We start from the raw sequence: 288,358 nt of genomic DNA on the forward strand, positions 1-288,358 counted from the left end.
AAAACGGTAAGAAGATTTTTTAGAGATTTCAAGGTGGTCCTTGTACAAATATGTCAACAGTTTGATCCCAAATGGCTAATTTCTTTTTAGATTTTATAACTGAAATGAATTAAATCTGAGATTTTGAATGCTCTCTTTTAAGTCACAACTAATTAATTACATGCTTTCTTACTTCCATAAGGATGAATTCAGAGGCTATAGATAGAGAATATAGCTGCAAGTCACGATGATCCAAACTCCTGGAAATACGTACTTGGTGTAAGGGTGCAGGGACTGAACCATATATGGGGGCAGAAACAATGCCAAGAGTCAAAAGAATAATTATTAGCATATCAGAAATCATCCCTTCATCTTTTTTTGTGTCTATAGAAAGCAGACACGTTTTTAAAGAGGGAAGTGCATTATGTATAAATGGCAACATGGACATTAGGCTAAAACTATAGGCATTATCTTAATTTTTCTTTCTAGTGCCTTGTGCTAAATAGGAATTCAGTAAATGTTGAAGAAATGAATGACCAAGCCAAGTGAAGTGGAGTAATGAAGACAATCTCTACTGAAATTAATTAGTGTGGTTCCTGCAGAATATAATCCCCTTGAGGGCTTTGTTTTCATCTTTGCAGAGTCAGTAATTAACACAGTGCCATGTATATAGCAGTTTCAATAATTATTTGATGGCTTGAACTGAGTTGAATTAGGCTACCTAAACCTTGTCTGTTTTTTTTTTTTGACAACAGAGTGTGGGGATTTGAATTATTCAAATAACTACCTATACTATACTGTATCTATGTAAACATCATTTGGTCTTAAGAAAGCATTCCCCTGAACTTTGACATAATATTCTGAAAACAAGACAGTCTCAGGTAAAGCAGGAAAGACAATTACTGTGGAAAATACTAGTGGAGACCAAACATGTCTGGAAGAAATTTCTCTCTTCCTTTTGATTTTATTGGGTTTTATACCAGTTTAAATGACAAGATCATGGGTAATTGAATCCTGGGTTTTTCAAACTTGATTAAAGTGAAGATTCAGTGAAAGAATAAGAAATGTGTTATGTATTATATTTGTTTCTTAGAAAAAAGGATTTAGCTGTACCATCAAACAGAGTAGTGTTGCCTAGAGTTTCTAATTAGTTGTAGTAATTAAGCATTACTGATAGTTCAGGTTATCATATTGCCATAGAAAGCGATCACTTCTCATACCTCAGTGTAACTCCAGTTTCTAGGAAACTGAGAGTTTTCCATTGGATGATACATTTCACTGTAGAGATCTTGGCTAATTTCCATCCAAGTGTAACAGTATGAGTTGCAATTAAAGATGCAAAAGGTGCTGTGGGTGGGTTTACAAGGCTTAGGAGAAAACAGCAACTAAAGTTGTGCATGCATACCTGGACCCAAAAGGAGAAAAATCTATTAGTTTATTATAGCACACTTGAAGAATTAGTCATTTTAGTTATTTAGGTAGCCCATTTGTCTTTAAAAGACCAAGCAACAAGTTCAAGGGTCTTCAATTCACTGACTGATTTTTTAATAACTTGGAATTTCCCTCCTGTGTTCCATATAATCACGGTATTATCAGAACCACTCCGTAAACAACTCAGCTAACCATCTTCTTATTATAACAACTTTTAGTTTTAAAAGATTACAGATAGCATTACAAAGAAGGACGTGGTTCCATCAACATGTCATTAACTCAAGGGTGAGTTGCTCATGAGTGGTAATTACTTGGTAAATAACATGTTGGGCTGTTGTTGATTTGGCGTGGGAGGAAAGGAAAAGAGAAAAGATGGAGGGTGGAAAATCTGGAAATGATAGGATATCTTTAAGAACTATCAATAAAACTAGTTTTTAAAATGAATGAATGAAGTCATGCATACATAAAACAGTAAGTATGGTAGTATCAGAGGAATCATTATTCACCTGGCTGTCTGACTTAAACAGTTTTGGAAGTTCACGCTAAATTTTCTCTTGACATTGCTCATCCTGTTAATGAAGTATTTTAGCTTTGCGGACAGCTGGATTAAATTGCACATTCTTGGAGGAGAAACTGCCAACTTATTTGCAAAAAGGGCATTGTTGACTTGTGCGTTTCTCACCAGTATGTAACAACAGAATGAAAGCAAACTGTTGTTACTGTTTTTTACTTTATTTTCATTCTTCCAGAATCTTGATTTCCTCCAGAGTTGCACCTCTCTTGATGGAAAAAAACACAACAATGTTCTCACTGAAAACTTGTTACACTTTGAATATAGTACTCAGGAATGTAGGGAGAAGTGGGAATGTTAAAAACAAAGACCCAAAGGAGACTCCAGACCACTGGGGATTCCTGGACTGGCCTAATTTCTTCTGGTTCATACCTCTCAAATACCATGTTGCCTAAGGGAGATTAGCCTAGGCCCTAGGGAAAGGTTCATCATACATGCCTTCCCTGTTGATTCTTACTATTGTTGGTGGACTGTTTTATTTCGGGCTTTTTTTGAGGGGCTGGGGGTTTATTTTAATATTTCAAGAAAAATCCATTTTCTTCTCCTGCACACTATAAAATCCTTAACCTTAGCAAGTATATCTTCTATTTTTTATGGGATTTTTTCCTGGAACAAATTCAATATTGCATACATAAGTGAGTTCTATATCTAATATATGAGCATCGAATACATAAAATAAAGCACTTCTATATGTAAAACTCACAGAACCTATGATATTCCCCCAAATCAATCTTTTGCATTGTTTGCAGTGCATATTGTTCGTTCACTTAAAGAAATGAAGCTAACAAAATATTATTCTGGACATAAAGTTAGGCAAGATACTATGCAAAAGGAGAAAATGGCAATGAAAGACACTTGCTATATCATTTTGTATAAATGCACATATTCTAATGCCAGAAGATGCTACTTTCCTTGGCACGGTGGCATTTATTTATGCGATGGATCAAGTCCTAAAATTCAGTGAAAGTAAACAGTCTTGGATGCACAGGGGCACACAGGGGACATGATTATAAAACCTTATCTAGTGAAATGCAGCATGGGAGTAACGGATAGCAAGCTGACCTCAGACTAAGGACAGACCCAAGTTCAAGTTCCACTTTGGAGGCATGCTGACTGTGTGACCCTGAACAAATCAGCCTCTCCATGTTAAGATTATAAGTTGTACACTAGACGCCAGTCAGCATCAATGGAAACCGTTCCTCTCCTAGGACCTCCTTACGTGATGAAATCACAGGTCCAGGAAATAAAAACAAACAAACAAAAATCTACTTGCAGAAAGCCTGGCTTATTTTAAAAGCAAAATCTACTTCCACCTTGAGTATCTGACCCATGTTTGAAAATGAGCTTCATAAAAAAATGCTGAATGCCACTTGCTCAGTGTGTGGGTGAGGGGATTCCTGTTCAGGCACAGACTGGACCAGATGACCCTTGAGGTCCCTTCTGTACCATTTTTGTTGTCTCCTCACTTAACTCCAGTTGTATAAAGATTTCAGAGGCAGGCCCAACTCTTTTGTCTCTGAAGATGAGTATCATCTCAGGTATCATGGAAACAAGTATATTTTTACACTTTTAACCATATGTAGCAAGACTGACTTTCCGTAGCAATCATTACGTCTCTCCCCCTTGTTCTTGGCTGTGGTCTCTGGGCCCTTTTGGTCTCTTCCCACTCAAAGATACATTAACAGCTCATTTTCACTATATAGCCCTTAAGATTTTCTCTTTGCATATATACTAAACCTCCCCATATACAGTATTTCGGGTTTCAAAATGAGAAGTCCAGGTTATTACATAACCCCAAACTATAATACTTAGATAGGTCTTAAAATATCAGTGTAGATGATCAATCTAGTGGCATGTATTTCCCTACCTGGGACTTTCTTTTCATAAGCTCCTTCTGCATTCAGAGAGAATTCCATATTTGTCTCTAAAAATGATACGTAGGATAGTGATGCGTTCATTTGAAATAGGGTGGTCTTATTATAAGCTCCCAACTGAGCCAAACATTCTAAAGATATGAAATCAGAGAGAAGACACCAATCCCTAAATGGTGAATATTTTATTCATATTTTCTTGTCCAAAGTCCAATTCAAAACAATTATGAACACAATCACAAGAGGTTTCCAAGGGCGTAGAGAGGGGGTAATAATGATGATTATAATAATGAGTGCTAAAGCATCGTGGAGAGAGAGAGTTGGTATGGGAGCCAGGAAGGCCTATGTTCGAGTCCTGTCTCTGACACCTATTATGTGACCTTGAGCAAACTACTCAATTTTTCAGTGCCCAAGGCAACTCTCTTATGCAAACGATTGCAGATATGCAGTAAGAGAGGGAGCTTTCCTCATGAGGCATTCCCTTTACCAATGAAATCACAGATCTGGAGAAAAGAACAAAATGATAATAGTAGTAATAGCCTGCATACATATAGTGCTTCAAGATTTACAAGGCACTTTGCATACATTACATAAGGATATAAACATAAGAGTTTCCAAGAGTTACTTGTTTGCCAATTTTTGTAAAAGGTCTGGCAAGGGAAGAGACAAAACGTGACTAAAATTTTGCTTTGAGTTATCTGTGAATTTCATTTATACATATGAGTTCTAGAAAATTGGGATGACGACAAGCTTTTTTACAACTTTAATCTTTTTTTTAGAAATAGATGCTGATATTATAATAGAGGAAACAATGAATATTAACTTTCAATGGTTAACTTCTCTTTCAGTAGATAACCATTCAACCTGGCAATGATTAATTTCACTAGCAAACAACTTACTATTGTAAGGGGAAATTTATCTTGGTAATCCTCTATAGGTCTACAGCACACACTTCCTGGAGCAGGTGCATTATTAGCATTAACCAATCAAAAGCTATAATTATAGGCCACCTGGTCCCCTTGGAGAAAAGACATATCCTGAATCTAAAAAATAACAATTCTTTCTGTCCTCATTCAGCTGTCCTCTTTGGTAATTACTCTAGTTAGAAAAATGAGCTCTTCTTTATGGTAATAGTGATAACACCATTTGTGCACTGGGCATCCTGCTTAGGAGAGACTATGGGTGACAAATACTGATGTTTGTTCTTGGCACAAAACAGGAAGCAGATCTTCGATAAGCACCCTTTTACTTAGTTACAAATTAATTTAAATATCTGAGCTCTGCAACCTAGAGCTATTTAACCTATAGGTTTGGTGGAATTTACACAGACTAGGCAGATTTCAGAAAAACTCATTTTCTGCATTCATTAACTGCAGAGAATGGCCATGTATTCACAAAGAGCCAGCAAATCTTTCATTCAGAAGTAGATGAATTGTAATTCAAGGGAGGGGAGGGGAAGGGATGAGGGAAGGGGTGGAGAGGAGAATGGAGATGAGATTCCAGACCAGGAGCATTGTTCAACTCTGGAATGCGGAGGTACAGATGGGATCCAAACTACAGAGACTTTAGAGGTCATCTTGTCCAGTGGTGTCCAACTCAAATAGAAACAGGGGCCACTAAACCATTTATAAGGATCCTTGAAGGATGTATAACAACTTGGAAATCCACATACCAATATTATCTATGTTGCATTGTATTTTTGTTAATTTTGCTAAATATTTCCCAATTACAAGTTAATCAAGTTCTGTCCATATTCAGCAGTGTTGTGGGCTGCATGTTTGACACCTCTCATCTAGTACAAACTCCCTATTTTATATGTGAGGAAACTGAAGTATAAAGAAGTAAAGAGGCTTTACTATGGTCAAGAAGATGAGATTTAAACCTATGTATTCAGACTGCAAATCAAGTGCTCTTTCTACTGTGCCACCTGTGAACTCTTCCTTAGAAGTTTTCAGAAATAGAATAGATTTTCAATTGTCTCTGATGATTTCAGTGTCAATCCAGCTGGGGGGAAAATGCTATTGATAGAACTTCCCAAGACCTCTTCTTACGCCTCTTTGGGACCATAATTTCAAGTGAAATCCTTAAGTCTAAATGCAAACACATAAATATAGGAGAGAAATGGGATGTGAAGCACATTTAAAGGCAATTTGTGGTTTTAAACTAGAGACACTGAATGGCTTTTTTCACAGTCACCAGCTATTACCAGCAGAGAGGCTAGATTTCTGAGAGAATGATAAGTAGGTTTCTATGGGGAAGAAAAGATAAAGAAAAGATGAAATCAGGCAAGAAATGATGCCAAGAGGGGGATAATAGTGGGAGAGATCTATCAACCAGAAGGATGCTGAGCAACTGAACTGCTAGAATGAAACTGAAGAGCCAAAAGGAGATGTGTGAAGGCACCCAATGCTGTCTGATGACAAATGTTGTTAACCATAACCATAGGTGGTACAGTGGATAGAGCACCAGTGCTGGAGTCAGGAGGACCTGAGTTCAAATCTTACCTCAGACACATGACACTCATTAGCTGTGTGACCTTGGGAAAGTCACTTAACTCCAATTGCCTCATCCTGGGTCATCTCCAATCATCCTGATATGGATATCTGGTCCCCGGATTCAGATGGCTCTGGAGGAGAAGTGAGACTGGTGACCAGCACTCCCTCACTCAAAACAAAGCCAAGTGCAAGTCATGTCGTTATTTCTCTGATGGCATGGTCTTCTTCGGCAATGAAGGATGAACACACGCACTGGCCCTTAAAGTATGGAGTTTAAGTTTCTTTACTCTGTGGTCTTAGTTTGTGTTACAGCAGATTTTTTAAAATTTATATGACTGCATTTACAAAATTGCCACAGGAAGAATTTGTTAACTGAAGTTGAAAACTGCAGTTAAATTAAGATCATAGATTTAAAGCTGAAAGAAACCTTAGTAGTCATCTAGTAATTATGCAAATAAAGCAACTAAAATGCCCATACCCTTTGACCAGGAGGACATTCCGCCACTAGAAATATACCCAAAGAGGTCAGTGTAAAGAAGAAAGACCCCATGTACAACAAAATGGTGTATAGCAGCATTTGGGATGATGTGTGTGATAGTAAAGAATTGCAAACAAAATGACTCCCCATTGATATGGGGAATGGCTAAACAAATTATGGCACATGAATATAATTGAATATGTGCTATAAGAGTCAACAAATACAATGAATAGAGAGAAGTCTGAAAAGACAAATATGAACTGATGCAAAATGAATTAAACAGAGCCAAAAAAACCCCATATTTGTATGTATATGTGCATATGTACATATACATGAATGTGTATATATAATGATTACAATAATAAAAATGGAAAAAACTAAACACAAAACAATAAAAAAGAATGCTGCAAAATTACAAAGACAAACCTGGTCCCAAAGAAAAGACATGAGAAGACAACCTTCCAATCTGTACTCCTTGCAGAAATGAGGAGTGTAGAATATGCAAATGAGGAAATCATATATATTGTCAGATTTTTAAAACTTGTTTATTAGTTCTGCTGATTTTTTTTCATCTCCTCTTCCTTTTTCTTTAAAAAAATTCATTATATAGAATGGCTCTTTGGAAGGAGAGGAGAGGGCTATAGTGCAAATTTAATGTAATTAAATATAAGAAAAAATGTAATGTAATGTAACAACAAAAGATACTGAAAGTTTATTTTTTAAAAAGTAGCCTTCTAGTTTAACTCCCTCATTTTCAAGGTAAGGAAACTAAGATCCACTGAGATTGTATGACTTTCCTAAAGCTATATACATAGCAAGGGCAGAGGTAGAATTATTTTCCTTTAAATGGAAAATGGATTATTTTGAATTTGAGGTACCTATAAGGTTTTCAGGTAAATATCCAACCAGTACAGCAGAGAAATAGGATACTTGAAGAAGTACTGTTATAATTGTTTGGCTATGTAGAAAAAAAATATTATCAACAGAGATAAGGGAGTTTCAGACTCCAATGGAGACCGCACTGGGCAGTGACTGCAGACCAAATTGGACAAGTGAGATGTGTTTGTATGTATATCCCAATTATTGGGCAAATATATCCTAATTATGGGATATGAACAAAAAATTGGGATATCCCAATAACTGAGCAAAGGACACATGTCAAGTACTGGTTTAAATAGCTGTTCCCACACACATACACACACACACACACACACACACATATACACAGGAGGTAACCCACATTCAACCTAATTCATTAAGCATTTATTAATCAACTGCTATGTGCAAAACACTGTTCTAGGCCCTGGAGATACAAAAACAAAGCAAAAGAAATTCCTTCTCTCAAAAAGTCATATTCTAAGAGGAAGAGGATTTGCATCTAAGTCAAAAAGTAAATAGATGGCAATTGAAGAAGGAAGATAATACACAACAGTTCAAGGACATCAGGAAACATTTCCTTTCAGAAGTGACATCTAAACTGAGCTATAAAGAAAGCTAAGGATTTCTTGAAAGAAGGCCAAGGTTCTAAGAGTTGGTGGTGAAGTGTGAAGAGGGAATGCATTTCAGGCATGGGAATAATAGCCTATGCAAAAGAATACATGTAGAAAATAGAATACCAAGTTCAGGAAATAGTAGCAACAGCAATGGTCTGCATGGAGGCTAGAGTTTTCACCCAGACACTGTTTAAAAGATTATTTTATTACATTTTAAAACCTACATATTAAGACTCAATACAGTTGTTTTATAAGTGATTCTGAACTTAGGTCATAGTGATATATGTATCATGCTGAAGAACAACAAAAGAAAAACATAAATGTATTTGGAACGCTAGACTTGGCAAAAATAGTCTGAGGATGTTTCGTTCTATTTGCTTATGGAACAGGACCAAAAAATTAACAGCCTCCTCCACCATGGACAGCCACTCAAAACCTCAACCCTGAAAAAAAAGGAGGCTCTGTGCTCCATTGTTTAGACCTTGAATAACTTACCTTGTGGCAAGGCAGCTCACTAATAGGAGTAAGAGACTGGTCATTCATCTTTTGGGGAAAGGATAGCAGGGAGTTCTGGGGAGTTAAAACTTGCCATAAGTTCAATCCATTTATAAAAGAAATCTCCTAGCAACATCCCCACCACTGCCACTACCACTAGAGTATGGCTGTTCCATTCTGGTTAGCTTCAATATCAGTGCCAAGTTCTAAACTAAAAACTTATACTGGGGAAATAGCAAAAATGGAGATGCTGTCATTTTCTGGTTAGTAAATTACCCAGTACTGCAACTTTCACTGTCCTTGGCTGGTTTCCAACTCCATTTGGTTCTATCACTCATGTAGGCACAAAAGTGTGAGGCTAAATAAATAATTAATCTAGAACTAATTGAGAAATTAAAGCATACGCTATCCGTATACCAATCCCCATGCGAGGCAATGAGTACATTTTTTACTTCTTCCTTATATTTATCAAAATATGAATACATTGAGATCTACCTTATTTAAGCCTTAAAATTAGAAAATTGTTTCTAACACTTAGGAAAAAAAGACAAAGGAGTATAAGGGGAAGAGTGGAGGTCTCCACCCCCAACCCTAATTAATGAGTAAAGCCATTCTACCTGAAGCTAGCAAAAATACTTTAACTTGAACCAGTCAATAAATAGAGTACACTAGGTATTAAATAATTTTTATAACCTCATATCATAAAGCTTTAATCAATTTGCAGTTTATGGGACCCTTTAATCAATTTGTAAGTACTATGGGTCTTTGGGAATGAAAGGTAGATGACACAAGAGACATCTTGTAACTCATTGAGAAAATCAAGAAAATCAAGGAGCAAAAGTCAGATCAGTCTAATGGTAAAGGAACTCTAGCCAAGACCCCTAAATGGGAAATGCTTAGAGGGTAAGGAAAGAGTTTGTCTCTTTTTTCATTACTTTTTTCATCATAAGGTCCCATCAAAGAGACCCGCTGCGAGCAAAGGCTGTAGCAGAGTCAATTGGATCTGATAGTAATAGCCACAGAAGTGAAGAGAGCAACAACCTTCAAATAGACTTTCCTAGGTAGTATTGGCTGTTCCTGCTTCGTTTTGGTATTGAATGATTCTTCATGACCCCATTTGGGTTTTTCTCGGCAAAGATACTGGAGTAGTTTGCCATTTCCTTCTCCAGCTCATTTTACAGAGGTGGAAACTGAGGCAAACACAGCTGAGTGATTTGCTCAAGATCACACAGCCAGTAAGTGTCTGAGGCCAGATTTGAACTCAGGAAAACAAGTTTTTGACTGCAAGACCAGCATTTTATCCATTTTAACACCTAGCTGCCCTTTCAGCAGCTTGTAAATACTTGTATTTCATGGTCTGGAGAGATTTCAGGGTAACAATTGACAGCTTCCCCTCCCCTCTTGGAGAAGAGAGTACCAACAGTAGTGGAAAGGTAGCCCAGTCCTGCAGAGGAATGACTTGGCTCAGCAGCAGAGCGGATAGAATGTCCTGACTCATCAGCAGATTAACCCAGCCTAGAAGCAAATTGAGCAGGGCAGTAGAGATGCCTCATCCTGAGAAGGACACATCTATCACCAACACCATGCCACATAATGAATTTCATGAAGACTCCATAAAGGGAGAAAATTACTTACAAGGCTAGGGGTCTGGAGGTATCACTTTGTTAGGTGTTTTAGGTAAATGAGTCTTACTACCATTATAGTTTCAATTTCTGCCCATCTCTCCAGGGGTCTTGTGTGTGGAAGGGAAGAGTGTACCATTCTTTTGCAGTCAATGTCTTGTGCCAACTGTTTTTACTGTACCTTCTCAGTAAATCCCTTTTCTAAAAACTAATAAATTCTGAATATTAATTGGAAACACACTGGTGGGGTATCTTGAGTGAAAGTACTAGAAACCAGTGCTCAGGGTTATCTCCTAGAATTTTGATCTTACCATGCAAAGCCCTAATCTCTATAACCTGGCTCTAAAATTTCCTTCTACTAGTCTCATACTAATCTCATGCTTAATGCCAAATTGGACTACTCTTCATTCTCAGTTCTTATCCTCTCCTCTTCAAATGTCTTCTCTCCAGCCCAATGACTGAAATAAACTCCTTACACTCCATCTCTTCTTTATTTGTTGAAATCCCACCTTTCCTTCATTGTACAACTCAAATGCCACCTTCTCCAGGAAGTCTTCATTCCCTGATGCCATCCCTTGTCCACCTGAAAATGATCTCTTTTTTCTAATTTTTCATAGAACATTGCATGAATCTTCTGTCTCTCTCTGTCTCTCTGTCTCTGTCTCTGTCTCTGTCTCTGTCTCTGTCTCTCTCTCTCTCTCTCTCTCTCTCTTTCTCTCTCTCTCTCTTTCTCTCTCTCTCTTTCTCTCTCTGTCTCTGTCTCTCTCTCCCTTTACAGAAGTAAGGAATGATGGATTCATTTTTTTACTCAGTGTATATGTGCTTCATTTTATTTTTAAAAACCAGGACTCCTCTTCTTTAAAGAAATGGACTAATGTGGGTGTGAAACAGCATATAGTATCAAATTTTTCAGTAAATTTGCTGAGTATTTTTGCCACTTTTTAAAAAATTAAATTATTTTATTTGTTTTCAGTGTTCGACAATCACTTCCATGTATCTTAGATTTTTTTCATCTCCCTTCCCCTCATTACCCCCTCCCTCTCCACTCCCTCCCTGAGATGGCATATAATCTTATATAGGTTCTACACATGCATTCCTATTAAATACATGTTGCACAGAGGAATTAAAATGAATGGGAGAAACCATAAAATAAAACAAAACATAATACAAAAGAAAATGGTCTGATTCTATCTGTAATCCAATTACATAGTTCTTACTCTGGATGTGGAAGGTGTTTTGCCTCAAAGGTCCAATGGAAATTTTTTAAGTCCTTGCATTGCAATGAAGTACTAAGTCTACCAGAAAAATTCCTCACACACTGTGGTTGTTGCTATGTACAAAGTTCTCCTGGTTCTGCTCCTTTCACTCAGCATCAGTTCATATATATCTTTTCAGACCTCTCTGAAGTCTTCATGTTCATCGTTTCTCATAGTACAATAGTATTCCATTACATTCATATATCACAACTTGTTCAGCCATTCCCCAATTGATGGGCATCCTCTTGATTTCCAGTTTTTGGCCACCACAAAGAGAGCTCCTATAAATATTTTTGTACATGTAGGACCCTTTCCCATTTCCATAATCTCTTTGGAATAGAGTCCCAGAAGCAATAATACTGGATCAAAGGGTATATACATTTTGGTAGCCCTTTGGGCGTAGTTCCAAATTGCTCTCCAGAATGGTTGGATCAGCTCACAGCTCCACCAACAATGAATTAGTGTTCCAACTCTCCCACATCTTCTCCAACATTTATCATCTTCTTGTTTTGTCATGTTAGCCAATCTGATAGGTGTGATGTGGTACCTCAGAGTTGTTTTGACTTGCATCTCTCTAATCAATAGTGATTTAGAGCATTTTTTTCGTATGACTATAGATATCTTTAATTTTTTCCTCTGAAAACTGTCTTTTCATATCCTTTGACTATTTATCAATTGAGGAATGACTTGTATTCTTGTACATTTGACTCATTTCTCTATATATTTTAGAATTGAGGCCTTTATCACAGACACTAGTTGCAAAAATTCTTTCTTAGTTTTCTACTTCTGTCCTGATCTTGATTGCATTGGTTTTGTTTGTGCAAAAACATTTCAATTTAATGTAATCAAAATTATCCATTTTGCACTTCATAATGTTTTCTATCTCTTGTTTGGTCATAAATTTCTGCATTCTCCATAAATCTGACAAATGCACTATTCCTTGCTCCCCTAATTTGTTTATAGTATCAGTCTTTATACCTAGATCATGTATCCATTTGTACTTTATTCTTTTGTATGGTGTTAGGCATTGGTCTATACCCAGTTTCTGCCACACTGTTATCCAGTTTTCCCGGCAATTTTTGTCGAAGAATGAGTTCTTATCCCAGAAATTGGGATTAAAAAATTCTTATTTATAAGGATTTGATCTCTGGAAGAGACAGTGACCAAGATACACTGATGTAGGAGATATCAAAAAACAGGAAGAAAATAAAACATGCACTTATTAAACACCGGCTATGCACCAGGCCGTAAGTTTGGAAGGCTTGAGTTCAAACCTCACCCCAAATACTTGCTAGCTATGTGACCCTTGGCAAGTCATTTAACCTTGTTTGCTACTGTTTCCTCATCCTTAAAAGGAATTAGAGAAGAAACTGGCAAATCACTCCAGAATCTTTGCCCAAAAACCCCAAATGGGGTCATGAAGAATTGAATGCAACTGAACAACAACGTGCCAGGCATTGTGCTAAATACTTTACATTTAATTCTCACAACAATCTTGAGAGTGCTGTTATCCCCATTTTAAAGATGAGAAAACTGAGGCACATAGACAACTTATCCAGCATCACATAGATAAGTGTCTGAAGCCAGATTTGAATTTGAATTTGATTCCAGGCCCAGTGCTCTAACCACTACACAACCTTGCTGCCATAAACCCAAACAAAAACAGTAAAAATTAACAAAAAATAGAGGAAAATATAAACTTAAAAAGAAGTTATGCATTAGTTGTTTGAATAAAGAAAGGTTTCTTCATTTCAGGTTAGAATTCAACGTCTGGGTTCCTTTAAAATAGTGTTTACTTAACAATTTACTTTTAAAATACTTGACAAAGAAGCTTCCAGGGAAAAATCTTCATGTTACAGCATTAGAAATCAAAGCCAACTTAAATAACACAATGTTGAAATTAATATTTCTTAAAGGTAAAGAATACTTTGAATTACTAAAAATTTTTATTTATCCACACATTTTAAAAAATGCATTAGTTCTATAAAGTGAGATCCCTTTGTGCCACTGAGACATCCAGTCTGGACTATTCGATATTACATGCCCTACTTCACAGAAGTATTTTAAGGAAAGTATTTTTAAAATCTGAACATGCTAGAGGAATGTGAGTTGTCATTGATTAAAGAACATGGAAATGTGGTGTTGTTGTTGTTAGTATACAGAGGCATATCTTCTGGACTTTTTACAAGGAACAGCAGATGTTGAACACAGCAGCCCATATAATTACAAGCTTATCTGGAGCCAGAGTTGGTATTAACTCTTCCTGATTTCCCAGGGTAATTTATAATTCATTTTATATTCCTTACTTATTCCACCAAACTCTCAGGCTTATGTATTCTACTTTCCTACCCAACAGACTGATTGAAAAACAGCTTAAACTTAACACAATATATCAACAATAACAACCAAAGGTAAGGGGGGAAAATCCAATTTTAAAAGAATCTGTTAAGTATTACGTGTTAAGTAGTTACCATGTGCAAGGATACATAGACAAAACAGAAAACCTATTCCTACCTTTAAGATGCATATGTGTGTATATGTGTATATATACGCATAAATATATGCATATACCCCATTGAGGGGTACATTAATTACACAGATAAATTTTCCCTTAGTGATTATGCTGCCTCCTCAAATGATCACATATGATCTATGTGATAATTGCGTGTAATAATTATATACAAATATATAAGTATATATATTATATACACACATATACGTCCATTTATCTGTTGTATTTCTTTAGTACAATTTAAGATCCTTAAAAAAGGGACATTTTTGTCTTTGAGGACCTAGTACAGGGCCTTGCCCATTGTTGTTACTGTTCAGACAATCAATCGAATCAGATTCTTCATGACCCCATTACGGGGTTTTCTTGCCAAAGATACTGGAGTGGTTTGCCGTTTCCTCTTCCAGCTCATTTTATAGATGAGGAAACTGAGGCAAATAAAGGGTGAGTGACTGGCCCAAGGTCACAGAGTGAGTGTCTGAGTTCATATTTGAACTTAGGTCTTCCTCACTCCTGGTCCAGAGCTCTATTCACTGGTAAGTGCCTAAATAAGGTTCTTATTTTCTCCAGGATGCATTGCCAATTCATCACCACAGGTCCTTCTCTCCATGTTATAAGAAATCTCTTTCCCTGAGAAGTTCACTACACCTCTGGACTACTTACTGCATTGGCCCAATTGCCTCTCCCTCTGATTGGCTGATTCCTTCCAGAACCTCCCTTTTAAGGAGGAAGTCCAAGTCAACTAGTTGCCCATTCCTCTCCAGGCTACATATGCTACTGGATCATCTTTACAGGATCTCTTCCAATTTCAGCCCAACTCTCCAGGGGTCTTGTATGTGGAAGGGGAGAGTGTGCTGCTCTTTTGCTGTCGATGTCTTGTACCAACTGTTCTCACTATCCCTGTTCTAAAAACTAATAAATCATTATGTCTAAATAATATGTATATCATAAAACATAATAATAATAATTATGTCTGAATAAATTATGTATGCCTGAATGTTAATTGGAAACACACCGGTGGAGTCTCATGAGTGAAAGTACTAGAAGCCAATGCTCAGGGTTATTTCCTAGAATCTTTATCCTGCTATGCAAAGCTCTTTCTCTATAACCTGGTTCCAAAGTTTCCTATCTCTCCCCTCTTTTCAGTTCCCTTCTATATGTCCTCTTTTCCCATTATTATATAAGCTCCTTGGGGGCAAGGCCTATGTTTCTTTCTGCTTATATTTGTATTTCTATCTCTTAGTATTGTGGTTGATGTAAAGTAAGCATTTAATAAATGCTTATTGATTTGACTAATAAATTCTTAATGCGTATTGCATAAGTAAATATTTGAGTAGAGAGGGAGCACTCGCAGCTAAGGGGATCAAGATAGGCTTCCTATAGGAGGTAACACCTAAGCTGAGCCTTGAAGGAAGCCAAAGATTCTACCAAGTAGAGGGAGAAGAGATTCCAGGGGAATACTCTTCTATCACGCTGCTTTTATGGAAAGTCTTAAAGTACAAAGCAGGAGTATTATTAATACTGACACACTTTGCTGTGCACTCTCTTGTTCATCAGAATTCTAAAAGTGACAACCTTTCATGCTCTGAGGACTGAGAACACTGTTCTTCATGTCTTATGATAGAGCATGTATACACAAGGTACATGCCTTTTTCCTACTCAAATGTGAGCATCTCTCAAGTTTCTGTCCCCCATCCAGTTACCATTTCTCTCCACTCTCCTTTGGGGATCTTATCTGACTCCATGTCTCCAATGATGACTTCTATGTAGCTGATTCTTAAAGTGACATCCCCAACCTCCAACTTTTTTCCCTTGAGGTACAGCTCCACAAACATCTCTACTTGAAAGTCCCACCAACACTTCAAATTCATCATGTCCAGAACTGATAGTGCCCTAGGTTAGTGCCTTGCTCATAGTAGGTACTTAATCGATGTTTGGAAAACTGAATTCCTAAGTGGGCTTTTTCTATGTGTTTCTCTGAGTTCTCTGTGTTGTTGATAAAGTCTCATATGACATTCTGTCCGGCAATCTGCCTGAGGTTCTGGACATAGAAGACACACAGATAGGATTGAATGGTGATGACTCTATGTTTAAGGTCAGCAAGAACTGTGCTCCTTGATGAAATATTCTGAGCCATATTTCTGGATGATTTGTTCTTTTGGATGACTGTGACAGCATCATTTAATGAAATCTCAATTTATAGCAATAAGCAAAAGTTTTGAAGTTTATTTAGCAAAACCTTCTCTTCACAGGTGGCACAAAAGTCTTCCATCTGTCCATTCATTTATTCATTTGACAAATAGCTACTTTATGTCTCCTGTGTCTCTGTGTTGTCATTCCGTCATGTCTGACTCTATGTGACTCTATCTTCTTGGTAAAGATACTTGAGTGGCTTGCCATTTCCTTCTCCAGAATGTCCCCATGTTACAGATAAGAAACTGAGGCAAATAGGGGTTAAGTAACTTGCCCAGGGTCACACGCTAGTAAGTGTCTGTGACCAAATTTGAATTCAGCTCCTCCTAATTCCATGTCCAGTGCTTCATCCACTGCACCACTAGCTGTCCCTTATGTCTCTGTATTAGGTAATTTTGCTAATACAATGATAAATAAAACATAGGTGCTGCCCTCAAGGAGCTTACAAGCTTGAAAAATAAAAAACAAAACTGCCAAGCAATATTTGAAATATTTAAACTACTATTTTCAAGCATTTTGGAATTACCATTTAATTAAAATGTGTATGTTTATTAGAAACATATTTTATTGCTATGCTTGTAATTATCTTTGCATCTCCAATGCTTGGCACATAATTGACACTTAAATGTTTAATGAGTTAATTGATTCATTAATTCATTTAACCATTTTCTATAAAGACACCACCTAAGATTAAGCCATCAAATGTATAGAAAAATGAAACAATCCTGTAACTGTAGCTGAGATCATCTAGCCCAGCAGTTCTCAAACTTTTTGGTCTCAGGACCTTTGTACACTCTTAAAAATTATTAAGGACTCTAAAGAACTTTTATTTATGTTGAATACATATACACATGTATATAGTATTAGAAATTAAAACTAATAAAATTTAAAATACTTACTCATTCATTTGAAATTAATCATGAACCCAATACATGTTAATATAACATATCTTTATGAAAAAAACATATTTTCCAAAGCAAAAAAAAATAGTGAGAAGAGTGACATATTTTTGCAAGTCTCTTTAATGTCTGGCTTAATAGAAGACAGCTGGGTTCCCATATCTGCTTCTACATTCAATCTGTTGTGAATATATTGTTTTAGCTGAAGTATAAAAAGATAAGGCACGTAGGTGTTGCAGTGAATCAAGCTTCAGGCCTGGAATCAGAAAGGTCTGAGTTCAAATATGTCCTCAGACACTTATAAGCTGTGTGACCCCGAGCAAGTCACTTAATCCTGTTTCCTCATCTGTAAAATGGGCTGTAGGAGGAAATGGCAAACCACTTTGGTATCTTCGCCAAGAAAATCCCAAATGGGGTCACAAAGAATCAGACACGACTGAACATTAACAAATAGGAAGAAAACCTCCCCTCCCCCCAATAGGAGTAGCTCTTTTGCAGGGAGAAAGAAGGCAAGAATGTGTGTGTGTGTGTGTGTGTGTGTGTGCGTGTTTGTGTGTGTGAAAGAGAGAGAGATTGAGAGAGAGAGAATGAGAGAGAGAGAGAGAGAGAGAGCACTCTAGCAAACGTCGAGATAATTTAAGTTTCAATCACTACTCTATCATGCTTTTGTTGAAGACTTATAATCTCTTTGCTGAAATACTCATGCTTTTTGTCTAGAGTCTGAAGTATACTCCAGGGATGAGAATATTCACTTGAATGTTCTCAATCTACCTGCCTTTTCCAATCTTTACACGAATAAATCTCAACATAAACCTCTATTCTGTGAGCCCCTCATATCTTTTTTCTTTTTTAAGGTTATATCCTTCTAGACCCATGTTTTAGTCAGTGGTCTCATCCCACCAAGAATCAAGGACGTCACATTTATTTTCTTTTGGATGACTTTCCAATTCACTTTTTTTCTTACTCATACTTTCTCAATTTGTGGATCCACATTTGAAGTCATGAATTTTACTACTTACTTCTTTCTTGGATTTGTCTCCTTTGAACTTGTGGGTGTTTTTACTGTTAGTCTTTCTAAATTACACCTACTATCTCTGGAAAACAGTAAATATGCACACACTATCTCCGGGAAACAGTTTGTGTGTGTATAAGTACATATATACATATACATCTATATATGTATGTATGTGTATATATAACACATGTGTGTATATTTCACTTACCTTTCCCTTTTCAGTTTAAAGTCTTTTTTATTTGTGAGACCACAAGCAAATACCTCCTTACTAGCCCTTGTGAGTTGCATTCCATCCATGAACAAGATCCTTTCATTCCTGTATTTTAAATCATAGTCCAGAAATCTAAGTCTATCTTCTCATTCCAATTATTCACATCTTTTTTCTTCTGAATCCCTTACCTTTGGTGAGGGGTAATAATAAAAATACCATTTATGTTCTTCACATTTTTCTATTTCTTGTCTAAGCCTTCATGTGCTTCAACAATGTTTTCCTGACTCTTTCTAGTCATATGATTTGTGCCCATATGAATTATTAGAAGATTTTAGCCATGTAGTTTGACAAGTCTTGGGAAGCTCTATGTTTTATCTTGGACACATACTCCAAGAAGATAGCAAATGTCTCTTTTGTCATTTATAATAAAGTATCACCATTGTATAGTGTGGAAAGAGAACTGAATTTGGAGTTGGGAGACCAGTTGAAACTTGGCTCTACTATTTACTAATTGAGTGCCCTTGGGTAAGTAGTTTAACCACCCTAGTCCTCAATTTAGTCATCTTTATAATAGGGTAAATTATACATGAAAATGCATGATGTTTAAGGTCCTTCCCACTTCTAACATTCTATAATTTTATGAGATATATGGTGTTGAATAAATCATGTCATTTCTTAGGGCTCAGTTTCTCAATCTGTAAATGAGCAGGTTGGACTATATAGTCCTGAAGGAATATTTCATATCCCTTGAATAAAGTAAGTTCACTCTGTCCTTTTGGTGACCTCTCAAGGAACATAACATGCGTGAGTTGGCCATGCCTTAATGTTTTGGGAACTAGCCACTCTCGGAACACATAGATAATACTTGGAGGATCTGGCCAGTCCTCCCAGTATATGATTAATTAACTTATATTTTGTGGCCCCCGTATGATATGTCCTTGACGAACAAATACCTGCATTCCCATGGCCATGTGCCTGACCAGCTTGGAACAGCGTGTGGAGCCGTTGGCAAAAAGCCTTCTTTGTCTAGGTCCCTATAAACTCCCCTCGCTTAGTGCAAGTCCTCGGAATCTCATCCATGGAGAGGACGCTCTGCCTGGGACCTCTTTGCTCCCAATTCGGACCCTGAACGCTGTATCCCAGGATTCCCCAGCTGATGAAATTCAGGTGTTGGTGCTCCTCGAATTGGTGATGTTTTTCTATTTCCTCTTATATCTATATTAATATTGCTATAATTATATTAGTATTAGGCTATATTAATTATTTCTGCTGTAGCTCTAAACTGTTCATGCATTTGCCTTTTCTGTAAATCAATAAAATATCCAGCTTCTTCTTCTCAAATGTGTCTTATTGTAGGTGTGAATCTGCACCATAAATTTCCTTAATCACACATAATTGGACGAATCCAAACCCCTTTTGAAATCACAAGTCCCTAGCATCCCTTCCCACTATTTATGATCTTTCCCTTATTGCCTACATGGGACACCATAACATATTTGGTAATAGAAGCCATTACTCAACAGATCACACATATTTTACAATGCGACAATGTCAGGCTGGATGTCCTAGAAAACAAAGAGGGTATAAATATAGATAACTTTATTTTTACAATATTTACCACACTTTTCAAAATAAAAACTTCCTGGAATATCTATTGACTCACTTATTCAAGTTCATATAACATTCTATATGTTTTTAAGCATTTCCTCCAAAATTACTTTTTATTACTGTATCAAAGTGAGGCAACATGGCATCATGGATGCTTTCAAAGTCAGGAAAACCTTGGTTTAAGTCATACCCCTCTCATTTACAAGACTGTACACCCACAGTGTTTTAGGCAACTCTCAAAGACTGTGACAATACGCATTGGTAAAGTCTCTACTGGGAGCCCTCCATAGCAATGAAATCACAGCTCTATTCCTAAATTTCAATATCCTTTATATTTACTTATTTGCATACATTTTGCATCCCTGATCCAATAGAATGAAAGCTCCCAAGGGTGGCGACTTGTTTCACTTTTGCTCTTGTATTTCCATGCCAAGCATAGTTCCTTTCCCATAATATGTTCTTAATAAGTGTCAAATTAAAAAGAAGCAGTAAGGTACAGTGGAAATAACACTGGTTCTTGAGTCAGAGGACTTGGATTTAAATCCCATCCCTTATATTAATGGCCTATGTGATCTTGGGCCAAGAACTGAACCATGCAGAGCCTCAGTTTCCTCATCTGCAAAATGAGGTGGCTGGACAAGTTCTATGTTTGTAATCTTACTAACTGAACAAATGGTATTTATACCATATATCGCAATGTAATGTATACTATAAGGTTATGATTTCTCACTTAGCCTGACAGAAATAATATATTTTGGGGTCTCTAAGAATGTATATAACTGTTTATAGCCTCTAATCATGATCGAAAAGTCAGTAAAAAGTGATATCTGAGGGGATAATATCTGAGAATTGTTCATATTGAACATAGTATGTAATGGAGCAATCTTCAAAGAAACATCAAAAAAACTCTCAGCATTGAATTAAAGAAACCCTTTGCCATTGGTCAATAGAAAACTGTCCCAAGACACAGCTGAGGTAGCATTCAGGTGCATAGCTGAAGTGTGTTTTCTTTTGTTTCTTGTAAATTACAATGATAAAGGGACAGCTGCAAATTCCATATTGTGATCTGATTAAAACACACTTTCGTTCTTCCTCAGGATAAATTCAGAAAGATATTTTTAAATGATTTTCACTCAGTCAACAAGCATTTTGTAATTGTCTTCTTTATGCTAAGTACTGGAGATACAAAAAGAGGCAAAGGATAGTTATTGCCCCTCAGGAGTACACAATCTAGTGGAGACAAAAAAAAAAAAATATGTACAAACAAGCTATATGTGGAATAAATAGGAAATAATTAAAAGAAAGAAGGTATTAGAATTGAGAGGGAATGGGAAAAACTTCCTGTAGGAGATGGGATTTTTAAGGACTTGAAGGAATCCTAGGAAGATGCCAGGACAAAGAGGGAGAAGATTCTAGATTATGGAGGATAGCCAAAGAAAATATTTGGAGTTTAGAGATGTCTTGTTTGTGGGATAAAAAGGAGGCTAGTGTCCCTGGGTCAAAAAGTAACAGTAATAGGAAAGCTTGGAGTGGGGGGAGTAAGCACTGAGGTACAAGATAAGGCTAAAGATAAAAACCCTCAAGGAGCTCGCAATGTAATGGGGAAGACAATAAGCGAACATATATGTGTGTGTATACACACATATATGTATGTGTGCATATATACACACATACATATACATGTGTATGTATGTATATACATATATATATTTTTTATTCACACACACACAAGTGATACACAGGAAAAATAGGAAATAATTAAAAGAGAGAAGGCAGTGGGAAGCCAAGATTATTGTTATTTGTAAGTCAAGAAGCTGAGATGAGGAGGACGAGTATTCCAGGCATGGGGTATGGCCAGTGAAAAAGCACAGAACAGATTGTCCTTGTGAGAGGAATAATCCAAATTTTCTCAGATAGACACAATTTCAAGAAAAATAAATAAGTGTATTGTTAATAACCCTTGTCACCTTATAGTTGTGTCCAAATATGTGTCCCAAATATGGTTGTGAAAAGCACAACCACTGAAGCCAGGTACTAGGTATTATGGCAGATATTTAATGTGATTTCTACTGGGCTATTGTTGTGATTTCTCTCTAGATCTCCTGAACAAATGTATTTTTCTAGGCCCTTAACTCTGAAATTTTGTCATGTTGAGTGCAATGGAGCGATGAATAACCATGTCATAACTTCTTTGGCAATTGATCCTGTTGCTATGAATTAGGAATACTCTAGATATGGTGTGGCATAAAGAATGATTCATTTAGATGGTGGAGCAGAAGGAAGACCTGCTCTAGATTTCCTCCCATAACCCATAAAATACTTGTAAAAAATGACTCTAAACAAACTCTAGAGCAGCAGAAGTCACAAAATGACAGAGTGAAAGAGATTTCCAGCCCAAAACAGCCTGGAAGGTCAACAGGAAGGGTCTATCGCATCAGGCTCAGAGTGGAGCACAGGAGAGCCTGAGCCACGTGGCATGGACAGGACTGGAGCAGGCTTCAGGGTACAGATTCACAGGTAGCAGCTGCGGTTCCCAGATTTTTCAACCCACAGATGCCAAAGACAGAATCAAACGTCAGTGAGATAGCTCTTTCACCTGGGTGAGAAGGGAGCCCAGTGTGGCCCCAGGCCCAGGGCAGTAACAACCACTGCAGCAGCATCCACTTTTGGAGAGCTAGGCCTAAAGACCCTGGGGGAATCAACCAGCTGAATTGGGTCTCCATCCTGAGTGACAGTCCTGAGGTGAAGAGGAGCACTGGTGTGGTGGAGGCTCTGGAGAGGGAATCCTACTTGCAGATCCTGGGCAGAAGAGAATGCTCATGGCTGCTTCCAGACCAGAGCACAGGCCAGGAGAGGAGGAAACTCCTCTCCATTGATTGTACCTCCTTGGAGAAACTGAAAACTTACAGGTCCTTAGAGTACACCTTTTACTTGACAAAAGACTCAAAAGTCAAGTAACTGGCTGGGGAAATGCCAAAAAGAGGGAAAAAATAAGACTATAGAAGGTTACTTTCTTGGTGAAAATGTTTTTTCATCCATCCTTTCAGATGAGGAAGAACAATGCTTACCATCAGGGAAAGACATAAAAGTCAAGGCTTCTGTATCCCAAATATCCAAAATAAATATTCAATGGGCTCAGGCCATGGAAGAGCTTAAAAAGGATTTTGAAAATCAAGTAAGAGAGGTGGAGGAAAAATTGGGAAAAGAAATGAAAGCAATGCAAGAAAACCATGAAAAGCAAGTCAACAGCTTGCTAAAGGAGATCCAAAAAACTGCTGAAGAAAATAACACCTTTAAAAATAGGCTAACTCAATTGGCAAAAGAGATCCAAAAAGTTAATGAGAAGAATGCTTTAAAAAGCAGAATTAGCCAAATGGAAAAGGAGGTTCAAAAGCTCACTGAAGAAAATAGTTCTTTAAAAATTAGAATAGAGGAGATGGAAGCTAATGACTTTATGAGAAACCAAGAAGTTATAAAACAAAACCAAAAGAATGAAAGAATAGAAGACAATGTGAAATATCTCATTGGAAAAACAACTGACCTGGAAAATAGATCCAGGAGAGGTAATTTTAAAATTATTGGTCTACCTGAAAACCACGAGGAAACAAAGAGCCTAGACATCATCTTCCAAGAAATTATCAAAGAAAACTGCCCTGATATTTTAGAACCAGAGAGTAAAATAGAAATGAAAAGAATTCGCTGATCATCTCCTGAAAGAGATCTGAAAAGGAAAACTCCTAGAAATATTGTAGTCAAATTCCAGAGTTCCCAGGTCAGGGAGAAAATGTTACAAACAGCCAAAAGGAAGCGATTCAGTTATTGTGAAAATACAGTCAGAATAACACAGGATTTAGCAGCTTCTACGCTAAGGGATCAAAGGGCTTGGAATATGTATTCCAGAGGTCAAAGGAGGTAGGATTAAAACCAAGAATCACCTACCCAGCAAAACTGAGTATAATACTTCAGGAGAAAAAAATAGAATTTCAATGGAATAGAGGATTTCCAAGTATTCTTGTTGAAAAGACTAGAGCTGAATAGAAAATTTGACTTTCAAATACAAGAATCAAGAGAAACATGGAAAGGTAAACAGGAAAGAGAAGCTTTGAGGAACTCATTAAAGTTGAAATGTTTACATTCCTACATGGAAAGATGTCATTTGTAACTCATGAAACTTTTTCAGTATTAGGATAGTTAGAGGGAATATAAATATGTAGGTGTGTATGGGTATGTATGTGTATATTATATATGTGTAGGTATGTACATGTACATGTGGGTTGTGTGTATGTATGTATATGTACGAGTATATATGTATACATGTATGTGTGTGTACATATATACATTTATATATATGCATACATACATAGAGGGCATAGGGTGAGCTGAATATGAAGGGAGAATACCTAAAAAAAATGAAATTTACTGTTGAATGGTATGTATGAGGAGTAAGAGAAAGGGAGAGGTAGAATGTAGCAAATCATCTCACAAACAAGAGGGAAGAAAGAGCTTCTACAATGGAAAGGAAATAATTGAATCTTACTCTCATGGCATTTGACTTAAGGAAAGAATAATACACTCAATTGGATATGGAAATCTGTTTTACCCGGCAGGAAGGCAAGGGGGAAGGGGATAGGAGAGGGAAGATAATAGAAAAGACAGCAAATTGGGGAAAGGGATAATCAGAAGCTGAAACTGTTGTGGGAGGTAGGTCAAGGGAGAGAATGGAATAAATAGAGGACAGGACAGGACAGAGGGAAATGTGGCTAGTCTTTTACAACATCATTATTATGGAAGTGCTTTGCATTGTTATACATGTATGACCTATGTTGAATTAGTTGTTTTTTTAGTGAGGGTGGGTGGGGAGAGAGGGAGAGAATCTGGAACTCAAAGCTTTAAGATTGAATGTTAAAAATTGTTTTAGTATGCAGCTAGAAATTAAGCTATACAGGCAATGGAGTATAGAAATCTATTTTGCCCTATAGGAAAACAGAGGGGAAGGGGGATGGAAGAAGGGTAGATAATAGAAGGGAGGACAGACTGGAGGAGGGGGTTGATGGGGTGCATGCTGTCCTGGGGTGGGGGGTGGGGAGAGATGGGAAGAAAATTTTGAATTCAAATTCTTGTGGAAGTGAATGTTAAGAACCGAAAAATAAAAAAATTATATTTTAAAAAAACAAACAAAAAAACCACACAGAAAAAAAGAATGCTGCATTCAGTCAGAGGACCTAACTTTGGTTCCCAACTGATTTGTTTCACTTCTTTGGGCCTCAGTTTCCTCTTTTACAAATGAAGGCATTAGAAATTATTCTCTCTGAAGTCCCTTCCTGCTCTAAATCCCATGATTCTAAGATGCTGTAAGGGATTGATTGCAAAGATGGAATTTGCCTGGCCTGATGGAACCAAGGATTAAGTATAGGTCATTAAATGTTCCCCCCACTTTTTTACCCTAGGTACTTCTAAATCTCCCTCCAAACAGCCAGTATGTTATGGTGGATTGGGACTATAATCAAAAGAATCAAATCTTTCCTCTTTTTTACCTTTGTGACCTTAATTAAGTCCCTCAACCTTCCTGGACCTCAGTCTCCTCATCTGGAAAATGAGAAGACTGGATTTTGACATCTCTAAGGTGTTACAGCTAGCATGGGGGTGGGAGGAGGAGAAACAAAATCATACTGTAATACTACATTACTATCTAAATAGAGGGCTGAGACTATGTCTGTTTTTAACAGATGAAAATCTATTGTTGTTCTTCACTTAGGCAAGTGAGTAATTGCATGGTAAGCACTTAATAGATGACTTTGCATTCAGTCATTTAATAGCTTTCCATTATTTCAACTTAGTGAAAATGCCAGGCATTTCCTATGTTTTCAACATTGCATTACAATGTTCTATCCCATCAAGTTCAGGGAAAGATAACTAGTGATTAAGCAATTGTGGGATTTCTATAAAGTGCTTCTGCAAACTAATCTTTGCTTCTTCTTTTGAATCTCTTGTGTTTTCTTTTCCCTTTTTTACTTGTTTATGTTTCTTTTAGGTCTTGATATTGGAGATCAAATCTTTGACTTAATTCTGGTCTTCTCCTTATAAAAGTTGGAAATTCTTCTATTTCATTGAATGACCCTTTTTTCCCTTGATGTATTATGTTTAATTTTGTCAGGTAAGTGATTCTTGATTGTAGTCCTAGCTCATTTGTCATGCAGAATATTATGTTCCATGTATTCCAGTCTTTTAACGTTGTAGCTGCCAAGTCCTGACTGTGGCTCCCTGATATTTGAATTGTTTCTTTCTAACCACTTGTAGTATTTTTCTTTGGCTTGATAGCTCTAAAATTTGGCTATGATGTTCCTTGGAATTTTTCTTTTGGGATCTCTTTTCTGAGATTACCAGTGAATTCTTTACATTCCTATTTTACCCTCTGTTTCCAGGATATCAAGGCAATTTTCCATGATAATTTCTTGAAAGATGCTGTCCAGGTCTTTCTTTTGATTTCCAGGTAGTTCAATGATTTTAATATTGTCTCTCCAGGATGTATTTTACAGGTCAGTTGTTTTTCCCAGCAGATATTTTGCATTTTTTCATCCTTTTGAATTTGTTTAGCTGATTTTTGATGTTTCATAGATACATTAGCTTCCACTTGTCCCATTCTAACTTCCAAAAAGTTATTTTCCTCAATTAGCTTTTGTACTTTCTTTTCCATTTGGCCAGTTCTACTTTTTAAGCAGTTCTTTTCTTTTTCTCAACTGTTGACTCTTTTTTTCCTAATTCTCTTGCATCACTCTCATTTTTTTCCCCAATTTTTCTTCTACCTCTCTTATAGGACTTTTAAGCTGCTTTCGAGTTCTTCCATGAGTTCTTTCTGGGCTTGAGACCATTCCCTGTTTTTCTTTGGGGTTTTGTCCATAGGTGTTTTAACATTATTGTTGTCTTCTGAGTTTGTGTCTTGATTTTCCCTATCACCATAATAGTGTTTTATGGTTGGATTCTTTTTTTGTTATTTTTTACTCATCATTTTTGGCCCTTTTCTTTTAAATTTAAGCTCTGCTCCCAGGGTGTCCCTTCTTGGGCCAGGGGTGGCAGGCACTGGCTATTTACCTGGTGCTGCACTGATTTTTCTCTGAGGCCTACTTGAGACCCTCATATCTGGTGCTGTGCTGAGTGGGGGGGGGGGGGATGGCTGACACTGCTGGAGGCTGGAGGCTCTAACACCTTACCTGGTACTGAGACAGAGTCCTATCGGTGGTTCTGGCATATGCTGAGGCTGGTAGGATGTTTCTGCATTTCTCCAGGGCTACACTGAAGCACTCTGGCTGTTGACAGCTGCCTGTTTGCTTAGACATCCTAGAGTTGGCATTTACTTATTTGCCTGGGTTTACACTAAAGCACATGGAGGTCTGGTTGCTGGAGGTTGCCTCTTTACTCTGGGCTATGCTGAAGCACATGGTGGCTCTCAAAGCTGTAGTCTGCCCATTCCCCTGGTGATGCTGAGGCAGGTAGGGGGTCCCAGTGTTGGCATTTGCCTACTCCACTGCACTGGGACTCAGGATCTCCCACTAGTATACTGAGATGGGAATTGCTGCTGGCTTGTTGAGATGCTTCCTGTCCTGGACTACATTCCCCTTTTACCTGAGTGAGATACATCTTTACTGCCAATCTTTAAGCTTCTTAGCCTCACCCCATCTTTTTAATGGTTCTGCTATTCCAGGATATGCTTGGGGCACTATTTTATGGTTATTTGTGGGAGAGTTATGGTGATTTACTGCTTTTGCTGCCTTGTTGGCTCCTTCTTCTAAACAACAAAGAATAAATCCAGGATATTAATTTGTAATAATAATAACAATGTTAATAATAACTTACTTTATATAGATAGCACTTTAAGGCTAACTCATAGGGTGATTTATTCCCAATAGCTCTGCAAGGCAAGTGGTTCATATAATATTATTGACCCCAGTTTACATTTGAGGAAATGGAAGCTTAGAAGGTGATTTTTCCACAGTCACACAGCTAGTAAGTGTCAGTCAGAATTTGAACTCAAATATCTCCTGACTCCCAAGTCTCCCCTTCTTTCCATGACATCAACCTGAACTGCATTTATTTCAAAGAATGATATAACCCAGACATTTCTTGGTAGCCACAAATTAGCCTTATAACCCTATGAAGTCACTCTGATGGCCATTCTTGGCAGCCTGAATGGAGTGAGTAAAGTAGTATCACATGTGAGTCAGTTTTGTGGGTTTCATATACAGCTACATCTTCCCAAGACTTTTCTTCCTTCTCAGAATCTTCATTAATTTTCAATCAACTCCATTCAAGTTATTAGTCCTGTTGGCTTTGGAGAACATATACTAGTTTTTCACAAACTAATCCCTCCAGTTCTCTCTGTTGCAGTTAAGTCATTCTCCTCTCAGATCCTTCTAACTCACATGTCCTTTTTATCATTAACAGAGGTAAATGAGTTGCTTGGTCAACAAACATTTATTGTTTCCAATGTGCCCAGAACTGTGTTATGTTGTGCTGCAAATGTGTAGAAAAGCAAAAAAAAACAAAAAAAAACACCCCAAAACCTGTCCCTGCCCTCAAGGAACTCACATTCTGATGGGGCAGGTATTTCCTCTTCCTTTCCCCTCAGTTCCCTGCTTCCCCTCTTTTCATTCAATTCAAACTTGACTTCTTTTAGAAAGCCTACAATAATTAATGAAACTGAACAATATTTTCTCCTTTCCATGAACGTGAATGACAATGCTGTAGACAACATGCATATATATCTCAGAAAATTTTAAAGAAAAAAGGAAATTTATACCATCTATCTCCTTGTACCGTGAGCTATACCCTTAAAAAGTCCTCAGATAGCTTTATGTATTTAAATCTTTTTTCCCTCAACAAAATGATTAACTTCTTAACTGCAGAGATCTGGTCCTGTACTTTTATATCCCTCATAGTTTCTAATAAAATTTGAAACACATAGTAGGTCCTGAATACTTATTTAATTAAAATTTCTGGACAAAAGGGCTCAATCTTTACTTTGTTAACTATAGTAATACACATTTAAAAGTAATAAATCAGAATAGTCCTTATAGTTACATATTGCTTTATGACTCACCAAGTATTTCTATGTAGAATAGCTTATTTGGTTAATTTTTTTCAATTAATAAACATTTTTTTTTTCTCCCACCATCTTTCAATTGAGAGAAAAGACAAACAAAATCCTTACAGTAGAAAGAATCCTGAATTGTTCCCAACTTACATGTCTTGGGCTCAAATACCAGTCCTTTGACTTACTGTCTGTTTGACCTTGGGTAGATCACTGACTGTTAAGGTCTTTGCAGCTCTAAATCTATGGGCCTGTTTTTATTATACCTATTTTTACAGCTGAGGAAACTGACTCAAAGTCACAGAGCTCAAAGTGGAAGCACCAGGTTGAGAACACAATTTTCTGATCAACCCACATGATACAATGGAAAGATCACAGGAGTCAGGACATCTGGGTTCTGGTGCCAGCCCTGCTACTCATTAGCTATCTTTAGGAAATTTTCTGGGCCTCAATTTCCAATGAAAGGGTTATATTATGTAATCTCTAAGAATCTTTCCAGTTCAGATGTACTAGGTTTCTTAGGCTAGTTCTATAAAATCTGTCCTCTGACATTGTAAAGAACTTAGTGAACTTTGTCAAAGCAAATGATTCCTGAGCATCTGGTAGAAAATCCAACTGTGAACTTTCAGAAAATAGGTGTCCCAACATATCAATGTGTCTGAGAACTTCCTTGTAAAAGCTTAATGTTCCTCATAACAAATGTTAATGAGTACAAAAGATATCAGGAAAAAAAATCCTGGAAGTATATTGAACTTGAGCAGTTTAGTTCTCCTAAATATGCACACACACGCGCACACACACATACATATACACACACATACACACATATACACATACATACACACATACACACATACACACACAGATACACACACACACACACAGATACACACACACACACACACACACACACACACACACACACTTCACCCCAATCAGTGCTGGAGGGCCAGGCACTGTCTTGCTCATCATACTTCCTTTGCTAGGCTTTCTCTCTGCTCCTGTGTGGAAGATTGAGTTGTTATTCATTATAATCATGCAAGTCTAGTCTTATAGCTGGAAGTTTAGAAACCATCAAGGCCAACTCCTTCATTTTACAAATGAGAAATCAGAGGCACAGAGTGATTAAATAATGTACAGAGTCACCTAGGGGTTGAAGTGGGATTTGAACTCAGGTCTCCCTGACTTCAGATCTAGGACCTCTCCACTATACTACCTGTTACCACATTTATAGACTACTTTGTCTCCCTCAGGCAGTGCCAAAGCAGCTATATTTTCATGTTGTTCAATTGTTTCCATCGTGTCCAATTCTTTATGACCCCATTTGGAGTTTTCTTGGCAAAGACAATAGAGTGGTTTGTTATTTTCTTCTCCAACTCATTTTACAGATGAGGAAACTGAGCCAAACAGGGTTAAGCGACTTGCTCAGTCATATAGTTAATAAACTCCCACGGCTGGATTTGAGCTCAGGTTTTCTTGACTCAAGGCCTAGGGCTCTATTCATTGCACCACCTAACTGCCCCGTACTTTCATGTAGGTAGCAAAATAGCATATTTTAATAGGTCTGATATTGATATTAAGTCTATGGTATGGTCAAATAGCATTTTAAGCTAAGAAACTATTTCCAAGATTGTTTTAAATACACCACAGAATGTATGTTCAGATCTAATGGATGCAAATGATTTGATCTTCAAGTCTCAGTGACTGTCTTAGCATAACTAAGTCATAACAATCAATCAATCAACATTTAGTAAACACATTTATTAATCTTTCCTTAACAACAAAGATGATAAACGGAACACTTGAAGGCACAATATCAATTTCATTTTCTGGCTAAATGTCAATGAATTTGTATTTAGTAAGTTTACAAGGTAACTGATCTTCGTGTTCTAGTCACTTACTGAATTTACTTTCTTTAAATTCACCAGAAAAAAAATTAAGCAAAATCAGTTCTATTCCATTACCTAAGAAAACCTATGAAAAGATAAGATGCAGGATTGAACATTATTTGATTTACCAGGGAAAAGTAACCACCCTTTCTTGCCACAATTTTATCCTCAGCCAAGTTTTGAAAATAAAACATAGTACAAAAGACAAATCTATTAGTCACAAATAACACTGTGTTACTTATATATAAATACACATATGACACACACATATAACATAGAGAGTACATATAGTATAGATTCTGGAATCTATACGATAAATATTTCCTAGCAACCACAATTACAACAAGAATAAAAACTTAGCAGGTTGCTCGTATGGATTTTAGACAGCTGTTTAAGATGGATCAACGTACTCCCAAAATTCATAAGCATACAAGAATTGCAAAGCAGACCAGGTTGAGAATTGGCCAGCAAATATTCTTCATAGTTTTACCAAGAACCAGTTTCCAGCTAGGAATTCTGCTCATCTTAGTGTTCTGCCATGTCAACATTTTGATTTGCACTACTTCAACCAATACAGCCCCTCTACTTCATTGTTTGATATATTAGAATATCTTTGAATGTTTTTGGAATAATCATTCCATCTTATGAATTGAATTTCCTGGATCTCTTGTTGCCCTTCAAAGGAGGCCAACCACAGGAATTCATATTGACACAACAGCCATTTCATAGTTTAATTTCTTTTTGAGCCAAGTCAATCAAATAATGGTTCTCTGTCGCCGCAGGTTATTTTACACCTTGTAAAGGCACTAGATGTGAAAAACAAATACAATAGAATGAATGACAACTGATTGAGAAAAAGAAAAGTACAGAATATGCTTACTTTCACTCTCCAACAGTAGATCTTTCCAATGGTTCTTTCAGAGTCATTATGCTTTGAGGTTGGTAGAGATAATAATGATTCAATTCTTGACAAGTAATTTTTAAAAAAAGAATTCTTGACAGAGTGAAAGCATTTAATAAAAAAGCCCCAGGCCTCAAGGACTACAGCTACAGGGAGAAACAAAAGACTTAGTTCATATTTTAAAATGGCAGGATAAATCAAATTGAAATATGTAGGCAAATATTCTTAGAGATGGGCATTCAGGAAGAAAAGTAAACACCATGGAATGAGGAACAGCTGGTTCAGAAAAGAGAGTGGTGAGAAAAGGCGAAGTTTCTCTAGGGACCAAGCAGAACGTCTTTATCTATGTCCTAAAATGGAGGCTTCAAATACTTAACTTTCTTCACTGTCTATTGAGCTAGAGAACTTTGAAGTTTGCCACCATAGGGCATAAAGAGACATGAACAGGGAGTGAGACAGGATGTCAAGTGATTCTGATTATAGGTTTTCAATGGTCTACTGCAAAGAGGAAGATAAGCTAAGCCTCAGGGCAAAATTGTGAAGTCTGGAAAGCAAAGTAGGACCTCAGCTATCAGAGACCTGTAATAAATCCTTTATTCTCAATAACTGTTTGTTAAACAGCTGAGATTTTAATTTTTAAAATGACTAGATCTTTTTTCCAGATGATTTTAGAGCAGGAAACTTCCTTTAATAATATTTAGTACCCTCCCTTCATTTTACTTTTGTGAAAACTGAAGCCCAAAGAAGTTAATTTAGTCAAGGTCACACTAAATTAGTGATAGGCTTGAGACTATAACCTAGATTTTTGTACTCCTACTCTAGGGATCTTTCCACCTATGCAACACTGAGTTAAAGGCTAAAGAAGCCTTCTCTCAAGTGGTTTCCCCACTCTTTAGAAAACCATCAGCTCTTGCTGTCAATGCTCTTTTAACTTGTCAAAACCATTCAATGACCAGCTGTGAATGACTTAGCTATTCTCAGCAATACAATGATCCAAGACAACTCTGAAGGACTTATGATGAAAAAAATGCTGTCCATCCCCAGAGAAAGAACTGATGGTGTCTGAATACCTGTTGAAGCATACTTTTTTAACTTTATTTTTCTTGAGGTTTTTTTGTATGTTTTCTTTCACAACATGAGTATTATGGATGTGTTTTGCATGACTATACATGTATAACCTATATTGAATTGCTTGCCTTCTTGATGAGGAGGAACGAAGAGGATGGGAGCAAGAGAATTTGGACCTCAAAGTTTTAAAAATGAATGTTAAAAATTGTTTTCATGAAACTAGGGGAAAATAAAATACTAAATAAAAGCTTTAAAAAAAGTCATTCAAAAGAGTATCTATTATTTCCTAGTCACAAATGAATGCAGTAGACTCCCAGAAGCTTGGACCTACCTTTCAATTTCATTTGCAATAAGTTTGTTCATGAGGTATGAAGAATCTCTTATCATTTCAAGAATTTGTGCTTGGGTTTTCTGTGAAAGATTTGCTCTGAAGCTTGTGAGTTCTTGACACTTCTAACATATAATACAAAGTCCTATTTTCTCCAAGCTCTCCTTAATGGGTCTTTGAAATGAATTATTTTTTTAAAAAAAAGACAGAAGTACTAACAAAGTTGGCATTAAAATTGCATCTCTAACATTTTAACAAGATTAAAAATTTTGTACAGTACATGTTTCAACACCATGGTTTTACTACCCACAATCCTTTCCCTATTCTAGGCCTGTTCACCTTGGTAGTTATGTGATCTCCACCTCACTGAGGAGGTGTGCTAGAGAAGTTCTGGTCCTTTGCACTGCAAGTCTAAGCACTGCAGTTACTGTGAATTTCACCAAATAGAACAGCTCTTAGCCCCCACCTATTGGCAAAATTCTACCTTTTGTCTGAATTTGCTATGGGTCACTAATCCCTGATCGTATGGTCTTGGAATAATGCAGTCACCTTCTCACAAATATGGATAAGCATACCTGCATTATGTTGCTGGAGTCAGCTCTTGTCACCTCAGAACTTTTCAGTATTAGCATTTAAAATAAGGAAAATTGAAATAAGGAAATATTACAAATCAGGAATTTATTTATTTTTTGCTGATTGTCTAAAATGATGGGGGAAAAAATGTGTCCTGTGAACTTTTTTTTGAGAGCTGGACTGTTAAACATTTTCCAGCCCACCACTCACTCTCATGACATATCAAGCTCTATGGTATCGCTTATATATACATAATGTATTATTACACACATTATATATATCTATATCTTACATATACATTATTTTATAGGCTATACATAGTGCATACTTTCCTGTGGTACAAGTCATGCCCTTCTCCCCTCCCCCACTACAGAGATATTCTATTTCTTGGACACTAGCCCTTCTCTCTTTATCTGTCAGTGGATGTGCAGCCCATGTCACTGCTCTAATTGCTGCCACCATCATGGCTAATCCTTGCTGCTTCCCTCCTAAGGTATATTGACTAATCAGAGGAAATTGAGGACAGTTCTAGAGCCTTTGACTCTTCACGGGTGAGATTTTGTTGTTTGTGTCTGCGTGCTTGAAACTTTCCTCTTTACCCCAGAGATTTTTTTCATATTCCTTTTTGGTCTGGAGGTATGATGATTCCAGCAGACTGATTCGAGAAAATATCTTTGGCACCTCTTACTTCTCATTCTTGCACTTGTCAATTCCTTGGTGGTCTCCTCTTGTTCTCTCTCCCCTTTGTTCTCTTTCCTCTTTGGGTATGATTCATAACTGTTTCTATCACCGGGGTAGAGTTCATGGATCAATTTCAAGAAGTCCATGACCTTGGATGGGGAAAAATTGCATCTTTATTTCAATATAATTCATTTCCTTTGTAATCCTATGTATTGTATGTATTTAAAAACATTTTCTGAGAAGGTCTTTACCAGACTACCAAGGGGGTCAGTCCATTATACAAAAAGTGTTAAGAACTTCTGCAAAGTTAATGTAAAAAGAAAAGACTTTGCTATCCTTTACATTTTGTTGAAACTTATTCACAAAAACCTGTTACCTATCATAGGTATTTGAATTTTTAACTCTCTTCTCTCAAAATACCAACTTAAAAAGCTTCATCTTCTAAGAAGAGATGTTAGACAATAGCCAAGAGGCAACAATGATTTAGTGTTTTGTTGTTTTGTTCTGACTTTCTTTTGACTGAAATTGCACAATGTCTAAAACTGGCTGTGAAAATGTTTAATTCTGTTGTTTGGGGGGCCCTGGGAGAGTTTCGTTAGAAGAGATAAGAGGGCACCTAGATTAGCGTCCTTGACTTTCTCCTCCCTAATCAGCCTCTACAAGATTCTCATATAATAATAGCTAATGTTCATACGGTACTTACTATGTGTCAGGCACTGCTCTAAGAGCTTTACAGAGATTCTCTCGTTTCATACTGGAGTCCAAAGAACATTATTCCTGTGCCCTCACTGTTCCCTCATGCCACCAACCCTGGGTGGTTCCCCCTTTCCACCAGCACCCACCTAATCCGCAGCTTCATAGACCAGCTTCCTTCTTCATCCAGGGCACCTGGAGTGGGTCAGGGAGAAGATGGTTAAGGACTCCCTCAAGTGGAGAAGCTAAGATTGTTAAGGGCCAAGAAAATCGAACTTGAAGCAGGGAAAGAGAGAAGTTGAGTGAGATGGAATACAGAGAACCTTAGTGCTGGGACATGGACAGAGTAATAGCTAACATAAATTTAGCGCTTTATTGAAAAAGTACTTAATATACGTGTTGTTGCCTGGGAGCAAACTGAGGCCCTGAGAGTTTAATTATCTTAAGCTAGGTTCCAAATCTAGGAAGTGTCAGAGGCAAGATTCTAGCTGTTTCCTGTTTCTAGGTTCAGCCCACTTCTCACCATACCAAAACTCCTGAGGATGGGGTCAAGAACAAGGGGCACTTAAATAGCTTTGGTGGCCCAATCATTAGAATGCAGAGCCTGGAGTCAGAAAGACTCATCTTTGGGAGTTCAAATCTGGCCTCAGGCATTTACTAGTTATTTGACCCTGGACAAGTCATGTTATCTTATTTGCCTCAGTTTCCTCATCTGTAAAATGATCTGGAGAAGGGAATGGCAAAATCACTCCAGTATCTTTGCCAAGAAAATTCCAAATGGGGTCACAGAGTTGGACACAACTGAAAAACAACTGAACAAGATCCAAGACCTTTGATGTTTCTATGTAGTCTGGAAGACTGTATAACTCTGTGGTGATGATGATGCAGCAGAAAGAGAGAGGAGAAAGAATGGAGGAAGGAGAATGGAGGAGGAAGGAAAAATGATTCAAGAGAGGAAGCTGTAGTTAAGAAAGAATATGGCATCATGAAAAGATATTGAAGATTATTTTAGATACTTACAAACTAACAATATGTGTAGAAACTAACAATATGTGTAGAAAGAGGCTATTCGTTGCACTAATTAAAAGTCATTTAGTTAGACTATTTACCTAATGATTATTACTACGCAATGTTACAAAGCATTCTGCTAGGCACTGTGAGAGAAAGAGATGATGTGTATACAAATAATTGTAAAATAAGGAAGGAGGTGATGAGCACATAAGAGAGGTACAAAGTTCTACGTGGAGCTTAAATGGGAGAGTTCTATCTATCCTGGTGAATTATGAAAACTTCTGAGAAATTGAGAGTATTTGAGCTGACTTTTATAAAATGGGGTAAATCTAACAGTCAGAAGGAAGAAGAGAGGCATTCCAAGTAACGGAAACAGTAGGGACAAAGGCAATGAAGCAGGAAAACATAGTTTGTTTGGAGATTATCAGGTGTTCCTGTTTGACTAGAATGTACTCTGAGAAAATTAACATAGGTCCAAACAAAGGGAAAGTGGGGGCAAAATTGGGGGCAGGGTGGCTGGAACTCCAAGGAAAGGAATTTGAATTTCCTAAGATACACATGGGGAGCTATTAAAGGTTCTTGGTGTTGTGATTAGAGCTGTCAGACCAAAGAGATTTATCTGGCTGTTGCAGGAAGGATGAACTGGAGGGAGAAAAACTAATATGGCAGGGAAAGGAGTCCAAGCAATAATGCACATTATTTTATGAAAGTAATTTGTAACTAGATTAGGATGGTCACAAGGGAACTAGAAGTGAGGAAAGATTGGGGAACAAGCAGACTGATGGGAAGTAGGGAGGCAAAGAAAAAGGAGAGGTCAAAGATGACTCTGGTCTCAAAAGGAGCCTAGGGGAAAGGTATGGTAAGGGCCAGGCATAAACAAAATAGGGAAATTAGGAAAAGGAACAAGTTTAGTTTTCAAACAAATATATTTCAAATTAACTTTGCTATAATATTTCTCTATAAAAATATATCTTACTTGGACACTACCTTCATGGTTTATAGCATGGTCTACTTCTATAACATTTACTCATACAGCTTTATAAACTACGAAGGAACATTGCTTGGTAATAGTTGTATTTTCTTTTGCTATGTATATTTCAGGCTATTGAACATGTCACACTAGCTGCCCCCAGTGCCTGGAATGCACTCTCTGGCTTCCATCAGGACTCAGTTTGGATATTGCATGGAGCCTCCCAATCCCTTCCTCCATCCCCTTCACATATAATATGTCAAGGACTAATTAATCCATGTGTAAGGTAATTTGGAAATTCCTTTGCATATATTTTGTACTGACTTACCTATGTATATGAGGCTTCAGTAGTTGTATATCTGATGAGAGCCTTAAAGTCAGGAAGTATGTCTTTTTGGGAGGGGGGGGCTTTGTAATTCAATCTTATATCATAGGGTCTTTAACAGTAGGTGATCCATATATGTTTGTGCCTTATAATGATGACATGTGGATGTGACTCTGGGTTCTCAAAAATTTTGCCATCAGATCACTGTCTCTGGAAGATTCTACCAAGATTCTACTGTTGGCCTACTGGTATTTTTGTTGTCCAAAGACACTCATCACCCCCACAAAGTGATAATTTTTGAATATCTCTCATACTCCATCCATTAAATTAAAAAGGTTATGATTTCCAATGGTAGGACTATCCATGTTGATGAAACCATGGAATTGTCATACATAGATAGTGTCTGATCATAACATACCACCCTGCCTACCTGTTTGGGGTGAAGATGAGCTGCTTCATTATGGAACACTTTAACCCAGCAGTTCTTAACCTGCGATCCATGAACATGTTTAATATGCTGATAACTATTTCAATATAATGTATTTCCTTTATAATCCTAAATGTTTATTTTGTGCATTTTAAAGTGTTATCCTAAGAATTCCATAGGCTTTACCACACTGTCAAAGGAATCCACAACACAAAAAGAAGGTTAAGAACTGTTTAGGAGAAGCAACATTATATAAATTTAACTAATGGGAATAATAATAGAATCTATCTTACAGGGTTATTGGGGGGATCAAATGAGTTAATGTTTGTAAAACCCCTAGCACAGTGCCTGGCACATAACCATAGAGACTTAATAAATACTTCTTCCTTTCCCTTCCTCTACATTAATACAAAGTACTAACTTGTTTAACAAATGAATATTAAAGAGTACTATTTTCCTTGCAGAAATCACAAAGAATATTGACAGAAAATCATGTTAGTGTAAATGAAGAAGAACCCTGACTAATCAAATCCTCAAATTAACATATTTCAAAGTATTCTATATTTCTTCCTCATTCTTTTCCTGTGAAATATGGAAACCTCGGAAAGCTACATTTAGATACGATTAGAGATGTCACTTGTGAGGGCAAGGCAAGGCAGAAAAGTCCCATTTGTCTCTAATAAAAAAGAAAGACAATTTTAATGATCAAAACTCACTCCAAAATGGACCAAGAGAGAATATACCCTGCTGCTCCAAAGACTAGGTACTTAGAAAAGCAGGTCACTTCTAACCACAGGCATCCTAGCACCAGTACGAGAGTTCCCTGTCAGGCCAAACAAAGCTCTGTTCAAGGCAGCAGATAACATCAAGAAAGCAGGCATGCATGCAGAGTCAAAGGCAATATGAGAGTAAAATAAATTGGTTTGGGGGGAATTAAATTAAATCTTGGATCCCATTAGAAAAGATAAATCATTAAAGAGAAAGGTTTAACCGCATTTTTGAAGATACAATAGTTGGATTTGTGTTCATCCAAACCTAGTGCTTAACCTTCCTATTTTAAAAGTATGCATTGGAGAATTTCTTTTTCTTCATTCTAAACAAAATCCTGGACTGATAGAATTGACCTTGAGTTCTCCAAGGATGTGGTCCCAGAACACAATCTCCGCCAAGTTGGAAAGGTTTCAAGTATGGGCTCAATAATAGACTGTTGGAAGACCAGCCCAACTAAATTCAGGCTAGCCACAGGCTGATGAATTCTTTGGTGACAGTTAACTCTCAAAGACCACCTATTAAGTTACAGAAGGGTTGTAATCTGCAGTGGTGGGGGGAACACCCACACAAACCAAATAAAAAATCCTTGAAGTATCGAGCAATATCAACAGGGTAGCGTACATAAATTGTGTTTTCTTGAAACTATTGTTCTTTTTTATTGGATTATTGTAAGCAGACCATCATAGATGTCATTAACATTTTGGATTTACCATATTGGTCTTAAACGTGTAGCTAATCCTTTAAAAAGGAAAATAGAATTCTGTTTCTCACAATCAGGATAAAATTGGGATACCATAATGATACAGGACCAAAAACCAGAAGAATAGTAATCCCTGAATTCAAGGAGGTTAAATTTTGATTATTTAAAGTTTAAGTCAATGGTTCTACTCTAAGTAAATCACTTCACCATCATTATCATCATTATTATTTTACTGTTATTAAGCAGATATTTCAATTGTGCTGGCATTTCATAGATTATACCAGCATAACTGAAATATGTATTTAATAAAAGTAAAATAATTTTTCAGCCCGTATACAATGGTATTCATCAACAAACAATAGATACACATTGGAAAGCTAGTAAAAAGTTAAATATTTAATGAAGTACTCCAAATTTCAACCAGGAAGCTAAAACAAAGCACAAAGTAAGAAGAAACATGTTTTAAGAAATTCAGATAAGTATTAGCTTTTCTTTGATCTTGTTACAAAATGAATCCAAGACTACCTCTCTATCCTTCAGGACTCAATGGTTGCTTTTATTCATTTTCATAGTGACATGTACAGATCAATAGTTAGAAATCAATGACAGGACATTTTAACCTTAGTTTGGTTTCTGTTTTTAATTAATTAGTTTTAGCTTTTCATAGCTGACTGTTATGAATCATAAAATATCCCATTTTGTATCTTCCAATTATCTACTGATTTTTTTCAGCATATCCCCCTCACAGTTTGTTGTTGTTAAGTTAGGGTACCAACAAACATTTGGCAGGTATATGCTTCATAAAATGTATAGTCCCTATTTGGAAGGTGCTTCTAACCTAGAGATACAAGGAGGAATACCTTTGTGGCAACTGTTACATTTCCCTGAGAATTGTCGAGGCTATTTTTCTTACTTTGTTTTAAGGAGGTGTGTACCTACTTCCTATTCCTACTGAAGTAGGCAATATATTAGTAGTCATGCAATTTACCTCAAAGTCCAGAAAGTGCAAGATCCCCACTGTGCTAATTGTTTGCTGACTGACTTTTAAAAGCATTTTATTATATAGAATAAAACTCAGCCCTAAAAGTATCAAAACAACAAGATGTCTTTAATGCATATATAGAGATTATATGTTTCCTTAAAAGATGTAACAATGGAGAATTTACTTGACTATACTCTGATTATTAATATCAAGTGGAGATGCAAAGTGAAGTGAGGAGAACCAGAACTGGAATTTTAAACAACTGTGAAAGACTTGGCTATCCTGATCAGTACAATGATCCAAGACAGTTCCAAAGGACTCATGATTAAAAAAAAATGCTATCTACACTATTGAAACATATTTTTCCACTTTATTTTTCTCAAGTTTTTTTTGCAACATGGAAATATGGAAATGTTTTCCATGACTTCACATGTATAAAAGGGTACCATATGGCTTTGTCCTGTCAATGGATAGAGAGGGACTGAAGGAAAAGAATTTGGGGAAGGAGAGAATTTGGAACTGAAAACTAAAAGTGAATATTAAAAAAATAAATGAATGGATAGATACATAATTTTTTAAAAATATCACTGAAGATGAATCTGGAAGATATATGCTTGTGTAAGGTGTTTGCCAGTCCATCACAGAATCCAAATTCCATATAGAAGGGGGAGATTCTCTAGATGCTTGTTTTCATAAGACATTATACTAATTGCATAAGACCTGAAAACATTGCAGAAATTTTTAAATTAGATGCAACATCACTCAAAGGAGTAGCACAACTGTCTACACAGGAAAAACTATAATGGATGAAAATTGTCTCTTGTCCAGACTACTAGGTGAAATTTGATGGGATTCCCATAGAGTTGCTCCATCAGAATCATCATCACAGCACTACAGTGGGATAATGAATTGGGCCTGAAGTTGAATAAGAGGAAAACTGGGTTGCATCTAGGAAATCTCCCAATGTTTTTGATGATCTTAGAGAGTCTTATGGGAAGAAAAAAGGATCTTTTTTTAATGCTAACAAAAAGAGAGTAAAGCCACATCTCCAAAGGTGTAACGCATAGCTCTTTGCACATAGTAGCACTCATTGTAGTTGGTGGTAATGAGACTGTCACCCATTATTAATGTGATCTACATGTACATGAGGATTTTATGTTTTCTAATTAAATTCTTAATGAAATTATATCAAATATTGAATAGCAAGAGTCCAAATAGTAGTGTATATATACATCTTATTGCATGACTACTTATGTGCTTAGTGAGATTTGCCCTTGATCTTGTGCCTGGTGCTACAGTCAGAGGGGACACCAACAAACATGTATCTCATAAGCTCTAAAATTATGAATGCCATTACTGAAGCACAAATTGACACAATGTCAATTCTTTTGCTTTCAGACCAGTCTCAAATTAGTGCTATTAGAAGAGAATGGAAGTAGTAAAGTCCAAATCAACAATTTCAAAAAAAAAAAAAAACCTTACTTGGGTGCTATGAGAGTATTTTGACAGAACACCAGACTTGGACCTGAAACAGCTAGAGGTTTAAGACTTGACTCCAACCATTGCATGATCTTGAACAAGTCACTTAAATAGGATGCCATGAAGTACAGTAGAAAAACACAGCTGAATCTGGAGTCAGAAGACCTGAGTTCAAATCCCAGTCTTCCACTTTCTAGCTTTTTCCCTTGGGTAAGTCACTTATCCTCTCTGTCTCAGTTTCCTCATTCATAAAATGAAGTGACCTTTCAGTTCTCCTCTTTGATCCTAATCTCTATAAGTCTCTCTTATCTATAAAAATGCAGATAATGATAATTGTGAAAGGGGCTCTTTTGAGGATCAAATAAGATAACTATGAAAAGTGATTTATAACAATCAAGTGTAATAATATTAGTTTTTCCACTTCATAGTATTTTATTTTTTCCAATTACATGTAAATGTAGTTTTCAACATTCACTTTTATAAGATTTTGGGTTCTAATTTTTTTCTCCCTCTCTCCCTTCCTTCCCCCTTCCCCAAGATGGTAAGCAATCCAATATAGGATATACATGTACAATCATATTAAACATATTTCTACATTAATCATGCTGTGAAAGAAGAATCTGAACAAAAGGGGAAAACCATGAAAAAGAAAAAAAGATAAAGAGAGAATAGTATGGTTAGATCTGCATTCAGACTCCATAGTTCTTCCTCTGGATGTTGATAGCATTTTCCATCGTGAGTCTTTTGGAATTGTCTTCAATCATTGTATTGCTGAGAGAAGTTAAATCTATCAAAGCTGATCATCACACAATGTTGCTATTACTATGTACAATGTTCTCTTGGCTCTGCTCATAATAATTATTAAATAATGTTGTTATCATTACATTGGGAGCTATTTATATTAAAATCCAACTCCAGTGCCTCATGAGCTGTTTCCATGCTATGTTTCTTAAAGTCTATGCCCATAGAATGCAAACTCTGATAGAACAGACTAAACTGGAAAAGTTCCCAGCACGTATCTAGAAACAGTCTGTGGGTCCTTCATGTGAGTACCAGTCTTGTTAAATTCAGATAAGTTCCCCACCTGAAGATTTGCTATGAGAGAAAAGATTTTTTTTTTTTTTGGCCACAACTCACTAAACCAAATATAAAAACTGAGTCATTGGGATCTGCATTAATGGAGGGGTTACTCTCACCTTTGAAAGCATAGATCATTGAAGTATTGTAGTAAGTTTCCAAATAAAATTTCTCCAAATGAATGCATGTAACAAATTCAGATAAAGGTAGCTCACTTTCAGAACAAGTCTGACAGGTTTTCTTCAGCTGCTGTGATCCCATGTCCAGTTTTCTATTTCCCTGAGGAATCTTCATTCATCTGTGAATGAACTGAAGACATTAAACTCTTCTAATATTCCTGCCCTGCGCTCCTACAAGTCAGGGCACAAAAGGTGGCAGAGTAATTCACGTGTAAGTTTTAAATGCTGATTATACCACATAAAGAAGCATAAAATTTAGAGCTGGAAGCCTTCTTAGAAATCATTTAGTCTAACCACACTTCTTTTTAAAGATGAGGAAACAAGTCCAGAGAGATTCCATGAATTGCCCAAGGTCACACTGGTAATAAACAGCAAACCAGGTTTCAAATACAGGTGCTCTGACTCTTAATCCACCATGCCACATGAAAAGGTAATTTGAATAAGAAAATTAAAGCACCTCAACTTCCAGAAATGAGGGTAAATATACCTATCAAACTGAGAGTTAGTTTGCATAAAAATTCTAGAAAATTCCAGTTCCTGAGATAAATTATATAATCGTATATGAAATATAGACCTGTTAATTACCATTTATACTGTGCATTTTATTTAAAAGGCTACGAATTTTTAAAACAAATTCATAATGATCATCCTGTAGGTGTGCTCTTTTACACACACAAAAAGAAAATATGCCAGTTGTAAAAGCTATATTTTAAAAAGCTAAGCTATGCTGCCATTTTTTCCCAAGGATGTTGCTAATTACCATACTCAGTACCCTGGTGTGAGAAATTCTTCTCTGTACGCTTCTGTCTATTATCCATACGGTGGCACTGTGACACACCACAAATCTAGAGGGAGTTAAAAATGAAAAACAAATTAAGAAAACCTAATCTTTCTGTTACACTATGCAATTATAAGAGGAAACAGATAGAGTTCTTCATCTCCCTGTGAGGTTAACAGATTTTACTTTACTATGGCAAATTCCCACATAATGCCCAAGACAAGGAAATTGATCTTGATCAAAGAGTTAAATTGTATTGCATTTCTGCCTTCTCTAAAGTTTTTTTTTAATGACTTCTGATGGCCTTAGAGGCAGGGTGGCATGATAGATAGAGAATTTGCCTCAGAGACTGGAAGATCTGTTATCATGTCTTATCTCTGACACCTCTGGGCTTTGTGATCAGGTCAAAACATTGCATCACTTTATCAGAGAATCACAGATCTAGTCTCTATCCTATCTGATGGACTCATAAGATCTTGACTGAGCTGGAAGAGATCTTATGGAGGTTCTCTTCTAATCTCTCAACCAATATAAGAATCCAAACAACTACATACAAACAAGCTATATTCAGGCTAAACTGGAGATAATCAATAGAAGGAAGAAACTAGCAGTAAGGAGGATGGGGAAAGACTTCATGTAGAAGGTTGGATTTTAACTGGGACTTGAAGAAAACTAGGGAAGCCAGGAGGTGAAAAGGGAGAGGATTCCAGGCATAGAGGACGGTTAGGGGAAATGCTCAGAGTTGGGAGATGGAATTCTTGTGAAAGGAACAGCAAAAAAAGCCAGTGTCACTGGATTGCAGAGTAGGCAGAAGAGGTGGAGGAGGAATTAGGAAAATTATTTAGGCAGCTGAGTTGAAAAATGGACTGGAGTGGGCAAAGGCTTGTGGAAGTGAGAACAAACAAGTTATTTCAATAATCTAGGCATGAGGTGAAGACCTACACCCTGTACCAGTCATAGAAATGTCAGTGGAGAGAAGGGAACATATGTGAGAGATGTTATGATGGTACAAATCAACTTGGCAACAGATTGAATATGAGTTGAAATAGAGTGAGGAGTCAAGGAGAGGACCTAAGTTAAAAGCCTGGGTATCTGAATAATAATGGTACCCTCAACAGGAACAGGAAGATTAGGTAGAGGGGAGAGTTGGGGAGGGGGGAAATCATGAATTCAATTTTGGATATATTGAGTTTAAAATGTCTACATGACATCTAGTTGGAGATGTCCAATAATAAGCTGGAGAAGTGAGTTTTTGGAGGTTGAAGATTAGGAATTGATAAGTAGATCTGAGAATCATCTACATAGAGATCACAACTGAATCCCTGGGAGCTAATGAGATCACCAAGGCAAAGGATATTGAGAGAGGAAAGAGGTAGTCCACAACAGGATTCTGTGGGACACTCACATTGACATGAATCAAAATCCAGTAAAAAACTGAGAAGCATTTGGACAACTAGGAGAACCAAGGAAAGAGTAGCATCCCAGAAAGCTAGAAAAATGAGAATATTAATAAAAAGAGGGTGATTGAGAGTGTCAAAGGCTACAGAGGGGTTAAGAAGGAAGAAGACTGAAAAAAAGGCATTGAATTAGCAATTAATCCATCATTAGCAACCTTAGATGGAGTAGTTTCGGTACAATGATGAGGTCAGAAGCCAGTAGAGAGTTAAGAGAAGAAAAAGGAGAAAGGAAGATGGTCCTCTGTGATAGCTGCCCCCACCTTCTTTCCTCTTATTCTTATTGGGCTACTGAAGGGAGGAGAGATATGGGATGATAGGTAGCAGAGACGATGGGATCAAGACAGGGAGATTTTTCTTTTGTTTGCATTGTTTTTGAGGATGGGCATACTTGCAGACAATAGAAAGGGAGAGATTGAAGATAAGTGAGAGAATAGGGAAGACAGAGGGGGAAACCTTTTAAGGAGATAAAATGGAATAGGATAAATTATTGAGAATAATTAATTAAAATAATTGATTAATTTAACAGATTCCATATGACAGAGGCAACCTAGGAGAGCTTCCTCTTAACTCCTCTCCCACTGAGAGCACATTTCCTGAGTCTTTTCCAGATCACAATTTGCCATGCCTAGGGGACAAAATAGTTAGTGCTACTATTTCTGAAGGGCACAAGGAATCTTTTCATGTGGCACACTAGGCCTAGGCATTTCAGGGAAGTCCATTCATTGTATACTACTTTCAGTTGTTTAATAAAAAGAGAGCATTGACATTGTCTGGGAGAAAAAGCCACAGATTCTCTGTTGGTTCCCAGCTGGTTTTCCAGCTCTGCTTTCCTGTTTTACCAGCAATGAAGCATTAGAAACTCTGCTATTAAAGCTGAGGAAAGATCTGAAAACAATTTGATGAAAAAAAAAGGCAGACTAAAGAACCAAGAGAGCTGTGATATCCACAGTTCCTCCCTCTTTCAGATGAGGCAAGATGACCCCAGCAATAAACAGCTGTCTTGTCTTCCAATCACCATTGTAAGTAAAGTATTTCATTTAGGGGCTGGCTAATGGATTATTCAAGCTTGGTATTTGTCAAAAACGTAGACAGAAGCAGTGTTCAGGCCTCTCACCCATTCATTCACTCTAAGTAGACACTTTGGTCCTGAGGTAAAACATCCCACCTAACCAGGAACCACCAAACAGTCACAATTATGGAGAATTTTGTGATAGTTTCATGATGTTAGCAAACATCTATTAAGAATCATGATGAGACTAGCAGTTAACATTTTGCACAAGATCTCAGTAATCGTTTATTGGTGTTTTCTCATGTTGCATTGAAGCATGCCTCCAGCAATATGAAAATAGCTTTTGTAGAAAGATTGGAAGACAACTTTGGCTGAATAATATGTTATCTTAAGATATAAAATATCTCCTTATTGGCCTAGATTCATTTGCTCTTAATTGGCTGACACAATTGTTCTCTCCCACAAAATGTCAGAACTATACATTTTCCTCTCAGAAAGTGAATTACATAGTTCAGCACTGGGTCTATTCTCCATAGAGACTGGAGTTTTAGAAATGAAGAAGAAAACAAGGAAACCACTTGCTTGGAGGTTTCTCTTTTATTTCCTTCTGATAGTCCTGGGACACAGAGTCTGCCCAGATGAGAGATCGACATATGTGCAAAAGAGCATAAGAAAGTCCCAAAGGGGAACTATCTCTGTAGACTAGAAAGCATTTGAGAGGTGCCAAATTGTGAACTCAGTCAACCTAAAAGAACAGTCATGTTTGAGATACTTATCTGAGTCAATATGGAGAGGGTGGTTTGGTCTCTGGTATATTCAGGGGCAGCCAGGTGACTCAGTGAATAGAGTGCCAGGACTTCAGTCAGGAAGACTCATCTTCCTGAGTTCAAATCTGGCCTCAGAAACTTGCTAGCCATATGACCCTGGACAAGTCTTTCCCAGGAAAAGGCAAGCCTTGTTTGCCTCAGTTTCCTAATCTGCAAAATGTGCTGGAAAAGGAAACAGAAAACCACTCCAATACCTTTGCCAAGAAAACTCCAAAAGGGGTCACAAAGAGCCAGACACAGCTGGAAAGACTGAACAACAACAAATGTTCAGATGGTGCTACATGTTCTACTGTACTCTGAAGTAGAGATGGGATACCCTGTCATCTATCTCAAGAAAGAACCTGTGAGTCAAGCCTCACCAGAGATCACTGACCTATTTGTGGCTGCACTGACACCAATGGGCCATGGACTAAGTACATTTGACACAACCATATTTCAAAGTATATTATAAATCACCAACACTTCATCAAATGTTATTTGGCAGTGATTGGAAATGTAAGAAAACTAGGCTGTCTGTGGTACCTGCGTGTAATCCCTCTTACTGGGGTAGCTAAGGATGGTGCGTCACTCAAATTCTGGAGTTCTGAGCTGCAGTTGGGCCAAGCCAATCACTAAGTCTAGCACCAATATGATGAGTTTCTGGGAGGGAAAACTGCTTAAGAAGGAATGAGCCAGTCCATGTCAAGAACAGAATAGATCAAAGCTTCCATGCCAGTCAGGGGTGAGGACAATCCCATGAGTGACTACTGTGCTTTCAACTTGGATAACTATAACGAGTGTTAAAGATCTTCCTTTCCACACACACCTCCCCCCCTCCATAAATAGGCCTCAGGTGAAGTTCGGGGAAGTTTGATTAGGGGAGGCTTGTTTTGTAGGAATGCCCACACCTTTTGTTAATTAATGAGGCACTGGGTCATGAGACTTGTGATGGCCTCCGGCTCTGAAAAGTGTATATGTACTCTGAGGTGAGGTTTTGCTTTGGGGCCTTGGAAGAAGGTTCATGTGCTAGATGGAACTAGGTAGTCATTAAGGAGTCTCTCCCCCTCACTCCTTTGGAAAACCCAGATGTGAGTGCTTCTCTATCTGGTAACTATGAATGTATGTAATGATCAGACAGTTGGATTGGTCTGTTAATCTGTGATGTATGTATTGCTTATGGTCAGACAGTTAGAAGCCCTGTCTGCTTGTCTTTATTTCTCTGCTTATATTTTATCTGTTGGTATATGTGATTAAAGAAGATTGATGATCCCTCAAAAGTTGCTTTCCTTTTAGAAAAGCAGATCTAAGAACTTATACTAGCAGGCCATCCTGGATGCGTCAGGATGATTACAACTAGAGTAAAAAAGGGAGATTCAGTTTCAAAAAATAAAATGATATGATATGATATAACATGTTAAAATAAAATAGACAAATTAAAACAATATAAGCAAGTGACAAAAGCCATAGAACACAGTAACTTAGTGTCGTTCCATAAACCCAAGAATATAAACCACTTGCTAAAAAACTCTATTTGACAAGATTTGCTGGGACAACTTGAAAACAGTTTGGCAGACATCAGACTCAGCCCAATATGTTCCAAATAGATGTGAATGTAATGTAAAAGGTGATATAATTTTTTTTAAAGCTAAAGGCAAGAAAAAAGAGGTACAGCAGGTTTTAGATCTATGGTCTATGAAAAAGCTCATAACCAAACAAAGGATAAACCAAAAAAAGACAAAATAGGGCATTTTGATTACATAAGACAAATAATTTTTACACATACAAAATTAATTTAACTAGAATAAGACAAGAAACTATTAACTGGGGGTTGGAGTCTTCATAAAAAAAAAACAAACCTGTTTTCAAGATCAAATAACCAGGTTATATAAAGAATGGTACAAATATATAAGATAGAGAACCATTCCCCAGCATACATGGTAAAAGAATTTTAATAGTGTTCCCAAGCTGAAATGCAAATGAAATGTAAGCAAATGAAAAACTTTCTAAATCACTAATTAGAGAAATGTATTTTAAACAGTTGTGAGACTTTGCCTCATACCCACCAAATGATGAAGATGATAAAATGCAAAAATAATCAGTATTAGAGGGGATGCAGAAAGGTAAGCACACTAGTATATTATTGGCAATGTGAATTGGTCCAACTATGCCAGAAAACAATTTGAAGCTATGCTAGAAAAGTGACTAAATTCAATCAATCAATCAGTCAATGTTTATTAAGAAGCTATTATGTGCCTGACACTGTGCTAAGTGCTAGGGATTCAAAAAAAGGCAAAAAGACTCCTGTCTTTAAGGGTCTACAATCTAGCGCAGGAGACGATATCTAAACCAATATATAGAAAGCAAACTAAATGTAGCATAAATAGGAGGTAATTAATAGAGGGGAGACACTGGAATTAAGAGGTCTTGGGAAAGATTTCATGTAGAAAGTGTGATTTTTCTTTTTTTCTATCTTTTTGGAGAGTTAGGCAAAAGTTACACAGGATGTGTTGACAAATATGGATTGTGATCCATTAAAGGAAGGGAGGTCAATAGTTGGAGTGGAAGAGCATAGGGCACAGCCAGAGATAATGCCCAGAGCAGAGAGGTGGAGTATCTTATTTGTAGGACAACCAGGAGATCAGTGTCTCTGAATTAACGAACATATGTTGGAGAGTAAGGTGTAAGACTGGAGAGGTAGGGATAAGTTATAAAAATGCTTTGAATGCCAAACAGATCATTCTGTATTTGTGCCTGGAGGCAATAAAAATTCAATGGAGTTTATTTGGGGGGGAGGGGGAGGTAGGAAAGAAGGAGGACAGTGACATGATCAAAACTGTGCCTAAGAAAATTCACTTTATTTGCTGAATGGAGGACGGTTTGGAGTAAGGAAAGACTTGAGGCAGACAGACCCAACAATAAGCTATTGCAATAATCCACGCATAAGATGATGAGAGTCAGAACTAGAGTGGTAGCAATATCAGAGGAGAGAAGGGGGCACAGTCAAGATATTTTGCAAAGGTGGAATCAACAGACCTTGGCAACAGATTGGATATGGGGGAGTGGGATAGTGAGGAATCTAGAATGACTCCTAAATTGTGACCCTGAGAGACTGGGAGAGTATTCACAGAACAAAGAAAGATGAAAGAGTGAGCCACTGACAGTTTCAAAGATGATACCCTTCCCTGTGGTCCTACAAAGAAAATACACTAGAGTTGCAATGTAGACTTAATTCCATTACCCTGGATAATTTGTTCTGAAGGGGCTAAGTAGGTGAGGTCTATCTTCTAGTTCACATAATTTTTGCCTTGAGGTAACAGGTGTTACTTCTCTAAGATCTGTTGATAGAAATCATTTGTTTTCAGCCCCACTTTCACAGAATGTTGTCTTCCCATTATAGCCACATGATCAGCCAAACCAGTAGAGAATCCTTCAAGCTCCTCTTCCCATGGAAATCTGCCTACTATATAACAGACAACCTATCCTTGTCTTAATTGAGGAGATCAAGACCTTCCCTTTCCCAAACCACAGCATCTATTTTCTCGTCTTATGTTGTTCTCTCAGAAGAAGAGACATCCTTCTTCTTTCCTAAGACCAATTGCTCCATTTGTATCCATTAAAGAGTTTCTCACAGACTCCTCTATGATCTCATTCCATAAAACATTCTTCTTCTCTCTCTTTTGCCTCTTCAATCCCTTCACTTTTGGTTCCTTCTTATTTGCTCAGTTTTCTACAGTACTAAAAATAAAACCTACCCTTAATGCTTGTATCACTTCAAATTAATCCCATCTAGGGGGGCAGAGCCAAGATGACGGAGTAGAAAGACAAACATATACTAGCTCTTCACCCACAGCTCATAAAATACCTGTAAAGAAAGACTCTCAACAAATTCTAGAGCAGCAGAAGTCACAGAACAACAGAGTGGAGAAGATTTCCAGCCCAGGGTGACCTGAAAGGCAAGTGGGAAACATCTGTCACACCAGATGAGGAGCAGAGCCCAGCCCAGCCTTGACCCCAGTGCTGATGCAAGTAGGCCTGGGTCAGGATCCCCAGCTGCAGTAGCAGTGGTTCACAGATCCCTCAACCCACAGATGCCAAAGGTCAGTGATGGGGGTTTTTCAGCTGTCCAGGAAGGGAGAAGGGCTTTCCCATAGCTCCAGCTTCAGGCAGCAGCCTCAGAGGCCACATCCGGCAGGCGGCAGCAGTTCTCACAGCAGCCCCTACAGCAGCCCACATACATTGTTGGATCGTAAAACCCAGGCCAAATTCCAGAGATCCCAGGTCAAGAAGAAAATATTTCAAGCATCTAGAAAGAAACAGTTCAAGTATTGTGGAACTACAATCAGGATAACACAAGATCTAGCAGCTTCTACATTAAGGGATTGAAGGGTGTGGAATATCATATTCCAGAAGTCAAAGGAACTAGGACTAAAACCAAGAATCACCTACCCAGCAAAACTGAGTGTAATACTTCAGGGGGGAAAATGGTCTTTCAATGAAATAGAGGACTTTCAAGCATTCTTGATGAAAAGACCAGAGCTGAAAAGAAACTTTGGCTTTCAAACACAAGAATCAAGAGAAGCATGAAGAAGGAAACAGCAAAGAAAAATCATAAGGGACTTACTAAAGTTGAACTGTTTACATTTTTACATGGAAAGACAATATTTGTAACTCTTGAAACTTTTTTCAGTATCTGGTAGTTGGTGGAATTACACGCGCGCGCACACACACACACAGAGACAGAGAGCACAGGATGAGTTGAATAGGATGGGATCATATCTTTAAAAAAATGAAATTAAGAGGTGAGAGAGAAATATATTGGGAGGAGAAAGGGAGAAATGGAATGGGGTAAATTATCTCTCATAAAAGAGGCAAGTAAAAGACTTTTCAGTGGAGAGATAAAGTAGAGAGGTGAGAGAAAAAACATGAAGCTTACTCTCATCACATTCCACTAAAGGAAGGAATAAAATGCACACTCATTTTGGTATGTAAACCTATCTTACAATACAGGAAAGTGGGGGAGAAGGGGATAAGCAGGGTCGCGGGGGATGATAGAAGGGAGGGCAGTGGGAGGAGGGAGCAATTTGAAGTCAATACTCTTGGGGAGGGACAGGATCAAAAGAGAGAATAGAAGCAGTGGGGGGCAGGATAGGATGGAGGAAATTATAGTTAGTCTTATACAACACAACTATTATGGAAGTCATTTGCAAAACTACACAGATATGGCCTATATTGAATTGCTTTCCTTCCCAATGGGGATGGGTGGGGAGGGAGGGAGGAAGAGAAGTTGGAATTCAAAGTTTTAGGAACAACTGTTGAGTATTGTTCTTGCTTACAACTAGGAAATGAGAAATGCAAGTAATGGGGTATAGAAATTTATCTTGCCCTATAGGACAAAAGAGAAGAGGATAAAGGAAGGGAGGGATGTTAGAAGGGAGGGTAGATTGGTGATAGGGGTAATTAGAATGCTTGGCGTTTTGGGGGAGGGGGAGTGGAAAGATGGGGAGAAAATTTGGAACTCAAAATTTTGTGGAAATGAATGTTGAAAACTTAAATAAATAAAAAAAATAGCTGATGTCAAAAAAAAAATGTATAGAGAATATTTAGTATGTGGGAGAGAGAGTAGAATAAGACCAGAAAATAGGCTAGAGTTAAATTGTAAAGAACTTTAAATGGTAAACTTAGGAATTTGTGTTTTATCCTCTAGGAAAATAATTTTTAAAAAAATTAATCTCATCTATCTTTGTTAAACTTTAAGAGCTGAAAGAAGTAATAGAATGCCAGACAAATCCTGTGCCTTGGACACTTGCTAGCTACATGACTCTGAATGAGTCACTTAATCCCTATTTGCCTCAGTTTCCTCATATTTAAAATTGAGGTAAAAATAGCCCCTATTTCTCAGTGTTATTGTGTGGATAAAATGAGATCCTATTTTTTAAAAAGTCACCTATTTTGAATCCATTCACTTCTCTGTCTCCATTTCTTAAAAATTTAGATTCCATTTTCATTGTACTGACATTGTTCATTTAAAGTTCAACGCTAACTTCCTAATTGCTATTTCCAGTCATCTCTAAAGCCTTCATTTTCTTCAGCCTCTTGAAAGCATTAGAAATTGTTGATATGATAGATTGGGGCTGACCATACCTTCCTTCTGGGTATTCTTTGGTTGGTTCCCTTGATTTCTGTGAATGGACCTGACTTAGGTCACCTGACAGTTTAGGTCCAATATTAGAATAAAAGAAAACACATAAATCATTCAATTATTTTAAAAGATTTATTTAGTTAGAGTGTAGGAAAGTCATTTACCAAAGGTATTTAGTGAAGATGCCGCATTGATTCAGATAAGTATAACTTCCCAATATCGGTCATATTATCAAGTCAAGAGTCAGGGGCCTCAGAGAGAGCTCTGGAGCTCCTCATTCAGTTTTGCACTCAGTCAATCAGAAAGTCTCATCAACAACCTGAATCAATTCCCTTAGCTAATCAAGTCTCAAGATGAGATTCTGTACCCTTTAAGGAAGAGAATTAGTCTAAAATTCCTGGCATAGGGCATTAAGCAAAACTAGCCCAGCCTACATGGAAAGACCCAAGAAAACACAGCATACTTAATTCATTTTCCCAATGCATTTCAAACTCCTTTATTATTTCTTCTTCCTCTTCCCAACCCCTTAGTATAATTGTTTCTCAAACTCTGTTCTCAATCTTCTTATTTCTTCTCTCTACACTCACTTGGCAATTCACTTCCATGGCTTCAATGATCATCTTAATGAAGATGACCCCCATATCTATAATTCTAACCCTACTCTCTCTTCTACATTCTTGAAACCAATTGCAAGCTGCCTACAACTTATCTCTACCTACATGTCTTACCAACACCTAAAATTCCTGTCTTTCTTCCTATACCTATTCTTCTTTGACTCCACTATTTCTATCAGTAGAGTTCATAGGATTTGAGCTAGAAAGATGTTTAGAAATCATCTAATCTAAAACTTTCCTTTTATGGATAAGGAAACTGAGGTATAGAGAAGTGGTTTGGCTAAGGTCACACAGGCATTAAATAGTAGAGTTGTTTGTATATGTGTTATATTCTCTTAGGGGCAGCTAGGTGGTACAGTGGGATAGAGTCAAGAAAATTCATCTTCTTGAGTTCTAATCTGGCCTCAGACACTTGCTAACTATGTGACCCTGGGCAAGTCACTTAACCCTATTGGCCTCAGTGTCCTCCTCTGTAAAATGAGCTGGAGAAGGAAATGTCAAACTCTTCCAGGATGGTCAAACGGGGTCACCAAGAGTCGAACATTACTGAAAAAAGGATTGAACAACAACAAACAACGAAAGGCTATAAGCTTAATAAGGGCAGGGACTTTGTATTATCCAATCTATTCACTCTGTTGTCACATGTTAGAAAAAAAAGTAGTAAATTATCTTGGATTCTTTCTTCTCCCTAACCTCCCACATCCAATATGTTGCCAAGTCCTATCAATTCTCCATCAACAATACCTCTTGAATATGTTTCTTTTTCTTATTCTTATTCCTACCACCCTTACTATGAAGAGGCTCTTTCCCTCCCCACCCTATCTCCTCTAATCCACCCTTCACATGACTGTCACATTAGTCTTACTTTCATATAGAAACAGTCATACTACTTCTCTACCCCAAACCTTTCAATACTTCCCTGTGAAAAATGTTCACACCACGTAAGCTAGCATTTTAAAGTCCTTCACGATTTGGAGGATCCCTAACTTCCTTCACTGCATTGGATATTCCTAACAAACTGGACTACTTGCTGTCCATCTCCCATATCTTTAGTCCTTTCCTACTTCTTTTGCTCAAGCAGTCAGCCCCATGCCTCAACTGCTCTCTAACACCCCCATGACCACCTTTCTAATTCAATTCAATAAGCATCTGGAAAATCAAACCTTTGGAAATCTTCCCAATCCCTGAAATCCAGGTCAAATTGTGTATCTTTCGTAAAGTCTTCTCTTATTTTCCCAATCAGCGAAGATCTTCCTCTTTGACTTTGAGGTTACACATTGTACCTTTCCTACACACTTACATAGTATTTTGCTTTATGGTTATTTGCCTGTATGCTATATCCTTCTTGACTGTAAGCCCCATAAGAGCAATGGCTGTAACTTTTATCCAGTCTGGACAGCTGTGATAACTTAAAATTGCATAAAGACTTTGGGGACACCCTGTATATATTCCCCCAGTACATAGCATAATATTCTGTATGTGGTAAGTACTTCATAGTTGTTTGTTGAATGCTGAAGTACCACAACTGGACTGGAGCATAAATTGAGTAGTACTACTTCAATTGAGTAGTAAAGGCTTCAAAAGAAAGTGGGGATCATGGGATATCATGGAAGGCTTTGAATTTCAGGTCGATATTGAAGGTTTTTGAACAAAGAATTCCATTGAATGCCACAAACATTTATTAAGCACCTACTATGTATACAAGGTGCTGTTATTAAATAGAAATACAAAGACAAAAACAGAACAGTAAGCTCCCCAAGAAGCTTACATTCTACCATAAGGAAAGAAGATTTATGTAGATAAGTAAGTAATCCAGTTAGAGGCCACCTCCTGACTCACACAAAAGGCCTGGATACATTTTTCCTGGCTACCCTTCTGAAAGCTTATCACTCCTCTGTCCAGGCTGACAACCTCAGAGTCTTTTTATTAGCTCCTCACTCTCATTCACCCCACATATCCAATCCACTGACAAATTTTGTTTGTACCTTTGCAACATTTCTTTTAAACATTCTATTCTTTCCACTCACACAGGCACCATCCTTAGTTCAGTACCTCTTTAACTCTTACTTGGACTATTGCAATAGCCTTCAAATTGGTCTCTGTAGTCACCCCAAGTCACCTCTCCACACTCCAGTTGTAAAAAAAGAAACTGGGAAGCCTTTCTGGGTAAAGAAACCAACCTTTATTAAGAGAAACAAAAGATAGGTCTAGAGTCCTTCCAGTATAGTCTGAGACTCTGAGACCAAAAATTCACATTTATTTATTGGTCTCTTAATTCATGTGTAGTATAAATGGGCTTGTTATGGTGCAAGTCAGTGTCCTTTGACTCAAACTGGCTCTTGGCTCAAGAAGGGCCCTTTTACATCATAAGCTCAGGGCAATTCATTACATTTTAATATAAAGGTGATTGATATGGTCACACACTTTGTAATTATTATAGTTACACTCCTTAGACATAGGGCAACTAACATGGGAATTTCCCTGGGACTAATCATAGTTTTGGTTACAAAGGTTTTCTTTGTCCAGGTCTATATTCTTCTGATAAATCACACAGTTACTTCTTATTCTATCAAGATAATCACAGCTGACAAAAGATTATAAAGCAAAGTAAAGTAAAGCACTCAAGGCACTGATCACACTTCACAGTCTATCCTTACCTCAGCTGCCAAAGTGATTTTTCTAAAGTTAAGCTCTATATCACACACACACACACACACACACACACACACACACACACACACTCCAGTAGCCTGTAAGTACTCAGAAGATTAAATAAAAAATCATTTCTGTTGGACATGTAAAACTCTTCAAAATCTGTCCCTTTCCTACCTTTGCAGTTTTCTTACACTTTATTCCTCTCCACATACTCCATTACAATCCAACTACACTGACCAATATGTGATTCCTCTCACATGACACTCCATCTTTCACCTCCATGTCTTTGCACTGACTTTCCCTCATGCCTGGAATGTGCTCCCTCTTCAGTTCCATCCTAGTTTCCTTGATTTCCTTCAAGATTCAGCTCAAATCCTACCTTTAACAGATATTTCTGAGTCCTCTCAGCTGTTGATAAGATTACCTGCCATCTACTCTGTATTTATCTTGTATGTACTTATATAGTATCTCCCCCATTAGAATGGGAGCTACTTGAGGAGAGGGACCATGTTTTTTTTATCTTTCTAGCCCCAACATTTAGCATGGGATCTGACATGTAGAAAGAGTTTAATAAATGCTTGTTAACTGACTGACATGTTACTCCCATTCAGATGATACAATATAAAAATTTCAATGTCTGATACCACTACCTCTACCCTTCAGGGAACAACTATCAAATCTCCTTATAAGCCCACAAGTTCACAAGGCTTAAATTATGAACAGTTTAATTTGCAGATGTGGAGAAACAAATAGAATTTAAAATACAGTTCATATAAAATGACAATATTCATCAGTGAGCAACCCTATCCCAGGAATTATGTTACAGTCCTTAAAAATACTAACCTGGGCAGGGCCCCAAGAGAAGGTATCAAGGTTAGTTGTTCCATTTGGTGAATTCCTATGATGTTTTGCTGGCTATCCACAGGGCATTAAGTTATAATGGTCCTTTTTGAAATTCTGCTTCCCCTATCTTTTTTTCCATTCCCATATTGGCTTAGGGTGACTTTTCGCAATCTGAAAGTATATTTCCAACTTCCACTGATATCAGGATCTTTTCATGATGTAGAGACTTGGAAGAACATCATAGTTTTGTGGCTCTCAGGTCACTGGAATTCCTCCAGGAGCAACTGAGTGGGGCTGTTGAAATCCCTGGGGGTAGACATAGTTTTCAGGACATCCATGGAAGGGACGGGAAACCATGCACTTCTTAGCATTACCATTTGCCAGGGAGAGAAAGATTCAGTCTTGCTATAAGTATAATACAAGGTATTTTGAGTTGGAGCAGCTAGTAGGTATAGTGGACCTAGAGTCAGGAAGACCCATGTTCAAAGCTAGCCTCAGTTACTAACTTTGTGACCCTTGGCAAATCACTTAACCTTGTTTGCCTCAGTTTCTTCCTCTATAAAATGAACTGAGAAGGAAATAACAAACTACTCTAGCATCTCTGCCAAGAAAATCCCAAATGGGGTCCTGAAGAGGCAGACATGACTTAAAGCTTTACTAATATTTTGAGTTGAAACAATGTGATCAGTCAGAGCCTGCTATTGCGGAGATTGAGGTTGGTGGATTACCTGAGTTTGGGGGTTCTGAGCTACAGTGGGAATAAAGCTGATCAGGTATACCAGCTAAGTCTAACATCAAATGATAAGCCTCCAGGAGTTTAGGGCTATGACACTGCCCAGGTGAGAAAAAAATGAGCAAGTTAAAAATTCCATGCTGACCAGTATTAGAAAGAGTCCTTTGAGTGACTACTGCATTTCCAGGATGAGTTAGAAAGGGACACTTGATCTTAGAAGGGGGAAGGTGAAAAAGAGGAAGAGAATAAGGAGCAGAAAAAGAAAAAAAAATGAATAGGAGGAAGGAGAGGGAGAAAAAAGGAAGAAAACAAGAGCATGAGAAGAAGATGACAGTGTGATGGAAAAAATACTGGTTAAGTATTAGTTTCCCCACTTGCTTTGTGTGTAGCTTTGGGCACATCATTTAACTTCTCTGAGATTCAATTTCCTTACCTATAAAATGAATAAGTAGACTAGGTGACCTCGAAGGTCCCTCCCTCTCAGCTCTGTTATGTGATCCTGTTTTAAAGATATAGACACTACTTCTTTACAGAAGCACCTGGCTTACATGAGCCTTGGAGATAGAAAGCAGGTGTGTGGACAACAATAGATAATCAGTTTATCATTTCTGCATTTCCTACAGGTGGTGCTTTGAACTTAAACTGCTCCTGTTCTCCTCATCTTCTAGGCACAACCTGCCTGGACCTCTTCACAAGCAGTAGAAACAAACAGACCTATATGCCCCCTTCTTTGCCCTTTGGTCTTCCTTTTAGGGCCTGTTTCAGTTCTATGTCACTTCATTTAGTGTCATGTTTAAAATAGATCATCATATAATGTCTCACAAATGACCCTGAGCAAGTCACTTTACTTCTGTCAACTTCAATTTCTTAATTTATAAAATAAGGATAATGATAGCACCTACTTTCCTGGGATGTTGCAAAGATAAACTCTTTTGCCAATCTTAAAACAAGGTGTTCCAAAAGTCTTAGTTCAGGACTCACTGGATAAATTCCATTCACATAGGCTTCCAACCTAGGTGTCCTCCTCTACTACACATTGTCACCCACCATATTCAATCTGCTGCCAAGGTCTGTTGATTTTACCTTCAAAACTTCTCTTGTTTACACCCCCTTCCTTCCTCAGACACTGCCACTATCTTGATGCAGACCTTCTTTACTTTATTACTGGACTATTACAATAGCCTGCTGGTTGGTCTCTAGGGCATGTCTCTTTCTACTCCAGTCTATCATCCATTTAGCTATTACAATAATCTTCCTAAAATACAGGTCTGACAATATCACACCCTTACTCAGTAAACTCCAGTGGTTTCCTATGTAAAAATTATGGGAATCCTTTACCTCAAAACAAGCACTAGTCCATACTAGAGAATCCCTTCCTAGAGAGACAGCATCTACCTCCTGGACAATCCCTTATGGAAATGCTTGTTTTATTCCATAAATTAAAAATAAAATAAATTTTAAAAACCACTAGAATTCATTGCTCACTAGGAGTATTTCCACAACATCATCCTGAGATATGCCCCTGGCATCCAGGGCCCCACAAACTAATACTTCAATCTCACTGCCCATACTGAATCTCAAATCAGTTTCTTGTGTTCCTTAGCGCAATGCCTGACACATGGTCTACTCTTATTAAGTACTTCTTTCCTGCCCTCTCCATTTAGTCCCTTTCTAGAGGAATAAATGCCCTAAAGCAGTTCATTGTCTTAGTTTAAATGCCTCAGTCTAACAGGAGTTCTTAACCTGGGGTCCTTGAACTTTTAAAATATACAGACAGACAGACAGACAGATAGATAGATAGATAGATAGATAGATAGATAGATAGATAGATAGATAGATAGATAGATAAATAGAAGATAAATTACATTTAATTGTAATTGTTTTCCTCTGAAATCTCGTGTTTGTATTGCATGCATTTTAAAAACATTATTCTAAGAAAAGGTCCGCAGGCTATCAAAGGAGTCCATGACATAAAAATGGTTAAGACATCCCACATTAGAATACTATTCAACCAATCAATTAATAAAGCAGCATTTACTAAATGCCTGTGCTGTGCCCAGCACTGAACATAAGTACTGGCGATATAAAGAAACATGAAACATTCTCCACCCTCAAGGAACCATCGTTCTCTTTGGGGAGACAACCTGTACATAAGTATGTGCAAAATCATACAAGATAAATTTTTAGAGGTAAGAAGGATTTCATGAAGAAGAAAATTCTTGTGACACTTTGAAGGCATATCCCCTACAGACTCCTGGTATTAGGGACTTGGAAACAGAATTTAAATCAGGGTTTACAAGTGAACAACCTAAAGGAGAGGCTACAGTTTCAGTCACTGACAGTATTGCATTGGGTGGACCAGGGACAAAAACAGGAAATAGAGTGCTGTGTGTGAATAAGAACAAGATGACCAGTTTGGCTAGATTGTAGTTATGTAGGACTTAAAAAGTCAAAGTAGTTTATCTTTTAACCTAGGGGCAATGGGAAACCAACGGGAGTTTCTTGAATGAGGAAGTAACATGGTCAAATGTATGCTTTAGGCAGATCATGTTGGTAGGTGATGAGTAGACTGAACCACAAAGGGAAGTCTACGAGAAGGCAACTGAGTAGCACAAGTAAGAAGTGCTAAGGCTGGGAACTATAGGGGTGGCCATGTGAATGCAATGAAGAGAAAAAGTGGAAGACATTATACATCTTTTTGCCAGTTGTCTTTCTGTAAATCCCCTGTGGCTTCACAAGTTACAATCTCTTCCTGTCCCTTTGGCAGCTTCCCTGTGGTGAAAACACAGGTGAATACTAAGCAGACAGTATAATCCTCTTTTCTTGTTCGACTATGTACATGGAAACACCTATTTTATTTGATGTTGGTCAAGTTCAGAATAAAAATCAGTTTTTAAAATGCTAAGTAGACCTCAAACTATCAAGTGCCCCCTGAATTCCCAGTCTGTCACAAACTCTCTGAAGGTTGGAGGGTCTCTGTTGTCTTTTTATCCCCTACTGATGCCCCTCCTCTAGGCTGGCAAGTATCACTCTCCAAACTTTGTTGGCATATCTTGTTCCCTTTGCACTTTGACCTACTCCTTTGTGTGGAGTTGAACAAATCACTTCTTCAATTTGGGCCTCCATTTCCTCTCCTGTAAAATGAGGAAATTGGACTAGGTCAACGGTTCCTCTTTTCTTTTTTGTATCATGGACCCCTTTCACAGTTTGGTAAAGCCTATGGTCCTTTCTCAGAATAGTATATTTAAATAATTCAAAAAAATGCCAAATTTCAGTTAGAACTTTGTGAAAATAAAGATGCATTTTTTTTCCTGTTCATGTTCACAGACAGACTCTCTGTATACACTTTCTTTTTCCATTCCACCTCATTCTCCATTCTACCAGACTACTTCACTTGATCTGCCAAATTTTTGGTGTCAGGTTTCCCGGATATTTTCCCAATACTTTGCTATTGTTGTTCAATGAGAAATGTCAGTGACAATTGACTAAACCTTTGTGAAGACATTGCTTGTTAATCTCAGTGTCGTAAAAGCTTTCAAATAAAGCTTACTTAAGAAATGAATTACCCATTAAAATCTGTTTTTTCATACAAATGACATTAAATAAATGCATTTCTCCTAAAATTGTTTCTTGCAAAATAAAAGTACAAACTACAAAAAGAACTTATAATGGCAGGTTTTCTAGTAGCTATGATGACTTTGGGTGAGGCTTGAGTAGGGCAGAGGGGGAGGATTGGAAGAGCCAAGGAAAACAGGCCTAACCAGTTTTTCCTGTATAAAGGCATGGAATTTGCAAAATGACATCTCTATCATAGTAAAATTATCTCTAGGAGGTCCAAGGTCCTATAACTATAATTTTACATGCTTTGATCAAATTGTCTTTGAAGACTTGTATTTGACTGAGATGACATTTAATCCATTACACTTCAATAATAATAGTATACTTTTTGAATTTTTTTTTTGGCGGGACAATAAGGCATCCAGACTTCCGATTTTAACAGGATGAGGACATTCTGGTATGCAAAGTCACTTCAATAATATAGTACATCAACTCCTCTATAAACTACAGTCTCAAAGAATTATTAATAACTAATGTTTTTATTTACTTACTAGCCATGTGACCCTGGGCAAGTCCCTTATCTCCTATTTGTCTCATTTCCTCATATGTAAAATAGGTACACATTGGAGAAGGAAATAGCAACCACTCCAGTATCTTTGCCCAAAAACCCCATGGACAAGTCCATGGAGGTCATGAAGAGTTGAACATAACTGAAAAACTGAATAATAACATTTATGTAGGGCTTCCTATATGCTAGCCATTGTTCTAAGGGCTTTACAATTATCTCATTTAATCTTTGCAACAACCCTGGGAGGTAGATGTTATTATCATCCCCATTTCATAAAGGACGAAACTGAGGCAAACAGAGATTATGTGTCCAAGATCACACAGCTCGTAAATGTATCATGTTAGATCTGAACTCAGGTATTCCTTAATCCAGGCCCAGAACTCTATCCACTATACCACTATAGCTACCTTGTATCCCCAGAATACTGGAAAAGTTGTCAGTCAACAAGGATTTATTAAGTACTGATATCATGCCAATCACTGTATTGAGCACTAGGGATAAGAAAAAAAGGTACAAATATTGTCCTTGTGCTCAAAGAGCTCACATTCTAATGGAGATAACATGTAACTAACCAAGTACATGCAAGACGTATACAGACTAGATAGTAGATAATTTCAAAGGGGAAGGCACTAGCTAATGACTGAGAGAATAGTGGTGCCCTCAACAGTGACAGGAAAATTAGGAGGAGGAGACGGTTGGAGATTGGGGGAGGGCAAGGGGGAGAGAAAGAGAAGAGAAGAAAATGAGTTCTATGTCAGACATGTTGAATTTGAGATATCTAAGAGATGTCCAGTTCAAGATGTTTTGATGATCTGAGACTAGAGTTCAGAAAAGAGACTGTGGCTGGATATAGGAATGATCTTCATAGAGATGATAATTGAACCCTTTCCCACTCTTTCCATCTTCTGACTTTCCCTGAGATCTATCTCCATCCTGATGCCACAACTTCCCTGGCCACCATTTCTAGAGCTGGTTGTACTCATTCCTTTACTCACTGGTTGAATATTGGAAGTTGGAATACTCCTTTCCTTCCCATTACCACTCAATCCATATGGACCACACAATCAAAATTTTGGTAGCATTTATCTCTCAACTTCCAGGATACTTCCTTTCTTTCCTTAATGAGTCTAGCACTTGGCTCACAGTCTTTCTCTGTACCCTAATTCCTATTCTCATACTAGCAGATACTAACTACATAGTGATATTCTCTCAAACAGACTAGCTTCCCTGGTCCCCAATCTACTCATTTCCCATAACTTAATCGTCTGCCCCCCCTCCCCTCCCCCCCGCTACACACAGTCACACAGAAATGATCATATTCTTGATCTTGCAATCAGTAAGTCAATAACCATTTATTAAGCACCTACTATGTGTCAGGCATTGTGCTAAGCTATTAAGGTAAGTTAAATAAGCACTGGTGATGCAATGAAAGGCAAAAGACAATCCTTGCTCTCAGGAAGCTTGTAGTCTAATAGGGGAGACAACATGAAAAAAATTATGTGCAAACAAGCTATGCACAATCCACTGAGGGAATCGTTAGAATTAAGATAGATTGAAAAAGTATTCCCATAAAAGGCAGGCCTTTAGCTTGGACTTAAAGGAAACAATAAAAGGGAGGAGGGAGAAGTGAGAAGAAAAAGAATTCTAGGCATGGAGGATAGCCAGTAAAATGTCCAGAATCAGGGAGATGGAGAGTCTTGGGCAAAACAGCAAAGAGGCCAGTTTCACTGAAAAATAGAGTATATGGGGTAGGGTGGGGTTGGGGGGCAGGAGGCCAAATGTAAGACTGGAAAGGTGGGAGGATTTGTGAAGGGTTTTGAATGCAAACAGAGGACTTTATATTTGATTCTTGAGGCAAAAGGAAGCCATGGGAGTACACTGAATAGAGAAGTAACATGGTCAGACCTGTGCTTTAAGAAGACCAGTTTGACAGCTGAGTGGAGGATGGACTGGAGGAGGGAGAGAGATATGGCCAGGAAACCAACCAGTAGGCTATTGTAACAGTCCACTTGTGAGGTGATGAGGGCCTGCACCATGGCGGTGGCAGTGTCAGGGAAGGCAGCCATATGTGAGAAATCTTACAAAGACAAAAATCAACAGGCCTTGACAACACTTTAGATATAGGGGTGAAAGAGAGCAAGGAATTGAGGATGACACCTGGATTGAGAGCCTGGATGGCTAATAGGGTGGTGGAGTCCTAGACCATAACAGGGAAGTGTGGAAAGGGAGAGGGTTTTAGTAACTGTTACCGGGTTTAGATAATTAGTAATTTTGGAGATTATTAATAACTTTGAAAAGAACTGTTTTGATTGAATAACTGAAGTCAGAAGCCTGACAATAGTGTTAAGAAGAGACTGAGAGGAAAAGAAGAGGAGTCACTTATTATAAACAGACTTTTCAAAGAGTTTAGTCACAAAACAAGGACAGAAATGGCATAATTGCTACAGGGATGGCTGGATCACCACAAATGTACCATTTACATGTTCATAAATTTGGAATTCCTTTATCTGATCACACTTTCTTGTCATTCCATCTCTCTGTCTTCCTTGCAACCACAAACCCTGTTCTCTGTCCTTACCGTGATATCAAATCCCTCAGTTCTTTTCCAGGTCATCATCCCTGCACTATCTACACTTTCTCCATCTTGATCCCTGGTTAAATCAGTTCCATTCTACAATATTCTCTTCTCTTGCATCCCTAACCCCTATTCTAGTGCCAGCCTTCTTCTTCTCAGCCTCAGCCTTGGATTACTCCTGCCATCTGCTTTTTTCACTCCTACACATGATGCTGAGTAAAGCTGTAAAAAAAAAATAATAATCATGAAACACTGTTGGCTGAGACCATTACAAATTCATGTTACATAATCTCAACTAGGTCCTTCCTTCAGCAAGGCAACCCTTTGTATGCCTACCTAATTAACTTACTCACCACAACAAATTTTCCAACTCCTTAGCCCTTCCTTAACCCCCCCATCACCCAGCTGAGAATTTTGCTTGATATATCACTGAAAAAAATTGAGGACATTTGCTTAGAGTTCTCTCTTCTCTCTACCTCAATTCACATCATCCAGGTGCCTTCTGCCACTATCTCGTATTTCACCCTGCCTCGTTTGACAGGTGACTCTTCTCCTGGCCAAGGCTAACCCCTATAAATGCATGAGTGATCTCCTTCCATCCCATTGCCTTTATTATTCCCATTCTCTTGCTTAACTTCAGTCTTTCCCGATCTACTCACTATTTCCCTGCTAACTGCAAACATGCCCATGTCTCCTCTACTCTCAAAAAAACCCTTGTTTCTTTCATCCCCATTAATTTCCTATCTCCTCCTTTGTGTGGCTAATCTCCGTTAGAAACCTTTTCTACAATACGTGTGTCTTCTTCCTTTCCTTTTATTCTCTTCTTAACTCTCTAGCCTGGCTTCTGACATCATTAGTCAACCAAAGCTGCTCTCTCCAAAGTTACCAATGATCTCTTATTTGCAAAATCCAAAGGCTTCTTCTCAGTCTTTAGCAATCTTTACCTCTCTGTAGCCTTGGACATTGATTACAATCTCTTCTCCTTGATACAGTCTTCTCTCTAAGTTTTCAGGACACTATTGTCTACTGGTTCTCCTACCAGTCTCACTGCTCCTTCTCAGTCTCCTTTGGTCAATCTTCATCCAGGTCATTTCGGCTAATTGTGGGTGCCTCAGAGGATTCTATCTGGGGCCTTCCCTTCTCCCTCCAATCTATTTTCCTTAGTGATCTTATCAGCTGCCATGAATTCAATTGTGATCTCTATGCTGATGATTCTCAGATCTAGATACCCAACCCTAACCCATCTCCTAACCTCCAAACTCACATTTCCTACTGTTTACCACACATCTTGAACTAGATGTCCTATAGACTGTAAACTCAACATGTTCTGAACTTAACTCATCATCTTTCTCCTCCAACTCTCCCCCATTCTGAAATTCCCTACTACTGTTCAAGGCGCCACCATCTTCCCAGTCACCCACACTCTCAACCTAGGTATCATCCTCAATTCCTCACTCTCTCTCACCCCCCATATCCAATCTGTTTCCATGAAGTGTTGATCACCTTTGCAGCATCTCTCAAATATATCCCTTCTCTCCTCTGAAACTGCTACCATCCTAGCGTCTTTATCACTTTACCCCGTGGATTATTGCAATAGCCTGCTGATGATTTCTTGGTCACATCTCTCTCCCCAGTCCAGTCCATCCTCAATTCAGCTGTCAAATTAATTTTCCTAAAGCTCATGTTTGATCAAGTCACTCCCCATTCTTTTGTTGAATTTTATTTATTTTTAATTTATGAAATAAAATAAGCTTTTCCATAACATAGTAGAATAAAAAAGATATTTACATATGAAACTGCAATTCTATTATGTACAATTTGCTGTTTCTTTTCAATATATGATAGTTATTTTGTAAATTTCTTTTTTCTTTTTTTCTTCCCTCTCCCACCCTAGAGATAGCTACCATTAGTCATCTGATATACACTTGCATTTATCAGTTTTTTCTCTGGATGCAAATAGCATCTTCCTTCATATATCCTTTGTAGTTAATTTGGGTGTTTATAATAATCAAAATGACTTATTCAAAATCGTTCTCAAAACAATATTGATGATACTGTATACAACATTCTCCTGGTTCTGCTCATTTCACTCTTCATTATTTTGTGCAAGTTTATTCATGTTTTTCTAAAAAATCAATAGCTCCTCATTTCTTATAGCACAATAGTATTCCTACAGGATCATATACTATAACTTGTTCAGCCATTCCACAACTGACGGGCATCCCCACAATTTCCAGTTCTTTGCCACCACAAATTATTTGGAAGAATAGGTAAAGAGGGGATCCTATCTCACCTCCTATTCAATAAACTCCAGCAGCTCCCTTTTTCCTCCAGGATAAAATATAAAATCCACTGTTTGGCTTTCAAAGATTTTCATTCCGTAGCCCCCTGCTATCTTTCCAGTGTTTTTATACCATAGTCATCCCCTTTATACACTAAGATTCAGCGATATTGGCCTCCTTGCAGTTCTTTGCATAACACTCCCTCTCCTGACCCCATTCCTTTTCATCTGCTGTCTCCCATGCCCTGAATTCTCTCCCTCCACATCTGACTCCTGGTTTCCCTGGCTTTCTTTATGTCCCATACAAAATTCTATCTTATAAAAAAGACTGCAGTTCTCCCTAATGTTAATAATGCCTTTCCTATGTTGATTATCTCCAGTTTATCCTGGATGCATCTTGTTTATACATAGTTGTTTGCACGTTGTCTCTGCACTTGCACCTGGTAAGTGAATTTCCTTCTGATGTCCTCCTTCCCTAGTTACAAACAACAAGCATTTGTTAAGCCCCTACTGTGTATAAGGTATTGTGGTTGCTGCTGGGGACACAGGCAAAAAAAATAAAAGTTCCTGCTTTCAAGGAATGTACAGTCTATGGAGGATACAACGTATACATACATAAATATATAACTTTTCCATATAAATACACACATGTACGTGCATATATGTATATACAAGGTAGAATAAACACAAGGTAGTTAGAAAAGGTAAGAAAGGAGGACATAAGAAGTTGGAGAAATCAGAAAAGATTTTGTGCGTTGAGCTCTATCGTGAAAGAAGTATAGGATTCTATGAGGCAGACTGGAAGACAGAGTGAACTTCAGGCATGGGGACTCACCAATGGAAAATTAAAAAGACAAGAAATGGAATCTGAAGAACAGAGAGAAACTGGCATATGAAGCACAGGAAAAGGAGTATGATAAGGGAGGAAACAGATTGGGGCCAGCTTGTGAAGGGCTTTAAAAGTCAGAAAGAGTTTATATTTTGTTCTAGGGCAATAGAAAGCCACTTGAGGTGACTGGGTAGGGAAGTGATGTGGTCACTCAAGAAAAATCACTCTGGCAGCTTTGGGGAAGATGATTGGAAGATGCAGGAAGGCCAATTAAGAGTCAGTGGCAATAGTACAGCCAATAGGTAATAAGGGCCTGAACTAATTTGGTAGCTCCATGAGTAGTGAGAAGTGATGCAAGGGATGTGAGAGAGATAGAAATGGTGAGATTTAACAACTGGCTGGATATATGGTGTGAGAGAGAGTAAAAAGTCAAGGAAAATGTCAAGGTTATAAACCTTGGAAACTGAAAATATGTATGTATTTATGTATGTATGTGTGTATATATATATGTGCATGTGTGTACATACATATATGTATTTCCTCAAAGTGTACAAATACAAAACACATCTACATTTATGAAATTCTGCAAAGTACTATAGCATTAGATATATCTATCTAAATAAAAATAAATGCTTTATTTAAAACAGATTCAGCTGACTTTTAGCTTTTGAAGAAACCAAAGAACCCCACCTCTAGAATCCTTCCATAGTGTTGGACAGTTCTTCTGTGAAAGATTAGGAAAATTTATGGACAAAAATAGCACAGCATGAGGAAGCTTTGGAGAGGTTTGTGACCTGCATTAGTGGAGGGCATGTTTTATACATCCCAGTGAAATGGTGGGTAAACCCAAGCACTGAAAAGTGTTCATATAACTTAAGGTGAATCTGAGTGGGTACATGGCTTTAATTTAGAGATTAAGATTTGCATGTTTAAAAGAGTATAATAACTGGATTTTTATCAGCACAAAAATGCTTTTAATTATAACAGTAGCACAATCAGGCCTCATTTATCCAATATTATTATCTTATTTTTCCTATGCTTGCCTCTGGATTTTATTCTGTTCCTGCCTATGTATATATATGTATATATAATATATATACAAACATATATATGTATATATATACAAAAATATATACGTATGTATGTATATATGTGCATATTTATGTATTTAAATGTTTAAAAAGACCTCTTTTTTCATCAATATTGCTAACCCCTCTCAACCAAAAACCAAGAGAAAGAAAAAAAACGCTTCATAATAGATAACTATAGTCCATCAAAATTAGTCCATGTCCAAAAATACATGCCTCTTTCTGCACCTTGAGTCTCTGTCAGGAGTAGATAACATAGGTATTCTGGAGACACAGCACTAGTCAGAGGAGGACAGTTATTCCTAATACGGTTTCCTGAGCATACTGTTGAAGGTTGGGTATTCTCAAGAGTTGTTCTAGTGTTAGGGGAGCTACCACATTGTCTGAAGTTCAAGGATCTGAAATCCTACTTTTAGGGGCCAATGGAATGGGGAAGAATCTTGTTCAGGCCTTTATCACCTGTTGTATGTACTACACTAGTAAGCATTTATCTCCCTGCCTCCAATATATCCAAGTCATCCTTCATACAGCTGCCAAAGGAATTTGTGTAATTCACAAGTCTAAACATATCATTCCCCAACTAAATAAAAAAGAAATAAATTTCGGTCGCTCTCTATTACATTTAGAATAAAATACAAATTGTGCATAGTGACATTTAAGGTCCTCTGTAGTCAGACTCCAACATAGCCTAGCCTTATTTCATATTATTTCCCCTTCTTGTAATCTATGTTTCAGGAAAATTAGACGATTAACTGTTCCCAGAACTCCCCTCTTTTGCCTCCATTCATTTGCACAAGCTGTCCCCCATGACTAGAATACACCCCTGTCTTGCCTTTGTCACTCCTTAGAATCCTTATTTTCCATCAAGATTTAGCTTTGTTCCTGCCTCTTCTGGGATTCCTTGATCTTGTCATTTGTGAATGTTCTTTGCCACCTCTAATCACCATATATTATACAAATCTGTGCACATGTTACATCACCCCAGGAGAATTTAAGTTCTCTGAGGACAGAAAAAGTTTTGGGTGATTTTTTGGGGGGGATGTCTTTATATCCCCAGCCCAGTGCTTTAGATAAATGTTTAATTAATATGTTAAATTAAAATTAAAAGTCACTGTGCCTATAAGCTTTGAGAAAACTTCCAAGATCAACTATGTCTAACCTGTCCTTTATGACTGAATTGAAGAAGAAATGAAAGCTGCCTTGGTGGTGGAAGGGAGTGAGTAGGAAAATAAAGTGGCAGTGAGCTTAATTTTGCACATAATTATAAATCAATGGGCTCAAGCCTCAGGGCTTGGGAGTAGCTGCTCCATTCTACCAAGTTCATTAACACTATAACAGCTATTTTCTTCACTTGGATTCAATTCCATTCAACAAACACTTAATGAATTCTCACTGTACATGTGGCTCTGTCCTGGAGGCCTTTTTCACTTTCTTCAGGCCTTACTATTTTCCAGATGGTTGAAACTGTCTAAAGTCTGATAACCAGAACATCTTATATTTGCATGCTACTTTCAAAGCGTTTTTTCATAAATATTCCATTTGAATGAGGAGAAAAGCAAAACCAGATTATATGCCTTCACATGTGTGAACTTACAGAACTAGGAATCACATGTATGTCAGACTTTTGGCATATTAGTAATAACAAAGAAACACTGCTCAAACTATTGGAGATGCCTGACCTTCCTAGGGCATGTCTAGCTTTGGAGGAAGATTAAATGAAATTACAAGTGATGTGATACAGCAGAAAAAGTGCTAGATTTGGAGACAGAAGACCTGGATTTGAGTCCTTACTGTGCTACTTATTACTTGTGAGACTTTGGACAAGTCCCCTAACTTCTTTGGGTCTCAGTTTCCCAGTTTGTAAAATGAGATTTAATTAATGACTTCTACCTAGTTACCTTTTAATTCTATGTTTCCACAACACTTTTTTTTTTATTGTTAAATGGTCAAGTTCTAATTTGATAGTCAAGCCTCGCACTAGCCTATCTTAGAAGGTCTGCTGATTGGGACTTACCTCCTAAGACTTAAGTAATCACATTTTCACACATACTTCTTATATAACTGAACCTTTGGACCATGTCTCCAATGGAAAAACCAAGTACAAAATGAGCCATTTAGTCAGGTAATTACAAAGTGTGCTTTTTTTTAATACCCATAAAATTGTCTCCATTTTCTTTTTTTATATTGACAATTGAAAGTTGAAGGTGTGATGACATGATAAATTATGTTTCTGAGAGGGATGATTTGGGATTACATATTTACCAAGTAAATAATGATGTCATTTTATAACTATCATTCTTACTTTTTGGTAAGTGGCATAAAATATTTACTAAAAGTAGATAGAAGAAAACAGCATAAATGCCACACAACAGTTGAAGTTATTTATATATGGTGTCATTAAATAATTTGATGAGAAATTTTGCAAAATTATCATGTAAATTTTGAGGAAATGATGTAAATCAGCAGGCCTAAACTTTCTTCTTATATCTAATCACTTATGGTTTAAGAGGATTTACTTTTAAATTATTCAGGTCATGTTCTGAGCTTTTATTAAATTTTGTGCATCAAGAAAAAAGCTGACTGTATTTTGGGGAAGCAAGTACAATTCCTTGTGAGTTGTTGTTGTCGTTCATTCATTCAGTCATGCTCTACTCTTTGTAATCCCATGGACCATGGGATGCCAGGCCCTTCCATACTCCACTGTCTCCTGAAGTCTCTCCAAGCTCATGCTCATTGCTTCCACGACACTATCCATCCATCTCATCCTCTGCCATCCTTTTTTTTCCTTTTGCTTTCAGTCTTTCCCAACATCAAGGTCTTTTCCAATGAATCCTGTCTACTCATTATGTGGTCAAATTATTTAAGTTTCAGCATCAATATTTGTCCTTCCAGTAAATAGTCTGAATTAATTTCTCTAAGTATTTACTGATTCAATTTTCTTGTTGTCCAAGGCACTCTCAAAAGTCTTCTCCAGCACCACAATTTGAAAGTCTCCATTGTCATGCTCAGCTTTCCTTATAGTCCAGCTCTCACAACCATACATTGCTACTGAAAAATTCATAGCTTTGACTACCTTTGTCAGTAAGGTGATGGCTCTGCTTTTTAATATGCTGCACACACTTGCCAAGGAGAAATCTCTTGAGAGTACAGATTGTTTCTTTCTTCCTATTTGTATTTTTAGTGCCTTGCATAGTACCTGAATCACTTTAGGTAATTATTCAATGCTTGTTGATTGACTTTTTTTTGCTCAGTCACATGAAAAAGGAAATAGCAGTGATATAATAGGCAAAGCGCTATCTCTAGAGTTAGAGAAATTGGGTTCAAATTTCTCCTTTGATGATTATTATCTATATGATCTTGGGTACATCACTTTATTTCCCTAGGACTAATTTTCCTCATCTGTAAATCAAGGAATTGGACTTGATAGTCTCTGAGATCCCCTCTAACTCTAGACCTTTGGGCATAAGGTCCTATAAATATATGCAACCCACTGAAGCCCATATTAAATACAGAGGTTGCTCTTCAACTTTGACTTCCATATAAAAACAGCTTTCCATACTCATCCCCCTTTTACCCACTGAGAAACACCTAATGAGCATACTAGTAGTATCTCTCAAATAACAGTCTTGGGGAAGCTCCTTATGGCACAGTGGGCAAAGTTTGCTATTTTCCAACTATTCATATGGGATGAAGCTCAGGCTTGTTGTAAGATGATTTGCATGCTTATTAGCAAAAGAGTCATTCATTCTGCTCCAGATCTACTTCTTGAACATAGAATTGGATCACAGAATCACAGGATATATAGCTTGAAGGGACTTCATGGATTGTTTCATTCGATTCCCTCATTTTACACAAAGAGAAACTGAAGACCAAAGAGGTTAAGTGACATTTCCATGGTCACATAAGTACTACATGGCATAGCTGGAATTTGAATCTTTAGTCACTTTGTGCCATCAAGTTTACCTTAGAAACATTAAGTGCCAAGGAGCAGCTAGATGGTGTAGTAGATAGAGCACTGGTCCTAGAGTCAGAAGTACCTGAGTTCAAATCCAACCTCTGGCGCTTATTAGCTGAGCAGGTTACTTAACCCTGATTGCCTCCAAAAAGAAAGGCAAAGAAACCTAAATGCCAGCAATGGCCTATGTTGCTATCCAGACAATGAGTTTTGTCTGTTTTGGAAACCTTTTTCAAATATGGATATGTCCAATAGAATTGTCAATTAGGTATGCCCAATAGAGTTTTTAGAGGGAACTATTAAACATGTGACAGATGTCAATAAAAATGCTATTACCTGAGGAGACAATTATTGTTTCTAGGCCTGTAATCCCATGGTTCTAGCTGAGAATTACACAATCTCAAGGTTGTTTGATATAGGTGAGGGGTTCTTAGCCTATGTTTCATGGATCCTTTCCTGAGTCTGGAAAAGCCTATGAACCCTTTTTTCAGAATAATGTTTTTAAACACATAACATAAAATACATAGAGGATTATAAAGGAAATCGATTGTATTGAAATATAATTATCAAAATATTTTTTAAAACAAGTTCACAAACCCCAGGCTAAGAACTCCTAATTTAGGTCATGAGGCATTAAGCATCATGAATAAAACAATGGTATATTTAGGAGACCTGTTGATTTTTAGAGCAGGTTCCCTCAGAATAACACTCTCTTTCTAGATATACATCTGCATGCTAAGAGAAGCATATACAATCCAGAAATCTACTTAATGTAGGTGAAGGGCACATTTTTCTGTCTTAGTGTATAGCCAGTTTTGTTTTGTTAAGACTTGCTGCAGTATAGTACCATGGAAAGGGCACAGGATTTGGAATCTGAGGACCTGAGTTCAAATCTTCACTCTGCCTGTGATCCTTGTGAAATCATTCAACCTCACTGAATCTTAATTTCCCCATCTCTAAAATAAAGGGGTTAGACTCCATGACCTCTAAGATATCTTCCTGATCTAAGTCTGTGATCTACTGACTCCACTTTCTCTTTCCTGCCATTTGCTTCTGACCTACTGAAACTGCTCCCTTCAAAATTAACCAATGATCTTTTAATTGCCAAATCTGATGGTCTTTTCTCAATTCTCATCCTTATTTACCTATGTGCTGTATTTGACCACTCCCTCCTCCTGGGGGAGAGATCTTCAGTGGGTTAGACTCCTACCTGACTGCTCCTTCTCAGTCTCCTTTGCTGGTTCATCATCTATCTCACACCCCTTAACTGAGGGTGTTCCCCAAAATTCAGTCCTGGACTTTCTTTACTTCTCCCTTTATATGCTCCCTCTAAGTAACCTCATTAGCCCCAACATCCCTTGTTGGATGTCACTACCCTCTAACAACTCTGTAATATGGCTCAACTGGCCATCCCTCATGCTTTGAATGCCTTCTCTCCTTGTCTCTGATTCATATAGGCCGTTCTTTTCAGATGCAGTTCAGATACCATCTTGTGCATGAAGCTTTTCCTGATGCTCCTGCTAGTGTCCTCCTTACCAAATTTACCATCTATCTCTATGCAGATAATTCACAGATCTATATATCTGGCCTGTTTTTCCCTTTGACTTTAATCCCAGATCATTTATTGACTATTTATTGAACATTTCATAATGGATGTCCTGGAAGCATCTTAAACTCAACATGTTTAAAACTAAACCCTTTATTTTCTTCCTAAACTCTACCCTCCTCCAAATGTCTTTATTTCTGTTGAATGCAGCATCATACTTACTTGCTACTATTCCCAAGGTCTCATTTCATTTGCTTTTTATATCTAATCACTTATCAAATCTTATCATTTCTACTTCTATAACAACTCATGCAGTTACCACCTTAGTTTAGATATTCACCTGGACTATTTCAGCAGCCTCCTGATTAGTGTCCTTGATTTAAGTCTCTTAGCATTCTACAGATGGCTGCCAAAGTAATTTTTCTCAAATGTAGATCTGACCATTTCACACCCCGCGTTTTAGTAAGCTCCAGTGATTCCTTTTTGCCTTTAGTATAGAATATAGGCGTCTGAGTTTAGCATTCAAAGCCCTTCACAATGGGCCCCAGCCTATTTTTTCCAGTCTTGTTGGATACTATTCCCCTCTAACAACTCTGTCATACAGCTCAACTGGTCATCTTTCATGCTTTGAAAGCCTTCACACCTTGCCTATGATTCATGGAGTCCCTTCTTTTCAGAAGCAACTCAACTACCATCTTGTGTTTGAAACTTTTCCTGATGCCCCTAAGTGCTAGTGCCCTCCTTATCAAACTACCTTTTATTTAATGAATATATATATTCACTTTATATTTATGCTGTATCTATTTTTACATGTACTTTTCCATCAAACAACATTTATTAAGAGCCCACCATGTACCAGATACTGTGTTAAGCACTGGGGCTACAAAGAAAGGTAAAACACGAAAGGCCTGATCTCAAGGAGTTCGTAGGCTAATGGGGGAGACAACATGTAAATAACTCTGTGTGAACAAGTTATACACAAGATAAATAGAAAATCAACAGAGAGAAGGCACTAGAATTAAGAGGGACTGAGAAAGGCTTCTTGTAGAAGAGGCAATGTTGCCGGAAATTACAGGAAGCCAGGAAAGTCAAGAGATGGAGATGAAGCAGGAGAGTATTCCATGCATGAGAGACAGTCAGGGAAAATGCCCAGAGTTGAGAGATAGTGTGTCTTGTTCAAGGAACAACAAAGAGGCCATGGTCACTGGATCAAAGGGTACATGGGGAAGGGAGGAAGAAAGTGTAACATGGAAAAAAAGAAGACTGGAAAGGTGGTAGAGGTGGGGAGGTTAGATTATGAAGGCATTTGAATGTAAACAGAGGATTTTGTATTTGATTCTTCAGAAGATAGGGAACCACTAGAGTTTATTGAGTTCATTGACATGGTCACACCTGTGCTTTAGAAAAATAATTTTGATTGCTGAATGGAGGATGGACTAGAGTGAGGAGAGGCTTGTGATAGAGAGATCAACCAGCAAGCTATCTCAATAGTCTAGGCATGAGGAAATGAGGGCCTGAAGCAGGGTGGTAGTAGTATCAGAGCAGAGAAGGGGGAATATTCAAGATATACTAAAAAGGTAAAAATCTTGGAAACAGATTGAACATGGTAGGTAAAAGAATAAGGAGTTGAGGATGGCACCTAGGTTTCGAGCTTAAGGGGTTGAGAAGATGGTGGTGCTCTTAACATAAATGAAAGTTTGGAAGGGGGGGAGGTTTGGGGAAGAATATAATGAGTTTGATTTTAGACTGATTGAGTTTTAAATGTCCACAGTTTGAAAAATCCATTATATCTAATAGTGAGCTGGAGGTCAGGAGAGACGTTAGGACTAGATAAACAGATTAGAGCACCATAAGCACAGAGATGATAATTGAATTGGTGGGAGCTGGTGAAACCACCAAATGGAATAGTTTAGAAGAGAGGAGGGTCCAGGACAGATGGGGAGGGGAAAAGGATGGGAAAATGCCTGCAATTAGCAGGGATGTCATGAATGAAGATCCAGCAAAGGAATGGTTAGATATGTAGGAGAACGAGGAGAAAGTAGTGTCTGAAAAACCAAGAGAAAAGAGACCATTAAGGAGAAGAGCGATCTAGGTGTCCAAGGCTGCAGAGAGGTGAAGGATGAAGATTTGGAAAAGGACATTGGATTTGGCAATTAAGACATCATTGACAACTTTGAAGAGAGAACTTCGGTTGAGTCATGAGGTAAGAAGTCAGACTGTCGAGAGTTTTCATTGTCCTTCATTCTTGAAAAGGACCAATGACATCAGGAAGGTAATGTCTTGACTTAAATTGGATCTAAGTGAGGCAGGTATGTGCAAAGTCAGTAGCCTCACTATCTTATCCAGAGCCATCTAGGTCCAGTGGTAAGATATAGATCAGGATGACTTAGAGAGTTAAGAAGAATGTGAAAAGAGGAAAAGGGGGTATCTATTGTAAATGGCCTTTTCAAGGAGTTTAGCCACAAAAGGAAAGAGAGATATGGGACAATAGTGGGGATGAATGTATCAAGTGAAAGCTCTTTGAGGATGGAGGAGACATGAGCATGTCTGCAGGCAGGAGAGAAGCAGCCAGTAGTGAAGATAAGTGAGAAGGTGGGAATGAAATATGAGGTAAGCTATTACAAAAAAGAGGATGGAATGTGATCACTTGTGTATAAAGGGATTGATTTTAATAAGGAGTTGGGCTATCTCTTCGTATGAGACAGGAATGACGGAGATAGTGGTAAAAGTGGTTTCATTGATAGGAGATGGGGAAGAGAGAAGAGGGTACTGAAGGTGAATGGCTTCGGTTTTTTTTCAGTAAAATAAGAAGCAAAGTTCTCAGCTGAGAGGGTGGGAGGAGGGGAAGTAATAGGAGGTTTGAGGAATGATAAAAAGGTTGGGAAAAGCCACATCAGTGAGCAGGGTAGTGAGTTAATTAGGAATATGAAAGGATTGCCTTAGCATCAGTTAGGGCACAGTTGAGTTGTTTAACAGAAATTTCTGGCAGACCTAGTTAGGAAGATGTGTGAATCTTTCTACCTTCAACATATGTGTAGGAGCAAAAGAGTAGATAGTGAGAGTGATTGGCTTGGCAGGGCACAAATGATGACATTATAAAGCAACAAAGGACTCACCAGAAGGGGATAGTGTAGAGAACTGGTTCACCAAGAGGTGAAGACAGAGAAAGGGGGAAAGTATAGCTAATGTAATATGGGGTATTTGTGGGTGATGGCAAGATCCCGGGCATGACTACCTTTGTATGTGGTTGAGGTGGCATGAAGAAGTAGGTCATTGGAGATGAATAAGTTAAGGAACTGGGAGGTTAGGGTGTATAAAGTATAAATTTGTAGTCCCTTAATATGAGAACAGGACTTAGACAGTAGAAAAAGACTGTGGTCCAGGTCCTATAGAATGGTAGACAACAACTACCAGGATTTTGAATGGGTGGTAGATACGGATTGCGTGAAACTCAAAGGAGTAGAGTATATTAACAGATGATGATAGGAAAAAACTAGAAGTGTCAGTGAGGACACCTTGATCAGTGAATTGGGGAAAATGAGTTTCCAGCCACTGCTGGAAAGAGCATCAAGGGAAGTCATGTCATCAGGAGGAAGCCAGGATTCAGTGGGAGCCAAAATATGGAAGGAGTGCGAATAGAAAATATTGAAGATGAAAACAAATCTGTTACCAATGAAGCAGGTATTCCAGAGGCCACCACTGAATGACAACTCGAGATACATTACAGAGTTTCGTGTTCAGGAATATGTTCAACTAGATGACCTATGTGATCCATTCTAATTCTGAGACTCTTATTCTTCAAAAGAAGCCAAGTTTTCTACCCTCTCCATTTTTTTTAACAAATAGCATAGGTCCCTTTAAAGGAGATAGAAGCTTTAATAAACTCAAGTTCCAGAAATAAAATTATTGTAGCATTTTGGTCACAGGTCTAGAAAGAGAATACAAGTAAACTGCTAAAATCTGAGAGGACCAAACCAGTTCTCTGATGCAATTGCATGACCAGTGAAGTAGAAAGATATCCATCTGCAGTTGTTAAGTTATTTTCAGCAAAGTTAGCTTGGCTTTCTTCCCAGTAGTGGCATTGACCATCTCCTTAGGTGATGGTTGCTGACAGTGCCATCTGCAGAAGCTAAGGCTGACACAGATAGCCTGTGAGTTTTCATTAATTTTTTATACTAAACTCACCATTTAATTTCCAGAACAATGGAGAAAAAGAAAGTACCAGATTAAATCAAACATTAACATTTCTTGGTAATTCCTAATACTAATGGTTGGTTCCTCATTTCTAGGGCTAAGTAGCCTAAAGGAAGGAATTCTGTTCAAAGTTCCACTGCTTTTTTCTCCATTTAAGCTCAGGTAATGGTCCTTGTGAATAAAGAGAGCCCATGAAACTTACTAGACTTTCCTTACAACCCACTCCAGGATAAAGACATTTTAATTGTGTCCATTGTTTTCTTGGTTCTGTTTGGTTCACTCTACATTAGTTCATGTGCCTTACCATGTTTCTCTACATTTATCAAATTTGTCATTACTTACAGCATAGTAATATTCCATTACATTCATATACCTCAATTTATATAGCCATTCCAAGATAAAATGACATGTACTTTGTTTCCAGTTCTTTGCTAACATACACACAAAAAATGTTGCAATTAATATTTTGATGCATATAGGAAGTTTCCTATTATCAAGAGTTTTCTTGGGGCATGTGGCCAGTAAAGGATCTCTGTATTAAAAGGTATAGACATTTTAGTAATTTTATTTACATAATTTCAAGATAGTTGTACTGATTTAGAGCTCCAACAAAAATGCCCAAGTTCTCAAAGTCAGGCCAAGTGTAGATTTGGATCATAGAGTTGGAGTTAAATGGAACACTAGAGATCGAGTATAATGCCTAGATTAAAGGGTGTAGACATTTTTGTCATTTTATTTGCATAATTTCACAATGTTTGTCCTGAGTCACAGTTCCAACAGAAATGCACAAGTTCTTAAAGCCAGGTCAGGCATAGATTTGAATTATAGACTTGGAGTTTCATGGGACTTAAGAGATCTAGTGGTCACACTCTGGCAAATTAGAAGTCCTGTCTATGACATTTTCAATAAGAAGTCATTCAGTTTCACTAATTCCTCTTCCATATGAGGAACTTCAAATATTGGAAGGCAACTGTTTGAGGCAACAGAGCTCTTGGAGTGTTTGCCTAGAAGCAGTTAAATAATTCCCACGTTTTCTATGTGAGAAATTCTTGTCTGGTGGCTCTCAAACTCTTGTCTAAACTCTGTGAGAAAGTCCTACTTGACATGAACCTGCCAGGAGAACTGGAATACTAGTGTAACTGAGATAAGATATACTTTTCAAGTAACAGCATTGAGAAAAAACAGGGAGCTCAGCTTTCTACAGTATTCCTGTTGCTTTAGGAGGGTGGGACTCACCTTCCAATTACCACAGGGCCACAAGAAGTTATAGATTTCATTAGGTCTGAGAAGTCCTCACCTAGCTCCTAAAGTGCTGTTATACCATCTCTGCTCCTTGGGCACCCTCTCACTATTGAATAATTGCTTATCAGGAGGCCCACATCTACCTTCTAGGACATGTACCTATGGGAAGTTGTTTATTAACTTGAACTTCAGGTCTTCAAAGACTGCTTTTATGTCATCCTTTCATCAAATCTTTTCATTTCTAGGTCAAACAATTCCACTTATTTTAACTAGTCCTCATATGGAATAATTTTTGACCAGGCTTCTTTTATCATTTGGCTGGGCCATCTTTTCTAGAAAGATGGAAAAGCTGAGAGAGGATTGCAAATGCACTGGGGGGCTGGAATTCAATGCGCTGATTTCCTCATTATCATTGTAAGAATTGGGCAGAAATCCTGGTCCCAGAAACCCCAAAATATTATTTTATATATTTTCTGCCAATCCATGACAAAGGCAAAAAAGGTAAGAACTATTGGCATATAAATAAACAGAAACCAACCTCATTTTTAAAAAAAGTTGCAATGATCAACTGGAGCTTACAAGTCATGTAATCTCTTATGAAGAGGAAATGCCTCACTCCATTGTGTAGTATTTTGACACTTACCTAAATTTTGCTTACCAGAATCAGTGGCACTTCTAATGATTTTTAGTTAGGATACATTGGAAGATTTCTTGGGCAGTCCTATGGAAGATGGTTTGGAGGATAGATTTCAAATAAGATGACCAGTTAATAGGCTATGAGAGTAGTTTAAGAAGAAAAAAAATGAAAACCCAAGCTGGATTTCAGAATGCAGAGCTGAAAAGTATTATAGAGGTAAAATAGAAAGTTATGACAATTCTTTGGAAGTATGGGTTGAGAGAGAGGGAAAATCAGAATCCAAGGTGATGAATTCTGCACAGATGATGGTGATCTTAACAGAAAAAGAGATGTTGAAGGTGAAATGAGGAGATGAGAGCTTTAGAGAGGGAACTGATTTAGATATTCTGAGTTCAAAATACTAGGGGGCCATTCAAGGACAGGTTTTCAACTGAAAATGCAGGAGTAAAGAACTCCAGGCTAGAGACTAGGGCTGGAAACAAAATCTTTGGGAGTCATGAAGTGATAACTTAAGTCATGAGAATGGATGAAATCATTAAGAGATAGATTGTGGAGAAAAGAGAAGTAAGGAGGAGGGTCTATGGAACACCCACATTTAATATGTAGGAGACATATGAGGTTGAGGAATTGGCAAAAAAAAAAAAAAAAAAAAAAAGGATAGTAGGAGAACCAACAGAGCAATGAAAAACCATGGGAGGAAAGGAGCACCTTAGTTATTCAACAATACCTTAATAGAGTCAACCAGCTAGGAGCAAAGACTTGCAAGAATGGAATGCTGTGTGGGGGGAAGGGCTGATTAGGAAAGGGGAGAAAGTGCTGATAATAACCTTGGTCCACTGCACAATTTGGCTTAGGGCCTACCCTATCGAGCTAGTTTTAAAGCCATTCTGTGGTTGGTGAAGCAGAGTAGCACAGTATCACATATATTGGAGCTGGCACCAGAGGTCCTCAGGTCAAATCCAACACCTGCTACTTAAGAACCAGCATGACCTTGACAAGTCACTTAACTTCTCTTGGCCTCAGTTGCTTATATGTAAAATGAGAGGGCTAGGTGAACCATAAGGTCTCTGTCAGCTCTAACTCTATAATCATATGAATTAAAGAAACATTTATTTAACATTTACCTACATGTATGCAGAGCTGTTTTAGAGCCAGGGAATCTAAGAGCCAACTGTTAAATTTTCAGTGTGAACACTGACACTTCACAAAGAAGCAAATTCTATAAATTGAGACTTAATTTATTATTTTATTGATGGTCTAACTCTAGAATTAAGAAAGTGAAGAGAAAATGTTAACAATGCAGAATAAACTTAATAGTATGCCCTGCTACATTTTTTCTTTTTTCTGGAGATCTAATTATTAAGTATTTACCAGCATTTTTCTATGTATAAGGATATTGGGGGCCTAGAGCATATACATGCACCAGCCTCCAAGATGGCATCTCTTCTCTGGGACGATGCTGTGGGGCAGATAATGTCTCTCCACATAGAGAGTTCAAGGGAAGCCGATTCAGGGGGAATCATGAGGACATATGAGACAAGTATCTTAGAACAACAACACAATGACTGAAGCATAGGTGGACAATATCAACAAATATTTATTTAATACTTACTTTGCTAAGTTGAGAGAAATATAAAATTCTTATAAAATATGATTTCTGCCTTGATGGAGTTTATACCCAGTTATCTACTGTCAAAGTACTTCCCAATGAATTAGATAAGCATAACAACTGAAATGAGTGAATGAGTAATACAGTAGTTGTGGACAATGAACAAGGCCCCAATCAGGAAGACATGGGCTCAAATCCTACCTCCGAAAAGCCACTGGGATTCTAATGCAGCGACTTGACCATATCTCAAACCCAAATCACTCTGGCTCTCACTAATTGGTCAATAATGGGGTGCAACCCAAGCCTCTGTTGATCACTGTTTGGGTTTTGTTGGCTCAGAGTGAGCGTACATAGCAATTGTTTCTGTTCTGACCAAAAATCTTGAGAGTCTTCTCCTCCTAGACTGATTTTTTTTTTAATTAGGTCTTTTTTTGCCTCATTTTTTGTCTAGCCATGATCACTGAAAGGGTGTTGCCTTAGACAAAGTAAGACCTGGTAAAGACCTTAGCTTAAAAATGTAAAGGTCTCCTACTGCATCAGGAGCCATCTCCAGTTGTCCTGATCTATGTCTGGCCACTGGACCCAGTTGGTTCTAGAGGACAGAGTGAGACTGGTGACTTTGCAGAGCCCTGCCTCACTGAAATCCAATTCACTTGCAAGTCAAGACATCTCCTTTCTGATGTCATTGGTCGTCTTTGAGAATGAAGGACCAGCAACAACTGGTTATGTCACTCTGGGCAAGACAACAACTTCTCGGGGATCCACACAATTCACTAAGAAAATAAATAATAGACAGGTTGCTAATCTACAATGTTAGAGGTGCTTTCCTATGTTGATTAAATAACAATTCTAGACAAAAACAAAACATAAACTAAAATAAGGTTGAAAAGTGTGTATTTCAAGGGTCGGATTCTACTAGCTTTGTTCAGGGAGAAGTCCCACTGACTTGGAGAATTGCTGCTTGAATAAGAACGCCACAATTAAGCCCCTTTGAGGGCTCTTCACTTGAAACAGCTTCTCCATCAAGAAAGGATTCCCAGTCCTCTCCGTTTCAAGATTTGCTCATTCTTTGTGTTTTGTCACCAAACTCTTCTCCTTCAGTCTGTGGGTCGTGATTTTTTTCCATCATAAAATGCAATTGCTAACACCTGAAAAGGAGTAGGAAAGACACTTTATGTAAAAGTAGAATCAGTTTGTTCCCAAACAAGCTGAAATGCTCACCAGCATATCTGGCTAAATGCAGATCTTTCTTTGAAACAAGAATGGTGAAGTTAGAAATAATATGCTTTAGAAAGGAAAAGTGGATGAAGTGGCTCTTGGATAAGGAACAGTTTATTCATCTGCAATTACCACCAGTGCTTTTTTTCAGGAGAGAAATGAATGTTAAATTCTACTTTCATTGCTCAAAATTCTCTTCTGAGAACATATTCTGACCCAACTGCAATCAGTGGCAACATCCAATTACATGTTCTACCATTTTACTTAGTTCTATTTCGTGTGCACATTCCCATGTATTGATACAGCCTATATATTACATAACTCAGACACTGCTGTGTGATCCTGGACAAGTGACTTCACACTGTGTGCCTCAGTTTCCTCATCTATAAGATGTGCTAGAGAAGGAAATGGCAAATCACCCCAATAAGTTTGTCAAGAAAACTCCAACATGAAGAGTTGGATATGACTTAAATGACTGAACAACAACATGTACTTTTCATTTTAAGTAGTTATATAATATTCCATCATGTTGATATACCATTTAGCACAGCCAATGTTGAATTGTTTCCAATTAATCACTATTAAAAATACTACAGCTGTGAACTTGTTCAATTTAAAGGTGTGTATGTATCAAGATCCTATTAAGTGCAAGTCAGAGAACAAAAACCAATAAGACAGGGAAATCCATAATACAAATATCAGCCTCCTTCCACATTCAGCTTACAACTTAAAGAATGAGATTCTTCTGCAAATTTATTCATGCCTATGAAAATAACACAAGATTCATGTATATTGGAAAGTGTAAATTTGGGATCAGCAGCAAGAGAGCAGGTTGGAGTTTAGAAATTAGATACTTTGGGAACAGGCAAGGGAGAGAGGAAGTTGAAGTCAGCTGGATAATGCCTCCCAAAAATATTAGGATATGAGGGTTCTGAAGACTGGAAGAGATAGGCAGAGAAAGGTAGGGCTAATGTAGAAGGCTGCCCTAGAAGTCTGACATAGCCTTGGGGACAGTATAATATCCAAGAAAACAGACAGAGTTTGATAGTCCATCAGAGATAGGAGAGCTGATATATCCTGAGGTAAATCAATGAAATAAGATAGGGTCAACTGGAGAAGGCCCAAAGAGCAATATTGTTTATGTAAGGGCTAGTTGAGGGCCAAGATCACTATCAGAAATCCCTGGGTAAGAGGATGATGCCAGCTGAAAAGTAGTTGATTAAAATTATTTTGGGGGAGCAGTCAACAATTTTTGGAATTGTAGTAGAGAAAGGGATTTCAAAGGATCATAGCGTTAGAATCAGAAAAGACCTCAAAGGTCATCTAGCCCAACTCCATCATTTTACAGATGAGGAAACTGAGGCCTCAGAAGGTTGAGTGACAAGGTCACACTGGTAATGGGCATTAGAGATGGAAACAACAAGGGAGAAGCTTGCAATGGCCACTAACCTTACATCTGAGGAGTTCATTTATTGTCGTATTCATAATGGATTTAGTTACAAAATACAAGGCAAAATTAATTTGATCTTCAATTTGAACTGACATGCTCTTTTCCCCTGTTGAACCATGAAAGTGTATGAATCTTTGACTCTCACAAGAATGGCAGTTCTTTTCTAATTCAAAATTACCTAAGCATGGCATACTTTTTTTTTTCTTTCCAGCAAGACAGACAGTGACCAGCTGTTCTTTATCTTCACTGAAGAAAGAATTAGAAAAAAAATGAGCTAATACTACAGCAAGAAATTTAAGTTAAAAATAAGATGGAATTTTCTAAGGACAAAGGATTAGAATGGGAAGTTAAACCCAGTATAGACCACAGCAGAAGAGTCTATAAAGACACTCCATCCCTGAGATTTTAGAGAAGATGAAAAATGATTTATTTTAAGTGCTTTAGAGTAGTTCTACCAAACTGGACAAGATGGCTTTTTGAACTCTGAGTTCTGGAGTTATATGATTAAATTAAATTAGGTGTAGGTTGCAGTAGAAAAATTATAAGATTTAGAATCAGGGGACTGGAATTAAGTCTTGGCTTTGCTTCTTATTATGGAACTTTAAGCAAGTCATTTAAACCTTTCTGGGTCTCAGTTTCCTCATCTGTAAAATAAGGAGGTTGGGCTACATGTTTTCTAAGGTCCCTTCTAAGTTCTTGTCATTCTGAAATTGAACAAAGGCCTCTGATTCAAGGGTAAAATATAAATACAAAAATCTACCATTAAAAAACTCTGCATGATTAAATTTAATTATGTAAATTAGATGAGAGTTCCTTTTTGTTTCATTTCAACAAAAATATAATTGAGAAAATGCTGTTTTCTGGAAATTCCAGATATTTCATCATGACTCCCTTCTAAAATGGGAATGTTTTGAAAGAAAAAAAAAGGCTAAAAACCCTGGTTCAAGCTGGCCTCCCCTTTTCCCTTCCCACACCCCGATCTTTACCCAACTCTTTCACACACTTAGCATCCGGTCCTATTATGTTAGTTTACCTCCTCCCCACTAAGGTATTACCTGATATGCACACAGTTACCCTGGAGACTCTGCCTATCTCATACCACATGAATTCCTACCCAGTAGACAATGCTCTCATTATCTCTGCTTCATTCATAACACATGGAGTTGAATGGGTAAGCTTCTGACAAAGACCGAGGAGGAAGAGGAACCATTCATTTAGAAAGGGTAGAGAGAAATTAGGAAAAGAGGAGATGGGAATTAGGATGAAATTCAGTGTGTCCTTATGTGATCATCTATGTGTGTTCTTGAGCTATGTATAGCTCAAGCTTATGTATTTAAAAGTTATGATCTTAGCTGGCATTTATCTGATACGCTTGAGGTGTAAGAAGGAAATTTACATATGTTACCTCATCTGATGATCACAAATCTGTGAAGTTAAGTGCTCTTAGGGTCCCCATTTTAAAGACGAAGAAACTGAAGCTTAAAGAATTTAACTAATTGAAAAATTAGTAAATAGTATTCAGATCCAAGTCTCCCTGATTCCAGGTCCAGCACATCAGCTTGTATGCACTTTGCTTCTCAAGAGCAATTCTTTGTGTTTATAAAAACCTAATTTCAAAGAATTTATCCAAACAAAACTGTTTAATATTAATTGCAATGAAAAGGGTATATACTCTTTCCCATTAAAAAAAGAAAGGGGACCTCAGGGTAAATGGGACAGTATATGATAAAGATTTGAGTTAATGTATCCATAGAGCACATGGCCCATAGGAATATCTTGTCTTCAGACATCCTTTTCTCCTCTTCATAATGCATGTGCAATCCCAATTCCTTCATGAAGCTTTCCTGATTGCTCCAGTCTATACGGATCTCTTCTTTCCAGAATTCCTATATTACCTATTGCTGTTGTGCTTCATTTGTTCAGTTATGTCTGATTCTTTGTGACCTCATCCAAGGGGTTTTCTTGGGAAGATACTAGAAGAGTTTGTCTTTTCCTTCTCCAATATGTCCCCATTTTATAAATGAGCAACTGAAGCAAATAGGGGTTAAGTGACTTGCCCAGGGTCACACAGCTAGTAAAAATCTGAGGCCAGATTTGAACTCAGATTTTCCTGACTCCAGGGCCAGTGCTCCATCCATTATACCATCTAGCTGCTCTTTTACCTATTGTATATAGGCTATAAGTTATATTGGCATGTTATCATAAATCAATATGTGACATGTTATTTAGTTGTTTATTATATGTAAGTCTTGATTGTAACTTATTTCCAAGGACATCAAAATACAAAATAGAATTTAACTTGAATTTTCATGATGGGAGTATTTTGACCATCAAAAAGGGAAGGTCAGGGGTTAATTTCTTACACTTTTGTATTTCTCACAGTGCTAGGTTTAATAAATACCTGATGAGTGAATGACATTAGAGATTGTGTGGAGACATAGTAGGTAAGTCCTTACTTACCACACTGCTGTGTCCAGAATAGGAAGAAATGCTGGCACAATAAACTGTACTGAAAGAGGGGAAAGACTCGATATTGCCTTCTTGGAATTTACAGGCTAATAATATTCATTCATTTATTTATCAATTGTCTACCATGTACAAGATACATAGTTAACAATCAATTAGGACATAGAGGGTTTTATATAATTATCAATGCTTCAAACTCTGTATAGCAAGCATATAAACAATTATGTTAAAGTGAAGGATCCTGGAGAATCCTAGAGCCAAATGAGTTCAGAGTCCAGGACTTTCATCTACCCTAACAATCAGACAATTAGCAAGTACCTACTGTTCTAGACACTGTCCAGGATAAAGAGGTACAGTATGTGGGGAGGACACACTGTGCACTGGAAAGAAGATGAGGTCAGGAGGTCTGAAACTTAGTCTAAGCCCCAACACTAAATGGCTTCATGACTGTGGGCAGCTCATTTCATCTTTCTGGGTCATATTTTTGACAGATAAGCACAGGAGCCTTGGGAGGAATGGCACTTTCCAGACCACTAGTCCTTCATTCAGCCCAGCCCCCACAACTATCATTTAAACTAGAAACAACTTCTGTGGAGAAGGGGTGAACCATCCTTACCAACTTCCAAATGCTTCCCATAGAGCAAGCAAGCCGGCCTGGAGAAAACATCAAGGCATCCTGAAGAGACATAGAGGTGGCATGTATCCAATCAGTCAAACTATTACCATCATCTTGACCATCATCTCTCCTTAGACCTCTAGGGAGACAGTCCAGGACCCTGAACCCAAGAGCCTCAAGAATATCAATGCTTCCAAGTGCAGTGCCTACCGTTATCCAGGGAAGCAATCCTTGTGCAGACACAGCCTTGTAACTGCTCCTACAGGTGCTAAGATCACATCTGTTGAAGATCCAGAAAATCAGTGTCTCCGCTACTGTTAAGTGATGCAGTATCAGAAGCTGCTCCTTATTTTATCAGTGGACATGACATTAAAGAAGAGACATTATCATCTGCTTTGCCGCTGCTCTAAAAAAACACAGGACCTCTCTATCAGACAGGCAGCTGAAAGTTGCCACATGTGTAGACTCCTCTAGTAGAAACTGAGTTTCTTGAGAACAGACTGTGTTACTTTTCTATCTGCATCCCAAGAGCTTAGCACAGTGCTTAGCACAGAGTAAGGACTTTAAAAAATGCTTTCTTTGTTCATTATTAGTTTTCTCATCTATGAAATGATAGGGTTGAACTAGATGATCTTTGAGGTCCCATACATAAGCTTATAGAGATAGCATTTAGTAAATGCACACACATACATATCACACAGCATGATATTCATACTTAGAACATTCATTCTATCAAACCCAATATTTCCTTCAGTCCCTCAGATTTGAAACCTGTCACCCTCCACTTCAAACTATCTTCCACCTTTATATTCAAACTGCTAAGGCCTGTTGATCTCACCTTTGCACCTCTCTCCTCTGGTACAGACTCATGTCTGGGTTATTGTAATAGCCTGCTGTGGGTCAGCCAGCTGCAAGTCTCTCCAATCCATGCTCCCTTCAGCCACCAAAGTGATTTTCCTAAAACATGAGTACTACCATGTAACTGAGAAGTCCCCTCTGGCAATAAACTCCAGCGGCTCCTAATTGCTTCCAAGAGCAATTATAAAATCCTTTTTGGTGTTCAAAGCCCTTTATAACCTAACACACCTTCTCCCCCACCTTTCCAGTCTTCTCACACTTTAATGTCTGCCATGTACTCTTAGATCTAGTGACAGTGGCCTCCTTGCTGTTCCACAAACAAACTTCACCTCTTGGCTTTGGGCATTTTCTCTATCCTCCGTGCTTGGAATGTTCTCCCTCCTCATCTCTATATACTGAATTTTGTGTCTTCCTTTTCCAACTAAAATCCCTCTCCTACAAGAAGTCTTCTTCAGCATCTCTTAATTTCTAGTGCCTTCTCTCTTTTAATTATTTCCTATTTATCCTGTATGTAGTTTGTTTGCATATATTTATTTGCTTGTTTTCTCCCCCATTAAATTGTGAGCCTCTTGAAGGTAGAGACTATATTTTGCTTTTTTTTGTCTCCCTAGTGCTTAACACAGTGTCTGACACATTGTAGTCCCTTAAGAAATATTTGTTAACTGTCTTCAATTGAAGTCATATGGGTATTTCTTCTATCAGTCTTGATTGCACCCACTTCCATGTCTGATCTTACACCACATAATCATCTATATTTCCTTTCCATCCCTTCAGCCACCTCTTGTGAATAGGCCATCATTGGAAAAAAATGGTTTTGACCACTTGTATGTTTCCATTTCCCTTTGAATCACTTCAGAAAGTCTGGAGGGATCACTTTACAAGATGCCTCTGGGTGGACATGCCAAAAGAATGGAAATAATTATAGACTACATTATTACCCCAAAAGGATGATCAAGAAAACATTGAAAGCTCCCAACGTACATGCCTACTTTCCCTACTTTCCTACATGCCTACTGTTTGTTTTTTTTTTTTTACAAACTCTCTATGAGAATGCTATACACATATGTCAAAGGTATTCTTGCTGAAGACATGAGAAGGAACAGAAATTCTGCAAATTATTTTCTATGGTAGATAACTTTATAGTTACACATTTGACTAAAAGTATAAAATATGAGATCTCTGAGTATTTGTTATTCGTTCATTACAAAATAAAACATTTGCCTCAGTAGAGGAAAACGTAATCTTAACAGAGTTCCTTCAACAAAAAGTCTCATAGGTTTAATAAGATGAGAGACAACATGGGGTATTGGAAAAAGGACTGATTTGGAAGTCAGAAGGCCTGGATTTAAATTGGATCTATCATTTATTCCCTGTGTGACCTTGGGTAAATCACTTAACTTTTCTGGGGCTTAGTTTCCTTATATGTAAAATGAAGGGATCAGATTAAATGACCTCTGAGGTTCCTTCCAGTTCTAAACCTGTTACAAGATTGTATGACTGTCTAACAAATGCAGAGACAATTACATTCAATGATCATGGCATTATTCCCCTCAAGTAAGGTATAAAACAAGGAGACCCTGTTTAAGAATACACTGAAGGTGTTCTTCCAAATGTAAGGACTCCCTGTAGATGCTGAAGTACTTCATGTGCTCCTGTTGGCAGAGGATATAGTGCTGATTGCATCCAGTCCCAGACAATTACATGGCTTCCTCAGTGAGATCCATGATTACTCAAAAGAAATGAATCTACCAATGCCTTGATCTATATTTAGATTAAAGTCTAAAGATGGGAGCAGTAAGAGAAGAGGTTAGGAGTTAGTGACTAAGTGCATTCCTGTAGAGTTCAGGAGGAGTTGATTTTTGTTAATTTGGGTAATGATTACTAAATAACTAGTATTTGAAGGCTCTGAACTCAGAAAAGAAACACCCATTACTATTATTGAGATGATTGAGAAAGAGTACTTGGACTTAGGATAGACTTAGAATCAATTCATTTGGATTTAATGAACATTCATTAAGTTAATTTACTGTGTGCAATACAGTGTTAGACTAAGGGTATGCAAAAACAAATCCTGCTTCCCAGTTATAGGATCATAGGCAAGTCACTTAAACTTTCTGAACCTCTGTAAAATGGGAATCATTTTATATAAAAATGGGGACACACTTATAGGGTTGTTGTGTCTAATTAGACAATGTATGTAAAGCACTTTGTAAACTTTAAGGTGATAAGGTTAAAGTGGCGAAGCAGAATGCTGGACCTGGAGTCAGGAAGACTCATCTTCCTAAATTGAAATCTGGCTTCAAACACTTAGCAGCTGTGTGACCTTGGGCAAGTCATTTAACCCTGTTTGCTTCAGTTCCTCATCTGTAAAATGAGCTGGAGAAATGGCAAATCATTCCAGTATTTTTGCAAGAGAACCCTAAATGGGTTCATGAAGAGTTGGACATGTCTGAACAATGGTTAGAGAGAAGTCAAGAGCCTAGAGGCTTATCTAGCCTGGACTATATCAGAGCAAGGAAAATCTAAATAGAGTATGACTTATAATATCAGAACTGAGAAGATAGAGGTTTATGGTCTAAGTTCTAATTCTAAGATTCCACAAAAATGTTGCATAAGTCAAACACTGAAAAATACCTATTGTGATTCTATTGTCCCCATACATAAGCTTGAAATCTAATTGTAGAGACAACGCTAAAACACATGCAGTAATTAAAAAAACTCAAACAAGGTAACATATAATTATGTGCTAAACTGTGTGGTACAGATTATAAATGCATTAGTTCAGAAAAAAAGTTATGTCTGAGGCTGGAGTAGCCAAGTAAAGCTTCACAGAACTTTAGTGGGTTTCTAATTATCATCCTTTCAAATCATTAAATACTCTGGTATATGTGCCTCCAATGGAGGGGCTTAGAGGACTACAGTGGGAAAATCACGTGTTTGGGAAGGTGCTGTGATAGAACACTTTGGCCCTAGAAATAAAAGCAGCTGTTTCCTCATGGGGTCTTCGGGCCACATAGTCTTAGAGGAAACAATAGGTTGTTGCCTATTTCAGAATACTGTGCATCTGAGAGGCTGCAACGGGAACGCAGAAGATGAAGGGGCAAAGTGGTAAGAAAGGATGTAAGGATGGTGGAAAGAGAGGGAGAAGAGGAAAAGCGTGGTGAAGACCATGTATCTTAAATGAAAAGGACTTCAGAAATCGTTTTGTCCAACCCCTTCATTTTTATAGATCAGAAAACTGAGGCTCAGAGGGATTATGGAACTTAACCAAGGTCACACAAGTAGTTAAACACATTAGTGCCATATTTGAACACAGGTACTTTACTTCCAGGCTTACTGATATCTCAACTGTGTTACATGATTTCTGGGAAAGGGCAGGAAAAATGGGGAAAGGGAGACAGGGAACATGAAGAAAAGCGAGGAGAGGGGAAAGAAGCGAGCAAAGAAAAGAACGCGGAACGGAGGGAAAGAAATAAGGCTAGAGAGGAGAAAGAAAGGAAGAGAAAGGTGGGAAGGGACAGACAGACAGACTCCATCCTCGCCGGACCTAGGAGAGCGACTTCCTCCTTTTAATGGTCCTGCCCTGAAGAAGGCGTGGCCAGGAAAGGGAGGCACCCCGGTGCGGGCTGGGCAGAAGGCAGGCTCCAATGGGAACGGCGGGGTTTGCCCGCCCCCCACCTCCTTTGGGGCAATGAGAAGCTGAGGAGAGCGACGAGGGTGCCGGCCCTTCGGGGGGAGTTGGCTCCGAGGGAATCCTCGGCTGCGGTGGCGCGGGCTCGGACTCTGCCTGTCCTGCCCAGCTGGCCCACCGGCCCCGAACTCCCGCCCAGAGAGAAGCGGGGGAGGGCAAGGGAGGCTCAGCCGGAGGCCAGGAGGAAAGTGCGGGCTGCCTGGCCAAGGGGGAGTGCCTAGAAAGTTGTTGTCCTCTTCGGCGGAGCCATGATCCGGGGTGGCAGCCTTGACCTCGTGCCTGGGAGCCCAGCGGGTGCCCCACCGCTGTTCCCTCTGCTGCTGCGGACGCAGAGGTCTCTGCTCTTGCTGCTGCTGCTGCTGCTGCTTCTCGGGGGCTCGGCGCCGCTGGCACGGTGCCCGCAGAAGCGAGGTGAGTGGAAGCGGCCGCCGGCCCGGGGAAGACCCCAACTTTTCTGGCCCCTGCCGCCAGCCGGAGCTGGAGAGACTCCCGAGGCGGGGGGCCCGAGGGGGATGGAAGGGATGGAGAGAGGAAGGAAGTTGGATTAGCCGCCGCCACCTCTCCAGATCCCGTGCCAGGCAACCCCGCGTGCGGACCTCGGACCTTGATCCGGGGGTCGGGACAGCGGCGCGGCTTTAGGGAACGAGCTCCCGCGGGCTGAGTGTTTCTCCTCGCTCTCCGCACACTGCTCCGCACAAATGAGCGATCCAAAAGAATCTGCCTTTTTTGTCCGTGGTCAGTCTGCCTACTAACTAGCTGGTAGCTGAATTCTGATTTCCCTGGCTGCCAGCCTCCTGCGAAATGTCACAGCCCCGAGCACTTGGGCGAAAGGACTCTGTGTGTGCGCGCCTGTGTGTGGTAGAAGGGCTAGGAGGTATGAAGGGTAAAAAGCCCCCATGGAACAGGTATCAAATGATTTAGTAAAAAACCCCATGGAATGGAGCTGGTATCAAATGATTTTAAATATCTGTCACTCATAGTCAGCATTTAAAGTGCTGGCATTCCTTGGGGAAAGAAAGGTAAAAGCGACAGTGTGCAGACTGTGCCTCTTTTTAATAAATTAGTGCTGGGCTTCTTAACCTTAGGTCCATGGTCTCCCATGCCCACTCCTTACTCTGCAGGGTTCATAAGATAAATTTCAGAGTGTTGGAGGGAAAATTATATCGTTATTTTCACCAAACTCTAACTGAAATTCAGCATTTCCTTCAATTCTTTAGAAACGTTCAGAGAAGGTATCCATAGACTTCACTAGCATAATGCCTGGTGCATAGTAGGTGCCTAAATGTTTATTGACTGAATGTTTCTTCCCCCCCCTCCCCCCCCCCCCCCCCCCCCAGAGCTGCCAAAGAGCCCCAGGATACAGTCAGGTTAAGAATCTCTGAGTTAGAGTAATGAATACCAAGGTTCTTCCCTACCCCTGTAAGTTTGACGAGTCCCGTTGACTTGATTTAGCTTTAGCATTTGTGATGGATTCAGTAACTGTTGGCAATCCCCTCCTCTCCTAGCCTGTTCTTTTTTGCCTGATCTGGGTGCCATGCGTTATTTGACCTAGTTAATCCATACCTAGTTTATCCTTGAGGCTGAGAATCCACCAGATTAAAGTAGTAAGCAATCCCATGAGACATGTGTAACTATGATTTGTTAATCTTTCTTAATTAGCTGTCTAATCTGAATGAAGAAAAGAAGGGAAAGACTATACTGTGGCAGTCTGACCCCAGGGGATGCTTTTAATGCTCAAGCTGTCATTTTTTTTTGCCTCAGTTTCCTTTGGTTCTTCCTCATCCTCCACCAGACAAAAAAATGTTGTTATTATCTAAGAGTAGTGACTCTAAAAGAACCTGATCAGTGAGCCCTTCTGGACCATCTTATATAAAACAGAAAGAAAACTAAAAATAAACCGAAATATGGCAGTTTTCACAGTGCCGTGTGACAGTTGTTGGCAAGATTATAAGCATTAATTCGTGGTACTAATTAAGAATTATTAGCAATTCATTGTGAAAATGAATATGTTAACTTGAGAGGCATCATGGCTCAAAGGACTGAGAACTAGATTCAGTCAGGAAAACCTTGGTTCAGGTCTCACCTTTGGCAGCATTCAGGATGAATGCCAAGTCAACTACTTTCCAAGGACTCCAGCAACTAAGGATTTTTCAGTAAGGTGATTTTTCTAAAGTGTAACCATGTCACCCCTCCCTTTTCCTCTCAGCTCCTTTACTTCCCTAGGATGTTTCGGTGGCTCACTCTCATCTCTGGGATCAAATGTAATGTTCTTTGGCATTTCAAGCTGTTAATAACTTGATCACCTCCTTCCTTTTCAGTCTTCTTTCAAATTACTGTCCCCTACATGCTTTACAATTCAGTCAACCTGAACCTACTTGCTGATCCTTGAACATAATACTCCATCTCCCATCCCTGTGCCTTTGTACTGGCCATCCCCCATGTCTGGAATGCTCTGCCTTCTTATCCCCCACCTCTTAGTTTCCCTGGCTTCCTTCAAGGCTTAGCCCAGATCCTACCTTCTGCAGGAGACCTTTTGAATCCCATCCCCCATCACCTGTTAATATATTTATTCCCCATTCAGATGACCACCTTCATTTATTTTTTATATAACTTGTATGTTACATGTTGTCTTTCCCATTGGAATGGAAGTTCTCTGAGGGTAGGGATTGGGTTTGGGGTGTTTCTTTTATCTTTCTTTATAAACCCATCACAATGCCTAGCACAAAGGAAGTGTTTGGTAAGTGTTTGTGGACTGATTGATGTGTTTTGGTCTGAGAGTTTTCCTCTTCAGGAATTCCCTACACCAATGAGATCACGTTCCCTTTCCCTTCTCCCCATTCCCCCCAAAAAAATACCAAATTAACTTTTTAAGTATTGGAACTGTGGGTGCTATAGTATAGGTATAGTTGATTTTCAAATAACAACTGATTTAAACCATTCTTTTTCTTTTCAAGTCATGAAATACAAATTAAGGGCTATTTTTTAAGTACAAGAGATGGGTGAACCAAAAAATACTTATGATACCTACTATGCTGGTGTGTTTAAGGCTTTTACCCACGCTTCTAAATAAATCTCTAGATCTTTGTCCATCTAGTCCATTAACTAGACATTTTTTTTGAACATCAGCTTTCTGGGAGGAAGTTAGCAGTGTGACTATGTAAACACTTATAATTTGGCTTTAAATTGAACATGTCACTACAGATGACTGATGGAATGTGATACATTTCTTATGGCTACTATTTCCATTGCTATAAAGCATTATGAAAGTTGAGAGTGTTAAGGGACCTAATAAAGGATGAAGGTAATTTAAAATCAAATTTTAGATTTGAGAGCTTGAAAGAGAAGATTACAATTACAATTGTAATATGTAACAACTCACATTTATAAAGAGTCATAGATTTAGAGTTGGGAGAGAACTTAGAGGTCTTTCAGTCCAACCCTCTCATTTTCCAGTTGAGGAAACTGAGGCCCAGAAAGATTTTGACTTATCCAAAGTCATACACGTAGTAAATGGCAAAGCTGTTGTTTTTTTTTTTTTTTATTTTTTATTAATTTTTTTATTTTTTTAATGTTTAACAATCACTGCCATACAATTGCGATTTTATCCCTCCCCACCCACCCCCCACTACCTCCCTCCCTCCCCACGACTGCATACAATTCTGTATAGATTCTACATATACTTTCCTATTGAGTATATTTTCACTATAGTCATGCTATGTAGTCAGACTAAGATAAATGAAAGAATCCGTATAACAAATCAGAACATGATACACAAACAGATACACATACACAGACATGATCTGCTACATTATGTGAGTGACTTCCATATTTCTCTCTCTGAGTGTGGAAGGCATTTTGCCTTGAGGTCCACCATTGGGATTTTTTTTTTTTTTTCAGAAGTTCTTGTGTTATTACAAAAATCTAAGTCTACCAGAAAAAACTCTCACACACTGTGGTTGTTGCTGTGCATAAAGTTCTCCTGGTTCTGCTCCTTTCACTCAGCATCAGGTCACATAAGTCCTTCCAGGCCTCTCTGAAGTCTTCTTGTTCATCATTTCTTATGGCACAATAGTACTCCATTACATTCATGTACCATAATTTATTCAGCCATTCCCCAATTGATGGACATCCCCTTGACTTCCAGTTTTTGGCAACTACATAGAGTGCTGCTATAAATATTTTTGTACATGTGGGACCCTTTCCCATTTTTATGATCTCTTGGGGATATAGTCCTAGTAGCGATATTGCTGGGTCAAAGGGTATGCACATTTTTGTAGCCCTTTGGGCATAGTTCCAAATTGCTCTCCAGAATGGTTGGATGCGCTCACAGCTCCACCAACAATGAATTAGTGTTCCAACTCTCCCACATCCTCTCCAGCATTTATCATTTTCTTGTTCTGTCATGTTTGCCAATCTTATAGGTGTGATGTGGTACCTCAGAGTTGTTTTGATTTGCATCTCTCTAACCAATAGTGATTTAGAGCATTTTTTCATATGATTATAGATAGCTTTAATTTCTTCCTCTGAAAATTGCCTGTTCATATCCTTTGACCATTTATCAATTGGGGAATGACTTGCAAAGCTGTTGTTTTAAGAATCTTAAAGCTGTTTCCTTCAACACTAAAAGGTCATTAGCAGTACACCAGTATTACAGATGAGCAAACTGAGGCTCAGAGAAAATTTCTGTTTGTCAACTATCAGATAGCTAGTAGAAATACTAACTAGAAGTTGAATACAGGTCTTTTGATACCTAGTCCAGGGTTTGGGGTTTTTTTTCACTTCCTCTTCCAGACTGCTTCTCAGTAATACTAATTCATCTGAGTTGAATTTTATTGCAAAATTGAACAAATAAGGTTGGGGGGGGGGGGTAGAAAAATTGATGATGAGTAGTATCTACATTTACAGCTTCCTTAATTGATAGAGTGAGATATTTTGGTATTTTCTTCTCAAAGACCTGACTCAAATGATCCAGTTTTGACTCCTAGAAATGTGTTGCTTATTTAGGAAGTTAGGTGGTGGATCCAGTTTTTGTTATGTCTTGGTGTTCCATTTTTAGGAGATCAGCAGCAGCAACCTTGAAAAGAGGCACTCATCTCTCTGTCTTGGATGAATAACAGTTTGTTCTGCATGAGAAAAAAACAAGAATGTTTATTTCATTATCTTTGCTGTATTCTTCTAGGAGTTAAGAGCATATTCAAAAATATATAAGTATAAGGACCATTTTTGGAACTGCCAAACTTCTTTTTAAAGCTGGTTTAGGGATACAGAAATAGGCTTTTATTGTACATAGTTGACATTTTTCAGGGACATAATTTGATCTGTCGTGTATCCAAAGCCGTGTAACAATGAGCAGTGTTATAATAGGATTTAGTGTACGTACTCATAAGGCTGATAAGTGGGATTATTTTAAGTCATGCATGGATTGCAGTTTGGCAACACCACATTGCAGTGTTGGTCCCTCATATCTGCTTAAGTGAAAGCAAGTATTGGCACAAGCTGTTCCAACATAATTTTTATCACTTAGAGAATAAAATTTAGTTTCATAAGGCAAACTACTCCTTTCTTTTGACTCTTCTGGTTTAGATACATATGACTTATATCTGGTTTAGATACATATGACTCTGGCTATGATTTAGTCCCAACCTTATTACTTTAATAGCAGACTTTATAGAGCATTATGATGAGTATCCATGGATCAAGAAAAATATTTGTTTTCTATATGTCTTTTAAATGGAAGCCCTGTGAACAGAAAAATGCAATCCAGTGGAATAGCAGGCATGATGTCACCTGGACTACTGGTGTAGATAACTTTTTCCATTCATAAACACTTAATATTTACACTAAATATTTCAGGAAGGAAATAGGTTACACTAAAACAACTAAAAATGGTTCAAAGGATATTTGTAAAAACCAAGATTTTAACTTTGATAATATCAAAACAAGATTTTTGATCTCTGTTTTAGACACTTGATAACCTGCTAACCTCAGGGTGCTAGAAACAGACTTGGGGGATGAAAAGGAAAAGCCACAACCTTAAATAAATGAGTTGTCATTTATTTTTAAGCTATTTAGAGAGAAGTTCTATTCATGACATGTTGGAGGGTTTTCATTTATTTGGAGACAAAATAATATGTTTATGCAAACATTTCTGAGTTTATGGAGAATAGACATAGAATGTAGAATCTATTGTTATGTGTGTTCTATAACTGGTTATAGGGATGTCAGTCACTGTGTACGTTAAAAAAACTTCATTTCTTTCACCAATATATCTTTCACTCACTCAACAAACACTGGAAAGTGGAATACAAAAGGAGCAGAGAATGTAGCCCTCTTAGGATCATAGACCTTAAGCTTCCATCTTTAAGGCCAACTCATCCCCTCCTCCAATTTTACACTGGAGGAAACTGAGGCTCATACAGGTTAAGTGATTTGTCCAAAGGCACACAGGGAGTAAAAGGCAAATTGAGATTTGAACTCCGTTTGCATGACACTGAATTCAGCTCTTTTTTGCACTCTACCATATAGCCTTGAAGACATTGTTCTTTATTTGAGGCATCAAGATATATATAAATATGAAATGATTCCAAGGCAAAGTAAAGAAATGGTTTCTATAAGACAACTGCTGAAAAACCATTTGGTTTTTAGGAACGTCTGAAAAATTTGTTTTTTAAAAGACAAAATTTATTTCTAGCTAGGCAGATTTGGGGAATTTAAGTGAAGAGGAAGGAACAACATGGTTTTCCATCCTCTTCTTCCCCCTCCCCCTTTAAAGAATTTTAGTCTGTGGGAGCAATTTGTCTTTTTGAAGTTGAAAAGTCATGTTGATGTAATCTTCCAGATGTTCAGGCCTTAGTTGTGGTTAAAAATAGTTGTTTGTTTGGGGGTGGGGGATTGTTGCTGGTAAATGAAGAAGTCATATGATTATTTGTGGCTGCAGTTCCTTATGTAGAAATAATAGCCAACTTTTGGGGCTCTAGTAGAGTGAGTTAAGAGTCAATCCTGCAAAAAAAAATCTCCTTTTGGTATAAGGGAGGAGGAGGAAGCTTGAGGAGAAGGAAACTGGAGGAGGAGGAGGAGGAGGAGGAAGAAGCTGGAGGAGGAGGAGGAGGAGGAATCTGAATATTTTGAAAGAATGCTGTCTTATAGTTTGAGAGAATGGGGTAGAGAAAAATGATATATGATTTAGATTTGAAAACACATATTGAAAATGTGATTATTGCCATCTGTTATAGGACGGCATCAATCTTATTTGAACAAAAGATCGTGGGAAGCTCTGAGAAATTTTTGCTGGGAATACCAAGAAGGCTCTTGAATCAGTGGTCCATGGTAGTTTTAGTTGAAAAGACAAGGGCATGGGCTTGGACAAGTGCTATCTAAGTTGATGAATTTATTCTTTTGGAGGATTTCCAGAATCCTTAGGAGAACCTGGGTTTGACTCTCACCTCTGACAGTTACTAATCATGTGAACCTGGGCAAGGCACTTGGCTACTCAGAGCCTCAGTTTCCTTAATCCTTACTATTATTAATATAATATAAAATTAAACTAGATAATATGATATGATATGATATGATATAATATAATAATTATTATCCCCTTATGGGGATAATTATAGTACTCATCTCACATAGCTGTTGTGGGGACCAGATGAAGTAGTATAAATAGAAAATACTTTTCCAGCTATATGCCAATGTCAACTATCCTCCTCCTCCTCTTCATCATCATCACACATTTGCTCTACATAATGTCATTTTGTCATGTCTTGAAAGTCTTCTGGATCATCGTTTTAGTAACAATATGGGTTTGTTTCCTTTGTTATTCATCTTTTGGTTTCTGTGCTGTTTTGAAGTTTGTAAGAAACATTAGCAGAAATTCCAGGTTTTTGTTGTTTACAGAATCCTGTGGTAAATGCACATTTCAAGATAATTTAATGATTTATACGAAAGGCTGCCAGGAATTATTTGGAAACTCAGTAATAAGGAAGGATTTTATCTCCAGGTTTTGCTTCTGAGCTCTCTCACTTATTTTTCAGATGACTTGGGCTTTTCTCCCCAGACAGTCTCCACAAACAGACCACAAATTGCTTATAAACCCACCTTCCCCTCCAAAGCAATTTTTAATCCTTTCTCTTTTCCTTTAGCATCTTCCTCAGGTATCATCTCTTTCATGAAGATTTTCCTAATTCAATCCTACCCCTTGACCACCACTCAAAGTGGTTCACACAAAGCGATCCCTCCATCCTCGTTTTTCAGTGTTTCTTTTTATGAATCTCTCCTTTCTCCTTATCACATTCTATCTTGTATCACATTTATTTGTGTAAATGGTATTCATCTCTATTAAATTATAAGCTTCTTGAGGATATGGACAGTTTTGCTTTCTATCTTTGTTATCCCCAGGACCTAGTATAGTATTTTGTGCATAGTAGGGACTTCATAAATGTATGGGTGTCTATTGATGTAGTGAAAGGGGTGGGAGTGGAGATAGATACAAAATGCAAAGTTGCTGGACTCAATCTTGACTCTACTTGTTCCTTCAATCCCTATACCTATTCTGTTGCCAAATCTTGGCAGTTTAGCCTCCACAACTTCTCTCAAATCTCCACTCACGTAGGCTGAGATTAACCAGAGGTATTAGAGACTTTTTAATGGGGGAAGTCACATATTCAGAACTGTATTTTAGAAACATCAATTTGTCAGCTATGCCAAGGATGAATTAGAGAAGGGAAAGAGAAGAGATAAGGCTATTATAGTAGGCTATTACAGAAGTCCAAGTAAGAGATAATAGAACTTGGATTGGGAATAGAGGGTTTGTGAGTGGAAGGAAGGCACCTGAAAGCTGGGTTCCAAGGTTGTAAACTTTTGTGACTTAAAAGGATGGTGCACAAAGGCATGTAAGATTTATTTCATCAGTGTGGGAAGTCCCTCTACTGTACCTAGTGCATACCAAATCCTAAGGAGTGGCCTGAGGCATATGAATGTTGGGATATGCCCAAGGTTTCATAAGCTCATAAGCTCTAAGTTTGTGATATAAAATAGATCTACTGGCTTTATAGCCAGCATTTTTTCTGCTGTCAGATCTGGCCCAGACCCTCATCATTTTAACCTGGCTTACTGAAAGAGCCTTCTAACTAATCTTCTGAAAGGGACTCGGGGTATCTCAGGGGTCCACAATTTGAGAATTGCTAACTTTAACAATAGCGGTCTGCAATTTATAGTCTTAGAGCAGAGGCTCTTAACTGGGGTCCTTGAACTTTAAAAAAGATAGACAGACAGACAGACAGACAGACATAGATAGATAGATAGATAGATAGATAGATAGATAGATAGATAGATAGATAGATAGATAGATAGATGTATTTTAGGATAATTGGCTTTCTTTATCATCCATCTTATGTAATGTATTTTGTTTTATGCATTTAAGAAAACATTTTTGAGGAGATCTTTATAAGTTTTGCCAGACTGCCACAGGATTCCATGACATAAAAAAGTGTTAAGAATCTCTGTCTTAGAAAATTACCTCAGGCCATAGAAGTTAAGTCACTTACTCAGGATTACACTGGGAGTATGTATCAGGTGCATCTTAAACCCAGGACTTCCTGATTTCTCATTCATTAGTGTTTAACCTCTGCATCAAGTTGCCTTTATTTTTTGTAGCACAATCTTTTTTTTGTAACTAGATTAAACTATTATATTTTTTAACAAATAGCAAGCCAAATGGATATTTCATAAAGACTAGTTAACTTTAAGCTACCAGTCCACACAAGGAAAACCAGAGCAGGGACCATTGTGTTTTAGTCACATTATTTTAAAATTGTTTTAACTCAGAGCTCTCCTTTCTTCATCACAAGAAAGTATCCACATTAGATTTCTGTAGTAGGTTTCAGCTTAAAGGTAGAATAAATAGACCCCAATGCCCTTGGAACATTAGACTTTTTTCTAGCACCACATTCTTTGTTTTTTTGAATAGGAGGCAGTTGTCTTGTTTCCTAAATCAGAATGACTAAAATTCGCTCTTTTTCTCTAGAGAATACCTACTTTACTTAGTCCCCCAAAAAATACTTCTGTGGAAAAGAGGAACCCATCTGTCTCCACACCACAAACAAGATAAGAAAAATATCCCTGCTTCTTCAGTTGCCAGTAACTTGGAATAGCCTGGAAATCCTTGGAAACTTTCATAACTTTTAGGTGGGGGTGAGAGGGAGGTAATGTGAGTGTGTTAGATGTGTTTATGAGGAGGGGAAAGGATCAGCTGTGGTCAGTTCCCTATTGTTGACTCTCAGAATTTTGGATTGCCATGGAACACACCTGTCTTGTACTGCTAGTTCTTCCGCCCTTCTGAATACATGCTAGTGTTTAATGGAAAACAAACTGGAGAAGAGCAGAGTGCTTACTCTATTTCACAGGATCTAAAGATAGAAGGAACTTTAGCTCATCTTACTCTTCCATCTTCCAAATGAGGAAACTGAGGCAGAAAAAGTGACTTACCTGAGTCATATTCAGATGCTCTGGCTTCAAATCCACTCTGTCATTATGGAAACCTTCATTGAGTTTTAAATTGCTGTATTTCTTCATACCTTGTAATGGTTCTTTTTTATTGTCAGTCATACAACTTATTTGTCATAGAGAGAATTTTAATATTTTCCTTTAAAATGATAGTTGATAACTAGCAACTTGCTTTTACTATGTAGTGATAGACAACATATAGTACATGAAAGCAATGCACATCCTTTGAGAAGAGTTTATTCTTACTTCCCTTTCTCCCTGAAGACGAGTATTTAGTTTAACAGCCTTTAATTTTTGGTTTCCTAACTCACTAGCATTTTTGCCTCATTAGATGCATGACAAGATGTCATTTTTTCCCCACCAAGGCTTCCTATTTTCTGCTCAGTAAACATTGATTGCTTTCCTCTTTCTTTTCTTGTGAGTATATGATCACATATTCCCTGCTCATCTGTTTTTTTATTTATGTTCTCTTAGAGTCAAGTTAACCCAACATGGTTTTGGAATTGACCAACTTGTGTAGATATTGCAAATGCCACTCTTATCTTACTTTTTTAAAACCTCTAATACCTGTTATACTGTTCTCAGATATTTCATTCAATTTGATAAAGCAATATACCTGTAGGTTGCAAATACAGGTGTTTCTCTGCTGGAAGAACAACCACCAAAGAACCCTGATATAAAAGTCCATGCTTATAAAACAGGGTTCTTTTTAATGTGAAGTTTTTTAGTCTGCTTTGGATAATGTCTTAAAAAAAAGTATTTGTGTTATACCTTGAGGCAATTATACCTATGATAGAAAACAAAGTGCTTGTACTTATCAGTCTAGTAAGTTTCAATTTGCTACCTCTGAATTTTGAGGAATAGTAATCTCAATAGTGAAGTAGCCACAGTTATTTTTATCCATAGAAAGGAAATCTGGGGTCAAGTGGAGGAAGCATAGCATTTTCATTTTATAGCTTTTGAGGCCTACTATGCTAGGAGCATGGTATAGTGAATTTGGAGTCAGAAGACCTGGGCTTGAATTCTGGCATCCCCATTTTCAAGTGGTCCTCTCAGAGCCTCAGTTTCTATAAAATGGCAGTGATGATGCTGTGATGTTTGTGATGAAGGTGCTTTGAAAAATGTCGAGTGCTATGCAGCTGTGAGCTGCTGTTACCAGAAACTCAAATATGAACATGGTTGTTTTCCAAGTGTTGTTACTATTTATAAAAAAAACTGAATTTGTTTTCCTCTAAAAAGTTATATTGATGTCCTTTTTAAAAATATCACAATCATTTTCTGATATGCTTCTTTCTTCTAGATCTACCCATTCCTTCATCTGTGCTCTCTGGAATGCCTGTTCCGTGATTAACAAACTTGCTTTCATCTTAAATTTTTTCCATTCTTACTGGTACTTACTGAGACCTGTCTGCTGCCCAATAACACTAAATCTCTGATCACCATTCCAGTACTGGTTATGCTTTTACTCATAATACCCTGACTCACCTGTTGGTGGTGCTGAGCGAATCATAATATTCCTCCTTGTGCCTCAGTTTCCCCATTTGTAAAATGAGGATAATAATTGTACCTACCTTGCAGGATTGTTGTAAGGATCAGAAATGTAAAGTGCTTTGTAAACCTTAAAGCTCTACATAAATGCTAGCTATTGCACCTTCTTGTTCCCTGTTGCAACTTCCAGATTCTCTCTTTACCACCATCACCTCAGCAACCTCTTCTCCTTTAATTTTCCCATTATTCATATTTATCACCCAATTCAGATTCCAGGGCCTGTAATCTCTCTGTAGACTCCTTGGGACATTCTCCTTCCTTTTTCTATGAGTCCAGTGTTTGGCTCATAGTCTTTCTCACTTCTCCAACTCCTGCCCTCGTGTCCAGAGACTCCAATGTATATATTGTTACCCCTTCCAATATCTGAATTTCACAGTTCCTCATGCTTTTCAGTTCCCATGACCTGCTTCTTTCCACCCCAACTACAGACATTACCTTGCTTTCACTCACAAATATTGCATTTTTATGTTCACAAACTCTGAGATTCCTTTATCTAATCATGACTGTTTATCATTCTATCTTTCCCTCTGCCTTCCAGCCTCTAACCTTGTCCTTCATCTCTATGACCTCCAGTCCCTAGACCCTTCAGTTCTTCTCCAGGCTGTCACCCCTGAACTGACTACACTCTCTTACCCCTATCTCAATACCTTTGTGAATCAGTTCAGTTGAAGCTGCCTTCTTGCATTTCTTTCCCCCTTGTCCTATCACTGTCAATCATGCTGCTCTTGTTTCTAATCACATACCACTCAGTGGCTCAATGATCATAGTAATTAGTAGCATTTAGATAGTGCTTTGAGGTTTGCAAAACATTTTACAAATCTGAGGTCTCATTTTATCTTCCCATAACCCTAGGAAGTAGATACTATCATTATCCCCATTTTACAGATGAAAAAACTTAGGTAGGCAGAGGTTATATGACTTGCTAGGGGTCACATAGCTAGTAAGTGACAAAGACTGGATTGGCAATCAGGTCGTCTTGATTTCAGGTCCAGTGTCCTATCCACTGTGCAGCCTAATTGCCATAAAATCATTCTGTATTCACTACAAATTTATATTATTACATAGTCTTTATTGGGCCCTAACTGCAGTAAGGCAATCCTTTTGTACCTCTCTTTTGATTTGCCCTCCAATTCAAACCTTCTCATCCCTTCTCAAGTCTCCCAAGGCATCTCTTCCTCCCATTTCATAATTCTCTGAATTAGCTATATGTTAAATATATGTGTACTTATGTAGATAAATAATAAATATATTAAATAATTACAATTCTCTGAAAAAGTTGAGGCCATTTATGAAGAGCTTCTTCCCTCTCTCTCCTTTTGTGTCATCCAAATAACTCCCCACTTATTTACTGCAGCCCTGAAAATGCTGTCTCCAAAGTCACTGGAGATCTCTTTATTGCCAAATACAATGTGCTTTTCTCAATCCTAACCCTTCTTAACCTCTCTACAGCCTTTGACATACTCTTCTGGTTACTCTCCCCTCTCTAGGTCTTTGTGACCACTCTCTCCTGGTTATCCTCTCTATCGGGCAGCACCTTCTCCATCTCCTGTTCATCCAGACCTTGCCTGCTAATTATGAGTGTTTCCCAAAACTCAGACCTGGGCCACCTTCTCTTTTCTTTCTATACTATCTCATTTGATGATCTCATCAGCTCCCACGGGTTCAGTTAGCACCTCTATCCTGAATGCCAATCTCTTATCATAAGTTGCCTTCATCTCAAACTGCATGACTCAGGAGTACCTCAAATTACCAAGTCCCAAATTGAACTCATATCTTTCCCTTCAAACACTTCTGTCTTCTGAACCCCCCATCTTGTTGTTGAGGGGATCACCACACTCCAAGTCTCTCAGTTTAATAACCTTGACATCCTTTTTAACTTCTCAGCCTCAGTCACTTCATATATATTTTCTCAATCTCCAAATCTTGTTTCTTCATCCATAACCTCTCTCTTATTACCTCTTCTTTTCATTCACACATTCATCCCTCCTTCAAATCTTCATCACTTCTCATCAGGAGAATGGAAGTAGTCAAATCAAGTCAACAGGTTTATTAATCCCTTATGTGCCAGGTATCACTATCCTTGATGTCATCCTCAACTCCTCTGTCACACTCCACATAAACTCCTTGTTGCCGAGTCATCTCTACCTTTATAACATCTCTCCTAAGCATCCCTTTCTCTCCACTTACCAAGTCGCCACCCTGGATAGGCTATAATTACCCCATTCAGCAGCTCTTACAGTAAATGGCCTTCTTGTTGATCTCCCTACCTCAAGTTTCTCTCCATTCTATACCCTTCTCCCCTTAGATGCCAAAGTGATTTTCCTAAAGCACAGGTTGGTCTGTGTCATCCCTGAATATGCCACTCAGTAAACTCCAGTGACTTCCTATTACTTCAAATGATCTTGTGGGCATTGGAAGCCCTTCATGGACGTAACCTTTCCATAATTTCTAGTCTTCTTACACTTTACCCTCCCATATGTACTTTTATGATTGAACATCTGTCTTCTTCCTGTACCTCATAATCCATTGTTTCATGTCCCAGCTCTGGACCTTTTCCATGGTTTTCCCCAATGTCTGGATTGCTCATCCTCCTCACTTCTGCATACTGGCTTCCTTGAAGACTCATTTCAAATCTTTCCATCTTGCGAGAAGTCTGTCCCAGTTCTCTCCCCCACCTCCCAACTCCCCACTGCTAATGCCTTCCTTCTGTAATCTTTCATCTATTTTGTTCGAATTTGGTTATTTGCATATTCTTTCCCCACATTGGAATATGAACTTCTAAAGGGCAGAGCTTTTCTTCTTACCTTTTAAAAACAGTACTTGACACATATAACTACTTGATAAATGTTTGTTGACTGGCTTCTCCTTCCCTGTCCTTCCTCAACAGTTCATTGTAGTAGGAAAAATAATTGTGCAAAATTGTTCAACAGCAGCAATATCTTTTTTAGTACAACCACATTTCATTTCCATAATCTATAGTCTTTTCTCCCTTCTCCTACTCCCTCTATCTATCCTGGATATGTATATACGTTCTCTACTTGGAAAAGAGTTTTGCCTATCCTTTAGAATCAGTATTGGTCAATGCATTTAATATAAATCAAGTTGCCTTTTTGGTTGTATTTTCATTTATACTTGTAGAAGTGTAGCTTTTTCTCTTGGTTCTGCCTTCCTTATTCTGCATTAGCTCATATACACCCTCCTACATAGATCCTTAAATAGAAATTCTTTCACCTCAGGGAGGGACAGATACTGTGGTTTAGAAGATAGTCCTATGGAGGGGAGGGGCCTAGACCTAGGACAGTCTACTCATCGTTTTCTGACAAAGGGAATGGCTCATCTCCTACGGTGACTTGTCTGTGTTCCTTCATAGTTTTTGGAAGCAGAAGAGTCTTCAGGAAAGGAATGCCAGGGTAATAGTGACTCTGTTTGGGTTCACAGGATTGTGCTGCATGGTGTGAGCTGGTGGTGATCCATGAAGCACCGGTCAATCAATATACATTTATTGAGCCCTTGCACTGTGCCAGACACTTGGATACAAAGCAAGACACAAACAAAAATAGTCCCTGTTCTCAAGGAGCTTACGTACTAATGGAGGAGCTAATATAACCGTAGTTACATACGAGACACATATGAGTAGAAGAAAGGGAACATTAAACAGGAAATCTCAAGTGACTTGGTAGGGCAGACCAGGAAGACCTCTTGCAGAAGATGGTGTCTGAACTGAATCTTGAAACCTGGAGAAGTTAAGTGGTGAAGACACAGCATTTCTAATGGGGGGAAGGGAGAACCATTTGTAAAACGATTGGAGACTGGAGATGGAATATCATATGGGAGGAACAGAAAATAGGCCAATGGTAGCTGGATCATAGAACGGGATAGAACACCTAGGAGAAGGCAGGAAAGGTTGGAAGGAGCCAGTCTGTAAAAAGCCTTAAATATCAGAGGACTTTATATTTGATCAAAGAAATATAGTGAGTCACTATAGTTAATTAGTGGGGGGATGACATTACTTTTTAGGAAAAGTACTTTAGTAGCTATGAGGAGCGTGAATTGGAGCAGGGAGAGACCAGCTTTGAAGTCCAGTTATTGTACCTGCCATGTAGGTTGTTAAATTGACTTGACTGTTGCCATTCTCCATGTGAGAAGTGATGAAAGTTCAAACAAGGGGTGAATGTGTGAATGGAAAGAAGGGTACATAAAAGAGAGAGTTTACGTATGTAGAAACAAGATTTAGCAATGGAGAATATTACATGAGGTGACTGAGAGTGAGAAGTTAAAAAGGATGCTAAGGTTATTAAGCCGGGAGAGTTGGAGTTTGGTGGTACCCTCAACAATAATAGTGAAGTTTGGCAGATGGGTGAGTTTTAGGTGAAAGGCAATAAGTTGTTCTGGACATGTTGGGTGATCCTTTAGTGAAGACTGGGAATGTGGTTTCTGGCCCACTATGGAGAGGACTTGTATCCCCACCCCCTCACTTCTCACCAGGTGAATTTCTTGTGACCTTGTATTAGGTATCATTTTGTTTCCATGTTTCTCTGAATTTCTCATATTCCCCATTTTCATTATATTCTTATGCCTTAATTTGTTCAATTGATAGACCACCAATTCAGCATGTCCAAAACAAATTTTGAGTTTTTTTTTCCACATAAGGTCACAGGCTGTGTTAGCATTGAAGAAATAAGAGAATAGTACAGTTTATCTGGATAATAGAATGTATAGAGAAGGTAGTATGAGATAAATTAGGAACAAAACAGATAGGGAGATACTGAAGATTTTTGAGCCAAGGAATAAGGATCAGATCTATGCATAAGAAATATTATTCAGTCAGTATTGTAGGAGTTGGATAGAGGATGGAGTTGGGAAGCACTCTTTAGAGACTGTTATAATAGTCTAGGTCAGGGGTGGGGAACCTGTGGGGACATGTGGCCTCGAGGCTGCAGGTTCCCCACCCCTGGTCTAGGTAAATAGTAATGAGGGTGATGAAATTGGAGGGCAGATGTGATGAAGAGGTAGAGCCAAGATCTCATAACTGATTTGATTTAGAGGTGAAAGAGAAGAAAGAATCAAAAGTAAACCCCGAATTAATAACATGGGAGAAATGAATGGTGTGATCAGCAAAAGTTCTAATTAAGTCAGGCGGAAGAACAGGCCTATAGGGAAAGAATGAGCTCAGTTTTGGACATGCTGAGTTTGAAGTGATAGTGAGACATTCATTTGGAAATATAGGAATCTATAGCTAGGAGAGGAATTGTGACCAAGATAACAGATTTGGGAGCCCTCTACTTGGAAGGAGCAGTTGAAATTGTAAGAGCAAATTCAGATAGCGAGTGTACAGGATCAATGACAGGCTGTTGGATCACCCACATTTAAAGGTTTAGAAGAGGCTGAAGAGCGAGAACAGGAACATTTGGAAGGATAGGAAGACAACCAGAAATTTGGTATCTGTCTAGTCCAGCGAGAAATCTCTAGTCTCCTTCAAAGCTTGAATTCATCTGCAGGAGGTTTTCCTGAGTACCCACCTCACCCGTCACCCAATCCCCAGCACTGCTTGCATTTATCGTTTATATATTTTGTAGATACACACACATACACATTTATACACATACGTGTTTCTTCTCCTAATAGAATGTAAGCTCCTTCAGAGACTTTTATATTTCTAGCACCTGGCATATAATAAGTGCTTAATAAATATGTGGTGATTTTAATAATTATTTGATCCAGAAGGAGAGTACTCTTAACAATGTCAGAAAAGTTAAGGAGAATGAGACCTAAAAAGAGGCCATTGGATTTAGAGATTAGGAGATCACTGGTAAGATTTTTGATAAAAACAGTTCCAGTTAAGTGACTGGGTGTATAATTCTGACTGCAAAAGACTGATGAGTTAATAGTGAGGATGTGAAGGCATTGGATTTAAAAAAAATTTATAACATTTTTTTCAGTAGTAAAGGGGAGGAGAAAAAGAGTAGTAATTGGATGGCGGAGAGAAGGGTCAAGGAAAGGCTTTTTCGCTATGGGTAGAACAGAACACATTAGTTAAGCAGATGGGAAGGAGTGACCGTTGGAGAGAGACAGACGAGTGAGAGAAGAGATGATTATTGGAGAGGCCTACTCCAGAAGTCAGGAGGAAATGGGGTCAAGGGTGTCACAGAGAGATTAACCTCAGTCTTCAGTAAGGCTATCCCTCCTGTGACTAGAGAAAAGGATTAGAAAATCACCAAGAAGTTTGAGAAATAGAGGAGGATTGAGGGAGTTCAAGTCAAATAGCCTTAATATTCTCAGTGAAGCATTATTAGATTGAAGCTAGGGCTTCCCTGATGTTCTGAATCATATATTTTAGTGGCCTAAAATCAGCATCATGTCTTGATTGTCTCCAGTGACTGATCTGCCCTGAGGAAATCAGATAGTGGGAGTTACCTAGGAATGAAAGTTTGTAGGTCCATAGATGGTAGATGGTGGAGCAGACAAGGGAGGGGAGGGGAGTGGCTAGTGAAACAAAATCTAAGTAGCTTACTGTGGAGTTAAGCTGGGTTATGGAGGCCAGATAGACCAAATTAAGAAGGAAAGATTGAGTGAATAGATATCAGCTAAAAGGCCTAAGTCTAAAAGAGTGGGGGGAGAAACATAGATGGCACATTCGTCAGATTTGCTTATGGCAGAAAGCTGGGAAGGATAACTTACAAACTAAATGTGATATTGGGTTACAAAGGATCGTGATAGCCTAGAATATTGGGCCAAACCAAAAAAGATGACATTTATTAGGGATAGGACAAGGAAAGATTAGAGAATAAGTATTTATTAAGTATGTATTCTGTCCTTGGCACTGTACTAAACACTTTACAGATATTTCACTTGATAATGGATAAATGTAAAGGCTTACACTGGAGTTTTTTTTTTTTAATAAACTTTCCAAGTTCAGCATGACAAGGTATGTCTAGACTATAGCTTATCTGAGAAAGAGCTGGGGAGCTTAGGGAACCAAAAGCTTAGTATAGTCCTCAATATGATGAGATAGGTCCCAGGAAAGCTGATAACAATACTAGGCAATATTAAGAGAGGTCATAGTGTCCTGGTCAAACTATATCTGGAGTATTCAGTTCTGGACAGCACATATTAAGAAGTCTATTTAAAAACATCCAGAGAATATCCAGAGGAGGACAACTGGAAAGATGAAAGACCTCAAGCTCAGGCTGTATGAAGACTGGTTAAGGAACTGGGAATGTTGTAGAGAAAATAAAGCTGGGTGTGGGAATGTGTCAGGTGAAAAGCCTGTCACAGAGAATAAGCATTAGACTTACTTTGCTTGACTTCAGAGGGCAGAACTAATAGCAACGGGTGAAAATTTCAGGTAATTTAAAGCTTCATGTGAGGTTAATAGGTGCTTCCTCATGAGATCTTGAAGGGAAAGCTTGGATGACCATGTTAGGAATAATGCAGCAGGGAGTCTTATTCAGGTAAAGGTTGGACTTGGTGGCCTTTGAGATCCTTTTAGAGGGACAGGTGATTCTGAATAAGCAATTTACTGTAATAATAGCTGAGGTAGAAGGAAATTCAGTAGGTAGTTGGAAAATAATAAACAATAAAAATAAGAATAGCTACTATTTATATGGGGCAGCTAGATGGTGCAGTGAATACAGCGTCAGACCTGAAGTCAAGAATACTCCTCTTGCTAAGTTCAAATCTGGCCTCAGATAGTTATTAGCTGCATGACCCTGGGCAAAGTCACTTAACTCTATTTGCCTCAGTCCCCCATCTGTAAAATGAACTGGAGAAGGAAATGGCAAACCACTCCAGTGTCTATGCCAAGAAAACCCCAAATGGGGTTACACAGAGGCAGAAGCAACTGAAAGTAACTAAGGAAAACACTGAGGCTAAGAGAGGATAAATAACTTGTCCAGGGTGACATAGCTGGTAAAGGTCTGAGACAGGAATTGAACTTGGATCTCCCTGACTCTATCCACTGAGCCACCTATTATCCTGGGAAATAAGGAAACTGGAATTTAAGAGGAGTTGTTTCTGGTGTTAGCTCCTTGCTCAAAAACATTCAATGTTTCCTTCTTTGATTCTTGTGTAAACTTTAAAAAAAACCTAAAACTAAAAACCTTCTTTAAGCTGGCATAAAGCACATCCACCATCTACTTCCAGCCCATTTTCCAGCCTTATTTGTAGTAGCTTCCCTTCCTACACCCCATGTTCCAGTCAGAACAGCTCTGTGATCTTGTGCTACACTCTCACCTTGTTACCTTCACATCAGTCATCCTCCTATACTTGTAATTAACACGAGGAGAAAAGGATAGAAAGAGAAGAGCCAAGGTCAGAACTTTGGGGGTCAGTGTCATGTAGGAGTCAAGAGGAGAATGAACCAGCAAAGGCACCCAAGAAGGGGTTGTTAGGAAAAGCTTGAGGAGACCCATGAGAGCACAATGCCACTGAAGCTAATGATGGAGAGGGAATATCAGAAAGGAGGGGGTGTTTGCATCTTTATTTAAGAATGCTTGGATTATATGTACTTGGCGTTATAGTAATGTCCATGACTTTCTGAGCTCAAGGGAGAGAAGTGACCCTTTTAGTTACAGTTCATATCATCCAAAAGTTGAAAATATGCATGTTTAAATACTGGAAATAAATTTAGCAAATGTATTACTTTATAAAGACAAGGAAAGTTTCCCATATGTGTCCACATCTCTTTTAGTGAGAGCAGCTTGAACATTGCATCAACATCCTGACATTATTATGAATAAAGGTCAGCCACCACTCTTCTGACTTCCTCATCCTGAGCATCCATTAAGCAGAGACAAACAATTGTCTTGTACTGATCATTTTGTGCTCTTGTTTTTTCCGTCCTATCTTTCGTCTTCAAAATTACCGTTAAATCTCTCATGCAGCTAAAGCTAATTAATTCCTTTTAGGATGTTAACGATGAAAACATGGGGATAGTGTAATAGTAGGAAGGGGGTAAGTGGAGGGGGGGCTTCCTTCTGAGTACTGGTTTATTGAGAGTGGTCACAATTTCAATGTTATTTTTAGAATTCTAAGGTCAAGGGCCTTTTCTCACCAGAATTTTGGTCCCAGGAGTATGTGTTTGAAGGATTCTTTTGTATATAGTTCTTAGACTGGTCCAGCACCTCGTGGGCACTTGGTAAATGTGGTCATAAAAAAGTCACTGACATTGAATTCTTTTTAACCTGGGTTCAAATTTTTTTTATTTTTTATTTAGTATTTTATTTTTTTCCCAATTACATGTAGAAACAATTTTTAATATGTTTTTAAAACTTTGAGTTCCAAATTCTCTCCCTTCCTCTTTCCCCTACCCTTCTCATTGAGGAGGCAAACAGTTCAATATAGGATATATATATGTAGTCATAATACTGAATTTTTCCAGACCATCTAGAACAGGAGTTCTTAACCTTTTTTGTGTTTTTGGACCCCCTTCTCGGAAGAAGGTTTTTAAATGCATAAAATGAAATTTATTTTCAAACAAAGGAAACCAAATATATTAAAGTACAGTTATCAAAACATTTAAAAAACAAGTTCATGAACTTTGAGTTAAAAACTCTCTTACTGGAGGAGTTTAGAACATTACTCACATCTCAGTTTGACTACATACCTGATGTTATTTTTCAAGATCAGTAAGCATTTACTAAGTGCCATTTGTGCAAGGCATAGGAGATACAAATACAAGAAATGAAACAATCCCTGCTTTGAAGGAGTTTCCATCCTAACCCATCCTACAGGATTAGGAAATGAAAGCATAAAATTTGTGATTCGCCTAAGGTCACACAGCAGACTGGTTACTGAGCCTGGCTTAAGGACTGCATGTCCTGACTTTGAATTTTCCATTAATTCAGTGCCATTTTCTTGGCATTATTGTTAAGTACATGTTGAAATGTAATTTTCTCAAGATTTGAGGAATTTAAATGTAAAAGCATTTCATAATAGATATAAATTGTTTTGAACTCTTCCAATACAGTTCCTGCAATTTACAAATACTTATGAAACTTTCCATAGCTAGCATCCCTTGGACAATGTCAAGGACTAGATGGCTGACATTAAAATTGAGTACCCTTGCAAACAGCTATCCCATGTACACCAACATGTAATTGCAAAGAAAGAAAAACAATTTCAAGGACCTCAGCTATAAGACAACCTGGATTCAGGAAATTTGATTTCAGTCCCTACTCTGCCACTGTAAGCTATAAAGTGAGGCTGTTGGACAAGATGATCTCCAAGAGCGCTAACATTCTGTTTTTCCCTGGGTGTGGAGATATCTGTCTAACGCTTAAAATAGAACCTTCCTTTATTCTCACCTACATGGAAATGTCCTTGAAGCAGACTTATGGATAGACTCGGTTAAACAAGGTTCATCTCCATGCTTTTAAACCTCTTTGTCCCTGGATGGTACTTTTAACTGCCAGAAGATCTTACATTACAAATATGCCTTTTGATAATCTTTGGATTTGACTTTAATTTCATTCTGTTTTTCATCTGTAGAGGTTAAAGTACCATCACCTTCATTAGCTTTTACATCAGTTTAGTAAAATTACTAATGCTCAGAGAGAGACGGCATGTGGCTTAAAGAAACTCTCAGAAATATCTGCTGAACTTGATATCTGGTTTCAAGTCTATAGTTTCTGGTCTTTTATCTTAACATAGTCAAGGCGTCATAGATTTGGAGCTAGAAGGGACCTGAGACTTCATTAATCATAGGATCATGGACCATAGAGCTGGAAAGGCTTTAGAGGTCATCAAGTTCAACTCCTTTATTTCTTTCAGAGAGAAAATTGAGGCCCAAAGAAATTAATTTTTTGTTGTTCAGTTGTTTTCAGCCATGTCCAACTCCTTGTGACTCCATTTTGGCATTTTCTTGGCAAACATACTGGAGTGATTTGCCATTTCCTTCTCTAGCTCATTTTATAGATGAGGAACTTGAGGCAGACAGTGAAGTAACTTGCTGAGGGTCACACAGCTCGTATCTGAGGCTGGGATTTGAACTAAGGAAGATATGCCCTTTGACTTCAGCACCCAACCATTGCGCCCCTTCGTTGCCCAGGAACTTAATAGCTAGCATTTAGATAGTGCTTTAAGGGTTGCGGACACTTTACAAATATTTTCTCATTTTATCTTTACAACAACCCTGGGAGATAAATGCTGTTATTAATCCCATTTTACATATGAGGAACCTGAGGCTAGAGTTGAATTTAGGTCTTCCTGACTGCAAGCCATATATATATAGATATATACGCTTTTCTAATCAAAGAATCCTATGATAAGATGCAACCGCTGTTGTGGTTGAAAAGATCTTCATCATCAAGGGCTCAGAATTGATCTTACACATGGGAAAAAGTTTTCTCCCACCCACAAGTCCATGACTTGAATGTCTTGGAAACATGCTGCAACTTGAATGTTACAACAGTAGTGAAATCACGTTGCTTGAAATGCTTTTTGTCTTAGTGAAAACTTCTCTCTAACCCACTTAAGGGCTAATTCAATAGGAGGAAAATAAACAAATATACAACCTGGTCATTCCATTGGTCCCAAATAATTTCCCAATAAGGACCTCTCTTTTGAAATATTTTCCTTCTAAATACCCTAGTTAAAATAGCTGACTTAGGAGTTATGCCCTCTATTCTTGCAAAACTTATGTCTCACTCAGGTATGGTTTCATTTTGTTCCTCTCCCTTTTCCTGTTAATGGATTATAATTTCTTATCAAAGGGAAATAATGTTTTAAGGAAATTACTGTTTTCCTTTTTTAGTGGGTAGAATTAGAGTAGATTCAATAAGCTTGAATATAATTGAGAGCTTAATTTTAGATTTTATTATTATTGCCTATACATAAATGTCAATTTAGCACTCTGAGAGTAAAGGTTAGTAAAAGTTGAAAGGTAAGGTCTAATCCTTTAGTTTTAACTCTTAAATTTAGGGAGGAGAATAACCTTCCAAGGATGATCTATTTGAATGTAAAAAGGATCTTAGAAGCCACTTAGTGCATTCCTGACCCCTCATTTTTAGATGTGGCAACTGAGGCCCAGGATGTTGAGATAATTTACCCAAGATCACACAGGTGGCCCAGTAAGGATTCAAACTCCTTTCCGAAGTATTTAATAATAAATGGCTAAAACAAGAGGAGAAACATTGTGCTGGAATGCTCAGACTACTTTTTAGTCTATTTTGTAAGGTTCATACTGGAAAAAGCTTTTCATGTCTCAAGGTTTATTGGGGTAATTTTAAAATTCTAGTGAGGATTTCGAAGTCTTCTAAACAAAACCTCACAAATTCAGCCATGTCTCTAAAGTATTTTAAGGAGATCATGAGGAAAATAACTAATCTATTGTGATTAAACTAGCAGGAAACCATGACATCCTTGGAAACTCAAAGATGAGGGTGGTAGGGAATAGGATCTAACCTAGAATTGTGCCACTTTATGGATGGCCAGCCCATATGTTCTGGATTGGGGAGGACACTCAGTTATAGAGTTTGGAGAAAATAGAACATACATAATCTTTAGCTGCCTGGGCAAATGAAGCCTACAACTCCTTGAGAAAATACCATATAAGTCAAATCCCATGGTGTCTTTTCCTCCTTTCTTCCCTGACTCCCCAATCCTCTGTTTTTTTCCTCTGATGCTGAAAAAGTGAGGAACTTTCTCATGAAAACAGTGTAATAGTCCAGCACTCAGATCCTTCACTCTTCATGCCCATCTTTCTAGGGAGACCAGAGAGAGCTTGAACTTAAAACAACTGCCCTTTATAACCGAGATAAATGTTACGAAAGTATGTGAAAGGATTTGTTAAAGGGCAAGGGTCAAAACATTTCCTATAAATACATCGAAGCACATGGAAGCATGAATGAATGAATGAATGAATGAATGAATGAAGTGAAAAAAAGAAACATTTATTAAATATTTATTTTGTGCCAAACTCAGTAATTTATAATTCATCAGGAAAGAAGTATAAAAACAGTCTGCCTCTGTTCTTCTGGTGTTTATATTTTAAAGGGTGAGACTACATGCTTAGTGGAGTAGTGACCTGGGAGGGGCATTTAGGGGGAGGGGGAATCACCTGTAGTGTGTGGGGCCAGTGGGGAGTAGATTGACACACCTTATTCAGGAACAATGGCAGAGTTGATTTGATCATGGTTCCAGAACAGGAGGGGCTTGGTGAGGAAGTTGTAGAGCAAGCTTTTGATAACAGATTCACATGAATTTCCTGATAGTTGAGAATAATATACTTAAATACGCTTTTGTTTTTGTAGCTATGAAAAAATATCACAGCCTGTTTCCTTATCTGTAAAAAGAGGGCAGCAAGTATGATTTTTGGTAGCAAAAACTTGGAAATAGTTTGGTTCCCCTGGATTGGGCAATGACTAAAGAAATTGTGGTATATGAAGGTAATTGAATATTATTGTACCATAGGCAGCAAAAATATGAGGAATTCAAAGAAACATGGGAAAAGTTCTATGAACTGATGCAGAATGAGGAAGCCTGAACCTAGGGGAAAACATGTATAATGACTACACAAAAGTAAATGCTCAGATCAGGTGCAATGACCCATGATCAAAAATACCCCTTCTCAGTAGAAAAGTGGGGGGTCTCTAGTTGAAATATTACATAGGCTTTCAGACTTAATTGCTTTGGGGGTTGGATTTTGCTTGACTTTTTCCGTTATAAGAAGATTCAACTGGGATGGGTTTAGGAAATGATTGTAATATAAAAAAAACAAATGAATCTAATTTTTTTTTAGAAGAGACATTATTGTATAGTAAAAAGAATGCTTAATCTGTGTCAGTTTCCTTATCTGTAAAATAGAAATAATAATGCTTTTATGACTTTACCAGGTGGTTGTCAGGATCATAGGAGAATATTATGTGAAAATGTTATGTTATAGAAACCATTATATAAATGGGAATAATAATAGTAATTATTTAGTTACTCACTACTACCACATAGCATGTGAAGGGTTTATTTTTGTACCAGGCATGTGAACTTCTTTCCAGAATGAATAGTTTAAGTTCTGCTGCAAGAGGCTGGAGATAAAAGTTAGCTGTTCCTTCAAACTCTACTTGTTTAAAATTAAACTCGTTGTCTGACCCCCTCCTCCAATTAGCTTCTTCTCCAGACTTCCCCATTTCTGTTACTGTTCTATTGAATCATTCATTTTCTCATTCAGGCTTGAGAATTCAGAGTCATCCTTGCCTACTTCTCCCACATCTAGTAACCAAGCTCCTCTTATTCTTTGCTTTCAAATTAAGTTTCTTCTTGTTGAGATTTTCCTTTCAAGTGTCTTTTCCTCACCTTTCTCTTTTCCACCATGCTAAAGACTTTCTCTCTTGTATCTGCCTTCTTGTTAACCTCCTCCATTCCAGAAGGTCCCTGTAGCAATGCATATTGTATAGAGCTGACTAGCTAATTGTTGGGAGCCCTATGACCTCTGACAGGCAAGTCCAGAGAATAGAAAGAGGCTCAGAAGCTATTATCAAGGGGTTGCATCTATGACCCAGATTCATCACTCTCCAGATTCTTCAGTGTTCTCTGCCTAAGACCTTGGGTAGCTCACAACCCAGAACACATGATTTCTTATGGACAAAACAAAACACAGAGGGACACAGAGAAAGTCACATAAAAACAACAGACTCCTAGAACCACACTATCATCTACGTTTCACCTGACTCACCATTTCTTCCTCTTTATGAAACAAATAGCTTTGTAATCAGTAAAGGAACCCCTTATGGGCTAGTCAGCCACAGCTTGGTGTAGTGAACCAAGTCCTGCCTTAGGAGCTAGGATCCTGGTAAAGTTACTTATTCTGTCCAAGCCTTATTTTCTTTATTTGTAAAAACAAGGATAATATACCACTTACCATCGAATGAAGTAAAAGGGCTTTTCAGATCTTAATGCACTATATAGATACTAGCTATTATTACAGAAATTAAACAACCCCTGACATACATTCTATCAGCGTAAACAACATGTATACATAAGTAAATACAGAGAGGGAACACTGGCAGCTAAGGGTAGGGAAACAGGTCTCATATAGGACATAGTCAAATACAAGAGCTAAGCTTTCAAGGAAGCTAGATATTTTAAGAGGCAGAGACAAGGACATGGTGAATTCCAAGAATATGAGGAGGGTGTGAATCTGTGTGGTGTGTATGTGTGTGTGTGTGTGTGTGTGTGTGTGTGTGTGTGTGCGTGCACATGCACACATTGTTTAGGCACAAAAATGAGAAAGTGGCATATCATAAATGAATACAATTCTGACCCTGGAGTCAGAAAAACCCATCTTCCTGAGTTCAAATCTGGCTTCAGATTTGAAGTTGTGTGACCTTTGGCAAGTCAAGCCAAGATCTCCCATTGCATCCTGGCTCACCTCCAGTCATCCTGATGAATATCTGGTCACTGGATTCAGATGAATCTGGAGGAGAAGTGAGGCTCTTGATCTGCACAGCCCTCCCTCACTCAGAATAAAGTCAAGTGCAAGTCATGTCATCATTTCTCTGATGGTATTTCTCTGATGTCATGGTCCTCTTCAAAAACAAATGATGAACGCAGCAGCAACAACCATAGCCCTGTTTACCTCAGTTTCCTCATCTATAAAATGGGCTAGAGAAGGAAATGGCAAACCACTCCAGTATCTTTTCCAAGAATGCCTCAAATGGGGTCATGGAGAGTCAGAGACAACTGAAATGATTCAGCAACAGCAAAACTATACAAAGAGGACTAATATGTAAAAAGACCAGGTTATGAAAGACTTTAAAAAAAGAGGGGAAAGGGAAGAGAAATAGCATTTATATAATGCAAACTACTGCAGTCCAAAAACTGTGCTAAGCACTCTACAAAAGTATTGTTTCATTTAATGCTCACAAAACCCCAGCAAGACAGATGCTATTATTCATATTTTGAAGTTGAGGCAAACATAAATTCAATGACTTGCCCAGCTAGTAAGAGTATAAGGCTGATAAAGGCCAAAGTGAGCAGTTTATGGGATTGGGAGCTTCGTATGGTTTGGGAATATGACTTTGGCAGCTGTGTGGGGGGGATGGAGAAGGCAGCCTTATGTTAGGGAGACTAATTAGGAAGCTGTTTCAGTAATCTAGGAGTGATGTAACAGCAGTACAAGGGACCAGGCCAGAAGGTTTGGGTTTTTTCTGCTTTTATCAGCTCTGCTAGGTAGCTTCAGAATTGGAATGAGACTGATATAGCTCTCTGTGAGGGTTATTTCCATAGGTACTACTACTGGTCTCTACTACCCAGGTGACCTGTCTTGGGTGCTTGGTATAGTTTGAGACCTGGAAGGGACCTAAGAAATCTTCTAATCCAATCCCCTCATTTTACATATGAGGGACCCAAGACCAGGAAGGTTGTCACTTGCCCAAAGTTGCTAGATAAGTAAAAGAGCCAGGATTTCAATTTCAGGCCTTTAATCCTAAATTTGTCACTTTTTCTTCTTTATCAAGTCCAGATTCTAGTTCCTTCTGCCCTGATGCTAGTAGTTCTCTCCATTTTTTTTCTATTACATATGTATCTCGATATTCCTCTATCTGTCTAGTTGTTTTTCCTTCATTCCCGAAGAGGACCATATATGTATATTTGTATTTTCTCTTACTGAATGTAAATTTCTCATAACCTCACCTAGAGTCTGGCATCCAGTAGGTGCTTAATAAATACTAGTTGATTAACTGATTGCCTGACCTGGACAACCCTCCCCTTGCTATCTATTTCTCTAAGTTCTGCCTATCTGAAGCAATTATGTAAATGTCCGCTGTTTTTATTATTTCAAAGGCTAGCCCATCTCGTCTCTTCCATGAAGGTTTCTGTGATTACTTCCCTCTGAACATTGCTTGTGTAGCACACAGTTCAACATTTAATTATATAGTCTTATACATGCTTTCCAATAATCTGCTCACAGCATAGAATTATCCCAGAATGTCTTCTCTTTGTTGTGGATGCCTAGTTTAGAGCCTCTCCCAGGAAAACAACACCCTGGTTTCTGTACACATCATCAGAAAGCTAAAAGTTTGAGTTTGACTCTTGGGCAGGGCCAAGGGGAAAAGGTTCAGTAGATACCTGTTGAATTAAAGGCATTCTGTTTGGCTTCTAGTATAGAGTGCTAGCGTTAGCTGTAGGGAAAATTGTGAAGTTTGTGTTTGCTGCTCTCTCACTTCTCTTTCTCTCCCTTTCTATCCTCCTGAGGTCCTAACATCAGCCTCCCACTCAAGGTTATCCACCCCTGAATTGCCCTGAAGTGTTCTAGAATGTGCTCTCCCTTCTCTGTCCTCAGTACTTCTTCATTCAGAAAATTTCAGATTAAATCAGTGTAGATAACTGATAAAAGATTAAGCCGCATTTCCCCCATTCCCCACCCCCACTCCCAAATGTTTCCTTACTAATGCAAAAGAATTGGTAATTGGTAGAATTTTTGGCTTTGTAGGAAAGTGACTTTGGAGCCAGGGGGTCTTCTTAAATTATAAGAGCCTACTTTGTCAGTATGTTAGCCCCCCACCCACACCCCATACCCCTTCTCTTCCCTTACTGTGCCCCAGGAGAAAAGATCAAGAACTGTGTTTCTTTTCTGCCAGCAGTGAGGAGGGAAGAAAGGAGTTGATGGGTCAAGAAGGTGCTCTGAGGCTTCTTTCAAAACATGGATTCTGAGGGACACAGGTAGCTGGTCCTCCCTAACTCTCTGGCAGTGGGTGTGATACCCATAAACTGGGTATTCTGGGAGGTCCCAAGTATTGGGAATGAGGACAGCATTGGTGAGTATTGGAATCCTGTGACCAACTTGTGTGGAGGCTGGAATACCTCCTTACCTCAGCCTTAGAAATAGCATGTACTGACTTGATTGTTGAACTTTAGTCAGGGCACTGAGAGGCCTGGTAATGGGAGATTTTCTAATCCCTTGTGTTAGACAGGGAGGCAGTGGAGCAGTAGTCATGGAAGGAGGAGAGGAAGGTAGAACTGTAACAATCCCTTTTAGTTACTGGACAGAGATGAATATTCTCCTTTGCTACCTAAGGACACAGGGGGAAGTGTGTGTGTGTGTGTGTGTGTGTGTGTGTGTGTGTGTGTGTGTGTGTGTGTGTGTGTGTGTTGGAGGAAAAGAGTTTTTATGATTAAGCTTTAAGTTCAGACATAACAAGCCTGACTCCAGAGGAGTCCAGACTTCCTCTTAGAGGAAGCCAGAGAGATCTTCAGATCAATCTAATTGGCTCAGACATCTCATAGAATAATGAAAAGGATATTGTGACAGCAGAAACTATTCAACTGAGGGATGAGAGTGTACAGTCCCAGGTTCCCAGGGCATTTAGACGATAGATATGTCACCAGTAAAACTGGGAAGTCCAGTTTCTTGGGAGCTTAAGGCCTTCAAAGAGAAGAGTCTCAGAATAGCTTCCTGTCATATACTTTACTCTTCCCTCCCTTCCTCCAGATGATTCTGTGCATGTTTGATTTGGCTGTGTAAAAGTATAATCATTTCCTAGAACTGTTTGTCATTTATATCTCATTACCAGGTAGTGCAATAGCAATTATGGCCATCATTAAATCACTGTCTGATTAGCTTTTATGTGTTTTATTTGATTGCAACATAATTGTATACCTATATTGCCCAGTCTTTAGAGCAAACACTTTCTAGAACACTGCCCCCAAGCCCAGCCAAATACCTGTAAAAATAACTAAACAAATTCGGGAGCTACAGAACCCACAGAATGATGGAGTGAAGCAAATCTCTAGTCCAAGACAGTCTGGAAGGTTGCTGGGAAGTGTCTATCATGCCACACATGGGGCAGAGCACAGTCCAGTAAGGGCCATGCCAGTACAGACAGGACCTGAGCAGGCCTTGGGGAGACTGAATCTCTCTCACCAGTGGCAGTTTACAGACTTCAGGACTCCAAAATGCCAAGGACAAATTGGAAGGTTAGTTGAAAAAGCCTGTGGGACCAGTATGGGAGAGTGGAGTGGTCTGGCCCCAGCCCCAGGGTAGCAGAGGGGGAAGGGTCAGAGGAACCTGCAACAGGTACAGTAGCAGCAGGGGCAGAGACAGCAACTGTTCCTGGAGCTCTAGGCCCACAGACTGTGGGAGAATCAAGTGGCTGACAGTATACCTCCCACCCCCACTGGAAGCAGAGATCTACCTTGACAAAGCTCAAAAGTCAAGTAAATGGCTGGGGAAATGAGCAAAAACCAAAAAAAGAATCAGACTATAGAATCTTACTTTGGTGACAAGGAAGACCAAAACGTACAAACAGAAGACAACAAAGTCAAAGCTCCTCCATCCAAAGCCTCCAAGAAAAATATGAATTGGTCTCAGCCCATGGAAGAGCTCAAAAAGAATTTTGAAAATCAAATAAGAGAAGCAGAGAAAAAATTGGGAAGAAAAATGAGAGTGATGCAAGAAAATTATGAAAAATGAGTCAACTGCTTGCTAAAGGAGACCCAAAAAATGCTGAAGAAAATAACAATGTAAAAACTAGACTAACCCAAATGACAAAAGAGGTCCAAAAAGCCAATGAAGAGAAGAATGCCCTAAAAAGCAGAATTGCCCAGATGGGAAAGGAGATCCAAACCTCATTGAAGAAAATAATTCCTTAAAGATTAGAATGGAGCAGATGGAAACTAATGACTTTATGAAAAATCAAGAAATTATGAAACAAAACCAAAGGAATGAAAAAATAGCAGACAATGTGAAATATCTCATTGGAAAAACAACTGACCTGGAAAATAGATCCAGGAGAGACAAAGTAAAAATTATGGGACTACCTGAAAGCCATGATCAAAAAAAGAGCCTAGGCATCATCTTTCAAGAAATTATTAAGGAAAACTGCCCTGGTATTCTAGAACCAGAGAGTAAAATAAATATTGAAAGAATCCACCAAATTGCCTCCTGAAAGAGATCCCAAAAGGAAAACTCTAGGAATATTGTAACCAAATTCCAGAACTCCCAGGTCAAGGAGAAAATATTACAAGCAGCCAGAATGAAACAATTTGAGTGTTGTGGAAATACAATCAGGATAACACAAGATCTAGCACCTTCTACATTAAGGGATTACAGGGCTTGGACTGTGCTATTCCTGAAGTCAAAGGAACTAGGATTAAAAAACCAAGAATCACCTACCCAGAAAAACTGAGTATAATACTTCAGAAGAAAAAATGGTCATTCAATGAAATGGAGGACTTTCATGCATTCTTGATGAAAAGACCAGAGCTGAATAGAAAATCTGATTTTCAAACACAAAAATCAAGAGAAGCATGAAAAGGTAAACAGGAAAGAGAAGTCATAAAGGACTTACTAAAGTTGAACTGTTTACATTCCTACATGGAGGGATAATATTTATAACTTTTGAGACTTTTCTCAGTACTAGGGTAGTTGTAGGGATTATATGCATAAAGACAGAGGGCACAGGGTAAGTTCAATAGGAAGGGGTGAAATCTAAAAATAAAATTAAGGGGTGAGAGAGAAATATATTGGAAGGAGAAAGGGAAAAATAGAATGGGGCAAATTATCTCTCACATAAAAGAGGCAAGAAAAAGCTTTTTCAATGAAAGGGAAGAGAGGGGAGGTGAGAGGGGGAAAAGTGAAACTTTCACCACATTTGACTTAAGAAGGAGGGAATAACATGCATACTCAATTTACTATGAAATCTGTCTTACACTGCAGAAAAGTAGGGGAGAATGGGATAAGCGGGGGCGGGGTGAGGGGATGATAGAAGGGAGGACAAATTAGAGGAGGGTATAATTAAAAGTAAATACTTTTGAGGAAGGATAGCATCAAAAGAGAATAGAATAAAAGGGCAGGATAGGATGGAGGGAAATATAGTTGGTGTTTCACAACATGACTTTTATGGAAGTCTTTTGCATAACTATGCATGTATAATGTATATAGAAATGCTTGCCTTCTCAGTGGGGATGGGTAGGGAGGGAGAGAAGTTGGAACTTAAAGTTTTAAAATTGAATGTTAAAAATTGTTTTTACATGCAACTGGGAAATAAGATATACAGGCAATGGATTAGAGAAATCTATCTTGCCCTCCAAGAAAGTAGAGGGGATGGGGATAAGAGAAGGGAGGAGTGTGATAGAAGAGAGGGCAGATTGAGGGGAAGGCATAATCAGAGAATGCATGCCGTCTTGGTGTAGGTGGGTGGAAGAGATGGGGAGAAAATTTGGAACTCAAAATCTTGTGGAAATGAATGTTGAAAACTAAAATAAATAAATTAATTTTAAAAAAAGTTTCACTGAGACTTTTGGGACACCTTGATCTATCACAACTCCTCAGAAAAAGATAGTAGAAAGCTGACTTTTTGTTTTTCTTTTCCATATGTGATACTCATATCTCGTCAACTAGCTAATACAAGCTCCTTGATGGCAAAGAAGATCTTATACTTTTGCATCTGTCATGGAGTCTAGCATAGTACTGAACACAAAGCTCAATAATGCCTTATTCATTGATTTGCCCAGGAGCCATACAAAGAAAATAATCAGAGTTGACATCTATAGAATGCTTTTCTCATAATGTTGTGTTAAGTGATCATAGAATTATTATCCCTGAAAAAAATGAAGTCCTTGGAGGTTTAGTGACTTGCCCATAGTTACACGACTAATATTCATGTTCTTTTCACTATACCTTTTAGTAAATGTTAACCTATTTGACATTTCAAGGAAATGTTGACAGTTGGGAGGAAAAGGCATTAAAATAGAAGAAAACCATTTAGCTAACCATTGGGATTTATTTCATTACAACTTCTTTGTTTTATTCTGATAAACTTACATATCTTCAAAAACCACTTCACCCTTCATCTGTCATTATCTTTCTTTAAAACAAACAAAAAACCCAACCCTAAGAATCTTCTATCTAATCATAATCTTTTATCATCCCATCTTTCCCTCTGCCTTGTAGCTCTTAGCGTTGTTTTTCATTGTCTTCTCAACTTCTAATCCCCCTACTACTCAGTTCTTTCCTAGGCCATCACCTCTATGTTGGCTGTATGCTACATCCTTCTCCATCTTGATTCCTAAACTGGCCAGTCCAACCTTGTGCTGCCATACTTTGGTCTTTGATTACTCCAAACATTCACTATAATTGCTTCTATTCATATGCTGTTCATCCAAGCTGAAAAAAATCATGAGACCATGCTAACTGGGGTCACTAGAGATTTATGTTCCATAATCTCAACTGGGGCCTCATTGTAACAAGGCAAGGTTTTCCACATATTTTCCTGTCTTCTCAGAGTTACCGTAACTCTCCTTCCCCCAATCCTCTCAGCCAAGAACCTTGCCTCATATATCACTAAAAAATGAGTAGGGCTATTCTCTGAGACCTTTCTCTTCTCCTTCATCTCATATTACCCTGATGCCTTCCCTGGCTGTGTCTTTCTTCACTCCTGCTTCACAGGAAGAAATGGCATACTCCTCTACATGTCATTATCTTTTTAATAAAGTAATGTAATTAAATGATATATTCACCAGAGGATTTCCATGATCAAAGCAAAGCCATTCAGACTAGTTGCAGTTAGAGAACTTTTTATCTGGACCAGGGCTTGCATCACTGTATGTAGGGAACTCGTTGTAAGTTCTTCCTACCAAAGCAGATCAGTGAATGATCTGCAGTTTAGAGAATTTTTTGAAACACTAAGAGATTTAGTAACTTGCCCTTGATGTTAGAGCCAAAATGTTTCAGCGGCCAGCCTTGAACACTGTTGTTTTCGTCCCTGAGGCCAGTTCTTTATTTTGCTACCCTGCTCTCTATTGACCAGAGCAGTAAATTGAGGAAAAGGAGATCCAACTAAGGATTTACTTCAATTACCTGATGTCTGAAATTGGAGTGACGCATGTCACCTGGAGAAAATGCTATAAAAAAATGAAAAAGAAGGTTATTCAGGCATCTTTTAAAAAAATGCAGAGAATAGGAGAAAGGTCAGGAAGAAGAGGACAACTTTGAAAACAACAAGTTAAACTTATTGTGTACTTAAAAAGAAAGGCAAACTGAACACAGTAGAAATCTACAGTTTCATATATAATCCTCTTTGTGAGGTAAATGGAAATGCTCATTCTATTTGGTGTTTTAACTTCAGAATAAAAAGAAAATTAAAAAAAAGAAATACGGTGACTTAACCTATCAATCCTTAGTAAGGAGTTCATGAGCAAGAAATTTGTACTACAAGAAATCTGTCCATCTTCCTGACTCTCCTAATCCTTTTCTTTTTTTCGTACAGGTGATGGATGTGGGCACATGGTGACTTACCAAGACAGTGGCACATTGGCATCTAAGAATTATCCAGGGACTTACCCCAATCATACCACATGTGAAAAGACCATTACAGTCCCTCAGGGGAAAAGACTGATTTTGAGACTTGCAGATGTGAATATTGAATCTCAGACATGTGAATCCAACTACTTGCTCCTCATCAGTTCCTCAGCTCAGTATGGTATGTAAATTAAATCTGAATTGACATGTTATGGGGAAAGAAAACAAGGGGACAGAATACTATCAGTAGCTTAATTTAATTCAATTTAACATTGAATTGAATTACCTCCTTATCTTCCTACCTCCCTACCATTTTAGGTTCTAAGGATACACATGTAGATGTTAAACAATTCTCTAATGGGACCTCTTGGAGAGATGTACCTGTCAGCAGAGGTCACGACTGTGGGTCAAACATGGGAGGGCAAATTGAAAGCAAAGAAATATATTAGCATTCCAAGGAAATTGCTGATAGCGGCTTCAAATTCCTAGAGTACGCATTTAGTTTTTATAATAATCAGCAGTATTCTGCAACAACTTAGGATAGATAAGTAACATCTTTCACAGGGGAAGGGAGGAGAGAGAGAGGAGAAATCATTCAGGCAAGAAAGAAGGGGGATTCTGTGGGAGTATGTCCCATGTAGTTGGTAGGGTATGTTATATGAATGAGAAGACATTCCCCGTTCAAAGGCAGAAAGCAAAAGGAGGTGACCAAATACTCTCACAATTGTTAAAGAAGTCTTTTAAGAGAAACTACAGGGTTGAGGTAACCACTTAGACAAGACTGCATGTGTCTCTTATCCAAGGACAATAAATATTTTTATTACAATTGTGGATGAGACCACCTACTTTGTGTAGTTTATTACATTTTTTTCTCCTTACTTTCATTATTAGGTCATCAAGAGGTTGGGGGATTTCTACATTGTTAGTGCATCAAGGATTGTGGTTCCTATTTTTCCTTTACAAAGACAAAAACAAAGCCAGATCTGCCTACAAGGAGTTTACTTTCTCCCAGTAGGATGCAAAAGATGGAAAGAGAAATGGGTGTAAACCAGGGTTCTGAACTTTTTTTTTTGTTATGGACCCCTTTGATAATCTGTTGAAATTTCACAGACTCTTCTCAGAATAATATTTTTAGATGCATAAAATATATAAGATCATAATGAAAACCAAAGGTTACTAAAAAAACACATTATTTTTCCCATCCTAGTTACAGACCCCTTGAAATCCTTCCATGTACCCCAGGTTAAGAGCTGTTTAGTAAGCTTATATGAGTAACTGAGCTAGAATCATGTGATTTATAGGGTGAAGGGACAAATGCAATAAAACCATACCCTAACATACTTCTCAGTTAACTTTACTTTGTGTTTATTTGTAGGTAAGAGAATATAATATTTGTAAATATAGACACTTCTGAAATTTGCATTTCTTATAAACCTCAGATTTAGCCTTATTCCCTTGATCTTTGTGGATGAACTCTGAGGGTGGTGCCAAAAAGAACTAGACATTATGTAACCTATGACTCTTGAATGATAAACCAGTGAAATCAGCTTCATCCCTCTGTAATCAGTCAGGCCCCAGGACTCCACAGACCCCCACCTTGACCATTACCCAAATAACTGCATGTACCTACCTCCTCTCTTCCCTTCTGTGACTTTTAGTGTGAAGAGTGACAGTCTACCATCTGGTTCCATTCAGAATCCCTGGGATTCTAAGTTGCAGTCTGCTTAGAGTGAAGATCCTGTCTCTGACCCCCATTCCCCAAGGGATTCCTTATATCAATCCTTGTCAGCCCCATCCCTCTTGTCATCCTGCTCCACTCTACCTTACCCCTTCTATTATATACTATGGAACCCCCATTCTACTGATAATAAACCATTCTTCATCATGCCTCCCTCCAGAATCATCTTTGTATGTATTTTGTATTTATTTTTCTATAGATTTCCCACCTCCCATCACTCCCTACCTCCCCTCAAGTATACAAAAGTCCTTATGGGGAGGACCTCAAGAATCCTGTTATTTTTTCCTTATCTTTGTGTCACCTGTGTGTGGCTTGTAACTGCTACTAAAGGCTTCTTGAGAAATTAGTGAGAAATAATAGAAATGAATTTGAAACTCTTACCTGCATCATGTAGACAGGTTCCCAGGAGTCCTGAGGTATTCTAAGGTACTTAATAAATGTTTGCTAAATTTAAATTTAAAGATTTAAGGGAATTCTCTTTATATTTACATAATTAATGTAAAATTATATTTTATATCACATTTACAGTACTGAATGAAATGACATATTTCACTCAGCTCTGTAAAACTATCATTGTCTCCTACGTAGTAGCTGTTAACAATCCTTATTTCTCATACATAGGGACTACATGTTTTCTAATAAAACTTGACAGGCCTTCCTTTTGTTCTTGGCCCAGAAAGTTGATTTCTGTCCTGTTGAGTTCTCCCACACTCTGCAGGCCCAGACCAGTGATGAGTATATTCAGTTACTGAAACTTTCCCAGACAGACACCATGGAAAAAAATCCCTTAAGATTTTTATCCCAGAGTACTTTCTGTCTCTGTTAATGACAGGCTGCTTAATTACTCCTCCAAAGAGCTTTAAGAAGTTGGAAACTTACAAGGATGATGCTGTTTTCTTTTGGGCTGCATCTCCCGTTTGTGTTAAGTTGAAAACTCAGAAATCTGGGAATGCTCAAGGCTTCTGGGCCCAATTTGCTGTTTAGTACTTCTCATCATCAAAAGTTTATGAGCTTCCTAAGAAGTACTCTAAGAACAACATTAGCTAGGAAAATAGCTTCTATTCTAGAGAAGAGTGCATGTCAGAGCTTTAAATGGAAGTGGAAAATGGTAAGGTAGAGTGCCTCAGGGTCAGATCATGTCTCCTTTGGGAAAGCCTCCTTCCTCTCTTTTCCAGCCATGAGTAATTAATTAATTTTCATTTGCTGACAAAGTGGCAGGTATAATCTTCCTTTGCTGCCATCATATTGCCCAAGGCAGTGTGGGTGGAGTGAGAGTAACCAGAATGGCCAGGTCACACACTGTTAGGCAGGTTTCTGAGGTGAGTAATGACTCTGGGAACTTTGAATTCTGTGGATAAAGACGGTGAGAAATACTCTAGTGTAGGTACATCAAGGAAGGCACAGATTAACCATGTGCCACATGTACAAGGTTTCATAATAAACATTCATCTTAGGGTGAGCTTGATAAAATTTCTGAATTCCTGAAGTTTTGGGTCTAAGATGCTTCTCGTAAATATGTAATAGAACTTTAATTCACTTGTAGTAATAAAAGCTAGTAAATTAATTATTAATCTTTCTCAGGTTCCAAGGCTTCAAAGCTTTGTCATAAATGAAGGAAAAAAAATGATTAGACCTCTCTCAAGTAGGTTTTTACTTGATGAGTCATTAAGCTTATGTTTTCCATCCTTTACAGAAGAAAATGTTCAGCATTTTTCAGAACTCTTCCATTTTGGGGGCTACCACAAAGGCTATTATCAAAGATTAATTTCACCAATATTTAAAGTTTTTGGCAAAGTATCTCTTGTTGGTATGTGTTACGCAGTAATGAATCTTGATTGACAAATTGTCTGAGGTCAGAGCTTTTGAAAAAGTCATCCTGGGGGTGAGGAGTGGGTTGAGTGAAGTTCTAGATTTGTTAGCACTGAGTTCTCAGATGCCGCGTATCTCCTGGGGGAGCAATAGCGGTACTGTCTCAGGTAGCGATAGTTCTTGGGGGTAGATCAGAACGTAGGTCTGACTCCTCATTCCTAGAGCTCACATGCTTCTGTTACCTAACAAACAATAATAACAGAACTTTTATATAAGGCCTACTGTAAACACTGTGCTTTACACACGGTATTTCATTTTATCCTCAGTGCAGCCCTGAGAGGTAGGTGCTCTTATTATCCATATTTTACAGTTGAGGAAACTGAGGCAAACAGGTTAAGTGATTTGCTCAAGGTCACATAAGTAGTAAGACTAGATTTGAACTTGGGTCACTCCAACTTCAGGCCCAGTGCTGTATTCATTGTACTACTAACTGCCTTGTTATCACCTGGCAGCAGGATTAGCCCCTCCAGGCTATAGGCAGTATACAGCTCAGTGTCACTGGGTAGAGACTTGTCCTGAGGGAGGTGTGGAGCCAGTGAGACTGTAGGGGTAACATATTTCATCTGGAGGGAGGAGAGAAAGAATTCATCTTCTAGAATCTATCACTGTGTTTCGTAGAATTTCTACTTTGGTAATGCCATTTGTGACAGTAAAGAGTGGTTTTATAACATGTCTTTTTTTCTTTTTGTTAATTAGAAGTATTACTGTATTCAGTTTGATTTTTGTTAGCCAGTTCCCAAATCTTTACTTGATATAACTTTGATATTTTAAACCCACTAACATTTTAAAAATTAAGAGAGCTATTACATGTGGGGTTTGATCGATTTTTCTTTATGTTTGTATGTATGCATACATGTATGTATGTATGTATATGTCATACTTCTATTAACTAAGCTCTGCAAAGGCTCATCAGTGAATGCTCTGAAAAAAGGCATTTAGCTATATCATTGTGCAGCTTATTTAAAAAAAAATTCACCCCATGTCAGCACTGTTTTGTAACTCTTGGCTCACATACTGAAGGCACTTTTGTAATTCACATTCCTAACAACAGAATGCACTATCAACAAATTTGACCACCCACACAGACTTCACAGCAGTCAGTCAGAACTTGTATTTGCTCTCTCATGTTATTGGGAACAATAAAGATACTCTGGATTATTGCCATTTTATTATTTGTTATTTCTTACAATACTACCAGATGGATCTTCTTTAGTATCTGAAAGAGGAGAGGACACAAAATACTTGGAAGAAATCAGAAAAAGATACTAAGGAAGTATCAGTAACCTATAAGCCTTCATTCCCTTCTCTACAAAATCTAAAATCTTGGAGAATAATCTCTGCGTATATCAAGGGCATCTTTGATGAAGCTCCATGACAAGAGGGAATAGCCAGTCTTTAGCAAATGCTTTTCAAAAGTGGATCCCATCTTTATAGTTACTGTTTTTATGCTTATTCATTTGTTTCAGTCCTGTCCGGCTTTTCATGGTCTTATTTGAGGTTTTCTTGGAAAAGATACTGGAGTGGTTTGCCTTTTTTTCCTCCAGTTCATTTTACAGATGAGGAAACTGAGGCAAACAGTTAAGTGACTTGCCCAGGATCACACAGCTAGTGAGTGTGTGAAGCCATATTTGAACTCAGAAAAATGGGTTTTTCTGACTCTAGGGCTTGCACTTTATCTATTTTGCCATCTAGCTGACTGTATACAGAGGACATAAGATCCTACTATACTTATTGTCTGTTGACAGTGAAAAAGTATTCCATTTGGTAGAGCAAGATGCTCAAAGAATCATAGATATAGATCTGGGAAGGACTTTAAAGGCCAGCTAGTCTAATCTCTCATTTCTCAGTTGAGTGGACTGAACCCCAGAAAGGCTAAATAACTTCCTGATGATCACATTTATAGTAAATGGAAAGAAGTGAGATTTGAACAAGTGTCCTCTGATTCCAAGACCAGTACTCTTTCCATTAAAGCCCTTATTCAGTAAGTGGTTTTCCATGCATATGCTAAAATCTCTTGAAAGATGTAACAATAGAAAACACTTTGTTAAATTACCCTCTTATTTATTAATATCAAAAGTTATGTTTCATAACTTTATAACATGGGGATGCATGCTTACCAAAGTTGTTTGCCACTGTCACAGAGAAAGTTCTGCTCAATGGCCAGGTTGAAGAAGGATTTCCTATAGGTGCAAAATCCTTCAGATGCTCCTGTTTGAGGATGTCATTGTGCTAATTGCTTCAAGTCCTAGAATATTGCACAACCTTCTCTATGGAACCCAAAATCTTGTCTAACTATCCACATGAGAAATTGAGTAGGTGAAGAATCTCTTGTCCATATTGTGGATGGGTGGATGGATGGATGGATGGATGGATACATGGATGGGTGGGTGCATAATCCATGAAGCTGGTCCATTAGTACATATGTCTTAGGCAATCCAAGCCCAGGATTAAATAAGAAGAAGAGAATGGGCTAAATTGTTTTTTGGAAGTTACACAGTGCTTTCAGTGACTTTAAATTTCTCACCTTGGTGCAGTGGATAGAGTCAGACCTGGAGTCAGGAAGATTCATCTCCCTGAGTTCAACTCTGTTCTCAGATACTAGCTGTGTGACTCTGGGCAAGTCATTTAACCCTGTTTGTCTCAGTTTCCTCATCTATAAAGTGAACTGGAGAAGGAAATGGCAAACCACTCTGGTATCTTTGCCAAGAAAACCCCAAAGGAGTCACAAAGAGCTGGAAACTACCAAACAGCAACAACAAAGTTTCTTCTTCAAATAAAGTTCCATATTTTTAACATCAGCATTCTTCCTTAGTGTCATATGGTTAAGAGTCTTTAGAATTCTCTAAAGAATTAAAGTTATAAATGTCCCAGCAGATAATGAAGAGACATGTCAATTAGCAGGCATGCACTTTGATAAGTATTGAGGTGAGCTCGAGTATTTCCAACATATTACCAATAAGTTGTATTTGAAAGGTAGCATAAATAGCATTATCAGATGCATGACCAGAAGAGGAGATGAGCCAGTTAGTGTAGTGTACAGGTTGGATAATAGATAAACAGTCCGTGCTGTATCCATGTATGTCAAATGTATCCATACATTGTCAAAAGATCTAAAGTAAGGCATCTAGCGCAATGGATAAACTTCCAGTGAAGGATTTACAGGAGGAAATAGATAAGAGCCACACAGAATGAGAATGAATGAATAAAAAAAAGGAATTTATTAATTTCCTAGTGTGTCCTAGTCACTAGAAGGTACAAAGACAAAAGATGAGGCAGCTAGGTAGAGAACTAGTTGGATAGAGGATTAGAATTGGAATCCAGAAGACCTGAGATCAAATTGTGCCTCAGACACCTAGCTGTGTGACCTAGGTTAAGTCATGTGGCCTTTCCTGGCCTCAGTTTTCTCATCTGTAAGATAGAGATAACAATACCTGCCTTTGAGGGTTATTGAGAGATTACAGTATAGTTCTTTGCAAACCTTAAAGCTCAATATAAATGCTAGCTATTATATTATATTAATATTATTCAGGTTTTAAGTGCATGGGATACAAATACAAAGAATGAAACAGTCTATATTCTCATTAAGTTTATATTCTGTAGACAGTAAGTACATATAAAAACATATACAGCACAAATATAAAGTGAGTAGTTTGGAAAGGAGGGTATCAGCCGTTGAGGGATCAATAACAGCTTTCTGCAGAAGATGATGTCTGAGCTGTATCTGGAAGGAAGGGAAGAATTCTAAGAGGCGTGGTGGATGTCCAGTGCAAAGCTACGGAGAGAGAAGGTGGAGTATTCTGAGAGAGGAACGAACAGAAGGATAATTAGCTGGATCACACAAGTGAGGGAGGAGGAATATGATGACAGACTACCTACTTTCATGGAACTTACATTCTAATAGAAGGAAACAGAAAGTGGTGGCTAGGGAAGGGAATTTGGAGCCGAGGGGTGGGGAAGGGTCATAGAAATGGGGAATGGAGCCATAGGGACATCATGCCCTTTCCATAAGCGATGGTAGCATCTATTTGGATTTGAGACCCAGAAAAAGAAATTCAGCATAGATAGCTGGGGGAGGGAATGGGAGAACTGTAGGTAGGAGGGTACGTGGCTGGAGCAAGTCAGATGTCAGGAAGTCTCAAGATAGTAGGGGTGGATAGATGTGAAGTATGGTCTGGGCCAGTCATTTAGGGGAGTTTGTACTTACTCACTGGCCATTTAAGCTCCATGCTAGGGAAGAGTTCCAAGCCAAGTAAAGTCAGCCAGACATGTCTTTGGGATCAATGATGCTGTTGGGTAGTGATGGTAGAAGAGCAAAACAGATGTCCAAGGTGGATGACGGTGAAGTGTGGCCTAGAAATAGCTTACTGTAGATGGTTAGGCACAGATCATCATAACCCATCCATGCCTTTTTCCTTAACCATCTACAGCAAGCTCTTCCTAGGACATAGTTCAGTTATCCACCCTGGACATCTTGCCACTGGTCCTGCTGTTTTAGTAACTTAAAACTACACTAAGATTTTTAAAACATCCTGTATTGTCTCAATTTGTATCTCTGTTAGGCGGTAGGTGGTCTATGTCTACAGTCTTATTGAATTATACAAGTTGTTCTGGTTCTCCTCACTTTACTGTGTATTGATTCATACAAATCTTCCCAGGTTTCTCTGAAACCATCCACTTCATCATTTCTTACAGCATGATATTATTCCAGTTTACTCATGTACCGTAATTTGTTCAGCCATTCCGCAGTTGATAGTCACTCCCGTAGATTCTGGTTTTTTGCCACCACAGAAAGAGCTGCTATAAATATTTTTATGCACAGAAGTCCTTTCCCTCTTTCTTTGATCTCTCTGGAGTAGAAGTCTAGTAGTAGTATTTCTGAGTCAAACAGTTTTGAATTGTAGTTTTTAAAATCATGTCAATTAATATACTGGCAAGAAAATGGGTATTTTGAGAGGATGTTTGTTTCTTATACATATCCAATGCCTAAAGCCAAGGGTACACGGACAGTTTTCCGTGGGTTGATAGTCAGTGCCTTTTTGCCACAACTAAAAGAATCCTGGATCTTATTTAAGAGACAGCTCTCAAAAGAATGGGACATCTGGCAGATTATTTCACTGTTTTTGAGGAGAGAGAAGTTATAACTGAACAAGACAATGATCTTACTGTTATTATTTATCATCAAATTAAATGACATATTGGTTATGTGCATTATCTACACAGAAATATTCTAATTGTGTGTTGCCTTGTTACCTTCCTGAGGTATGGCTATAATTACATTCTAATTTTTTAGGTGTGATCATTTTTGCAGCTGGCAGTAAAAAACCAATATGCTTCAAATGTGATGGAATAATTTTATTCAAAAGGACAACGAAGAAGCTTCTCACATTTGAATTTATCAGTTATATATTGGATTCCTTTCTGAGGAAGTGCTGAAGTAGAATAAGCCAATTTTTTTATTCATCTAAAATTAGCTTCAAAAGGATTTGAAAGTATGGAACCAATTCTGTGGGTGATTTTTTTAAAAAGGAGATCAAGATGAAAGAGATGTGGGGCAGCAGAATTTTAAGCAGATGAGTCAGGCCCTTTCATTATGAATGATTTCATCGAATATTGCTTTGAGCTCTGTATCCAAATAGTATATATATGTGTGTGTGTGTGTGTATATGTGTGTATATATACATACATACACACACACACATATATATATACATACACACACACATATATATACATACACACATACACACACACACATATATATACATACATACACACACACACATATATATACATACATACACACACACACACATATATATACATACATACACACACACACACACACACACACACACACACACATATATATGAAGGCTAGTATGGATGAAGAACATTATGGATAGGTTAACAGTGGGAGAATAAGAAACCTGATTTAGCTGTCCCAAGTTCTTACATAACTGACCAAATTCACCAGGATTTTGAAAAGTAAATCCAAGGATGTATATTTCATCTTGAAATCCCCTCCTAAAATGATCTAAGACTGACTTGGTCAGTACTGATTCCCAGATCATTTCTCTTTGTGTACATTCTTATGTTTTTACATTGAAGATGTAAAACAATTAGAATGAGATTCACAATGTTGATGAGTGGTACTGTAACTTCCTGGAAGAATATAAGCTCTTAAAGGTTCATCATTTTGGTGTTTTGGCATCTAATCTTCACTTAAAGATCATATGTATGTATGTGTATGTGTCATAAAACAATTTTAAAGAAGCTTAAAATCATATTTGCGGCATTTAAAAAAAATCATGATGTATATGTGAAGCGAGTGAGGTAGTAAATGAACAGAACTGAAGAGTAATCCACCTTCAGGAAGGAACTGCTTATCATTTCTTCTCCTAGCTCATTCAAACAAGGAATGAGTTATAAGTACTTGACAACAAATATCAGGGAAATGAGAATTTCACTGGTTTGCTACAGGAGAATACCACCCTCTAGTTCCCTATGATCTTTGTTGGCATAGGTGAGGTAGCAAGCAAGGATTTAACTTTTTTACTCTATAGCACATGTTTTCAGGAACATAGTAATAATTTTAGAATGCTGAAAAGAAGACACTGAAGACATATGGCCCATATGCATAGAGACATATGCTTGCCAAAATATCAGTTTTCTAATGAGCTATACATATACGCATCTGAGCAAATTTCACCTTATCTACATTCAATTTTACCTCATAGCTTGTTACAGCAACCAATTATCACCAGTCTGCCTCTCTAGAATATTCTCTCCAGGTTTTACTTTCTAACTCCTTCAACATAATTGACCCTTATTCTTGCTCATTTTCTCATCCCTTCCTCAAATCGTTCTCATTTTTCTTTCTTTGCTGATAGCCAAATTATCTTTTTTAGCTTGACATTCCGTATCCATCACCCTCTCCTTACAACCCTTCACTGCTCTTCTTAATCTTTTCCATTAGCACTCCATTAACACCCTCAGTTTTCTGGTCATCTGGAACTCCCTAATCTATCTTCTCTTTTGATACCACTTCTTCCTTTATTATTTGATTCTGTTTTCTGTTGTAAGCTTCTTGAGTACAGGAATTGTGTTTTTCATTTGTTTTCATATTCCCCAGGGCATAGAATACAAAGTAAGTGCTTAATACATGCTTTTTGACTGGTTGATTGCTGATTTGCAGGGATCCCTGGGTTTAGGTCAAAATCGACTCAAGAGTTTCGTTTCTATCAGGTCAGTCTGGTAGCCTGTCAATAAGCATTTATTAAGTGTCTGTTATAGAATGGGCATTCTGATAAGCACTGGGGTATAAATACAAGCAAAAAGAAGACAGCTCCTGCCCTCAAGAAGTTTACATTTAAAGAAGTCACCCTAGACCTGTGTTCGTTATGTCTAAATGGTTTTGTATTATAACTTCTCAGATGCTGCCTGAAATAACTTTCTGATCCAAACCCACTAAATACTTTAATTTTTTCTCAATTACATGTAAACATTTTTATCATTCTTTTTTTTTAAATTTGGAGTTCCAGATTCTCTCCTTCCTCCCCTACATTGGAAACTGAAGTAGTTTATTATAGGTTATACTTGTGCAGTCTTGCAAAATTTCCACATTAGTCATGGTGCAAAAGAAAATGCATAATATAATCATAAAGTGAAAAGGATATAATGTATATTGCATTCAGACTCCATTAATTTTTCTGTGGTCGTGGATAGCATTTTTTATTCTAAATCCTTCGGAATTGTCTTGGATCATTGTATTGCTGAGAATAGCTAAGTCATTCAGTTCATCATTGTACAATATTACTATTATTGTGTACAATTCTCCTGGTTCTGCTCTTTTCACTTTGCATAAGTTCAAGTAAATCTTCTGAAAGCATCCTGTTCTCAATTTCTTGTAGCACAGACCTGCACAACTTAGATGGGACCAAAATTAAAATAGGCTAAACTTCAGATTGCAAATAGGTTAGACGAGAGACAGACTGAAGATAGTTGGTTGTCGCAGGTCACATGACAAATAGGTGGGTGCTAAGTGTCAGCCCTACCTTTTTCACTGGCTGCCTTAAGTTCTTTGGCAGCTGCAAGTACAATCAGCCCCCCCCATCCCCCCACCCCTGGCATCCCTCCCCAGATGTTATGCAAGCCTGTTATACCACAATAGTATTCCATCACAATCATATACCACAACTTGTTTATTACTTCTTTGCCACCACAAAAAGAGCTGCCATAAATATGGATCCTTTTCCTTTTCCTTTGACCTCTTTCCACCAAATGCTTTAACTAGTGACAGAAACAATTATTCATCAAAATGTTTCCATCGTGAAGCTTTTCCAAATCAAAGGAGTAAAAAAGTGGCTTTGTAACCTACCTCATGCTCTATCTCTTAAGGGGAACATGGCGAGCTCAAAATAAGGGAATGGGCAGATAGGCATATGAGAGTTTTTTGAATGTTACTTTTATAAATACATATATTTGAATCCCAGGAAATTCTGTCCCCAGAAAATTTTGACTAGTATACCTCTGGCTCCAGAAAAGTCAAATTTCTTTATTTCCCACCTGGCTGATCGCCTGGATTTCATGATCTCCAGAAACTCCTCATTCTGCAAAATGAAATCAGCTCTGAATCTCACTCCTCCTTAGCACCCCTTGTCCCTGGGGGCCCCTCCCTCTTTTTGATTGGAGAGAGTAGAAGATTGATATTGGAGAATTTCTACTTGTTCCTCCACCACTTAAGAAGGGCATCCAGGGAACTCACTTCATCATTTCCCTCTTAGCTATCTCCTGGATTTCACCTTCTCCAGAAACTCATCATTCTGCAGAATGAATTCAACTCTGTAACTCACACCTCCTCGGATCATTTCCCATCTTGGCTACAGGACTTCATCATGCCCCACTTTTCAGCTTCCATTTATACTATATGTTTTTTTCCCCCATTTAAATGTGAGTTTCATGAAGAAAAGGAATGTCTTATGCCTCCCAGTGCTTAGTATAGTACCTGGTACATAGTAGGTACTTAATAAATACTTATTAACTCTGACTTGGATTATATGGTTTAAATTGAAAACTCAAGACCTCCCCAGTGGATTGTAACATATAGGGAGGCACAATTTTCAAACTTAATCTAGGGCATTTAAATGTCTTGTCCTGCTTCTTGATATGTGCATCCTGTATAGCTCAAGATTTCATAAACACATATTTTACACTTTGACTTTAGAATTCCTGTCTGACCTTATTAGGGTAGTCATAAGAATAAAAGACATCCCCAGCCATTCCAATATGTGCTTTGGGTCAAAGGTGACAGACATTCTTCAAAGTGGATTTAAATTATGTAGTTTATGGTATTTAAATTATGTAGTTTATGATATTCAAAACCTTCTCCATCAGAAACATTAATTAGTGTCTTAAATATTTATTAAAACCTTCCTCAGAAGATAATCCAAGTGTTTTTTAAGCCACTAATCATCCCATTACCACCAAAAAAATTGCCACCACTTATGAGCTACATTGTTAATAAACCCATTGGTTAAGAAAAGGACTTTGTACATGATCTCTGTACTGTGTGTTGCCAACATAACTGGAGCTAGCCCAGGCACCCTGATTTTTCTTTGTGGCACCTAAGATACACCTTTTATCCTTGTGAGACAACTGTAATCAAAATGTAGAAGTTGACCTTAGTCAAAGATAGAGGGAATGGTCCTATGAATAAAAAAAATACTTCTAACAAGCCTTTTTATTATAGCAAAGAATTTGAAAGAAAATGGGTTCCTGCTGACTGGGCAATGGTTAGTATAGTAATATAATAGAATATTACTATGCAATAAGAACTGATTAATATAATGGATTAGAAAAACTTGGGAAGACTTGTATGAAATGACAAAGACCAAGCAGAACCAAGAGAACAGTTTACTTAATGACCATAATAATGTAAAGGAAAACAACATTGATAACTATCAGAACCGATCAATACAGTTATGACTTCAGGGGATGGATGAGGGTGAAGTATGCCTTCTGCCTGTCAACCAAGAAATGGTGATTGTAGGTGCAGAATGAGGCAGACTCTGTCAGACATGGCCAATATGTCTGTTTGTTTTTCTTGGCTGTGCTTGTTTGTGATAAGGGAAAGTTCTATTTGTGGATGGGGGAGAATCTTTGAAAAGTGTTGGTGATTTTTTAAAGTACATCTATAAAACATTTTTAAAATTAAAGTTTAAAAGAGTTGACTTCAGCCAAATTACTTCTTCCTTAGGCCAGTACTGGTATAGTTTGCTTTAAGGGAACAAATGATGAAAATCTAAATTTACACTGCTGAGAAGTATTGCCTTTTCTAAAGGAGTTCAAAATTTTCACTCACCACCAGATTCCCTTTAAATGGAGAAACTCCTAGTGCATTTGAAAATTGTTTTTACTTATATGATACTTTTAAAGAATGTATCAATTGTATGAAGAAAAGTAGCTATATGCCCCATTAACCATTAGAACTATTAATTGATTTCTAAAATGATGAGATTATTCTAGAGGATCTCTGAGACCCCTTGCAGCTCTAAGGTTCTAAAGTGTATGTGTGTGTGTGTGTGTGAGAGAGAGACAGAGACAGAGACAGAGACAGAGAGAGATCATGATATAATCTCTACACTGCCAAGAATTCAAACTCTGCTTCAAAGTGCTCAACTCCATCGAATTCAAAATATGCTCTTGCCAAATACATTATTTTATGGAGAACTCACACAGGGCAAACCACATGGTGGTCAGAAGAAGAGATACAAGGATACTTTCAAGAACTTTGAAATTGATTGTGTGACATGGGAGACACTGGCACAGGACTGCTCAGCATGATGTGCCCACGTTAGAGAAGGTGCTGTGATCTATGAGCAAAGCAAAATCGAAACAGCTCAAAGGAAATGCAGGATGCACAAATTTGGAATATTGACCCCAAATGTTCACGTGAACTGTTTGTGCATTTTGAGCTTGTATTGGTCTGATCAGCCACAGTCGGACACTTTGAAACTTCACTTTGCCAGTGATGTCACTTTGGTCCTCTTCAAGAATGAAGGACAGCAACTAACCATAGATTCATGGTCTTTGTGGAAAATCCATTGTTTTCCTTTGAGTCTCTGCTTACAGCTGTTATGAAATTAGAATTCTGGGTGGTATTTTCTTCTATTTACTTATCTCTTCAGCTTTAACTCTAGCATTTGGGCCTGGAGCCAGAGTCATGCTGTTATACTCTTGGGTGAGGTTGGTGGCCCCATTGGTCTTGCTCTGGCTTCTTGCCCAGACCACCACTCCTAGATCTTTAAGGTTCAGAGTACCATATTTTCAGAGTCTTTTCTAGTGCCTAGGACAAAGTATTAGGGATGTTAAAGCTCCTTGACTTGAAATATTCTGCACTAAGCACTGTACCAGGCTGGTTGATACCTGCTAACTGCTTCCCAGGTCCCCTGGGGCTTTCTCAGCAGAGTTCACCACTCTTGCTTCTTCTAGACATAGAGACTTACCAGGCTATACATGCTCCATCTTTTGTCCCATCTCTGGTCTCTGGTCTCTGGTCACCCTTTGAAAATACCCAGAAATGTGGCTGGCTTTGCTAGAGGGTGTAGGAAGTGGAGAGGAGGGTAGAAAATAGGATTATGTTCCCTTGTCAATGGACTGCTGGCTGATGCCACATACAGTCCAGGAGTAGAAGAAGGCACTCTACTTTTTCATTACATTTCTTGATCATTATTTGATCTGATGTAAAGTTCAGGGATTGAAGCTGGATGGCCTGCCTTCCTTTCAGGTAAACATCTCGGTGAGAAGAGTTTTGGGACATTTATAAATTAAAGATAGAAGTATGCTTTAAAGTTTAAAATGTTTCATTATAAATGAAAATGTAGGAAAAGTGGACAATGATAGAAAATAAGTTGTGAACCTTATTTTATTACTATAAATTAACTCACATTCTACTAAAATATTTGCACACTTTTGAAATCAAGACAACTAGTAACATTTCCTATGAATTTCCTGTCCTTTTCACCCCACCTGCATTTTTCCATTTTAAATCCCTGTCTGTGCCTCAGAAGTGGGGGAATGCTTGATTTTTACTTTGCAAATTTAACAGTAGGAATGGGAAAAGTTAGAAATACTGCTAAAAATTTTGATGTGAGTGAAAGGGTTTTTTTTAATGATACCCTAAGCCTAATGATTGTATTCAGTAAATTAGAGGAGGGAAAAATCTGATGAAAAGGGAGTAGTATGGATAAATAGTATGACTGAACCCTGCCTTTCAAGTGGGCTATGTACCAAAAGTTTCTTTGTTGAAAAGATTGACTTAAAAGAAGAGTAAATTTTCTCTTAAAAGCAATGTATATATGTGGTGGCTAAAATTTCCATGCAAGTTAAACACCTATACTACTTGACCTCATGTCATTGTTTCATAAATCTAGACCTTCGAGGGACCACAGAGGTCATGTAATCCTGTCCCCTCATTTTATATTTCAGGAAACCCAGAGGGTCTTAGCAACTTGCCTAAGGTCACACAACTAGTAAGAGGCAGGATTTGAATACAGATCTTCTTTTCTTCCAGACCCATTCTTTCTCTAACCACCTGTTTGGGCTTCCTGTTGAAGATATCCCCATTCTTCTAGTCATCTGGCTTTGGAACCTTGGAGTCCTTTAACTCTTTCCTCTACTCATGTCCTGTCAGTTGCCATATCCTTTGAACACATCATGTCTCCTTTCTACTCATACTTCTACCTCTTGTTCAAGCCCTTGTCACTTCTTGCCTACGTTATTGCACTGACCTCTTAACTAGTCTCCTGGCCTTTCCCTTCTCCAGTCCATTTTCCACAGATGCCATATTGATGCTCCTACAAGATAGATCTGACATGTTGCTCTACTAAGAAATCTTTAGTAACTTTCTGTTGCCTCTAGGATAAAATGTACTCTCAGCCTAACTTTTTAAGATCCCTGCAATATGGCTTCCACTTAACCTTTTCTAGGTTTATTTCCTGTTTCTACCCTTCATGCATTCTCTCAAGGACATGCTAGTTAATTTTCTTCAGTTCATGTAAGCCTTTCCAGGTTTTTCTGAGAGCATCCTCCTTGTCATTTCTTAAAGCACAATAGTGTTCCATCACAATCATATACAACAACTTGTTCAGCCATTCTCAGTTGATGGACATTCCCTCAATTTCCAATCTCTGCCACCACTAAAAGAGCTGCTATAAATATCTTCGTACACATAGGTTCTTTTCCTTTTTGCTTTTGAAGTCTTTGGGATACTGACCTAGTGGTGGTATTGCTTGGTTTTATAGCTCTTTGGGCATAGTTTCAAATTGTTTTCCATAATGGTTGAATCATACAATTTCACCAACAGGGCATTAGTGTTTTAATTTTTCCACATCCCCTTCAACATTTGTCATTTTCCTTTTCTGTCATATTAATCAGTCTATTAGGTACGTAGCAGTAGCTCAGAGTTGTTTTAATCTGTATTTCTCTAATCAATAGTGATTTAGAGCTTTTTTCATATGATTTTAGAGAGTTTTGATTACTTTGTTTGGAAACTGCCTGCTCTTATCCTTTGACCATTTATCAATTAAGGAATGGCTCTTATTTCTATAAATTTGACTCAGTTTTCTATGTCTGAGAAATGAAGTCTATGTCAAAGAAACTTGCTGTAAAATTTTTTCACAGTAATGATGACCAATTATGTATTTCCCTCCATCCTATTCCATCACCCTCATGTACCCTACTCTCTCTCTCTTTTTGTCCCATCCATTTTCAAAAGTGTTTTGCTTCTCACTTTTACCTCCCCCAAGTTGCTCTCCCTTTTATTAGCCCTCCATTCTTCCCTACTTTCTTGTATGGTAAGATAGATTTCTATACCCAGCTGAATGTATATGTTATTTTCTTTTTGAGCCATTTCCTAAGGGAGTAAGGTTCACATGCTCCCCTTTTCCCACTCCCATATTTTCCCCTCCAATGTAAAATCTCTTTTGGGCCTCTTTTATGTCGGATAATTTACCCCTATTGTACCTTTCTCTTTGCCCTTCTCCCAGTGCATTTTTTAAGATAATCATACCATCATATTCAACTTATACCTATGCTTTCTGTCTACATATACTCCATCTAACTGCCCTAATAATGAGAAAGTTTTTAGGACTTATAAGTATCATTTTCCCATATAAGAAGGTAAACAGTTTAACCTTATTGAATCCCTTATGATTTTTCTTTCCTGTTGACCTTTTTATGCTTCTTTTGTATTTGTATTTTGTATTTGAAAGTCAAATTTTCTATTCAGCTCTGGGGTTCTCATCAGGAATTCTTAAAAGTCCTCTGTTTCATTAAATATCCATTTTTTACCCTGAAAGATTAACTCAGTTTTGCTGGTAGGTGATTCTTGGTTGTAATCCTAGCTCTCTGGGATATCATATTCCAAGTCCTCCTATCCTTTAATGTAGAAACTGCTAGATCCTGTGTTATCCTGACTGTGGCTCAATGATATTTGAATTGTTTCTTTTTAGCCGCTTGCAGCATATTCTTGATGTGGGAGCTCTGAAATTAGGCTCTAATATTCCTGGGAGTTTTCATTTTGGGATCTCTTTCAGGAGGTTAGTGGTGGATTCTTTCAATTTACAGTTTTCCCTCTGTTTCTAGAATATCAGGGCAGTTTTCCTTGATAATTTCTTGAAGGATGATGTCTAGGTTCTTTTTTTTGGTCATGGTTTTCAGTAATCCAATATTTTCAAAATTATCTCTCTTGAATCTATTGTCTAGATCTGTTGTTTTTCAATGAGATGTTTCACATTTTCTTCTGTGTTTTCATGCTTTTGGTTTTGTTTGATTGTTGCTTGATGTCTCATAATGTCATTAGCTTATACTTGCCTAATTATAATTTTTGAGGAATTATTTTCTTCCATGGATTTTTGTGCCTCTTTTTCCATTTGGTCAATTCTATTTTTAAGGAGTTCTCTTCAGCGAATGTTTGTGCCTCTTTTACCATTTGGTCTATTTTATTTTTAAGGTGTTATTTTCTTCAGTATTTTTTTCCCTCCTTTTCCAAGCTGTTGATTCTTTTATCATTATTTTCTTGTGTCACTCTCATATCTCTTCCCAATTTTTCCTCTACTTCTCTTACTTGCTTTTTAAAATTCTTTTTCAGTTCTTCCATGGCCTGAGTCCAATTCATATTTTTCTTTGAGGCTTTGGATGTAGGCGTTTTGACTTTGCTGTCTTGTGAGTTTGTGTTTTGATCTTCCCTGTCACCATAGTAACTTTCTAGAGTAAGGATCTTTTTCTGCTGCTTGTTTATTTTCTAGCCTATTTCTTGACTTTTAACTCAGTGCTGAAGTGGGACTTTGTTTCCAGAGTGGAGGGGGCACTATCCTAAGCTTTAGATTTTATATAAGTCTAGCAATTGTAGAATAGTGACATCTTGCATTGTATGTGTTGGCTGTGTTTCTCCTTCTGTGATAGGGGTGGTATTGGGTGAGGGGTGGGAGGGGGGAACAACCTAAGTTGCTTTCACTCTTTTTTTAGCTATTTTTTTGAGCAGATTTACTTTGTCTCCCTCTCACCTTTTTTTCTCATACACATGCATATTGATAAAGCAAAGAAAAAATCCTCTGTTACAAACATGCATAGTTAAGCAAAACAAATTCCTACGTTAGCCATGCCCCCCCAAATTAACTAATATATCTCATTCTGTGCTCTTGAGTCTATCACCTTTCTATTTGGAGGTGGCCAGCCTATTTCATTATGAGTCTTAATTAGTTAAAGTTGATCATGGTATTGATCAGAGTTCCTAAGACTTTCATAATTGTGTCTTTATAATGTTATTATTATTGTAGAAAATTGTTTTCCTGGCTCTTCTCATTCTGCATCAATTCATATGTCTTTCCAAGTTTCTCTGAAACTCTCCACTTCATCATTTCATTCAGCACAGTAATACTTCATCACAATCATGTGTCATAACTTTTCCAGTCATTCCCCAGGTGATGGGCACTCCCTCAGTTTTCAGCTCTTAGCCTTTACAAAAAGAATTGCTATAAATATTTTTGTACATGTGGGTGCTTTTCCTCTTTCTTTTATCTCTTTAGGGTATAGACATAGTAGCAGTATCACTGATAAAAAAGGATATGTACAGTTTGATATTTAAGTTGTTATTCAAAGAGGGCTGAGTTAAATGTTTGCAGACTCTACACCTGGCTGTTATTAACATAAATGCAGTTTCCAAGAAGAAAATTCATTGTCCATTTTCAAAATATCCTAATAACTGCATTTAAGTATAATTGCTTTCCTTTGTGATCCCAGATATTTTAATTTATTCATTTATTATTTATTTATATTTAATATTATATTTAATTTATTAATTTAAAAACAAAAGGGGCATATAAACTTCCCCAGACTGCCAAAGGGGTCCCTTTTCAAAAATTAAGAATCTTTGACCTAAAAGGAAAGTTGTACCTTTGTGGAGGTCAGCAGGATTCCAGCACTGACCTTAAGGCTGCCTGATTTACTGCCCTTCATGTATTGAGGTCTAGGAATCAAGAGGTCTAAACACTACTCCTAGATTCTTGATGTGGCAAGTTTTTGTCACAATTCATAGAAACTGCTTTTTTTTTGGTAAGGTTTCTCTTTTTTTAAGATAGAAGAGGAAAAAAAACCAAACAGACTTGATAATTCTGGACATAGTACAATGACTACCAGCTCTGCCTCCTGACTGCGCTTAAGAACCTGTGGGCAGGAAGACTGAGCCACGTGGCTTTTGCAGTTTCAGCTCTTTCTGAGAACTGCTTGCCAAAACTCCTCTGAAGGCAAATAGACATGCATACATAATATATGGACACATATACATTAATATGCATATAGCAGCAAGGTACCTCAATGGGTAGTGCGTAGGACCTGGAATCAGGGAGACCTGTGTTCAAATCTGGTCTGACTAGCTATGTGACCCTGGGCAAGTCACTTAACCTCTCTGCCTCAGTTTCTCTATCTGTAAAATGGGGATGATAGTAATACTAGCACTTACCTCCCAGGATCAAATGAGATAATAATTGTAGATGGGTTAGCAGAGTGCCTGACACATAGTAAACACTGTATAAATGTTAGCTGTTATTACTGTTATTATTGTGTATGTGTGTGTATACATATATATTATATATACATATATATATGTTTGTGGGCTTATGTATGTCAGTAATTTTTCAGTCAAGTCTGATTCTTTATGACCCATTTGGGTTTTCTTGGCAAAGATACTGGAGTGGATTGCCATTTCCTTCTCCAGCTCATTTTACAGAGGAAGAAACCAAGGCAAAGAGGTCACACAGCTAATAAGTATCTGAGGCCAGATTTGAATTCAGGAAGAGGAGTCTCCCTGACTCAAAATCTGGCACTCTCTCCACTGTGCCACCTAGTTGCTAGATAGACAGATAGAGCTATATCTCTCTATAAATCTATAGATATATGTCTTCATGTTGCTATGTATTGATAGACGTATCTATACATACATAGTTTTTTTTATGTTGTTTGATTTTTGTACACATAGATTTTTGCTAAACAGTTCTACTTCCTTTCTCTGTGGACAATGGAACACAAGAGTAGGAGTCCAAGTTGTATTTCTGACCCTGTTCACAGTATTTCTGAGGGCCTTGAGCATCTAAAGAAAGTTAAATGTCTAGTTCTGGAAAGACTTCTGAAAGTCTAATAATTTTTGCAAAACATCTAGTCTCTTCCAAAGGAGTTCTAGACTATGAACCATTTGCCTTTTCTCTTTTCTTACAAGAATGCTACAGTCACCTTAAACACTAGATAACTGACTGACTTCAGTGTCATATAAAGTTTTGACACCTTGAAAATCTGTACTTCTTGGAATGAAATGGATGCATCTCTAGTTTTCAAGAGAACAAAGGTCACCTTCTGCCTCTAGTAGCTCTCTCTGCAGTGGAGTGCCATCATCCTATTACCTTTTAGAGCTACCTTCTACACCCAGTGACCTTGCCAAGGGGAAGTTCCTTCCCAAGCACCGTGTGGTTCAGTTATGACTCACTAGCACCTGGTCCTGACAAAGTTGGGACGATTTATGTTAGGAAAATTGGGGGTGGGGTGAGAAATGAGATTGGGGAAGATCTGATGTAGAGCAGAATTGTCTTCTATAGCAGGAAGTTGGAGGCAAGTGAACTTCTATCAGCTGGGCATTTTCATTTTCGTTCAGCTGCACAAACTCCCTCTGTATGATAAGAGTCATAGATCCAGAGCTAGGAGGGAACTCAGACACCATTCAATGCAACCCTAGGATTTTACAGATGACAAACCTGACATTCAGAGAGGTTAAATGATTTGTCTAAGGTTTCAGAGGTAATATGTGACAGAAGCAGTGTTTTTACCCGGGCCCTCTGATTCCCAATACCAATTTGCCCCTGTTCTTTTTTTCTGTGGATTGTGGGAGTTTTCTAATGGAAGATATCTTCCAAATAACAGTGGGTTTGAAGTTAGCCAACCTGTGTTTGGATCCTGGCTCTGCAACTTCATTACTTACATAACACTAGGAAAATTACTTGTCAGGGGACCTCTATTTCTTTATCCGTAAAGTAAGGAGTTTGGAGGAGTCGATCTTTTCGGTCCTGTTCAGCTCTGATTCTATGATTCTAAGATATGAAAGGCATCCCTTATGAGGCAGAGGCAAAACTCCTCTGAAGGCAAATAGACAATGTTCCTTTGTGGAGGTGAGCAGGATTCCAGCACTGACCTTGAGGCTGCTTGATTTACTGCCCTTCATTGACTGAGGCTAAATACTACCCCTAGATTCAGGGTTTAAGACACAGGGTTTGAGTCAACAACCAGTCAATCAACAAGCACCTATTAAATGCGTTTTATGTGCTAGGCACTGTGCTAAACACTGTGTTAATCACTGTTTAATGAAGACATGGAACAATTTTTATCCAACCAAGTGTGACCATGAGCCCCCAAAAGACATGGAAAACTTCCTTGAGGAGAATAAAACTAAGGATTGAGTCTTGTTCCCTGAGTTGTATGAACTCAGCATTGCATTAGAAAGATGCTTCGTGGCTCAGGAATTCCTAGACATTGTCCTCCACATAACTTTTGTCTACTTTTAGAAGATAAGGTATTTCCTCTCTCCCTACACCACCCCCAATCCCCACCTCCGCTTCTCCCAGCAGCTGCTGGGGCTGGGATACTGCTAATGTTGCTATCTGACCTGAGGCTCTTTTTTTTTTTGAATGTCAGTGTAATTGAAGACTTCTGAACTGCTCTGGTACCAAGTGCATTTGTCTTCCCCAATACAGCCAGGAAATGCGCCTGCTCACTTCCTCTAGATTGTGATAGCTCCTGCCGTTCCTTGAGTAGGGTCAGGAATTTCCTCTGCTGTCTTTAATGGAGAATTTGGCCATCATTTAAAGAGTATGCATATAGTCCTCTTTTTGCAAAGCATTATATACATGCTGAAACACACTTTGCAAAGAGAACTATATATATAACAAACTTATATACATTTATATATCTATATCCTCAGGACAACCCTGTGAGGTAGATACTCCTAGTGGTATTGTTTCATTTTGATAGATTAGAAACTGAAGCACAAATAAATTGTGATTTGTCCCTGATCATGTGACTAGTAAACATGAGCAGTAGGTTTGGAACCCTGGTTACTCTCTCACTTCCAGGTTCTTGCTACGTCATTCTGCTAGCCCTGTGTAGCTAGCCCATTGGTGCTAGATGCTGGATTTGATATTACAGTGGTCCTTAGAACTACATTTCAAGTGAAATTCCCTGCTGCCTCTTCCAGTGATTCCAGTAATCCACTTGCCTTCAGTCAGAGCATTGGGTGTTCTTGTCTAACTGTTGACTAGCCACAGGAGTGAACCAGCTTGTTGGCTAATCAGAAAAGAATGCACTCCTGGGAAATAAGACTTGGGTTAGCTGTCATGCTGGCTTGAAGTTATAAATGGAGAAATTCAACAAGTCTAGCCTTGTGAAATGTACAGACATGCCCAGAGTCTTATTGGTCTAATCTGGAAGCCTCCTGTTAGGCATTAGCTCCACAGGGACATTTCCCTCTGATGTGTTTGGGTTCAGTCTTATGAGGTCTGGAGATCCATCTGTCAAAATGTGGTTCATAGATTCTCAGAACTAGAAGGCAGGTCAGAGGTCAGCTGGTTCTAACTGCTCTCTGAATAGGAATCCCTTTTAAAACAAGTGACCATGTTAATTATAGTTTTGATTTCCCTTGAACCTCTTCATATGCAGAATTAGATCAAGTCAACAAGCATCATCAAGCACTTAGTATCTTCCAAACACAGGGTTAATCATTGGGAGTACAAAGACAGACAAAAATAGCCTCTGTCCTCTAAGAACTCACATTCTAGTAGAAGGAAGAGAAGAGGAGAGGAGAGGAGAGGGAGAAGAATAGATATTGATAAAGCACTTCGTCTGGAGCAGCTACAGTGCTAAGGGCTTTACGAATATTTTTTCATTTGATCCTGACAACAACCCTGGGAGGTAAGTTTTATTATTATCCCCATTTTACATTTAAAGAAACTGAGGCAGACAGAGATTAAGTGATTTGCCTAAATTCACACAGCGAATAAGTATCTGAGTTGGATTTGAGCTCAAGTGTTCCTGACTCCAGGGCCAGGACTTTATCCACTACATTAGCAGGCTTCTCCTGGAAGGGAAAAATGTAAATAACTAGGTTCGTACAAGATATATCAATGGAAGATAGTATCAATATGGAAGGCATTAACAGATGGCAGACCAGTAAAGATCTGCGGCAGAAGGTGGGACTTGAGCTGAGTTTTGAAGAAAGTCAAAAATACTGATGGTATAAATATATGTAAATATACACACACATATACATATATGTACGTATATGCCATTTACCTAGTCAGCAAGCTATTTGGAAAGCATTTCTTCTGAAAAAATCAATTCTTATAGTAATAAGGAATTTGATTATAGTTGAGAATGCTCAAAGATGGAGATGCAGAGTATGAAAAAATCAAAACCAAATTATAATAATAAACTTCAAAATATCAAACTTCTAGGTCAAGTCTTTGTGTGGCTTCTCATTAATTTGTTTTTACTTCTTATGGCCTGTTCATTTTCTTTCTCATCTACTTCCCTTCTAACTCTGCAGTCATAATCATTAAATTTTTATTACAAGTTGGAGGCTCTTTGAGAATGCCAGGTCTGCTGACAGCCATTGATTTAGCTATTTTCCCCGGGGCAACATAACCGAGACCCACCCCTACCCACAGTCTATTATCACAACCACTGTGATTAACTTTTTCAAATAAATGTTCATCATCCATGTGTGTCTGTCAGAGAGAGAGAGATTGAGAAAGAAGGGTGGGTGGAGAAGACCTTTCTTCCACATTCTTATGTTCCATGACACTTTATAATAATATTGAGAGTTGGATTCCTGCAGGATAAGGGTGAAATGTGTTTTCAAGTTTTCTTTCTTTGAAGCTCTATCAAAAAAAATAAAAAAGGTTGTGTCCTTTGTGGAACCTTCTATTTTTGAGATGACACAAGCAATTCTCACACACACATACACACACACACACGCACGCACTAAAGTGAGCTGATTAGGACTGTTTTCTGCTCAGGCAAACTATAAGGTGTCATAATATTTTGTTTACTTTATTTCACATGGTTCAGCCAATTGTTGAGATGCATTCTCACTGGAAAACCAAATTAAGACATTGCTAAAGGTAGTTTCTCAACCGTGTTTTCAGGTGAATATCGTAAAAGATCTAGAATGCTGAAATAGATGGTGGTTGTTCAGATATTATTTTAGATGTAACGGTTTTAGTCTGGTAAAGGTTACTGAGAGAAGAAAAATGTTCATTTTATTAAAGCAGTATTGCACTCATGGATGCCACATTTAAATGAAAGATCATGTAGATAGGGCCCCATCAGAGAAGTGGACTGGGCCTTCACTTCTGTTTCTCTTGTTGTGTGTTTGTCCTTCATTCTCAAAGAGCACCATGACATCAGGGAAATGATGCCATGCCTTGTAAGTGAATTGGATTTAAGTGAGGCAGGGCTGTGCAGGGTCACCAGCCTCACTTTTTTCTCCAGTCATCTGGGTCCAATAATGGCCAGATATGAGGACAACTGGAGATGACCCAGGATACAGTGGGAGACCCAGGCCCTTTTAGGCTAAGATCTTACCAGATTCTCATTTTGGATGAGATACACCCATTCAGTGAATAGGTGTCTTTATTTAAAATTAAAAAAAAAAAATCAAACTGGGAGGAGAAGACCCTCAGGGTTCCTGGGTAAAAGAGAAACAGTTACTATTTAGTATTTATGTTCACTCTGTGCTAGGCTGGCCGGGGACCTGTTGTCCAATCTACAAATTAGGTTTGCAAAGCACTTTACAAGTATTGTCTCATTTGATCTTCACAACAACCCTAGGAAGCAGGTACTGTCATGAGTATCCCCATTTTGTAGATGAGGAAACTGGGGCACAGAAAAGTTAAGTGATTTGCCCCAGGTCACATAGCTAGAAGTGTCTGAGACTGAATTTGAACTTGGATCTTCCTGACACCAGGTCAAGCAGCTTCCAACAAACACATACTCCACAAGATCTCTGTAGTCTCATAAGATTAAAGATTCAGAGCTGAAAGGGACCTGAGAGGGCATCTAGTCCAACCCAATTCTTTTTCTGTGAAATGCCCACAGCATAGACTCCAACCTAAGTCGTTAGACTCAAAACCAGCATTGTTTGCACTGAACTACTTATTCTCAGGAAGGCTGGACAGTGGAGCTTAGGGGCAGGAAGCCAGCAACCTCCGTCATGTGCCAGAAGAAAAATGCCTGCTGGTTTTCCACATTTAGATATTTTCTTTGGTCTCTACTGTTGGCTTTGTTTTGTTTTGCTTTGTTTTGTTTTAAAGGGTCCTTTATTAACCAGTGAAATAGTATAGTTTAGTGAAAGACATACTAGATTTAGAGTAGAAGACCTGAGTTCAAATCCTGACACCATACTATCTGTGTGACCTTTGGGTAGACATTTAATATCTCTGATCCTCAGTTTTCTCAACTGCAGAGAAATGGACTAGATGACTTAAAAAGTACCTTCTACTTCCAAAATCTGTGCCCTTATGACAGAGAGGTACCACTGTGTGTATTACATATAAACATATGTAGATGTATATGTGTGTGTAATATGTTTGTGTGTATATATATTCATAAATATATGTATATACATACACAAGCACATATATGATAATGGCAAGGCAGGCAGGCCTCCCTTCATCCACTAGCATGGATGTCGGCTATCTCTCCCCAATCCATTCAGTAATAGTTCATGCATATACATACATATAATGTATATGTGTATATATGTGTATATATATTATATATTATATGTGGTATGTATATATGTGTGTATAGTATATATGTATGTATGTATGTATGTATGTGTGTATGTATGTCTTCTGTTTCTCTAGAACTCAATTAGAAGAAAAGACAGGCCTGATCACCTGAGCTATGGCTTCTATTTAAGACTCTTGACTGCCTCACTCATGTGACTTGCCCTAGGTTTCTTATTGCTATACTTAGAATCATTGGATCTTAGATTTAGAGCTGGCCCTCTAAACAGAAGAGGAAACTGAGGCTAGGAAGGTTTAATGACTTGCCAATGGTTATACAGGTAGTGAGTATCAGAGGTAGTATTTGACCTCAAGTCCTTGGACTCCAGATTCAGTGTTATTCCTATTTAATATCTTCCTGCCATGCTTGTGCTATCTTTTCCCAACTGTATGTAAAAACAATTTTTAACATTTGTTTTTTTAAATTTTGAGTTCCAAACTCTATCTCTCCCTTGAGAAAGTAAGCAATTTTATATAGGTTATACATGTGCAGTGATGCAAAACACATTTCCATATTAGTCATGTTGTGAAAGAAGACCAAAAAAAACCCCAAACTCACCAAAAAAAAAAAAAAGGAAGTGAAAAATAGTGTATGCTGATCTGCATTCAGATTCCATCAGTTCTTTCTCTGAGGGTGGATAGCATTTTTCACCATGAGTCCTTTGGAATTGTCTTGGATCGCTGTATTGTTGAGAATAGCTAAGTCATTCATAGTTGATCATCATACAATATCACTGTTACTGTGTACAATGTTCTCCAGATTCTGCTTCTTGTACATCAGTTAATGGAAGTCTAGGTTTTTCTGAAATCATCCTGCTTGTCATTTTTTAATAGCATAACACTATTCCATTACAATTGTAAACTACAACTTGTTCAGGCATTCCTCAATTAATGGACATTCTTCAATTTCCAATTCTTTGCCCCCACAAAAAAAAAGCTATTATAAATATTTTTTGTAAAAATAGTTATTCCCCTCACCCCAGTTTTTCTTTTTTATATCTGTGGGATACAGACCTAGTAGTAGTATTGCTGGATCAAAGGGTATGCATAATTTTATAGCCCTTTTGTCACAGTGCTTACAATAAGTCTTAAGCAACAATCATAAAAGTACATGTACTATGTATTTTAAATGTGATATTTCTCTTTTCTTCTCCTGTCCTTCCCATCTGCTTTCTTTCTTAACACCTTCAAATTACAGAAAAATAAAAATGTCTTTTATTGCACAGATATGGAAAGATTTAATTCTTAAAGATGAAGCCTAAAAGCAAAAAAGCATTTTAATTTTATTTGTGAGTTTCACCAAAATAATAATGAAGGACAGAAAGAGGATGTTGGGGAGGTGAGTTTGACACTAAGCACATTCTGCTTGAGTATGTGAAGTTGAAGTGTAATTATGATTCATTCTGACCCTAGTTCACGTCTGGTTGTTATTTGTTTTCTTTTAATTTGACTTCATAGTTTAGTTGGCCGTGCCCTGAAAGTGATCTTACTCTCTGTGCATGTTTTGTCAATGGGGAGAGCCAGTTTTAAAAATCCGTTCACTTATACTGTGTCTATTTAGTGTGGTGCATATTTGATTTTTCAAGCTCTGATGAAGTGACTTCTCTGTTCAGCAGTCTTATAAGTCTTCATTGCCTGTAGGATAATATCCAAACTCATTAGCCTAGCATCTAAGACTCTCCGAAATCAGATCTGGACCTTCCTTTCCAGCCTGTTATTGGTTACATAAGTCTTCAACTCTTGTCTAATTTGTCTTTTGACTATTCCTGAACAAATCCTTCCCATTATTTGTTCCTTTTCCCCACATTTGGACATTGATTCTACTGGTCCATCAAGACCCAGCTGCCTCCTTCCTGAAACCTGTCCTGATTCAGTCCAAATCTTTCTCCCCCTTATTCACATATAACCTCTCCCCCCAGACTTCTATACTTGATGGATCTTTCTTGTGGTGCTTATGCTCTGACTTATACAAGAGTTATTTGCAGGAGTGTGCTAGATACAGCTCACGTTGGCTTGGGAAAGTTGCTTGTTAAATTTTCAGTGTGGACATTTACACATTGACAAATATAAGTGTGGTTTATTCTATTTTTGATCATCATCATACATAAGGATCCCTACAGTCACATTGACTTAGAAAAACCACATATTAACTTTATCTGTTAAATTGTATTTTTATATATTTTGTCAAATGTTTCCAAATTACATTTTAATCTGACTCAACCATCACCCAGGACTGTCGTGAACTGCCAGTGTGTTTGATACCTCTAGCTAGACTTAAAAGAAAATCATGGAGAAAATGTTAATAATGACAGATAAAGTTAAAAAGTGTCTTGTAGATTCTTTTTTTTTCCTTTTTCTGGAGAGCCTTCTGTTAAAGGCACTTACTAGCAGCACCACCCACCCTGGTGATCTGTGTTTTTATCTCATTCCCTCCTGCTAAGTTATAAACTCCATGAAAGCAATCCCATCTTTATATACCTGCACACTACATAATGTGGAGCCTTGTACATCGTGTTTATTCAATGGAATTGAAGATGTCAACTTACTGACAGTGCTATTCATACAGCATTGTTGGTGATAGGATTTTTTAAAGCTCCAACTCTCAATTTGTTAGCTGACAAATTGATTGAAAGACATATTGGTGACATAATTCATTGCTTTCTGCTTCCTTTCAGACAAGTTCATTCTTAAACTAGGATGTTCTGTCTTCTCCCTGTACTCTGTCCCTTGGGCAATTTCATTTACTCCCCCAGCTTTAGCTACTTCTTTAGCTTTTTATGGGAAGTGAGTGTAAGTCAGTGCCTTTCATATGCCATTGGAGATAATCTAACCAACCCCCACCAGTACCCCTCCCAGATACTGGTTTCTCTCATTCATTCTCTTTCCAGGTTCAAAAACAGCCTAGCAGATATGCTTTGTAATAACCTTAGCAATTACCAAATTGTAGACTTGTCTTGGCCCTCATTCTAGAGTAAAACAAGGAACTTTGCTCTCACAGAATAGCTTCTCCTTTCATCCTTGAACTATACACATAAGGGCTCAGATAAAATGGCAGTTAATGGCCATGTAGCTTATTAGCAGAATCAAGTAACACAGAAAGACAGATAAACAATCAAGCCAAACCTTTGTTGGGTCTTGCAGCCAGGGTCACCTCTTTCTCTTCACTGCCAATTTCAGGGTTTCTGAAGAAAAACATGCAGATTTAAATTTAAGAATATTTCCAAGTACTCTGTTGGATATATTGCATAGAAAAGGAGCTGTTGCCTGCACTTCATTCTCACTAACTGGACTTCATTTTCACTCCTACAACTGGTGGAGTGGAGGAGTAGGTCATGGGAAATAAGTGGATTGAGGAACAGGAAAGTTAGGGTGTTTTTAGGAAGAGCAATATGTATATTGTGGTCTCTTTTTATGAGGGCAGTGGTTGGGGTAGAGAGGAAGACTGTGAGCCAGGAACTAAACAGGAGTGTTCTTATAGTAAGTAGATAACAGCTTTGAGAGTCTTGATTGGGTCATAAATTTGGATTGAATGAATCTCAAATGAGGAGAAATTATTCAGTGATGGTGGCAGTAATGGCCTTCAAATGTTCCAATTCCCATGTTTCCCCTTTATCCTCTCATCTCACACACACACACACACACACACACACACACACGCACACATGTACACATGTTAACTCTTCTAATGTAAAGTAAGTTCTTTGAGGGTAGGGACTATTTACCATTTTTTCTTTGTAACTCCAGATGCAGGGCATCGAAAATATAAGCAGTGCTTAATAAATGTTGATTGATTGATAGGTATTATTTAAGGAAAGTCAGGAGATCCCTGAAAGATGCTATAGAATGCTGTATCAGATCACCCTGTTCTGATGAATTAAATTTTGTTCATAGTGGCTTCTTGCCTTTACTTTCTAGTTTCTCTCATTCTTTAATTATCTTTTTATAAAAACAAACCTATTGCCTCATTGGTCCATAATAGTCATCTCAATATTCTTTTCATATAAAGTAGAAGTGGCCAGAAGGTATTTTAGAAAGGCTCCAGTAGATCTGGGGTCAGGAGACTTGGGAAGGAACAGAGGGAAGGAAGGAAGGAAGGAAGGAAGGAAGGAAGGAAGGAAGGAAGGAAGGAAGGAAGGAAGGAAGGAAGGAAGGAAGGAAGGAAGGGAGGGAGGGAGGGAGGGAGGGTGGGAGGGTGGGAGGAAGGGAGGGAGGGAGGGAGGGAGGGAGGGTGGGAGGAAGGGAGGGAGGGAGGAAGGGAGGAAAGAAGGAAATTAAGTACCTGTTATGTATCAGGTAGATAGTTTTGCAAATATTTTCTCATTTGATATTCACCACAACCCTGGGAAGCCAGTGTATTCTTATCCCTATTTTACAGTTGAGGAGTTTAAGGCAAAGTAACTTGTCCAGTCACATAACTAAGACTATATTTGAACTCCAGTCTTCCTGACGGCAGTCCGACTTCGGGTACACCAAGCCACCTCTCATTTTGAGCTTAGTTTCCTCCTTTGTAAAATGAAGGATTGAACCAGACTAAAGACCCTTCCAGTTCTAACATTAAAGCAAGCCCATTTATATATTTCAGAAGTCATTTTTCTTTTCTTAGTTCATTGGAGCATCCAAGCCTTTCCCAAAGCAGGCGCTCAATGAATACTTGTTTGAATGAATAAGTAGTCAGTAATCATCAGCCAAATTATTACACAGGATTTCATTTTGATGAAGATTTGAATTTTCAATAAGGGTATTCTCAATATCTATATTTGGTCTATATTTGACCTTTTAGAAAAATTTACCTCCTACTCATTATTTATTTGTTGTAATTTTTCATTTATTTTAAAGTCATGTCCAACTCTTCATGGCCCCATTTGGGATTTTCATAACAAAGATACTAGAATGGTTTACCATTTCCTTCTCCAGCTCATTTTACAAATGAGGAAACTGAGGCAAACAGAGTTAAGTGACTTGCCCAGGGTTACAAGGCTAATAAGTGTCTGAAGTCAGATTTGAACTCAGAAAGATGAGTTTTCCTGACTCCAGAGCAGGCATTCTATCTACTGCACCACCTAACTGCCCTCTCATTATTTATGCTCTGAAAATTTTGAGATCTCAAAAAATTTGCTTTATTTTTCAGGTCCATATTGTGGAAGCATGACTATTCCCACAGAATTCTACCTGGACATTAATGAAGTGACTGTTTGCTTTGAGAGTGCATCCCACATTTCTGGGCGTGGATTTTTATTGTCCTATGCCAGTAGTGATCATCCAGGTATGACAAACAAAATGGTTGGTGCAAAACTGTACTCTAATAACTGTCTTTCTGATCTGATCACACATCACTGTAACTGGAAATTTAATCCAAGGTATTTAATTAGCAAATGAGAAAAAAAATGAAAGCCATTTCCTTGTTATTGTGCTTACATTAGAAAAGAAAGAGGAGCAGTTGGGTCCCAGCTGAATGATTTCAAGGTACATAGATCCTTGACATAGAGCATCCTGAAAAATGATCAGTTCTATCTACATGTATAGAACATGTTGCCACTGACTAGGCTCTATCAAATGCTGAGGCCCTTCATTTACTGAGTGCTAGTAATGCATACAAATACATAGCAAAAGTGTTTGGTATAGAGCTGGAAGGTATCTTAAAGATCATCTGATCTAGAGGTTCTTCATCTTTTGGATCTGTTCAGCAGTCTGGTGAAACCTGTGGACCCCTAGCATAAAAAAAAAAATTTATAAGATTTATGGAGGAAACTAATTATGAAATATAATTACAGTATCAAAAAATTTTTTAACAAGTTCATAGGCCCCAGGTTGAGAACTTCTGATTTATCCCCTTCTTTTACAGATGAGGAAACTGAGGTACAGAAACAGGAAACAAAGAAGCACCCATCTTTTAGTTCTTTCTCGTTCCTTGCTTATATTTAACATCCTGTTGTTGGACTGTACAGAATGCTCATGTCTATCACACACTGTCACATTGAATCTGGAACATTATTGTCCCATATTTATGGGATATTTATGGTAACCTTTCTCATGAGCCACAGGTGGCTTCTTAAATTGTTTCCCTATTGCGTGGACAGAGCATGACCATTGTAGACATGTAGTGCATGTCATTTTTTATATGGAACCTAAATCTTGTATATTCCCAGGGGATCAAAGCTGAAAAGTCATAATAAAGGGTAGGACATAGGGAGAGGAAGGAAAAGTGGATGCATACTTTTTTGGAGAGAGGTTCCTTTGTTTTGTCTTAAATAAAGAAAATTCAGATTAGTATCTTGCATGCAAAATTTTAAGAAATATTGTCCTTTTTTATAGACTGTAAACATTAAAGGTAAGTGAATCCTAACCACAGTTCAGCCAGCTAATTGAATCTGTCTTTTTCTTATGACAGATTTAATAACATGCTTGGATCGTGCTAATCGTTTTTCGAAGACTGAATACAGGTAAACATAAGTGTTTTCAAATGTTCTCAGATATGCCGTGGTCATGTCTCAGTGGGTATTTGGTTATTCTTGAAAACATCCCAGGTGCTGTTGTAATGGTCTTTCCAAAACAGCATCCCAGTAACAAAAGTTACCCACTAACTGGAATAAAGAATCTTTTCATAGTACTGATGATAACCTTCGTCTAGGAGCTGACCTGGAGAAGATTTGAGGTGGTCTTTATGCTTTTTTATTCTTTCAACTTTTTTGGGATTCCCTAGTCTGCAGTCCAGCCTGTGTAGGTATGCACACATTGTTACGAGTACAAAGCTTGTAAACACTCCTGTAGCCCTTGTGACCCAATCTAGAAGTGATCTTTTAAAATTTTTTTTAGAAACCTAGTGGTAACACATACTCTGGTCAGTAAGTGTTCATTTTACTCACTCTTAAAAAAAGGAACAGGTCCATGTAGGAATCGTATGGTTGGACCATTGTACTGTTCTGGTAAATGATCCAAGCTGTAGCAAAAGTATGATGTGTCTAATGAAACTGGAAACTTGTGAAGGTCAGGGCAGGCAGGTAAGTAGGGTCAAAAGACCAGCAGAGAATTGTTGATATGAACTTAATTCTCAGATATGATCTGCCTCATCCAAGAACTTCTTATATATACTTCTTTCCTAGAGAGGAACTTTCCCCAAACACAGGTAGACCTAGGCCCACATGAAAACATAAAGAAGCTTTGAAAGATTAATAAACAGAAGCCTCAGGGTCACATAGGTTCAATTTGTTTCTTGCATCTTTGTTTCCTGAGCTGGTACCGTGACAGTATTGGGTTAATGCTGAAGGATTATGAAGTTTGTTTATTTGGCCAGCCTCATTGTCTACATAAGATAGAGAAAGCCTGAAGGAAACTCAAGTAGAGGAACTGCTATTTTGGTTATCTCTTTGGACTGGTGCCTATTGTTCTAACATACCTCACTGTTATCAGTCCCCAAGTCTCAGTGCTGTTTTAAGATGTTCAGGAATAAATTGTATTTGCATAAATTGCAGTTTTAAACTGCTAAACCTTAAAACTACACTAACACTTTGGAAACTCCCTGTATACCAAACAGTTGTGACTTTATAAACTAGCAAAAATGAAATAGCCTCCTAAAACTCTCAGAATTTCCTTTCAATAGTTTGTTTTTCAAGAGTTTCTGTTTCATAAGGCACACAACAGTTCCTCATTTCATATCAGAGAATAATATAATTTTAAAATAATATCATTTGAAGCTCATCTAGTCAGATCTCTTCATTTGATAGATTGAAGGCAAATGGAGACCCAGCAAATTGAATATATATATAAACTATATGTTTACTATATATACTATACCATATATACTATACTATATATTATACTATATATATGTGTGTGTGTGTGTATATATATACATATATATATAAAACACACAAATATATGTTTGCATTTATTTGGTGTTCATTTGTTTTAGTTGCATCCAACTCTTTATGATTCCATTTGGGATTTCTTTAGCAAAGATACTGGAATGGTTTGCCATTTCCTTTTCCAGCTTATTTTATAGATGAGGAAACTGAGGCAAACAGGTTAAGTGACTTGCCTAGGGTCATCAGGCCTAAAGTCAAAGAGTTCTTGTCAAAAGTGGAGCTAGAATCCAAATGTCCTGATCCCCTGATAACTATTATTTAACTGCGTTGCAATGTCCCCATGTTTTGAAAAGTTATGTGTAAACAAATGGTTAATAAAATTGAATCGCATTTTAAATATATTACATGAGCTCACTCTTTATAAAGGGTAATGTTGAATACTTACATAAAGCAGAGAATACTTTTTCAAAGAATCATATCCTAATTTTTCTTTTGTATAAATTCAGGTTGTCCTAAGTCAAGTTTGCTTAAAGTAAGATACATTTGCCACCCCTCACCTTAACCAGCACTATTTCCTTTCACTACAGCAAATTCTGTCCAGCTGGCTGCAGAGACATAGCAGGCGATATCTCTGGGAATGTGGTAGATGGATACAGAGATGTAAGTAATCAAGGCAATGTGAGAAGGTACTTAGGAAAAAAAGAAATGGTTGATACTGTTTGCTTAAATTCAACACAAGGGAGAGTCACACCAGATGTAAACCTATGATATCTGACTAATTATATATCTTTTTTTCCCCCTAAACCTGGTTTATTAAAAAACAAGTAAAACCTAAAATTAGTAATTTTTTTCAGTTCTTACCTATGTATCTTTTTCTTTTAAAAAAAAAGCCTCTAATTATAGGAGTATTGCCTATATTTGGAGATGATCCATCTTTCTACCAACATGCAAATTCTCTTATCTATTCAAATGAGATGAAATCACAAGTATAAACAAGACCCATTAGGTTTCTCAATATCTTTACTGTTCATAAAACTTACAAACACACATACTGGTAATGAAATGGCAAAGAGAAACCTTTCTGAAATAAAATAGCAAGATGATAATTAATTTTCCCTTTTAAATGACAGATTATAGATTGTTCAACATATTACTTGATTTATGTTCCAGATTTCATATTATATACACTTGTATATGTGTATATATACATACACATGTGTGTGTATATATTACACACACATATATGTTTGCATTTATTTGTTGTTCACTTATTTTAGTTGTATCCAACTCTTTGTGACTCCATTTGGGATTTCCTTGGCCAAGATACTGGAGTGGTTTTCCATTTCCTTTTCCAGTTTATTTTATAGATGAGGAAACTGAGGCAAACAGGGTTAAGTGACTTGCCTAGGGTCATCCCACAGCTAGTAAGTGTCTGAGGCTGGATGACTGGGTTCTGTATTCCTAGTTGTCTGTGTGTGTGTATCTACACACACACACACACACACACACACACACACACACACACACACACACACACACACAAGAATATACTCAGTCATGAAAATTTTTATAGAGCAGCAACCACTCTGTCCAAATAACTCGTCATTTCCTTTCTCTTCACTTGCTTTCCCACCCTTTTAACCTCATTTTTGTCCCTTAGTAACCCTCTTGTTATGCATTCTTCCCAGGAAAAAAAATGCCTCAGAGAATTCCTCTTCTGAAACATTTGGAGTACAATGTACATAAAAAGAGCCTCAGGGGTGTGCAAACATTTCTCATCCCAATTTACAATTTTATGTCTCTGGAATCTGGTCTTTTTAAGTACTCAACATAAAGTCTTAACATAGCCTGGAGAGATACTGTGATGAAATCAAGAACCTTTTGAAATGTTTAAATTCTAATTCTGTCACAGGTTTATAGATTGAGAACCAGAACCTTATAAAACGAGAGCCCAAAAAGGGCCCTAGGACTTTTCCAAGGTCACATAACTAATTAGGATTCAAACTTAGATCTTCCAGACCCCAAGTCCACATTCTGTCTACTTTGTCACATTTCTGTAGTGTTTTGTTGTTACTAAATATTTTATATACATTAGCTTAGTTGATCTCTTAGTAGTATCAATCTTGTGGTAACATTTTACTAGAAACATTTTTCCTGAGAGCATTTCTTGGTTTTATTTCGTTTTGCTTTGTTTTTAGAGGGATACTTCAGTTATTGGATAATGGATAATTATTTCCTTTTTACATGCTTGTAAGTCTTATGACTAATCTGTGACATTTGGCAGTATTCTGTAGGTAGCTGGTATTTTTCAGACTTGTTTATTGTAGATAATGTCATTGGTTCCACTTGAAACTGACTAAGAAATTCTCTGGTTCTCCTGAGAAGCATCAAGTACACGCATGATCTGTGAAGTGATTAAATTAGGATCAACGAAATCCAGTAATTGCTGGTATAAGATAGTGACTTCAAGAGCATGGTTCTGTGTACTTGTTTCATGGTATTGTTAGTTCATTAAAAGTAAAAGTACTCCAAAACAATAAAACAACCCTAGAAAAGACCATAACGACCTACTGCTCTTACAAAAGAATCTGAAGAAGTTGTGTGTGGGAATGCATTCTTTCCAAAAAAAGAATTTTAAATGATGTCATTTTTTGTTGAAATGCTCTCTCTCTGTCTCTCTGTCTCTCTCTCTCTCTCCCTCTCTCTCTCTCTGTTTCTGTTTGTCTGTCTCTGTTTGTCTCTGTCTCTGTCTCTGTCTCTCTCTCTCTCCCCCTTTCTCTCTTTTTCTCTCTCAGAACCAGAAAAGCACAATTTTCAGAAGCTTGTGTTTATTTGGAGGGTAATGGAAGCTTTCTGGAAGGATAGGCTATGAAATGGGCTAATGAATCAGTATGTTAACTTACCAGTCAAAAGTCTTACCACACAGTCCTTTATACTGTTTTTCATGAAATAGAAGATGATGGGTCTCTCTTTACCAACTGCTAGATGTTTCAGCAACCTCTGGAAAGTAGGCACACTTTACTTGCCCAGAACATGGAGTAACCACATGCACTGACAGAGTTCAACATATTCCATACCAGGTGCTAACTGAAAGCCTGTTAATGTCCAGTACCTGCTGAGATAAGTGATGCTCTCAGCTAGAACTCCTGGAGCCAAGAATGTTTCCAGGTCTGTGAAAAAAAGGCTTTCTTCAGGATTGAACCTGATATAGGGTTCAGTATAGGTCAGTCTCAGATTGAGTCTCTGGGAAGTCAGGCTAGTTTCAAAGGATAGCCAGATAAAGTAGGCTTTGGGCTGTAGGATATTCTGCTTTCATTCTTTCCTGTTGTTTTTGTTGCGAAATTTTATTTTTTTAATGAAGAAAAACCCAATTTCCTTTCCCACCCATCCTTCATGTTGAAAAAAGAAAAAGAAAAATACAACCCTTGTAACAAATATGCATAGTCAAACAAAATCAAATTTTCACATTGGGTGTGCTGAAAAAATATGTATCTCATTCTGTGACTCAGAGGCCATCAGCTCTCTGTCCAGAGGTGTGAATAGCATGCTTCACCAGCAGTTCACTGGAATCATAGTTAGATATTGTGTTACATTGATATATCACCTTTGACATTATGGAATGTCAGAGGGACTTTACTGGTAGCCTAATCCAACTTCTTCCATATAGAGATAAGTAAACTAGGGCTCAGAGAGGTTAAGAGACTCTCTGTACCTTATGTTAGTGGCAAAGCCAGGTTTCATAAACCTGCAGGTTACTTGTTCTTTCTACTATACTCAGGGCCTTTGGGGGATTCTGGGTGTCTGTGAGCTTCACCTGGTTCTCTATTTTGTTTGGCTGGCTACAGGCCCTCTCTCTGATGTATTGCTAGACACTCTTATTTATGAAAAAGTAAAACTAGCTGGTAAGGAAATGATTCCAGCCACTTACTACTAATAGACCTACAGTAAGAATCCAAATGTAAGATAAACCAAAAAAAAAAAAAAACAAAACCCCCCAAAACGGAAATCCTACTTGTGAGCAGGTTGTACTTTATTTTTAATCTCCTGAATGTTTTACTATGAATCATAGTACTCTTTCTTCTGTATTTCAGACCTCCTTATTATGCAAAGCTGCAGTCCATGCAGGAGTGATTGCTGATGAACTGGGGGGCCAGATCAGTGTACTGCAGTCAGAAGGGATCAGCCGCTATGAAGGAATACTGGCCAATGGCATCTTCTCCAAGGAGTAAGTGTCACCACTCTGCCTTTCTTCCCCCTGAAGAGAAGTTAACGCTGAAGGCATAATTAGCCAGCTCCCATCAGAGAGAGCAGAAAAAAGATGATGCTTACTGTTTATCATTTGTGGGGAAATATGTGTGTGCTGGTAATGAGTTTGGATGATTTCCCTGTAGAAGATAAAAGTAGCTTGTAAAAGAACTCTGGCAGTGTTGACATTGAAATTAAGGTGGTACAGGTGATTTCCCACTGTGCCCTGACCCCCCCCAAGACACAGGGAGTTTTCCTAATCTCAGGTACTTCAGTGAGAGAGAATGAGGCTTTGTTCTATTTCTGGTTTTACATATCTGGCATATTACTAGTCATCCCAGAATGTGCAGAAGGTGTTAAAGCAGGAAGTCTGTCAAAGTACACTTTTTATTTCTTTTTTTAATTAAATTAATTTTTTGTTACATCATAAGTTTTGAACTGTCACCCTCCCTCCCTCCCCTGCAGTAGAGAAGACCACCATTTGACATAGATATATAAATATATGTAAAATCATACTATGTATACTTGTACTTATCAGTTCTTTCTCTGGAGGTGGATAGCATCTTGCTTTATAGGTCTTTTGTAGTTGATGTGAATGTTTATAATACTCAGAATAACTTAGTCTTTCACATTTGTTCTTTGAACAGCAGGAATGTTAAATCTAATTCCCTCACTTTTTAAATGAAGAAACTGAAACCCAAAGATTCTGGATGACATGTTCAAAGTCATGTTGGTAGTAAGTGACAATTTGAACTGGCTCTCTCCCGTACCTGGAGTTCTCATCTCTGTCTCCTGGTTTTCCTGACTTCCTTTAGGTCCCAGCTAAAATCTCACCTTCTGCAAGAAGCTTTTCAGAATCTGCCTTGATGATGGTGTATTCCCTCTTAACATCGTCCCCAGTTTATCTCATCAATTGTCTTGTTTGAGCATAGTTTGAAATAGAGGCTATCACTGCCTGTCTATTCCCTAGCCTTTATGATCTTAACATCTTTTTCACTTGGCATTTAGGATTTTCTTTAACTCCAAAGGCTCAAAAAGATTATGGACTTTTCACATTAACTCGTTTGGAGGCACATTAACCTAACATCCTCCCGTTTTTTCAGATCTTAAGCTGTGTGCTTTAAAGCCTAAAATCTTTCCTGAAATGAGACATTTCATAGATAGATATGTAGATGCGGTCATGAGCCTAGTTTATGGTGATTTGGTACATTAAGACTTCATGTCATTTTATGATTTGTAGTAAAATTATTCTCATCAAATGCTGTTGCATGTGTTCAGTGAGCCTTTAAATGTCAGGTGTGACCTTGACCTTCCTAGGTCTATTTAGTTTTACATGGTCCCTTAGTATCAGGCTGCCGTTGTCATGATCTATATACAGACTTGTGTACATTAATATGGTACTTCAGGAAGTTAGAGTGAATTGTGGTATAAATTTGTTAGATGCTGCTAATATCAATCTGAACAAAAGAACATTGCTTTAAAAAAAAAAAACCAAATCTAGTTAACCAGGGAGCTACCTTTTTATATTCATATGTTCATGAAATGTTCTCCCTATATAAAGACATTGACTTAAGAGAATTGTTTTCTTTTTCATTATTTTGAACATGATAAACATGAACATTTTCTTATACCATACAAAGAACAGAAAAAAAAGAATACTACCATGAATTTCTACTATATATATAGCATGATTTAAAAAAAAACAACAGATATTAGATTTAACTCAGTAATTTTAACAATGTTCGACTTGCCTCTGTCCCCTTCTGAATTTCCTTCTGCTCTCCTCTGTGTATTGTTTTTAATGTTTTGTGGATGCTGTTCAGTGCAGTGGATAGAGCCCTAGGCTTAGAATCAGGAAGACTCATCCTCATGAGTTCAAACCCAGCCTCAGAGACTTATTAACTGTTTGACCCTGGACAAGTCACTTAACTGTTTGCCTCAGTTTCCTCATCTGTAAAATGGACTGGAGAAGGAAATGAAAAACTATTCCAATGTCTTTGCCAAGAAAGCCCCAACAGGGGTCATAAAGAATCAGACACAATTGAACAATTTTTTTTTTGTATTACTACCATCCCTCCCATATTCCCCTCCCCCATGCCCTTCAAAAGTCTTCTCTTGTAACAAATAAATATAGTCAAGCAAAACAAATGTATTCCTTTGTTGGGTCTGGGGAAAGACAATGCAAATGTATAACTGGTATGTTTTAGTCCCTAAAGTAAAGACCCTTCATTCAGCTGAAGGCAAGTTCATCCTCGGTCAATTCACTTCCTTGATTTAAGGAGACAGGAATAGATTCAGGAAGAGGGACTACATCCTGGAGATACTGAATCAGCCCAGTAGAGAGGAAAATAGAAAGAAAAACCTTTGTTTCTTACATTGGGCTATTTGTGTTATTCCTGGAGGCTTCTTAGGCTAGCCACTCTTTTTAAATTGATTGAACTGCTTCATACTTGTGAACAGCAATCCTATAACTGTCCCAAAAGTATTTGCACTTTGAAAAGAGTTTTTGTTGTTGTTCAATTGTATCTGACTTTTCATGACTCCATTTGGGGTTTTTCTTGGCAAAGATACTGGAATGGCTTGCCATTTCCTTCTCCAGCCTATTTTACAGGTGAGGAAACTGAGGCAAACAGGGCTAAGTGACTTGTCCAGGGTTACATTCCTAGTAAGTGTCTGAGACCAGATTTGAATTCAGGAAGATGAGATTCCAGTTCCATTGCTCCATCTATTACCTAGCTTCCCCATTTAAAAAGAATATGCAGCATCATTCATTCAAATTGACAGAATTTCAGACATTGTGATAAAGAGAAGTGAAAAAAAATGCAGGAAATATGGGAGAAGACAGTTGGGGGCCCTGGCTGAGGAGTGGGGGGAGGTGTCACAATGCAGGTAAGCTATGCCTACTGGTAAGTGAACTTCCTAGACTCAGCTTCCCCAAGCCACTCCTGTTTTTCACAGAGTCTTCCCTTTTCTTTTTTTGCAAAGTAGCCTAATGGAAAAAGGGTTGGACTTGGAGGCCTAGGGACTGAAATTGATTTCTGACCTTGCCATTTCCTAACTCAGTGACACTGGGCAACTTTATGAGCTTCTTTGAAGCCTGTAGTTCCTCTTCTCATCTTCATGATCTGCTTCATGGGGCTATCATGAGAACCAAAACTCATAATGTACATAAAACGTTTTGCAACCATAATGTGGCAAAGACAAGCAATTATTTGTTATTATTATTTAGTGGCTAATTGGTGTGATGCTGGAACTTGAGCCTAGATCTTCCGGCTCTAAGTCTAAAAAACTGGAGTGTGTATGTGTGTGTGTGTGTGTGTGTATGTTTGTGTGTTTTGTTTTTTAAAAGTATATTACCAACACAATATATTAGATCACAGTATTAACTTTCCTACTTTACATTTATTTAAGTTTTAAAAAGATTTAAAGGTATAGTAAGCAAATATAAGAATTTTTTTATTAACCATCAGGAATAAATCATCACCTTTAATGAATTCTCCAATTCTTTTTCTCCTACCATTTTAGAAGTAATGGGTGATATTCCTCAAACTTGCACCATTCCCAATAGAATTGTAAGCGCTCAGTCTTCCTTAAACCCAAAATCAGAGAACAAGCTTACACAATTAATCTTGGCCTTGGCCTTTGTTTAACTTTCTGATTTCTTTTTACAATGAAATCTCTTGCCCCAGACATTGCTGATTTATGGGGTGGGCCAAGGACCTCTTGGCCCGATTCTACAGAGAGAATATTTCCACTGAAGAGTACTTGAAATTTTAAATACTTTTGAAGAACACTTTGTGGCAGTCTATCCCCCTGCAGTAGGAGGAGGAGGGCAGAGTCCAGACCAGGAAGGAAGTTCATAAGGATAAGGGACAGGGATTCATTATTTGTGAGAATTATCAGAGAAAACAGAAGAGAGCAGGGATTTGAGGACAAAGAAATACTGGATTCAGGAAGAAAAAAAATGTTAAGAACAACCCCAAATTATTATCCTGGGAATTTGCTTAGATAATGCTCTTGAATGTTTTTTTAAAAATTTTTTTCACACTTCAATTTATTTATTTACCTTAGTTTTCAGCATTCACTTCCACAAGATTTTGAGTTCCAAATTTTCTACCCCAAATTTTCTTCCTGTCCCCACCCCATGATGGCATACATTCTGATTACTTCTTCCCCTAATCTGCCCTCCTTTTGTCACACACATACCCCTTTCCTTATCCACTTCCCCTTCTCTTATCCCTTTCCCCTTCTCTTTTCCTGCAGGGTAAGATAGATTTCTATACCCCTGTATATCTTATTTCCCTGCAAGTAAAAACAATTTTTAATACTAATTTTTTAAAACTTTGAGTTCCAAATTCTTTCCCTTCCTCCCCACCCACCCTCATTGAGAGGGCAAGCAATTAAATATAGGTTGTACATGTATAGTCATTCAAAACACTTACATAATAGTCATGTTGTGAAAGACTAACTATATTTCTCTCCATCCTATCCCACCTCTCCCATTTATTCTCTTCTCTCCTTTGACTCTGTCCCTCCTCAAAAGTGTTTGCTTCTGATTACTCCCTCCTCCAATCTGCCATCCTTTCTATCCCCTTTTCCCCTACTTTCCTGTAGAGTAAGATAGATTTCCATACCCAACTGAGTGCATATGTTATTCCCTGTTTAAGCCAAATCTGATGAGAGCAAGGTTCACTCATTCCTCTCACCTCCCCTCTCTTAACTTCCACTGCAAAATCTTTTGCTTGCCTCTTTTATGTGAGATAATTTTTCCCATTGTACCTCTCCCTTTCTTCTTTTCCCAGTACATTCCTGTCTCATCCCTTAATTTTATTTTTCAGATATCAGCCCTTCATATTCAGTTCACCCTGTGCACTCTGTCCATTTATACATTCACTCCAACTACCCTAAAAATGAGAAAGGTGTCATGAGTTAAAAATATCATCTTTCCATGTAGGAATGTAAACAGTTCAACTTTAAGTTATGATTTCCTTTTCCTGTTTACCTTTTCATGCTTCTCTTGAGTCTTGTGTTTGAAAGTCAGTTATTCTGTTTAGCTCTGGCTTCTCAAGAATGCATTAAATTAAATTTTTCCCCCTCATTGATTACACTCAGTTTTTCTGGGTAGGTGATTGTTGGTTTTAATCTTAGCTCCTTTGACCTCCAGGATATCATATTCCAAGCCCTCCTATCCCTTAATGTAGAAGCTGCTAAATCTTGTGTTATCCTGATTGTGTTTCCACAATTCTTGAATTGTTTCTTTCTGACTGCTTGCAATATTTTCTCCTTAACCTGGGAATTCTGAAATTTGACTCTAATATTCTGGGGAGTTTTCCTTTTGGAATCTCTTTCAGCAGGTGACCAGTGGATTCTTTCCATTTCTATTTTACTGTCTGGTTATAGAATGTCAGGGTAGTTTTCCTTGAGAATTTCTTGAAAGATGATGTCTAGACTCTTTTATTGATTATGGCTTTCAGGTAGATAGTTCAATAATTTTAAAATTCTCTCTCCTGGATCTCTTTTCCAGGTCACTTGTTTTTCCAATGAGATATTTCACATTATCTTCTATTTTTTCATTCTTTTGGTTTTGTTTTATAATTTCTTGATTTCTAATGAAGTCATTAGCTTCCATTTGTTCCATTCTAATTTTGAAGGAATTATTTTCTTCAGTGAGCTTTTGGACCTCCTTTTCTTTGGCCAATTCTGATTTTTAAGGCATTCTTCTCCTCATTGGCTTTTTGGATCTCTTTTGTCATGTGTTCTATTCTTAAGGTGTTATTTTCCTCAGCATTTTGAGGGGGTTTCCTCTAGCAAACTGTTGACTCATTTTTCATGATTTTCTTGCTTCACTCTCATTTATCTTTCCAATTTTTCCTCTGCTTCTCTTACTTGATTTTCAAAATCCTTTTTGAGCTCTTCCATGGCCTGAGACCAATTTATATTTTCCTTGGAGGCTTTGGATATAGGATCTCTGACTTTGTTGTCTTCTTTTGGTTGTGTGTTTTGATCTTCCTTATCACCAAAGTACAATTCTTTATTCTGAGATTTTTTCCCCACTGTTTGATTATTTTTCCAACCAATTTACTTGACTTTTTAACTTTTTCTTAAGGTAGGGCTGTGCTTCCAATGTGGAGTACATACTGTCCCAAGCCTCAGGGGTTTTGTGCACCTGTAAGTTTCCACTTCTTCCAAGATGTTATGATCAAAAGAGAGGTATTTACTCCTCTTCTGGCCTGTATTGTGGTATGTGAATAACCACAAGCACTCTTGTCTGCCATGGAACTGTGAGGAAGTTTCCCTCTCCACCAGTGCCAGAAGCTCTGCCACGCTAGCATTCCTTCTTGCCCCAAGACTGCTACCCAGGACAGTGACCCAGACCCAAGCACAGGCAAAGCAAGAGAATCCTGCCTCAATGCCAGCAAAGTTATCTCTGTAATCTCCTTCTGATCAATTGTTCATTCACCTTGCCTTCTGTAGGCTGAGAGCTCTGGAAGCAGATACTGACCCAGGGCTGCACTGGGACCTGGGGCTGGTCTGCACTCCTCTCTCACCCAGATTTGACAGACGTTGCCCAGTGACCTTCCAAGTTGTCTTTGGCATTTCTGGGTTGAGAAGTCTCAAAACCTCCTCAGCTGCCAGTAATTCATTTCTCTGAGGCCTGCTCTGGGTTTGCTGGGGCCCAATCTATGCTGGCATGTTTTGTGCTAAACTATGCTCCTCTCCCAGCCCATTGCAATAGGCCTTTCCCATCAACCATTCAGGTTGTCTTGGGCTGGAAATTTGTTTCATTCTGTCTTTTTGTGGGTTCTGCTGCTCTAGAATTTGTCTAGGGTCATTTTTACAGATATTTGGAGTGATTTGGGGGACAGCTCAAGTGAGTCCTTGCTTTTACTCTGCCATCCTGGCTCTGCCCCCCTTGAATGTTTTAAAAAAGAAAACCAAACATGCTATTGATATAACCAAAGCCAAAAGGGAATTAAAGAAACTGGCACTCTATCCAAATTGCTCTTTACTGAATATGCTATCACTTCTAAAAGGCCAGTCATGTGACAGAAGAAAATGCCCACCAATAGACTTTTACACCATTGGGCCATTCTTAGAATACAATTTATTTTGACATATCTGAATAATTATACTCAGTCTTTGGTATGACTCACATAAATATAACTAGTTTGATAAACTTTATAAGCAGATATAGCTTGGTGGCACAGGGCATAGAGCCCAGGACTTGGCATCAGGAAAACCTGAATTCTAATTCTACCTTAGGTACTTATTAGTTGTGTTCATCATCCTGAGTGTCCTCTTTTGTAAAATGGAAATGATAATAATAGCACTTAAATACCAGGGTTGTTGTGAGAGGATCATATGAAATAATATAATTTATATTAGAACTTTATAAACCTTATAGCACTATGTAAATGCTAGTTATTATTATTAATAGATAATCTACACTGATAAATGTCAAGAAGCTTCTCTTCAAGAAATCTCATGTATTTTCTCCAGTTAGCAGATCTGTGAGTTTTAGCTTATCCTATTCTGATATGTTTTCAAAAACTGCCATCATTATCTTACTTATGGTTTTCCTCATGATCACAATCCATATAAAAGTTTTTTTACCCTTGAAATGTAACTGCTCCCAAATGCTTGTCCCTGTCAGCCTTTTGCAGAAATACCCTCATAATTTTATTCTTTATTAAAGAAGTAACCTTTGCCATTTGGATTTTTGTGTAGTAATAATAATAATAGGCTACATTTGCATTGGGTTTTTCTCTTTGTAAGGGTGGCATGTGGTGGTGATTGGTGGGAGAAGTCAGTGTAGGAGCTCCACATGCTTGTCACAGATCAACAACCCTTATGCACTTTAAGGTTTAAGAGATGGGGAGGTGGGTTGAGTGGATGAAGGGTTAATTAACATCCTGCTTGTATGTGAGAGACAGTATAGTACAATGGAATGAATATTGACTGAGGAACATTGGGACTTGGTTTTACTGCTTCTGCCACATACCTATATGGGTGACCTTAGGTAAGGTACTTACCCACTCTTGTCCTCAGTTTCCTCATCTGCAAAATGAGGGTTGGACTTGATGATCTCCAAGATCTCTTCCAGCTGCTCTATATCTATCTTCCTCACACCAAAACTGGTCCTCTATCCACTGTGCCACAGTGCCGCTCTCATATAATGTTGAATAGTTTGTAAAAATTTCCATAGGCTATTTCATTTGCTCTTTATAACCACCTTCTGAGGGGTGGGTAGTACAATAATTATTATCTCCATTTTCCAGATAGAGATGCAGAGACCCAGAAAAGGAATGAGACTGACCCAGGGTTAAATAGCTGATTATATAGCAAAACTGTATCTAGTGCCTGTGTCTGAGGCTTTGGGGCTTTTTTTTGTTTTTTCTACTCCAGCTTAATGCCTCTCACCTCAAATTCCAGAAATGCTGCATGTAATAATATTATTAGTCATTATTTCCCGAAACTCCAAGAATGTATCTATAATGAGTGTAGGATAAAAGGCTTTCTCAGTTTTGGGGTCGGGAAACAAGTAATAGACAAATTTAAGCTACTTGCTTAAGATTATAGTTGGTGGCAGAGTTAGAAGGAGAATCTAGTTGGTTTGATAAGTTCCATACCCTTTCTTGTAACCTATACACAGCTAGACAGAAGAGAGCTGCCAGCATTAGCAAATGGAATGCAAACTTAATGTGTTTAAAACTGCACTGATTCTATTTCCACCTAAACCCTCCCTTCTTCTAAACTTCCTTGTTTCTTTTGAAGGAACCACCATCGCTCTAGTGTTTCTGGTTTGTAATCTTGGATTTATCATCAACTCCTTACTCTCCCTCTGCCTGTATATCCAATCAATTGTCTGATCTTTCCATTTCTACCTTCATAACCTCCTTCTCATTTGATCCACTTCTTTTCACAAACACAGCTTCCACCTTAGTTAAGGCCCCTATCACCTCTCACCTAAATTATTGCAGTCCTCTCCTAGTTGGTCTTCCTGCCTCAAGTCTCACCACTCCAGTCTATTATATACACTTCTGTCAAAGTAATTTTCCTCAAGAGCAGATTTGACCATGTGATATCTACTCAACCAACTCTAATGACTTTCTGTTCCCAGTAGAATAAAATAGAAGCACTTTTGTTTAGATTTTAAAGTGTTACACAATCTGGCTTCACCTTACCTTTCCAGTCTCATTGGGCATGACTCCTATTCTTACACTTCGCGATCCGGCCAAACTGGACTTTTACTATTCTTTTCTCATGACGCTCCATACTCAGTGTTTGTTCCTTTGCACTGGCCATCTCCCATGGCTGGAATGCACTGTCACTTCCGCTCTGCCTCACAGAGTCTCTCACTTTCTTTAAGGTGCAGATAACATTTTCTACATGACACTTTTCCCAATTCCCTGCCAAGTTTTAGTGTTCTCCCTCCAATAGTAATTTGTATTTAACTATTTTGTGTGTGTGTACATATGTATGTATGTGTATATATATATATATATATGCTTATAAGTATACGTACATAAGTGGTTATTTACCTTGTATTTATGTGCTATGTTTTTTTATATGTACTTGTTTTCTCCGAACTCCATTGGAATGTAAACTCATTGAGAGTAGAGATTACTTCATTTGTTATACTTGTATCCCTAATGTCAAGCACAGTACCTAGCACATAGTAGGAGCTTAATAAATACTGATTATTTGATTAATTGATTCTGATATTGCAGATTTGACTTTAGGGGTGGTTGAGTTAGTCCTGACATAGTAAAGAAAGTGCTTCTTTTTAGGCAACATACAATCATTCGAGAGATAATTATAGAATGTATGGATTTTTTAAGGCTTGCTTCATATCCTCTTCCATTTGGCTCTTTCACAACTTCTGGAACCTGTTCCAGAGATTGCACTGGGGAAATAAAAGATGAAATTCACATTTATAAGGATAACTGCTTTAAAAGATTTATTGATGTGCTCAAATTACTAACCAAAATGAAATTTCTTTAGACACCTAGAGATTTGAGGTTTTCCCCATCCTTATCCTCTATTGCCATGAATGTTTGAGGGGAAACATATTCAGATTTTTAATTGTTATCATTAGATACTAGAATCCCAGGTGGAAGGGAACTTGGAGATTCTCTAGCCCACCTGAATCAAGAATCCATTCTACAGAATCACTAACAAGTGGTCATCCATTGACAGGAAACTTACTGCCTCATATGATGAGCTTGTCTTTTGAACTTGGATTATGCAAAGTGTTAGGAAGTGTGTTTGTTGTTTCTCTTGAGTAAAAATCTGCCATCCAATAGCTTTTACCTTCTTGGTCTTAGTTGTTTCCTCTGAGGCTAAACAGAATAAATCTAACCGTTCTTCCATGAGTTGATCCTCATAATATTTAAAGCTAGTTAGCATGTTTTTCCTGTGGATACTCTTTTCCAAGTTAAATGTCCCAAACTTAGATAATTTCCTTGGAAGAAGAGGCAATGTCATCTAATCTTGAAAAAAAAATTCCTACTTAAAATACAATATTGTGCATACAGCATTTATTCAATCTATGTGTAATCGCATTTCCCTTCACTAATATTCACTGATACAAAAACTGAGCTTCTACTACTTAGCAAAGGACCTGGCACATAGAAAGTGTTTAATAGATGCTTGTTGATTAATTGAGTGGTATGCTGGACAGGCAGCGGAAAGATAGGGAAGGGGACACCAAAAAGAAAAAAAAATGACTCCTTTTCAGGACCTTACAATATATGTGGCAAGACAGTATGTATATTCAGAGAACTTCAATAGAAACCACAAACTACAGTACAAAACATAATAAATAGCACATTAAGCTAAGTCAAAAAGCATGGTCTTTAAGTGATATAGACAATAATTGTACTAGGAATTCAGAGGACAGAGAAATCATCAGGAAATTTTCATGGAGGAAGTAGTATTTGAACTTGGCCTGATGGAAGGATAGAATTTGGAAAGCTTGAGTTTGGTAAAGAAAGATGGACAGCAGTGTAAGTGATGGATCAATCAGTAAGCATTGATTAAGTACCTACTAAATCATAGGCACTGTGCCAAGTGCCTTGACACAAAGACAAAAATGAAGAAGTTCTTATTCTCTAGGGGCTTACATTCTAGTAGTAACATATATAAGTATATGTAAAGTGAATGTGAGGTGGTGTTAGAAAGGAGGGCACTAGTAGTTGGGGAACTCAGGAAAAGTTTCATGTAGAATGTGGTGCTTGAACTGACTTGAAGGATGAAAGGGATTTCTAAAAGCCAAAGGCAAAGAGGGGAGGTCATTCCAGGCAAAGGCAGAAATGGGAGATGGAGTGCTGTAGGTAAGGTAGGTAAGTCTTGAGCCACAAAAAGACAGTGTGTGTTTGACATCTGTAAGTAGAACAAGTTGACAAGTGACAGATTTGCATAAAAAATTAGCAGGAAATAATGCTGGAAATTTTGACTGAGGCCAAATTTTGGAAAGCGTTTAATTCCCAGCTAAGTCATCAATCTTTAGGTTTTATAGGCCATGGGAAGCCTCTAAAGGTTTTTGAGCAAGGACTTGACATGGTGAAAGGGGTGTTTTAAGACAATTAGTTTGACAGTGCTGTACAACATGAAATGGAACAAGAAAGACAAGGTAAGGAAATGAACTGGGGTCTTAGAATAGTGAATGAATGATGATAGAATATTTATTAATCACTTTGCATAAAGTAATATGCTAATTAAACACAGGGGATAAAGACAGAAAAGTAAGATGGTCCCTGTTCCCAAGAAGCTCATGTTGTAATGGGGAAGGCAACACAGGGAAGGTTTCAGCTATGAGTCAGATAGAAAGATCCCATAGGGTATAAAGTTGTCCAGGTATGAGATTGAAAGGATCTGAACAAGTTAAAATGAAGAAAAATAGACTGATGCAACGATTGCATAAGAGATGAATTGATGGCAATAACATAAGTTTTCTCTTCTATAAAATCAATCACAAGCATTTAGTAAGCACCGTTCTTAAGCCAGGCATAAATCTAGGCACTGGGAGATACAGATAAAAAAGAGACAATCCTTACCCTCAAGGAGCTGGTGTTCTATTAGTGAAAATATGTGCACAGATAAGTAAATATATAATATAATTACACACACACAGTATTTTTCTAAGGGAGAGTGTCATAACAATTGAGGGGATCAGGATAGGCTTCCTATAGATGGTTAACCCCTAAACTGAGCTTTGAAGGAAGCTAATGATTCTTAGAAATGATGTGAGGAGAAAGTACATTCAAGGCATGGGAATGGCCTATACAAAGGCATGCAGACAGGAAATAGAATGCAGGTTGCTTCCTATTTGATCATCTTAATTTTCTCACTAGAGTAGGATGAAAAATCATGTGCCAAAGAATGCAGGAATGGGGCAGAATACCAAGCCTTAAGGCAGAGTTTCTTAACCTTTTTGTCTCTGATTCCTTTGGTAGTCTGATGAAACTTATAGACCCTTTGTCAGAATAATGTTTTTAAATGCATAAAATAAAATACATAGCATTCAAAAGAAGCTAATTATTTTGAAATACAGTCATCAAAGTGTTTTGTCTGTTTTTTAGTACTTAGACCACAAGGTGATAACTGCTGCCAATAAGAGAAAGTTTGATGTAGCCTTTGTAAAAGCAGTGGCATAGAAGGCATAGAAGTCCAGAGAGGGAATTGAGCCAGGAATGAAGTGAGCATAGCTGGGAACCCTCATGAAAAAGAGGAAGTCCAGGAGCCAGCAACAGAATGGAAAGTAGATATTAGGGTTGATCCTAAGGCTCAACATTGAGTGGCAATGACTGTGACACAATGGTTCACTCTCTAGAGCAAAATTGTGTGGCTAAGAGCACCCTTTAAGTCTGCAAAAGGAAGATTGCACAGCAATGAAAATACATTATAGCTGGTAAAGACCAGTGAGCATTTTTGTTCTGTTAATGAGATTTTAATGTTGATAACAAATGGAAAATGGAAGTCACATTAAAGGAAAAGTACTTTTTTTTCTTTTTTTATTGGCAAATCAGAAAAGATAGATTTAATAAATTGAGCATGTCATTTTTGAAAAAAAGAATAAAAACTGAACTGTCTCAAAAGGACAAAAGTAGCAATCTTGAAAACTGGAGAATAGATAAAAATGGAAAATCCAAAATGATAATGATAGAAATGATAAACCTAAGGAAGAACCAAATGGGCTTTTTTATTTCCCCCCAAAAATATCAGAACCAACAAACCTTAGTTAATCTGTTCAAAAATGGAGAGACAGAGAGAAGGGAAATGATCTGAATAAAAAAATGAGCACATGAGCTCACTGCTCCCTCTCTAGTCCATCTTCAGCTGCTTCTTGGACATCTTGAACTGGATGTCCCCTAAACAGAACTCTTCAGAGTTCCTTTTCAAAGCTCAGTTCCTCCTGCTACCTTCCTTATTACTGTTAAGGACATCATCATCCTTCCAGTCACTGAAGTTCACAATATAGGGGTCCATCCTTAACTCCTCACTCTCATTCACCACCTACCCCTCCATAGCCAATCTATTCTCAAGACCTGTTCATTCTATCTTTTCAACGTCTCTCCTATATGTACCCTTCTCTCTTCTGACACAGTCACAACCCTAGCAAGGCCCTTATCACCTCTCACCTGGATTACTGCAATAGCCACCTAACTGGTCTTCCTGCTATACGTCTCTTCCCATTCTGCTCCATCCTCCACTCAGTTGTAAGGTGACACCCCACTCTGCATCCTACCCCATGTTCTTCTAAATGAACTTCAGTGGCTTCCTAGAAACTCCAGGATGTAATATAAACTCCTATGTTTGGCATTCAAGGTTCTTCATAGCCTTGCTGTTTCCTACCTTTTCCATGTTCTTTACACCATTTCCCCCACTTCACATATTTTATGATCCTGTCTCCATGCCTTTGAGCTGCCACACTTGTAATGTTGTATCTCTCACCTTCATGTCCTTCAAGGCTCAGCCTCCTGCACTGCTCAGGTGTTACCCTTTTCAATCACATTCATCTCCTTTGTATCTTTAATCTTATATATGCCTGCTGTTTACATGTTGTTTCTCACAGTAGACTGGGAGCTCCTCGAGGAAAAGGATCCTGTCTTTTGCTTTTCTATCTATCCCCTACACTTAGTCTGGTGCCTGGCACACAATATGTCCTTAATGAATGCATGCTGACTTCCTGACTCTGCATTATGTGTGGCTTTGGACTTGGAGGAGGGAGGTGCTGCTCCCCAGTCTGCTGCTGGTGGCAAGCAGAGCTCAAGGCCCTGGCTTCTCTGAGCAGCTCTGATAGAGATGTTTTAGGGTTCCCAGTTATTTTGTGTCCAGGTGGCAGGAGGAGAGGCTCTGGTAACCAGCCACTGGGAGATGTGGGAAGAAAAGGGAAGGAAAGATGGCAGTTCATCAGTCTCACAAAGTTTTTCTTCTTTTCTTGTTTTATGTCGTAACTTCCAGGGAGGCATAATAGAGGTACTATTTCACATGTCATGTCTCCGTCAGTGCACACTTATGAATTTTGTAGTATTGTGAGTGCCCTTTTTATAGTGGACAAGATAAATAGCTGTCCTGTACCCGTGCAATTTGGGCGATCTTGGAGCCCACAGTGGCCAGTAAGGTGCCATAATGCCTGACTGGGCATCTCGGATCAACATCCTCTTTGTTCCAATCCCCACTCACAGGATGGCCCCGGCTTCACCTAAAATGAATGTCCCAGTCATATGGTCTGACAAAGCCTTTCATTCCTCTTCTAGAGCCTTATCATTAGATGATAAGTCCAACAAGGTTCATGTGAAAGCAAGTCTAGGGTCCCCCGAACCACCATCATAGCCTGCCAGTGCCCTCTGCCCCTCCCCAGCCCTGCCAAAAGTACTCTTTTTCTATAATGGCATTGCTTTCTGAAGCCTATCAGTCAATCAACAAGCATTTATTAAGCTCCTCTTATGTGCCAGATACTGTCTAAGCATGAAAGATAAATAGAAAGACAAAAAAAATAGTCCCTGCTGTCAAGGAATTCCCAATCTAATTCAGGAGACAATATGCAAATAACTATATACAAACGATACATAGAGAATAAATTGGAGATAATTGGCAGAGGGAAGGCACTACTATTAAGGGAGATCAGGAAAAACTTGTTGCAGAAGGCACAGTTTTAGCTGGGACTTGAATGAAGCTTGTAAGGACAGGAGACAGAGATGAAGAGAATTCAAGGCATAGGAAATAATTAGTGAAAATTATCAGTTTGGAGGATGGAATGTCTTGTGCACATGTCATTTCATATCCTTTGGCATCTGTATGCAGTGTGTCTGTATTATATAAAGTATACTTGCTTATTTTGCCCTTGGAAAAACTCATCTAACAATAAGTACTCTTTCTTTTTCCCCCCCAGTGGTTCTCTGTCACATAAGCGATTTGTGTTTTCATCCAATGGTAAGAAATATTGAAATAACCTCTTGGAGATTATGAATGTTTATAGTCCCCCATTAGTTACTATGCCATGCCTTCTCTACCTTTTGAAATCAAGTATTCTATAAAATATTGAATGCTGAACAGAGCTAAGTAACATACATACTCATTTTATGATGGTTGGATAAGAAAATTGGAGAAATAATTATAAAAGAAAAAAGCTTATTAATAACTCATGAAAAGCACTATGATATAGTAATTTGTCTATTTTAAACTCAACACACCAAAGCTGTTTTTGTTCTCCATCCTTCTCCTCCCCCCCCCCCCCCCCCCAGTGAAATGAGAAATGACACCTATTCTGAGGTTAGTGGAATTCTTATCCTACTAAACTTTAGCTGGGGAAAAAGGTAAAGATAGTCTCCACATTGCCATTTAATTTTTACAAGCAGCTAGATGGCCCTGTGGGTAAAGTGCTGGATGTGGAGGTTACAATCTTGCTTCAGACACTTTATCACTGTATGACCTTGGGCAAATTACTTAATCAGTCTCAGCCTGTTTCCTCATCTGTAAAATGGGGATAATAATAACACTTTTCTCACAAGGTTATTATGAGGATCAAATGAGATAATACATTAAAGCACTTTGCAAACCTTAAAACATTATATAAATATTAGCTATTATTATTAGTTATTTTGAGTAAATTTAATGAACTCATTACTTCAGTACTTTAATAGATCTCTGATTTCATTAGTGTGAATATTCTCTATAACAGTGTAGTTCTCAACCTGTTGACAGCTTCTTATCCTTAGCTATCTTTGCCCATTTCCTCCAATTAATCACCAAAAATGGAGACCCACTCAATGAAGAGACCTTCCTTTGGTACAGTTGACCATGTGTTGATATTGTTGGAACACACAAGATGTCTTCTGGGTCTTCTTTCTGTCTCTCTCTCTCTCTCTCTCTCTCTGTCTCTCTCTCTGTGTCTCTCTATCTCTTTCTGTCTCTGTCTCTCTCTGTCTCTCTCTGTCTCTCTCTCTGTCTCTCTCTGTCTCTCTCTGTCTCTGTCTCTCTCTCTGTCTCTGTCTCTCTGTCTCTCTGTCTTTCTCTCTCTCTGTCTCTGTCTCCCTCTGTCTCTCTCTGTATCTCTCTCTGTCTCTCTCTGTCTGTCTCTGTCTCTGTCTCTTTCTCTCTGTCTCTCTCCTGTCTCTGTCTCTCTCTGTATCCCTCTGTCTCTCTCTGTATCTCTGTATCTCTCTGTATCTCTCTCTGTCTCTGTCTGTCTCTGTCGCTTTCTCTCTGTCTCTCTCCTGTCTCTGTCTCTCTCTGTCTCTGTCTCTCTCTCTTTCTCTATCTCTTTGTGTATCTATGTATCTATGTATGTATGTATCTATCTATCTATATTTACACATGACCGGTATACCTTATTTTCCAGTTGCACATCTCTCTGATGGCATCCTTTATGCCATTTGTCTTGATCAGTTACTGGTTAGTTATGTAAATATAAGACCTTGGTCAAACGTTTGTTATGTCCTTCTTCCCCACAGCATCATATCAGGTTCTGATTTGATATTCCAATGAAAAGTTTCTCCATTATTGTTCTGTAGATAGATAGATAGATAGATAGATAGATAGATAGATAGATAGATAGATAGATAGATAGACAGACACACAGACACTCATAATCACTCAGCTTCTCAGTCTGGGCAGGGAAGGGAGACATTTTTGTTTGGCAATGAGATTTTCATTAGTGAATATGATAGAACAGAATATAGGAATACAGAGTCCTAGATTAAAAACATATAATGTATCAATGGGTGGTGGGTGAAAGATGAAATGACTAAGGAAACAAAGGTTTGAGCTTCTAAGCATATTGATTTATTAAGCAATGCAATCTAATTTTCCAATAAATCAGGACCAGTTACTTTCCTCAGCTTTGACACTGGACCCCAAATACAGGGGGAGACTGATTTTATACATTACAAACAATAATCAAATAAGACCACTTAATTAAAAGAAAACAATTAGGATACATTAGGTAATATGATTTGTAAGTGGAGGAAAGATTAGGGATTTTCTAAGTTGGGAAGGGGACAACGAACAGATAGAATTCCCTGAAATAAGGGGGGAAAAAGATGTTCCATTTCCTCAACTGTTGGTGAACAGTCAAAGGAACATGGAAACAGTGACTGACTGATCAGTATGGGGCCAGTTTTCAGATACAACATATGGGCTGCTTGAGATGTACAATTGTGAGACTCCTTGCAACAATCTTTGGATCTGATTGATTTCAGCTCAGCGTAACCTATATTGTTAGCTAAGAGTCTCTAAACAGCAGATAGAAGTGGTCCAGTTTCCCAGATGTACAGGGCTAGGTTCAAACAATACAATAAGATTTTCTGCCAATTTTCACAATTAAATAAAAATTTCTCACAAGGCAGGAGTTGGACTAAACTCATAATTGAATAGAAAGGGAACTGAGCTAACTCCAAAATTGAGTTACAAGATGGAGTCAGTGTGGTTCACTCAGTTCACTCAGTTCCTAATCACTTGCTGTCCCAATCCCTGCAATTCCTTCAAAGGGAGGACTTACTGGAATGATTTACCAGTCCTAAGGACATCAGCCATGGCAGTCTGACATTCACCAATTTGTAGGATTCTTTTAAAACATGCTGAATCCTAACCCTGTGAGATTTGAGCCCTGATTGCTTAACCTAAGCCAGGAGTGGCACCAGGGATCAGGGTCAGGTTAAGAAGATACAAAAAAAAGGCGTAACCTAAGCTGGATATGATGATAGTGAACAAATTACCAGGCTTCCCGGTGGGCATTTGGAAGCTGAAAAAGTGCACAAGATCTTTAAATCACTCCAATATCCATATGTTCAATACAAGTTTGGAACATGCAAACAAATTCCTAATTCTTCCATGCTCACCTAAGTCACTTGATTCATCTCTATCATATCACTAACCAGAAAATCAGCTGAGTAATTCTAGGACAATAGGGGATTTTATTCTTACTTTGTTTTCTTTCACCATCCATGATTAGACCTGTACCTGAATCGTTTATTTCTTTATTGTAGGGTGCAATAAATCCCTGAGTTTGGAACCTGCCAGGCAAATCACAGCTTCTTCCTCTTGGCACTGGGTCAATGAAAATGGAGAAGAGATTCATTGGTCTCCTGCCCAGGCACGGCTCCAGGACCAAGGACCATCATGGGCTTCAGGAGATACCAGCCTCAACCGCAAGTCTGAGGAGTGGCTGGAGATAGATTTGGGTGAGACAAAGAAAATAACAGGTATCAGAGCACTTAAATTTTAATTTTGTAGGTATAGAGAAGCACTGTGTTGAGGAATTCATTTCATGACAGGCTACTGTTATGTGAGTTCCTTGTATATTGTTGTTTGCATATTGCTTCCCCATGGGCATTGCGAGTTCCTCAAGACAAGGACTGTCTTTTGCTTTTCTTTCTGTCCCTACCACTTAGCACAGTGTTTGGCACATATAGGTATTTAACAAATTGACCTACTGCCTGACAGATTTTTAAAAATGAAATGACTCTTCAAAACTTCAGTGTTTGAGAGAATGAGGGACACATACTGAGTTGGCTCCATTTGTCTTCCATAATCAGCATTTATTTGGAGATAAGAGTGTGATGATCATTCAGCGACTCTTCAGTTTAAAATATAAATTTTAAATTGTTAGGGTTTTTTTCATTGCTGTGTGAAACTTTATATAAAAATACATGAAATGAAGTTTTTTCCAAGAATTGGAGAAGAGTATTAGTTACAGTTCTTAAAAAAAATAATAGCTGTGAAACTATTTCTTTCCTGACCAGCAAAATGAAGTTAAAATAGAAAAAACATGTTAACGTATTTTAGAAGTCTGTGTTCTATTATAGAAAAAAAAATGTAACTGGAAGTTTTAGATTTTGAATGTGGTATACATACCTAAATATGGGGAAGGGGGGTGGTGGGAAATGTTTAAAAAGAAAACTAACCAAAAGAAACTGTCTTGTTACAAGGGATTAGGACTGCAGGATCCACCCAAACAAATTTCAACTTCTATGTTAAGTCTTTTGTGATGAATTTCAAAAATCTCAACCCCAAGTGGAAGACCTACAAAGGAATTGTGAACAATGAAGAAAAGGTAAGAAGAATGATTGAGGTGAAGAATCTGACTTGGAGAAACTATTCTTCATTTTTAGTACATTTTTATATTACCAGCATTTTCCAATGTAGGTCCCTCTTTTCCTCTCAGAGAACCATTACTTATAACATCAAAGAAAAAAGTAGAAAAAAACACTTTAGCAACATTAACCAACACATTAAAAAAAAAACTTCTACATACAGGTAGTCTTACATACCCATAGTCCACTCACTGTCTCTGCAAAGAACCAAGGAGAGGTGTCTTCTTTTCATATCTCTTCTCTGAGACCAAGCTTATCATTATAATTTTTAAAATTAAATTTTATTATGTTTTCCAATCTATATTGTCTCCCTCCTGCCTTCTTCCCCAATAAGCAAGAAAAACAAGACCCTTATTAAAGAGAGGTATTCTCAAACAAACATCAACAAGCAAAGCAAAACATCCCACATCAGCATGTCAGAAAACAAAACAAAAAATCATGTCTCAGTCTGTTCTCTGAGCCCATCACCTCTCTATCAGATAGCACATTTTCATTTTGAGTCTTCTGGAATTCTGGTTGGTAATTGTGTTAATCAGAGTTCTTAAATTTTTCAAAGTTGTTTGTCTTTACGCTGTTGCTGTTACGGTATAAATTGTTCTCTTTGTTACCCTCACTTCACTCTGCAGCATAAGTTCATACAAGTCTTCCTGCGTTTTGCTGAAACCATCCCCTTCATCATTTCTTATGGTACAAGAATATTCCATCAGAGTCATTGCCATAACTTTTTCCAGCCCTTTCCCTACTACTGGGCATCCTCTCAGTTTCCAGATCTTTGCTACCACAACAAGAGCGGCTATAAATGTTTTTACATGGATCCTTAACTCTTTGGGGTCACAGTCTAATAATTTTGATCATTATAATTTCATATGACTGTAGTCATTGTGTATACTGTCTTCCTGGTTCTGCTCATTTCACTTTGTATGAGTTCATGTAAGTTTTCTCGTACTTCTCTGTGGTCTTCATTTAATAATCTCTATATGATATACATTACATATAACATGTATAATATCTAATATACATATACGTAATAATTTAATTCCTTAAGTGAAACAATGTTCCATCACATTCACTTCCCACAATCTGTCTGTAGATTCCTCAGTTGATAGGGATCTACTTTGTTTCTAATTCTTTGCTACTGTAAAAATTGCTGCTGTCTACAGCTTGGTATATATGGGCCCTTTCCTCCTGTTATTAACCACCGTGGGCATATACCTAGCAGTGTAATCTCTGAGTCAGAGGATATCGATGTTTTGGGGAAGCTAATTTTCAAAAGCATAAGCTATTAGCGTTAGAGTATGCTTTTCAATGCTGAAAGGGAAATTAGATACCTTTATTGATCATGTATGAATGAGAAAAGTAGCTGCAGAAGTGACATAATCTTTTTTTGTGTCATAGACTCTTGGTGGTCTAGTGAAGACTGTGTATTCCTTCCTCAGAATAATGTTTAATGCATAAAATAAAATAGATGTAATTACAAAAGGAAAGTAATTAGCCAAAAATAGAATTATCAGTTTCTTGTTAAAGTTCATAGACCTTAAGTTAAGAACTATTTCATAGTCTGACATGTCTGAATTTTAAGGTGAATTTCTCATCCCTACCTAGTATATAACATTCCATTTTTTAAAATTCGAGCATAGATTTCAGTCATGTAGGGAACTCCCATTGCGGAAACAACCTCTCTCAATTCAGATCAACAATTTGTCTGCAATTTTTTAGTCTTAGTGAGTTGCCTGGGGCACTAAGAGGCTAAGTGACTTACGTAGGATCACAGAACTACTGTGTCAAAGGCAGGACTTGAAACCTGGTCTTCCTGCTTTCTCAATCATGCTACCTCAGTTTTCTGCCTTCATTTATTCAGTAAACATTTATGGAGTACTTCTTTTATGAGGACATAATGACTAAGATGTAGCCCTTGCCCTCCAGGAACTTATAATCTATTATCTAGAAGAGAAGTAACTTTGATACAAATAACTACAAAATAGTAAGAGGGAATCTTTCCTTGAAATGCTTGATTTTTTTTTTTTTGGTATTATCTTTAGCTTTAATATATTTTTTAAAGCAGCTAGTGAAAAGTAGCCAATCACACTGAACTAACAGATTGATCAAAGATAGGGTTTGAACCTATTAAACCTTTATCTTCATGTTGACTCACTCTGAACATTGAAATATTTCAGTAAATTAACACTGTAGTCCTGTTTAATGAAATTTTTCTTAAAATTGATATAATTCAGATTAGGTTCACCACCTTAAAATGGTGTGAGAGGCAGTTGTGTTAATGCTTAGACTGGCACCCAGACTACAAGAAGAGCTACACATCATTTTCAGTCTTATATATAAATCTGAATTTAAAAACAACCACCACCACTACAATAAACCGTCATGAAGCCCAGTGACTTTCAGGCAAAAAAAACTGCCTTTGTATGTGGAGGGGTGGTGGCAGAAATGATGGGATGGCTTATGCTTTTTCAAAAGAACCGAAGTAACTTATGAGCCTGGAAAACAGAAACTATCTACTATTGAGAGCTTGATCAGTAGGAATTGAATGTGGTAAAGGACTGGCATTGAGAATTTATAGGCAGAGGTTAGTGGGCACATTAAATAGAAAGAAAGTGATTAATAATTAGAGATTTCATGATAAGATATAAACTACCATCTCTGTTTTCATAGACATCAAACCAACATTAATTCCAGATAGTCAAACTAAACTGGGCAGCTTTATCTTCATTATCCCTAAACAAGTTCCAGGCAGAAATTCATTTGCTTCCTATGTGAAATAGGTTGAACTCAGAAAATGCCTGGCTTTGTCTACACTCACAGGAGTTTCTAATGAATACATTATCTTAGTTTTATGTGGACAATTTTCACAGCTAGATTGGTCCATTAATCATAAATAAATAAATGCATGTATGTGTGTATATATTCACACATATACATACAGACACACACATGTACATACTAACACATACTCTCTAGGTTAAAAAAAAAAAGAAACTTGTTCTTACAGGTATTTCAAGGTAACTCTAACTTTAGAGACCCAGTACGGAACAATTTCATCCCTCCCATCATGGCCAGATATGTGAGAATTATTCCAAAGACCTGGCACCAGAGAATTGCTCTGAAAGTGGAACTGATTGGTTGTCAGATTACACAAGGTAGGACTCATAGAAATGCATGAATATGTAAATTCCTGATGTTTCCTTTGAACACCACTGTTTCTTGTATTTGAATGTACATTTTTTTCCTTAACCTTCTCCCTTCCCCATTCCCCATTCTCCTTTGGCAGGTAATAATTCATTTATTTGGCACAAGCCAAGTCCAAGTACAGGTGTTTCCATTGGGAAAGAGGAGAAAACTCTCACAAAGGCCATTCCCTCATCTGAAGAAGAAAGAGGTACAAGTCACTTACTGTCTGGTTGTTTTGCATTTCAGCTGCTTTAATCACAATAATGGCTAGCATTTATAAAGCACATTACAGTTTGCAAAGTGCTCTATATGTGTTATCTCATTTGATTCTCAAAAGTAGGCACTCACTGTTATAATTGTTATTATCCTCTTATTATCCTGAATTGTTGTTATCCTCTTTTACACATGAGGTCACCGAGGATTGTGATGGTGATGATGATAATAGTAATTCATCTTTACACAGTTCTTTAAGGTTTTCAAAGCAATTCCATCAGGACAACCCTAAGAAATAGGTACTCAAATTACTATCGCATTCATTTTAAAAAGAGAGGATCTGTGGCTCCTCAAGGTGAATTCAGAGTCCTTAGAGATCAAAAAGCACCGGGGTTGGGATTTAAATTCAGGGCTTTCAAATCCAAGACTAGTGGTCTTTCCGTTATGCCACACTGTCTGTCCAAAAGGTAATGCACCCATTTGCTAAACCAAGAAAGGTTGCCACTCACCTAAGAATTGAGTGTCTTCTGAGCAGACTCTTTTCTGTAATTTTCTACCAGCTTTCCACAGGTAACTTGCAGAGAAAAGCTGAGGATTGTGTTCTGACTGACCTATGCTAAGCTTTCACACCAATAATTTATTTTTTTAAAATTAGTTCTCTTGTATTTGTTTTGTACATACCTTTAAAATTAAAGTGTTTCTTTTTTTCCAAAAAAAATCCTATTTCCTTCCTAACTCCCTCAGCTCCACTGAGAAAAGAGAAAGAACAAAACTTCTATTACAAGCATGTATAATCAAGCAAAACGAAGTCCCCATTCCACATTGGTCCTATCCAAAAAAAAAGTATGGCCCAACCCGCACTCTAAAGCATTCTAAATCCAGCATCTCTCATTAGGTTAGCAGCTAATAGGGACCTGTTAGAGGCCAAAGGAAATGGTCCTAGACCAATAATTATGATATTTAATAAAAACATGTTAATTATTGATGATTCCCCTATGGCACTGAGCCTATTTAAAACAGGCTGGGGAGTCCCTTCTCCATTCACTTTGCCTGGTAAAATTGAATAGGTGGTCTTTGAATATAAAGCCATACTTGCAGGCTTTACCACTTCCACTCAGACCATAGGGATTGTTTAAACAAATTATAATATATAGCATATAATATAGTAATCATAAAATACATAGCAACATAATTATATAATATTGATATATACTATGTAATAGCATATATATAGTATATAGATTGTTTAAATAAATTTTACGTGTATATATGTGTGCATGTCTATATATATGTGTGTATATATCTATATATAGATATATATAAATGAGTTCAGATGAGATTTGGATTCTAAGTCAACATACAGCTATCATAGTATGACCCAAGGGAAATTCAGCATAATGTCTGCCTTCGTTATTGACATGCCAAAGTCCCCTTTATAAGGTGGCAGTGTCTTTGGGGTTTTTATTGTATGTGTAATTTAATTATCGTGAGAAAATTACGTAGATGAATTACCTATCTGAGAAGGTTGTTGCGTGGAAAGAAGTATTTTGTAAATGTTAAAGCTTTATTTCAACATAAGTCCTTTTTGTAGCCAATAGTGAATTTCACTGTTCCAATTTCCTAGTAGAACCTCCCGGGGCATGTGGTGCATTTTGAAACTGAGTTTTCCCCATTGATTAGAGAGATAAATTGGGATTAACAATTATTAGTAATATAGGCTCTGAATACAAGTGTTTGGTGAGTTAAGATGCTGATGTGTTTTTCGAATTGTCTCCCCCCCTTTTTTTTAAATATACAAGGGCATCAAATAAACAGTCTTCATTGCAAATTCTTTCACTCTCCCTACCCATACATCTTTTCCTTCCTTTATTCATTTAACAAAGGCACATTTATGGAGTACCCTACTTTATACAAGGTAACTTTCCTAGAGGTTTTTTTTTCATTTGTGGCTTTTAGGGATACCTTCTGGGATGAAAGATCAAGGAGGGTAAGGAGCAAAGAGCAATCTCCCTTTCTTTGTTTTCATAGGTTGTAGGAAGGGCAAACAGTTTGGCGCTTGTACCAACAGCTACTTAAAATTACCCACTGTTTTACTAAGCAGAAAGAGCTGTACCAAAAACATAGTCATCCCATTCTATTTGCTTCCTTCTTTATGTCTTGTAGCACTGTTGTACTATTTTTACTGTGATTTACAAGATTCCATGAAGCCCAAGGCAAATGCTATATGTTATTATCAACCTGCAGGATTTACTTACTTAACAAACATTTACTAAGTGCCTCTTGTGTACCAGATTCTATTCTGGATGCTGAGATATAAAAGACGAAAAGGAAACAAACAGTCCCATCTCTCTAGAAACTCACATTCTGTTGGGAGTGGATGGGGGAATCTACATTCCTATCTTTTCCTTCTTTTTTAACCTACATACTCCAAATTCTAAAGAATAGTTCAGGCCCTGGGGTCCCTTAGTAGGGAATGCCTACAACTTCTGAGTGTTGCTGAACTATTTTGTAGATTCCACTGTGAACTTTGATCAGTTCGCTGTAAGAAATCCTGAGTGTGGATCCATTTCAAACCTCTCCTTATATTCTGATCTACTTATAGAAGAGAATGTATAGTTTGGACCAAACAGCCCTCTCAGAGTAGATTGTAATCCCTGAGAAGCATAGGAACTAGACCCATTTTTAATTAAATTTACTTTAAATATTTTCTCAAGTTTATCCTAAGTTTCTGGTATTTCTATTCCACACCAATAAAATTCTCCTTAGTGCATAAATCCTACAGATATTAGTGGGTGGGCCTCAATTTCTACAATATCTTTTATGGTAATTTTCTCTGTATTTTTATTGGCTCAAGAGTTATATTATGTTCAATTTCAAATAAATGGAATCTGTTTGAGTTGATCTGAGTCAGAATGTTTTTTTTTAGGTATAAAAGTGAGAACTGTAATCATTCCTTTGGTGCTCTTTGTGGCCTTGCTTGTAGTTGGAATGGGTATCTTTGCTGCTGTGAAAAAGTATGTACCTATTTAATTTTAATGAATAATTATAAAAATAGTAGTAGAACCCAGAAGGGTGTTTTATTGGCTTCCTCCCCTAGCACATGGAAAAATAGCCTTCAAAATAACATTATTTGTGAGGGTAAGTTGGGGAGACAAGTAATTTTTTGTAAGATAGAAGCCTTAAATATGGATCTGGCACCTTGCTGAAGAAGCATATTCTGGAAATGACATTGTTCTTTTAATATAGGAATCTTGAACTGTGTTAAATCTTCCTCATTGACACCTTCAGGTGCTTTTTTTTAGAATCTCTGGGACAAAAGGCATCTCCTGGAAGTGGTGTGTTAGAATAAGAACACTGAACTAAGTGTCTGGAGATTTGGGTTTAGCTACTTATGTGAACTTAGAATCTCTTTGAGCCCCAGTTTTTGAAACAATTCAACAATATAAGGTGTTAAACAAGGCCCCTTCTAACTCAAAAATTCTGTGATTCCAATCCTGGGTTACAGTGAGTAGGATCAAGACTAAGAATGAAAATATTTCTTGTTAATTAATATATACCTTATTAAAATTTCTTGTCATGATTTTAAAAGCTTTGGCTTCTGGAATAGGGGGAATGTTCTCTTCATGTTAATGCAAACAAAATGATGAGTAACTTTCTGATTAAAAGTTGATATGGGATATAAGTATGTCTGGAGTTTAGAGCTCCAGACTTGGTATTTGCTCAAAACAATTGTGTTGGCTTCAGTGTATTTTAGTTAAATGCTTTTAGAGAGCCTATTATTTGAGGCTGATGTATAGTAGACTACAATGAAAGCCTTTACTCTGAAGAGTTGAATTTGAGATGTCTTTTTACATTTTAATTTTTTTAACAATGCATTTTAACTTGGTGCCTTTTTTCCTCAAGCACTTCTAGGGCCAAGTTTTCTAAGTAATGCAGTAAACTAAATGGTGATCAAAAATACATTTACAGATGCCAGTTTCCAAAACAAAGTACAATAACTTTCTTCTAGTTAGAAGCAATTGTATTGGAGATGTAGGGACAAAAACATACTTTGAGAAATGGTAAATTCTATATTTTTTTCTTTTTTTAACCCTTCTAGAAGGAAGACAAAAGGAAATCCTTATGGATCAGCTGAGGCACAGAAAACAGGTTGATCAAAAATATTAACAGTTTTTATTGATTTTTCTGTGAAGTTGTGGTATTTCCCAATTGAAAAAAAAATTGTCCACTTTCTCTTAGCTACATTTGAACACCAAGTACTAATGCAGGGCCTTGTTATGTCTTTAAGGTAGCAACAGGATTGCAGAAATGTGCTCTATGTCTATAATCCAAAGAAACCAAAGTTTTCATGGTCCATTTTAAGTTCATCATCATCCCCTTCAATAATTTGGAAACTGCATGTATGTCACGGATTGTTGAGTAAAGATTTTAAAGTGGTCACCTATGAACTGAAATTAATTCAGTTATTTCAGTAGCCATCAAGAAGCTTTGGGGTCCCCCAGCTTTCCTCTACCTCTGCTAAGGTGCTTGAAAACTAAGGGTAGCAACCCTAGAAATATCATGGAAGAGTTCATGCTCAATTTTCAGCATCTTATTATAGGCTAATGAGTTTCTTAGCTGGAATATTGGATAGGATTTAGTTCAGGGGATTGCCCTGAAACAAGGTTAACATGGAAGTCAGTGAAGAAAGGTAAGAACCTGTTTCCACGTTAATCACAAATCAACAAACATTGAATGCCAACTATGTGCCAGATGCTGCACTTGGTGCTTAAGATACAAAAATGAAATTGTTTCTGCCTTCAAGGAGCTTACATGAAATTGAGGAATCAATATATGAGAAGATAAATAAATACAAGATAATTTTTATGGGGCAAGCCTAAGAGCTCGTGGGATCAGGAAAGGCATCATGTAGAAAGTGGTGCTTGAACCTGAGCTATGAAGGAAATTAGAATTTCTCGGAGGAGGAGATACCTGCTAGATACAGGAACAGCCTTTGTAAATATTAGCATTTGTCAACAAGTGCAGCACGCTGCTGTTGCTTAGTATCCTGAAAATCCCTGTGGTCCAGCTGACTTTTCTAAAGTAAGGTTATTCTATATCCAAGAAAACAACATTATATAAAAGATATATTGTTTGTATGTATACTTCTGTACACATGCACATGCATGAGTGTATGTGTATGTGTAGATTGTACTTCCCTATAGCCCAACTAATGTCATAGCTTTTCCAAACCTTGGTAGCCTCAACAAAGCCCAGGACATGCATTTATAATGGATCTTTTGTCCTTTCAAAACTCCTCTAGTAAAGTGTGTTGCATACCATGTGGATTATTTCTGAATTTTTTTCTCTCTTTTTCTTTAATTGCTGCATCTTTATTCCAGGATGTTGGAAACTGCTCAAACAGCCCTTTGTCAGACGTCAATCATCAGAGTTCACCATCAGTTATGAAAATGAAAAGATGACCCAGAAATTAGACCTGGTCACAAGTGACATGGCAGGTAAATGTCCAAACCTCTGGTGAAAATCAGCTCCTTTGACTTGAGGAGTTTTATGTGATCAAGCAATAGTAGGACCTGTGGGAAAATATGATTTTAGTCAATTATCCTTTATGTCAAATCCAAAAACTTAGAAATATCATTACCAGGTTTTTTTTTCAGCACTCTACTTTGGAGAAGCTGCAAACAAGCCCCCATCAGAAGGATATTTAAAGAACTGTGAATCTGTGATGCATGCCATGTGTTCAGCACTGATTCTCCACCCAATTGCTAACAGTTCTAATAACTAAAAGACATGATGTTGACCTGGAGCCACTATCAGATTTCACAATAATTCTAAATCATCAAAGGAAGATAGTCATGTTCTCTATGAAGTATCATGGTATAGTCACCATAGTTAATAGCATTCGAGTACATTCTTTTTCTTTTAAAATTGGTAGTCTTGACATGGTATACACAATCACATTTTGAAAAAATAAACTTTGATTGCTGTCTGTTGTTTTCACACCGCTACATTTCCCAATACATTTCTTCCTTCTCCTCCCAGTGAGCCATCCCTTATTACAAAGGATAAAAAGAAAGGGGAAAGTAGTAAGTAAGCAAAATTTATAAAAAATTTTTAAAAAGTGTTATTAGAAGTATTCTTTACCCATAGTTCCCCACTTCTGCAAACAATATGGGGGAGGCACAATTTTCATATGTCTTCTTGGGGGCCAAACTAGGTCATATTGATTTATTTCACAGCATTTAATTTCGGTTGTTTTTTAATTGTTTTATTCATATGTTGTCAACACTGTGTATACTATTTTCCTGATTTTGTTTACTAATAATAACCACTAGCATTTTTGTAGTACTTTAAGGTTTGCAAAGCCCTTTACATCTATTATCTCACTTAATTTGCTTATTTCACTCTGTATCTTCAGTTCGGATGAGTCTTCCCATATTTGCCTGTATTCACGATATCATAGCACAGTAACACTGCATTATATATTTACTTACCACAGCTTCTTTCTTAGCTATTCTCCAATCAATGGGCATCTGCTTTGATGCAGTAACTCTTAAAGTAGTCAACTAGACCATCCCATTCTAGAGATTTTCTGAAAGTTTTGAAGTTATGGAGTAGTGAGGCCAAGGAGGAAGGAACATTATTTTTTCCTGTTTGGAAAGAAGATTATGTATGCCCTTTCTCTAGATCTAGTATTATTAGTTTAGAAATGTGCATATTACAAATTACTGGCTTGGTACTCATTAAAATAATATTTAATATGTTCATCCACTGAAGCCCTACAACAGGGCTTCATCATAGTTTAGAGGTGAACCTCGATTCCCAGAGATTATCAATAGAGTGCAAATTGGAGCAGGTTGCATCAAGCTCAGGGAAGATGTCGTGTTGTCCTAGGTGTCTAGGGGGTACAGTGGATAGACTGCTAGGCCTGGAGTCAGGAAGATAGCCTTAGAAACTTAGTAGCTGTGTATCCCTGGGCAAGTCACGTGACCTCTGTCTGCCTCAGTTTCCTTAACTGTAAAATGGAGATTGTAATAGCATCTACTTCTCAGAGTTCTTATGAGGATCAAAGGAGAAAATATTTGTAAAGCATTTAGCACAATGCTCAGCATGCTGCTGGTGCTTAACAATTGTTTATTCCCTTTCTCCTAATGCCAGACCACATCTCTTATCTTAGGACCACCTTAAAAACAGAAAAACTAAACTCATCACCAGTAGGTAATAAATATTTTGGGCCAGGGTGACCTATAAAACAGAAAAATAAAATAAATCTCTTAGTCCTGTGCAAGCAAGCCCTTTCTTCTCCCATGATGAGATTTGTAGAGTGGAGAATAAGGCAGCAATGAGAATAACAAAATCCAGAAACTTTAATTACTGGTTTTCTTATTGTGTGATATTTGTACGACACTAAGACTCTTTGGTTCTAGGTTAGTCTTTGGGAGTAATAAGGGTTTCTCTTTTTTTCTGACCAAAGGGAAGAAAGAAAGTCATGGAGTGATGGTGAGAAAATTTAAAGAATGGTAGAAGGGGTTTGAAACTAAGAAAACTTTGGTCAGCCTCAGTTTTCTCAGTGAAGTAGGAAGCTGGACCCTTTGCATAAGTGTTAGAGAGTAGATTTGGTAGTGAGAAGAGAGAAGAAAATGTTTGGTAAAATTGCTATAGGGAAAAGGATAAAGAATTGATAAGGGTAGAGTGATTGATAAAGATTATCAAGCATCAGAAGGGGCCTAGCTTAGTACATATACCATGAATTTGTAGTACATCAAATCAGCTTAATTTGGGGATTTTTTCACCAGTGGTGCTCCATCAACCTAGAGGAATGGTAAAATTAGTTAGTGGCTATGCTGCACTGAGATTTCACAGGTTAAAATGAATTTAAGGTCAGATATGCCGTGGGCATATCACTCAATATACAACCCCAAGCATACACTTATACACACATACATATGTACATATTCATACATATGCATAGGTGTATGTGTGTGTGTGTGTGTGTGTGTGTGTGTGTGTGTGTGTGTGTGTGTCCTGGACAAGTGAAACATATGGGAAGTAATCTGTGCCCTGATTCACTTAGAATGAAATCACATTTGCAGAATTACGCAGAATTTCAGAGATCCCTGGATGCTTGCTGCAGCAAAAGTTGATTTTTTTATACTAATAGTTCAGTCTAACTCTCCTATCGTGTACCAGACTTCTTACAAGAGACTGGGGATACAAAGGAAAAACACAAAACAGTCCTTGCTTTCACTGAGTTTATATTCTAATGGAAGAGTCAATATACCTAAAACAGGCCTAGGCAGGTGAAGTTACTTGCCCAGAGTCAGACAGGTAGCAGACCCCCAGTTCAAAGCCAGGGTGTCTGATCCAAATGCAGTGTTTTTCCAGTATAAGATGCTGCCTTTCATTTGCTGGGCAGGCACTGAGGATGTACAATAAAATGGTCCTAGAATTAAACAGTAGAAAGAGAGTGGGCTGAATTACATTTGGAAAATTGTTTTGGGGAGAACAGTGAAGTCATTAAAAGCATTGCACAAAGGTTTTTATTTTAAAATATTTATATTTTTAATGTGAATATATTTCCAGTGATTCTGTGCGGTTGCATTGTAACAGTAGAATGATACAGTCTCCAAAAATTAATAAAATGAAAATGTGAAGTTAGAATTACATATCACCCAAAGGGCCTTTGTGACTGCAGTATATTGCCAATGAAGAATCATGTGGGAGAAATGGAGTAAAGGTTATCCTTTAGGAATTCTAATGCCTTATAAAAAAGATATGGGACAGTCATGTAGTCAGAATAACATTTTTTAAGATCTTAAAAGTATAGATATTTTTATGTAATAATATAAATTTTTAATTAGCTGGTTGGCTTTTGCTATTCTTTATCATATGTGGATATTATCTCTTTCCCCTCCCCATCACCTTATGTCCTTCCTTCACTAATTTCCTTCTCCAAAGGAGAGGTGTGTGGAATTTTCTTGTGGGGTCGGGGGAGAGAGGCAGTAAGAGGAGTTGGCTACAATAGTATTGGGGTCATTGAGGACTCTTGTTCTTGATTTACCGGTCAAGAATAACTTCTTAAGGAGTTAGCAGTTGGGAGAAGTGAGAGTCTTAATTGGTGACATTAGGGAAAGGGTAAAAGTAGGAGGCAAGACTGGGAGTGTTAGTCATGGTGAATTATTGGGAGCCTTGGAGTAGTTGAAAATGGCCATATCTTTAAGGCCAAGTAGCCAGGCCAAGGTCCATGAACGTGTTCAGTGAAGACGTGCACCTGTGGAACAGCCAAGTGAGGGAGATAAGAGGAGATGAAAAGGGTAAAGGAATGTAAGTGGTTCATGTATTGATTAATCTATCACATTTTGTCTTAGTCTCTCATATCTTTCCATGTGTATATGTCTATAAAAATAGGAACCATTACTGTCTTATCATCTTATGGTCAATATCTTGCACAGTGCCTGGCAGAAATGAGGTTGATTGATATGTGTCAGCTTGGGAAAAAAATCTCTCATAGGTACTTTTGCTACTTAATAATTATTTAATTTTTATTGATCTGCTGTGTCATCTGTCAAATATTCTAAAAACAGCAAACTAATGGAAGAATTGGATACCAGTTGTCACACATGCATTACTGTATTGTACCTAAATTTGAAGGTTTTCATTATTGTTTGGGGTGGCAGGGAAAGGTTGGGAGAATTAGGGTGGAGAGAGGGATGGTGGTATTGGGACAGAAAGAATAGTGTTCATGAACTTCAATCCCTCCTCTCTAGGAACTATAGTTGGTGCCTTCTACAGACATAAAGAATGTGTAATGACTAAAATAATATGGCAGTACCATTTACCAGTTTTATCATCTATTTGGTTTTTAGATTATCATCAACCTCTCATGATTGGAACTGGAACAGTGATGAGGAAAGGTTCCACCTTCAGACCAATGGACACAGAAGCTAATGAGACAGGGAAGAACTCTGAACCAGAAAACCACTATGCCTGCCCTCATCCCACCAACCGCCATGAGTATGCACTGCCTTTGACAAATCAGGAGCCTGAGTATGCAACTCCTATTATAGAACGGCACTTAATGAGAGAGAAAACCTTTCCTGAAGGGGGCTACAATGTGCCTGTCATTGCTCCAGCTCATAAACCTTCCCTTTCCTCTGGCAGCTTCTCCAGTTCAGGTAGAATGGATGCCAAATGTGGAGACTACCAGCTGCCTCAAGGTCTTAAGCCAGGGCAGGGTGACTATGATAAACCCAAAGGCAAAAGCTTCTTAACCACTGAAGACTGTGATACCGACTATCAGAAACCTCAAATGAGTCCCTTAATGAATGACGGTTATTCAGCCCCTAGAGACTGTCTCAAACCTATAAACCAGACTGCAATGACTGCCCTTTTATAAGCCCAATGTGAAAGAAGCTTGCTGTGGTACTAAGCATTATGTTGGTGTACAGTCACTGAAAACAATTAGGATCTTCCTAAAGGTGTGTGTGTGTGTGTGTGTGTGTGTGTGTGTGTGTGTGTGTATCCATATCTACCTATATCACTACAGATTTTATCTCTAGCTATTTATATGTATATAGATATACTTAATTCTAAATTAGAGATTTAGCTATATCAATAGATGGGATATCTACATATCCCATCTATTGATATGGCTAAATAACTATACATATCTACAAATACATATAATTATAGATATATCTGTATCAATATAGGTAGACATAGATACATCTTATTAGTACATATGTACACATATACCCACTGTGTGTATGTGTCTACATATATACACATACAGATGCTACATATATACATACTGTGTATATATATGTACATGTATGTGCATATATGTATATTTTAAATATATAGACATACATGGGCTGTGTGCTGTATCCTAATAGGATCTTTCTGAGGAGGTACAAAGACAACCTCTTTTACTGTTTACACAATATTGCCGTCGATGTTGGTCTTGACCTTAGAGGTCTGTGGTTTTTCTTGTGGGCTGGCAGACGTCAGATGAGTAGGTGGTATTTTCCTTTCTGTAACTGTGATCTTAAGCTACTTGGTGTAATAAGTGCAATCTGTACAGAGTTTTATTTAACATGAATTAAAATAACTTAAATTTTCTTGATCAATTTTTAGATCTGCACAGAGGTTAAGTGGGAATGTGCAGCTATTTAAACAAAAACCTTATATAATAGTTCCATTGACTTTTAAGATATATTTTATCTGATAGAGTCTTAGCAGCAGGCCTGTTTAAACTTAATCTTCGTGTTATTGTGGCTCATTTCCTTTCTTTTGATAGTGAAAAGTTAAAGCATTTTTTTTATTTTTCTTCTCCTAGAAGTCCTCAGATTACTTGAAGCATTAAAAACACACCAACAAGGGTGGCGGTTTTGTTTTGTTTTGTTTTTTAGAAATTATGTGTTATTGTCGTTGTTTTGTTCTGTTGTCCCGGTCTGTTCTCTCGTGATCATCAGCTGCCTGGGTTCAATTTTCAATAAGGATGTGAAGCAGTTATTTCTCAGAGCAGTTTCAGTTTTTGTGAATTTCAGAAGACTTCATACTGTCCAGTATGGTCCACTAAGAGAACAATTTTCTCCTCTCTGCTGATCATTTCATTCTTTCTCACATACTCCTCACTTGAACTTTGGGTAATACCACAAAGCTTTCTTTCCCTTTTCAAAATGTCTGTGAAGTCAAAATGTGAATTAATAAAAATGAAACACAAAAAATCCTGTTCTTTATACCAATAGAAGAGGAAAGTAATATAGCAATTCCAGTTTGTGTTCCTGGGTATGATTTCTTATCTCAGCTTAGCATTGACTTTGAGGTCAAATTACCACATCTGGCTCTGACAATAGATACTAATGAGACTGAGAAAAAGAGGTTTTAATTTCTTTTTATTTCAAATATTCTCCTACAAAAGTGATAAAGACACAGTCCATTAGTCGTTCATACCAAGATGGTTGGAAAAGAGGCATTTTTGAAAAAAACACATTTTTCTCTCTGGCACATATTACTAATTCTAGATTAGAGCAGACTTGAGCTTTTAAATTATTTGAAGTGGTTTTTATCTGAGCAGGCTTTATGAAATAAAACTGTGCAATGTTATTATTTGTGAACACTGTAAGCAAGAGAGGAAGTCGATCTTTCTCCATCTGGGACCTTCCTGGGTATATTAGCTGAAAATCTGGACCAAAAACACCCAGTCCCTAAATTCTGGATGTAACTGTAGTTGTGTACAGTTTTTCATAATTTCTGTGAAATGTATAGAAAACACTGAGGGGTGCTGAAATGTCATGGCAGCTTATTTTCCCAACACTGTGGGGCTAAGTTGTTGGCATTTTTGTTGTTTACGTGGTAGTACTGTATACTAATTTTAATAATTAAACTTCCAAACCAAAGTTTATTTTGCCTCTGAGTGTATCTCTTCTTTCTGTTCACATAAACCACCTTACTTTAGGACCTCATCACTTCCCACCTGGCTTACTGTGGGGGAGGGGGGCGAGGGAGGCCTCCTAATCAGTCTCCTTGCCTCTAATTTCTCTCCACTCCAGTTGATCCTCAATACTGCATTTTCCTGAAGGACAGGTCAGTAAACTCAGATAAACTATTTAGTAAAGAGATGACCCATAAAGCATTATGACATAAGGCAGCAATTTCCAAAATGCACACAGACTGCTGGTGGGGGGCAGGAAGGTCTGTAAGACCCATTCAGGGGGCCTGTAATATCAAAACTCACAAACTGGGGCTGAATTTTCTTTAAATACTGCAAAACGACATTACAATATGTTGAGTAAAGCAGATATGACAATTCAGCTGTGTTCTGTTAAGCTAGACATTATTAGATTTGGGGTGAAACAATGCCACTCTTCTCATTAACTTTTTTGTTTTGAAAAAGTTATTTTTCATAATAATGTTTTATGTTAGCATGTTAATGGGTTTACTGTTGTTTTTACATGAATAAATAAAAATTTTATCAGTTTTAATTTCTAATTCTATTATCAATAGATATAACCCACATAAACAAGCAATTTAGGGTCCTCAAAACTTTTTAAGAATGCTGAGGCTAAAAATTTTGAGAAAAGTTGGCATATGGATTTAGAAGAGATTGAATTAGATTATATCTCGTGGCCTCTCTGACTCCAGGAAGGATGATGTGAAATCCTTTGTCTTTGAGCCTAATAAAGAGTAATTTATTTTGTTTGTTTTTAGGTTTTGGTTGGGGCAGAACTGACCAGTAAGCTTCTATTAAGCTCTTACAGTGATATCCAGTGATTTCCTCCACACTACTGAGGGGTGGCTCATGTCTTAAGATAGTTGCCTAGAGCCACAGAGAGATTAAATAATTTGCCCAGAGTCACAACCAGCATTCATCAGGGGCTAGATCTGAACCTAAGCTTACTAAAAGACTAAGCCAAGCACTCTTATTTATTATCTTATGCTAATGCCCCCTCCCTTTTTTTTTTTTGTTATTGAGTCATTTCAGTCATGTCTGACTTCATGACCCCATTTGGGGTTTTTCTGGAAAAGATACTGGGATGGTTTACTATTTCCTTTTCCAGCTCATTTTACAGATAGGGAAACTGAGGCAAATAGGGTTAAGTGACTCGTCTAGGGTCACACAGCTAGTGTCTGACACCAGATCTGAACTCATGAAGATGAGTCCTCCTGATTCAAAACCCAGTGCTCTATCCACTGTGCCACCTAGCTGCCCCAAGTCTCCCTTTAGATACCTCATAGTTTGGCCATTCATTATCTGTTCATCTTTTAATTTTTCTTTGTTGCCTCTAGTATAAAATATAAACTTTTCTGTTTGGCTTTTAAAGCACTTCACAAGCTGACCCCAACCCATATTTCCAGTTTCTTTCATCACTGCTGCCCCTCCCAAACTGTGATCCATCTAGACTGGCCTTTTAGGAAAAGCCTCTCTTAATCCCCCAAGTACTAGTGCTGTCTTTCCCAAAGGATGTTGTATTTAACTACTATTACCAACATTTTATTTATTCTGTATACATTTATGAATGTACATAGGATTTCCCCTCATTGCAAAGTAAATTCTTTGTAAATAGGGATAATTTCATTCTTTGTCTCTATCCATGGTATTCAGCAAATTCCTGGCAACAAAGGAGCTTAATAAACGTTTGTTGATATAATTGTTGATGGTCTCACACACAAACAGTAAATGGTTGAGCCAAGATTCCAATGGAGGTCCTCTAATTAAACCCAGTGTTCTTTACACCATGTCATACTCACCCAGTCCAATTCCTTCTTAAAGTGTCAGCCCCTTTCTATTGCTTCTCCAGCATATGGAGAGGGAAAGAAAGGAGAAAAATCTGACAGACTGCAGATAGCCAATTTTAAACCAAAGATAAGGACAGGAAAAAGTGTGTGTGTGTGTGTGTGTGTGTGTGTGTGTGTGTCTCACAGTTCTAGTGGCACCCCTCAAGCCATTGGGGTTCGCTATTACTCTGACCCCCAATACCAATACGTTCACCCAGTACTACTCATTAATGACCCAATATCATTTGTCAGTGCCAATTAGTATCTCCCCAATATCATTTAACCAGTGGACATCTCCTCACTATCACTAATAACCAATTAAAATCAATTCGTTTTTACAAAGGTATTTTTTTTTCACAAAGGTATCTTACTTAAAAAAATATAGTAAGAACCAAAATACAACCACCTCTGATATTTGGGAATTCCCTCTCCCCTCTATATACTCTTTGACTTCTGAAGAAAATAAATTCCAACTTAAAGAGTGGTAACTTCAAAACACTCTATTGTGTAGTTCATTTTTTAGTGCCCGGGGGCAGCGAGGTGGTGCAGTGGAAAGAGCACCAGTGCAGGAGTCAGGAGGACCTGAGTTCAAATCTCACCTCAGACACTTGACACTCACTAGCTGTGTGACCTTGGGCAAGTCACTTAACCCCAATTGCCTCATCCTGGGTCATCTCCAGTCATCCTGATATCTGGGCATTGGATTCAGATGGCTCTGGAGAAGAAGTAAGGCTGGTGACAGCCCTCCCTCACTCAAAACGAAGCCAAGTGCAAGTCATGTCATTATTTCTCTGATGGCATGGTCTTCTTCGGCAATGAAGGACAAACACACACCTCCTGGTGCAGTTCAGCTGATGGATGAGTCCCTTTCTTGCTTGTTAAGGCAAGACATCTCAGTGGCTGAGTCAATGCACTGCTAGGTTGGGTCAAGCAGGTATTTTCTCAGGCAGGCTCCTTTCAAACTCAGCTCCTAGACCTCTGATAGCTCTTCTAACATTTAGAAGTTCACAAGATTATGATTGGTTTCATTCTATCTCTGATACTGATAACATCCAAGAACAAGAAAGAAATACAAAAAAGGCAGAAGAAACAGCAGTGCCATGTGTTCAAGGCCATATAGATGAGGAGAGTAGACTGCTGGTGCTACCTCCCTCTGCACCCAGATGTTGACAGCAGTTCTTGCCTCACTTGCCACCACAGAAGAGACCTCAAATTTCCCTACTGGAATTTTTGGCTTAGAGGTCAATTAAAAACCTTTTCTTCACCATACAGTAAGTGGACAGGAAATGGTTTCAGAATACCCATACATGTTCAGAATCTGAGTAGGGTACCAGCTCATCAAATTCCTCTTATGGGTTGGCAGCAGCAGGGGTAGTTCCCTCCATGTGCTTTGAGGACTGGATCCCCCAGTGGTCAGTTCTATTATAATATGTTCAGGGAAAAGTAAATCCAGGTATTAAGGGGTCCTGAAACCAAAAGGAAGGACTACTGATCCAGAACTATTGTCTTAATCTTGGAGAATCTTTTTCTTAAAACCATTCAGTCCCTCTGACCACTCTCCAAGACATGAAGAAAGAGGATAGTACTCTTAGGTGGATCAGTCTAGAGCCCTTTACCCTTGTTCTCATCTGGTCACCAACCCAATTACTTCTAGAAAGATGTCCTTTCTGGGCTGATGAGAGAGTGGAGTAGTACCTTATTTTGGAATTAATGATTAAAGATTGAGAAAATTTTCCTTTCAGATTCATCCAAAAGACCTCAGACTAAAATGATTTTAAATATTTTCTTAATATTCTAAAAAAAAGGGAGCAGAGAGACAGGGGCTTTTTTTTCTTCCACAATGCAAATTGTGAAATTGCTACAATTGTAATCCTTATCTCACTGCTCCTCTAACGTATCCTAGTCATTGTCAAGGTTAGTTTCTTTTGATGATTTACCTTCTTTGCTCAGATATCTCTAACTCCTGAAGAAGTGTTGCTACTTTTAAAGCTGCATGCCTTCATTCTTCCATTGTGGAGGAAATGATCTTAAAATTTGCCTCAGGATACCAAAAAAGGACTTTCTAGAATTATTTTAAATGATCATTGCAGAGGAAAGCAATTGGCTTCCCTGATGAGTAAATCCAAACATAAGGAAACTTTTTTTTAAAATGAATTTTCAGGTAAATTCTCAAAGAAGAAAAAAAACTAGCTTAAGCTAAAAACAGCATCATGTTTCTGGGATATAATGAAAAGGGATGGAATATTATTTTAGCTCCAAGAGTTAAAAACAATAGCACTAACAGGTCCCCACACACTACTACAAGTACTGAACAACCAGAAAATGTTTTTGTAGAAACTCTCAGATGTGAGGAAAGGCTCAGACTCAAAATCAATCAGCAAGCATTTATCAAGTGCCTACTATGTGTCATGCACTGAGCACACATATGAAGACAAAAATGAAGCTTTTTCCCTGAAGGAGCTTACATATGAATGGAGAAGATGGCATGGATATCTAGATATGTAAGTGTGCATGGATATGTAGATATATGCAGCATATGTTCACCCTGTATTCATGTACAAAACAAATACAGAGTATTTTGGGGAGGAAGGGCACAAGCTGCTGAGGAGGAATCAGGAAAGATCAAACAGACAGTGGTATTTGAGCTGAGTTTTAAAGGAAACAAGGGATTTCAAAAGGCAGAGGTGAGAAGGAAATGTATTCCACGAATGGAAAAAAACCAGAACAAATGCACAGAGAGCAAATAAACCAATATGGTTAGATCACAGAGTGAATGGAAAGGAGAAATGTTTATAAAGATTGGAAAAGGAGGAAGGGGCTAGGTCATAGGGAGCATTAAAAAACATCAGAGGCATTTATGTTTCATTTTAGAAGTAATACAGCACCACCAGAATTTACTGAGGAAGTGACATGATCAGATATGTACTTTAGGAAAATCACTTTGGCAGCAGTATGTAGGATGAACTGAAAAGAGGGCAGGAAGATTAAATAGTCTGTCTCTGTAATAATCTAGGGAAGAGGTGACAGAGGACTGAATTAGAGTGATGGATTTGTGATTAAAAAGAGATTTATGAGAGAAAATAGCAAGATTAGGCATAGAGTGAGAAGTTGAGTATAAAATTGAAATTATGAACCTAGGTGACTGGCCAGAAATTGGGAAGTTCATAAGAAGGCTTTGAGGGAAAAGATGAGCTATTTTGGACTTGCTGGTTTTGATATGCCTATGTGATATGCAGTTCAAAATGTCTAAATGGCAGCTAGTTGGTGAAAGAAGACTGGAGTCTTCACTCAGGAGAGAGTCAAAGGCTGGATATATAGATCTGTCAAACATTAGCAATAGCAGTAATCAACTAAATCTACGACAGCTGATGAAGCCACCATGTTTTGTCTTCTGTGCTCAGAGAGGACCAAAATGACATCATGATGTCAAGCTCAAGGTACAGTAGCTCCAACTACGGCTGATCAGACTAATATGAGCTCCAAAGGCTCTACCACAAGTCAGGCACAAATAGTCCAGATGATTACCAAGTGAGTGTAAAGAGAAAAGAAGCCCAGGATACAGCCTATGAGATTTAACTATAATTAAAGGGCATGACATGTTGATCCAACAAAGGAGACTGAGGTGCAATCATACAGCATAGAGAAAATATCTAGGAACAAGGTGGTCAACAGTGTGAAATGCTACAGAAAAATCAAGATGAGGATTGGCAAGAGGCTATTAGAACTGGCGATCTGGAGAGCGTTGGTAACTTTGGAAAGAACAGTTTCAGTAAAGGGATGAGGTTGGAAGCCAGACTGCAAAAGGTTTAGAAGAAAGGAGACAGTATAGACAGCTTTTTCAAGGAGTTTGGCTGAGAAATGGAGGAAAGATACAGGATGATAGCCAGTGAGGATGGTAAGATCTAGGGAGGGTTTTAATTTATGTATTTTTGCTTAAGGATAGAGACTTGTGTTATCCTTGAGACTTGTGTTGGTAGAAGGTGAAGAACTAGTAAATGGGGAAAGACTGGAGGACTGAGGAGGTTGGGATAATGGTGGGAGCAATTTGCTGAAGACAGAAGGGGATGGGATCAAGGATAAGAGATGGGCTTGGTGAAGTCCATCTCTTCATCAGAGTGGAATAAATGGTTAAATAGGAGATGAAGTCAAATAGTTAGTGAAATAAGGAGGGATTGCAAGAGGAGAAGAAAAGGAATCCAGGAGTAAATGGTCTCAATTTTCTTGGTAAAGAACGAAGAAATTTCCTCAGCTAGAAGGGTGATGCTATGGGAGGCTTGAGGAAAGGTTTAGAACAGCTGTTTTGGAAGTCAGAAGACTTGCTCTGCTTTATATAATTATTTCCCTGGGCCTACAGCTAACCTGGGAAAGCTGCCAAAATGGAAGAACCCCATGGGAAGGAGATGGGAAATGCTTTGGGGAAACCTACAACTAACCTTTACCAGAACTTGAGCAGATTCAAGGGGATGCTCCAAAAATTAGCAAGTATACGTTCTAGGGAATTGGAACTCCCCCTAGCCAGCATCTTCTTCACCATGTGACAATTGTCACCTCAGTGTTATTGCAAGATCTGATGTTTCATGGGCCTTTCTTCATTCCAAAATGTTCATGTAAATCTTCCCTCCTAAATTACCTAGAAACTGTACACAAATGAAAAGAGAAGTTTTTTCTCAAACCATGCCAGGCTAAATGATTTAACACCAAAAGTTCCAAGGGTCTAGAAAATTCTATTGTCAATGAGCACAGTATATGATAAAGAACACTGGATTTGAAGTCAGAAGGTCTGAATTTCAAATGTCAGTGCTGTCATTTATATTATAAACTCTTTGCCTGTTTTCTTATCTGAAAAATGAGGACAATAAAGCTTGAATTATCCTACCTCACATTATTGAAATAAATTAATACATGTGAGGCACTTCACAGTTTACAAATTTAAACTATTTTTATTTATTTCCTAAGTGATTAAAAAGCATATAAATGCTTCTGCTAATATGCATCCTGGCCAAACTCAGATTTGAAGTTTGCCATTTTTCTAGTAATCAATATTTTAGTGGATAAAAATGCCCCCAATGGACAAAGATTGTCACCAAAACAGATTCTACATCTATTTCTTCCTTAAAACCTTCAAGTAACATTAACATGGTATTTTTCTTATTGATACATTTGTCTTGACAAAACAATCATTTTCCAATAGAGCACCCCACATTGTGGCCACCTTTCCTTTTAAAAAAAGCAAAACTATGTAACAGACTGCTACTGACAGTATATGTAACACTCTATTCTTTTACCTAACAATTTTTAATAGAAAGAATGTTTTACTAATGGCAGTTACCTAGAATCACTTCATTGGTCATTGCCTTTGATTTGAACTTGTCTCCGTGTACATTATTGTAGTCACAAGCATTGCTCTTTTCATTCTTCACTCAGAATCAATCCTTAAGTATTCTATGTCAATAGAATATGTCAATTAGCTTCGCTATTTGTCATTCCCTTTACTGCAACATTATTTCATTACCACTGTCCACCAGTTTTAAAAATATTTCCCAATCTACAGATACATTTATTTCTAGAGGCAAGTCTTAAATCTAGATCTTCTTCAGTTCCTATAAATATTTGAATATTAAGGTAGCCTTCTGTCATTGACTTCCTCGGAATGGGGGAAGGGTATAAAACTAGTAGAACTGTAGGACCAAAGGAGATCATCATTTTGGTGATTTTTCCAGATTGTTTTCCAGATTTGTTTGACCAGTTGAAAATTTCACCAATTGAATTAGTACACTTTATCTTTCCATACTTACCTCAACATTGTCTATTTCCATCCTTTACCATTTGCCAATTTGATTAGAGTGAAGTGATACTTTAGTGTTTCCAATTTGCATTTTTAATATCAGATTTTCATCTAGTTAGTTTGCATATTTCTTCATTTAACTTAGTTTATATCTTTTGACTATCAATTTGCGACTCATTTTCATGATTGTATTAATTCCACATAGGTTTGATTGCAAACTTTTATCAGAGATTTTTCATGCAAAGATTTTTTTGCTAATAGACTTTTCCTCTTATCCTGACTAAATTCTGATTGTGTAAAAACATCTGTATCTTATATAACCAAAACTATTTCCTCCTATTACATTTTCTATCCCTCATCTGACTATAAATCTACCTCTAACCATTAGTTGGGAATGATATGGACTTTTACATAGAGCATTTATCAATTTGGTCATTGTTGTGGCATTTGGTATAAAATGTTGGTCTATACCTAATTTCTGCCAAACTGCTTTCTAGTTTTCATAGTTCTTATTGAACCAAATATCCCTCCTCCAGTAGGTTTATGTTCTTGATTTTTTACCAAAACTCGGCTGCTACACTTATTCGTTTCTAGGTATTGCTAATCTAGTCTATTGACCTACTTTTCTATTTTAAAACATCAGTACTAAATAGTTTTGATAATTATCGCTCTATAATTCGTATTCTGATACTAGTAGACCCCTTAACACGTTTTAAAGAGATACGCTGCCCCCTTCTGGTACTTGGCCAAATTGCAAATTCTATAATGTTCATATTTTGAAGATGAAACAACCAAAGTCCAGGTTATTAGATCATTATTTTTCTTTCTTTCACAGTCATCTTTATGAATATATTGCACATATTCCTTATTTTGTATGTACAACTTTATTTTATCCTTCTAGTTCCTGGCCACATCTTTTATCTGCTTGATACAAGTTGTCTCTCCATTTCCAATTCCACTGTCCTCATACCAGGCAATAACTGCTAAACCTATCTCTTCCCATTCCTACCTGGGAAAGGTTATCTGCTTTGGCATCCTTTCCTTCCTATTCCAGTTCTAGTAACTCTTTTCTTTCCTCATATTTTGATACTAAAATCATCATCTAGTCTAGATAATCATACCAGGTCTCTGGGAACTCCACTGGGAAGATAAAAGGTTGGATATATGAAGTCATCAGTTTCATAAGAGTTGCAAAAAAAGAACCTCTGCATTAACCTAAGCATGGAGAAGCTCATCACCAGTAACCACCTGATAATTATTTTGCCACAACCCAAGAAACAAAAACAAATATAAAATGGCCCTTAGTTCTATGTGGCCTCCCTTCTACAATGTGTTAGTAGTGGAAGAAGGAATGACATTAAACATTAAATTAGCTACTGGTATTTCACATGTGAGGTCCAATGATTCAAGTACACAAAATAGTGTATTATTTAAATTTTAACATTTCTTTTTTACTATATCTGAAACCAGAAGACAAAAAGTATAGCTAAATGGAAGAGGGCTTGAGATCTTAGAGAGAGGCAAATAACAGAACTGGAAGGGTTACTTCCCCTACCTCTGTGTTTCTGACTCTTCAACCAGTAGTACCATGCCTCTCATACTATAACTTGCACCCTAGAATCCTTACATCATTGATGAGTCCTTCCTGGGGCCTTCTGTTTTGGAAAGAGGCTCAGGCTGTCCAACCATAATTTCCTTGGTTCCTGTGCTTCTGACTTTCCAGACTCAGCTCCCCTGCTGAGGTTATTCACCACTTCACCTACTACCGACTTTCCAACTCCTTTTTGTATACTGTCTTTCCCTATGAGACTATAAGCTCAAGGGCTGGGGCTATCTCTTTGTTATTTGTATCCCCAGCACTTAGCTTAGTGCCTAACACATAGTAAAACTTTAATAAATGCTTGTTGTCTTGCCCTGTATTTCCAGAAGGAACAAAAAGTATCATTTCATGGGATATTTAGTTATCTCAGATTACAGTCCTCTAAGTACTGCAAAAGATCATGAAAATCATTATAGTTTATTCACCATCATCTGTTGCAGAAGATGAGGAGATAAGAATTATATAAAGAACTTGATAAGACTCCAAATTAAATCAAAAGTATACTTTAATATTTAATGACATCGGGGCTTAGGTGAGCAATGGGGAGAACAGTAAAAAAAATGTTATAAAATGTGGTTAAGGAATAAAGAGAGAAGCATCATAAAAACATGGTTCAGGAATACGAAAAGCAAGTTAGTAAACTGCCCTGGGAAACAGCTGCTGAATCACTAGGTGGAAAAAGTCAAATGTATTTGCTTTAGTAGCCTAGGATATTCTTCACTTGATCATTGCTAATAGCTACCAGATATTCATAACACCAAGAATAACCAAATACGCCTATTTCTCCAAGAACTTCCCCTCTTAGAATAGAACACTGATTCCACAGTTGAATTTGCTCGGACATGCTCTTAACTAAAATATGCTTTATTCCTAACATAATTAGCCCTGATAAAATACCCTGACTATAAAATGCAGGTATTAAATAATTCAAACCTGATAGGGATTTCATGACAGATGTTCTATATTAGCACAAATAAAGAAGTAATCAGAAAAAAAAATAACGTATTTAATATGAAACAGAGAAGCACAAAAAATTTATTTTTGTTAAATAAGATAAAACATCATTTCAATGTAAAGATGCCATCTTTATTTACAGGCTAATAAAAAAATATTCAACCCAACTTAAGTAGTTATAATACAGTTGTTGCAAATGTTACACCTTTTACTGATGAGCCCAACCCTGAACAGAAGGATATTGGATTATATAATAAATAATGCTGTGAAATAATGTTCAACATACTTATGTATAGAAAATACCTTTGAGTTTCTGAAGACAGACACAAAAATCCCCAATGTGGTAAAAGTACCACCACCAAGGAAATTCAACCATCTTTTGACAACTGTTCAGTTATACCTCCACCATCAAGGAACTTTCATTTTTCTTAAATCTACCTTAATATGGTCCCATGTTGTAAAAGTCAATATTCTCTTAAATTCTAAACAGTCATTACAGATGAGAAATCTTTAGAAAATGGTCCTGATGTGAGATGTATCATTACGCAGACCTCTTCACCACCATCACCACCTCCCAACACACACACACACACACACACACACACACACACACACACACACACACACACAAATCATTCTCTTTTTTTCTTGACAGTCTGCTTTTGTCTTACAAGCAATTGCTCCTTTGGCCTAATTGCTATATATTTATGGTTTCTATCTTATAGAAATGAAAATATCAATACTGCTTTACACTGGACACTCTTCTTAAATCTAAATTCTCTTTGGACCAGGGTCTGAGAGGTATAGTCTTGAGCTAAACAGAAAGAAACTGGGAAATCATCTCTGTAATTTCTAGTTCATTCCCAAAGTGCTAGACCTCCTAGGTGAAATCTGAACTGCAACAGCTACCAAAGCACCTGTATGGCTACCCATTGTTTGGAAACACAGATTTATTCACAGTAACATCCTAGCAACAGTGCTCTAATCTGGGGCTTCAAAACTGAGGTGGAGAAGAGATGAAGTGGAGACAGTCACAGAGGCATTTACCTCTTTCTATAATTCTCTATTCAACAGCCCTTAAAAGACTACAGCAGCAGGCTATGTGATATCAACAAAAAATAAAGAATAGTGTTTTTCAATGACCTTGTTCATTTCATGTTGGAGATTAAATTCTGGGGAAGGAACTTCCAATCCTTCACAACATCCTCCAAATCACATCATCATCTTCACAGATCTCAGGTTCAGGATCATAATAACTCTTCATAAATCTAAAAGTTCTCTCTGACCAACAAGTTCTATCTTAACATACTTAAAGTTTTAGTCACAGATAAAAAGGATATTCTCTGCAAAATGTGATAATCACCATATCACTCACTGTCTTTTCAGAAAATAAGAAAAAGAAAACTCCATGCCCTAGAGTAGTTTTTAGATTTGCCACAATGAAAAACCTCACAGCAAAGCATTACAAAAATGAATACACACTGAAATCTAATTGCAGATCTCATATCATGCATGAAAAAGTAAATGCTCCCCCCGCCACCCTCCCACCAAAAATGATGTTAGAGCAAACAATGATGCGTACACCTTGCTTGCCTACAGTTCTACCATTAAATACTAGCTTTTGCTTCAAGGCAATGTTACGCTATAAGGTATTTTAATATCCAGTAACAATATACAATATGAAGTGCACTACCATTAAAAATTTAACATGGAAGTAGCCAAGCTGAATGAAACTGCCCCCCCCAAAAAACAATAACAACCTATCAGTGAGCAATAGTTATAAACAAGATTTATAAATAGCAAAAATCACTGAATAAAGTATATACATTTTAAAGATTTCTCTATAAACAAATATATAATGCACCTAGGAGAAGCTAGGAACCTTGTCCTGCATCTTGTAACATTTCAACATTAGGCATTGAACAAACTGATATCATTCTAAAGGCCGTTCAGGTTTTTTCTCCATCTACATAGGGTCTTAAAATCAATGATATTGGCAAAACTCATCCCTTTAAGTACAATGCTCTGACACTGCCCACTAAGGTACAGTGGCTTGCACAGTAGCAAATAAGAGCAATCAAAACAGGTTCTGCTCTGGGATAAAAGAAGCTAGGACATCTGTTGAGTTTGCATCAGAAGAATAAGGAAAGCAGCTCCAGACGTGGGAAAGTAACCAAAACAATGACTAGATCAAGTTTCCTAATGCTTTGTGTATGCCCTGAGCCTTGAGACTTGTATTAATTATCAGCTGCTTAAAACCATTCTTCAAAGGCAATGTATTTCATGTTAACAACAACAATTTGGAACTTTGAAGTACCAGGACTATCATGGCATGACAAACTGTATGAACAACTCAAAACGTGTAAAACTAATCTCACAAGGACACCAGGAAGGAAGCTCGGGGCTGAACAATGCCATGCACATGCAGCAACATAATTGTGAACAGATAGTTTACACTTATTTGAATTTTTAAAAAACAAAAAAGTATATGTGCAAGAACACTTTAGAAATTATTTCCAGTGCAGCATTGATTGACAAAGGATTGCTTAAACTACTTTTTTAACTGCATTAAACAAAGCTGAGAGGCATACTCATTACACCTAAATGATCACTAAGAAATGATTAAGGAATCAAAATCTGTAATAAATAGAAAACTAAATCATTCCTTCAATTTTGAAATATTTAAATGTGGGATATTTTTGTTTTGTTTTGAAGTTAAGCCCACTTTCCTGCTATTAACAGAATAAAATTTTGCAATTTAAACATCACAATATAGCATTTGGGGATACACTTAAAACAATTTAATTTACTCTTTTGTAATTAAAGGCTATTTCTTATTAGATTCCTGTTAACACTGTCCTTCTGTTAAATGAAAAAAGAACCAAATGAAACGATTATGCTTCATTTTGTACCTTAAAAGCTTAGTAATATCCCTTTGGGAAACACATGCTTTGGTGCTTACAATTTTAAGAAAGTAAAAATTGCTTTACATGCAATTGCTAATTATGGTTTATCACAGAAAACGGAGAGTTTTAAACATTTAGAATTGCTCACAATGAAGCCCTGAGGTAACTGCCTTTTATTTCGGCAATAAACAACAGCCTCCCTTTGCTTTTAGATAGTCCTTCTCACAACCTCCCCTAGTATATAAAATCCATAACAGTCTGAGTAACAATATTGCCCGCAGAAAAGTCAATTTAATAAACCTTTTATGATAAAGATTCTGCTGACTCAGCTAACTTGGATGTACTGTCATCGAGAGGTGTTTCACTTGAGGTTCCGAGGTCTCCATTTTCATGTCCATCAATTACTGGTTTCTTATTAAAGCCTGAAAAAAGAGGTGGAATAGAGCAAATGCACATTAACAAAATGGAAAAAGAAGCATTTTTTAATAGCTTTATTTCATTCTATAAGGGAAAACCTACTACAATAAATACTTATTAGTTATAAGGTGAGATAACATGCCCCAAATTATTTATTTGATAGTGATGTGACTCTTAACAAGAGGCTGCTCCCATTTTGAACAAGATGTCATACATGGCATAACAGATTTCTTATTAAGTTTCTCATGTGTAAATTTTGAATAGAAGCACAAAGTATCACCAACTTCTGGTTATTTGCATTAATGGAATCAAGTGGCTCAAATGACCCAAAATAATAGACAATGCAAAATTAATCTCTACTAAACTGTGGAATGCATTCTGTTGACATTTTAGCTAAATGATTTAAGAACTGCTGTTAAAATTACTTTGTAAAATAAATAAAGACAAAAGTACTTTTTAATTGCATAGCTTTCACTAAATGGTAATCAGGAATTTTGGGAGGAAGTGGGAAGAAGTTAAGCTAGTATTAAAATTTGAGGCTGGATAAATTACAATATGGATAATCTATACACAGATAAACACAACATATCCCTATTGTTTGTAACCCTTTAAAGAAGGAATGTGTGTGATATGATAATCTGTGCGCATATCATGGTGCAAGATTTAGCAAACATTTAACATAATTTAAAAATATTTTATGGAATATTACAATTTATACAAATGACTCAATCTGAAAAGACTAAAATAATATTCAGTTACTTAACAATGCCATCAATTTAAAATAAAATATGAACAAGGAAACACTACTCTTTTGACTTCTCACATCATCAAACAACAATTAATAAGACTTTTAAAAAAACAAAATCAAATATCTATTTTTAGGAATTTAAACAAATCACTTTTACCTTGTAACAGTTTTATGTCCCCACTTGTATTTTTCCGATGTGCAACAGGATTTCCACCTCCCTCTAATTCATCAAGGTACAAACGATAACGGTGTCCACTCTCATCCTCATACTCCACATTTTCATCATCAGAATCTACCTCAGGAGCAACATAAACTACTTCAAACTCAATCTCTCCTCTCTGAATTGGGAGGGGGAGGAAGAAAAAAAGAAATTTAAGTTTCTCTCAGTTAAGCACTTCCCAATTCTAACGGCTCACTTCATTTAAGAAGAGGTAAGTTCCAAAATTTTTCTTTAAAATGTATTTTCTTTCTACTGATGAGTGGAATTACACTAATGTATCTACTAATAAAATTCATCTATGATCATTTAGAATTCACATGAACACACTGGATAATGTGACTTTTATTTTTACCTCAGGCAGAAATTCACCATAAAAGCAATGATAAATGATTTTATATTCATTTTAATCTTGTAATGTTCAATTTGAAGGCACTGAATACACTGAATTTTCCTTTTAATAACTGCAAAAAGCTTTTACATATCAGTACAAACTTTTATCTATTTACTAGCTTTCAAAGTTTTAAAGAGAATTGTACTAAATGCAGAACTTCCAATACTACTTATGAACAATGTAATATTTGAGGGTTATTCTAATCATAATTATAATTTATTTTTGTGATTATTTAATTTTTAAAGAAATTAATGGTGGTATTTTATTTTAGAAAATTCCAAGTCCTTCCTTCAGTCACGTAGCTGTAAGTAGCTTCCAATAAAGTAGGTAGAACCTGCCTACATTCAAATGACTATAGAATCTGTCTTACTGGATGACCTCTTAAAAGAAATGCACAATGTGTTCTGTTCTTTTTATATCAGCATGTGAATCTTAACTTGTTCTAGTAATTAGAGTTAATAATTGTTTAACCTGGCATACCCCCTCACCATGTTGCTCTTTAGGGGTTCTTAACTTGAGGTAAGTGAACTTGTTTTAGAAAACATATTATTTCAATGTAATTGGTTTCTTTTATAATCCTAGTCATTTTATTTCTTGCATTTAAGAATACCACGAGAAGAGGTCCATGGATTTCATCAAGCTGCCCAAGGCATTCGTAATATAAAAAAAGGTTTGTGGGAGCCCCTGTACTAGGCAAATCTCGTATCTATTTTACTATATGTAAAATGGGGATATTTTAAGGTCTGAAGTTGTTAATTTAGTGCAATGAAACATTAAAAAATGAAATAGAACACAGATATTTCTATGGAGTTAATGTATTTACTTTGATCCTCTATTGGTCAATTGTTTTGAAGCTATATGTGTGACACATAAAATAGGAATTTAATTCAAGAAAAAGAAAACCATTTGTTTTGCCATTATTATTCTTAAGGTGATTAGTAGGAGGTACTCTGTACATGAAGTAGGCAGGAAGGTGTGAAGAAGGGAATATGTGGTAGCCAAGCAAGCAGAACCTAATGGAGGTTCCTCAATGGAGATGCACAAGTGCATATCAATGGTACCCAAATTTCCAAATTACAATGTAATGTATCATCAAAGATATCCTTTGTGGCAACTGAAACCAGAGCCCCTAGTCATGTTAATCTGCAGAACAGTAATTGTAAATACATGCACAAAGTCCTGTAAAATCATTCACACAATAGCTGACATTCATCAGTTATATTTTGGAAAAGGTTGGTCCCCAGTGAGTTCAAGATTGCAAGTAACAGATGTAGGAAGCCTGAGTTTGGGTCTCAGCACTGCCATTTTTTAAAGAAGTTTACTAATTTATTTTGACAAGCACTTTATAATCTCTCCTTCCCATTGTTGTATCCTCAATTAAACAATAAGAAAAACAAAATCCTTTCATAACAAAATTTCATAGTCCAGCGAAACTAATCTCCACGTTGGCCATGTCCAAAAATGTATGTCTTATCCTGCATTTTAAAATCTTGCCACCATCCTGGCAAGAAGTAGGTGAAATGCATCATTTCAAGTCAAAAGTCTTTGAAAGCTCTTCAGCACTGTAGCATTTTTACAGTGCTTTAAGGTTTGCAAAACACTTTACAAACAGCACATTTTATCCTTATAACCCTGAGAGGTAGGTGCTATTATTATACCCATTTTACAGATGAGTAAACAGAGAGAAGTAGTGATTAAATGACTTGCCCAGGGTCACACAGCTGGTAAGTGTCTGAGGGAAGATTCTGACTCCAGGTCCAGCATCATTTTCTCTCAGTTCTCATTGTTTTGGTCCATAGTCTTTACTAGTGCTTAGCACAGTGACTGGTACAAAGCAGACTCTTAATAAATGTTACTGACTTGATTATTACAAAAACCTTCTCATCTTACTCTCTGCATTCTATCCATCACCCACCTTTAAACTGATCTTCCTAAAGCACAGATCTTACCCGGTCACCCCACTGTACTCCCCCATTCAATAAACTTCAGTGGCTCCCTATTACCTCTAGAATTAAATAGAACATCCTTTTTTAGCCTTTAAATCTTCATAATTTAATCCTCTCCAAACTTTCCAGTCTTACAATATTTTCTCCCTTCATTTTTTCTATAATCCAGTGACACTGGCATCCTTGCTATTCCTCAGAAAAGACACATTTCCTAATTGTGCATTTTTACTTCATTCCTCCTTGTGCTATTCAGTCATTTTTAGTTGTGTCCACTCTTCAAAGCCCCATTTGGGCTTTTCTTGGCAAAGTTATTGAAGTGGTTTGCCATTTCCTTCTCCAGTTCACTTTATAGCTGAAGAAACTGAGGAAAATAGGACTAAGTGACTTGCCCAGGGTCACATAACTAGTCTGAGAGATCAAATTTGAATTCAGGTCTTCCTGACTCCAAGCCTGGCATTCTATCCACTGTGTCATGTAATACATATATTATTTAATCTCATATTCCCTGCTTCATTTAGAAGACTGAAACCATACACCTACCATAAATTTTCCCTCAGTTCTACTCCTCAGAACTTATCCCTATCTTTCACTAAGGTTAATCTTTTTGTCTGTGTTCTTGATCCCATTCCCTCTAACCCCCTCTAAGACCTTGTGCTAATAGCCAAGGGGTCCTGTATATCTAATCTTTCCCTGTTCTTTGCTATCTGTCTATAAACATACCCAGGTCTCCCCAATGTTAAAAGAAAAAAACCTCAAAACTATCACCTTGATCCTTCTATAGTATCTAATTACTGTACTCTCTTCCCTCTCACTGCTAAGCTCCTAGGAAAAGTAAACACCCAATCTCCCTATTTCTTTATTATTCCAAACCTCCTTAACCCCTTACAATGTGATTTGCACCATCACAACTCTACTAGAACTACTCTCTCAATGATCATCAATGATCTACTCATCAACTCAATGGCTTTTTTGGGGGGGTTTTTTAAGTCATTATCTCCTTGACCTCTCTGAGTAAAAATGTGTTACTGGAAGAGGAGACTCAAGCACCTGGTCCACCCAAAGACCACAGAAGGGTTCTATACCATAAACAGCAAGGCAAATGTGTCAATATATCCCCTAAACCACTGAGGATGAGAAGATAAATTATGCTATAAGAGGGTCTCAGGTCTATATTCCTGATAAATCCAACTTTCTTTTGACTTCAGAAACAATGTTTTTTTTCCTCCAGATTCTACTCTCTGTCTCTTTCAATGGCTCTTCATTACTTTCCTGACTGGAAAAGGTGAGTACTATCAAGGTTCTGTTCTTCTGGTTCTTAGCCCTTTTCTCTTTCTTCACTGTAACTTATTTTCCTTGACAATCTCTTTTACTTCCATGGTCTCTATAATGACTTATCATAGATAAATGATTCCTAAATCTCTCTGGTCCTAAATTTTCTTTTGAGCTTCAAGACCCACATATCCAAAATATTTTCAGAATACTATCACTTAATTCTTCCAGTACATCAAACAACACCAAAGATTAATTTCCCCTCTAAAACTGCTTTTGCCTCTTGCTTCACTATTTTTGTGACTGGCACTACCATTTGCCTAGTATTACAATGTTTGAAATTTTAGTGTTACCTTTGATTCTTCACCTTTCACTTATGATCAGTTACTTATTTCCCAATTAATGAGGTCCACTATCAATACTATAATACTGTCTTCAATTCCACCTGCTGGCTGAAAGCTTTTCAATAGATCTTCCCTATTTCACCTTCAGTCCCACCCTCTAATTGATCTTTAATAATAATATCAGATTGAACTTTCTACATATAGATTTGGTCATTCCATTCCTCAATTATTTCCTTTTGTCTAAGTAATATGTATACCCCTGTGCCTGGAAATCAAACTTGAGAATAACCTAGTGCCATCCTAATTTTCCAAAATCATTCTTCAGACACTTATATTCTGCTCAGATTGAAGTATCTGGTGTCCTAAACACGTTCTAGGCTTTTTGCCTCCATATTTTGTCATGCTGTTATGTGTGTGATGTCTTTCTACTCCTACATTATCTACTGAATGCCTATCAGTCCTCTGAAGATCAATTCAAATGTCCCAACTTCCATGAAGCCTTCTTCTCTTTCAACCTTCTAATCACATGTAACATTGTTTTGTGTTAAACATATATCATATAACACAAACATCTATCACACATAACAAAAATATTTGGGGTTAAACATAAACATATTTAACATACATTTGTGTTTAAATACACATCTCATAAATGAATGAAAAAATGAAAAAAACATTCAACGTTTGCCATGTTACAGGCACTATACTAGACTGATATTACTGTGTATAATTGTACATAATAATATCCCATGTATAGACTATAAGCACTGAGGGAAAGGCCTGTGTATTATGTAAGCTTTGTAGCTCCCCTGGAACCTAGTATAATGTTCTGAACAAAGAAAGTGTTTAATAAATATTTATTAACTTCAATCTAGTAAGTACTTGATTATGGACACTGTATACAAACTTCTAACTCCTGTAACTTCATCTTTTATCATTAGCCACTAGAAAATTAACCTTTTTTTGAGTTATGCACTACTCTGGCAGACTTCTCAGAATAATGTTTTGAATAATTGAAAGAAATGATAAATTTCAGTTAGAGATTAATGAAAATAAAGAGGCATTTTTTTCTCCCCAATCAAATTCACCAAGGCCCCATCTGTGGTCCCCTTGGGGTACCATGGATTTCAGGTCAAGAACTCCTATAATAAATTGATCAGTATTGTAATGATTCCCAGTCCACAGCCATCCAAATTCTTAAAAGTGTGCTTCAGTGTCACAGAAACATTTCCCCCTGCTCATATTCTCAGCAGTTATTCTTCTATAGGTCACTACACAAGCAGTTTCCTGCTGTCATCCACTTTCTCCATACTCTTTCCAGCCAAACTGGGTTATAGTAAACACTGTTTCAGTGAAGACAGGCTAGCTCATTCTAGGATGATTTTTGCCAGTTAATGTTTTCATGATGCCATATCTTGGCAGTAAAACTAATAAGCAAAATTTCTACTTGTTCAAAGAACATTCTTTGAGGTCCCTTCCAGTTCTAATCTATGACCCTAAATGTGCACAAATCAAATGTTTTCAATGTAAAATAAGTTTCTATTTTGCAAGTTACTAAAAAAGAACTGCCAAGTTAGTTAAGACACAGCTTGGATCACAACTAGGAACTGTTAGGTTCTTAGGCTACTGTTTAGCCCACTGAACTGTGGTACTATAAAACAAGTTTTACAGGATAGAAAGGAAAATACCAAAGCACCATTAATAGGTTATGTATTTTTAGTTATTCACCAATAACTCTAATGGATTTATGGTGACTCATCCACAATCTTCTTTCTAAACTCCCAATTAAGTGCATTCATTTACAAGTTTGGCTGACTCTAGTTAGAAGTACAGGCTACAGTTATATGACTATAAGAGATTCACCTGCTTTACTGGGCTCTTCAACAATAAGCCCTAAGCAAATACAAACTAATCACATGCAGACAACAAAAATGGGACAAATGAAATTTTGGCAAACCAAAAATCAATATCCTAACAAGCATTTCAGGCATTAGTCCTGACATTTTACATTACCTAGTACATATCCTTACCCTTAGTCAATCAAGAAACACTTAAGTGACTACTATGAATCTGGCACTGGTAGGCACTGAGAACACAAATACAAAAGTGAAACAAATACCTGATCTTAGGGAGCTTTCATTACTTCCAGAATACGTTTCATCTTGGGGGTTGTTTAGGCTATGCCTTCTTCAAAAGAAAAGGGTTGCTCTCCCCCCTTCTACCACCTAAGTCATCACCTGTCAATGAGCATCTGAAAACAGGCCTCTCTAATGAATGTTGATAATCTTTAGAAATAAGTAAATTGTAGTCTGGTTTTTGTTTTCTATAATATTGTACATTTATATATGGCTTTATTCATGCTTAAAATACACTCCATATATGTCAGAATCAGTTGCTAATCTAATCCAGATCTCTTGTTAGATAATTAAGAAAAATAAACTTTCCTTTAAAATATTTTGTTGATACTTTTTGTTTTTATATTGCCTATATATCCCAATATATCTACTTCTCCTCTAAGAGAGCCATCATTTATAACAAAAAATAAAAAAGAGGAAAAAAAGTTCAAAAAAACTAATCAACATATCAAACCAAGTATATCATTATATATAGCATTCCATACTCCTATCCTCCCCCCACCTCTTCAAAGAAGGGAGGGAGGTACATTCTCATAGAGACAAGTTTGATCAACATAATTTCATTGTATTGTTTCATAAAGCTTCCTTTGAAGTGAGTCTGACTAAATGATCATTTAGAAAAGTCCCAGAACTTCAACAGTGAAAATCACATAAATATCCTGATAACTGGGAGAATTTACAGCAAAGAAAAAAGTTTATATACAGAGACTTATCAGTATTCAGATATAAAAAGAATAAATTGATAGTCACAATTATACAGGCATCAGGGAACTTACCTGCTGGGAAAGAATAGTTACAGCTTCTTTATGCTTAGCATCTCTCAGATTAACTCCATTGACTGCCAGAATGGCATCTCCAACATGCAGCCCTCCACAACGATCAGCAGGTTGTCCGGGATGGATTTCAGAGATGAGAATTGGAACACCATGTTCCTTTCCACCCTATCGATATGGAAGAAATAATTTAATTAACAAGGTATAGTCACAGTCAAAATGATCAAGTTAATTTTACATTCAAATAAAATCATAAAAGCATTTTCATAAAAACTAAGGAATTTTCAAAAGCCATTTTCTAGTAAGATGATTATTTCTCATATTACATATCTAAAGGCTACATTCATGAAGAACATATATGATCTTGGAGAACAAAAATCAAATTCTTTCATCAATAAACAAACTATAATATCTTTTATACCAATTATCTAAAAGCCACTCAGAAAAAAAGACTGAAAAAATTTCTATTTTTTATTTAAAAGACCTTTTACAAGTTAATAGTTAAACAGCCAAATTAGTATGTTTACATTTACAAAGTCACTATTAGACAGAACCTATAAGTATATGAATGCGCATAGTTCCTTTATCAAATGAATATGAAATTCAAAGATCAGTAAAACAATCTTAATTATCTATCCAGAACTAAGGTCTCAGGTCTTCTAAGCAATAAAGCTATCAGAGTCTATTATCATAAAGGAGATGGTACAACTCACAGGCCTCTCAACTAGGACACGTGTAAATTAAAGGATTAAGAACTAATAGACAGGCAGAAAGCAATGACAAATGATACTAAGTGAACCGTGAAATCCCAAACCTAAACAAAACAAAAATTCCATCAAATAGGCCCATTTAGTACAGCCACGAAGGGTTTGATATTTGTTTTATTTATATTCATAATGAAATTTATAATGATCCTGAACCATCAAAAAAATGTTAAATTATATGTAGGATACATTCTGTTTACTATGACAGAAAAGTATATAACATATTTTATTAAGATTTTCATCAAAAAAAGTTAAAATTTTTAAGAATCACTTTTGGCATTTAAAGGGTATAAACTTAAGTTACCTTCAAAAAATTAACTGATTCAGCACTTTATTCTCTGAAGCAGAATTACTGTAATAAAAGAAAAAGCACTACTTCTTACTGTAATTGAAATTCCAAGTCCTTCATGATCTTCTTTGAGGAGAAGAACCTTTCTGATTGGACCAACACCTTGACTTTTCTTTAAGGAATCCTGATCCTAGTTAAAAGAAAATTTTTAAATTAAATTAAGCTTATTGAATAGAATTGAACTAAAAGTTATATTCAATACCACCACATAGCCTTCATGCAGAAATCCTTATTTTGGGGGAAGATAACAAGTTGTCAAGTAATAGTTGTTAAGAACTAAGGGGTAAATAAAAAGCCTTAGAAATAAAATAGGATGCCTGCACTTAAAGTGCAGTGAAGATTCATATACTTTTGGAACTATCCATTTCAGACTTAAACTGTCAGCTAAATGACTATAAATTATTTTCACCCCAATGCTAAGCAACTAAAGAAGAAATGCAAGGCTTTCCACTCTGGATACTCACACTCCTGTGCCTCAAGAACAGAGACGTACTCCCATTCTCTTTCTTACCCTTTTTTATCCTCACTCAACTTTAATAGTTAAAAAAAAAAATTAGACTAAATAAAGAAAGGTGATTATGGCATCCTGCAAAATGAATCGAAAAAGCCTACTTCTCAGTACAGGTTTGTACTTTTATTTTGCAAAGGAGCTAATAAAAGACTACTAATATATATATATATATATATATATGGTTTTATCCTGTACAGACCACCCTTTATCTCTTATACATACGTGCCCCACCATTGTCTCTCAACTTTTCTTACAAAGTGTCACACACTTTCAACTTATAATGCCAAAGTATGAAGAAATTAGGGAAGAGGGCTCACTAACAGTGGAAAAAATAGTAACAACAATAGGTATTATTACCAATATAATATGTATTCATTAACTCTAGGTAAAAATGAATTTTATGGAGACATAGAAATTATTTCACTATCTTGGAATTATCATCTTACAAATTTAAAACACCCACATGAATCAAAATAGAGAAGAAATAATTTCATAAGAATAAGATTTTTTTCTTTAAGCACAGCTGTTGTAACCAGATTTGATTTGGATTTGTCTGTATGGGAGGTAAAACCAAGGAATACAGTAGTAGTGGTAAAAGTAAATTACTCTATGTACATCTCAGACTCTATCCTCATTAGCTCAAGATCAGATAAGTGGTAGTATTATCCCAGAATCTCTGTTTTAAATTTGGTAACCAAATCATTCTTAAAATTTTTATAAAACTGCATCTGTCTACATAATGTACATCATTGTTCAGTCATTTCAGTCCTGTCTGATTCTTTATGTCCTTATTTGGGATTTTCTTGGCAAAGATACTGGAGTGGTCTGCCATTTTCTTCTTCAGATCATTTTACAAATGAGGAAACTAAAACAAACTGAGTTAAATGACTTGCCCAGGATCACACAGTTAGTAATAAATGTCTAAGGCTAGATTTGAATTCAGGTCTTTCTGATTCGAGGCCCAGCACTCTATCCACTGAGTCACCTAGATACTAATTATGTACACAGAAATTAATAAAGATTATTTGTAAATATATTATACCATACTTTTTATTTAATTAATTTTATAGACGGTAAATTTTATAATCAAATACACTCATTGGACCAACTTTCTTGATTAGGTCAGGCCTAATAAGGAAGAATTAGAAATATGATCCACAATATTAATGATCACCACTTTCTAAATTACCACTGTCAGTGGCAGGTATTCTAAGGACTGGTAAAACCTTTATGAGGTATCATATTTTTAAAAAGATTTTGCAAATCAGATGAATAAATATAAAGTCTTCTATTGGAGATCTAATGAACAGATTTTCCTGAAGAGATGAAAATCAAAATTAAAACTGGACTATTAAACACAACAGATTATAATAGAAGAAAAAGTTGGTTACAATAGGATTCAAAAACATACATGTCCTGGCGGTGCTTGCATGGATCGTTTCAGGTCATTACGTCCTCTGCAGGCTCTAATAACTGTTTTGTGACGATGCAGGTGGATTTCAGCTTCCAGTTGATTCCAAAGTTTATCATGAGCAGGTCCCTTCATATCTCGACCCAGTAACTGGATCTGTTGGACTCTTTTTTATTTAAAAGAAAAAAAGGAAATTAAATTCATCCAGTTTATCTATATACCCAGCACCATGCTAAAGTTCTATAAGGAACTTAAGAGAGAAATATAACAACTCTTGCCCTCATGGAAATTGGAATCTCATTGGGAAGACAAGTACTCATATGAAACAATGAGAGAATAACACAAAATATAAAATTATGCTCAACAAATACTTAACAAATTAAGTAATAATATAAATTTCAACAAAATAGAGTATCAAAGTACATGGTCCAAAAAATAAGGATGTGGCATTAGGAGGAGAAATCCATACCGGCAAGATCTGGCAAGCTTCTTGGAAGAAGTAGAGAGTCAGAGAGACCTTGAAGAGTAGGTAAGACTTAGACAGCAGAGGCTGGGGGCAGTTCCAGACCAGGGAAATAGTCTGGGAAGTTCTAGGTACAAGTATGGGAATGAGCACACTATGGGGAACAGATATGTAATAAAGCTTGACTGGCAGTTAAGTATCAGGAGGAACTTCTTGTAGAATGGTGGGTGGGAAGACTGGCTCCATAAAGTGGAATGAAAAATGTGGAGGACTCTGAATTCCAAGATGAAAAAAAGATTTTGAACTTGATAACTTAGGCAAATGAAGAGAATCTTAATAAGGTCTGCAGATAGAGGAGTGGCAGGTGTGATAGATTAGGAAGACCAATTATGTGCTACTGCAGGAGTACAAACAAGAGGGAAAAAAATGCTATTTATGTAGCCTTTTATAGATTTCCTTAGGATAAGCAATTCCTAACAAGGAAACTTCCTCTGCTGTTGGGGATCAATAATGTTCTAAAACTTAAGTCTTAGATAATTACCTAGAGTACCACAGGCAAAGTGACTTGCCCAGGATAACAGACCCAGCAATGTCAGATAGGACTTAACTCAGGACTTACTGAGTCTAAGGCCAATTCTCTTCTACTGCCTATCTAATGGATAAACTCGTTAATTCTAAGTCCTTTCCAATAAATCTGGAACATATCTCACCAAAATTAATTTCCTGAAATTAGGTTTTATCCAACTGTTAAATTTCTCCTAGTGTTAAGATTACTGTTTTATTCTCATTTATCATAAGTAATTATCTAAGTAACAAATAAATGGAAAGATATCACTGAATATCCATTCACATTCTTAAATATCAAAACTCCATCCACACTTGAAAATATGTAGGAATCCACTTTTACCTACCTTCCTGCCAATTCTTTATCCAAGTACTTGGCTGCCAGTCTTGCCCCATAAACCTCTGCCTGAAGAACTGCTATGTGTCTACGAAGGGCTTCATTCTCCTTTCTTAACAGCTTCACTTCAGCTTCAAGTTGAGCTTCTTTCATTTTTTCTTTTTTATTTGCTTCAAGCTCTCTCTCCTAATATAATTTTTAAAATACAATTTACTGACAATATTAGTAAGAATCCTTAGGGATAGCATTCCACACTCCTCAGCAAAAACAAAATAAACCAACCATCTTTTTTTTGGACTAGATATAATTTCATCTGTGTAGGGAACTCCACGCAAGAAAATTTCCTGCACTGATGAAGATCAACATTGGCTATGCAGCTTAGAGTCTTAAAACCATTCCCTACAGTACTAAGAAATTAAGTGATTTGCTCAGGGTCACAAAGTCTCTGTCTGTCAAAAGAGGAACTATTCCAGTCTCCCTAACCCCAGCTGACTTTCTAGTCACTATATATTGGACAGTTAATATACAGTATATATACAAAATAAAATGATATTCATTTCCTACAAAATGAATTACAATACTACAAATAATATTTCTTTTCAAAATAGGTCATACTTTCATATTCAATTAAACTTCATTAAATCACCACCTCATTCTCCCCCCAAGGCAAAATAATTCATTAATTTAAACAGAAAACCTAAGGGTTTCAACATACTTAGATCCTGATGACATCAGCCATTAGGCTATGCCTAAAGCAAGTGCTATGCCTTGCTTTGTTCAGTTGATCTGCTACAATTTCTTTTACAAAAAAACACAAATACACAAAAATTGCATTCACTGAGTATATATTTTAAACAATCATTTGACTTAGTTGTGAAAATATAGGAAAGATTCTGCTTTTAAGAAATTGCTTTCCCAATATTAGGAAATGTTTCAGAAATTAAATGGCAGAATATTCAAATATTATCTTAGTTGAAACTTGAACAAGTGTCTAAGAAAAAAAACAACCTTAATTTTAAATTACAACCATGTTAGTAAGTTCCACAAGAGAAAAACTGGAAGAATAAAATAGAATCTGCTTCAATTTTGAATTTAGGCAAACTTAAAAAGAGAAAGAGTGGGAGGTTGAAAAGAAGGCTAGTACATTAGTCATCTCTCAAACATCTATGCAATAAAGAACAGTAACAGCAAGGCAAATTAATTTCATAGATCTAAAAATAATTTACTAATATCTACAGGCCTGTATCCAAAACTGCAAATAAAATAGCATGTTGACTTGAATTCTGCCTCTCATTTAGCAAATTTAGTAAATAAAATGAAATTCCTAGAAAGTATGAACAGGAAAAGTGAAAAAAGTTTAATATAAAAGTTGAATACACCCAAGTTAGTCATACTAAGTATGTCTTAATTAAAATCAAAGGTATGAAGAGAAACAACATAGTATAGTAACAGATAACTGGATTTGAAGTCAGGAAAACCTAGATTTAAATCTCACCTCAGATGCTTACTACAGCTGTGTAACCAATGAGTAAGTCATAAACTTTGAGTATGTTTCTTCATCTATAAAATGGGGATGATAACAATAGCTACTACCCATAGAGAAGGTGGAATACTATATTGCAGAAGGCAAAGGCTATAAGCTTCCAGTCAAGAATAAGTGAATATAAGCATACGAGGGGGACATGGATCTTTAACGAAAAAAAGGGCTTTTTAAGGATTCCTGATGAAAAGGCCAGAACTGTGTAGAAACTTTGAAGTTCAAACACAGGCGTTATTGGCCCTAAAGACAGAAGGGCCTGAGTTGTGACCCTGGGCAAGTCACTTAACCTTGATTACCTCTAAAAACAAAAACAAAAAGCAAACACAGGAGTTAAAAGAAATATAAAAAAGTAAACACAAGTGAACAATCACAAGGGGCTAAAAAAAGATTAACTGCTTATTTTCTAATAGAGGGAAATAATATATGTCTCCTCTAATCACTATTCATCATCAGGGATCACAGAGGGAATCTAATTAGAAGATCTCTGTCCTGACTAAGGACAGAACAAGGAGTTGCATATTGACAATTTTAGAAAAAAAAGTGGAAATTGAGGGAAAGAGGAATAATACATTGGGATGGGGGAGAGGCACGGACACAGGGAAAGAATGAAGGAAGGAAATAAGTGTTTATTAAACACCTACCATATTACAAATATCGTCTCATTTGATTCTTTTTTTTTTTTCCCTAAGTCAGGGTTTATTCAGGGCACATAATGCCAGTCAATAATGATTGATTGATTGATTGATTCAGAATGACAAATTTCTAATCATCTTTCAAGTTCTAGGTCAAATCTAGCCTCCATGACACCATCTCTGACCACCTCAATTCTTTATTTTTATTTTTTTAATTATTTTTTAATGTTTAACAATCACTGCCATACAATTGAGATTTTATCCCCCCCACACCTACCCCCCACTACTCCCCTCCCTCCCCACGACTGCATACAATTCTGTATAGGTTCTACATATACTTTCCTATTGAGTACATTTTCACTATAGTCAGTCTCATTTGATTCTTACAACAACCCCAAGAGGTAGATGCTATTATTATCTTCATTTTAAAACTGAGGAAGACAGGGGTTTTTGAGACAGACCTGAATGTTTTGGAAAACTATCTAGTAAAAGGGATGCACAAGTAGAAGTCTATAAAAACATGGAGGAAGGAACAAATGACACTTGAACATCACTTTCATCTAATTGGTCAAAGGAGGAAAGAAAACACACACACACATAGAATTGGGTACATTTCATTCAACAGGGAAATAGAGAAAGGAAAATGGGAGAAAAGGAGGAGGAAGGGGTATTAGAGAGAGGGGAGATGTTAAGGGAGATATTGGTTCTAAGCATAACAAACGAAAGATATACAAAAACATAGCTTTGAAGTGGCAAAGAATGGCTGAACAACGGTATATAAATGTAATAGAATACTATTGTGCTGTAAGAAATGATAAAGGCATGGATGGTTTCAGTAAAACTTGATGAAATTTCTGTGAACTGATGCAGAGTGACATGAACAGAACCAGGAGAACAGTTTATATGATGATAATATTATAAAGACAACCAACTCTGAAAGACTTAGGAACTCTGATCAGCATAATGACCAAACACAGTGTCAGAGAACTACTGATGAAACCTGTTACCCACCTCCTTCAAGAGAGGCAAAAGATGTAGAGTATAGAATAAGACATCCATGTATTTCCTGTTGGACATGAAATACGTAGTGAAATGGACAGACTGAGACAGGCACAGGCAAGAGTCAATTGAGAATTTGGGAGCGTCTTTATCAGCCAGCGGCTGTCCTCCGAAAAGGCAGCCCTGAACAAAGGTGTGTGGGCCTTTTAAGCATCTTAGCACCTCCTGGTACAGCCTTGCAGTTCCAATAGCACACATTTTTCACAGAACAGTTTTGACAGGGGTTCCTAGGTACTGCTAGGCAAGGGGGCACAACAGAGAGGGGGGCCCAAGCAGCTGCTAGGCAAAGGGGTACAACAGAGAGGGGGGCCCAGGCAGCTGCTAGGCAAAGGGGTACAACAGAGATGGGGGCCCAGGCAGCTGCTAGGCAAAGGGGTACAACAGAGAGGGGGGCCCAGGCAGCTGCTAGGCAAAGGGGTACAACAGAGAGTGTAGCCACTAACAGTAAGTGGCTACTAGGCCCAACCCTGCCTAGAAACTCAACAGACATTTCTCAACCCAGGGGCTCAGGAGGGGAGGGGAAATAATGTCCACTTCAGTAGAAACCTATTGTGCTTGACTATACTTTTTGGAGATTTTCTCTTGTTTCAAAGTTTAAGAATCCTTCCAGCTCTACATTTATGCTTCTATGATCTCCCTCAAACTCTTCATCCTTTTCTGGACCCTCACTGATAGCTCCAGAGAGTATGAATGAGGAGTCAAGGTATCCTCTAAAGCTTCCTATCCCAAAACGGATTCTGAGGAACTTGATGGTCACTGGGGTTAACACCAAAACAAAGATACCAAGGCTGCCCATCATATAAAGAATCATCTCCATAGAGGTGATAAAGTAGCAAGTGGCATAGATAAGTTCACTAAGGGATAGACTCTATCTATCTGAGAGAGTAAATAGAGAATAAAGGACCAACGACAGAACCTTGCAAGAAACTCATATTTAAGAGACAGGAGGATGAAGAGTTAGATGAAAGTAGCAGAGAATGTAGTCAGGATACATAAGAAAATCATAATGGTTTAAGTAAAAAAAAAATGAAGGGAAGACATAGTAAATAAATAGTTAAAAAAAAAAAGGGGGGGGAGTAGCATGTCAAATGATACACAGAAGTCAAGCAACATGAAGTCTGAGGAAATACGGCCATTGGATCTGGTGTTAAAAGGTCAATGATGATTTTGGACAGAGGAGTTTCATTAGAATGGTTAGCACTGGAAACAGATCAAACAATTAACAAGTGCTGATTAATGTCTAACAAGCAATGCCTTAAGTACAAAAATGACACAGATCTTGCTCTCAAGGAGCTTATGTTCTCTTCAGGAAGACATAAATATGCACATAAAATAAATGGAAAAATAAATATAAATACAATATAGACAAATACAAAGTAAATTTACAAAGGACGGTACTAGTAACTAGAGGATCAAGAAAGGTTTCATATAGAAAGTGACACCTAAACTGAGTTTAAAGCAAGCAGGGGATTCAAAGGGTAGAAAAAAAGAGGAAGTGCTTTCTATGTATGAGAAGCAACCAAAACAAAAATGGAGAAAGAATATGGAGGATCATGTCTGACTGAGAAGGAACAACAAGGGAAGCAGCAGGTTAGATGGACAAAAGAAGAAATATGTGAAAAGCCTGGAAAGGTTGTCACTGAACTGCAAAAGACTAAAGGTAGCGAAAGACTAAATGTCACCTGATTTTTTTATTTGATCTTAGAAGTAAGAGGCTGTGATGTTAAGGGAATCTGAAGATCTTCCCTGCCCCTTAATAGGCCCATGTGACCTGTTTTGCACTTTGGCCCAGCCCACAGCCTGAGTCACATGGAGCAGATGGTGGGAGAAGCTTGCTGAATGGGTAGGAAGATAAAGCCAGGCAAAAATGGGAGAAAGCAGACAGAGCTGAACAGCTAGCATGAGTGAGAAAGGCAGTAATTTTGCCTAAGGGTTGTTCATGGGGAGGCCTAAGGTTTGGAGATGGCCATGCTCCCTGCAATAACAATGTGGATAGATTTCTTGGTTACTGTGATGAATTTGGCTTTCTGGTGTTTGAATAAATGTCTTGGTTTCATCTTTGACAAAGAAAGTTTACATTTTGTTAATTAACCCTGGAAGTAACATGCATATCCACAGGGACTGCTGTGGGAATCACACTGGCACAACAGAGGCAGCCACTCGAATTTATTGAATAGGCAGGCCTGTGCTTAAAAAAAAAAATTACTTTCACAATGGTGTGGAGAATGGATTAGAGAGGACAAGGAAGGAGATCAATTAGAAGGCTATACAGCAGTCTAGGTGAGAAGTAAAGTAGACCTGGTCGCTTTGTGGACAGAAAGGGATTTATACAAAAATTTATGGAGCTAGAAATGAGAAAATATGGCAGCTAAATGGATAAGTGAGGTGAGGTAAAGTGGTCAAGGATAATGTCAATGTTGGAAATCTAGGAGATTAAAAAGCATGGTAGTGTCACTAATAGGGGCATGTTTGGGGGAAAAGGGTTGTTTTTTTTTTTTGGAGGGGAGCACATAGTTAGTTTGATATCCCTTTAGGATACCAACTCTGGAATGTCCAAAAGGCAGGTGGTAATGGGGGATAAGCTTAAGACAGACTAGATAAACTGCAATAGACTGATGACTAGTGAGGAGGTAGAATCATTGAATATAGACTATTCCTTCCAGGAGTCTAGCAGTAAAGGACAGAAAAAAAGACAGGAAGGATGATAGTTTGAGTCAGAAAGAAAGGTCAAGAGAAAGAATTTTTTCCATTCTCTTCCTCTCCCCTGCCCCTCTCTCTCATATTCATTAGAATGCTTATAGGCCAAGGTGAAGGAGAGAGGATGCCTGAAGAAGCAAGTCTTCAGATGAAATGGGAAGGGGACAAGATCAGTGGCAAAGGTGAATGGGTTAAGCCTGGAAAGGAAGACCAGCTTTTTTTTTTTGGAGATTGCTGATTGATTCAGTTTGAACCTCTAGTTCACTAAAAGCTCTAGCTCTTTTTCAAAGAAAATGCTGCACTTCCTTAATCTTTGTACATATGCAGTTAATTTTTTTAACTCATTTAACCCAAGACTTTTTATTTACTTCTATTAAATTTCCTCTTAGCTATAGTTAATTTATTCTTATGTTCTAACCTTTAAAGATTATCTTTCCATATAAAGTCTTTGATCTCATGAGTTATCCCTCCCAGATTTGTGTCACCTGTAAATCTGATAAGCATACTTTCTATAACTTTATCTAACTCATTGATAAAAATGGTCAACAAGCACAAGATCAAGCATAGATTACTTGGACAGTCACTAGATTATCTCCTTTTAAGTTGATATTGAACAATGTTGGTGAATGACTACTCTTGAGTCAGGCCACTAAACTAGTTCCAAATCCACCCAACTGTACAGTAGGATTAAAGACTTCATTAAATACTAAAATTTAGGCAGCCTATATTTATAGTATTTCCCTAATTACCAGAATAGAAACCTTGTCAAAAAAAAGAAATAATACCAGTTCTGAAGTCTAAAGATCATCGATTCAAAACTAGCCTCTGGTTCCCACTACTCAGGACCTTGATTTAGGTCTTTTAAATTCCTAGGGCTTCTGTTCCTCACCTGTAAAACAGTGGGGTTGAACTAGATGACCCTAGAGGTTTGTTCTAGGTATATATCTACGATCATTTTTGTTCTCCTTAATTTTTCTCACTGATCTCAATTCATTTTGAGCTTTTAGCACTCCTTACAGGATTACAGCATTTTTTTTAAAAAGACATCACCTGTATGTAATATGTCCTTGCTTCCATCTTTTATGTAAGTCTTTAAAAAACATTCATTGGTTGATAAGTTTCCCATGTATCTACACTACTGTCTTTAAACAACTCACCTTTTCTTCCTTTTTGGACTGGTTTCTCTTGTCTTCTGTATTTTATTTTTAAGAGCTTCATATCCCTCCTGGCTTTGCTAAAGAATTACTCTATGGGATTTTACCTACCAGATTTCTGAACTTTCTGGGATCTCCAAAACTCTAGGGTATATGACAGACTATTCCCAGCTTTCCTTTCCTTTGCAATCAACAACCCTAAGACAGAATGGTCACTTTCCATCAGTTTTCCATCATTTCCACCCTAAGAAAATCAATTTCTCTTCACTGATGAGAATTAGAAACAATGAAATTTCCATCGATTGAAGAATAACATCATTAAAGCAAGTCAAGAAATCATCAGCTTCTCTGCTTTTGGCAGAGAGATCCAACAGATATCCAGATAAGTAAAGCCCCCACCATCAATACTATTTAATATCTCTAAGTCAGACTAGTAACCTGTTTACCTATTTCTTTCCTCAACTACTACTTCCTCTTTCTGTCCAGATGGACTATATTAACAGAGGTGGGGAACCTGCAGCCTCGAGGCCACACAGGTCTTCTGGTGCTTTGGTGCAGCCTTTTGACTGAGTCCAAGTTTTACAGAACAAATCCTTTTATTAAGGCGATTTGTTCTGTGTAGTTTGGATTCAAAGGGCCACACCTGAGGACCTAGAAGGTCACGTGGCCTCAAGACCCGCAGGTTGCCCACCCCTGGACTCCATCAATTTCCAGAGTTTACATTAAGAAAAATGTTTCCTTAAGGTAAAGTATTTCCAAAGATGTGTTTTCAAAAGTTCAGAAGAATCTAAATATGAACTTTATTAATATGCCTCTTCTTGCTTCTATATTATCTCAGGTGGTAGTAGAATTTTCTATGTATTTATATGTCCTATATGTTTATAAGTTCAGTACTCAGAAAACAACTTAACTTTCCTTGATTATTATGTTGTGCCTAACATAACTTGCAGTTGCATATCCCAAGTGTTACGTTTACTAGTTAAATGACCACAGAAAAGTCATTCAACCTTTGCCTCAAGCAATTTCCTAAAATTTAGCAAAAAAAAAAAAAAAAAACCCAAAAGGATTACAGCTGTCCCAGTAGGGAGTGGAATGAGGGGAGGAAGGTGTTACTGAAGCACAGGAAAATCACACAACTTTCAGATAACCTGTATTTTGCAACCTGAATAAACTGCTACCAGGTAAGCCGATCAATACACTAGGCACAAGAGTCAGACTTCAAGGATGTATGGGGGAGATGAACCATTCCAAATCTCTGTCTCCTATACATACACATTTATAAAAAGAAAATCAAAACGAAACAAACTCTTTAAAGTGACAATGCTAAATACTAATTTGAAAAAGGAGAAAAAGATACATGTCAACATTTAGGAACACCTATATATTATTTAGCACCTCTCACTAATTACTGACAAAGATTCTTAATGTTTTATTTTCATTCCTTGCCTTGAAGGTGAACTACCCTTGGTTCCTACAGCCTATTCAATGACTGCTAACTTTTTTTTCTTATGCCTACCTATCCCTACCTCCCTCAACCACTCCACTCAAATGACAAGTTTCTCTAGGTACTTTTACCTTTTGGAGGGCAAAACTTAATCCAAACCCAAAACCATTTTTAAAGAGAAAACGTAAAATTTTTTAAAAGCTGGAAAAAGATTTATTCTGTGAAACCTGTCCATATTGATGTTATCTGATTTTGAAATTCCAAGAAGATAAAACTTGTTTTATTTTACTTGCTAAGGACATAAAATAATTACATAATAATTCGCTATCTAAAATTTATATTAAATATATAAAAGCTCTTGGAATTCCCTAATCTGCTGAAATCTACCACTTCCTTCAAGGCCTAACTCAAATGGTACAAATCCCTCAAGAAACAAACCTTCCTGATCTTTCTAATCCCCAAGTGAAAGTGATGTCATTCTTTTCAAATTTTTCATACCATTTTGTCTGACTTTCCTTTGCTTTTATCACAATTTAGTTCGTATCGTGTGTGTGTGTGTGTGTGTGTGTGTGTGTGTATCTCTTATACTTCCCATCATTGGGCTGTATATCCTTTGCAGGTGGCACTATATCATCTCTCTATTTCTAGCACCTAGAAGAACATCTTATACACATACTAAGAACCGAATACGTATTGTACTGAATTCAGTAAGCTAATCAATCTGGAAAAAAAATAAAGCTTTTACCACATATATTCCCATGCTCTTTGGCAAAGGTATAATGGGGAGGGAGAACCATGTGTATGGAATACTGGATATATTTTCAAATATTCTGATGTACTGATTAGTTCTGATAATTTTCTTTTTTCTCTTTTTCTTAAAAAAAATTATTATAGGGGATGGCTCTCTGGGACAGGAGAAAGGGCAAGAGGAAAAAGAGACAGGGAAACTTAGGCTATATTAAAGCAAACATATTAATAAAAATTTATTTTTAAAAATGTCATGCTACAAATCAATTCACAGAAGGAAAAGAAGCATTTAAAAGTAACATTTTTTAATAAGGAACAGATCATACAACCTATCCTATTATTAGGTAATAAACAGAATTGTCTATATGTAAATTCTAATTAGATGTAGTATGATTTTTTTTTAATGAAGAACATTTCAGGAAAGCTATGAACCTGGTGAGATAAAAAGGGTAAGGGAGTAGAAGGCAATGAGACTGGAAGGCAACAGTATTAAAAATTTATATCTTATTACTTTCAAAAGAAAATTTCAAATCAGTTTTCTAAAAGATTAAGTAATAATTTTAAAGACTCCAAAAAAAACTTACATGCAGTGATATAACAAGCAAAGTCATGCATATTCTTGGGGTCAAAATTTGTTAGAGTAATTTCAATCATGACATACTGAAGAAAGTTGGCTAAAAACGTCTCAGTTTTAAGTAACCTCTCAAACAGCATTTCAAAGACCACTTTGTTTCTATCTTTCTTGAGCACTTACCACATTTTTAACTGCATTATAATAATGTGTCTCCAAGACTTCCCCACCCTACCAAACAAATCTTCATGAAAGGTAAAAACCTGGTCCTGAAATTCATCTTTGTCTCCCCATAAGGTCTGGTGTATCTCTCACAAGTTGGGAAAATTAGTAGCTCTTTTAGAGGAAAAGGAAACTTTAGGTAGCTTTCAGTGGCAAAATTCTACTGTGGCTAACTATGGTCAGAAAACAGTCAGCAAAAAGTGTACTAGAAAAGACTATGGATCATCTACTGACCTTTGAAAACTTCAGTGAAATTTTAAAACACAAAGTATATCAATTTAGTATAAACACACACACATACACACTATAGAATGCATACTAGTAAATGAGATGGGGAAATGTCATACTTACCAGTTCTTCCACAGAGGGGACAGACTTAAGATATAAGAAGAAAGTGTTTTAGTTAGAAACACAAGTGAATAAACAGATGAATTTAGTGGTAAAAATCACGGCTGTAAAGCAAATCTTTCTACAACAAACAGAACTGTAAAAATTTACTTATAAATCCATAATAACAATTTGACTAATCCAGTTACAATAGATGTTTCTGAACTTCCCTTCCTCAACCTCCCACCCTGCCCACTCCTTAAAAAAAAAAATCAAAATACATGAGGATAAAGTATGTTTATACTCCAACACAAGGACAGAGTAAAAGAAACTTATTAGCATAATATCCAATTTACAGAGAAACTTAAGACACGGCTAACCAAGTAAATAATCGAAGCTGTCGTTTTCAAATGTTGTCTGTCCTGGTCCTACTTAGTGAAAACAGTATTCACTGAACCTCTGTTACATATACAGCACTTTATTGCTGGTTCTTCCTAACTTTCACTGAGACAGGAAGCTGGCTCTCCCAACCTCATTATGCAAGGAAATGACCTTAGGCAAGTTCTTTAGACTCACAGAATGTCAGAATGAAAAGTATATAATCCAACCCTAGCATTTTAAAGATGAGGAAATCAAGGTGAAGCAATATGCCCAGGTCACAGAGGTATTAAATGGCAGAGTGAGGAGCTGACCCTCCACCTGACTACTCTGCACAGACTTGGACTTCTTTCTACTATACTGTTTATTACAAATAAATTCCAATACAATGAATATACTAGATTTTCCCTATTATAGGCAGTGTAGTACTACAAAAAAAGCAAAGAGTATATAACTTATACTTATTCAGTTATCAGCTCTAATACTATTTAGTTAATTCCAGCAAGTCCCCTGACCTGTCAGGATTTCAAGCTCAACATTTACAAAATAAAGGAGATAAGTAAGATGATCTCTATGGTCCATTTTAGCTCTAAAATACTATGTTCCTGGTTGTAACACAATTTGACCTCAGTATATGTCTTTAAAATTACCTATCTCAAGGATTTTTTTTCATATCCAGAAATCTGTTGCAAAAATTAATGTCTGAAGTACTTTGAGATCTTAAGATAACACAAATTACGTTATAATACTATTATAAAGAGTTCTGTATAGTCATTTAATTTCTTAAAATAGCAAAAAACATATTTGTATGTATTAATGAAAAAATTAAAAAGCAAACATTTTAAGAGGAGAACTAATTAGTTCATATTCAAGAGGGAGAAAAGAACTTCAGTAATTATTTCAACTGTTCTCTGGCACAATCAATCGAAAGTAGCCTAAATGTTTCACTCACTTCATTCTTTCATTCAACATATATTTACTGAGTACCTGCTATGTGCAAAGTACATATAATGCATCTCTAAAACAGGCAGTCATATTCCAAATGGGCCACTCGTAGGGTTAAGTCTGGTTGGGAGTTCCATGATCTAAACATTCTGTGCATTTAGGGAAAGCCACAGAAGTGCAACATGCTCTCAGGTCTAGTGATTTTAGTGGTCAGCAATCCTGAGACACTAGAGAGGAGGACTTTAAACTGTAGTTTGGTATAGTAGGAAAAAGAACCTGACAAAAGATCTAAATTGCAGTTTTAACTCTACTGCTAATTGTAACCATGGAAAAGTTACCTAAACCTCACTGGGCTTCAGCTTCCTTATCAATAAAATAAGCGGCAAAAAGGCAATAGAAGAAACAATGGGTTTGGACTTAGAAGATCTGGGTTCAAATACCTCTTCAGATTCTTTACTAGTTATGTAACTGTGAGCAAGTGTCTATAATGTATGTAAAGTGCTGTGTACACTTTAAAGTGCTACAAAAATTTCAGTTAATTTTTCTGGGCTTCAGTTTCTTCATAAAATGTGGATAATAATATTTGTAAAATGTGGGTAATAATATTTGTGCTTCTTAACTCAACAGAACTATGAATAAAACAGTATAGTGTCCAAGGGTAACATGAAGGTCCCTTACTTCTAAAATTCCATAATTCTATCAATTTAAAAATAGACTCTTAATAAGAGGAGAAAACAAGGAAAAAGGAGAAGAGGTTAGAAGAAACTGCTAAAACATGGGTTCAAAAGCAGAGGCTACGTCATTCTTTTTTTTTTTTCTTCTTCTTCAAAAATTTCTATCCAACTTCTTACCCTTATCAGTAAATTCAGGAAAGCATGGACTGGAATTTAAGTAAAAATCAATAAAATTCATAAGAATAATCCTGCAATTGACTTAAATACATATAAAAACTCATATAAAAATATATATAAAAACTTTCATAAAAAATGGCCCTCTACCTTGATCCAAAACAAATAACCCTTTTTTCAGCTACTTACCAGTTTTGCCTTAATGGTACCAGAGTCAACACTCTGGCCAGTTTTGGCATGCAGCTGAAGCTGAACAGAGTGCAGTTGTAAAAGTTGATCGTGAACTTCTTTTTCTAATACTACTTTTTCAGCCTGGGTCTCTGTCAGTTCAGATTTCAGATCCACCAACTGTGCCTTTAAAAGACAAGAAGACATTTTACCATTCTAGTAAAGTGCACTTCTGATCGCACGAATAATATTCTTCATTGTGACACTGTGCACTCATTTGTTTACTACCTAAACTACATTATACTAGTCTAGAATATAATGGAATGAGTCACTCTTTCAAGGCAATCAAGTAAGGTTGCTATCTCCATTTCAAAGATACACTTAAGACAACAGAAGACAAGTAAGAAGCTACTGGGAGAATATATGTCATTATCTTGGTTCAAACATGTTCTTTCAATCATTTATAGACAATACGGTCTTATCACCCACTAACAGATATTCTTTGGTGGCAAAGGAATTCTGACCAACAATATTACTTTAATGATATTTTATTTTTTCCCAATTACATGTACAGATAATTTTTAAAATTCTTTTTTAAAAATCTTCAGTTCTAAATTTTCTTCCTTCCTTCTTCACCTCTTCTCTCCCTAAGATAGTAAGCAATTCAATATAGGTTATATATGTGTAATCATGTAAAATCTGTTTCCATAATAGTCACTAACAATATTTTTAAAGGATACATAATCAATTCATCAGTATATATATATGCTCTGTGTCAGTAAATTCTGGATATACAAAGGGAAAAATAAGAATGTCCCAAGTATTCTACTGAGAGAAACAAGGAAAAATAGAAAAGAGCTATATTCTCAAGTCCCTCTGCAGCTTCAGTGACTGTGCCTAGACATAGACATGCCCCTAAGGGAAAGGAGTAGGAGCCTTGAGAGTCACTGCTGGCCTTAAAGTTGACCTTGATCTTGGCTCAGGCCCTGATATTTTGGCCCTGAGATGCCTGTGGAAGAGGAACAAGAACCTAGCAGTTATACCTGGTCCTGGGTCCCATGCTCTGGCCCTCTAGCATTTAGGCAATTAAAGAAAGCAAAGCTTTCACTTAGGCCCCTCTCAGGGCTCTTCACCTGCCCCTGGAGGAAGGAGCAAAAGCCTGGGGAATTCTGTCTGGTTCTGGGCCCTGGCCCTCACAGTCCCCTCCACAAGCTCTTAACCTGCCCCAGAGAAAGGGAACAAGAGTCTAGGGGCTCTACCTAAGCTTAGGTCTTGGTTTTCTTACCCTTCATGCTCCTGCTTGTGCAGTCTGGCCTCTAAGACCCTTCCTTAGGCTTTCCAGCTACTGCTGGGGGAAGGTAACAACATGCCTGGAAGCTTACACTTTTACCTTAATCTTGGCCCCTGGACATTTGGCTTTTAGGTCCTAGGGAAGTGCTGAGGGAGGCTGAGCCTAGCAGTCAATGGGCCTCTTCTCTAGCTCAGGATGGATCTGCCTTCTTGCTCCTAGGAGGTTTACCTGGGTCCTGAACCGTGGGCCTGCTGAAGGAAGTTCTGTTCCCAACTTCATCACTCTCACTTCCTATGCCTCTATCCCACCTATACCTGGAAGGCAACCACAGGCTCCTCCCCTCCTACCACTGGGCACAGAGGCAAAGGGAATGGCAGCTGGTCACCTTCTCCAGGCTTCTAGTTTAGGGGGTATGAATCTCAAAGACAGCAGTGATGTCCAGAAGGACTGCCAAATAGGATACTTCTCTATGTCAAACATATAGATTTGAAACTGGACTATTTTGCTGGCAGAGAGATGCCAGGGCTAACAGTACCTGAGCTAGGAAATGTAAGTAGAGGCCAAAGTACTTGGAGGCCACGTAGAAGAGAACAGGTATCTCTCAATATCACACCTGGTCATGGACAGGAAGTAAATGTTCTGGAGTTTTACAGCAGTTTTTTCAGAAGCTATCCTAGAAGGTCTGGTTATGCAGGGCAAGGATCAGGGCCATAAACTCAGCATTGCAGGATCACAGTTTCCATCCTGCTCTCCCAAAATATTTGTGTCATCAAGACTTCATAAGTCAGGCATAACTTGCCCCGTCCCAGAAATGAATCAGCAGCCATCTGTACAAAGTCATCTGGGCTGGTCTGGGGCTTCTTATTAAGGGGTCTGGCTCTTGGGGGGAAGGAGCACAAGAGCAGAGGTTCTGCTGCATCTAGAAAAAGCAAAGGATGGTAGGTGGGCCCTTCCTCAGGCTTTCAACCTATCCCTACGGAGAAGGGAGCAAGAGCCTGGAGACTCATCCTCATCCTTGATCTTGACCTTAGTCTTAGTGCTCTGGCCTTTCTGGCATGGGAAGGTAGGAGTAGGGGGAAAGATTTTTCACTGTACCTGGACTGGGAAGGGAAATTCCTTCATGGACTTCTTTTTTTTTTCCTCAGGTCTATCTCAAGTGTTCTTCCTTGGGCCTCAGACAGAATCTTTGAGTGTAAATGACAGTGAGGTAGAGAATGGCTGGTTGTATTGAATAGGAGAGTGAGTTAATTAGGTAAAAGGATTGCCATGCAGAAGGGAGGACTCTTCTTAATAATGAGAATAAATGAGACAACTGAGGAGGTGGCATGACACGGTAAATATAGTGCTGGATTGAACTCAGGAAGACCTGAGTTCAAATTCTACCTCAGATACATTCTAGCTTTGTGACCCTGGGCATGTCACTTAACCTTTCTCTTAACCCGATCCATATTCTCATTTATAAAATGGGGATAATGATAGCATTTACTTCAATTTTATTCTGAGGCTCACATGAGAAAACAAATGAAAAGCACTTTGAAAACTTTCAAATGTCATGGAAATATTAACTATTATTAGAGGCAGCTGGGGAGAGAGGAAAGGCTACAGAGTAGACAAGTGTTGGGCTTTGAATCCTGTCTCAGATACTTAATAGCTTTGTTACTCTAGCCATTTAATCTCTGTGTCCCTCAGTTTCCTCATCTAAAAATAAAGGAGTCAGATTCAAAGGCCTCAGAAGTTCCTTTCAACTGTAGATGTATGATCCTATGAAATACAAATAAATATAAAGTAGTTAAGTTTAGGGAGGGCAATAGCAGTTGTAGAAGACAAGAATCCTAAAAGGCTTTACAGAGAAGGTGATGCCTCAACTGCAGCTTGAAGGAAGACAGGGATCACTAAAGTAGAAGGATAGTGCTATCTTTTATGGAAAAAGGAAAGTGTGGAGGAAGGGAAGGTTTTGGGAGGAAAAGAATATGTTTAGTTTTAGACATGTTGAGTTTGAGAAGTCTCTGGGACACACAGTTTGAAATGTTCAAGGAAAAGGTGAAGGGAATAAGCATTGGGTGTAATAATAATAACAATCATGGTATATGTATGGAGCGTTAAGGGAGGACTAGCACCTCTGGTGGGACTTGCCAGGCCTTTGCAGGGATGTTCATCTACCACTGGTATCCACCTTGCACTCAACTCAGTGGCTCTAAGAAGTTGGAGCATGCACAGTAGCCTCACCCCAGTAAAAATGTCTCAGCAGATGGGCTAAACCAGGCTAAAGGTAACTGACAGGCCTCAAACTCATTAGTGAGGTGCGGGGATGTCTCCTCCAAGTATGTGAAGACTTTCCCTCAGCCAGACAAAACAATTTGTTCCAACGGCCGTAAAGGTGGCTGAAGCCACTGTGGAGCACTGAGAGCTTGATTAGACATCAGACACCAAGTTCATCCACTGCAACCTGGACTTTGGATAACTTTAGAAAAAAAAGTAAGGTTGACAACTTATGCTACTCTGCCTTAAGTCAACACATCACCATTTTACACATGAGGAAATTGAGGCATACAAGGTAATTTGAATTCAGGAAGATGAGTCTTTCTGACTACAGCCCAGCACTCTATCCACTATGCCACCATTACGTTCAATCACTTTCAGTCATGTCCATTTAGCATTTTCTTGGCACAAATACTGGATGGTTTGCTATTTCTGTATCCAGTCCATTTTACAGATGAGGAAACTGAGGCAAACAGGGTTAACTGACATGTCCAGGATCATATGTCTATTAAGTGTCTGAGGCTGGAACTGACCTCTGGAAGATTAGCCTGACTTCAGGCCTGGAACTTGATATCTACTGACCCACCTAGCTGCCCCTAAAAAATATGTGCTGGATTAGCCCTAAAAGATGCAAACAGCAATTTTTATGTAATATACTTTATAAGCATAAGTTAAATAATAATACAACTAAACAGGTTACAGATATCTATTCTGTCAATAAATACACACAGAAATAGATTAAGATTGTAAGCCACATAAGAAAACTATTCCTACAGGAAATAACACTGACTTTGAAAGTCCTCCCTTGTCAAACACCCATGGCAAACAAAACCTCTATATTCCAAGAAGCCAAATCACCAAATGATAAAATTTTATATTATTTCTGTACTTTGTAGGGTCAATATAAATACCTGGAAATGCAGTTTATACCTAATTTGAAAACACTGGTTACTAGGATCAAAATATCTGTCAAATTATACAGGTTAAATAATATTATTAAAGTCATATCTCAATTACCTATGCTTACTCCGACAAGAAAGGCTTGGATAGCTGAAAACCAGAGCAATTCCAAAAATCCAAACCAGAGGAGAAAGTAGACTGCTTTGAATAGTCATATCTCCAAGAGGTAGAAGAAAAGGAAAAAAACAATTTTTAAAAGAGAGGAGAAGAAATAGATCTATACAAAGCAAAAACTAAAAAACCCAGTACTACAATAATCAAGATTTGACTTTAAAAAACTAGTGAGGCTTTCTAACAAACTGGATGAAACCTAAGCGTCTTATCTATGCTCCTGACCTAGTAAACCAAAAAACAATTTTTAGTATTACAGTCTCACAGTATCTAAGTACTCATTCAAGATATCCTAGTTATAAAGCTAGCATTTATGTAACACTTCAAAGTTTGCAAAGTGCTTCAGAAGTATTATCTCACTCTATCCTCACAAACCCTGGGGAAAAGGTGCTATTATTATCATTCCCCCTTTTAGAGAAGAGGAAACCGAGGCAGACAGGTTAAGTGACTTCTTCAAGGTCACAAAGCTAAGTAAATGCCTGAGGCAAGCCTTTGAACTCAAGTCCAGGTCCAGCCCTGTTTTTTACTGTAACACCCAGGAATACAATCTGCTCTGCATAAAGCACATTTGAACTACTTTATGGTAAGAAGTTGCCAGTAAGTAATATAAAAAGTATCATAAAAAGTGCTAATGATATCTTTCTAAGATTACTTTTCTCTACTACATTTTCAGAAGTGCAAACAAATTTTATTCCAGTAAAGCTTTCATTTCTTTGTTTCTTCATAAGCCCTTTCACTTTGATTTCTTATTAGTTACTACACTAGTTTTACAGTCTGGTTTCTCTGTACTTATCATACCACAGTTCCTGAAGAGTCTAACTCTTTAAACATAAAATTAAGATATGGAAGTGAAATTAATTCAAACACTTTCTGGGATTGTGTTTCTTTCCTATTACATTTCAAAAATATTCCATATTTTTCAGGTTCCTAGTTTTCCCCTTATGAAAAGTGTCAAAACTAAGGGTTGTTTTGAAATTGTAGGAATATATTTTATAATTACACAAAAGGCTGGCAAACCTTTTTATCTGCCCAAAATGTTAAATGAATTTGATGTAGGTTTGAAGAGTATCATGGAACAAAACACAACTGATCTAGGAAGAAAGTCCACAGGAGGGCAATGATTTCACTGGATGAGAATCTTGTTATAAGGCAAACTAATATTACTCATGATTAAATTGAAGGCTATCAAAATTATATTTAAGTGTTTCACGTACAGAAAGGCCTAAATATAAGGTATGTGTGGGGACAAAAAGGAAAAAAAATTTTTCCAAATCTCTAAACATGTAATCCGTACTAAATGAAATAAAATTAACTTCTTACAAACTACAAAACTTAAGTAAAAAAATATAGTCTCTTCATAAAATTTCAAATTTCATTATCAAATTTTAAAGACACCTTTGCATATCCTACCTAGTACTATCCCATAAACACAGTGTACCGAATAAATGTTGAATTGAATTATACTATGGTTTCAAGATAGTAAACCTTGTACTTTATATACAAAACTCATTTACTTAAAAAAAAGAAAAAAGAGGGGGGTTGGCAGACTAGATAATTTTTTTTTTTACCTTTTTATTCTTTTTTTTTTTATTTTTATTTTTTAATGTTTAACAGTCACTGCCATACAATTGCGATTTTATCCCCCCCCACTTACCCCCCACTACCCCCCTCCCTCCCCACGACTGCATACAATTCTGTATAGATTCTACATATACTTTCCTATTGAGTATATTTTCACTATAGTCATGCTATGTAGTCAGACTAAGATAAATGAAAGAAATCGTTTAACAAATCAGAACATGATACACAAACACATACACATACACAAACATGATCTGCTACATTATGTGAGTGACTTCCATATTTCTCTCTCTGAGTGTGGAAGGCATTTTGCCTTGAGATCCACCATTGGGATTTTTTTTTTTTTGTAAGAAGTTCTTGTGTTATTACAAAAATCTAAGTCTACCAGAAAAAACTCTCACACACTGTGGTCGTTGCTGTGCATAAAGTTCTCCTGGTTCTGCTCCTTTCACTCAGCATCAGGTCATATAAGTCCTTCCAGGCCTCTCTGAAGTCTTCTTGTTCATCATTTCTTATGGCACAATAGTACTCCATTACATTCATATACCATAATTTATTCAGCCATTCCCCAATTGATGGACATCCCCTTGACTTCCAGTTTTTGGCAACTACATAGAGTGCTGCTATAAATATTTTTGTACATGTGGGACCCTTTCCCATTTTTATGATCTCTTGGGGATATAGTCCTAGTAGCGATATGGCTGGGTCAAAGGGTATGCACATTTTTGTAGCCCTTTGGGCATAGTTCCAAATTGATCTCCAGAATGGTTGGATGCGCTCACAGCTCCACCAACAATGAATTAGTGTTCCAACTCTCCCACATCCTCTCCAGCATTTATCATTTTCTTGTTCTGTCATGTTTGCCAATCTTATAGGTGTGATGTGGTACCTCAGAGTTGTTTTGATTTGCATCTCTCTAACCAATAGTGATTTAGAGCATTTTTTCATATGATTATAGATAGCTTTAATTTCTTCCTCTGAAAATTGCCTGTTCATATCCTTTGACCATTTATCAATTGGGGAATGACTTGTATGATTGATTATACATTTGAGTCAGTTCTCTATATATTCTAGAAATGAGGCTTTTATCCCCGAGCTTAGTTGTAAAAATTCTTTCCCAATTTACTACATCCTTCCGGATTTTGGTTGCATTGGGTTTGGTTGTGCAAAAACTTCTCAGTTTAATGTAATCAAAGTTATCCATTTTGCATTTCATAATGCTTTCTATCTCTCCTTTAGTAAAGAATTCTTCCCTTCTCCATAGATCTGATAAATACACTATTCCTTGCTTCTCCAGTTTATTCATGGTATCAATCTTTATACCTAAATCACGTACCCATTTGGACTTTATTCTTGTGTACGGTGTCAGGTATGGGTCTATGCCTAATTTCCGCCACACTGTTATCCAGTTTTCCCAGCAATTTTTGTCAAACAATGAATTCTTATCCCAGAAGCTGGGGTCCTTGGGTTTATCAAACAGAAGGTTGCTATATTCCTTGCCTACTGCATCTTGAGTGCCAAGTCTATTCCACTTGTCTACCTCTCTGTTTCTTAGCCAATACCAAGTGGTTTTGATAATTGCTGCTTTATAGTAGAGTTTGAGGTCTGGTAGCGCTAGGCCACCTTCCCAAGCATTTCTTTTCATTAGTCCCTTTGATATTCTGGACCTTTTGTTTTTCCAAATGAATTTTGATATTATTTTATCCAGCTCTAGAAAGTAATTGTCTGATAGTTTAATTGGTATGGCACTAAATAAGTATATTAATTTGGGTAGAATTGTCATTTTTATTATACTAGCACGGCCTACCCATGAGCAACTAATGTTTTTCCACTTACTTAAATCTGACTTTATTTGTGCAAAAAGTGTCTTGTAATTGTGTTCATATAATCCCTGGGTTTGTTTTGGCAGGTAGACTCCTAATTATTTTATACTGTCTACCCTAGCTTTAAATGGGATTTCTCTTTCTATCTCTTGCTGTTGGACTTTGTTGCTAATACATAGGAATGCAGAAGACTTGTGTGGGTTTATTTTGTACCCTGCAACTTTGCCAAAGTTGTTTATTAATTCAAGTAATTTTTTACTTGAATCTCTGGGATTCTCTAGGTAAATCATCATATCATCTGCAAAGAGTGATAACTTAGTTTCTTCTTTGGCTATTCTTATTCCTTGAATATCTTTATCTTGTCTAATTGCTACAGCTAACATTTCTAGTACCATATTGAATAATAGTGGTGATAATGGACAACCTTGTTTCACCCCTAATCTTATTGGGAATGCATCTAGCTTATCCCCATTGCATATAATGCTTGCTGAAGGTTTTAGATAGATACTGCTTATTATTTTATGGAAAGTTCCCTTTATTCCTACGTTCTCCAATGTTTTTAGTAGGAATGGATGTTGTATTTTGTCAAAAGCTTTTTCTGCATCTATTGAGATAATCATGTGGTTTTTGTTAGCTTTGTTGTTGATGTGATCGATAATGCTAATAGTTTTCCTAATATTGAACCAGCCCTGTAGTCCTGGTATGAATCCTACCTGATCATAATGTATTAATCTCGTGATAAGATGCTGTATTCGTTTTGCTAGAATCTTATTTAAAATTTTTGCATCTATATTCATTAGGGAAATTGGTCTATAATTTTCTTTCTCTGTTTTGTCTCTTCCTGGTTTGGGTATCAAAACCATATTTGTATCATAGAAAGAATTTGGGAGGACTAGATAATTTTTAATATGCCTATTTAACATCTATTTTTTCTCTCCTCCACTTTCCACTAGGAGAAAAAAAAAGGAAATCTCTGCAACAAATATGCAAAATAAAGAAAAAAAAAATCCCACATCGGCCATGTCCAAAAAAAAGTCTCATTCTGTACCCTGAGGCCATCACCATCAATGAAATGAATAATACCAAATGTGCTTCTTTCAAGGCAGTTTCTTAATATCAGTATTTATCTGTTACGTACAGTAGAAAATACCATGTTATTTAACTAAAGGCCAAAAAAAATGTGTAATGAAATCCAGAACATAAAATATATCATGAACTCTTTATGTACTTAATCAACAAATGAAGGTCACACACCTCCCTTCTCTGCAGAGGCAGAGGATTATGGGTGTGGATGTCAGACTTTTTTTTTTTTGACATGGCTAGTTTGGTAAACTATTTGTTTTTCATTTTTTTTTCTTTGACATAAGGAATGGCTCTATTGGAGAGATACAATGAGAAACGAAGGCAATATAAAAACAAAAGTATCAATACAAATTTATTTTTAAAACTTTTAAAAAGAAAGCGAAAAGGTTAAGACAAACAAGTAGTCAAAGCCAACATCAAGAACAAAGTGAATAATTTAATATGAATCAAAAGCTATAAGATGGAAGCTTGAGAAGCATTAAAATTAGAAGAAACCATGAAAGGAAAATATGGAAAATTTGTGGTCTATATGACTTAAAAGAAGTCCAAAACCAAGAAATTTTGGATACTATTAATATAACGCATGAGAGAAGTTACACTGAGGGAAGTGACAAATTCTATCTCCTCTGCAAAACTAGAAAGAAGCCTTTCTTAATAAAAGCAATAATTATTCATTCAAATACTTTGTAATGTTGCATGAATTACTAGCAAAGCTTAATCTCTGAAGCAAGTCTATCCTATCTTTCTTAAGGTGCCATATATGTATTACCAAAACATGGGAACACAAATGACATCCCAAAAATAGATCAGCTATACAGTTATGTATTTTTGTACAAAGTATTCACAACTTGTATCACACACACACACACACAAAAAAAAAAACCCAAACTATAAATAACTTGGTTGAAAAGCATAGTGAAGAGTTACTTCATCTTATGGAAATTTTCTCCAACAATATAAAAATGTTATTTGGATTCATTAAGTGTAAAATTCATAATGCGCTATATCAAAGAAGAGAGACGTTAAAATGAACCACCAAATGAAGACCACATTTGACTTTTCCAGGTAGGACATTAAAGACATGAAAAGCTGAATGAGAATGAATATATCAAAGAGACTGACTGGCTAACAGAAGTTCAAAATTAACACATAGGCATTACTGGTCTTAACATGCTTTTGATTGAGTAAAATGAACTAGACCAGATCTAGAAAGTATTCATACAATAATCCATACCATATTAACAAAATACTGGGTTTATTTCTCCAGTGCAGCTATAGGAACATTAATACTCCCTAAAAAAAAAAAAAAGATTGATATTCTCAGAGCACATGAAAGACAGATTAAAAATTTACAGAAATACTTTAGAACAAAGAGATCTCACTTCACTTCAACAGTAAGGACTAACAATGGGTATATTACATTTTGTTATCATCGTTCAATTGGTTTTCAGTTGCATCTGACCATCCATGACCCCATTTGAGGTTTTCTTAGCAAAGATCCCAGAGTGGTTTGCCATTTCCTTCTCCAGTTTATCTTCCAGATGAGGAACTGAGGCAAACAGGATTAAGTGACTTGCCCAGGGTCACACAGCTAGTAAGTGTCTGAGGCTAGAATTGAACTCAGAAAGATGAATCTTTCTGACTTTACGTCTGGCACTTTATCCATAGCACCATGTAGCTGCCTATATTCCATTAGATGTAATGAAAAGTAGTTGACAATGGGAAAAGCCTATGAAGGACTTAAGGTCGAAAAGTAAAGAACCAAAAGGTACTCAATAAGCACAATATCCATATGAACATAATCAACAATATGTTGATATAAATGGCTGAGTTATGCACATTTGTTAAAAGGAATAAGACTTGTGACAATTCTTCCTTGCCACTAGAAATTTCAGAAAGGTTATCTTTAAAGAGCCCAGTTTTATTGATTAATACAGATTACAAAATGAAGTGGCAGAAGCTACAACATACCACTGAAAGTTGAAAATTTTAGCATCTCTGGACACTATCAGGAGGCTAGAATTATCTGCTATACGTTCACTACTACCTTTATAAATTAATAAATGACAAGTTACCATACAATTACTGCAATCCTCCAAATATACCTGAGAGTTCAACAAATAAACTCTACTGGAACCAGAGCATCATTACAGACAGAACTACTGCTCACAGATAACACTAATCCATAAAAATTTAAGAACAATGATTTAAAATTGATCTCTATATTAAATATTCAAAATCACCAAATTATATGTGGAAGAAATAAAAACCATATGGGATAGGTATATGTCATTGCTATTCTTCTATTTGCTACTGGAGATGTGCCAAAGATACTTTCAGTGAGCCTACAGTAGATGTGCTTATATCTTAATATTTTTATTCAATTATAAATGGCAGTCATTTTATCCACTATGCAGAAATTCACAGAATATTAAACATAAAATAATAATAGCATGATGGTGATTTGTTCTCCAACTATTTCTACCTAAAATTCATTATAAATTGAGATAAAGATAATTAATGTTTATAAATATAATGTAAATATAAGATACAAATATTGCATATGCAAATGAGTAAGATAAAGTAATTAAAATTGCTATTGGGCTTTAAGATACTTGCAAAGTACTTTACATTGTAGTGCCAATTATCTACACTGAACTTCCTAACAACCTTGTGAGGTATGTGCTATTATTTATCCCCATTTTACCAATGAAAGTTTAACATTCTATCTACTATGTCACAGGACTTCTCATAATAAAACCATGAAATTCTGCAAGTAGAAGAATCTTAAGATTCTAGGTCTATTCTCATTTTCACAAATAAACTGAGACAAAGATTAAATAAATGATTTACCCAAGTGCTTTCAATTCTATCAAAACTTTGGGAAAGCATCTCACTTCTGGTATGTTATTAATACAAAAACAATTGGGCAGTTTAAGGCAGATATTAACTTAACATCAACATATTATTGTTTTTCTCAATCCTCATTCTTCTTGAACTCTCTCAATAAATTATATTTTCTTCTTTCTAGATTTTCAAGACAACACTCTGTGAACCTCCTCTTACCTCTTTTTTTGATTCCTCCTCAGTCTCCTTTGCTGGATCTTCATCATCCACCTCATGCCCGCTAACTGTAAGTGTTCCAAAGGGCTCTTTCCTGGGTCGTCTTCTCTCTACCTTCTATACTACTTCACTTGGTGTTCTTGTGAGCTCCCATGGATTTAATTACCATCTCTATGTTTATGGGGGCAACTAGGTGGAGCAGTGGATAGACCATCAGGCCTAGAGTCAGAGAGATCTGAGTTCAAATCCTGCCTCAGACAATTACTAGCTGTGTGATCCTGGGCAAGTCACTTAACCTGTTTGCCTCAGTTTCGTCATCTGTAATATAAGTTAAGAGAAGGAAATGGCAAATCACTCCAGTATCTTTGCCAAGAAAACCCCTGAGTCACAAAGAGTGAGACATGACAGTAACAACTCAAAAACAACAATACTCATGATTTTCAAATATACTCATCCAGGCCAAATGTTTCTGTTAAACTCCAGTCTCCCATCTCTACCTTTCACAAATCTTGAACTGGATATCCCATACAAATCAAATGGAATCATGTCCAAAATGGAATTCATTTTCTTTTTCCCTAAAACCTGCCTTTCCAAACTTCCCTATTAGTATTGAGGGCATTACCATAAACCAGCCCTCCATGTTCACAATCTAGATGTCATCCTCTACTCCTCACCATCTCTCATCTCCCATATCCAATCTGCTGCCAACACCTGTTGATTTCACCTTTGCAATATCTCTCAAATATCTCTTGCTCTATACTGCTACCTTTCTGATACAGGCTGCTGTAGCCTGCTGGTTGGTCTGTCTGTCACTCGTCACATCCTAGCCCAGTGCATCCTAAATTCAGCCACCAAAGTGATTTTGCTAAAATAAAGATCTAACCAAGTCATCCTCATATTCAAAAAAACTCCTATTGCCTCCAGGATCAAATACAAAATCCTCTGCTTGGTGTTTAAAGCCCTTCATAACCTAGCCCCACACCACCATTTTTCTAGTCATCTTATACCCTTTCATTCTCTTCAGTTCAGTGATACTGGTCTCTTTGCTGTACCTCTAACAAGACACTCCATTTCTTGGTTCCAGGTATTCCCTCTGGCTGTCCTCCATGCCTGAAATGCTCTTCCTCCTCAGCTCCAGTGCTTTCCCCACTGTTCCAACTAAAATCCTACCTTCTCCCGGAAGCTTTTCCCAATCTTTCTAAATTCTAATTATTTCCTTCTTATCCTGTATATAGCTTGTTTGTCCATGATTATCTGTGTACTGTCTCTTCCTTTTAATTATGAGATTCTTGAGGGCTGAGTTTGTCTTTTGCCTTTTTTGTATTCCCAGAGCTGAGCAGAATACCTAGAATTTAGTATGCATTTAATAAACAGTTACTGAATGACAGATTGATGGTAAGAAAATTCCCCAAGGAATTTCATACCATGTCACTGAAAAAAAACTGTGTAACAGTTATAGTTTATCTTTTAATGGCAAGTTTTAATTTCTACCAAGTTAATCAGACTAAGACAATATCCTGAAAACCTTGATCAGCAATGAAGTTTTTAATGAGAAACTCATTAAAAAATTATCCATCTCCCTCAACTTCCTGAAGTTTTAAAGTCCTACATTTAGGTTCCCTGCCTCCTTCTGCTCCCTCACCCCTGTACTTAAGAAATTTATGTGAAAAAGACTTATGGGTTTTGTTTGATTAGAAATCCTATACGAGCCAACAAAATGACCAGTCCATCCATCCCCACCCCCCGCCAAATAAAACTAAGGAAATCTTAAGATGCATTAATAGACAGAGAGTGTCCTGAACAAGGGAAGTAATCAAACATAAACATAAATCCCACCATAATCAGCAGTGGTCAGATAATACCTGGAATATTGTGTTCATTCCTGGGTACGTCATTTTTAAAAAGATATTAACAAGCTGGAGAGTATCCAGAGGAAAAAAAAAATCCAGAATGGTGATGTACTCAAAAACCATGTCATATGAGGAACAGAAAGTATGTATCAAAATAGGATGATGATATTTTCTAAGTATTCAGAAGACTGGAAATACAATGGCTACCTTGTGGTAAACTCTGAAAAGTACTTGCTGATAGTGATGCTTTTTTCTTCTCTGTACGCACAACTAAGAGTTCCTATTAATGAAAACTGCATTATTTGCTAAACTTGTAAGATTTGCTAATATTTCAGAAGTGTTGGGCAACTTTTCCCGAATATATCCCACCTAAAAATGACAGCCTATTTTTCTTCCATTTACTATGGAGTTCATCTAAAACAAGGACTGCCAACATTTGTAGTAGTAGAACAAACGTGAAAAAAAATTCAAGAAAGAAATGTTATTTTATTTTTACATTAAAAAATACAGCCTCCTACGAAAGAATTTGAAGTTAGAATATGTAATTTGAGAAAAGAGAGCAACTTTGAATAATTTATGACTACTTTTAACATTCATTTGGAATGGATAAAGATGAAGGTAACTGAAAACCACCTCCCACTCACACAATGATTCCCCTTCTACAAAATTAGTATCTTAATTTGACATTTAAGTTATCACTGTTTAAGTGTTTGGTTATCCAAGTTTTTAAGAGAAAATAAAATCTGTTCTAATACAAAAATATGTTTATTCAGAGATCTAATTAAGTCTCAGTTCAAGTTAGATTTCCTTTCTGTCATAATACAGGATCATAATAAACACCACCCACAAAAGTGTCAGAAACACATCCAAATGCAAATGCCAAAAAAGAGAAAAATTTACAAGTATTTGTTGAATTGCACAAAAGAACCCAAGAAAACATTAAAACCCAAGAAATCAAAAGGTATTTTCACCATCAGTTTCCTACCAGATTTTTTGGGAAGGGATAAGCTGTCAATGAAAATTCAGGAAAAAGTTTCAAGATGAAAATTTTAGAATGCAATAGTTGGCTAACCAAAGATTAAGTACACAATTTTTCTTTCAGGATTTACCAATTAATAAAACACAGAACCTTTACCCTTTCATGAGAAGTCACCCAAATTATGTGACAAGTAAGAACCCAAAAGTCTGGATCAATAGTAATAATTTCTTAATAAAAAATACATCCTAATTACTTTTACCTGTAACATTATTACTGTGGAACTGAAAGCTATTACCATAGTTTTTTCCCACCTAATCCCTCTGTCCTAATTTCAATATTCCCCCCTCCCTCTTTCCTACTTTAAAAGGACAGGTCTAATTCTTTCCTTATAAAACCTAAGGTGGAAACTTTCTTTCATGAAACCCTTTTATTTATTAACTCTGTAGTACTGTGAAAATGTTGTAATTTGAATTATTTTGTACCTGTGGTGTTGTGTAAATATTTCTGCCCCTAGAAAGTCACAAGAAGATCAAAGTCTGAGCATTCTTTACTTACCCGGAACCCAGCTTTTAAGAATTAGGGCATGTCAAGTAAATAAACTGATATGCCATTTAAGAAGCACCTATGTGCAAGGCACTCTGTTAAACGTTGGAAATACAAGGAATGGCTTTTTAAAAGTCCCTGTTCTCAAGGAGCTTACAAAATCTGATAGAGGAGACAACATTCCAATAACTATATACAAAAGAGATATATAGAGTATCCCCAAAATTTTAGTACATTTTTAAGATACTAAAGGTTTGGTAACTTAAAACTGCACTAAGACTTGAAAAAGCTACTAAAGCTTTTAATTGCATTAAGATTTCTGGGGACAAACTATTTATAGGATGACTTAGAAATAATCTCGGAAGGAAAGCAGTAAGGGGCTCGGAAAAGCTTCACAAATAAAACCCACTGCTGAAGGGCCGTTCCAAGCAACTGAGGTAACTTAAAACCTGTCTATAAACAGAACCACTCTGCTATCTATAATTAAGGAAAGCGATCCCCTCTCCAAACTCATTTGTCTCCACAGATCTGATCAAATTCCACCGAACAGCTCAGGTACTGAAGAAAAAAGCTACCCACCTGAAAAAGAATCAAGAGTCTATCAAGAAGCAAAGCTGCTAATCTGATGGAAGAACCTCCAGTGCTGGGATGGGGGGTAAGGAGCAGGGGGAGCAGGACTAAGGCATCGCCCTCACGCCAAGTCCCAGCGTTCAGGAAAGGAGCTGGGGGAATCGCCTCTTCTTACGGGGGAAAGGGAGTCGTACCCGTAGTGGCTTTGGCGGCCGCCCCCAGGCGTCTGCCTCGGCCTCCCCGCCGGGAGCGAGCCCCCGCCACCCCTCCTCCGGGCTCACCTCCAGCTTGTGATTAATCTGGGACACGGTCTGCGCCTTGTGGCAGAGCTGCGCGAAGCAGGAGCTCAGGCTGGTCATCTTCTGGCGTCCCTCGTAAGTGATGTCCGCCTGGTCCGGGTCGATCTCGCCCAGGAGGAGGTCCACGTCCACGAAGGCCTTGTCAAACTCCTTCTCCAGCACCTCCAACCATCGGAACATCGACACCCCCCCGGGGGGCACCCCTGAGGCGCAGGAGGCACCCCCGGAGACCCCTCCGGGCCCCGCCGAGCACGGGCCGCCCGCCGACATGGCGCTGTTGAGGGCCTGCCCCTCGCCTCTCCCGCCGACCCGGCCACCTGCCCGCGGGAGGGGAACAGCCGGGACCGAGCGCTCCGCGAGCGCGCCGCTGCCGGTCCTGCGTCCCTGGCCCCTCGCGCAGGTAACGATGGGAACCCAGCTCTAAGGGTGGCAAAGGGATGAAGCAGAGGTTGAAGCAGCTACGGAGGAGGAACTGGCTAGACCGCGGGTCGGAGTCGCACCCCCCCACCCCCCTCCCCCGTCCCCTTTGCGCACGCGCAGAAGCAATCCGCCACTGGCGCCGGAGAGGGAGGAGTGGGGAGGGGCAAAGGTCAGCCCCTAGCCTGTGATAGGCTTCTGACAGGGCCCAGCCTCTCCGTGGCCATCTTGGGTACTGGCAAGTTGCGGGATGAGAACTCAACGCAAGAGTTGGAGGTGTTGAGCGCGTCACTGTCTACGTGGGAAGGCATGGAGGAAGAGCGACAGTGTCCACGTCGCGTAGGAGAGTAGCTTCCGTCCATCTCTTCCTCTGTCAGATCCCAAAGTGGTAGGGCAGAAGGGGGCGCCGAGGCTAGAGCGATGAAGTACCTTCTGCGCGTGCGCGGTAGACACGTGTTTTGGTTTTTTTTTTTTTTTTTTTGTCCTATCCTGACGTCGTCACGCCTCTTCTCCCGGCCAGGTGTTCTCCCCAGGGAGCTTCAGTTTGTTAGCCTGTTGGACATCTGCCGAGCATCCTTTGCATCTTTTCCAGCCCATCCCCATGCTTCCCTTCGGGCGGCGCAGAGTGGGCTCTTAGTACCTGGAAGCCCCGGGAATGCGCCGCGCGGGCTCGAGGGCTGCAGGAGAGGGAGCATCGGCCCAGGACAGACAGCCCGCGAAGGCTGCGCTGCCGGTGATCCCCAAGCGGAGCCGAGACCCTTCGGGGCCGGCTATGGGCGAGCCCAAGAACCACGGAAGTGAAGGGGACTTGAGAGACCCTGCCCACCCCCTTCCCCGCTTCTTCTCGGATGTGGAAACTGACAGCCCCCGTGGTGCCAGATATGCTTCGACGGGAAGTCGCGGAGCTGGTATTTGGACTTCATTCCTCCGATTCCGAAGAGGGCGTTTGCCGCTGGCCCGCATCTGCCTCCCACTCTGGCAGCACTTTTTAGAATGTGCAGCGCAGCTTTGGTTTGGTTTTCAGGAGGGGGACAGATGAGCCCATCCTTAAAGGAAAACGTGTTAAAGTTATCCCTCTGTACACTACAATAAAACAAAACTTGGGAGAGTTTATCCTTTCCTTTAGTTTCAGAAACAAAGTAATTTAGACACTACTTGTGAACGAATCATTTCCCCAACCCTGACTTGTTTTTTTGAGGCCCAGGCAGTTTGATTATAAAATCGCAGGAGTGGTAATGTGGTATACAGTGGGTAGAGAGTTGGCCTCCAAGCCAAGAAGAGCTGAGTTCGGTCCCTCTAGTGACTCATGCTGGCTGCATGACTCTGCATGTGACTCAATTTCCTCAGTATTCTGAGGCAACTAAGATTATAAATTAGACAGAACATGCTGACCTGCACCAGTAGTAGTTTCCTCACCCAGAAACTGTTCTTACCAATGAAATCACAGGTCCAGTCCCTAACTTATGGAGAAATGAATGTCATATATGGATGTTACCTTAATTTTTACAAATATTAGTCAATATTAGTATGTAGGTAGTAGAGGGAGGGGGAGTAAAAGCATAGAAGAGAAATTGAAGAAAAGGATATTGTAATGTCGCAGATATGTAAGGCCAACCTATGGAGAGGACTGTTGTATGGCTCAAAGTATTCAGAACAAACATCTCTAGCCTCTTCTCCTACTTTAATTCCTTCCAGGAAGGGAAGCAAAATGTTCGGGCCAGAAGACGCTAATCTACTATCTTCAAAGACAGGGAGTACCAGGTTAGAAGTATCTGATCACTTTGTCGTTTTGGGGGGAAGAAGGACTCTAAGATCTATATTCAGGGCCTGACCCCTTCTTCACCAAATACCAGTTTCCCAGTGAAAACACAGAAAATAGCAAAGGAACTCATTTATTCAAAGCACAGCAAAGCAGAAGGTATACAAATAATATACAGCACACAATTGAGAATGAAGGGGCTTTGTCTTTGGGAGTGAAATAACCCAACCAAGAATGTGTTTTATCTCACTGAAGAGATAATTCCCCCAAACCTCTAGTATAGCTAGCTGGAGATAGGGAAATGCAAGCTCTACTCATGTGTTTCCAGAATTTATTCCTGGAAGCTAGGAGTACCTGAGAGGAATTAATGCTCAAAGACTTGAAGCTTGGCCAGTCCCAGAGAGGATGGATTCTAAAGAGTTCTGAAGAGGGATTACTGAAATGTGGAGCTCTCTGCCTCCCACCAATTCCACTTTGTCCATCATGGAGGGTAGGGCCTTCATCTCCACCAATAAGGAGAGAATCTTGTACGAATGGGCTTTGGGACAGGGATTATAATAATTTGACCAGCACCCATAAAAATGAAACTGTAGAGAAGTGAGTGCTACTTAAGTCTTATTCTTAAGCCTCATGAGGTACAGATTGTCTTGTGTTCTCAATGGCCATGCTTGCAAGGTGCAAGCTCTAGAAGGCTCTGCAAAGATAGTTTTGCTTATGGGTCCAGAAACAGCATGTATCTGTTCTCTGAAAACAAGCTTTATTAAGTTCTGAGGAGTTTGTCACTGTCAGCAGCAGAATAAAAAATAAATTCTGCCAAAGCTTCTAATAAAGATCACAAAAGGGTAGGAGTTTTGATCTGCCTTGATAGAGAACCTACACACTCAAAATTACAGATTTTTTAAAATATCAAAGTACAAGTGATGACTTGGATTGATTTATGTTATCTTGCCAACTTGTTCAGTACCTTTAAAACCAGCAGCAAATCATGGAAAGAAAGTTGCAGGGAGATTGAGTAGGGAAGAGGAAAGAGGTAAAGGTACATGATGAATATATTATACTGTATGGCCATTTTCTCCTTCATACTTCTCCCCTAAACATTTTTGTTTAGTTGAGTTCAAGTCAAAGCTTATTTTGAAATTGGAAAGTTGTTACACAATGATAAAGGAGAATCTAAGTGTTAGCAAGGGCTATAGCTAAGACTACATTCATCAGTGGCAAACAAAACAAAATTAAAACAGGAGAAAAGAGGGAGGGAATTACATGGCAAGAGTCTGACTACAGAGGCCATTTTGCTGTGAAAGAATACTGCCTGGCACTTGGCTCTACAGGGTTGGAGGAGAAGGTGGCCCTGAATGACAAGACACTAAACATGGCAGCCTTCCTCTAGACTGCTACCCCCATCCACCAACAGGCTGACCAGTACTCTGAGGAAATCAGACTCCAGACAACCCCCTACAATTAGAGTTGGCCTAGGTTAAGTGATTATGGAAGCTACAGTTATTAGAAAGAAGGTACTAGAATTAAGGGGGAGTCAGGAAAGACTTCGTATAGAAGGTGAGATTTTAGCTGGGATTTGAAGAAAGCCAAGGAAGACAGGAAGAAAAGGTGTGTAGGAAGAATTTGCAAATGGAAAGATGGAGTATCTTGGAGGAACAGCAAGGAGGTCAGTATCACTGAACAGAAGAGTATGTAATAAAGTGTAAAAGGATTGGAAAGGTGGGAGGAGAGCAAGTTATAAATGGCTTTGAATATCAGAGGATTTAACATTTGATCTTGAATGTGATGGGGAGCCACTAGATTGTATTAAATGGAGGCAGGAGGGGTTGACATCTTCAGACTGGTCAAACCTTAGGAAGATCTGAGAGCAAAGTGGAGGATGGACTGGAGTGAGGAGAGACTTGTGACAGGGAAACCAACCAGCAAGTTTCTGCCTGAGGTATGAGGTAGAAAGGACCTGTACTATAGAGGTAGTAGTGTCATAGGAGAGAAAGCGGTATGCACAAGAGATGTTATGAAGGTAAAAATTGACAAACCTTGACAATAGATTGGATATAGGGGTGAGAGAGTGAGGAGTGGAGGATGAAGCCTAGGTGGCAAACCTGGGGGCTAGGAGGGTAGTAGTGCCATCAATAGTAATAAGGAAGTTAGGAAAGGGGAGGGTATAGGGAGGAAGATAATAAGTTCAGTTTTAGACATGTTGAGTTTGAGACTTTTATGGGATGTCCAGTTCAAGGTGTCTGAGAGGCAGTTAGAGATGGGAGATTGGAAGTTAACAAGAGACATTTGGCCTGGATAAGTAGATTTGAGAATCATGAACATAGAGATCATCAAGTGAAGGAGTATAGAGAGAGAAGAGAAGAAGGCTCAGGTCAGAGTCCTATGGGCATGATCTGGATAAAGATGTAGGAAAGGAGGTTAAGGAGTGGCCAGATATTCATCCTTAATAATGGCAGAAAAAACAGAGGCTTGGATGTTTCTTTTTCATACTATGCTCCTTTTTTCCTGATCTCCCCAGTTAGTTCCCCTCAACAAAATTCTTCTACTTTTACTTTGTATATATTTTATATTGACTTATCTGTGTGCATATTTTCCCAGCAGGAGAATGTAAACTCTTTGAGGGTAGAGATGGTTTTGTTTTTGTCTTTGTCCCTTCAAAACCAAACATAGGGGGATGGAACCAAGATGGTGGAGTAGAAGGACCGACCTGCTTTAGCTCTTTCCCTGTAGCCCATAAAATACCTGTAAAAAATGGCTCTAAACAAATTCTAGAGCAGCAGAAGCCACAAAATGACAGAGTGAAAGAGATTTCCAGCCCAAGACAGCCTGGAAGGCCAACAGGAAAGGCATATTGCACCAGGCTCAAAGTGGAACAGTGTGCACCCCAGCCTCAGAGTGCAGCATGGACAGGACTGGAACAGGCTTCAGGGTATGGAATCATGGACAGCAGCTGTGGTTCCCAAATTTCTGAACCCACAAATGCCAAAGACAGCTTCAAAGGTCAGTAAGAAAACTCTTTCACCTGGATAAGAGGAGAGTGGCATCTGGCCCTGGCCCCAGGGTGGCAGCAGCCACTGCGGCAGCAGCATCCTCTTTTGGAGCCCTTGGCCTAAAGACCCTGGGAGAATCAAGTGGCTGATCTGGGTCTCAGATATCCATAAACACTTAAGAGTTCACCCTAACTATCTGCATTAGATAAACCAAATGGATGCAGAATGCCTATTGTCCAAAAACTGATACACAATTGGACAGACAGCTCATTGATCTGATAAATCAGTTTTGACAATCACTGCTAATAGACAGTGAACTGGACCCAGAATTAAATGAGGGGAGCAGGCTACATTATCTTTGAGAAGTAGCACAGTAGTTTTAATGACTCCAAGCTTTACCCTAAAACCAAAGATTTACCTCTTAAAATCAGTATTCTTCCAGTTGTACTGTATAGTGACAATTCATAGAATGCCACAGTGTTTTTAAGAAGATTTAAAGTTGCTGGTCACCAAAAAGGACAATGGAGAGGTTCATGGTGGACTTGCAACATAATACTAATGAACGAAGAGGAGAGTAATAAATATAAATAAGGACCTGCAATACTTAAGAAAGAGATGAACTAATTAATTATGTAGTAAGAGCTGAAGGACGATAGGTGAACATCCTCCATGTTCTGTTGGTATTATCATTTCGAGAGATCTATGTGGAGATCCTTAGCATAGTGAGTAAATCACCTATGGAGGATTTATGAGAGAACTTGGACAAAAGTCACATAGGACGATTTGTACCATTGGATATAAGGAAGCTGTTATTTGTGTCATTGGACAGATTACTCACATCAGTGAAATTATAAATCTGTTGAAGTATAGTATTAATAGGTTTGTAACATTCTTTAAAGTTGCAGAATGCTTTCATATACATTACCATATTTGATTTTCTTAGTAGCCTTTCAATATAGAAAGTGCAAGTATTGTTTTCACCTCATAGGAGAGGAAACAGTCCCAGAGTGACAATATCACCTATTAAATGTTTGAGTCAGGATTAAAACCCAAGTCGTCTGGTTCCAAGTTCAGTGGGCCCAATATTCTACTAGTTGTGGAATAACCCCTTCTTGGTATAATCCAACTCCTTGGTATTGTTATACCTATTTTTACTCTCACTGTTTCAGGGTATTGTCATATTGTCTCTCATTTAGCACTGTGTAGGAGCTATTTTGTCCATATATAGGTGGAATCTAGAAATGAAGGGACCAAAACAGATGTAGCAAATGCATGCAAACAGTACTTTATTACTACTACACTGGTTATATGAAAATTCAGGTGTCTCAAGATGTTGCACTAGAAAACAGAAACATGTTCTAGTGCTGCCATCTGTTGCCAGCACATACTATCTGCATCTGCTTTTATGCCATTCTACTTTGGAATTTAATTTCAAATCAGTTCAACATTTACTAAGAGTTTCATATATGCAAAGAGCTGTACTAAGAGCTATGGGAGAACAATATTGTTTAGATCTATAAAAGGTATATAATCTTAACCATGTATGTCCTAGGTCAAAGAAACCACCATCCAACCCCTTTGTTTTATTAATCATAACAACTCAAACCTAGGGAGGTTATGTAGCCTGATCATGGGGTCACAAAGAAGGCTAAGTGTCAGAGGCAGGATTTGAATCCAGGTCCTCTGACTACAAAGACAATCCTCTCTAAATTGTTCTTTGTTGTTTGCTTTCAAGAGTACTTTTTTCTAGAAGACAATTGGAAAATACTAATAAATGTGGTGAGCACCAAATAACAGTACACACACATGCAAATAAAGTTATCTTAGCATACAGGAAAAGACTGTTCATATTGAAATCATTTGTGAATCAACTGTCTTATGTAATGAGACTATTGACTAATTAGACCAAAGCTCAAAATCAATATCAAATCAGAAAGAGAGGTAGGATAAAAACACCAGGGCCAATTGCAGCATCTCCAAGCTAACTTATTCAGGTAAGCTGAAAAATAGGAAATAAATAAAGGAAAAGACATTGAAGGCCACACAAATTTAACTTGCGTTGGTTTTTGTTTTTTTTTAAGTCACCTAAGCTAGGAAACACTGAATCTTTTGCAAAGCAGAGAAAAGTACTAGCTAGGGCAACATCAGTTTAGAATTAAGAGTAAGAAGTAAAGATGTTTGGACTAGGTACTTCCTCAAATGGAGATTTCAGAAACAAACTATAGGAGAAGACTATGGGAATGGAGATATCTGTAGTGTGAGAAGGGCACTGGTACAGAGGTTAAAAAAAAGTAGTCTGGAGAGTTAGGAACTGAGCTAAAGCCTCCATTGGAGGAAGTACCCATGCCCATGCTTACCAGGCTACTTTTCCACCTTGCCATCACAAAGGCATTTTGATCTCCTCCCCGCTTTTCAGTATTATGTGTTTTCTTCATTAGATTCTACGTTCTGTGAGAGCAGAGACTTTTTTGCTTGTATTTGTATTCCTAGTGCTTAGTACAGTGGTCATAGTGAGCACTTAACAAATGTTTTATCTAATCTAAAGTCATTTGCAAAAATGTGTTGGAGAAGGAAGATAGAAGATTCCAAGTGGCATCATTCAAAACACAATGAAAAACAAAAGAGGGAGGTGGGGACAGAGACACAAGCCTAATGCACACTGAGACTCATAAGAACTGAGGCCTGAGAGGACCATGTGTAATGCCAGGATCCTTGAAGTGGCAGAGAATTTCCTGTCCGTTTACTATTACCACCAGAGTTGCTGCCATCCACTGTTTCTCTGCCTAGGCTCATCATTGTTGGCCAACACCTCTTATTCTTCCAATTCCAGTGACACTAAGAGTATAATTCCCCCATCTCTAACTGCCACTTTGGATCTTCATCAACACTACCTTTCCAAGTGTCACAGTCCAGGTCTTCTCTCCTTCCCTTCTGTGCTATCTGGAGCTCTCATTCCAGACTAATTGAACTTCCCTTCCCTTTAGACCACTTCTTTCCTTTTGTTTGTTCTGTTTTTCTGTCAGTCACAGAGACCTGGCTCCCCCAGCAGTCACTGTATCTCAGGCCATCCTCTCTAATACTGGCTGTATTTACTTTTTATATCTACCTGACACACTAGTTTTGGAGGATATGTTGATATACTTCTTAATCCTTATTTCCATTTCTAGACTCTCCCCCTTCCATCTTCACTTAGCAAGCTTTCCTCCTTTGAGGTTTACTCTATCTAAAGTTTTCACCTAATCTTGGTTCTTGTGGCAGATATCTCCTATTCACATGCTGTTGAACAGAACTGGAAAAAGTCATGCATCCAACTTGACTGGACCTACTTCAGCTGTATGTTTGCTAACCTCACTTGGGACCTCACTTCAGCTTGGAATTGTTTTTACTCTTCCTTACTAATTCTCTATCCTGTTTTCCCTAATGATAGTCCCAAATCTTTTCACTGCATGCATCCTTGATCTCATTCCCTCTCATTTTCTGCAGCAGATTGCTAACTTAATCAAATCTGTTGCAGTTTCATGATGTGTTGTGGTGGAACTGTCTCAAAGAATTCAGTAAGACCTTCTCTAATCCAAGTATAGCATTCATTGAGATTGACACCTCTCGTGGAGTGGGCTAAGTTTCTAGAGGAACTAGCAACTTCAGAGAGAGAAAAATGGATTTTTCTAGGGCAAAGATGCAGTTACATAACAGAAATTATGAATATTAAAAAGGTAGGAGGGGTTTGTTAAGGGATGAGATAATAGGGGAGGCAACCCAGCCACAGTGGAACTGTGCATGTGATTACCCACAATGCATACAAAAGAACCCATTTGGGAGGAACATATGTATGATAATGATATTATAATAAGCCTCTCTACTTTATAAGTTCACTCTAGGTTAGTTCTTTACTATTACTGTGCAGGTGCCTACTTAGGGAAATTGTTTTGGGGTCCACATTCTGCTTGGAAAACCTGATGGATAGTTAAGTTTTATGGTCCTGTCTTGGGCTAAATGGATGATCAAATTCATGACTTTACCTTCATTAATATGTTATTTTGATCAAATGAACTACCATATTTTCTCACATAATCATCACAGATTTTATGACAATTTTTGCGAAAAATGGGGTGTGGCCAGTATGTGAAGCTTTTAAAAAATTGTGCTGGCATACTTAAAAATAATTTATTACTAAATGGTCTTTGGTGCAAGATTCGGATGCATGGAATACTCATGAATGTGTTACAATTGGGAAGTGCAAGTCTTACTATATCACATGACTTACTCATAGCAGCTTTACCTGCCTGCCCATTCCCCTTCCGCCTACCGCTCTTCATTGTATTGGGTGACAACACTGTTATTACTGAGGTGCTCTAAACAAACCACGATAATCAGCTTTTGAAAATATACTAATGATGATGTGAGTATGCTGAGAATTCTAGGCTTGAGGCCCACAACGCATGAGAGATAAATGCGTATCCATACGCCACTGGCAAATACATTACTCCTCTGTTTACCTTTTGAGCTGTGTGACAAACAAAATTATACCATGCAACGATTACCAGAAGAAAGGTTATAAACAAGTTATAGGATTTAGAAAAAAACAACAGGGCATGACGATTATGTGGTGGGATCGATTATAGTGACTATATCTTTTTTTTAACAAAAGAAAAGAAAAAACTTTTCCTAAGCAACATTTTAATACTGTTGTATCACTAGATGGCAGCCAAAGCCAGAAACATTAAAATCCTCAATCCCTACGTTTTCCAAAAGGAGTTGTATCTTTGGCCATGGATCTAATTTAGCAGTTCTCAAACTTTTGGGGCTCAAACTCCTTCAAATGCTTAAAAATTATTGAGGATCCCCTAAAAGTTATTGTTTTTGTGCGTTATACCTCTTGATACTGTATTTGAAATTAAAACATCTTAGTATTACTATGAAATTAGTTTTGACCTCATGGACCCCTAAATGGAATCACCGGACTACATTTTGATCTAATTCATCCTTCTATTTAAATTTAAATTGCCTATGGGGCAAAGTCCAAAACATCATATATATATACCCAATGAGGATGGTACATATAATTATAAATCCCTCTTATGTATATGTCAAAAGGTACTTTTGGGGATGGGGAATTGGTTTTACTCTCTTTGATTGCCTTAATTCACTAAATTAGGTTCTAGAGTATTTGTTGTATCAATAAAAGTTTGTTTAAGGCCCATTCATCTCTTCTCTCATTGCTGATATTTACATAAGGATTCTGGCAATGAGGATGGGGTCTGTTAACTCCATTCTTAAGTGTTTTAGGCAAGCAATTGGATACAGCCTACACTCTAAAATTTGACAATACATGCCCAAAATGATTGCTTTGGCACAAAAGGAAGTTTTGGATCGGTTCATTTAGGATTCTTAGGAAAGTTGCTTTGCATAGCCCCAAACAAAGAAAACAGGGAACTCTAAGCAGAAGCATAGTATCTTCTAGACCAGTGGTGTCAAATTCAAATAGAAAGAGGAACTTCTACATTATAATAAGAATCCATGAAGACTTCATCTTGATTCAGAAAACCACGTTATCATTATCCATATTTGATTTTATTTTTATTTATCTTGTTAGATATTTCCAAATTACATTTTAATCTGTCTCTGGCCAATGAGAGAGTATGGCTGCAGATGGTCTAGGAATCCAAATTTATGCCATAATGAAATCCTTCAGTATCCTTTCTTCATCTAAAACTAAGCTATTTTATATTTCTGTGGAATTGTTAAAAGCACACTTTTCACCAGTGACATCAATCATTGCTCTAAGATGTAAATTTCCAGGAGAGAATAAGCCCAGCAATTCTATTGCTGCTTTTATTACAGAACTTGTCTCAAACATTGAAATGTTAGGGATTTTTAAGAAGAGGAATTGTTTTGTATGTTGTGTTGTCCCCATTGCAATTGCTCACTATATATAGCTGGGGGAGGGGAGGAAAAGAGTTTCTCAACACTCAGGTATGTATGAGCCAGTAAAGCCTAAAGTAAATTCTTTTTTAAAATATCATTTTCTTTATTATTATGACAGCAATCAACAAACATAAACATTTCAATATACCAAGAAAAATGAGTCAGAGGATTGAGTCAGAAACTGAATTTTTGTTACATAGTTTATTTTTTATGAAATATTATCTATCTATAACACTTAACAAAACATTTCCAAAAATTTCTGTTGAGTAACAAAAAAAAATTTTGTTGAAAGAAACTTTATCTGAACTGTTGCCATCGTGCTTCTTAATTCTCAAGCAAACTAGAAACTATGGAAGATGATCAAAGTAAACATCTAGCATTGGAATTGAGGCCATCAATATTAGCGTGAATATTCTTTCAGCTGGGTTTTATGACTGTGAGTCACACAATACGAAAAAAACAAATTAGAAAGAATTTTAGTTACAAGTCACCCAAAGTCTAATGTCGAGGTAGGTGCATAGTGGATGTGAGGAAGCTGCAATGTATTAATAATGAAAAATTACACTGAAGAAATAGTGTAAAAAAGATAGCAGAGAGAAGTGTGTCCAGAAAAGGAGATTGTCTGGTCATGTAGAAAGAGCAAGAGATAACTTTGTGTTCCTTTGGTATTCATTTAATGTCAGGAGGTGTAAAGGAAGTTACCCCAAATATTAGGTAGAGCCTCCTGCCCCAGTGGAAGGTTCATAGATCAAGGACAAAGATTTCATAGGATAAGAAAGAATGCTTCATTGATGAATTCACAAATGTATCAATACATTTTCCTAGCAACTAAGGTTGTTCCTAATATAGAGCAGCTGTTTAATGAGTATTTGTTGAAGTAAATGGAATCAGGATAGAGGATTACCTGGTAATAATAAGCATTGCAAGCATTTACTCTAAATTCATCTGACTTTGATCTTGAAGACTGTTAGGATGGCTCAACCTTGTGACATACCCTGATATCATTGATTTGTTGAAAGAGTATGTCCAACAAACCTTGCTTGATTTCTCAGAGTTCAACCTGTTACTTTCTATTCAACAATACTGATCCTACGTAATTATTAATAGAGTGATATTGATGGGGTGCTTGGTTGCATGTACTTGGGCCCCAATTCTAAAATCACGTTTCTCTTTAAAAATCACATTTCTCCCTAGCCTCAAAACACTGTCCCAGGCAGTTTCTCCCCAGCCCAAGGACACAGCCTGCCCTAGCAACAGCAGTTATCTCCCTTCCTGCTATAGCAGCCAGCTGCACCTACAGAACTCATTAGTTTGAACCAACTATGTACTGGGTCATAATGACATTTACTACTCACTGACCAATCATATGTATCCTAGACTTGGACATACCTATACTTCCTTACATTAATCTTCTCTAACAAGACATTGACCAGAGAAGCCTGATTTTTCCTGGTCAGCCCTGACCCTTGGTCGACTTAGTGATATTTCAGGCCTAAAACCACACCTCCAGGTAGCCCCTCCCTGGGCTATTTCCCAGTGAATTTTGGGTAAAATACCTGTGCAGTAGATATCAAAAGAGCATGTTCCTTTAAGAACTGATCACTCCTTAACCACTTCCTAATCCCACTCCAAAACACCTAGTTAGCATATTTGGTACAAGTGATACTATAGAATATCCTATATAAACTTTCCCTGTATCCCTTTAAGGTTACAGGTTCCCTAAGAACTCTCGCCTACTGAAAAGTGTAATAAGTCTTTACCTTGATTTCAACAATGCTTGAGTTCGTGAATTCTTCTCCAGACGACCTGCCCCTGGTACCCCCATCATTGTGACACCCGCTTTCCAGCCCTCATCAACATCCCATGACCTGACTTTAAACATTTACTTCTGAAGACCTAAAAGACAAAGAACGTGTTTTAGAAGCGTCCCACTCTTCACTCATTTCTACCATAAAGATTTTTTCTTTTCCAAGAACTGCTGATATCCACTATGATAACGGAAGTCATATAAGAGAGGTCTCTCTTTCCTTTGTGGGTTGATCAACTCTGAAAACATTTTTCCAAAAGGGATATAGCCACACTATTAGAAGCATTACCTCCAGAGGCATCTGGCTTGGATCTCTTTTGGCCACACCTATGGAGGAGAAATCAGACACCATAAAAAGAGAAGTAATGATTTTTCTGTGACCATTGGAAGTGCTGAAATTACCTCCTACTTCTGTATTCACCAATATAATGCAGAGATCACCTCACAAAAGGTATCCCTGTCCTCTTTAAAAAACTGTTAGCTAAAGGGGAAGGAATATTCCCAATGTCAGTCATAATTAGAGCAGGGCAATTTGGGTTCTGCTCAGGACACTGAAACTTGTAAGTTGCAGACAGTGCCTGAAATCCTTCAGCAACACAAAAACAGTTGTGTTTGGTAATTAACTGAAGTTAATACTGCAAAAGAATACTTAACTATGGCCCAGGCAAACTCAACCTGTCTCTCATTCTACTCCACCCCATAAGCCAACTCAGTAGTGGTATCTTCCATCACATCTACTGGCAGCCAGAGTGCACCACTTGCCCCAGATGCAAAAATGACTGGTTGTAGTGCAAGGGCAAAAGTAAGGCAGGTCCTGTGGAGCTGTAGGGGGCTTTAGGGTTCCTAGAGCACAGTTTGGTTAAAGGAACTAGGGCTAGAACAGACCATGTAATTTTATAAGGGATCTTGTAGTTAAAACCCCACATTGTACAAATCATGAGGTCATAGATTTAGACCCGGAAGGAACCTTAGTCTAGTCCAGTCTCTTCATTTTATAGATGATGAACCTGAGCCCCAGGGAAGTTAAATAATTTGCCCAAGATCACACAGCTAGAAAAAAGCAGAACCAGAATTTGAATCCAGGTTTTCTGATTCCAAATCCAGCACATTTAACATTGTTCCATAAGGAAACAAAAGCCTAGAGAATTTAAGTGTCTTATTCAAGGTCATATAGGGAGTATATGATATGGCCAGAATTTGACCCTACACCTAAACCTAATGCTCTTTCCATTATAGCACACTGCCCCACTCTAGTCTTGCAATGGTAAAGTTAATAATTCATGTTAAAGGTCAATTTGTCACTTGCGTTGTTTAATGATAGTAACTCAAGAGATTTCAGCCCATAAAAAGGAACACAGTTTTAATGTTCTTTTATGGCACTATCTTAAAAGATTACAAAATAGGGCTGTCTAGATCTCCCTTGAACAAACATAGAGAATCAGTGGAGAAAGCAATGGGTAGGGGTGATACTTAAGCATGTTGAGGTCGGGGCGCTGTATCCCAAAATACCGACACGCCAGGTCCTGCTTGAATGAATTCAACACAAGACTTATTAAAGTCAAAGAAAAACAAAGATTATTAAAGATTCACCATATTGAGTTGACTCTTAAGGAGCCTAAGCATTTGTAATGCTTGTATTCACAAGTGGGCCAGATAGAATCCCAGCTAGACAGAGACTGAGCTGGACTGAATTTGAGCACTTCATGGAGGAGAGATGGAACTTAAATACAGAAAAGACTGAAGGAAGAATCCAGGTGTCTACAAGTAGTCTGGGGTCCCAGGGATGGTCTTGATAGATTAAACCGAAGGAGGATCCTGATGGGACTGGCTGGTAATAGGATCAAAGAGAGGAATATCAAAAGAATGCTAAATAGAAGATAGGGAGTATATGGGCTTGGAGAAATGGAAGGGGAATCCAAGGAGCCACCCCAAGGCCAGACTTTCGGGGGCCCTTCAGACAAATGGGACAAAAGGCTGATCCAAGGGAAAAAGGTCTTGGCTTGGACTTGTACCTCATCAAGCATAGGAACTGGCCAAGGATCATGGAATCCACAAGCAAGCAAATAAAGCTACTGACAATAATAGACCCCGTACTCTGACTCCTGTTGTGACTAATTCCTCTGTGTCTTGACCCTGGTTAATGTTCTTATTCCTTGACTAATTAAATATGTTCATCTGACTCTGTCTCCATAAGAAATGGTCTACGGAAAGACATTGTTTAGACTGGTAAATGAGAAATGGTGCCCTAGGATTGTTTGGACTCAATTGTATTACCAGTTGGTATATGACACTTGTTATTTCATTAAAATAAAAGGTCTATAGCTCTGTGTGTGTGTGTGACTGTATGTCTCTATATTTTTGTGGTTTTAAAAAATTTCTCCCCATGTTTACATTTCTTTTTTCTCTGTATTTCGATGTCTTTCAAAGTATCTTCATCTCTCCCTGTTTCTTTTTAACTAAGAGGTCTATTTCTTTGTTCATCTATCTGTCTTTGTTTCTCTGTGTGTCCATTTTCCTTGGCCCCTTTTCTTTAACTGTTCTTAGTAGGAAGCTAAAGTCCATTTTTTCATAATTATTAAATTTGTTGAATAATTTTTTAATGTTCCCAGATCTTTCAATCTTCATTTCTTTCTCTCTCTTTATTGCTGTGTCTATTTTTCTATCCATCCATTTGTTTTCTTCTGTATCCAATCTCCTGGCCCTTTCTCCTTTAACTAGATTTAGTAGGGACCAGAAGGATATTTTTGTCATAATCATTAAATTCATTGAATGGCTTTTGATGCTCCCTGCTCATAATTTAAATAACATACATATTTACATACATGCATAATATATTTATGCAATGCACATATGGTTATTGCACATTAAGGTTTAAAAGCACCTTCACCACAACAACCCTGCAATGTGGGTAGTAAAAGCATTATTATTCCTGTTTTAGAGATAAAGAAATTTAAATTTTTAAAATTTAATTTTTTATATTATGAACTTAGCAAATATAAACATTTCAATTCACAAGGAACAAGAAAGGAGACTTGTATAAGGAACTTAGAACTATTATGTAGTTTTAAAAGAAGTACATATATATGTATACATAAATATATAAACTTATATACATGTGTATGTAAATTTTAGCAAGGTAGTTACAAAGATGCCCGATTTGTATACTTTTCTTCATTTTTTGTTGTCTTGTAGAAATCAATATTTTTGCTACTCTTTTATATATATATCTGTTGCTATCCACTAACCTACCACAACCACCTCCATCAGAAGCATGAGCTAATAACAAATAGATATAGATATAGATGTGTATATATATATATATATATATATATAGTCCAGCAATATAAGTCAACATATTGGTCATGTCTGAGGCTACTCTGTCAAGAGGTAGGAGGTATGTTTCATCATTAGAAATCACTATTGTTTGGTACTTTGATTACAGCCTGAAGTCTTTCAACATAGTTCTTTTTCACATTGTTGTTATGGTCATCATGTAAATTATTCTCTTGGTTTTTCCTTGCTGTAGTTGTTATAAATCTTCCTATGTTTGTCTGAACCTGTCTTGTTAGTCTTTTTTATGGTACACTAATATTCTATTACATTCATATATTACAGCATGTTCAGCCATTCCCCAATTGATGGGCGTCTATTTGGCTTCCATTTCTGTGCTACTACAAAAAATTACTGTTGTGAATAAATCTTGTACATAGGAATACTTTCCCTCTGTCCTTGTTTTCTATGGCGTGTGTGTCTAATAGTAGTGTTATTGGGTCAAATGGTACATACAGTTAAGTGACTTTTTGTGTATACTCCTAAATTGTTTTCCAGAAAACTTGAACTAATTCATATATCCATAAATAGTACATTAGTGTTTTTGTTCTCCCATAACCCCTCCAACAATTGCCATTTTCTTTTTTTGTCATCTTTGCCAATCTGATAGGTATAAGATAAAACTCAGAGTTGCTTTAATTTGTATTTCTCTAATTATTAATGATTTGGAGCATTTTATATGGTTATTACTAGGTTGCTTTTCTTCATCTGAGAGTTGTTTATTCCTATCCTTTGACTATTTATCAGGAAAATATAGTCAGTTTCAAGGAACTACAGCTAGTAAGCATTCAAGGTATGGATTTCTTTGTTTCAAGTATAGTGCGCTTTCTATTAGTTTTGAACCTGGTCTTTGTCCCTGAAAACAAATGAACAAATGATTTTTAAATTCATATAAAATCATAAACATAATAGGAAGGGAGAAAGAGAAGAAAGAGAAGGAGGAGGAAGAGGAGGAAAAGGAGGAGAAGAAGAAGAAGAAGAAGAAGAAGAAGAAGAAGAAGAAGAAGAAGAAATAGATCAGTTCAATTTTTTTAGTATGTGGTTCTAAATAGAAAGAAAAAGATCCCAACCCCATTTTACATACCATATTTACTGCTTATTACATTTGTGACATTGAGTAAATCATTTTACTTCTCCAGCTTTGGTTGGTTCCTTTGAAATATGAAGGTATTGCACTACATAATCCCCAAGATCCTTTTCATTTTTAAATCATTAATCTTTCAGTCACTTAGTAAACTTTTATTAAATATGTCAACCACTGTGTAAAGCATTGGGATTACAAAGATAGGCAAAAGAAAGTCCCTATTCTCTGGGAGCTCACAGTCTAAGGTGGGAGGGAACATGTAAGCAAATATATACAAACAAGCTATATAGAGGATAAATTGGAGACAATCAACAAAAAGAAGGGACTAAGATAAAAAGGGATCAGGAAAGGCTTCCTATAGAAGATGGGATTTTTAGCTGGGACATGAAGAAAGCCAGGAAAGCCAAAAGGAAGAGAAAAGGTAGGAGAGCATTCCAGAACCAGAGAAAATGTTTTAGAGTTGGGAGTTGGAATGTCTTATGTGAGGAATGGGAAGGAGGCCAGTGTAATTGATCAGAAAATATTCAAAGGAAACATAATGTGTAAGAACACTGGAAAGTTAAGCGGAGAGATGTTATGATGGGCTTTGAACGATAGGGGATTTTGTCTTTGATCCTGGATGTAATAAGAAGCCACTGGAGTTCGTTCAGTATAGGGGTGACATAGACCTGTGCTTTAAGAAGATCATTTTGATAGCTGAGTGAAAGATGGACTGGAGTGGGGACACTTTTGTGTCAGGCAAGTTAACTAGTAGTTTATTGCCATAGTGCAGGTATGAGGTGATGACAGCCTGCACCAGGGTGATATCAGTGTCAGAAAGAGGGGGGCATATGCAAGATTGAGAATAGATTGAGTATGGGAGCTCAGAGAAAGTGAGGAATGGAGGATGACACTTAGGTTTCAAGCCTGTGTGAATGGGAAGATAGTGGTGCCCTTGATAGTAATAAAAAAAAGATTGGGGGTGGGGGAAGATAATGAGGTCCTTTTTGGACATGTTGCTTTTAAGATGTCTTTGGAACTCCCAGTTCAAGATGTCCAATGAAGATTCTAAACTGGAGATTGGTAGAGAAGCTATGACTGGATAAGTAGATTTGAGAATCATAAGCATAGAGATGATTATTAAATTCATGGGAGCCAATGAGGTCACCAAGTTAAATTGTATAGAGGGAGAAAAGAAGAGGTTCCAGGACAGAGCCAGTTAGCAGGTCTGACCTGGATGAAGATCTAGGAAAGGAAACTAAGGAGCACTCAGGTATTCACCCTAAATAGCAACAGCAAAGTGCATAGATTGTGAGTATGTTTCTTTTTCCTACAGTGATGAGGTCAAAATTTTGTAAATGTTGTCTTATTTGTAATTTAATAAAGAAGCTTGCTATTAGAGGAACCCAACAATGCCTCCTTTTGCAATACATCCCCCCCTTTCCAAGTCCTTTTTTCAAAAAAAATTAATATTTGAGCTCTAATACTTATACTTTCTAAGTTTTGATATTCAAATATTCATTTTATATAAGTATATCAGAATTGTCCTGAGAGGAAAAGAGAGATGATGGAAGAAAGGAGTGTATATATATATATGTGTGTGTATATATATATATATATATATATATATAGGGACAAAGAGAGGGATGGAAACAGGATCAGAGTGAAGAAGGAAAAAAAAGAAAGATTTGGGAGGAAGAACAAAAGGGAAATAAAGTAAGAAAGAAAGAGAGAAAGGAAAATACATTATAATAGAGAAGAGGCATTATCAGTATCCAAGCAACTGTTCAAGAAGTCCCAATGGAAACGCAAAACTGCCATTGATACCATATCCCCAGGGATTATGGTGGTCCCAGATCAAATATACCATTAAAAGGTAGAATGCCTATCAGAAGGCTGCACTTCTTAAGATAACCTTCATGCTTGTTATTAAATCTGATTTTTGACTCTGGAGTGTGCCATGTTATTTCCCATGTGAGTTCAGAGAATCTCAGGTTCTTTGGGCATCTAGCACCTAACTTACCTCCTCCTTAGATGTGTTGAGTTTTCCAACTTATATCTCTGAGATATGAGTTCATGCCCTCTGCCTGGAGCTGAAGGTTTTAGCCATCAGTCTAGAATAGGGTTGTCTCATCTGTATCTGTGAGAATAAAATTTTATTGAGAAGTTACAGTCTGTGCTGTGAAGAATGATCGTGCCAGTGAAGAAAGAGGATTGAGAGAGTCAGCCTCTTGCCTTATCTATTTAGTGCAGCCAATAAATACAGGTAGACTCTTGATGATGAAACTTGGTAATAGTAAGTTATCTGAAAGTCCAAGAAATAGAGGTAAAGAGAGAAGGGGAAGGAAGAAACTGTTTAGAAACTTGAATTGGAGGAAATATGGAGAAAGGGAGACAATGGGGCAGGGGAAGAAACATTTACAATTTAGGGTATGTTTAGAAAAGGTTTTAAAAAATTTAAATTGGCAAAAATATTGCTCAGAAACCTCCTATAATATTTGAAAATTCAGAAAAGGAAACACCTTCTTTCACCCCGAATTGTTGCCCTTTAGGGAATATCAGACTAACTAAAGAATGAGTTTTCTTTCCTGAAGAGCTTAGAATTAAATATACCACTGAGTAATGGCATTAAGTAAAATAATAAAATAAATGAAAAGTAGGAGAAAATTGACTTGCACAGCCAGAGTCAGGGGAAACTTACTACTAATTACTTATTATTAAGTAATAGTAGTAATAAATGTATGAAAACACTCTGATGTTGTTCCATGGGCATTGTTCACACTTATTAATGAATAACCTCTTTTAACTTATAGACAACAGAGCTGAAGAAGTGACTTTAGGGATCCTAAAGTTAATTATTACTCTCAAACTCCTTTGGTTCATTTCTCTTCGATGTATAAATGGACTGTCTATTTCTGGCATCTCAATTCTGGTTACAGTAGGAAAATCAGGAGTTGAAGGTCATTGATTTGGGGTGCTGAGTTAAAACTCAGTCAGTTCAAAAAGTAGTTGCTCATGATGAATGCCTGTCTGTTAGAGATCCTAGCTTAACCAGCAAACCCTTCATGTGGGATTAGAATTTATAAGCATTAGGAAAATGTGGACCTTCTTAAGAATTTGACAAAGATTTTTTTTTTCCAGTTGTGTTTAAATTTACAATACCGAGAAGAAAAAGAGAGAGATTCAGCAATTATCTGATTGGAGCATTTGATACAAAAGCTTGAGCATGATCATTCAATCTTCAAAGTGAAATTTTTTTACTTGAATCTTACCTTAAGCCAAAGGCTGAAAAACCTCCCCTTTACTCTTCATGTTATAGACAGCCTGCATTAAAAACAAAAAACAAAAAAAACTGACCTTAATCATCTCTTTAAACTCACAGAACACCACTTAGAACTGCTGTTGTAGTCTGCCGCTCAATCTAAATTCTTCATTCACATATTCCCATAGCTCCTAGTTGGGCTTACCCTTATCTGAAACCAGAATTAACAACAGTGGTATCAGTTTATTGATCATTAATTTTAGCCCTTTCATCCCTTGTCAGTAACCTTTTGTTCCTCAGGTTATCAAATTTTACACATACATCTAGCCAAACTTTCCCCTCCCTACCCTGTACCATTCAAGTTTCTTGTAGATTAATTCTTTTAGGACACTAAACGTAATTTAACCTTCTTAACTATGTAGCAAATTTTTTTAATGCTCTTGGTTGTCTTAAAACTACATTTATGGTTTTATACATCCATTTGCCCAGGAATTTTCTTAGTATTTTCATATAAATTAAGAAGCTCAGAGAGATAAGAGGGAAGAAATACAGAAAGAGAAAAGCAAAAAAAAAAAAAAAAAAAAAGATCTATGGAAATCCTATTTTCTCTCTTGGTTAGGGGTAGCTCACTCAAAATTAATTCATAGTTGAGAATAGTGGGTCAAGTTTGTACTCTCTCCTACCAGGGAGGCTGAGGCTAATAGATCACTTTAGTTCTGGAGTTCTGAACTGCACTTAAGGCTAAAGCCAATCAAATGTCTGCACTAAATTTGGTATTAATATGGTGAACACCTAAAGGACCACAAGGTTGGCTGAGGAGGAGTTCTGAACAGGTCTAAAATGCAGCAGGTCAAAGGCCCCTTGCCTATCAGAGTAGGTTTGACTTGTGAGTAACCCCTATTCTTCCAGCCTAGGCAAGTAGAAGTGACCCAATCTTTAAAAAAAAAAATTCATAATACAGAGCAGACAATTCAATTCATTAAAATAATCACAAGCATAATGGGTTATCAAAGTGTAAGTTCTCTAAAGAATATGTTAGTTCTTATAATTTCTTGGTAAATAATTTGAACGTTCTAATATAGTATTGATCAACCAGATAGAGATTTTAATGATTTGTACATATTTAATAATCCAACACACATTTTTGATTGTATTGTGTGAATATGTGTATATTCCATTCAAAGCACTGTGCCAGGCACCAAGGAAACAAAATTTGTGGAAATGGTCAGCAATCTGTCTCAGAATATAGACACTCCTACTCCTAATACATGCTCTGGTTGAAGTTGGATTCTCCATTACCTTATACTGTCCAATTACTACACCTTAATATAATGGAGAAGAAAGTATTAAGGTTCCCTTTATCCGAAGAAGACCCTGAGATAATAGAAAGTATAATTTCATGGCTTAAAAAGTGAGGAGGGTACATATCAACTATCTACACCAAAACTATAGAGATGTAAATTTTTCAGGGCTAGCTATAGAAAAATTCTCAGGGACAAAAATAATAGGTTTATTTAGATTTTCACCTTTAAATAAATTGCCACTGTAGCTTCAATAAAAGATTCCCTTTAATAGTACTATAAATCAAATATTTCTTTGATCTAATGATACATTTGTTTGCAAAATAAGGACTTCTTTTTTGTCTTTGTCAAGGGGTAATTGGAGAGGTAATGAAACCTTACTATACTGATATTTTATATCAGTTTCATTTTCATATTTAGTTGTAGAATGACTTTAAATAAATTGGCTGCCCATAGAAAGGACAGTCGGTTACCCTGAAGATAAAAATCAAAGTAATTTCTACAGATTTCTCTATCTTATTTATAAATCCTGGCCATAAACTACCTCACATGATAATATCTTAGAATCCCACATGGAAGAATGTTAGGCAAACTCAGGACTTAGTCCATTCATTCCTTGCCCTTTGTTTACACTTGTCAACAAATGCAAATAAAGTATTGATACTGAACATAAAAGTCTGGCCAGAAAATGATGTCATATCTATTCCAAAGTTAAACTGCTATATACAGATTTAAAAACAGAATTTTCCCTAGGAATTTTCCTTTGCCTAGATTTTAAATCCAGACAGTATTTTCCCCCTAGAGGTTCTGGTCTTTACCTGAAACTCATGTACAGTCTTATTCTGATGCCACTTCATGACATAGAAGTGATCCTGTGTTCTCAAAAGTTGTAGTAAAGGGAGTTCTAAACTGAAAAGACTTCAAATACAAATTTGATGATAGATTATACATCTATAATCTGAAAATGAGCCTGGCTAAATTCAGAGAGACTTGTCACTAGGTGGCCATAGGTCATGAATTTTTTGGCTATGGTATCTCTCAAGAACTCTCTTTTCACTAAGAAATGGATTGCAATACACTTTAGAGGAAGGAATACCCATGCCATAAAAATCATAGATCTTTGAAATATTGAAATGTATCGGTATATATGCTCCCCTGTTTAGGAGAAGCACCAAGATTCCTCTTACTCCACCAGTTCTTATCAGATAGACAAATCATAAGAACAAGTAATGGAGTTGTGTCACCTGCCTCAGTGAAAGAATAGTTAGTCTTCCATATACTTAAATGCACAAAGCTTAGAGGCTCATGAGTTGAAGAAGCTCCCAGAAACTAACTTAGAAGTAGGATTTGAAAGCCAGCATTTTATAAGTTATAAGTCCTGGAGATTCTGCCGGTTCAACAAGGGAAAGGGTTTTTTAATGATAAATTTTAATATCTTTAAATATATATGTTTATACATATGTATGTATATGTATATATACTTATATACATGTGTATGTCTATCTATCACCAAAATTTCTGCCAGTATAAGAGTAGAGGTGGGGGGCAGCTAAGTGGTGCAGTGGATAGAGCACCAGTGCAGGAGTCAGGAGGACCTGAGTTCAAATCTCACCTCAGACACTTGACACTCACTAGCTGTGTGACCTTGGACAAGTCACTTAACCCCAATTGCCTCATCCTGGGTCATCTGCAGTTATCCTGATGAGTGTCTGGTCACTGGATTCAGATGGCTCTGAAGGAAAAGTGAGGCTGGTGACCTGCACAGCCCTCCCTCACTCAAAACAAAGTCAAGTGTAAATCATGTCATCATTTCTCTGATGGCATAGTCTTCTTTGGCAACAAAGGACAAACACACACACAGAAATAGAAGCTATGCATGCAGTGGGTGTAAATGTTTGTCATTAGAGGATAGAATATGGGCGAACAGTGAGTGATTGGTTTGTCTGAAAGGTATAATAAAGGAAAGTATTGTGTGAAATAAGTCTGGAAATGTGTGGTTTGGACTCCTAGTGTGGAGGATCTTGAATACTGAGTTGTTTATATTTTTTTGATAGGTAATAGGGAGCCACTGAAGGTCTTTCATCAAGTAAATAAGGAAAAAAGTCTGTACATTAGATTATTTTGGAAACAATGCTAAGAATGGCTTAGAAGAGAAAGGCTAAAAGTGAAAGGACTAATTAGGAAGATATTCAGTTGACCAGTTAAGAATTTGGGATAAGGGGCAGCTAGGTGGAACAGTGGATAGAGCACTGGCCCTGGAGTCAGGAGGACCTGAGTTCAAATCTAACCTCAGATACTTGATACTTACTAGCTCTGTGACCCTGGTCCAGTCACTTAACCCCAATTGCCTCAACACCCCCCCCCAAAAAAAGAATTTGAGATGAACTAGACTCAGGTAGCAGTTATCAAAGTGAAATGTAGTGAGTAGATGCAAGAAATATTGTGGCGGTAGGTGCAACAGAACTTGGTAACTGATTGTATGTGAATTGTTATAAGAAGGAAAAAATAAAAGATTACTCAGAAGTTTCCAGATCAACTAATTAGGAGAACAATCAAAAGAAATAGAAAAATTGGGAGGAGGAGACAGATTTTGGGGGGAAATGAGTTGCATCTTGGATATGCTGAGTTTGAAATATCACCAAAATATCCAGGTGGAGGTGTTCACTGGATGCTATAGAAATGCAAGTCTGGTGTTAATGGGAAGGATCAGAGTTGATATAAAGATTTTGGAGTCAGAGGCAATAATTGAAGTATAAAAATGAGTTAGGTAAGATAAAAGTGATAATTCAGAGAGAAAAGAGAAGAACATGGACAGAGAATTTACATATTTCTGCACTTAGGATATGGTGTAAAAAAGAGGATCCAGCACAAAGGACTTAGGAAGGGTAGACAGAGATATAGAAGGAGAGTCAAAAGAGGAGTTTCTTTGAAACCAAGCCAAGAATATTAAGAAAAGGTGATATTTAAGAAAAAGTAAAAGAAAGCCCAATGACAATGAAGTCTAAAAAGAAGCTTTTGAATTTAGTAATTAGGCAATGACCTTGCAGAGACTACACTGAAATAAAGTCAGATCACAGAAAATTGAGTTTTGAGTAAATAGTGAATTACTAGCAGCAGCCGGTGGATAGTGTAAAGTACTTTTGTAGAAATTTGGTAGAGAAGAAAGGGGCAATAGAGAGGATAGTAACTTTATTGAGTCGTGCCTGACTCTTGGTGACTGTGGACCATAGCACAACAGACCTTTCTGTCCTCTACTTAATCTCCTGAAGTCTGTACAAGCTCTTGCTCCATGAAGTTTTCTTGGCAAAAATACTGTAATGGTTTGCTATTTCCTTCTTCAGTGACCTTTGGTCAGAACTCTCCACTATGACCTGTCTGTCTTGGGTAACCTTGCACAGCATATCTCATAGTTTCATTGAGCTGTCTACGCAAGCCTCTCTGCCATGACAAGGCAGTGATACAAGAGAGGTGGTAGTTTTCTGGGGTAGCTAGAATGACTTTTTAGTGGATTATTTGCCTGTTTGTTTTACAATAGAGGAAATCTGAAATGTATTGTAGGCAGAGTGGAAGAGGCCAGTGGAGGGGAAGAGACTGAGGATGACAGAGAGAGTGTGGATGATCAATGGAGCAGATACAAGATCAAAGGTGCATGTGGAAATGTGAAGTCTGGCAAGAAGAGCAACTTCTAAGTCCTAAAGGAAGAAGGCAAGAATGAGAGAAAACAAAGAGCAGTTTTGATGTGTGGAAAAGAAATGAAGGAATTCAGATTGAGTGGTTTCTAACGGCCTGGGTTAGAACCTTCTCAGAAGATTTGGAGAAGCTGCTGTGGAGAATGTGATGCCATTCAAGATGAGAGTGATAAAAAAATTAGTGTCATAATGAAGGTCCAGTTGAGGTTAAATGGCATAAATTTATAGTTTATTGAGTCAGAATAGCTGCCTTTTTCTGGTATTTAGTATATATATGACAGCCCAGTAGTAGGAAAAGAGAAGGTATGGTATATATTTGGCAACTCAGTATAGGAAAAGAGAAGAGGGATGGTAGGTGCTAATCTAGAATTATGATGGAAACATTGGAAGGTCAAGGGGACATGCTTCTAAAGAAGGATGAAAGCAAGGGCACAAGTCTTTATAGAGGAAGGGCCAAAGTGTTAGAGAATATGACATTTTGGAAAGGCAGCCCTGGAAGCTGAGTTATTTCCTAGCATTTAATCAGCCTTCCTCCAAATTTAACTCAGGGCATAACAATTCTTCCATTTGCCCAGGAAATTTTTTTCCTCCCCACTCCCACCCCCAATCAATTGCTTTTCTTAATGTGTCTTCTATTAACTTCTCCCAAACTCATCCTGTTCTCTCCATTCACAAGGCCACTGATGTTAATTCGTGCCTTTATCTCTTGCTTGTACAAGATAGTGGTTTCTTTGTTGGGCTTTCTCTACTTTCTTCGCTTTCCAATTAATCAATCCTCTGCATCTTCTTCTTGTTCATCCTTTGTTTTATGAAGAGGACCAGTGACTTCATGGGGTGATGTCTTGACTTGGGAATAATGTGTTGATTTGACAGAAGCAGAACTGCACAAAGTCATCAGCCTCACTCTCTCTTCCAGAGTCGCTGAAATTCAGTGGCAGGATGGAAGTCAAGATTACTGCCATTGACCTCAGATGCAGTGGATGACCTTGGCATCTTTGATGTTTGGCTAACCACAGCATCTGCTTTAGCCACCTTTGTGGCCATGGAAACAAATTGTTCTCATCTGCCTATTCCACTGGGGGAAGTGTTCACATGCTTGGAGTAACCATCTCCTTACCTCACCAACAGTTTACCCACAACCTGGTTTAGCTCATCTGCTTGAGATGGTTTTAACAGGATATGACTATTACTCATGCTACAGCTTCTTGGAGCCACAGGTGAGAGTTGAGTGCCAGTGGACACCAAAGGTGGATTAGGAGCCCTGAAAAGGGCTCACACCAGAGATGCTAATCCTCCCTGAACACCCTTACACCAGAGATGGGGAATCTTTGATGTCAAGGCTACTTGTGGCCCTCTAGGTCTTCATGTGCAGTCCCTTGACTGAATCAAAACTTCACAGAATAAATTCCGTTAATAAAAGAATTTGTTGTAAAACATGGATTCAATCAAAAGGCTGCACCCAAGGACCTAGAAGGCCTCATGTGGCCTCAACCCTAGGTTCCCCACCCCTGCCCTACACACTCCAATCCTCTGCATTGCTGCCAAAACAATCTCTATAAAGCACAGTACCGGTATGAGTGGGATAGGTTTAGTGAAGACTTCTCAGATTGTAATTCTTCTCCCAGGGGTGAGGTAAGACTGAGAGGCTCAAGGTTACTATATTTTTAGAACAGAATAATTCCATATAAGGATATAAAACTGTGTAGTACATTAGGGTCTCAATGATTGGATAAAGTTGACCTAATTCTTCAATGTCTTCATTTCAAAAGGGATTGGTTAGATTTCATGTCTAGAATGAAGGATCATATTCTCAGCTAATGAGAATAATGGTCAGTGCGGGGGGAGGAACTTGTGTTAGAGTCTATATAAATCACTGTCTTTTCTTTGTCTTCAGCTTTCCTACTCCAGGTGAACTGCTGTAGGACTGTCCCGATTCTTGAGAATCTAGTAAATCAACTTTCTGTCATCACTTTGAGAGGCATCTGAGTAATTGATTTATGTAGGGACTTGAGCCATCCCACACAGTTTGGGGGTTCGTCCGGGATCTGGGGCTTTTCAGAAAGACAGCTGGCAACTCAGTTCAAAGACTGGGCGCCCGTGGGGAGATTCCCCCATGGTCTTTGAAATGGGGTCGCCAGGCCTCCCTTTCTGCAAAGTAACGACCCAAAGCAGAGGAACTCAGTGAGGACAGAAAGAATAGAGATAAGGACTCCAAAGACTCCAAAGCTGTGAAGTGTGTGAAAATGCCAACCAGTTGGTGTTGAAGGTTGCAGTCAGGCAACTTGTATGCATACGACCCAGCGGTAAGTGCAGGGAGGGCCTGGAGGTCAATTCGTTGAGTCTTAGATAGACTCAGGGAGAAGGTGACAATTCCCAACCAAACTGGTGGACTGCAGGACCCCAGGGTGAAGGGCCCCCCCAAAAACGTTTGCTGCATGACTGCAGGTGGGTGGGCGACCCCCACTGAGAGCTAGCGAGGGAGCTAGCAAAATTTGTTGAGTCATAGACTCGGAGGTGTTGGTGACAACCCTCAACCAAAAGAATGGGGAAGGGGCAGGCCAAACCCCACCAAGCTTCGGAATGGAGTCAGGAAATACCAGTAAATAGTCCTTTGGGAAATCAATTACAAAATTGGCACGAATTACCAAATTATAGAGGAAAGGACAAGAAGAAGATGATTAAGTATTGTTGTTTTATATGGGGTGAAAAGATATTGGAAGAGGAAGCACAATCTGGCCCAAATATGGTTCCTCCGAGGACTGGGTTTGCCAAAAATTTAAACCTATATGTACTATTCTATTCTGTTAAATGTTTTGTCTGTATATGTTGTGTTGGTATTTCTGTGTAAATGAAACTCTGTGTGTCTCTGTTTTTATCTGATAAGTTTGTAAATTTAGCCAGCCAGCAGGAGCAGAAAGGCTGAGCTGAACTGTCCTTGAAATTCCTGTTACTCCCCTTCTTCAACCCCTCCATATTAGTTTCAGAGGGGCAGAGGGACAAGGAGGGAGAGAAAGGGAGAGAAAAATTATTTTACTGTTCAGTTTATATGGTTGGTAATAGCAAGTAAAAGAACGTAGGAGAAGTGTCAGGTTAGGAATAAAAAGAAATGTTATGTGCAGTTTCAAAGTGGCTTGAAGGAAAGGCAAGAGAATTTAAGCAGGTAGAGATGATGAGAGGAGCAGGGGTACTGTGTAATCAGAAGGCTTGGAAGAAGTACAAAAGGGAGGGAGGGAATTTATCTTTTTCCCTCAGACCAAAGAGGTATGCTAGCAACCATTTAACCATTTTCTGCCTCACCCAAAAGAAGAAATTTTAGTGTAATGGGAAATAACAGAAAGTTAAGTGAATTCATTCTGGTTGTATTTTGTGAATAGGTGAAATGTGTCATTCTTAATTTAACGTTTAAGACAGGTTAGAATTTATTAAAGTCTGGTGTAAGTAAGCAGAAGATTAGAAAGTAAAAGAAGATCTCAAGTAAGGAACTTAGAGCTGAGAGTTTTGAATTTAGGTTTAATTAGATCAATATATTTGATGCCAGACAATGTATTTAAAGTAAAAAGATAATACGTTTAGGATTTTCTTTCTCTTTGCAGAGTAGAAGGGCCAGAACGGGGTGGCCTTGGGAATCCTGGCACAAATAAGAGGAGGGCAGAGACACCCCGTGGCATTTCTGCCAAAAATGTTAGATCCAGTAACAAAAGGATAGGTATTTGTTAGATGTAACATTAATCTAATGTAACTGTTACGCGATTTTAAATTTTGTAATTTATTACATATAGATTGAGGTTTTAAAAGGATGTGATAGAAATTTGATAATTTGAAACTTACATTTGGTTGTAAAAAAAGAGCGGAATAAGTTAAAGGCTTCTTTTAAGTTTTAAGTAAACTTAAATAAGTTTAAATTTTTAGGTTATCCATCAAAATATTGTATTAGAAATTGCATTGTTAAGTTAATTAATGAATTGGTTAAAAAGAGCTGTTATGAATTTTTTTTGTAAGAGTTTCCTTGTTGTAGTATTCTTATTGAGAAAATGAGAACACTTTAAAAATGTACATGTATATATATATAGGTGTGATTTTCAAGCCTGTTCCATCTGAGGATGTATTATGTTAAAAGTTTATTTCTGCTGTTGAAAAGGAAATTTTAGCTAAAATTGTTTTTGCCATGAATCAAGCATTTACTCTAAAGTTATGTTTGTAAAAGAAAGTTTATGGGCAAATGTGAAAAGGCTTTGGGTTTAGGTCTTTTCTTGTGATTTCTGTCAATTAGTTTCAAGGGGATTGTGATAAATTGTAAATGGTTCATAAGAGAGGAAATATTTGTTGTATTAAGAAATACTTTGTAAAATCTTTTATATGGGTTTTTGGAAGTCCTACTTATCCAATTTGTATCTGTAAGTTACAAAAGTGGAAAGAATTTAGTTTCTCTAATAGGATATGAAAATGCAATTGATGTCATCTGAAATTTATTGTTCGGGTTCATAGATAAAACAATTTGTTATCTCTTATGAAAATTATGTTTGCCATTTGTAATTCTAATGCTAAAACCTAAAGCTGGTACACTGTGTGTATATGTGGGAAAAGAAGCAGTCCTCAGGCTAGTAACAAGTACAGCCCCAGCAGCTGAGGAGATTGTATATAGAACTTGCTTGGTGAGAATTTGAAAATGTATAAGAAATGATCTTCAGTGATTGGCTTTTTAGGGCAAATTTAAGATCTAAGAGGTAAATAAGATCCCTGGGAACATTCTTTCTAAATCTAATGGGAATAAATAGATGTTGTATCATTGTTCCATAGAACAAAATTGGGATTTAAAGTTAACTGTAATTGTATTTTATTTACAGAAGGATTCAGGGAAAAGAATCCCTTTCAAAAAAAAAAAAAGAGGGTGGCCACAGGTGGTCTGGGAGCTCCAGGAATGGTCTTGATGGGAGTGGACAGTAAACTGGAGATTTGGACTGATAGAATTAAGAGTGGGAAGTAGAATAGACTTGGGCATAGTGATAGAGTGGACCTTAGGAGGGCCGGTTCACGTGGAAAAAAAAATCAAGGAGTTTTCAAGGTGAGGTTTTCCAGGGCCTTTAGACAAGTGGGACTAAAACTCTTTTGGGCTAATGGATAAAGGTCCCAACTTGGAATGAGATCTTTACATGTAAAAGCAATTAGTATTAAAACAATTAACTGAATTAATTACTGAGACTAAATCAGAGACATCTTCAGTTTGGGAAAAAGAATTTCAGTCTAATTTTGTTGGAGGTAGGTAGCCTCTGGTAATATTTGGCATTGAAAGTGAAATGATTGTTTTGATTTGAATTCATTCCATGAACATAAAAATTCAAGGTAGAACTTATCACATGTGTAGCTCATTCTTTTAGATTGAGCAAGGTTAGAAAGGGATAAAGTAGTTTGGGAAACAGATATAAATCTATTAGAGCAATGACATGATTGTTATTCAATCAGGAACTAGAACATGTATAGAAAGGCATGTAAGCTACTTAAGACTTGCTTCAAAAG

At 37.6% G+C, this 288,358-nt stretch overlaps 2 protein-coding genes and 1 long non-coding RNA gene across 3 annotated transcripts; 1 reads left to right on the forward strand and 2 right to left on the reverse strand.

The window, feature by feature from the left end:
• Positions 1 to 82,349: 82,349 nt before the first annotated feature.
• Positions 82,350 to 86,163, reverse strand: LOC140523784 (uncharacterized). The gene is made up of 2 exons (XR_011973470.1): positions 86,105 to 86,163; positions 82,350 to 83,529 (listed from the first exon to the last, which is right to left on the reverse strand). It is a non-coding gene; the product is annotated as an uncharacterized lncRNA (long non-coding RNA).
• Positions 86,164 to 92,595: 6,432 nt separating this feature from the next.
• Positions 92,596 to 202,399, forward strand: DCBLD1 (discoidin, CUB and LCCL domain containing 1). The gene is made up of 15 exons (XM_072643141.1): positions 92,596 to 93,091; positions 127,930 to 128,142; positions 160,081 to 160,215; positions 161,341 to 161,392; positions 163,342 to 163,414; positions 166,846 to 166,979; positions 182,397 to 182,437; positions 185,491 to 185,706; positions 186,433 to 186,557; positions 189,602 to 189,749; positions 189,881 to 189,988; positions 192,920 to 193,007; positions 194,093 to 194,142; positions 195,375 to 195,491; positions 199,860 to 202,399. Exons 1-15 carry the CDS (start codon positions 92,929 to 92,931, stop codon positions 200,387 to 200,389), a joined length of 2,193 nt encoding a protein of 730 aa, XP_072499242.1. The 5' UTR covers positions 92,596 to 92,928; the 3' UTR covers positions 200,390 to 202,399.
• An 11,850-nt stretch (positions 202,400 to 214,249) lies between these two features.
• GOPC (golgi associated PDZ and coiled-coil motif containing) lies at positions 214,250 to 257,832 on the reverse strand. Its single transcript, XM_072643142.1, has 8 exons — positions 257,287 to 257,832; positions 240,914 to 241,078; positions 228,171 to 228,346; positions 226,797 to 226,962; positions 224,909 to 225,004; positions 223,765 to 223,929; positions 216,841 to 217,021; positions 214,250 to 215,940 (listed from the first exon to the last, which is right to left on the reverse strand). Exons 1-8 carry the CDS (start codon positions 257,572 to 257,574, stop codon positions 215,822 to 215,824), a joined length of 1,356 nt encoding a protein of 451 aa, XP_072499243.1. The 5' UTR covers positions 257,575 to 257,832; the 3' UTR covers positions 214,250 to 215,821.
• Positions 257,833 to 288,358: the final 30,526 nt, after the last annotated feature.

Source organism: Notamacropus eugenii, chromosome 2, assembly GCF_028372415.1.
Source record: "Notamacropus eugenii isolate mMacEug1 chromosome 2, mMacEug1.pri_v2, whole genome shotgun sequence".
In the NCBI taxonomy this organism is placed as follows: domain Eukaryota; kingdom Metazoa; phylum Chordata; class Mammalia; order Diprotodontia; family Macropodidae; genus Notamacropus; species Notamacropus eugenii.

Coding starts and splice junctions, on each gene's coding strand:
- DCBLD1 (XM_072643141.1), top strand. CDS start 92,929: ATGATCCGGGGTGGCAGCCTTGACCTCGTGCCTGGGAGCCCAGCGGGT. Junction 93,092..127,929: donor ACGGTGCCCGCAGAAGCGAG/GTGAGTGGAAGC, acceptor TTTTTCGTACAG/GTGATGGATGTGGGCACATG. Junction 193,008..194,092: donor ATCTTTGCTGCTGTGAAAAA/GTATGTACCTAT, acceptor TAACCCTTCTAG/AAGGAAGACAAAAGGAAATC.
- GOPC (XM_072643142.1), bottom strand. CDS start 257,574: ATGTCGGCGGGCGGCCCGTGCTCGGCGGGGCCCGGAGGGGTCTCCGGG. Junction 223,930..224,908: donor GACTTGGAATTTCAATTACA/GTAAGAAGTAGT, acceptor CCATATCGATAG/GGTGGAAAGGAACATGGTGT. Junction 215,941..216,840: donor GGACATAAAACTGTTACAAG/GTAAAAGTGATT, acceptor CTCTTTTTTCAG/GCTTTAATAAGAAACCAGTA.